Raw genomic sequence first — 288,358 nt, 5'->3', positions numbered from 1 at the left:
GTTGATGCATGTTGATGTATGGCAGGAACCATCACTACGCTGTATAGCAATTCTCCTCCAATTAAAAATAGAATTTTAAAAAAGCATCCCGTTCATGTGAAGTGAAAGTCGCTCAGTCGTGTCCAACTCTTTGCGACCGCGTGGACTATACAGTCCGTGAAATTCTCCAGGCCAGAATACTGGGGTGGGCAGCCTTTCCCTTCTCCAGTGGATCTTCCCAACCCAAGGATTGAGCCCCGGTTTCCCGCCTTGCACGCGGATTCTTTACCAGCTGAGCCACAAGGGAAGCCCAGGTCATGTAAGTCACATAACAGTCAGTCTTATTTTTCAGGGAGCATCATGTGCCGGGCGCTGTCCTTGCATTTTGCGTACATGAACCTAAGTTCTCATCACCAACTGCAGTGAATGTATTGTTGTTATTTAATCCCATTTTTACGGATTAAAAAAGAAAGAGGAATTAAAGAACTTGCTCAGGATTACAGCTGGCAAATAGCACTTTTACATTTAAGGAAACTAGCACTAAGATAAGTGACTTAAGCAGTATTTGCTCTTTCTTTTATTCTCTTTTTTTCACCCTGCTACAACTCTAGTTCATATCTATATTTCCTCTAGACCAAAGTATTCCAAAGTGTGTTCTGTGAAATAAAATCCACACAACTCTGCCCAGAGAAGCACGTTGGTCAGATATGTTTGGGAGATGGGTGATGGTACACCCTGAAATCCTCCTTGTCTGTGTCACAGGGCACATTAATCCCTCTGAGAAAAGCTGCTGTAAGGAGCCTTCCAAAACTTTTAACAGAACCTTAAATCAGCAGCCCTGTTGATGTCCCACAAAGCCAGAGGTCCATGGAATGAACTTTTAGAAAGGTTGAGTGTTGTTAATTAGTAAATGCAATAATCATAATGCCAGTTTGTACCAAAAGATGTGGAGTACCATCTTCACCATAAAACATGTAAAGTTGTAAACGCACAGTTGATCTGATAATTTTCCTAAATGAGTTTGACCAATTTCCTAAAGATTTTTCCATGTAATGTTTTCTTAATTTTGACCACAGTTGGGGCTATAACAAAAGATAACAGAAATTCAGATCATTTTTTCAAGTGAGAAACTATACCCTAGCAGACGGTTGGATCTATTCTGTATTACTGAGAAGTATTACCGAGAAGTATTACCTTGATCATTAAAAACAAGGGTAAGTCAGTGATTTTAATCTAATGGAGTAAACATTTCAACTTGGAGGAAAAGCCAATGACAGAACTATTTCTTTCTCTTCTAAAACCAAGAGGAGAATAAAGAATGTTAATTCATTTAGCTCTGTCAGACCAAGATCCTCAATTACTTGAGTCATTTAAAACTTCTTTTGAGTAAGAATAGCTTGGTACCCAAATTCATTTGAACGTCAAATACTTGTGGATCAACTCAAATAAAAAATACTGTTTTGTCTCTTTTTCTCCTTGGAAAGCATAATGTGCATTGCCTGTTTTCGTTACTTCATTGTCATGTATTTTGTTAAAGTGGCATAGAGTTTAAATTATTATTATATGCCCATTAGTTCTGCTGCCTTGGGATGTAATGACTCATATTAGTAGTCTATGTAATAAAAAGGGTTGGTGAATTTTTACTGAACTGTCCTTTTGGGACTATAATTTTTAACATTCTCTGGAAGCCTTGCAAATCCTTTAATGATAAAGTGCTCTTACTCTGTCTTTACCATCAACAAGTTCATAAAGACCAGAACTGTTTCCTGTAGATGTTGAACCCAACACCCTGTTGATATGATAAGTTCCATGCTTAAAGAGTCACCAAGAATACGTAATTAAAATGTTGCCATGCTAAGGCAGATAAGGTGATTCTGTAATCTTGTTAGCAGTAACACTTGACTGAGGTCTCTACAATTTATTACATGAGTTTATCTATTTGAGGTAGTTACAAACACCATGTAATTATTATAGACATATTCTTGTCCTAAACTTTAAATCATGTAGGACTGTAGAAGAACAGAACTGATACAGACTAATTAGCTCAGTTGCTAGTATGTGTTCAGTCGTGTCTGACTCTTTGTGACCCCATTTACTGTAGCCCACCAGGCTCCTCTGTCCCAAGGAATTTTTCAGGCAAGAATACTGGAGTGCAGTGCCATTTCCTACTCCAGGGGGTCTTCCCAGCCCAGGGATCAAACCCATGTCTCTTGTGTCTCCTGCATTGGGATGCCCATTTTAATTATATTTCCATAGATTCTTTTTAACCTGTTCCAAATTTCATATGGGCTTCCCTTATGGCTCAGATGGTAAAGAATCTGCCTGCAATGCAAGAAACCTGGATTCAATCCCTGGGTCTGGACGATCCCTTGGAGAAGGGCGTGGCTACCCACTCCAGTATTCTTGCCTGGAGAATTCCATAGACAGAAGAGCCTAGCAGGCTAAAGTCCATGGAATCAGAAAGAATCAGACATGACTGAGGGACTAAAACAAAACAAAAAAAAACTCATATAAATGGCATATAGGGCATCTATTCTTTTGTGTTTGACTTTTTTCACCTAACGTATTCTTTTTGAGATTCCTCCAAGTTGTTACTTGTATCACTGGTTCATTCTTTTTAATTACTAAGTTGACCCATTGGAAAAGACTCTGATGCTGGGAGGGATTGGGGGCAGGAGGAGAAGGGGACGACAGAGGATGAGATGGCTGGATGGCATCACTGACTCGATGGACATGAGTCTCAGTGAACTCCGGGAGTTCGTGATGGACAGGGAGGCCTGGCGTGCTGTGATGCACGGGGTCGCAAAGAGTTGGACACGACTGAGCGACTGATCTGATCTGATCTGATCTGATTCATTTTATGAATATTATCAAAATTTGTGTATCCATTTATTTCACCTTAATTTTTACCAGGCATGTTTTGATTGGAAGACGAATTCTGGGTTGGTGAGGGTGTTCTTTTCCCCTCGTTTTGTTTGTTTTTAATAATTATGTTATTGTCATCTGGCCCCCATTGTTTCTGATGAGAAGGTGACTATCATCCGTATCACTGTTCAACTGTATGTATTATGTCCCTTTTCCCCTGGCTACTTTCAGGTTTTTTCTTTGTCTGTGGATTTTAGTGATCTTACTATGATGTGCCTAATGTGATATCCTTTGCATTTACCCTGTTCAGCATTTCCTTGACTTTGATACATAAGTTGGTGTTTTTATAAAACTTGGGGTTCATGGATATTACTTATTTTTGCTGCCCTATTCTCTCTTTTTTCTTCTCTGGGACTCCAATTACATATAAATTAAATGGTTTTATATTGTCTTACAAGTCACTTAAGCTGTGTTCATGTTTTTCCCAGTCTTCTTTCTATTTTTTTTTTTTTAGCTCTGTTGATTCCACTTGGTCAGTTTTCAAGTTTACTGGAGCTTTCTTCTGCTTCAATTAAGTATATCCAGTGAATTTTCCTTTCAGATATTATAATTTACAGTTCTAGTTTTTCCACTTGGTCGTTTTTTAAGGTTTCAGTTTGTCTGCTAAAACACTGTTATCTTTCACTTAATTCATCCATCTCTTTAAGTCTTTGTGTGTGTGTGTGTGTGTGTGTGTGTGTGTGTGTGTGTGTGTGTGCTCGGACTCGTGCACGCGTGCACTTAGTCACTTAGTCGTGTCTAACTCTTTGCAACCCCATGGACTGTAGCCCACCAGGGTCCTCTCCCCATGGGATTCTCTAGGCAAGAATACTGGAGTTGCCATTTCCTACTCCAGGGAATCTTCCCAACCCAGGGATCAAACCCATGTCTCCTGCGTCTCCTGCGTTGGCAGGCAGATCCTTTACCACTGTGCCACCTAACTTCCTGGATGTATTTCTAGTCTTAGTTTGCTGATTCTGATGTCCAGATCATCTTTCTGTTTCTATCGTTTTCCTTTTTTCTCTTTCTTTGGTTCACATCTTCCTATTTCTTTGTGTACCTAGTAAGTTTTTATTACATGTTAGATATTGTGGATGATGAATTGTTGTCTCTTGGGATTCTGTCTTATTCTTTTGGCTTTTTTTTGTAGTGGGCATGTAAATTATGGATGGATGGTGGATGACCCTGAACTTATTCAGACTTGGTTTTGTACTTTGTTACGGTGAATTTTGCCCTTATTTTTAGAATGAACCCTTAGACATGGGACGTCACCTTTACTCCTAAGGAATAACCCTTCTGGGTTTCAATGGAAAAGCCCACAGTATTTATCCAGCCTCTATAATTTGATAGGATTCAAACTCTAAACTGTCTCTCCCGTGGTGGACAGCTGCTTAAATCTCTGCTCAGCTGTTTCAGCTTTCCGTCCATAGCCTTCTTCTGATTCCTTGGAGTCTTCTTCATGCAAACATTGTTCAAAATTCATCTAAAAACTTGAAAGGAATTTATACCTATTTGGAACTTTCCCCCTCTGTGGTTGGCTACTTTTTTCAGGAATTTTCCTTCCTAGTTTCCAGCTGTTCTGGCTCCTAGAATTCCATCTTCTTGACACTTTGAGCCAATAATTACAGTCTTTTGCTTGGATTCTAGCCACCTGGCATTGTGTAGAAAGAAGAATTCTCTCAAGTTAAGAGCCACCCAGTGCAGATCCCTGCTTTGAAGAGTTTAATCTCCAGTTTATACCTGCTTCTGGTTGCTTTCCAGAGCCATCAAATACTTGTATGTCATGTTTTATCCAGAGTTGATTATTGCTACCAGTGGAAGGGTTACCTGATGATCAGAACAAGAATTTTCAGTATAGTATTTTTAAATGTAAGTGCATCGAACTGTGGTTAATTTATCTGTTATTAAAGTACTGCATTTTTGTAAACAAAAAAAGTATGTTTTGCATAGGGAAAACAGCATCTGAAAAAATAGATTTCAGGTTATTTCCGAATGGTGGAATTATTAATGATTTTAATTTTTTTCCTTTTTCTTATCTGTTTTCTTCTTTTTCTCTGTAGCAACCATAGGTTGAACATTATGTTCTTTCTGTGTTGTCCTAAACAAATTTTTTGTTTATGATGCCTGTTTATAATAATACTTGTGCTTCTTCAATGCATTTCATATTATGACTTCACTAGGTTAACTGCCTAATAAAATCCTAGTAGTATATCTATATGGTAAACAATACTCCTTCTGCTTTTAGGAATAGATAAATTGAGACAAATCAAAGTTAAACAGCTTATCCAGAATTTCATGCATATTGATAGACTAGTCAGAAATAGATTTAAAATTTTAAGTCCCTCAGTTCAGCTGTGTAAACTATTTCTAAGCCATCAGCAACAATGTATGCAGTTAATTCTGCATTCTCTAATGGGTATGGCAGAAAATTATCATAGTTAAATATAAGCCTCAAATATTTTAGAAACTTCACTTTTGTCACTGCTTTTGATCGCCTCTTCATCAGATCTTTTACTGGAGCTTCCAGCAAGTTGAGAATTTGACTGATTTTAATTATAATTCAGATTACCTTCCAAGGTCTAACAAGAAAATGACAGGAAGGCAGGCCTTGAGATAGGAGTTTTCTTCTTTCCTGGATTGCAAACTTCTTTTAAAAATACAATCAAATGAGTATCTGTTATTTACTGATAGATATGTAAGCTTAAATTGGAATGTTTTAATCATTTTCTTATGTTTTACTAGTTACTAAGATAGTTTACTAGAAATGTCATAGATCTTAGTGTTAAAATTAGTGTTGTCATTCTGAAGTTTCAACCTTGAAAGTGTCAGTCGCTCAGTTGTGTCCAACTCTTTGTGACCCGTGGACTGTAGTCTGCCAGGGTCCTTTGCCCATGGGATCCTCCAGGCCAGAATACTGGAATGGGTTGCCATTTCCTCCTCCAGGGGATCTTCCCCACCCAGGGATCAAGCCTGGGTCTCCCGCGTTGCAGGCAAGCTTCCTTACCTTATAAAACTACCTTGTAGAAGATACAAAATAAAGTTATCTTTTAAACATCTACAAAAATGTATGAAAACAAGAATTAATAATTACTAAATCTTGATAGGTTTCCCTCTGTGATCCTAGATTGAATTTTTTTTTAATGTTTTATTTTTTGGCCACGCCACACAGTATTATGGGATCTTAGTTCCCTGACGAGGGGTGGAACCTGCAACCCTGCATGGCAGGTGCGGAATCTTAAGCACTGGGCCACGAGGGAAGCCCCTGGACTGGATTTTGTATTAGAAAGTAAAAATGCCATAAGCATAGCTGGCAAAATCGGCATACAGATGGGAAGATAAGAGAGTCTCGTACAAGTGTAAACTCTTCTGAGTTTGATTACTGTGGTTTACATAAGAGGGTTTCTTCATTGTTAGGGAATATATTCTAAAGGGTATGACATTTATAACCCGCCCAGATAATTGAGAAAAAATAATGTGTATACACAAATACGAGTGTGTTCACAGAAGTACACAGAGTAAAAGAGTAAAGGCTAAAACAAGCATAACGGTTATTCTAAAGTTTGAGTACATAGTATTCTTTTTAAACATAATACGCACTGTACCGTCCCTGAGGCAGTTTTCTGCACTGCGTGCCGTGAGAAAATAGCGTCAAGCCCAGAGCTATGTCTCAGTTGCTTAAGAAACTCACTTTCTAATGAAATTCTCTTTTCAGGAACTGCTTTCTTCAACTATAATTTTAGTTTGTAAAAGATTCACTTTTCTAAATCAGGTATTTCCTCTCTGGTGATAAATCTTGAACTGCTATATTTTGGTCAAATGCAATTCTGAAATAAAGTGTGAAATATCATCAGTGATAAAGCACATGTAATGTTCTGACTTACATGTATAAAATGTAAGTTTAAAATTCAGGCAAAGATTATTCCCAAAATTTCAAAACATGTTCTCTAATAATTACGTTAGATACTACATGTCAGTGTCTTAGGCTTGCATCATCCCAGAGTCTCAGCATTTTCTCTATTTCACTTTTAAAGATAAGAAACGAGAGTTTTACAGTTCCCATGTTTCACTGAGACCCATGCTGTCCCTCATCTTTTTGGCTGTTCTTTTGTGGCAGGAAGAGATGTGAGTTATATAAAATTGAAAATGTTGCTTTCTGTGTGAAAGTCTACAAAAAGCTTATTGTGCTGTGTTGGAGGGGAAAAAATTCTTCTTTTTAAAAATATTGGATCTGGAATGCTTATACAGAAACCTGACGTTTAGGAAATGACCTATTGATTGGCTCTCTAAAGTTCATTTGTATTTGTGGCTTATAGAAAATTGGTATCTTTCATCAGCTGAGAACAAATACTGATCTTCCCACACTCAAGACACATTCAAGGTGCTGTTTTAACAATAATAATAATAATATGGATTATAAAAAAGGAAAATGCAGATTTTGTAGAAGTATCATGCTAACCTATGACAGTTAGGTTAGTTATAATAGTTCTTTTCTGTATTCCATTAACTGTGTCCATATCAGATCACTGTGGCATGGGTCATCATTTTATTTGGGGACACGACTACTGTGGAAAACTTCTGTATTTAATGCCCATCTTTAGAAACATAACCGGGAAATGTGGATCTTACAGCAGATTTTTATCCAGCTTTAAAAGATGAACTTAATGAGGGAATGAAGAAAGAAAAGCCTACAAAAACTAAATAGAAAACTGCATTTAACGTTTGTATTCTTCCTTGCCTGCACTATACTGGTCACCGACCAGGAAGAAAGATGCTTTCCAGTTTGGGCAATTTTGTTGTTGTCCGACCATTCATGTGTTTCTGTCTCATTCCCCTTTGATCAGTTCAGTTCAGTCTGACTCTCTGCGACCCCATGGACCGCAGCACGCCAGGCCTCCCTGTCCATCACCAACTCCCGGAGACTACTCAAACACATGTCCATTGAGTCGGTGATGCCATCCAACCATCTCGTTCTCTGTCGTCCCCTTCTCCTCCTGCCTTCAATCTTTCCCAGCATCAGGGTCTTTTGCAATGCGTCGGCTCTTCGCATCAGGTAACCAAAGTATTGGAGTTTCAGCTTCAGCATCAGTCCTTCCAATGAATATTAGGACAGATTTCCTTTAGGATAGACTGGTTTGATCACCTTGCAATTCAAGGGACTCTCAAGAGTCTTATCCAATACCACAGTTCTAAAGTAGTTGTCTGAATAATATAATAATACAATTGTCTTCAAAAAATATGGTTCTCTAAAGAATATATAGGTCACCCATTCCTTTAGATGTGTATGATTTTATCTCTTAAGCACCTGACTGTCAGGTCACCTAAAATTCATTATACTGATGTACACCTATTTTACTTCTCCCAGGTTGCCCTTTAGTAGTGTGCCATAAGCCTGCATTAAGGATGCAGTTATTAAAAACAACTATTCTGCACAACCGATTTGTTTTTACCACCTTGATGCAGTGAATTATCATCAACTGTGTTGCCTTCTCTGTGTTTGTCAATGGAAAGCTCAGTCAAATTTTTGACCATCATCTGGCAATTACACAGGTTTACATATGAGTCATCCTTATGTGTTAATCTTACCCTATCCCTGCCTCTACACTATTTCTCTACTGTTTTTCATTTATTTCTCTTTTGTCCTACTATAATGTATATATAAGTCATCTTAAATGCTTTTTCAATGAAATGTATGAATAAATATTAAATAAGTAAAAGTAACTACTATACTTTTGCTTAATATAATATTATTAAAGTTTTCACTGTAGGGATTAAATCACTGTAGAGATACAATTTTAGCCCCATTTTTTATATTTTGTAAATATATTTTTTTCTAGTCAGTGGGTTATAGCATTCTTTATTAGAGATTCCTGAAGTACTTTTGTCTTGATGATACAGGTCTTCCTTTATTTTTTGTAGGAAAGTTTTAACAACTCATGATCCTACCAGTCCATAGACATTGTCGTGCCCCCAAACACTGCAGTCTGACTAACTGAAGACATCTTACTGTCAGTAACCAACTTCTTCATGTCTCACTGTACAGATTAAGCCTCCACCGTAGTTAACCTTCTCAGTGGATTCACAAGCTTTCCCACCCATCAGTGTGACTTTTTAAATTTTCTCTGTGGAAGAGAAATAAAATAATAGATGCCATTCACATTCAGTGATGCCCAAAGGATACAGTTGAGATTCTTTGGGTGGTAATTCCCATCCATTGCCACTTTAACAAGATCCAAGTAATAATTGTAACAATGATTTTAAAATATTGGGGGGGGGGCGGGGAAGAGACCTTTATGACCCTATAATTAACTTTAAAATGCTGCTTGGAACCAGGGTACAAAGCAAACAAGTAGGAACAATATGTACTTGGCAAATTTTGTACCACATGTAAAATCTACTTTACATCCATTGCAATATCTCACACCCCAGTATTGCAACTGTTTACAAACCCAAAAGTAAATTTAATTCCTGAGAGGAAAATTTAATTTCTTGAGCAATAATGAAAGATTTCCCCCTGTAAGTCTTCTGGACAGTTGCAGAAAAGCCTATATGGACAGTCCAATTAGAATTTTGAAATGTCTTTTTAGGATAAAATTTAGTACCGATGCAGTAAGGATTATAATTATAAATAATTTTCATAACCCTTCCTAATAATTACTTAGCCGTTTCTATTTCTATTCAGTTTTTAATCATAACTCAGTCCTTAGTGGAACTTAAGGACTGATACTCTAAAATATTATCTGGCATTGAAGTAACCAGTCCTATCTAATATATGCCCACATCATTTTCTAAACTAGGAATAATAGGAATTTACTGTGTTTACATGACATATTTAAGAATATATATTTCATTTAAAATCAATGCATTTTTTATCTTAATGGGAGATATTATTCTATATGTATTGTCGGTGTTGTGTAAATAAGTTCAGGATCCTGTAAGGATTCTTCTCATGTAGAAGGCAGTTGGATTATGTGATTTTTTTTTTGTTTAAGAAAAGGACATTCAGAGAGGAAATGCCTTGGGGGACAGAACTGAGAATAAAATTAAAGTAGTATCAGACAGGTGAGGGCAAATTCTAGACTTAAATTGAAAAGACATCCCAGTGTCAGGAGCACAGGTGATCCTCCAGAAGCTGTATGCCGTAAGGTGACCGCGAACTTTCATGACCAGTAGTGAGCAACTAGATGACATCACCTGACAAAACCTTTTCTTTGTTTTTTTCTTTTAAAGTGCATCATCACAAAATCAATCAAAATAGACAATGTAATAATTTTATGCCAGATTTATATTATTCACAATAATTTGTTTTATGTGATATTTCATTTGTCTCTATTAGTTAATGTTCTGAGTACATTTGGAGGCTATTTTGCTTATAGTTCACAGTTTCCTTAAATTTACGACTAGAAGAAATGAAAGCTCTAAGAATTACAAAAGAAAAAGCTGAAATTATTCAGATATGATTGTTTATGTAGAAAATTCAAAATCTACAGATAAATTTTTAGGATAACAAGGGTAATTTAGGAAATTTGCTAGATACAAAATAATTATACAAAAACCAATTGCATTTCTATATACCAACAACAAGCAGTTAAAGATCTGTTTATGGTAGCATCAAAAACATGTCATACTAAAAAAAAAAAAAGTTAAGGGACATAGCATGTTCATAAATTCACTCGACACAGTAAACTTGTCTTTTCTCCCCAGATTGATAACAGAAGTTTAAGGTAATTCTTATCAAAATCCCAGCAAGATTTTTTTGTAGATACAACCCTTTGAGGTTTCCAAGACAACCATCACTTCTGACACCAACCACAAGTCGGCGTCACTAAGCCATCTTCAGGTTTCGTCATTTGCCAGGAGCACGCACAGTGCTCACCGTTACAACAGTAAAGGGGTGTAGATTAAAATTAGCCAGGGAGAAGCGCACAGGGCAGAGTCCAGGGAAGTTCCAAGGATGAATTTCCATTTGTCCTCTTCCAGTCGCGTCTTGGCTAGGGCTATCTTTTCCCAGCAACAGTGTGTAAAAATACACATAGAATAGTGCAGACTGGGGAAACTCACTTCAACCATGGTGTCCAGAGTTTTTACTGGGACTCAGCTCATATTGACATGGTTGACCACCTGCATTGCTGACTTTAATCTCCAGATACTCCAGAGGTCCAGCTGAAGCCTTTTGAGGCAAGGTCAAATAAATCATTACTGTACAGTAGACATACATAACTTTATTCTAAAATTTATATAAAAGGGCAAAGGAACTAGAATATTCCAAACAACTTTGAAAAAGAAGAATAAAGTGGGAAGAATCAGACCCTCTGATTTTAATACATCACTGGCAAAGATACAAAGAAAACTAGATCACTCACACATTGCTGGAAGGACTGTAAAATTGTGTGATGACTGTGGAAAACAGTGAGGGAGTTTCTTGCAAAACAAAACATGCAAGTAATATACAGCCCAGCAGTTGTACTCTTGGGCATTTATCCCAGAGAAATGAAGATTATGTCACAGAAAAATTCATACATGAATATTTAGAGCAGCTTTATTTATAATAGCCAAAAAACTGAAAACAACCCAGATACCTTTGAAATGGGAATGGTTAAACTGTGGTACATCCCTATCATGGAACACTACTCAGCAATAAAAAAGAATGAACTATTTATTCATACAACAACCTGGATAAATCTCCAGAGAATTAAGCTGAATGATAAAAGCCAGTCCCATGAGATTATGTACTGCATGATTCCATTTATATAATATTCATCAAATGACCAGATTCTAGAAATGAACAGATTAGTGTTGCCAGAGGTTAAAGAAAGGCTGGAAGGAAGGTGGATGTGGCTATAAAGTGAAACATGAGTGATCTTTGTGGTGATGGAAAGTTCTGTAGCTTAACTGTAGCATGTTAATATCCTAGTTGTCGTATTACACTATGGTTTTATAAGGTGTTCCTGTAACAGGAATCATAAGCAGGACACAGGATCCATTTGTGTTATTTCTTACAACTGCATATGAGTCTATAATTATCTAAAAATAAAAAGTGTAATTATAAATGAATGAATCCAAAAAATTGAAGTGCAAATCCTCTGTGGAGAAACTGATAAACCTTCATTAAGAGACATTAAAGATGATCTAAATAAATCGCAAGACGTATCACAGTCACCGATTACAGGATTAACATTGTAGGTATATCAGCTCTCCCTAAATTAGTGTATAGGCTTACTACAATCCCAAGTCATTGAGTGGCTGCGGCAGTCTATAGTGGCTACTTTCCCACCTTGTCTTTCCTTCCCCTCCTCTTCCTACTGGCTGCACAGCAGAGGTCTGTGCTTTTGAGAGTCTGACAAAACAATATAAAATGATGCTGTAGATACAAAGGTTCATCTGACTCACGTATGTATTCAGAATACCACTAGCACTTTGCTTTGTGAAGTCACCAGTTTTAATTGCTGTGATCCTCCGTATGCTTCCATTTCCTTTATTTCAAAAGAAGACCCATCATCAAAATAGTGCAAAACCCATAGAAAACATCTATGAATTTATGTTTTATTGTATCTTAATAGCATTTAATAAGTATCAGGTTTCTGGTGAATTCATTTCTAGATAGTTTTTTATACAACACATATCTATTAAGCCTCAGCTGTGATTTCTGGAATAAAAAGTTTTGAGGCATTACCCTCAAAGGATTTGGAGATAAAACAAGATATTTTCATACATGAAATGACTAGTTAAGCAAAGTAAGTATATGATAATATAGTATCTGCTATATATACACAAAACACTGAAACATGAAGAAAGGAAGTGGTTGGTGTGGGGTAAGGAATCAAAGAAGTTTTATTAGAGGAAGTAAATATTGAACTGAATCTGAAAGTAGTAAGACATCTCTGAAAATGTTTTATTATAATGCTTAGTCACTTTAGAAATATTAACTGTATTTAAGCAGTGTCGGTATAGCTACGGCCTGTCACAGCTGCTCTGGACTTTAGATTTCTCACTTGTGAAATGGAGCTGTTAGATGAACTTTTATCTTGGGTTCTTTCCACGTCTTTACTATCTTATATTTGCTATGTTTCTATCTGCATCTAAATTTGAACCAAGCTCACTACATCTTGGGAGTGCAAGCTCTTGAACAGTTAAAGTTTGACTCTGCAAGTTCTCAGTTCTGACACTGTCCTAAACGTCATTTGATGCTAGTAAATTGTATTTACTAGAGAAGGACGGCATTTAGCTAAGTAGAACTATGAGATACTCTATACTTACCAGCTAGTTACTGGCGGGCTGTGGATCACCTGCACCTACCTCCTCAGTTTGTTGGAGAGAGCAAGAAAAACACTCTACTCCTTGAGTTTCGGTTATAGAGTATCCAACCACTATTACATTCCAATTTTAGAGGATTTTATTTCTAGACTCTAAAAGCTGGTATACACTTCAGTATAGGGTACATTGGTCCATCTGTGTTGAAGATGAGTAAAGTTTGACCACTGCCTTCAAAAACTTCACCATGGTAATCAATCTCTTCTCTGACTGGACTTCAGAATCACAGATGCCCAGACCCTGAGATTTTGAAAAGGTTTAAAAATTGTCAGCTGACCTGGGCCTGGGAGAATGGGGGATATTTATAGAAAAACAGTTGATGGATTACACCCAGAAAAGAAGACTTAATCTAGGGAATGGAGGACTTTAAACCACGTGGAGGAATTTCTACATAATTTGAAAGATTCTGAAGAAAATTGGATATGTTTGAGCAGAGAAAGAGGTCTGTGACACAGAGGATACTTTAGAATGTTTCATCTGGTAGCAGGGTACAAGACAGAAGAGGGTGAAGGCTGTGAAGTTTGTTAGGAGGAAGTTTCTGGAGGCTAAATAATAGGTCATTAAATCCAGACTGGTAACAGGGGAATAGAAAGGGGAAAAAAAAGAGATTGGAAAAACTTTGCTGAGGTATAACTGTCAGGATTTGGTAACTGATTGGATCAGGAGTCAGGGAACAAGCAAAAACAAAATCAAAAGCGACTGAGAGGTTTGTCTGTTCATAGAAGCGAAGAAAGTGGGAAAGCCTGCCTGGAGAGTAAGTCCACAGTCACCTCTGGGGGCCTGCAGACATGGAACACAGTGAGAGCACATTCCCAGCCTGGTACCTTTCCACCACACACACCAGCCCAGAGTGGCAAGAACCCAGATGCATCAGCGGAGAAGAGCACAGTTGTTAGGAAAATGCTGTCTCTAATCCAGCTACTACTTTGAAATATTTTATTAGGCTGCCTTTCAACTCTTAACTGCATATGACTGTTGCCTACTACTATAACTCACTTTATGTGAAACAGAAGTAGGTGTGTTTTACACTCTGAAGTGTGCGGGAGGAGAATGATCTACAGGTGGGAGGAGTTGATAAGTGCAATCAGGGAGGGTTAAATCCATCATTCCAACTCCCCCATAATCCATTCAGTCTTTACCAAAAAAAAAAAATAAAGGGTACTCTTTAAGTACAAATTATATTTCTCCTTTGATGAAACTCTGCTGCTTGTACTTGGAATAAAATTAAATTAATTCCATTGTACTTGAAATAAAATCAAAACCTTGCACTGTGGCCTGAGAAACCTCACATGGCTTGGAGGCTGCCCACCTCTCTGAATCGTCTCCCACTTTCCCCTCACCCTCCATACTCTGGGCACTGACTCTTCAGTTCCTTGACTGTGACTTGCTCGTCCCCTGCTCAGACCCACCCCCCCTGCACCCCCGCCCCCAACCTCCCCACACCCCTGGCCCTTGTTCTCCCAGGACCCTGCCTACAGCAGCCTCCCCAGACCTGCATCTGGCTCCCTCTTTCCATTCTGGTCTCGGGTCAGAAGTCTTTTCCATCAAGTGTAAATGGATGACCACCTCTCCTCCTCTTTGTTCTCTTCACCTCCGCCATTGTGTGTGTGTGTGTGTGTGTGTGTGAGATTCCCCTACAGTGCTTCTGACTCTGAAATTATCAGGTTCATTGGTGTACCTGGTTATCACTTGTCATCCCCACCAGCACATATGCTCCAAGAGCAGAGTCTTTGTATATCACTCACAGGACCCATGGAAAAAACTTCCCACAAAATATATCCTCTAGAATAGAATCCACGGTTGAGGGAAGAGGACCACAGAAGACTCAGATATGTGAACTAGTAAATGATTTTCTTTTGCATAGAAATAAAGTATTTTGCAATCCATTCAATCTCTCCCTGCTGTCTCTTTCTCATTCTCTCTCTCCCTTCCTCCCCCTTACTTCCCTTCTCTTACTTTCTCTCCCTTTCTCCCCACCTCTCTCTTACTTACACAAACACACACACACACAAAGTCAGACTGGCAGCCATAAGCCATGGGTATGTAGCGAGGAACACAGAGAAGCTGGAAGAAAAGGGAAGCCTGACAAGATATCTAGAAAGCTGCACTAGCCCTCGTGATCAGAAGCAGGCCCAGAAAGCTCTTTGCTGCTTGTGTTGGAAATAATACGATCAAATATCTATGGAAACAGCTATTTCATGATTCTTTGCATTCCTTATTTAGAGCTCTGTGCTCGTACGATCCTCTGGTAAGTTCAGTTCAGTTCAGTCATGTCCGACTCTTTGTGACCCCATGGACTGCAGCATGCCAGGCCTCCCTGTTTATCACCAACTCCCAGAGTTTACCCAAACTCATGTCCATTGAATCAGTGATGCCATCCAACCATCTCACCCTCTGTTGTCCCCTTCTCCTCCCGCCTTCAGTCTTTCCCAGCATCAGGGTCTTTTCCAGTGAGTCAGTTCTTCGCATCAGGTAGCCAAAGTATTGGAGTTTCAGCTTCAGCATCAGCCCTTCCAATGAATATTCAGGACTGATTTCCTTTAGGATGGACTGGTTGGATCTCCTTGCAGTCCAAGGGACTCTCGAGTCTTCAACACCACAGTTCAAAAGCATCAATTCTTCGGCGCCCAACTTTCTTTATGGTCCAACTCTCACATCTATATGTGACTACTGGAAAAACCATACCTTTGACTGGATGGGCCTTTGTCAGCAAAGTAATGTCTCTGCTTTTTAATATGCTGTCTAGGTTGGTCATAGCTTTTATTCCAAGAAACAAGTGTCTTTTAATTTCATGGCTGCAGTCACCATCTGCAGTGATTTTGGAGTCCAAGAAAATAAAGTCTCTCACAGTATCCATTGTTTCCCTATCTAATTGCCATGAAGTGATGGGACCAGATGCCATGATCTTCGTTTTTTGAATGTTGAATTTTAAGCCAGCTTTTTCACTCTCCTCTTTCACTTTCATCAAGAGCCTCTTCAGTTCCTCATCACTTTCTGCCTTAAGGATAGTGTCATCTGCACATTTGAGGTTATTGATATTTCTCCCAGTAATCTTGATTTCAGCCTGTGCTTCATCCAGCCTGGCATTTCGCATAATGTATTCTGCATATACATTAAATAAACAGGGTGACAATATACAGCCTTGACGTACTCCTTTCCTGATTTGGAACCAGTCTGTTGTTCCTTGTCCGGTTCTAACTGTTGCTTCTTGACCCGCATACAGATTTCTCAGGAGGCAGGTCAGGTGGTCTGGTATTCCCATCTCTTTCAGAATTTTCCAGTTTGTTGTGATTCACACAGTAGATCACAGAGCTGGTAAAATTACTTTTGAAAATGACAAGGGGAACCTAGAAAAAGAGAACTTTTGCCCACACTTGGGCTCATATTTGACAGGGAAACAGTATTCCTGGAGGCCAGGCCTTGTGACAACACTAAGAGTAGTACACGAGACAAGAGGACTTCCACACCACCTATCTGGGTTTGATGAGCAATTATAGCAACTAAAATGTGTCCATCTTCTATTGGCTAGGAGAGGCGCACTAGAGAGGTCTGCCAGGTTTAGTGTTGAAGACCCATAGCTACTGTAGGCTCTCTACTCTGCCTGAGAAATTTGCTTCCCAAAGTTGTCTCCTTGAATCTTAAGCTGCCCAGTGCCCAAACCACCACCCGCTCCCCTTCCATAGATGAGAGAAAAGATGCTGGAGGAAAGGACAGACTTTCCCAGAAGCTGCGAATGACCCAGAAGTTTCTACCACTGATTTTTTTGCCTTTGTTTCAGCCTGTTATCCCTAGTCAAGCTTGATGACTTGCCTTTAGGGTCTCAACACGATCTCAGCCTTAATGGGTTTGCAGCGTTGTTAGCAGTCGAAGACTTGCCTGTCTCTCCTTCCATGAGTAATTTAAGCAGGCATGTGACACGTTTAGTGAGCTGCTCTTGGCATTTTCCTCACTCAGTCTCAGTGATCACCCCACTTTGTTTGCCCCCACCCCCACCCCCACGTGACTGAGTCTCACACTTGTGCCTTCTAACTTGGAGAGTCACCATCAGGAGCCCTTCTGTGTTCAAATATTGGTAGATTTATTCTTTTAAATGATGTTCTCCTTGGAAGCTCTAGAATTCATTTTGCAATGAATTTTAGTAGTAATATATGTTTTCTTTCTTTTTAGAAGGCACATTATTTTTCCATGCTCTAGTATTTCTCTAATTCTTTATAGCTTTCTAAAAATAACCACTGGTGAGCTCATAAATTCATTGGTTAATCCCACTGGGACTCAATAATGCATATTACAGACCTCCTGATTTTTATATATTAGATTTTCTCAAGAATTCCCTTACCTGTTATTATCAACATAGCTATATTGACAGGGTCTTCATTACTTCCTAATTGCTCATATTTCTTTTTCTTGTTAAAGATCAATTTTTAAAATCAAGCCTCGCCAGTTTGAAAGTATCATAGATATGTTATCCTGTTAATGTGTTTCATATCTTTCTTGTTTTTTTCCTTTCCCCCTTTATCGTAAGAAGCATATAAAATTTATTCATTATCTTTTTCTTTAAAAACAAATTCTTTTGCAGGGGAGGGAGATGTCAGGGAGAGGGTAGGGAAACAGTTGTTTTTCCTCCTAAAATAAAGATATTAAAAAGGATATTTCATATTCAGAGGTGACTTTGCGAACAGTGATATTCCCTATTCTAAACCAGACCCTAAAATGTAAATTATGCATAAATTGTTGAAATTATTCCATGACCTTTTGGTTTCAGACCATGTAAAATAAGGTGACTAACAATAACTAGAATAGTGAATGGCTGCCCAAGAAATTCTTCTAAATTATCTTTTCAATGAGACCTTACTCATACTGTCCATCATATTATAGTAGTAAACCTCACCTCTGGAAAATCTGGGTGTGTGTGTGTGTGTGTGTGTGTGTGTGTGTGCACGCGCGCACGCATGTGTGATGTCACTTGAAGACTGATTATTTGCTTTCCCAGAGAATTCTTCACTTTATTAAAAGATTCACTGAAGAAGTAGATAACCTGTTTCTTCCTTTAAAAATATTCTATTTACAGAAATTGTATTTAAATGTAACTTTTTAAGACATCTACTGCATAAAATGAGGTACAGCTTCAGAGTAGTCTACATCTACCAAAGTAAACATCAGGATTTTGGCTGCTAACTCAGTAGCATATTTTGGCATAGTTTTTGCCAAAAAAAAAAAAAATTCTAAGCACTAAGATCAAGTGAAGAGGAGTATGGACAAGGCAGATTTGCAAGAAACACTTGAATTAAAGTCATCATAGGAAGAAGTAAGGGGCATTAGACAAGGCAAAAGACAGCAATGTTTTCTTCTCTCATACTATTCTTTGAGCATTCCACTGACAGTACTATTTCCAACTGTTTCTTGTTTAATTTCTAAATGCTGATACATAAATGCAGCCTCCTTTCTCAGCTCCATTACAAGACACTGTAATGTGTGGTGTGTGTGGAATGTGTTTGTATGCATAAAAGACACATAAAGTCTTTTGGGAAAACTTGACACATTTTAGCAATTTGATCTTCCTCATATGACTTATAGTCTCATCCTTTATACTTAAAGTTTCTAACCTTTTTGACCATTTGTGCTATCTCTACCTCCTTGAAATTTGCTATAGTTCATTTTTTAAACAATTGAGAGATAAAGAACATTCAGTGTAGTATTTTAATTGGAAGATCCCCTGTCTACTACCTTTTGGTTATTTCACAATGAACAACGTCATTGACAAACTATTTGTGAAAGAAACATTAAGTAAGAGAAGTAAAAGGCACTTTCTACCCTGTGTAAGGATAAAAGAGCTAGCTGTAGGTAGGGTTCAGGTTATAATAAAATTAATCTCTAATGTAATGAAAAAGAATTAACTTCATTGTTATTTAAGCTGACCCTTGATCATCTAAAAGCATACTATTTTAACAAATATTTTGTCATGCTTTTAACTGTCCTTAAATAAATTCTAGAGATAACATAATTCACCTACTTACAAGATTGCTAAATTTTTGTATCCCCCTAGTTAACATATGAAGGAAATAAAAGAAAAATAACACATAATAATATGCATGCTAAGTCGCTTCAGTCGTGTCCGACTCTGTGCGACCCCATAGACGGCAGCCCACCAGGCCCCGCCGTCCCTGGGATTCTCCAGGCAAGAACACTGGAGTGGGTTGCCATTTCCTTCTCCAGTGCATGAAAGTGAAAAATGAAAGTGAAGTCCGACTCTAGCGACCCCATGGACTGCAGCCTATCAGGCTCCTCCCTCCATGGGATTTTCCAGGCAAGAGTGCTGGAGTGCGGTGCTATTGCTTTCTCCAAATAATATGCATATCACTATTTAAAGTGCTCAAGAAAACCTGCGTGGGTCCTGTGCATCGGCTCACCAGGAATTCTACATCTACAAATACAGGCCAGTTGCAGGTGTGCTTATCAGTGGCTCAAGAACTGTGAGCAGTGAGGCCAGTGATGAGATATTTCTCATATAGTAATCCATTCTTAGTAATACTCTGAACAACACAAGGCACAAAATTCCTTCACTTTACATGGTACCTGATTCCTGGAAAATTCTGTTATATTAAAGAATCATGCCGGAATACTTTGTTAAATCTAAATTCTAAGCCCATAATCATAAACAAGTTTTACAACTACACAAAACATTTGAAAACCATGTACAGTGCAGAACAATTCTTCACGCTGTAATGCCCTGCAAACTGAAGGATGTCCATCTCCCCGGCCTTCTCCCAATAAATGTCAAAAGCTCCTCCCAATTGTCTTGACCTCCAAAAAATTTTCCTACAGATTCCCAAAATGCCCCAGAGGCCACTACCATGTCCATTAAGAACCACTGATTATGACTGAGCAAGGGCACTTTTTTGTAATAAAGAACTGAGATCCTGCACATTTATTTTTTTTTTTGTCCAAGGGTCAGAAAGCTGTGGGTGACTCTGAGGGTGGTGGGTGGTGTTTGCCTAGGCTCCTGTGTGAAACCCCAGCCTCACTGATGAGGTAGAAGTTGCTATGTGCTGCTGGTAAGCCCAGGTGATGAAGGGAAAGGACACTGATGATGGATGCAGCGCCCTAGAAACAAGGAATAAGTCAGGACATGGGATGAGACTCATGGAGTTCTGAGGAGCAGCTCTCCAGTAAGAAATGATGAGTGTGGGAAAAAAAGAGTAAAAAGTATTTGCATCATTCTCGCGTCATTTTTCTGTCTTATGTATATTTTTTCCATGCCACCCTTACCCTAAACTCACTCCTGTGTTTGTATCATTTTCCACCTTGGAAATGTCTTTATTATAATTATTATTGTACAGCTGAATGGGTCATCACTTAAACTCCAGGAGAACTGTAGTGCATCAGACAAGCGGGGGCCTCAGGGAGTGTTCAGTTCAACACTTGCTGAGGCCCAGAGGACAGTGATGCTCTTGGTTCCTCTGAGTTATCTGGATTTTGTCCGTGAAGCTGCCCCTTCTAGGGGCCATGGTGGCCTTGTAACTGCCAAACTGAATACTTTTCTTCCACTTGAGTTCTTCCAAACCTCCCTAACACTGTTCATCCCCTCATCTCTTTCTTCAGCTTCACAGACTGAAGAACAGCACCTAAAACACAATGTAAATGACCTGCAGCCCAGACCTCTTCCTGACTTTCCTATCTTTTATTGAACCATCACCATCCTCCAAGTCACTGTGACTGTAACCAAAGTCACTTCTTTATTTCTCCTCTTTATTCACCAGTAGCAGCCATCGCTTAATTAATAGGCAGGTCTTATTCATTTTTCCTCAATACCTATTGAGCCTATTTTTTTGTTTGTTTGTTTGTTGTTTTTTTTTTTCAGAGTCCATAAGCCTGTTCTATACATCAGTGTCTCTTTTGCTGTCTCGTATACAGGGTTATCGTTACCATCTTTCTAAATTCCATATATATGCATTAGTATACTGTATTGGTGTTTTTCCTTCTGGCTTACTTCACTCTGTATAATAGGCTCCAGTTTCATCCACCTCATTAGAACTGATTCAAATGTATTCTTTTTAATGGCTGAGTAATACTCCATTGTGTATATGTACCACAGCTTTCTTATCCATTCATCTGCTGATGGACATCTAGGTTGCTTCCATGTCCTGGCTAAGAATGGCTGCGATTCAAAAGTCTACAAATAATAAATGCTGGAGAGGGTGTGGAGAAAAGGGAACCCTCTTACACTGTTGGTGGGAATGCAAACTAGTACAGCCACTATGGAGAACAGTGTGGAGATTCCTTAAAAAACTGAAAATAGAACTGCCTTATGATCCAGCAATCCCACTGCTGGGCATACACACTGAGGAAACCAGAAGGGAAAGAGACACGTGTACCCCAATGTTCATCGCTGCACATTTATTCTGATACTGAATTGATTTTATGGACTAGGAAACTGAATTTGCCCCAAAGGTGAATCATCCAGTAAGAGAAAGCCTGCCAGTCTAAAAGGATACAAAAATCAACCTGGGAAAACCCTTTACTCCTCATTGTGGGAACAACTTAGATTAGGAAAATGGGAGTTTGAAAAGGAGAAAGATGTTCACAGTCCCTAAAAAGAGGAGTTTTTGCTAAGGGTAAAGTTGTGGTAGAGCAAAGACCAGGCCTAACTATAAAACCATGTTTATCTCCTTCAAGTAACATACGTTAGTGCTGACTGGACTAGTTTCCATGATACCTACACATCACTGCCGTTTATTAATAAATGGCTGCTTTTTTAGTTAGCCTAGACTTTCCCCCTTTATTTGCTCTTATGAACAGATGATATAATGGCCTTGTGTTCCCATCCTGACGGAAGAAGTTCCCCTAAAGTGGTATATTTTTTAATTACTAGAAAGCTGCTGTCCGAAGTTTCCATTCTGTTAGTATTGCTATGGGTGGATATTCATACTAATTTTGAATATTTTGATTGACCTTTGGCCTTGAATTTTCAAAAATGGTCTCCAAACATGTTTTTGAAATGTGCATACACAGCCCCAGATGGACATGCAACTACCTAACTTCCAAATGCTATTTTTAAATTATTAAAAATCTACTTTCAGTAATTTAGAAAAGAAAGCCATTTTTATATAAGATATTTATGTTACCACTCCTTAGTTCAGGGAGAATTCTCCCTCCCCAACTTCCTTCTTCATAATTCAGTTTCTAACCCACCTTGCTTATTACTTTACTCCTAGCAATTTCCCTTCCTCTGACAGAGCACACATTCTCATTATTTATTCTCTTAAATTGCAAGGGTAAATACTGAGGGCCAGTGCAGGTCTTCAGTTATCTCAGGGACTTTGGTCTTTTCAGCCCAAGACTAATCAAGCAGAGAGTCATCATAAGCTAAAACTAAAAAGCCTTTGTAGTGACTTTATCACCAGGGAAATTTGTTCATCCTTCATAAAGACTGTCACCAGGAAAGAAAAAAAAATAAAGGAGTTAAAATTGCTTCAGACCATTTGACTCCTTAGGTCCCTCTAGATTCATACATTGAATTGGTTTTCAAGGGGTGGGAGGAATTATGAGAGGAGCTCCCTAAGAAAGCTTACAAATTCATCATAGCCTTGATAACATTAGTAAGTCTAAGTGTGATCACTACGGAGGAAATGCCAAATGAGCCTGGAAGCATGGGAAATGAGAAGGAAAAGAGACAATTAACACCTTTTTTTTTTTCCCTATTGTGTTTGGGGATGGGTGTTTCCATGTAGTATGCATCGGAGAATAGTCAATACAATTGACTTAAAAAATGTTTTTTCATTATAAGTGCTACTAATAATTATTATTGAAATGAAACTGGACTTACAAGACTCTAGAAACAGGGTTGGTCATTTCATAAACCGGTCCAGAAACTGGGCCCCCTTCTAAACATACCCATGAAATATTATTTAAAGTAGGTATGTCTGAGCTTATCTAGAACTGCTCACAAACTTCTTTTGTATTTGGAGAATATAGATGACTCCAAATTCAAAGGAAGTCTTTAAGACTGTTAGCTGAATAAATCAGTGAAAGTTATATACTGACAATAAATATCAGGAAGTTAAATATATTCTAAAGAACTTGAAATTTTACACTTATTGATGCAGGCACACATATATATAATTTTTTTCCCCAAGAATTCTACTAAGACATCAAAATCCAGTCAGGCACGTTAGGATTTGCCAGGATAAACCTACACTCATCTTCTTTCTCCCCCTGACTAACATTGAATTTTGCCCAAAATGAGTAAGCAAATGGAAAGATGACCTCATTTTTCAGTCTGAACACAGCAGTGTTGGGGGATATTTCTCAAGGATATGACTTCAGTACTAGATCTTAGTTCCAAATGCAGGTTCATTTGGCCAATCTGTAGAGGACAGGAGGGTAGAGAGCATCCTTCTGAGGACACCTATTAAAAGAGGGGCTCTCTAGTAAGGCCAGCTCCCACAGCTAAGTCACAGGCACAGAATATAGCTTTCTGCTCTCTGGTCGAGGCAGCCATAGCATCCTTATTGTTGTAACTCCCAGATTGTGATACTGTCACAAAACTGTTGCTAGGCAACAAATGTGGTTACCAGGACTCAGCGAATAGCTGAAGGGGAAAGCAAAGTGTTGCACCATTGTAGAGTAACCATAGCAATGACCTACTATTACAGACTAAAGAATTATCATTAACAATGTTAAAGTATCAGACAGAGGCCCCGAATCCAGAGACTTCCAGGCAGTGTCCCTCTGCATAATTGAGTGATCTAGGAAGCGATTTCAACCGTTTCAAAGCTATTCACTCATTATTTCTAGGGGGACAGTCTTTGTTGCTGTCATTTTTTTGTTTGTTTGTTTAAAAAGTGTTCCGTTTATACAGCTATTAGTAAAACGATGTAAGCTATCCCAAGGAGTCAAAAACAGGTTAACGGCCTCATCTCTTCTGTCTACATCAATGTTATTATTATTATTATTTTGGTCTGTCTCAAACTGAAGATTTTATTAAAAAAAAAAAAAAACAAATTTACATTAGCATGAAACTGAAGCCCACAGAAAAGAAGCTGTAGTAAAATAAAAGAGCTCCATAAACTGACCACTTAACTTTCATTTGGTGAGTTGCATTCCTCCTGACAACATAGGGGGGCCTAGAGGCTGTTTTACTAGTGACTGCCTTGAAACACTGAGGGGTTTTGTTTAGCTTCTGTAAAACTGTCCCCTAAGATCTGTTAAAAAAAAAAAAGGAAAAGAAAAAACACGTAAGCTGCTGGGACACTAAACTCGGACGTGTTTGCTTCTCTCGGAAAGCAAAGAACCGTGAGTGCTCCGCGGTGGGTGCGGCCGCGGCCGGGACGCCGAGCCGCGCCGGGGAGACCAATCCCCGCGCGCGCCGGGCCTGGGGGCGGTGGGTGGTTTTCCCCGGCGGGAGAGGGAGTGGCCCTTCCCCGCCCCGCGCCTCGATTGGCCCGCAGGGGGCTGAGGCCGCGCCTCGGGCGACCGCTGGGAGACTAACGGGCCGCGGCCGCGCATCAGGGTCGGGGGGTGGCCGTGCTGGGGGGGCTCCGGCCCGCGACGGCGGAGTCCCGGGGTCGCGGACCCGGGCGGGCGGAGCCGCGGAGTCGGCCTGCGAGCCTCCCCGCGGGGCGGGAGGGACCCACGTGAGCCCTCAGGTACAGGGGTGGTCCCCAGGGGTCGACCCCAGGGGGTCGCAGGCCGCGGAAGGGCGGGGGCTGGGGAATGCTGGGGTGGGGGGCGGGACGCGGTCTCCGGGACCGACGATCGGCGGCCCAGTGTTCCCCCGCCCCTCCTCCCGCGCCTGCGGCGCGCGAGGCCACCGCGTAACCCCCCTACCCCTTCCCCTGTCTGTGCGTTTTTTCAGGCACCGACCGCCACGAGCTCACTTCCTGGAAGAGCTTCCCGTCTATTTTCAAATTCTTCACCGAAGCCTCCGAGGCCAAGAGCAGCTCCCTCAAGCCGGCTCTGACGCGGCGCTCGCACCGAATAAAGCACGAAGAGCTGTAAGAGGAGAGCGAGAGCGAGGACGCGGAGGGGGGCGGTAGAGGGGGGGGCGAGGAAGCGCCCCCGGAGCCGGAGTCCGCCCGCCTCACCCCTTCACACACAAACACACACACCCCGCCGGGCCCGGCGAGCCGACTCCCAGCCCCTCATTAGATTGTTTTCCCCCTCGGGCCACAGGGCCGTGATACATATATATAGAGAGAGACACATCTAAACGGCGTTCGGCATTATTTCTAGATGAGTGCACTGTCAAAGCAATCCGGGTCCACCGGTCGCGCCGGCGCTTCCTGCGGGCCGAGCCCGCGGCTCCGCGCAGACAGAGGCTGACGGCGCCCTGCCCGGCGCGGCCCGCGCGCCTCAGAGGGTCCCGACGGAGCCCGAGCGGGCGCTGCGGGGCGAGCGGCGTCCGCGCGGTCCTACCGCCCGCCGCCGCCGCGTCGCGCCGCTCCCACGGCCCCCGCCCCCGCCCCCCCCCCCACACACACACACTTTACCCAGAATCGTGTCCATTTTTTGTCTCTCCGAACCCAGGCAAACTTTTTATTCTAGACTTAAAACTCCCATTTTCAATAGAATCTTTTTTCTCTCTCCGAACCCAAGCAAACTTTTTATTCTAGACTTAAAAACTCCATTTTCAATAGAATTTTCCCTAAGGACTTCTGTCTTTTTTTTTTTAAGAAGTTATACAGTTACCCATCCAAAACCAAATTCAAACCCCCCAAAGTCAAGTTCAAATTCAGAACATGCATGCGGTGATGTACTGTGTAGTTTGAGTGGGGCAATTTGTGCTTTCCCTAACAATCTTATTTTTGAGACCAGAAGTGCGTGCACACACACACACACACACCCACCCACCCACCCACCCAAAAAACGGATAAAGTACCGAATCCACGTTATGGCGGAAAATCCTTGCCAGTTGAATCTGAGACTTTACACAGGTCTCTTAATTGCAGAAGAGTGTTCAAACCAGTGCATAATGATGAGCAAATCGTTTAAGTGTATGAGTGAAAGGTTTCATTTTCAGTGAAATTTCCAACTTCATCACTAGAATTTACTTTCTAAAATACACAGTGTGTATTGAGTAGCATTGTAATTTAGATAGCATAGTTAAGTCTTGTTTAAATCTTAATGTAGAGGAAGTTTGTTGTTAATCTTAACTGGATTGATATGTTCTGAGCTTTGGGGGTGGGGGGTTGTTAGGCCTTTTTAGGGAGATAATTTTTTATCCTCATCAGGAAAATGAACTTGTCTGCTCTTGAACCTTTTCCTTCTGAAAGACTTAGTGGAACTAAGATGATTCTTTTTAGTTTTCTGCTCCAACAGTATGAAAGACTTTTCTCCTCCCAACCCAATGGTATAATTCATAGTTCTCCACCTCCTTTGTAAGGTTTTGCCCTACAGTTTCAACAGTTAAGTTTTTTAGTCCAGCTAAGATCTGGCCAACAACACTGTGAAGTATAAGGTAAAAAAAAAAGTTAAGATTTTGCTGACTTTTAAATTCACATGTTAAATCTTAACATTATCAATTTTTTAATTGCTTGTATAATTTAATTACCTAGAGAAGATTCTGTTTCTAATAAGTGAGGATCTGAATTTAATATTTTTCCATCCTTTTTTAAAGTATATGCAACAATATGCCTGCCTTATTTGAGGTCATGATAAAATGTACCCAAAATGACTTAGGACTGTCTGACTCCTCAGAAGAATAACTTAAAAGGAAAACCTCATTCTTTTTATATTATGAATCGATTTCAGCAAGTTTTAAAACTGATAGTATCTGTGTTTGGTACACAAGTGCTTTAATTAGTTCTCATAATTTTAATGATGCTAAGTTAAGGTGATCTTTCTTCAGTAGTCTTACATGAGTATCTTTTGATGTTATTTTAGCAGAAACAGCATAGATGGAAAAATTAAAACATCGTTTTATCCAAGTATAACTCCAACAATGTCAAGCATGTTGGTCTGCAATCTTTTCTGTTTAGAAGTAATGGTGAACTGTGTTAACTAATGGTACCTTCCACTGACAGGCTTTGAGAATTTATACCGATTGTATGTATTTGTCAAAGTGTTACAAATTGTGTGGTGTTTTCAGTATCTGAAAATGTTCACAGGGAACTAATTTTATTGGTTTTTTTTTTTTTTTTTAATCAGCACTTGTACAGTAGTCGGTTTGTGAAGCTTCTACAACTGAATTAGAGCAAATACGCTCGGGTTATAAACCAAATCACTCCTATTCCTTCTCTTCAGTTTTCTCACCTCTTTCTTTAAAAACCTTTACTGGTAACTGGAGTAAATCACTGTTTAAATTGCCTTTAAAACTACTGTGTTATTAGGCCTTATTTACACTATCTATAGAGAGCTATTTGCAAACTTAAGTTGTGTAAATACAGTTTCTACTTGTGGATCTAAGCTGTTGCCACCGCGAGAGAGCTAGGCATCCCGCCCTAGACCTCCAGCTGATTATTAGTAAGATTCCTTGTAATGTGGAATTTTTTATAACCTGTTGATTACAGGTTTCTTGGTATGAATATAATACTGTTATATTCACCTCAATTTTCCAAGAATAACAAGTTAGTTGGTAGTAGCCTGCCTGCTTGAACGAGATAAAGGGTTAACAAAATTTCTTTTCTGATCTCCCATTCTGATTTCTTTAAACAAGTTTTCAGCAGAGTAGAGGTTTAAAGTTTGGAAGTGGGCTTTTATCTTTCTTTTTTTAACTGTATAGTGAGTTCTTAGAGGAAGTGTAATGGGAAGCAAGGAGTTGCTGATAAATCTAAGGTTCAGAATAGTCCTGTTAAAACTTAAAAGCCAGATCCTGGCTTTGGAGCTTTCTAAAGATACATAACCATACAGCCATTAAAGGTTTTCATGGATATTTGAATGGGGAAGGAGGAGATGTACTTGTAATAATTGTTCTTTTCTCAAGTTTCTACCTTGTGCTTCAACTTGGATTACTTTATTGTTTATACCAAAAGAAAACTAAAGCACAGGAGTTTCCTATATATGATATATTTCTGTTTACTATTTTAAAATAAAAAATAATTTTCCCAATATTCAGTGATGTGTTATTCTTGTTCAGAAGTTCATTTTATCACATATAGAGGTCAATAAAAGCAGAAACTTAAAAAGAATGATGGGACAGCATTTATCAATATTATAAACCTTACAGCTGCTTATTATTACTATTATTATTGCTGTAAAGTAATATCCTAACTTCAGTTGAGTCACTCTTTAGGTTGGAACTTTCACAAAGCTAACATTTGTTTTTAAGACCTGAAATATCTCCTTAGCTACAAGGAAATTAGAACCTGTTGTTAAACTATCATTTTATAAGATATATTTTACTATATATGGTAAACAAATGTGTTTTCCAGAAGGAGTCTGCTGAGATTAAATTGCTCCCAAATCCCTATATAGATCCTGGATGTGTTATTACCTCTAATCTAAAAATATCCTGTTTACATGTATTTCACAGCTTTTCCTTCTTTAAAACCTGTAACTCCTTTGAGGGAGTGTGGATGACAAAATAATGTTTCCTGTATTATCAGTGCTAATAAATTAGAATTTTTCATTTTTCTCTGGATTACCGGGGGGTGGGGGGGGGGGGCGGGTTCCGATCCAGACACATGTGTGTCTCCCGTTGTAATCATGGATTGTAACTGTAAACTGACAGGGTCCTTTCGGTGTCTGTAATCCTAGCTCATTTCAGAAAGATTACTATCACAGAAAGTCTAAAATTTTCTCAAAAACTTTGCCTATGCCTCTATAGAGAAAAAAAAAGTCTTTAAATAAATGTAAAATAGTCTCATTTTTGAAATATGGGTGGCAAAAAAGGATAATAGTGGTGGTTATTTCATGATTACTTATTAGGAGGTATAATAATATAAAATAAAAGACTCCAGGAGGTACCCCCTTTCAAAAATTGAATACTTTCCTTCCTTCCTTCCTTCCTTGTATAGTGTGACTGAGTGGGAGTCTCTTGAATTGTTCGTCTTCCTTTTATCTAATATTCTATTAATCTCCAAAAAGATCAGTTTGAGTCTGGGAAAGGGTTTTTAATCAACACTTCACAGAGCTTAAAGCTACCCTACCTAAAGCGTCAGCTTTGTTAGGCGGTTTTAGATTTAAAGCACTGCAACTGTCATGCACTGTACTAAAAGTAAAGAATGTACACCAAGTGGAAGACGTTGAAAAGAGGAAAATAGCACAAAGTCGATTAACAGATTCGAGAATAGAAGTAGCCATCAAAGCATTCCAGCGTTTATCTCAAAATCTATGTAGGGTTAAAAAAAAAAAGGCAACAATGATAGTTTTAAACCTCACACTTAGGAGGGATGAATGTTGATTTAATTGATTCATTTGGATCGATGTTTTTAAAGTTTCACACCACTGATCTTTCATGCAGTGATGTCTTTAGCAGTCAGTGGTCTGACATGAGCCTTCTCAGATTTCATCAGTGGACTGTCTGTGACATCTGAAATTATGCAACAGCCTGCGCAATGGTAACTCTGGAATTGGGAGACCTTGATGCCAAAGAGCATGGTTACATTCAAGAACTCTTGTTAATTCTTAGCACAAAGGTTTTAGAGGAGTGGTAATTATAAATGAACCTTAAAGGTTAAAGTCACCAAATATTATGTAGTGGGCTTTAATTGCTAGATAGGAGAAAATCGTCCTGAAAGTTTGACCATTAAGTGGATATCATGCAGTGACCAGCCTTTTCCCTTTGAATGGAAAAAAGCTTGAAAATGGAAATTTGACTTAATCCATGAGGCCTTCCAGGCAACTTTTCCCAGTCCTTTGCCTTGAGATTTGTTTAAAAAAAAAAAAAAAACCTTTCATTATATTCTTTGTATTGTTGAGTTCTGTTTGAAACAGACATGAAACATGTTTCTAGAGAGAAATCTAGAGAGGCCCTGCATTTTTCTTTCCAGATCATTCCACTTTTTCTTCCTTGGCTAATGCATCGGGTAATATGGGCGACTGTCATAGGTAAAATAATGTTGAACTGTACTTTGTAGCCAGCCTGCAGTACCAATACAAAGAATCCGAAATGAAAAGACAACCAACACCCCCACGAATGATATGTCTCTTTTTAAAGTTTACAATTTGAATAATGAACTTGGATAGAAACTTGGCAGGAAAACAAACCATGGCACCATCACATCACCAACCATTTTCACTTTTCTGTCCAATTTCAGAGTGCATGTGTTTGTGAGTATTTCACTAGATCAGTGACAGCTCTTTATTTGCATAATTATATGCTCTGGTCTGAAGAGAAAACTAACCCCCAAATTTCATGGGTCACCAAACTGCAACAATCAATGTTTTATCACGTATGCTAAGCAAAATCTAAGAAGCTATATGAAGTTTCTTGGGGAGTTTTTACTCCTCAGAAAATTAAAGAGTTTTCCCCTCCTGAATAGATTCAAAATCTTTCCAAGTTCTTTGTAACTGAATTCTGTTTGAAGGCAAAACTAGAGATTAACATGTAGATCTGGATCTTAAACTGACTAGCATTACTTCAAAGTGGCTTAAGAAGAGCAGCATTTTTGGAACGCTAAACTTTTAAATTCTAAGTATTGCCCTTCATGCTAACAGGTAAAAATTATTGGTCAAATTATGATGAGCCAAACTGAAGTCCAAATTAACAGCAATTGAATATAAAGTTCATTACCTTTTTTGAAATACTCAGGGTTTTTTTTAAGACCTAACAGAAAAATATGTATATATGCATATATATCTGTGTGTATGTGTACACACAGACATGTACGTATCCATCCATGGGGCATATATGGCCATTCCACCAGGATAGACAACATATACAGTATGTGTGTGTCTTTTCAGTGCAAGTAACCTAGTAGGTAGTCCATATATGTTGGTCACGAGGATTGTTTGTAAATTTACTTTCTCTTAAATAAATTTTTCCTGTTGAAATTCTGCAAGACATTGTAATAAACATTTTTGAATGCCTCAAGTTCATTTGCATCTGTAAATTATCTGTATGTAATGTGTGTAAGGTTGACTTTATTTCATTAAAGAAGAGTTGATATAACCGTTGGTGTCTTTAGTTTATAGGCAATTGGCCAGACTTGAAATAAAATACAACACAGAGACACATGCAGAGTGACTGTTTGTTATGGAGTTATTCAAAATCCTGGAAAATATACTTTTACCTAGGCTTTTAAGAAGCATACTAGGTGCATGATTTAATTCTATTGCAAAAGGACTAGGTCTATATTTCACTTAAAAGCATAAACTGCAATGCCTTTTTTTAAAGTGACCTGTTAGTAATAATAAATTAACAATTTATCATGTAATTTACTTTCATCAAGAAAAACATTAGAAAAAGAAACATTGAGCTAAAAATTTTAAGAAGTACATGGTTTTGAAGTATTTTATTCTCTGTCTTGGAGAGGGAGAAGTCTTTAGGTCAGGCATCTGAAATTTCCCAAAGTGTCCCATTACTTCAAGCAAAAAAGAAACCAATCTCTCCCAAGTTCTTAATTAAAGTTGGATTACAAGTGGAAAACTCTTCTTTTTTAGTGCAAAAACTTAAACATCTGCTTATCAGGAGCACAGCACATCTCACCTTGCTACTGTCTTTCCAAAATGTGCACCTGCTTAGTATACTGTCTCTGCACCACCCTTCATCTGCCTCCCCAGAATCTGCTGTTTGTCTTGGATTCCTCTGCGTGAAAATTCCTCAAAACTGAATCTGTAAATACAAATAAAGTTTAGCTTTTTTGTCAGAATGAGCTGGTAAGCAAATGTTAACACTGCTGTCTGACTAAGCAGTAAAGACTGAAAAATAAAGAGTAGAACCCTTCTTGATTACCATTTAAAGATTTATAGGTTGGGGACCTATGAGTGGCTGAGATCAATTTGCATTTTATTTTTAATGTACAAACTTAAAAGGAAAATAATAGGCAATATGTATACCTAATTACTTTTTTTCCCTCCTTGTGACCTTTGTGGGACCTTACGATGAGTTTCAGGGCTCTCAGTTTTCTCTTCTGCCTAGGACACAGAAAAATCTGTTACTTCACACAGAATTCTACACATGGAGCAGTTGCCCCTATAGCTGAAAGGGCTAGCGTTCTCTTTTTATCATTTTCATTTCTTTTTGCTCAAGTACTACCTAATCCCATTGTGCCTGAAAAAGGTACCTCTGATTCAGTTCATCTTCATGTACCTCCAAAGAGTTTCCCAAAGGGTTGCTTTCTTCTTTGTTTTAACTATGATTACATGGCTTTTTTCCAATAAATGTTCCTACCTTCTCTGGGTACTGATAATCAGGATTTACCAACTGAAGAAATATTGACGGTTTGTTTTGGTGGTTTTGGCTTTGAGATTTTAGGGAGGGGGGGTTGTTGCTTTTGCTTGGTTTTTTTTTTTTTTTCTTGCTCTGCCTCAGTAAATTACTTAATATCATCCCCTGGAATAGCCATCTCTAAAAATAACCCTAGCACAGAGTGTCACAATTTGGCTTTCATACAGTTTCAAAAGAAAACCATTAAAATTGCATTGATCTCACAAATATTGATCTGGTGCTTGATATCAAATATCAAATGAGATGCTGTCAGTTGCTGCTGATCATCGTGTCAGCTGTTTGAATTCTTGTCCCTTCTTCATTGTCATATGGATTCAAGTTGCTAAGGCTAACATTTTTCATGTTAACACAATTAGCCATGTTTTTCACACTTTTGGTTTGACCAAACATAGTTAATATTCTACCTGAAATTTCATCACATAGTTTCACACACACACATTACACATACAAACTTTTTGTAAAAAACATGTATTTTACACATATGTAAAACCTATATATGTTTTTTTCTCTTTCTTAAAAGAAGTATGCTTTGCTTCCTAGGTAAGCAATGTTTCTATTTAGTTCTTTATTCTAATTTTGAAATACTTTCTATTTGTATATTGTCTTTCTGGACACCTGTCTTTTAAGAAATCTAATTTGTTTTAAGAGAATGCAGTTATTATAATACCATTTTGAAGCTTAAAGTGAAATCAGCCATTTCAGATTCACACACACACAACAATACATAAACCACTTCTTTTATTCTTGCTAACAAAAAACATAACTGCAGTATTTGGCTAGCATGAAGTTTAAAGAATTACTTAAATATATGATATTTTTAAAAATAATTTCTCAGTAAGCTCATCTAATGGGCTAAGTCATGCGGTTGTATTAGTATATGATATCAAACCTGAAAATAGCTAAATGCCTTTGGATATGTTTAAAGTCTCAAATCACCCTTTCTTCTTTCCTCCTTCCTCTTTACTTTGTATGTCAGTAATTGATAATTACATTACTTTGAAAAATTGGAACACTTTAGGGAGGAAACCGTCCTGTAATGACCAGTTACTGCTGACTCAGCTGTGCAGACAGAGAAATAGGGTAGAACTCTCGTAGAGAGCTGTTTAAATTATACATCATTATGCGTATTTTCCACATTCATGGGAAGAAAAAAAATCTCAGCCGCTAAAGTTTTCGGTTTCTCCGTCTCTTTTTTTTTTTTTTTTTTCTTTTACACCTGAGCTCGGTTTGGGTGCCGCAAAAAGAAGCGAAATGAAGCCGCGTTCTTTCCAGCACCATGGACAGCACCCAGCGCGCCCCCTTCCCGCTCCCCTCCGCCAGAACCCCGAAGTTGCAGCCCTCGCCTGATTCCTCTCTCCGACCACCCCCTCACCGTAGGAAACTGGCTCAAAATCTTACGATCTGAGCCCAAAGCGACAATGGGTTTTAAAAGTCTACAGTTCGTGGGTGGAGAGGCTTGCTTGCTCCGTGCCCGGAGTTAACTAGAGTGCCCCAGAGTTGACACACCATTTGCCTGCTCCCCGAAATTTGCATCTACTTTATCATGAAAGCAGCGCCACTCTCAGTCGCTTGTGGTAGAAGTCTTGGCCGCAACTTTGACCAACTTTTCACCACCACCTCTAAGCTGGCCAGAGCTGTACCGGCTCACCGCTTTAAGAGCTCTGTGCTATGAGCTTCATCCTCCCTGGGCTGGTGATCTCAGCCACGAGAGACCTGTGGTCCGAGAGCTGTACGTCCAGACCCATTGGGCCCTCGGTCGCACGGCTCTGTCTGGGACTAGAGCCGTCTCCCCGGGGTGCACCCAGGTGCTGGTTTATTACCTCCCGGTAGCAGGTGGCTCTGCAGCGGGCGCCCGGTCCGCGGCGTGCTAAAGAGCTTGCCAGAAACTTATCTGACAGCACTAAAGAGGGGGCGCGCCTGGCTCAGTACCCACCATTACCTCTTTTCCTACTTTCAGACCTCAACTCCAAGATCCAAATTTCCGCAGGTCTCACTGTTTGGATCTCCGTTTTACCGTAAGGGTTAAGCAAAGTACAATAAAGATCACTTTCCGCTGGTGTCTTTTCATTGCGTCATCTCCCTAGCAACATATAAGTCAGCACGCTTAAGACTAGTTTTTAAAGATTTCCAACTGCACCTTCCTTTACTGAAACTTGCCTCACTTGTTGGACTTTGAGTGAAATCTCTTCCCTGCCTCCTGAACCCTGTTCTAATCATCTAGTCTCTTGAATCGACTTTGAGGACAAAAGTATTCCATTCTGAGTAGGCAAGACGGCCCAAACCAAATTTCTATTAAAATATCGATTGTACAAAAATCGTTTCAAATCAGCTTGATCCAAACTTGATCAGAAAGGGCCAGGAAAGTAAAAAGGGGAAAGACTTTGGTATCTTACGGTAGGGGGTTTCTTTCCTCTAAAATAGCCTCGATAAACTGATTACAAAACAGCCTTTGTATAGTAACGTGAATTACAATACGTTTCAGGATAAAATGATCCTCTATTTGCCACAGTATAACAATGAAAATTTTCTGTGAATTCCTCAGTTTAGCGGTCAGTCAGCTTCAAAACTCTATTGTTCTATCTCTTAAGACATACAAATATTAAATATTTCATAGGTTAACAATTTAGTCTGTTTTCTCACACAGTGCTGCTTGCACAAAATGTTTGCCCCCTTTTTGGTGTGCAAAGTCACTGCTGAGTTATCCCCAAAGATAATTTTTTTTCCTCATAGTTTGGTCAATTTTGTTGTCTCAAGAGTCGTTTTGTCCAAACTCTAAGACAAGTCCGTGCTACAAGAGAAACTCAGCCATGCTGGGAGCTGTTTTACACTAGCGGCATGACCCTGTGAAAACTAGGCAAAGGCAGCGTGGCAGCTGAAGTGTGCAGGATAGCAAAGGGCACCTGTTGAATAATCGTGACTCAGAGATTCGAATATTCTTGACCAGGATCTGCCTCCCCCTGGTGAGACTAAAACTGAAATATCACGATAATGTTTGAATGTCTTTGGTTGGTGTATTTTCCCAGAGCTTATTCTCTGAATTGAGCTTCCATCTTTGGGTAAATTCATTCTTAGCTACCGAGGTTCGGTAACAAGAAAGGGAATCAGGTGTGAAGGACATGGGGCTTTCCTCTGCTGGTTCGGGGGACTTGTGGAGATTTGGGGGAAGTACAGAGCAGTTACTGAACTCCTGGGTGCCTAACATTTGTTTCTTCAGTCTGGGTTTTGGGGAACCTCTTTCCTTGACTGGAGATTTTTCCTTATGACCTGGGGACAGAGTGGCTAAGATTCCTAATTTATTAATCAGGAATTTATTACTTTTAAAAAAAAAAGTGTATTCTTGACACAGTTTCAGAATGACATTTCTGGATTAGTCTAAGTAAATCAGAAACTCCCAGACATGGGTGGATATTTCAGGACCACCTTTGCCAGAGAAAAACATGGTGAAAAGAAGTACAAGAAACCTTCTTTTAAGGAGACAAATCGCAATCAAGACACTGAGTGAAATGATTAGGTCCCCGGAAAGGAGGTTCTCCAGTGATGTTTGCTCACCACCTGTATGTGTTCGATGAAACTTTAAGCCATTTTACAGCATAGATGGCCACCCCCATACACCTTATTCCAAACTTTTTCTTTAATTCCAAGCCCACTCTTCTAGAGGATTGCTTCTGTCCTATTTATTTGTTCTCCTTCAAAGTCATTTAAAATAAGTTTCCTGTCTCTTGTGCATTTGTCAATGTCAAATATACGCTATTTAGTTAAAGAAAAGTGTGTATTTCACATGTTATAAAAGAACAGATTTCTTTGGTTTCTTGGAAATCAGTAATCTCTTAAATACTTTCCAAGACCCCCTGCGGAGGTCTTGGAAACCATATAAACAATAACTACCAAACTTCAACATGACAATATTAGTTAAAATCTGCAGGATGATTATTCAAATTCAGGGTAGGTAATAGGGAGTGATTTCCTATCCTGAGATAAGAAAGGACCCAAGGTGTCTTCCGCAACTTGCCTAGAGAGCTAGCCATCTTGGAGAATCCGGAGGTAATTCTAAACTAGCTTACCTGGAATCTTAAAAGCTAGACTGGTCATCAAATGACTGAGCTGGGAGATGGTTGTGTGACCACAGGGAGGTTGCAAAATACATTTACCCCTTAAAAAAAAAATAAAGCATGATATCAGTCTTTCCTGACATAATTAAAGGTGTGGGTAACACTCTCTTATTTTGTCTCATGCTGTGAAAAAAGATCACCTGCACCTCTGATGAATAAAACTTTAAAGAAAGTTTCAAATAAATCCAACAGTTTAATTTCTGCTTCTTAAAGTTAGTGTGTATGTGAATAAATAGAAAAGGCATTAAAGCAACTGAGTTACACATTAGCTATCTAGTAGTTTAACATTAGACAAGAAAATACACCTAGTTTTTCAACTTACCCAACTTTTAAAACTATATGTGTTCCTGGAAAGTAATACCTGATTGGATTAAGTTTGCCGGAGATTGTAAACTAAGCTTTCAAGAAGGTAATAAAATATATTAACTCTCTTGAGTAAGTGGTTGGGAGGGATTTATAAGCATTTGAGGATCCGGTGATCCACTGGAAGCACAGTTTACTCAATTTTGAATTTTTCTGATCAACTTTCAACCCTGAGAAAACGAGAGCCATTTGCCTAACTTAATCTGGAACGTATGTTTGCACCAGTAGCAGGTTTTTTGGTTTGTGGTTGGGGCTGATCAAGTTGTAAATTTTCCGCTTTAGGTTTTCAGCGCCTGCTAGTTTCAGCCTAACACCTAGAGAGAGGCTTTGCGGGGCTCTCCACCAAAGCAGCCATGGTTTGACAAAAGGTTTCCAAACCACCCAGCTCTGAGTGTTACCGATTTTCCTGAAGATGGGACATTTCTATACAAATTAGTTCTCTGAATCCAAAAGACAAGTAACAAGTTACATTCTCTTTTGTCAAAATGTTTGTAAAATACCTACATGGAGGGTCCCCCCCATTTGCCTTCCTCACCTGCAACCTTTTTCTTTGAGGGACACACACTTTGAGAGCAGTGAGTGCTGTGGAAGTGACATCTTCATTCGACAAAACAATATACAGGTCCTTTTGGCTCATCTTAATTTTTTTCCCATCAGAAACAGAACTGTTGGTATTCTGTCTCTTTGTGCTTCCACACAAAGGATTTTTTTATAAGTGTTCTGAATATCTGAGAAGAATCACCTCGTGATTAAAATAAATATACATTTAGAATCCACAAATCACCCTTCACAAGCTTTATGGTAGCTTTTATGACTAATACTGAAACACATTCCTTTATGGACCTGAAATTTAGTATTTAGTCTTTAAACAAATGATAATACTTTAAAATCAATGCATGGTATACCATAATGATAAATCAAAGCAGTAAGTTTCCTAAGACTAGCTTGACTCATCTTGAAATGGAAATAGGTATTAGTGGTGGGAGCGGGAGGTTAACTCTTGGTGGTAAACCTCAAGGGCTATAACTAAGTGTCTGGACCTGCTGATTTATCTTCTTCCTGAAAACCTCAATCAGATTACTGGAGGAAAAGTTACCCAAGTGCTTTTTGAAACGCATCAGAACTGGTAATTGAGCCATAAATGTGCCCTACATTCAGGTGCAGAGTTGCACTAAATTTTATTATTATACAGGTGAAGGTGGGCAGCTCCCATCTGGGCGCTACCTTAATCAAACAGTGAACAAGGGTGAAGAAACAAGGGCAGTAAGAGCATTACCAGCACTGTGCGAATCAAATGCCCACAACTAGTTGAGAACAACGGTGCTAAAAAGCTGCTTTAATTCTGAAACGCAAAGTCCTGAGACACCGAGCGCCATCTAGCAAGCAAAGTTAGAATCAAAGTCAAGCACAGAGCACAGAGCAGCTAGGGAATTGGGAGGTAAAGGGGGGCTTGAGAGGCACTCGCTGCGACTTAACCACTGGCCCTGTCTCACCTGAACCCAGCGTTGCTCGCGGGGTTTCTGCTCTTCGCCCCACCAGCCAGCTCAAACAGACTTAACTCCTGAGGTGAGACAGACCCTTTCTGCCTCAAGCTAAGGCTAAAGGACAGCTCCTCACAGGGTTGCTTATTGTCTTTAATTAGAACAAGCGGCCTTGCCGTTTCCACCATCCCCACCTCCAAAACCAGCGGCGGCTAGCTAACTCTGCACCTTCCTCTCCAGATGGGGACAAAGATCAGTGCCTGAAAGGCTCACCTTGGGCTGACACGACTCCCAGGGCTTCGGCGCAGAGGAAAGCACATCGCTGGGAAATCCTAGCAGGATTTGAGAAGTCATTCTGAGTTTACAAGGCTGCCTAGACGTCTCCTGACAGGCGATTCGAGCCATCTCTGAGTGGCATGAGACACAGATTTCCTTAACAAGGCTCGGCTGGTCATGGAAACTGGATGCTGCCTTCAAAATATAAATAATATAACTTTATTCTTCTCCAGGCAACCAGGTCTTTGATATCGCCTTTGGCTGAAGCAAAGTCCAAAGGTGGCCAGCATGCTGCCAAATAGCCCTGTTAGATTGTAGCTTGAGGGAGGGAAACAGCACTTTCTCCATCTTTAAGGGTTTGAATGATGTTACCTAATTATATGAATATTCTGTGGAACTGAGCTAACAAAACACAGCTTCTGAGATTTGTGATGTGAAGAAAATCAAGAAAAAACCACTGGTTTCTGGATAGGCAAAAATGCCATATTTTTCCTTTAAACTAAGTCGGTCTGAATTCAGAAGACTAAGGGGTTCATCTCATGTCTGCTTTCTAAAGTACTTCTGTTGGTTCTTCCCGGAATTTCATTTACAGTTTGGTGGTGGGGGAAATCCATGTAGATACATGTTAGCCTTAAACTACTCCTAATTTCCTGCTACTGAATATTGTCTTTATAATAACTCATTGATTCAGAGAATACAGAAGGCAGAGCTTGGGTTTTCTATTGTTCTGTCCCCTGCCCCCACCCCACACATACAAATTTTCCCAGTGAAGTGTTTTGTAAAAAAAAAAAACCTAACCAACCAACCAAACAAAAACCTTAGGAAATGAATATTAAAATATTCCAAATGAGTTTTAAATGCTACCCCAATCTGAGGTTTGCTTCTCAGTGAAAAAAGGCATGGCATAATAGATATGAAATAGCAATTCTCTATTTTCTGCTAATCTATTTACTGTGCAAAACAACCACATTGAGAATCAAGGAACTGCTAGATAAGAATATACTCAAAATGTTCATTAAAACATCTCCACAGGTTATAGTATTTACAGGGGAAAAAAAATCCCCTAAAATCATAACCCACTTAACAAACCCAAGCCAGTAAGGAGCTTAAGCGACAGTTTACAAAACATCTAAAACGTTTCTATGAAACCTCCTTGTCTTCTTATGCCTCAAAACACATGTAAAGATCTGAAGATGGAAAATGTAGGTACAATTCACACTGCCTCCTCTTCCCCTTTTCCTCTCTGAAGTTCAGAGAAGTTCCCAGGTCAGTCTTGCCTCAGATCACAATAAAAATTTAACTTTTTTTTTGTTATTGGTGTCTAGTTAAATAGCACATTTCTCCCATCAAGGTCTTCTTAAACACGGAAGCTTCTCCTAGACAGGGTACCCAGCTGTTTAATTTAACATTGATTTATTGCTTTTAAAAGTAAATTTACACACATGCCAGCAGCGCTCCGTTTTGTTTCCCCAGACCCTGAGATTTATTTTCTACTTAGCGCTTGTCTGACAAAACAATGTCCTTTAACTTTATTACACATCGATGAGGAAATCTGTCTTATTTTTGTTCAGATTTATTGCTGGGTTGTTTGTGGGGACTTCTGTGATCCAGAAAGGCCGAGATCCGAAAATAAATAGAAAATTAAACAGAGTTGATCACAAAATAATAGTCAAAACCTAGAATATGGCCCAGCATATTCTGACCTGCTGGGGGATGAAGTGGGGTGAAGGATGAAGCTCCCTCTGTGAGCCCAGTCACTCAAAAAGGAAAAAAAAATATTCTAATGGGCACATAGCATTTGAAAGTTGAGTAGCCAAATCTGTGTTCTATAAGGTCTCCAAGTTCTTGGTTAAAATATATTTGGAATTCGAGGGCAGGGAACTGCGATGTGTAGGCTCCCCACCCCACAGCCGCCTTACCTCCCTGCAGAACTCCCAATTATCACATGTTTGTGATGGTTGAGCCCAAGGGAATTAAGATGGACTTTGAAGCAGCTTTTACGGTACACTTCATCTACATTTGGGTTTTCTTTAGTTCTCATTAAAAGGGCCACTTTCTTCTTTTCATTGATATACTGTCTTTGTGTCCTTCATTTCACACTCTTTAAAAAAGTTCTCTCATCAGATCAAGTGCAAAAAGGAGGGATGACATAATAACCATCATAATCATGATAACAACAACAAACAACTGGAACTGTGGGTTTAAATCTTTTTTTTTTTAAGAAGGTTTTTCTCCTCTCTAAGGCATGGTCCTTCAACAACACTTAAAAAAAGCTGAGGTTGAGAATGGACATACTAAACGTGTTTCTAAGGTTAAGTTGGAAATCCAGACAGGCTGCGAAACTCGGCGCGTGTGTGATGATGAGCTTTACTTTTCCAGCCTGATTTCTCAGAGGCATCCAACATCTTCGAAGTGTTCAAATAAGGACACACTCTTTTCTAGGAAGAAGTAAACTTGTGATGGGTTTTGTTATTGGGATGAGGGAAAACTTTCTTACCCTCACAAACACCTCATCTTTAAAGACCTCAGTCTGAGAGCTTGACCATTCCACTCCGGTCAGTGAGTCCACAAAAACATGTTAAAATGTTTCAATAGTTTTTTACAAACCCCAGAAGATTTTTTTTAAGCTAATGGATCTTTATTTTTCTCCTCCTGAAACACAGTGAGACACGTTGGCACGCGCACTTCCTACCTTAAAAAGAAAGAAAAAGGGAAAGACAAGACAAGGGAAGAGAGATCTCTGTCTTTAAGGAGGGGGAAGAGGGGGGAAGGAACTCTTAGAAACCTTGAAAATTCTCCCCTTCATTTTAGGAGCTTCCCCCCAACCCCTCTGGCCGTTCAGCTCTTTGAAAAGGAGTCCTGTCACTCAGAAAGGAGCTGTGCCTCCAACCTCCTCCCCATCCACCCACCCAGCCGGCCCCCCTCAGCCTCGCCGCCTGGCTCCGGCCCACCCTGCGGCCCTCCCCGCGCGCGCACACACACACACGCACGCACACACACACACACACACACACACACACACACACACACACACACACACACGAGTTTCTTCCAAGTGCTTTTTCAAGTAAAAGCTGGAGAGATGAGAGGTGCGGCTTCTCCAACGCGGAGCCAGACAAGTACTTCTCAGCTCGCGGAGCGCGGCCCGGCGCGAGGCCCGGCGCGCCTTGCACGTCCCGAAGCCCTTGGGCACCCGGGGCAAGCCGGCCCTCCCCGCGGCGCTCCGGCCGCTCACGCGCCCGCGCCCCGCGCCCCACGGAGCCCTTTGTTCGGCCTGGGTACCCACGGGCCGCCGCCGCGGGAAGGATGCTCGGGGTGGGATGGCGGGGGGTGACCGCGGGGTCGGCCCCAGGCTGACGCCCCAGGCGCCGGGCAGATCAAGATTCCTGGCACTTTGGGGCCCTCGGACCGGGGTCACCCCCCATGTTTCAAACCCGTGGCACAAAGAGGGGGTGAGGGGCCCAGGGCGGGCGCGCTCCTCACAGGGCTGTAACCACTGTGCTGACTTCCCTCCTCCACCCCATCCGCCTCACCAGTTTCTCGTCTTTTTTTTTTCTTTTCTCTTGTCTTACCCTCTTCCACGCTCAGAGGCTCAGTGGGTGGGAGTGTGTGTGTGTGTAAATGTATGTGTGTGTGCAGTTAGGTGGAAATTTCATAAGAATATGCCCCGCACTTATAAAGTTGCCAGGATGGGGGAGTATGCTCCCGAGCGGTGGGAGAGTTTAAGCGACTTATTTGGGAGGAAATAGGGGGTCAGATTTGGTCTAAGTGGAACATCTGCAAAACATTCAAGCAGCTTATTCAACAAAGAATCTAGCCATTTATTGTAGAAATAATAAAAAGCCACTAATGATTATGGTTCCCACCCCTTCCCCCAAAAGGCCAAACCCTAATGAAATAATTCAAAGGTAGGCCTCATTTCCTAATAGTGGAATTAAACAACAACAAAAAAGAGCCCAACTAAACTTTCCAGCTCTGCCTTCTTAAGGGCCTGGGAACCTTGCTGAGAAATTAGGTAAATAAAAGGCGAGTTGGAATTTCTGTTGAGTTCAGGCTGCAGTGCCCCGACTTGCCGGAGTTCTGCCTTGATACACAATGACAAATTCCTCTTTAAATAATAAAATGTGAAAGACTCTTCAGGATGCAAAGATGTCTGGGGTTAAGTAGCTTTTTAAACCATCAGTTTTAAAATGCCTTGTGCAATGAATACACTACCTTTAAATCCGAAAACAATTATAAATATGCTATACATCTGGGTGCCAGTTTATCTCTCCATATTTCTTTTTAAAATGAGGAACGCATTCATAAAAAGCTACTTGGCACACTTTATTTTAGGAAAGCAGATGTTAATTTTTTCACGTATCATTTTATGACCAAGTACATGTGTAACGTTGGAAAGCATCCAGAACGCCTCTATTATTTGCTAAATGACTGTGAGTTGAGGCATATTATTCTCAGCCTAACCATGGTATAGGTTATACCCATAAAGTAAACATCTGTGATTTTTTTTTTTTTCTTCTTTAAACCAGGGGATGGGGGGTATATAGAGTTACTACAAACGAGGGAGGGAAAAAAAAAAAAAGAGTTCGACTAGGAAGCGCACACCTGTGTGGTAGCAAATAGGATATTTATATTGTTCGGTGCAAAACAAAGTTCACAGTCGGGCACTTGGGGATATTTACATGACGGGAGATAAAGTTGAAAGCCTTTCCCGGCGTGCCAAATGGGATTCTCCCTGTGGCCTTCTGCGTGGCAAGATAACAGGTACTGAGCCCTCCTGGCGGCGTCGGGCCTCCGCAGCCGCCTCCCTCCCCCGCCAGCCGGTCCGGGCCCAGCCCGAGTCGAGCCGGGCGCTCGGGCTCTAGGAATTCCCAGGCTCTGCGGCAATTTCCGCGGGGTTCCCAGCCTAGAAATCTGTTCAGGAAGCGTCCTCATTTGCCCTGCGTCGCTCGAGGACGCCGGCGCCCGGGATCAGCCAGTGGCGTGATAATTAATGGAATACAATATTTATGGTCGGATGTATTGACTCGGAGGCAAGCGCGCCGTGTAGACAGTCCGTGGGCGTCTGACAAACAGGGGGGTGAGTGAACAAACATAATGACCGGAGTACTTATGTCTATCCGGTTGACTCACTTAAACCCGAGGTATGGAACATCATGATAAATATTAATATCCACCTAGACAGTCCCGCCGTCCTCCTAAGCTCTCCCTTCCTGCGCGCTGCCCTTTACAAAAAGGCCAGAGAGGAGGTTTTTTTTTTTTTTTTTTTTAACATAAAATGCTACAAAATATGAAAAATAGGTCACCAATAAAATTGGTCTCAGCATGGAGCGTAATTGCAACAAAGTGCCGCCGAGTAAAATCGAGGAGTGAGCTGGCTGGGGCGGCACAGTCGCGAACCATCTGGTGTGTATTAAAAGTGGTGCTGTAAATATTGCTGAGAGCTAATGCATTATCGGCTTCTATAAGTGCTCGGGGCCTGTAAGCTTTCCATATGTTAGAATATGTAGATCGCGGGAGAGGAGAGAAAGGTGTTCTACCAACCCCCGACTTCGCAAGCATTGTTTTGCCCACTGTTGGTGGAACTGGGGCCCCCGAGTGTAGAAGACTCATTCCCATGCGGTCCTCTGTTCGTCCGGTTTGCTTTTTCTCTTTTTCTTTAGCTCTTTCTCCCAGCTCCCTCCTTCCATCCCCTCCTCCTCACTCCCTTCTCTCCAAGGGGATAGGACAGGCCTTGCTGACGTCACTTCACATCAGTAGAAGAGAGTAACTGTTTCAGAGAGAGAGGGAGGAAAAAAAAAATCATCTGTTTTTCATCAGTGCTCAAGTTTTGCCTTTTTAATAGAAATGAGCTGCTCAGGCTGAGTACTCCTTCTGATTTGGAGCTTATGGGGGGTGGTCCAAGAGCTTGGGAGGTGTTCTTCATCTCAGGGGCTGAATCATCCTGGAAGCGGGTCTGAGGCCAGAATGAGCGCCAATTGATGAAACCAATTAAAAAAAGGAGATGCAAAGATGATGTCTTCTAGAGTAGCTTTCACTTCCACACCTCCTAGGCAAACTTTTGCCAAGGAGGGTGGAGGGCTTCTGGTTCCCTGACACTTCTGTTTGGAGTCCTGGAACTTCTTCCCTCTTCTCTGGTTCCTCTCTTCCTAATTCCACCCCCCACATACTGAAACCGCCACACACAGCACAGCTAATAATTTTCCTGCTGTCACATTACTTTTCTAGGGAAAACAGTGAGAGTCCTCCCTTTCCTGATGATACCCTGCTTTCAAGAATTTACCATAATTACCCCTTCATCTCCTCTGAGCCACCCCCCCCCCCATATTTCTCACTACACGTTTTTACTCAAAGCCTGTGCAAAGAAATTTCCCTACATTGTCCCACAGATCATTTTTTCCTTTCCCCCAGTTGTCCTCTTCACTCCATTCTTCCTATTCTATGTCATCTTCCCCTTCCTCTCCACCTCTCCCTCTTGTGCACACACCTCCAGGAGTTCAAGTGTGGATAAACCCGCTGGTCATGACAACACAAGTTCAATCAGCAAATAAATAAAACTCTTACTTTTTTTTTTGGCTGCCGGCTGCATTCCCCCTCTGGCCGTTGCCTCCTTTAATTATAGGAGCTATATTTCTTCCCTGGGAGATATTCGAGGGGATTTTTTAGCAGGAAACTCGCTTCTGCTGAGTTACTTTAGACCAGGACCAGTGAGTGAGTGGCCGGTACTCAGAGGCTTTGAGTGAAGTGCAGATTGAGACATATCGAGTTCCCTCTAAAAGGATCATTTCATGTGGGAGGTTGGACACAAAGTTTGCACTCGTGACTGGCATTCCAGTGAGAGACATGCATATTTTAAAACAACAAAGCAAGCTGGAAAGAAGGCTTAGGGGAGGAGAAAAAAACTTGGAAAGAAGTTACTAAGTGACAAACATCTGTCAACATGGGATAATTTGTACACTATCTGCCTCCTTTGATGGTGGTTCAAGGCAGAGGATCTAGGAAAGCAAAGTGGATACATATTTATCCCTGTGAAATATGGTGAAAACACACTTTTCTCCCCAATAGGTGTAAGGTGATTAAAGTTGCTTGAATGAATATTATTTTTAAATGTTTCTTAAAATAGTAGAGACCTCTAAAATTGCTTATTTCTGATAGTACAAAAACTAGATCTTATTTAATCTTGAAAGAAGTTCATTTAAACAACGAAGAGTGATAAAGTAATAGCAGGATATTTATTATAGAAAATAAAATGAATCTCATCATAACAACAACAACAAAAAAAACCCCACAAAAGCAAGCTGAAGAAAGAAGAGAAACAAAAAGCTCAAACAACCCCTGGTTGCTATAGTCTAGAAATCTTTTAACTACAAGTACCAGATTTACATGTGTCTGTGAGCCAAACATATAAACATCCACCTCTCTGCGTGTCAACAAGGAGAAAAGGCAAAATATTTTTCAGAGGATTTTCTGTCTCATTTAAGCTTGGAGTTTCAACAAGCCTATTATAGCAAAAAAGTTTCCTTCTTGGGGATGAAAGTTTCTAAAAGCAGAGTAAAAGATCAGGCGAGATCCTAGGATCTTTTCTTTTCTTTTCTTTAATACCCAGAATCTCCAACAACCAAATGTAAGTTCAGGCTCCAGCTTCCACGGAGAAATCTTTTTCTCCTCCAGATCTGAAGACAAAAGGAGAGGAGGCCTGGTGGTGAGCGGGATATCTCTGTTAGTTGTCAGCGCAGGTCCATGGGTTAGGAATGCTAATGAGCCTCTTGGCCAGCTGAAGACTCGGTTCTCTCTCGCACACCCTCACGCTCACACACACTCAGGCTCATGCATGCCGACTGACAAGCACACAGAGGCTCGTGCACGACCCTGTCTCTCTCCTTTTTCCTCTGAGCCTAGAGATCGATCGCTGACCCCACTGTTGGGCCAACGCTTTATTTATCTGGCTGTGCAATGATATTATCAGCCTTAAACGTTAATATACAGCAAATGTCTTCCTAAATCAACACAATAGGATAGCTTGCGGAGACCAGCCTGATCTGTCTTAAAGAAATCCCTGGCTATCTCTCTCTCTTCCTCCCTCCTCTCTGTTACAGACACCCCTTTCTCCTTTCCACCTTCACTACTGGGGTTCTTTTATACCTTGGGCTTGGGGATTTGATCTCTTTCTCTCAGCTTGGTTGGAGGAGGCCTCAGCCGACTAGGAGATGGATAGACACATTATCCACCCATCACTGTGATCTCCTTCAGGGGTTGCCTTGTCAGCTGCCTCCAACTGCCTGGATCCACTCTATTCCCATGATCCCGGATTGCTCAAAATTGGGGTAGAGGAGAAGGCGAGGGGTGGCCAACCGAGTGTGCAACCTTGCACCGTGTTAATTGTTTTCTTTCCTCTCAATTACATTCATAAACCTATTTTCTGCATTGCCTGTTATTTCTTTGTGCTTCAAAATTGAAACCACGTGCAGCCTTCGTCCCTCAGCACACACAATAAATGCGCTGCGTCCCCCACCCCCACCCCACCCCGCACCTCCTCCCCCAGCCCATCACACAACTATTTACATCTTGGTTACTCACTCCGCGCTCCGGGCCCCCGGAGAAGAAATTGGCCCCACGGGACTAGGTGAGGCTTTGAGTAAAGCATCTCTCAAATCCGGATCGTATCTCGTATCTCGGGCCCCCCACTCCGGGAGAGAGGCTCGTGAACTCCCCGGGCCGGCCTCCGCCCACCCCTGCCTCGCACAGGTGGTTGTGGCTGACTCTGGGACGAGCTAGCGGGGAGGACATCCAGGCAGAAAGGCAGCTCTGTCGTCTCCAGGCGGGCCCACCCGCCGGCCGCCGGGGTCAGCGGTGGCGGCGGACGAGCCTTCCGCGCCCCTGCTCCACGCAGACACCGGGTAGGAGCGGCCAGTCCCCTGGGAGCCTTCCAGACCCAGGTCCTCCAGGCAGAGGAGTGCCCCCCCACCACCACCCCCTAAATAAATAAATAAAGTCCAAGGGGGGAGGGGGAGCTGGAAAATGGATTCGCTGACAAGGAGAGATAATAAATGAGGGGCGCTTTCAGATAGATATCTCAGACGTGAAATTGCGCCCAGCTGGTTGTGTAAGCAAACAAATAGTTTCATGTTAGGAACTCTCAACTTGGGGCTTGATGAATAGAACACGACAGAGGTAAATGGGTCTTTAACTCATTTAGGAATACAACTCTTTGGCTTTCCGAGCAAAAGGCCCAGTGACGCCACGGATCCCGAGCAGGCCCTCTAACAAGAGTTTTATTAGTTCCCCACTTGGGTTTCCCCGCAATCCCCTCCCAACGCTCCTTCGTGGTTTCCCACTGCGGAGACGTTCAGGTGATGTGTTCTGAGACATCGAGGAGCTTACGAGGTGATGCTGCCACTGTAGGAGGTAGAAGGACTGCCTACCAGCGGAGGTGGAGAAGGAGGATTCAAAAAATAAATAAATAAAAACCAACTTTTGCCTGTTTCAAGCAGACTAGCTCAGGTAGCCTTGGGTGCGGGGGGACTGCAGATCCCCGGCGCTCCTGGCGCAGAGTTGGCCCGCGGGGCTTCCAGGAGCTGACCGACCCCCTTTGCAGCAGCCAGAGACCCGTGAGCCTGAACCCCCCGAGGGGAGAGTTCCAGAAGCCCTAGGTGGTCCTGAGGGGGCCCATCCCCCACCCCAGGGCTTTCGGCCAGGCCTGGTCGCAGGTTGAGTTGTGCGTGTCGGGGGCAAAGGTCAGATTTTAACTCCCTTGGGCCCGTCCTTGTCCTTCCACGGCGGCTGAGGGCCGCAGCCCCGGGGCCCTAGAGATTCCTGGAGGAGAGCCAGCCCCAAGACAGTCTTTTTTTGATGTTTTCAGCAAAGCTGGGTGGCTAAAGTAGTTTAAATCGACTTCAAAGGCCCCTCAGATTCTCAGTCACCCAGCAAGTGTTTGGGTTAGAAAAGGGAACGCTTGGCTTTTAGATGTCACAGGTAATTTCCAGAAGGAAGTCACCTTGTGTGGGCCGCTCTCCACCTGTTAAGATGGCTTTCCTCAGGCCCTGGGTCGGGATGGGGGTGGGGGGGGGCTGTTGGTTCTACACCCCTCCCCCACCCCCCACCCCGCAGTGAGACCAGCTCCGCTCCCCCTGCACTCCCAGCGGCCGGTCTGGCCTACACCTGCCCGCGGGCCTCACACCCGGGGCCCAGGGCTCCTCCTGGCGCCTTTTGCTCCAACGCGGCTCGCTGCTCAGGGGCCTCCAGGCGGCCACCCAAGGCAGAGACGCCCCCAGTCCAGGCGGCCTTCTGCCCAGTGGCTCCCAGGGTCTGAGGACGTCCAGGATCCAGAGCACGGCCACCCCGGCCTTTCCTGGGCTGCTCCTCCGTGGGGTGACCGGCCCTTACCTCCCCCCTCCCCGTGCATCCCCTAACAACTCCCCGAAACCCCCGCCCCCCACCGGCCACTGGTCAGCTGGGCCAAGGAGCGTTTAGATGGCTGGGAGCAGAGACAAGGCTTCCTGGTCGTCAGAAGCCTCAACCGGTGGCTTAGATGCCTCCGTCTCAGTTCCTAAACCTTCCCTTAGTGCGAGCAGATTCCTGCGGCAGGACTGCGCGCGGCCTGAGAGATGAAAGCCTCGACGGGCGGACATCGCACCCTCTGTCCGGCTCTGCAGGAGGCGCCCACAGGGCCTCGGAGTCCCCAGGAGGCTCCATGTTTCTGGTTGAGATACAGAGACCTCTTAGGATGACTGTCTCCGTGCGTCTAATGCAGGCAGGGACCACCCCAGCCACCCAGGAGACGGCAGATGGAAACCCCCTACCTGCAGCTCCCCCAGGCAGGGCTGCCTGAGAACTGAACAGAGCATCTCTTCTACCTTGCGCCGAGCCTCCCTCCAGGTTCCTATACCAAGCCTGTGAGGGACTCTGTGAGACCCCGGGAAGGCCAGGTCTCCTTCCTATGCTGTGCTGGTCCTCTGCCCACCCACCCCTGCCCAGTTTAGGCCCAGGCTTATTTAGAAAGGTCACTGGGATCCCCCCGGCTGTAGGCAATGTTCCTGGCCCTGTCCAGCAAGAGCCAAGTTAACCAAGTCCGGGGGTCAGCCCCAGACCCCCTGGAACAAGTGCTTCCTACACCCAGACCTTGGTTTCCCGGACCAGTCCCACACTGGGTGCCTTGTACCTCCATATTGAAATTAATTGAAAAATATGTTTCTGACCTAGGAAAATGTTTATCTGTTTTCATCAGAGGGATCACACTGTAATGAATATATTTACATCTCATTTCAAGAAAGGCAGGGAAGATGGGTGAGAGCTTGGAGATGGCTCAGCTCCCCTCCCCCACCCCCAGCATTGCCCCCAGGAAGGCCCGGTGAGACTTCCTGGGAGGTGGTCTGCGGTTGAATATGAGTTCTTCCCACACCCCTCCTGCCTTGGGTGCCCAACCTGCAAACAATTCAGCCTAGGCCCCCAAAACATTGTCCCTGGGTGTGGTGCAAAGGATGAGGCCCAGAGCTGGGTGGGACCTGCAGGAAGGCAGGAGGGACCCAGTGGCCTGAGGGGGGCTTTCCACACCCCACACACCTCATCAGTCTAGCTGTCCTAGGGCTCAGGCCTGTCCCCAGGCAGACCTGCAGGGGCTTCTTCATAGAAAGTGGTGCCAGGCTGCACTGCACCCAGAATATTAAAACTTTAGGTGGACTGGAGCCACCTGGAGACTTCTAGACAGCAAACTGAGAGCAAACTTTGCCACTGACTTCTGAAAGTATAGCTTTGGCCTCATCCATGGCTGTTTGGGGCTGGGGGAGAAAGGGGAGAAGCAAAGAGGTGTTATTCTAAAAGACCTGGCTTTATTAATACATTAAGAAAAAGCTCCCTTGGCTATGTGTGTTCTTGCAGCACCAACTCGGATCCTATAAAACATTCATGCTCTGAAAGCTGTTATAGAGGGCACCCTCCCTTGCACCCCCCAAGGAGAGGCCTCAGGAGGAGGTTTCTGCCCTAAAAAGTCCACTAGGACTCCAATGAAGCTTCTCAAAAAAAAATCAGCAGCTCTAGTCCAGCTCCCAGACCCCCAGGTTCCAGGTCCACAAGTCTAAGGGCCACAGGGGGGCCCTTCCAGATGTCCAATGGAGCTTGGAGGGCCCTCCAGGGAACCCCTGTCACAGGGTCTGGAGTGAAGGGCAAAGCATAGCCAGCTCTTTAGCAAACCATAAGGGGAGCAAAGCCAGGGCTCACAGCTGAGACCCCAGTTCTCTCTAGAGAAGAGCTAGAAAGAGGCTGAGCCTCTAGTCACAGCCAAGTGCAGAGGCATCTTTCTGTCCTGAAACCCCTATGTCCAGGGCTCCATGCCTCTCCAGCCAGGCATGTTGCCACCTGCAGAGGCTGAAGCTGGCGGCACAGAGACTCGACCCTACGGGGACCAGGTCCGTCCCAGCCTCTCAGCCAGCTGGGTGCTGGCTGCCCACCACCTACAAGGCCACTGTGGCTGCTGCCTGCGTCCGCACGGAAGGGTGATCTCCCTGCCCACTCTGTCCCACGCAGAGCCTGGGCTTCCACACTTACAATCCCAAAGCAGCTCCTTGGTTTTAGGAAATAAATCTAGCCAACTTGGTAATGGACCTTAAAGTTGCCCCCCTCTCCCCGCCATTCTAATAATAATTGGAGTGGAAATTAATTGGAGGGTTCTCTTGCACTGATGACATCTGTCAAGCAACCAGACACGTGGGTTTTGCTAAATTCTTTTTATTTTTTGTTTAAATTTTCACTTCGATTTTAATTCTTGAAGAACAGCCTCGACAACATATATCGCACTCATTATAAGAAGCAAAGGGTTATATCAAAAATTATTAGTATAGAATCACAGGAAATCTGGTTTGGAACCAGAAAAAAATACAAAACAGATATAGATACATAGACACAGGACAATTTTTTTTTATATTTGGAAAATGTTATTTTCCCCTAATTCTTGTTTCTTTTTTTATGTGCATACGATGTTTAAATTTTACAAAAAAATGAAAATAAAGACTAGTATTTTACAAAATGAATAACAATGTCTGTGTGTGTGTGGTGTGTGTGTCTGTGTGTGTGTTTCTACATAGGATTCGGTCCACTTTCATGGGTGTTGTTTTCTGTACAGAATATATCCACATCCGTCCACAATAAATCCTGGAAGGTCCTTTAGTCTCCTTCTGTTTTATTAAAATTTTCATGGTCCTCTCTTCCCAAATTGGTTTTCTTTTTCTCACCAGACACAAGGGTCTGTTTTCTTTCCTTTCCAACGTATTCCCGGATCTGATACTAAAATGAGTCTCTCTCTCTCTCTCTTTTTTTTTTTCTCCAGGTTTGCAGCTTCGGTTTGCCTGTCTGCGCGGTGGGCGGCTCCTGTCGCCCCCCCGGCCCTCCTCCCCGCCTGCCCGGCCCTGCCGCACCCAGCATCGGCCGCCTGGTGTCTCCGCGGCTTTGGAGTCCACGGCCCCCCGCCGGTGCTGTGAGTCTCTAGGGGCTGGGGGCAGGTGGGAAGCGCCCAAGGTCTAGGAGCACTGGATGGACATGTAAGGCCAGTTGAAGCTGCTCCCGGATAGTAACATGTCGCGGATGAGAGTTTCGATGGGGGTTTTACCTACCAAACGGACGAAGAAGAGTTGCTCGATGACCGAGGACGACACGGTGCGCAACGAGGGCAGCCGCAGCAGCAGTTTGCCGAAGCGGCTGGGCTGGTTAGGGTACTGGCTCCTCACATACTCCTCCAGCGCGCACTGCGACTTCTCTTGGAGGCTTTCGATGTGGGCCGCATCCGACAGGCCACAGGCATCTGCCCGCGCGGCCACAGCAAGGAGAGACCAGGGGAGGGGCACACGGTTAGGTCAGCTACCAGCAAGGTCACAGACAACACGCCATTCCTTTTTTTTTTTTTTTTAATAAGAAGCAAAGGGGGGGAAAACAAATTGGAGGAAAAAGAAAAATCCTCCCCGTGGCTCCCTACTCCTTCTTCCCTATTTCCTTCCCCCCAGCCCCCAAGACCAATAAAAATATAAATCAAATCCCCACCATGCCTAGGGGAGCCGAAGAGAGGAGCGCACACTTGCAGACACACTCTCTCTAGTTCCTTTGTGTTTCCTCTTTCACCTTTGGGTTAAATAATGTACGATGCTGGAGCCATGTTTGCTACACGGAGCAACCTGGCCTCCGCCTGCAGGGGAGCATCTTTTCCGCTGTGCTCATTAAAGGAAGGACTTCTGCCCCCTTTGCCCCGGATTTTTGGGGTGTCCAGGAGCCCTGAAGAAATATGCAGCCTGGAGGCGGCTCTGAAACACTTCTTGGGAGTCCCTCTCTCAAACCCAAACGACCCCAAGCAGGAGAACCTAGATTGTGTAGTGATCAGACGCATGGGAGGGGGTAAGGAATTGTAGGCTGGCAGAGCCTGCAATCAGATCAAGTCCAGGCTTTAGCAAGATAGGATTTGCGATCCACTATCTATGCAAGCAAGAGGTCTGCAGCAAATCCTTAGTGAGGGTGAACACTTCTATCGGTGCCTTAGATCAAGTAATTGAAAACTGGTCACATCTCTGTAAGCTGTATAATAATCAGAAGGAATATGGCTTAGTTACTTTAGGCTGCAGAAAGGAGACAACTTCAGCTATCAGACACAAAGCTGGGCTGGGGGCAGCTGCTGCTGCTGCTGCTGCTTGAGAACTGGGCAGTGGGGGCTGAAGGAGGATTTGGGGAGACAGGCTTCCTGTCACAGGACTAAGAGAGAAAAATGCACTTATATGCAAGGAAACGTCTGAAAACCTGTGTGTTTAATCTCATGTCAACCAGCGGCTCTTCTTGGTCTACTAAAAATATTTTGAGACAGCAGCTTATACTGTATCAACGAATCAGAGGCAAGCCAGTGGAGGGGAAGGTGGAATCAGAGGAAGCGAAGGCTTCTTCTCCTAGTTCAAACACCCATGTTGTTTCCTGTATTAATAATAAATATTTAAAAAAACAGGAAGATCACAGAGGAGCCCTTAGCCAGTCAGGAGATTGACTAGAGATCAAAGACGGAGTTTGCTAATATATAGATAGATCTGGGAAGAAATGCATGGCGATGCCCCCCCCCCCAAAGGACTCTGTCTAATTGTGAATGGGCAAGTGTAACCCAAAGAAGACACAGAGAATGATTTCAAAGAGGAACCTGTGTCTGCTGAGTTTCTTGAGCTTTATGTCTCTATTTCAAGAACTGGGACTTACAAAGCATTCTAACACCTTCATCTACAAAGCTATGGCCTTGAGCAAAAATACAAATAAAACTAGTGATAATTCAAGAACTTCTGAGGCAGGTCTCCTTTGACCCCAGATCCAGATTGGGTTCCTTTCAGATGTCTAATGACTCTAGCCGGCCAGTCGGGTGCATCCACACTAGCCTGACTTGGGAAGTCAGGGAGATTTTATGGCTACAGGCTGAGGGCAGGAGCACTTTGGTGCTTCAGTGCTTGGAGAGGGGACCCTGAGGTCTGCCCTTAGCTCTGCAGGCTAACCTGATCCTGCTCTATGACCCCTGGGCAGACTCATATTTACATATATCTTGCTTTACAGGCTTTATCTGCCCCTTATGGCACAGGATCCCACTCAGCCTTAGAGAATGCAGCATGCAAGGGACTCACTGGCACCCCAGCAGATTTTTTTTTTTTAAAGACCCACATGGCATCTCTTTGGATCTATAAAATATGTATCTGATGTTTACACTTAGGGCCCCCAGTGTGCAAGGTCACTACCTGTCCCCCAGCTAGGCAACTCCCAGGGAGCTGGAAAGGCATGCCTGGGCCCTGTGTTGGCTTCCTTGTCAGAGTTCTTTCCTGCTTTGAAGGTAGGATGCCTGTAGCTGGGCCCCTGCTGCAAAGTGCCAGCCGGCCAGCACTGTGGCCTCCTCCAGGGCAGAAGCCCTAGACTGGGTCTGGCTTTGCACTCTAGATATTCATTCCTACTCCATATATTTTTGCCACAGGATTCCCCCAACTGTGGAGTGATAGTGTGAGCTCTCAGACCAAGTAGGTGGTTGAGGCAGCAAAACTAGATGAGCAGGGGGTGAGATCCAGTATATATTTACACTCCATGAGTTATACCCCAGATAAGAAAAGGAGGCAGAATGTGCAAAATCCATGTCTCGCTTTTTATATGGGAGTGTCAATGTGGGAACCCTCGATATTTCCTCTACAGTGTATGGAAAAGAAATTATGTAAATAAATAACCATTACCGCTCAGGCCTTCCCGGCTTAGCCTTTGTAGTGCAGAGAATGTATTTCATGTTGTGCATTCAGAAGAGTTTAGTGTTCAGGAAATATAGATGTAATCAGCTGCCATAACTAGAAATCAAAGTTATTATTGTGCTGAAAATGGATTTATTGTATTTATGTTAACTAGATGGCTCCTTTCAGGGAAAGTCTCATTTATTTGAGAGAATATTTAGGTGTATGAATTAATGAATTTTTTTTTTAAGTAAGTTCAGGTCATGACCTAGTCCTTGGATGCCGTCCAGAATATTAAGGATTAAACATACCATCCGGAGGCCAAATGTGAAAACCACCACAGGGAACCCCCGTGCCAGCTTCAAATACTTAGCCGGAGCAAACCTCGTTGGACAATATGTCTAAAACTGTCTTTTCCATCATTCAAAGTTTGCTTAAAAGTTGGATGACTTTGAGAAGGCTTCCCATGAATTCCCTTCTGGCTAGCAATCAAAACAAGTTTAGTCAAAAGTGGAAATGTGTTATATGGAGGGGGGGGGGTGAATTACTACTGACAGCTCTATTTCCATTTTCAGATAGTCTTCTTGCAATTTTCCCAACAAAATAATGTCATTGTTCACTTCTCGGCCTCCCCTGCACCTTGAAGACTTGGTTTAAGAAATGTCTTTAGGAAAACTTTTTTTTAAAAAAAGAAGACTTTTCACAGGGACATTTTAGGATGGAAAGTTGAAAGAAAAGCATGAATAATTCCACAATCTTCCCTGCAGCCTGCACGGTCCTCGCCTCTCTCTGGGAAAGGGCAGGAGATCAGAAAAGTCAAGGGGGTTCAAAGAACCTTAGGAGGGGACAAGGAAAAGGGAGGGAGACTTTGCTTGAGAAGACCTCTGTCCAGCTCCAAGTCACATTTCTGCTTCAAGACACCTCACTGGGTGAGATTTTAAAACCCCAGCTTCCCCGACACTGGCTTGCTTCCTGATTAATTTGGCTAAAGAGCTGGGTAGTGGAGAGCCAGCCAGGCCCTAGGCCTGCCAGAACTAAAGCAGCCGGGTCGCTACTTCCCAGGCTCTTTGTCACTTTTGAAAAACACGTTTCCATCAAGAAGACTTATTAAGATAAAACGCATTCAAACACCGAGGAGGCGATTCAATAAATCTTCCATTTGTTTTAAGGTTCTCACTTTATCCTCTTGCAAAGAATAACTCCCTCTCCCACTAGCAGACCTGCATTTGCACTGAAAGTAAAAGGGGGGCAGTCCAAGTCCACGGCTCAGGCCACCCTGCATACAAATGAGATGCTCTTGTCTAAATAAATTATCTGCTGTTCAGATCGATATTAATACTACATTTGCTACATTACAATATTGTGCAAATTTAAGAGTCATTTTAATACAATGTAAATACGATTCTTCACGCATGAAAGCCAGGAAATATTGATAGATTATACCGCTGCTTACTGTTCAGCAAGGCCTTGGGAGAGGGGTTTTGCCATCCCTACTCAAGAATGGTTTTAATTTGGCCTTTGGAGGTCCTGGCTCTAGGATAGATTTATTAGGATGGTTTATTTGTTCTCTGAATGGAGGAATTAAAAACAATAGCGCCAATAATGGTGGTAAAAACGGCAGCTAACTCTACTCACAGTGGGCAAGGCCGGAGACCCAGTCTGAGCAGCTCTGTTCCCCACCAGCGTCCTTTCTGGCTTTGTTTATATTTCCCCCCATTACCTGCTGTCCTGGGTGTTTATATGTTTCCCTCTTGCAGGTTACAATAATAAAAGGGGGGCAGTGTTCTCAGAGGCTCAGACGAGAGCCTTCAAAGGCTACGCTAATGCACTTTCCTGGAAGTTAATTTGAACCATCTATCATAAGAGAAATTGTTAACATGCATGTTACCACTGCCTACATTTAATTTGATATTTTTAAGGCACTCTGTTAAATTTCCAACGTTCGTGCGCCTCGCATGGGCTATGAGATTTATCTCCGGGCGGGAATCCTCGCATACTTGCGGGTTCTCCGGCATTGCTTTTGTTTTTTATCTTTCTTGTTTAGGTCGAATCCATTTTTTACGACCCTCAATAACCTCAGCAACTGCAAACATGAATGGTTTCCGATAAGGGAAAATCAGGCAGCCATAAAGCGGGATTATTTATGATTTATTTGCACGGATTCTTCTCTTGCCACCTCTCCGTGTGTGTGTGTCTCACTGTGTCGGGAAACTCAGCCAGGGACCGTGCCACGCAGAGGAGAAAGCCACGTTCCCACGTTCCCTTCCTTTCCTCTCCTCCCCCAGAAACGCCGAGCTCAGGCACACACGCGCGCACACACATCGCACACACATGCACACCGCACACACGCGCGCAGCCAGACGGATCCACGGCACCGCCTCCCCGTCACCCCCCCCCAACTCCGACCCGGCCAGACACGCGCCCGCCGCCGCCGCCGCCGCCCCGCGTGGGGCTCCAGGCCGCCGGACCGGGCCGAGCCGGGCCACCGAGCGGCCCGCAGCCGCACCGCCTCGCCTCCCGCACCGCCGCGCTCCCAAGATGGCAGCGGCGCTACCGGCCGCTTCCCTCGCGCGGGCACCGCAGGCTCCGGGCTCGGCCCGGCCTCCCGCGGAACGACGAGGGCCCGGGCCGCCCGGGGAGCCGAGGCGCGGAGCGGGGCCGGCGGGCGGGCGCTCCCGGCGCCGGCCTGGCCCTCCCAGCGGCCGCAGCCTCACCTGACGTGAACAGCACGATGGCTTTGAGACAGCTGTACTCGGCCGAGTCGACGTGCAGCGCCTTGAGCTTCTCCACCTGCTCCTGGAAGATGCGGATGTGGTCCATGAAGGCCACGACGCGGTCGGCGGACATGGGCGAGGCGTGCAGGCCGGCGGCGGCCAGCAGCGGCGCCACGTGCAGCGGCATGGAGCACTGGGCTGCGTTGAGCACGAACAGCTCGCTCCAGGTCAGGCGGAGCAGGGACACCTGGTCGGTGATCTGCAGATCCGGGAAGAAGGGGATGTTGCGGGCCCACTCGACGGCGCTGAAGAGCAGGCGCGCGGCCAGCTCGCAGATGTTCTCGATGCCCATGATGTTGTTGGGCTGCATGCACTGGCTGCCGTAACGCGACGTGGGGTAGGGCTCCGCGCGCAGCAGCAGCGAGATGTAGCCGGACAGGTAGCAGTGGCCGTTGAGGGGGTCCCCGTTGGTGAGTGCGTACTGGCCTGGATTGGGTTGAGTGGGAGGCATTCTTCCTCGCTGAACCGCTGACAAAAAGAAAGAGAGAAAAGAGGCAATGTGCATCCAGGGGGCTTGCGAACAGTCCGGGCCGCCCCGCAGCGCACCGACACAATGCGGAGGCTGGTCTCCGCGGCCACCAGCGCCGAGCATCTTCCTTGGCGCTGGCCTTCACTCCCGGCCCACACCCGGAGGAAGACGGCGTAGGGGTGAAGCCCTCCAGCTCCGTGGCTCGATCCGCCCGGCCATCTCGGGCGCTCTTGTCCACCCCAGACCCAGGCAGAACTAGGCCTGAGTTAAGGGCTTCCCCGCTCCAGCCCAGAGTGACCGAGAAAGTGCACCCCAACCCCTCGACCACCACCAGGTCACACGCAGATTAATGACATCCCACTCACCCCTCCAGAAGGAACCCAATCAGGATAAAACAAAAACAAAAACCAGGCGCAACCAGAGAAAAGGTTGTGGTTCTAGGCACATGCCTAGCTGCCTCTTCATTTGCAAGCAAGCAGGTTTTGTTCAAAACATTTCCATATTCTCTAAAAATGCTATGGAATTATCCTTAAAACAGACAGAAGTTACATACCCTACTCACCACTTACAACTTTTGAATAGCAAACTAGTATCCTGCACCCCTCCCCTATCCCCTCCTCCCCACCATCCCACACAAAGTTCTCACTGTTAAAAGCAACAGAAAATTGAAAAAAAAAAAATCAAGAAAGAAGTTGAACTTACAGTAGCCAAACATTATTGAAAAAAGTGGAAAATATAATTAATGTCTGTCCTGTGAGGTGCCACAGCAACCTGCAGCCAGCTTTTGCCCAGTGAATGCACGAGCTTGCAACTGCAAAAACACTGGATTCATTAACCATCTGAATGCAGAACGTAAGCATGCTTTGAGTTCTTAAAGCTGACCAAAGTTTTTTTTTTTTTTTTTATGTATATGTTTTACTTCAACAGTGCCAGCGTTTTAAATTGCCATGTAAACAAAGACAACTTTAGGAAAAGTTAGGGCTACTGAACTCTCCCCCCCCCAACAAATTAATATAGATATGTCCATGTAGACGTAGCTTTCTTAATTCAGGTTGTACACTATTTTCTTAAGTTTGCACTGATTCTCATTTTAATGCAAGCCTCAATGCAATTTAAACTCTTAAAACATAACTGGCTAGAATACTTTTTTCTAATTATAGTTTTGAACTTGGCAGTTATTTTTCAATTAAATGAGAGTACAATTCAAAGTTTGTTTTTTTTTTTTTTTCCTTCAGATGCCTATAAAATCTCCCTGGAGCTAGAAATGAAGTCGTCATATTTGCCTGCTCCTTGAGATCTGAAGAAATTCAATTTCTTTTCTTGTGGCATATAAAATATAATTTTAAAGTCAATTACAAGAAGAAGTAATCTGCATTCTGCAAAATTGACTGGTTTGCTAATTTGACTATAAGACATCTTTAATGATTGTCAGGAGATAAACTTTAACTGTAAATGGCTAGATATATTTATAAGAAAAGTGCTGCATTTCTTGCCACATGAACATGAAGCATATCTAAATACAACATCAAAAGTTGTGTTAAAAGAAACCAAAGCCATACAACACAGGGATTAAATGATGTCGAAGCTCATGCCAGCTGCAGTCTATGCATTATAGCCAAATCAGAAGGATCGGTAAATGCCGTTGTTAATTGTAATTTGTATGCAGTATTTAAACAGAGGGTGGAGTTTGATGAAGAAATAAAACGAGTATCATGCTTTAAAAAAAAAATGACACGACTATGAAAGCACGGTTCAGTCACAAACTTTCCTTTGAAAGTAGAGGGGTGAAAACAAGGCCACAGCTCTGGAGGAGGCGGCCCCAGCTCGGTGGAGAGGAGAGGGAACCAGTGAACAGGCCAGAAGCCCCCCCTCGCCCCCCTTCCCTCCTAATTAGACCTACAAGTGCAATAAATCTCACTCCTCTTTTTCCAAGCTAAGCTTCCAAAAGGATGATGCAGTCAGGGATCTATGGTTCAGAATCCTCCAGTCTCCTCCAGCCCTCCCCCATCTTAAATAAAGGGCAATGAAGACATGGAGAGGAAAGGGGAATGAAAAAGAACAAAAACACAAAAACCACAGAAACCGAGTTTTCTGGGGGTAATAAGCAGCCCTCCCCCCAAGTTCATGCCAGCACAGCTCCAAGCATCCTCACGCACACGCGGGAAAGAGACACACACCGAGCACATCCAAGACAGAGGGAGGGGATTTTCCAGCACAGCTCACGATCCTAGGGGCACCGTCCCGAGCAGGCAGCGGGCGGGGTGGAGAAGCCGGGGAGACGAGCGCAGGCCGGGAGGGGGAGACAGCGGCAGCGAGCTGGGGCGGGGGGTAGGGGGTGGGGTGGGGGAGACGCCGGGGGAGGAAGGCAGCGGGGATGGGGGGAGCTGGGACGGGCCGGGACCGCAGGAGCCCCAGCCCCAGACAGCAGCCACCCCCGCGAGAGAGGGAGAGAGAGAGAGAGAGAAAGAGGGCCGGGGAGGCGGGCGAAGCTCCGGGAGAAAAAGCACGGAAGAAATATTCACCTTCCCGCCTCATGCCCACTTTCAGGCACTTCTTGAGGCGGCAGTATTGGCACTGGTTGCGGTGGTGCTGGTCGATGGGACAGTTCCTGTTGGCACGGCATGTGTAAGTTAAGTTCCTGCGGACGCTCCTCTTGAAGAAACTTTTGCAGCCCTCGCAGGTGAATTGGCCGTAGTGCTTGCCGCTCGACTTGTCCCCGCACACCACGCACTCGATGTGCTGCTGGCTCTGGCCCGAGCCGGGCGGGCCCTGGCCCTTGTCCCCTGCCGTGCCGGGGGTGGCGGGTGCTCCGGGCTGGCCCGGGGTCTGCGGCGTGTGCGGCGCGCCCGAGCCCGCCTGCTGCTGCTGCTGCTCGCCGGCGCCGCCGCCGCCGCCGCGGGCCGCCTGCGCTGCGGGGTTGGGGCCGCCGGGGTTGCCCCCGGCCACGTCGTCCTGCGGATCTCGCCAGCTGCTAACTACCATTGCCATATCTTTGGGCCCGGGGAGCGCTGGGGGGGAGCCGAGCTGCTCGCCGAGGGCCGCGGGGCGCGCGGGCGCGCTGGGAGGGGAAGGGGAAGGGGAAGGGGGGAGGGGGCGGGGGCGGGGGGCCCGCCCGGCGCCCCGGGGTCGCGGGAGCCGAGCCCGAGCTGGGCACCGGCTGCTGCCTCCGCCGCCGCCGCCGCCGCCGCCGCCGCCGCCGCTACTGCCTCGGCCGCCCCGCTGCTGCTGCTGCGCGCCCGCCCGCCCTGCTGGCGTTTTGTTGTGGTTCCTGCTGTTTTCTTTCTCTCTTTTTGCAGCCCCCCCAGGCTCTCAGGCTCCCCCCCCCAACACCCCTGCTCCCCTCGCCCGCTCCCCCCCGCGCTCGGATCTTGGGGGGGCCCGCTCTCCTTCCCCCCCTCCCCACCCCCCCCCAGCGAGCAAGCTCCCTTCTCTCGCTTTTTTCTTCTTCCCCCAAGTTGCAAAATCAGAAATGGCACAGGCGGCAGCCGGGAGCGGCGCGGGGCGCAGCGCCGGGGGCGGCGGGCATGGGCCACGGCGCGCGCACACACTCACCCTCCGCCTTGCCCGCACCCCCGCGCGCACACACACACACACGCACACACACTCGCACACACACTCGCTCACCCGCGCCGGACGCCCGCCCGCCCGCCGGCCGGCCGGCCGCTCGGGCTACGCGCTGCGCGCCTGCAGAGCAGACATAGAGGAAGCCGGCGAGGGCGGCGGCGGCGGCGGCGGCGAAGGAGGAGGTCGCGGCCGCAGGCGCCTCTGGAGCCTCTGTCTCAGCTGCAGCGGCGAGCGCCGCTGGAGGAGCCGGGGCCCGGGCCGGAGTCCGAGCTGGAGCCGGGGCCGCAGTCGGAGCGCGAGCCGGGGATTGGGGCTGCCCGCGCCGCCGCCGCCGCCGCCGCCGCCGCCGCTGTCCCGGCGGGAGCCCTCGCTGGGCTCGGGATTGAGGGGAGCGCGGTGAGCCCGAGCCGGGCGCGAGGCGAGGCGGCCGGCGGCGATCAGGGCGCGCTGGTGTCGGGCGGCCAGGTCCAGGGCCGGACGCAGCCAGCCATTCAGGAAGGCAGCGCTGGAGAGCGGGAGGCAGCCAGCGAGGAGGATCACACACTTTGCTCTTTTTGTTGTACCGGTGGCGCCGGGCTCTCGCTGCCTTCTTCTTTCGGGAGGTGACGGAGGGGGAGAAAAACACGAAGTAATTCACGCCGGCGACGAATTCACAGCGGAACAGAAAAAATCAAAATCAGAAGAAAAAGAATTGCGCAAAAAAAAAAAAAAAAAAAAAGCAAGAGAGACATCCAAAGTAGGTCGAATAAATAATCCTCTTCTTTTCCTCTTTCTTGCTCCTTCTTCTGCTTCTTCTGCTATAACACACAGAGCTAGTTAAAAAAACCCTGGAGATCGCCCAAAAATGTTCTTTTTTTAGTATTTTAAATAAGTGCTCTTCAGCCGGGAACCAACACCCTCCCTCCAAAAAAAAATCATATATGTATAAAATAACGATAAGAAGAATACGAAGGGGGTGCCTCCTCCTCCTCCTCTCTCTCTCTCTTTTTTTTTTTTAAGTTTAGCCCTCACTCTTCTGCAGGAATGGAGTAAAAGAGACAAGGAGGAGGGAGAAAAAGGAGAGAAAGAAGAATACGGGGAAACAACTAATAGAATATGTAAGAAAAGAGAAAGGGGAGAGAGGAGAGAGAAAGAGAGATAGAGAGAGAGAGAGAGGCGGAGGAGAGAGAGAGAGGAGAAAGAGAGAGAGAGAGAGAAGAGAGAGAGAGACCCCAAAATTGAATGCGTTTAAACGGGAGGACTCGCAGAGCAGTGTTTCCGAAAGGGGGATCTGTGCGAATGTCTGTATATAGTGAACTTTGACACTACTATTGAAACTGACACGTTTCTATGGAGATCGCTGCCTTATATGGAGCTCGTGTCAAGGAGCCAAGAGAAGGGCTGCTGGCAACTGATAATCAAAGGCGACTGACTGGTCAGAGCCCTGAATCGGGGGGAGAGAAAATGGGAGGCTAAGGTTAGCCAAGCCTCCCGCACGCCATTGGTTGGAGAGCCCCTCCCCCCTCCTCTTTTTCTTTCTTTCTTTTTTTTTCTTTCCCCTCCCTCTCAGCTACCTACTGACGGGGATGGCGAGGGGAGGAGGAAAGAAAGTGGGGGGGGGGGGGGGCGGGTTGTGTGCTTCTGACAAGCGCAATTTACATTGAGATCGCCCTGCGCTGCTATTTACTCTGAGACCTGATTAGTATGGGTCGTCTATGGTCACACACACACACATACACACGCACACATACACCAACACCAGAGGGGGAAGGGACGGCGAGGGGAAGAATGCCTTCCAATGGGTAAAAAAGAGAATCAGGCATTATTTTGTTTTCTTCTGAAAAGTTTTTAAATTTAGCTTTTATGAGCATGAACACGATCACTGGAAATGTTAGGAAAATTTTAAATGGGAATTAAAACTCTTACCGTTCTAACGAGTCCTGAAAAATATTCTGGGTTTGTATTGTTTTGTTTTTTCACATACAAGCACAGCCCTAGAGTAGATTCTGCTCATTTTATATTCCTTTAAGAAACAAAGTAGGGACTTGCTGTTTTCCGCACCACCCACCCCCCTCGGTCCAACGTATATTTTGGTTTTAAAATGAAAGGTTCAATTATGACAAAACGCACTCCTGGAATTCGCAGAAATTGCCCCCCAAATCAGTCCGAATCAATGGTTCCTCTTCATCCCAAAGGTGATTTTTAAAATAAACTCCCCCCCCCCGATTTTTCCTCCTTTTTTCCCTTCCCCTTTTTGATATCCTCAGGCTGATCTAACCTCCAAAGAACGCTCCAATAATTGTTAATAAAAGAGTAGTAAGTTCTTCTATTGCTGCGGGGTGGGGGCCCGGTCAGTGCGGGCCGCGTCCGAGTCCCAGGAAAAGGGGGAAAGGGGTGAGAGAGAAGAGATGCGGATGGGGATGGGAGGTGGGGAGGAGGATGGGGGGGGGGAAGAGAGGGAAGAAAGGACGGAGGGGGGCAGAGGCGGGGGGGAGTAGGGAGGGGGCAGAGAGAGAGACAGACAGAGAGAGGGAAAGAGACGGGAGAGACCCCCGGTTCCCAAAGGCGATTGGTCGCCGGAGGAGGCCCGGGCGGGAGGAGCGGGTCCCGCCGCGAGGCCTGCAGGAATCGCTGGCTCCGGCTGCCACCTAGCGGACGGGAGCCGCGTCCCGGAGACGCGCGGTCGGGTCCCCTCCTCCTCCCAGCCTCCTCCTCCCGACAAGCAGCCCTGTGCCTTTTCTGCAAACCAAGACACAGCACTTTGAAAATTCTTTCAATGGATTTTTTTTCCCTCCTCCTTCTTCCTTGAAAGATCGTACTGAGGGAAAATGATACTTCTATTAGTTACATATTCTCCAATCGCACACTCGCATCTTCCCCCCCCACCCCACCACCTCCTCGTTCTACGATCGCTCCCCTAGGCAGGCTCAGGCGGGCGCGCAGCGGCGCCGAGTGACAAAGCCGCCGCCCGCAGCCGCCTGGGGGTGCGGAGCTGCGCGCCTGCCCGCCGCCCCTCGACTCCGGACAGCATCAAAGTTTGTCTCAGCTCCAGCACCCCCGAGCCTCCACACGCCCTCAGGTGAAGGTGGGAGTAAAAAAAAGGCCACGCTGTTATTGCCGGAGGTAGGGTTTGTGTGTTTTAATACTCGTTCTCCCTTTAAATGTCATCAGGGAGGGGGTTTGGGGGAAGCGCTGCGCCTTCGGGGTGCGTTTTGCGCTTCCCGGTCTCTCTCCAGTCCTACTGAGAGTCAGGAACCCGGCGACCGCTTAGTGACGAGCGACGACGCGAAAGAGCAGAATAAAGGCTTTTCCGTGTCTTGCCCCCCGCCCCGCCGCCCCGCAGCCCCTCCAGTTCGAATAATGAAGGGACACAGTCCATGCACTCTGCAAGCAGCCGCCCCATTGTACGCTGCAGGGGAGGCGACGGGGGCCGGCGTGGGCTCCTTGCCCTTTCTCGTCTCCCCAAATAATCGCGCCGAAGTCTCCTGGTCAGTTAAAAGGTGAAAGGAGGAGAACACGATTAAAAGAACAACAACAACAACAAAAAAAAAAAAAAAAAGAAGGAAGGAAGGAATGAGAAAAAAAGGAAAGAAGGAAGCAAAAGAATGAGTTTTCTCATATGAATTCTAAATGTTCCTAGAGTACAAAGGCAGGCAGTCGAGGGCAGAGGAAGCAGGCAGAGAGAGAGGGAGACCGGGAGAAGGAAAAGAGAACTTGGAGAGAGACGGAGCGAGTGCAAGAGGCAGCGCGAAGCAAGCGCCAGGGAACCGGAGGCTCCCCCCGCCAGGACGCCCGGCTCTCGGGCCTGGCCGCCCTCGGACCCTGGACCGGAAGTCTTGGGCTCCAGAAGCCAGAGCCGGCCCATCTCTGCCCCACCAGGCAAGTAACGCGATGATTATCGTTTCTTTTGAACTCGGGGTGGTTGTTGCAACGCGGACAGGCCGGGAGGCAGCGATTACTCGCACGGGTTCCGCAGGCCAGGGGGCGGGGGGATGCCCTCGGTCTAGCCAGCCGGGGAGGGTCGAGAAGAACTTTCCGCAGGGGGGTCTGCTCCGGAGCCGCCCTCCCCCCGGCCTCTGTCCCGCGGCGGAGTGGAAAACAGGGATCGCGGCCCGCGGCGCCGCCCTGGAGCTGAGGATTGCGCCCCACCGAGCCTCGGTCCAGATTCAAAACTGATGGCCTCCCCATCCCCATTCGCCACCCTCCTCCCCCACCAGCGGGAACAGGCTGCGGAGCCTCCAGCCTGGAGGGGGGGCGGGCGGAGGGTCCACAGGTTGGGCAATCCGCGCCGCCGCCCCTCAACACCCCCCCATCTCCTCTTGGCGGGTGCCAAGCCGGAGCCGCGGTGGAGTCGGCGCGTAGCCCGCGCCTTGCCCGGCTGCAGCCAGGCCTGGGTGAACTCGGCTCCCGCGCCCACCTGCGGACGCCGTTTGCAACGGGATCCCCCTAATGTAATGCGATCGATGGCTGCCTGTTTGATGTGGGTGAGAGCGTCAGCGGATTAAAAGGGACCCTCAAGCCGCTCTCCCCAGCGGAGAACCCGCGGCGGCTGTGGCGAGAGAGCCCGAGATGTGCAGCCAGCTCAGCAACCAGGGGACTGGGCCAGTCCGGGGGCGGGGGCGGGGAGGGGTCACTTCCCCCAGGGGTGAGGACTGAGCCGGAGTGCATGAAAGGAAGAGCCGCAATTAAAACCGACCAGCGAGCTCTCCTCCGCGCAGGCAGGGGCGCGCGTTTGCGTCAGAGGGCGCGCGGGGCGGGCGCGAGGGGCGGGGGGAGCCGACGCCGGGGGCCGCGCCCGAGGGCTGGGTGGGCGCGGGAAGGAGCCCGCGGAGCTGCCTTGGCCTTCCCTTGGCCGGGCGGGCTAGGGGCTAAGGCGGGGCCGGAGGACGAGCGGCGACTCCCCGAGAGCCGTGGGGGCCCACTCACCCTCTCTAAGGGGCTTCTTCCTGCCGTCCCCCCTACCCTGAGCTTCCAAACTTGGAAGAGGCCCAGGGGGATCAGGCGTGCCCCCGGGGGGCTGGGAAAGAAGTGGAGACCTCGAGCGGCTTCAGGCGAAGCCTCCTGCTTCTCCGGAAGGAAGGGAGGGAGGGGTGCGCCCCCCCACCCCCCGGCCTCAGTTACGGAAAGGGGGTCGGGCGGCTGTTGGAGATGGTGCTCTGAGCCGTGGAAACCCTCGGGTTTTCAAAGCAGGGGGACAGATCCCGCTCCTGCAGGGCATATGCGCCAACTTGTCGTGAGAGGGGGCAAGAAGAAACCGAATCTTTTCGAGAAGAGGCGCTTTCCCCTTCTTGGACTCTAGAAGTCCGAGACTTTTCCCCCTCTTGGACTCCAGCCTAAGCGGCACTCTAGGCTCAGTTTCTCTCCTGGACTCTGTCGTTCTCCTATCGCCTTTGCGCGCCCGCAGAGCGCCTCCACTCGGGTTGAACACCCCACCCCCAGCTCAGCTTCTAGGGGAGCTTAGGCTTTGTCTCTGCGAGGCTGTAGTTTGTTCCTAGTTCAATTTGGCACTCTGGTCCTGAGGCTGGATGCGCCCCACACTCAACCAGGAGATAATGGTATCTGTTGTTGTTGGGGAGGGCACTTAAGAGAAAGTGATCATATTTTGCGGGAGCAGGTAGGTCCTCAAAGTGTGAAAAATACACCCACGGGATTTTCAGGCATGCTCAGCTGCAAGGGCAGAAAAACATTTGGAATTTGCGTCTTTCTTCTACTCAACCTCTTTCCCAGGTCTCTCTCCCTCCGTTCTCCACCAAGGCCTTGTTTGGTGGGGGGGACCTCTAACTTGAGTCTTAGCGTGTGGACTTGGCTCCTGGATCCAGATCCACTGTGGCCCTTGTCTCAGCACCCTCCTTGAGACTGCCAGCGTCGTGGCCATATATAGTCAGCCCTCTCCCAGGTCTCCCTTCTAAAGCCATCCTCTGTCCTCCTAGTCCTCATGGTCTAGTTCAATGCACAGAGTCTCCGTGTGTCTCCCCAAGGGACATGAGAAGGTACTCTCCGTTTGGGGAGAGAAATCAGGCTTATTAATACCTCTTGTGGATTGGCAGCATCAGAGCTCAGCCTTATTCACTTTTTAAACACCTTCCACACAACACTTGCTCTCTTTTAGTGTGATAGCCAATAAACAGTTGTGACCTGGTGGGAGAAGGAAAGACGCAGTGGCTTCACATACAGCATGACTTGCATTCCAGGCCCCAGAGGGGCCACGAAGACTTTCTAGTTGATGAACAACCCCCCTCCCCACTATCTTTCTTTCCACTAAGGCTGGAATCATTCTTCACTAATCCTGTGACCTCTTTGATATTGGTATTTTGCTTTCCCAAACTCAATGGATCGTTTGTTTTGTTTTGTTTTGTTTTGGTAAATCATACTGAAAAAAAAAGGTGGCCTTGTAAAAACGTTTTTTCAATCTAGTTCAAGAGCCCCTACAAATGACCAGATATGTGTAGAAAATTCTCTCCTGTATGTGTTCCCTATCCCCTAAATCGTTACAAATGGTACTCTTCTGTTTTGAGAAACCATAGAACAGCAATGACCCCATTTTATCAGGCCCATCTGGAGAAATGAACGAACATGCCTGCAATTGTTGGGAGGAAGGTCAGTTCTTCTGATCTTACTGCAGACCTTTCCCAAAGAGCTGATTTTAAAGGTGCCGAATCAATTAGTCTCCCTTGGTATGAGATTAAGGCTGTGAAAAATGAAGTTGAAAAAGATGTATTTAAAATGATCTTGCATAGGTCTTTTGAAGAAAAGGATGAAGAGAGGCATAGTAATGCCTGCCTAATGCTTTGTGATTGTTTTAAAAACAAAATCCCAAACAAACAAACAAACAAAAGCCTTGCCTATGTCAGAAACCACCCCCCTCTTGCAAGACTGAACTCAGTCTGTATTGTGGCTGCCCAGCTGTAAAAAGGTCTGCCTTTGTCAATGTGAAAACAAGGGTGGAAAGGCCAAGTTGGGAGTCAGACTTCTGATGGACTGCCTGCTCTCAGCCTGCCTCTGTAGTTGAACCAGGGATCCAGCAGGCTTCTGCACTCACTAGCACGCTGGTATGTCCGGGTACTACTTCTTGGTCACCTTTGGGCTGAAATGCCCAGACAAAAGTGATTTTCCTTTAAAAGCAGTTTAGTTTTCTATCACAAACTGGCCAGTTAAAGCCTGTGTTTTGGAAAAGAGACATAAGGGAAACACTTCCCATTTTTTTGCTTGGGCCCCCAGTTAAAGGGCCCAGGAGTAGCCTCAGGAAAATGGCAGGAGAGCAAGTGTTGACCTTTGGATGCAAATCAAGCCTTTTGTAGGAGGAAAAGTGACAACAGTTTCTAGCACGCCCAGCACCAGTGAAGCCAGGGACAAATATTTACTTTTTGTAAAAATCAAGCCTTAGCTATGTGAATGCATTTATGCAAAAATTAAGAACTGGAGACAGTGTTAGGAAATGTATTTCTTTATTTTAAATGTCCGGCTTGAGTGAAGAATAACTGTGTGGCTCTTCTTCCTAGGGAAAATGACTTGGATTTGGAAGAAAAGTTCAAGTTTGAAATAAGTTTGAAACTTCTTAGAGTACATTGGCAACACAATTAACTACACTCTGTAATACCTTCTCTTAATAGTTACCTGTCAGAGCACCTATTTCTTTTACTCCAGGATTAGCCCATCAGAAGTAGATCTGAGTTGGACATTCACTGATTAAAAGCTGCTGGAATATGTTTAAATCTTCAATGCCACTTTCTTCACTGCCTATAAAGTAAACCAAAGTAGTGGAAAAGTATTGGCTCACAGAGCCAGCAGATCTGTCGGTAACTATGGTCATGCTGCAATCCTGTTTTACCCATCAGAAGTTTGATGTAAATAAAAACCTAATATTTCTCTCTAAACTGTCAGTGGAAAGATATGTTTATTACAGTGTCCTCCATTAGTGGGGGAGAGGGGCTTTAGGTAAAGTTCAAATGAAAAAGCAATGAGCATAGTACACCACTGATACAAACCACATGGAGCAGTAAATAATTATGCCCTGTTTTGCTGTGTGTATTTTATTTACCCACTTCAGAGGTGGATAATAAACCTAGCCCATCTGTGGGAGGAGTTAATAAAGTATTCCCAATGTGTGATCTAACAAACTTGGTAATAGTTCTATGTTTTATTGTTAACCATTTGCGTGAAATCTTCTGAAGCTGAAAAGAGAAAGGACAGGGCTTTTGTGTTGGTTGATCCTTGGCTATTCTAGGGCTCAGGTTGGTGTGAAAGGGACGAGGAGGTCACTTGAAATCTCCTTTTATCTACTCTTATTTTCTCTCTGGATCAGCAACTTTGAATAGACATCATCTAATCGCGCTTAATGGAAAGAAACTATGGGGAGCAATGAAAATGCCTTTACTCCAGGAGTGAATACATGTGTGTGGACAGCTAGCTGAGCTTGCACAGGACTACATCTCTGTACACATGTGCTTAGAGATTTTTGGGGGTGTAAGGATGTATACATAAATGTGTCCCATACATTCTGGGTTTGGGTGGGTTTTTTTTTTTTTTGCCCTTACACATAAGTATGCATACACACATTAGGATTCTCTACCAAGTCCAGGCTGATTCTTTTTTCAGCTCCCCCCACCCCACTCTCTAGGATGTCATATTTAAGTCCTGAATAAAAAAGCAAGTAATTGAGAACACGATGAGCAGTCTTTTAGTGAAGACATCTTATTTCCTTTCCACTTTCAACTGGAAGCCACATTGACAGGAGAATTTCTCTTTAGAGGGTACAGAGTGTATGACAGGTGGGAAGTGATGGGGTAAGATGAGACCATTACTTTCGATTTCTCCCCAGTAATTTTTTTTTTTTTTGGTTTTTATTGGAATTAAATTGGCTAAAACAAAAATAACTGGAAAACAAGAGCCTGACATTAGGCAGTTTAAAAGTTTGCTTTTTTTTTTTTTTGCTATAGATATTTCCAAATCTTTCAAGCTGAATAACTGATTATAATTTGTTCTGAAATGAGAACTGTTATAGTAAGTCTCACATGTTGACTACAATACTATTTGAATTGTCTTCTTAGCCATTGTTACATGTCCTTCATAAAGGAGAAACAGTCTCAGGTTGTTAGGTATGAATGGCTATCAAGAAAAGGACATTTGATTTCTAGGGCTGAAGGCACTGGGCTTTACTTCCTAAGAAACTGTTCTGGCCCTCACCTCCCAATCCCATATTCTTCTAAGTAAAATTCGCATTGCTCTCAGAACGTAAATTCCTTTAAGGGAATACTCGGTTACCAGGGCTACAAGTTCCCATCTAGCCTGGCAGCCTCCCCGCCCCCTGCTCCAGACTGCAGAGACCCTTGGCTGTCACAGCTGGGACCTTGGGCCCCCTCCCCTAACACCCCAGCCTAGCGGAGATCGCAGTTCCAAAGTTCGAGGTTGGGTGGGAGAGGATTAATCCCTCTTTAACTCTTCTTCCTCCCGCCCTCAGTTCTGAACCCCAACGGATCGTTTCCTGGGGTTTCCTGGTGAATAGGAGCGTAGGAGCTGCCCTGTCCAATAAAGATTAAATTAAGTAGAAGAATCCCAGCCGCTGGATATTTGGAAGCTCCGGTGGGGCGTCAAACCGACGTTTAACACATTTTTTCCACTCACTGTGCACAAATCTTGGACCTGTTGGGCTTAACTTTAGAAAGGAAAAAGAAAAAAGGTAAGGAAAGTACGAAAAAGAGAAAGGAAAAGAAAAAGAAAAAGCAAAGAAAGGAATTCATGTAAACCCACCAGCTTCAAGGGGACTTTGCACTCAGAGAGGCTGAAGGCAGAAGCAGGGCTTTCTAGTCTGCCTGACCTTTCTAGTCTTTTCTTTCACCAACCGCTCTGAGAATTGAAAGAATTGAAAGATCCCTCTCCCCCGACCTGGAAGAGGGCTCGGGGTTTTGCTGTTTTGGAGTCTGAGTCTACTTTTATCCTTTAGGGACAGTTAGGTGGCCCAGGGTCACAGCTTCGTGTGCAGCAGGAAAGGTGTGCCAGCAGAACGCAGTCACCTCCTCTATGCTGATTTTTTTTTTTTTTTTAGCACTCAGCTTTTGGTAGCACAAACTGAGAACTGAGCAGTTTCTTTCAGTTACTGGCCAGCAGAAGAAACAATGGCTTTCTCTGTCGGCGGCAGCGCTTAGTGCGCTGGACACTGACCTTGAAGCTGAGGCCCGGCCAGGCGCTTCCTCCCCTGGGAACCATCCTGACTCCCCAAACACCGGGCTCACTCCCACCTGCTCTTCTAGTCCCAGTGCGAAGTCTGGTGGGGGCAAAAGGCAAGTCCCTTCGTACGAACCTTGCAGGGTTCGTCCATGCAAATACAACACTGAATAAATTAACCTCAAACCAGCTAGTTGGGGTGTAGTAGTTTAGCAGGACTAATTGCAGACAATGGAGCTGAAATGACTTTTCCAATTAGCTGCTGGTTGGAGTTTAGTTGGAGGAACTGTCAGCTCCAACGATGGGTAATTGCTTTATTGCTCACAAAACTATCATCTATTTAGAACATATGTGCTAATTACTCTGGATGGGCGTCGAAAAAGAGACCATAAATCTAATAGCACTTTAAAAAGTCTATGGTGCTTGTAAGCAACCCCAGTCCCTTGCACTTGTTTCTCCTGCCCAGGTCGGCGTGATGGATGGCTATCTTTCAGAAAGGCTAAGGTTTGGATTGGAGGCACCGACGGGAGGCCCTGGTCAAATCGCGTGCAGGAGAGCGAGCGGCCAGGGCCCGCTGTGCCGAGGCGATAAATCACTGTCATCAAAAGCAGTCCCCTCTTTAGCCACGGACTTTTTTTTTTTTTTCATTTTCGCAAAAGATTACTTTAGAAATCTTTTAATTGGATTATGCTGGGAAATTAATCTCCTCTAGCCTTGGCTAAATTTATTGTGTCCACTATCGGGAGGAAGGCCCTGTAACTGCAGCGAGGGCCACGTCCCCTTGCTCCCCACCCCCTTTCCTCCGCCCTCCAGGGTCTCCCAGCCGCGTGCGGCAGGACAGCCGTGTTCCAAGTCCCCAGGAATGACTAGGGTGAGGAAGAGTGGAAAGGCACATCACGGCGGGCGGTCTCTAGTGCACCTCCTTTGTCCTAAACGCCACGTTTCCGTCCAGGATTCCCTAGCTCCAGTTCTACTATCTCCATAGCACCGCGTCTTCCTCCACAAGGGGTCCTGGGGGCCCGACACCAGGGAGGAAGGAGGCTGGAGTGGCGGGAAAAGGAAGTGAGGTGTACCGGTGGAGGGCTGCCAGCCAAAGTCACTACTTTGCCCTCTTGCCACAACTCCGCTGTCCCCGTTCCGGGTCTCCGGCCCGGGAGCTGGGGCTTTGCTCGCACTCTGCACTCTACTTTTCTGCGTAAAGACGCACGGCTAGCTCTTGGCGTTTTTCCTGGCGTAACTCAGGAGACACTTCCCCTTGACGGCTCAGCAGTTGAGGTCCGAGGGCTAGGGCCCTCCCCGTTCCCCGCGGCTCCTGGAGCGCCAGCGCACTGTCGGGTGGGAACCTCCCTTCCAGCCCCCGGAAACCAGAGTCCTTAGCCTGGTCCTGCGCAGCTCCGGCGGCTGCGGAAACTGCTGGTCCGGCCCGCCCGCCGCTTTTCTCCGCGGGAGATGACAACATCTGCCCGAAACGGGATACCTACTTTTGCAGCTCAATTTAGCTCTTAATAGCAGCCCTCTGAGGTGTGGTTAATTGACGGGGGATGAAGGCATAATGACTGGACGGGGAGATGCCAATGAGCCTTTAATATACTTTTAAAAGAAACAACAACCACCCCCCCAAACACCGGCGAGTCATTGCCCGCTGGGAGGATAAGACCCGGGTCTGGAGGCAGGAAGAGCGACGCCAGTGCTGTTTGTGTCTAGAGGCTCGCGGTGAGGGGTGAGCCCTAGCTCTCTGGGCTGGGGCACCCGGAAACCGGCAGGGCGCGCAGCTTCAGCTGGCAGGGTGCTGTCGCGTGTCCGCGAAGAGCGGAGCGTGGCGAGCACCCGGCAAGCTCGGGATGACAGGTGACCCGACCTAATGGCGAGGAGGAGAGCCCTGGGCCATGGAGGACGCCGCCTCTCCCCGGGCGCGGCCCCTCGATCAGCCCTTACCCTGCGCGGGGCTGGGTGCCCACCGAGACGGGCGCCTTCGTCTGCCCTCCTTCCCCGGCTGCAGCTACCCCTGCATCCAGCTGAGAGCGAAATGGCCAAGTGGCGGTGCCACGCGGACACCCGCGGGGTTCCTAGGCCTGGACAACCTCGGAGGAACCTCAGGACCAGGAGAGAGAGAGATGCACGCCTCGGGGGTGTGTGTGTGTGTGTGTGTGTGTGTGTGTAGATCGCCGAAAGTCAGAGTCAGAGTACAGCAGCCCCAGCACGTGTGTGTGTGTGTGTGTGTGTGTGTGTGTGTGTGTGTGTGTGTAGATCGCCGAAAGTCAGAGTCAGAGTACAGCAGCCCCAGCACGTGTGTGTGTGTGTGTGTGTGTGTGTGTGTGTGTGTGTGTGTGTGTGTGTGTGTAGATCGCCGAAAGTCAGAGTCAGAGTACAGCAGCCCCAGCACGTGCCGGATTCTGCGGGGCCTGCCCAGAGCCCGGTGGCCGGCGGTTCTGGGATTCACCCGCGCGCACCTGGGTCCCGCCGCCCTTGCGCAACCACCCACTCAGACTTCTGCCAGCCACTCTCTCCAGGGCACTTTCCTTTCCCCTTCACCCCATCCCCCTTCGCTCGGTTCTAGTTTACTCTCCAGAGGGTCAGAGGAGGGTGTTACACTGCACAAGCCCCCAATTTAGGCTCACACACAAACACACGAGAAGGAGAACCATCGGGTCGTCTCTTCTGTTGGCAAAGGGGAACCCCCCTTCTGGTGCGGGGCGGCGGTGTTCCCAGCCGGTTTGGCAAGCATCCTGTTTCACACTTAGGGGTAACCTTGAGGCTTCAGGTTTGAGCTCCCTCTGGAAGCGGAAGGAGAAATGACTCCAATCACCGTCCATATATATATATGTGTGTATATATATATATATATATATTTATGGTATTGAGAGATCGCAGGTGTTTCAGCTGCTGCTATTATTTGTCGGACTTCCTCCCAGAGCAACGTAACAGGAGTAAAGAGTCCCGGGGAAAGTTCCTTTCCCTGAACCGTCTCGCGGAGAGGGCGGGCGTTGTCACAGGGCAAAGCTCTGAGGTAAAAGATTTGAAGAAGGGCAGTGAGGTGTCCTCGTTCGCAGAAGTGTGCCTGTGTCGGGGCAGGGGCGGGGGGTGCTTCTGTCTTTCCACTGTCACTGTCTAACCTCGTCTGCTGTGATTCTGCCGTCTGTGATGTCTAGGAATTCGGGACTCACGGTGGCCTAACCGTCGAGCCCCCCGCCTCCCCCGCCCCGACCGCCACCCCTCCGCAGCCCCAGGCGAGGAGGACTGCCAGGCCGCGGTCTCCAAGACCGTCGGACGCCCCCAAGGCCGTCTGGCCCCCAAGTGCGTGCCTCAGGGACCGAGAGTCCCAGATCGAGGTCTGTGTCCTGGTAGGTAGGCGACTCCCGCTCAGGACCTCCTTGCACCGGGGTGAAGTGTGTGACCTGGCGGCGGGTCCCCGAGAGGCCGTCGGGGGCCCGCCGGGGTTCTAAAGTGATGGCGGCGGTCCCTTCGTCCGCCATCTAGCGTGGCCCTTGGCGCTGCCGACGCCCGGCGCCGCCTCAGGGGAGGGAGGCCCCTGCCGGAAGCCCGCGTCGTCCCCCCGGCCGTCTAGGGCCCTCGCTGCCCCTGTCGCCTCACATTCTTCAGCCCCACAGGGGCGTCCCCGGAGAACGAATTCTGCGCTCTGCGCACCCATCTTCCCTTCAGGGCCCCCCTCGGGTTCCTTCCCTCGAGGCCCGTGCTCTCGGGTCGGAGCCGGGCCCGGGGTGGGCGGTGGGGTGGGGTGAGGGGAAGGCCTTCCTGGAGGCGAGGCCCACATCCGGGCACAAAGGCCCGCTCGCGGGGTGGGGCGGCCGGGCGCTCGACGCGAGCCGGGGGCACTCCGAGCGGCCGAAGGGCCTGGGCCGTGCCGGGATGGGCCGCGTCGGGCCCTCCTCCGAGCACTGGAGCCGCGCCTTCGCGGGCGCCAAAGGCCCCCCACACCTCGTGGGCGGGCCGGAGCGACCGAGGCCCCGGACCCGCGCGGCGTGGAAGGTTCAGGAAGGAAGCCAGGCCCGACCGGGGGGTGGCGCACGTCCCCGAACCCCGGGCACGCGCCCTCGGTCGGGCTCTGGCGGGTCTCCCCTCGGTTCCGCGCCGCCAGCCTCTCCGAAATGGACCCGGAGGGAGGGAGCCGGCCTCCGCCCAGCCTTGTAAGGTTCTGAGGGAGACCTACCGTCGAGCGAGACGCCTTGTGCGAGGCTAACTCCCTGCGCTTCTCGCTTCTCTCCTTTCTTGGGCCCGGAGCGCCCTGGGCTGCCCCACGGGTTGCCCGTCTCGGCCCGCAGGTCCTCTTTAGGTGTTGGGTGTAGAGACAAGAGGATAGGGAGCAAGGTCCTGGGGGGCAAGGCGGGGAGACCTCAAACCCCACTTTCTAGTGTAAGGGGGAGCTTGATTTTAAGAAGTTGGACAGTCACTGGGAGTTTACGTTGTGGCCTTCGGCAGCGTGGAAAACATCCATCTACAAGGCGGGAAACAGCACAGAGAAACTTCTGCGTAGTTAATTAAAAATGATTTTTTTGGAAGCCCCGTATCTGGGGAGTGTTCCCAGAGATTGTTTTATCATGTCTCAGTCTACAGAGTTGCTGTGTATCTCGCCTCTGGTACACTGAATAGGATCTTCCTTCAGACAGGAATGGAGAAACGGAAACACCACCACCCTGGGGCCGAACTTTCTGGACGGATGGGGGGCGGAGGGGGGTAGGAAAAGTCCACATGTTGCACTAGAGGCGCTGCAAGTGTGAGCAGGTAATGCGGAGAAGAGTGACATTGTTAACAGAAAGCATCTAATTAACAATGACTTCATTTGATTGGAAGGATGAAAAAGCCTTTTTAAATCAATCCAGATTCACTGGCCTAAAACTCAGGCAATTTATGAATATGGAGCCTGACGGGGTCTGCTTTCTTTCAAAGATGTCATCTTAGGGGTAATAGCGTAGGTGAAGTCATTGGTTACACTGTGGAAACTTTTATAGTGCCTTCCTTGGGAATTTAATTCAGTGCTTCTTCATTTTATTAGGAACAGACCGACTCCATCAACTGCGCTCTCCCTGTTTGGAGGCAGGACTGCTTGAAGCAATTAGGTTCACCAATTAGCATAGTTTTACTGACCCCAGAAGCAGCACTGCTCCTTAGATTATCCATTTCTTCAAAGTCGGGGAAAAGCTGGAGCACAACACGCTTCCCAGGTGTCCAGGTTGGGGAAAGAAGCCCACAAGCAGGGTAGCGGAGCAGCGCAGAAAGCTTTTTAATATTCCCCAAGTGTCTGTTTCAGCAACTTTGGTGGCTTTTTCTCCTCCTCTCTGATTCTGGAGCCTATAGTATCTCTATCTTTTGACATACCCTGTAAAGCCTCTCTCTTTTGGTTGTATTTTTGGCAGAATTGCTTTTGAGAAAGTGAATTGTCTCCTTTCTTTTCTGTCTGCCTGCATGCTAATGATGCCCTGGACAATGTTGGGGGCCAAAAGGAAACTGCTGAAGGGTTCCTTTAAACCCTGAGGTGAGGAGGTAAAGGCACAGGTCACTGGGGGTGAGTGCCTGTGTGTGCCTGCAGGCACCTAAAAACCTTGGAGGAGAGGCCAGAGATGGGTATGGGAGATAAGTCCTTGCTTTCCCTAATATTGAAGGTTTACCTGCAAGGCTTTGTTGCAGTCTCTTCATTGTGACCTCAGCTAGCTGGTGGCCAACATCGTCAGTAAATATCTGGAGCCCAAATCAGTGTGAGAGAGAAGGGGCTTTGGTCTTGTCACCATCATGGGTATTGAAGGGATGACATTTACATAGCTATTGCCTCCCTCCTCCATCTCTCCCTTCCCCCACCCACACTCGTGCTTAAAATATATATTCCTCTGTTAGATTTCACTAGATTAAATTGCTGACAGTTCATCAGTAGCAGCAACAATGTAATACCTCTAACCTTATTAAATCAATAAATACTAGATCCATGCATTGAATTAAAAATGCATCAGCAGGTCCAGGAATTGCAGTCATATGGCCATGGACCTCAGAATCGAAGATGCCACTCAGAAATCGACTAGTTAGCATTTAACTTTTTTTTTCTGATTCATGATTAGATATTCTGGGTTTTAACATTTCAGGGACCATTGTGACAGGTTTGTTTCTGTTTTATTTCTTGAAAATTCTTTTCTTTCATTAACTTCTCTCATTTAGCTGTGAAAAAGATGCATGCATTTAACAATAGTAATACACTGTGACTTTATAATTCTTGTCATTCATTTTCATCTAGGGAATATACTTCACTCAGAATACATTGCTCTAGGATGACACACTCAGGTGCATAAATTTCTCCATAGGCATAAATAAATTTAGATACATATGTTTTTGTGTATATATAAACAAATACACAGTGTAAATGTATTGCTGTACATTGATTATAAGTTTATTTTTAAAAATAAACCATATTTATCTTTCATTTTCTAGTATAAGCCAGAGAGCTATTTATCATGATAAAGCAAGTTATTTATTTATAACCTGGTTGGCTTGTTCGACTTTATACCATAAGAAATGAAATTAAAGTTTTCATGCCTTTAGACTTAACGCAATACTTAGGAAGTTGTATATATCTTATACCTCAAATGTGGTTTACCAGGAATTGGTCAGTTAAGTTATAGATTAATAGGTGAATTTACCGTTAGTCCCTACTGCAAACAGAATGTGTTTAATACCTAGAAATTTGATGGCAAAAGTAATATTTGTTCATACTGATTAATGATGCTAATTATTTTAAAACACCCATCCCTTATTGATGTCAGCCAGCATATATGGTACTGAATTCTGAAGATACAGTCATCAGGCCTTGGGTTCACCACACTGTGAAGGAAAAAAAAAAATCTTTATTTGATGAAATAGGCAATCAACTGAAATCTATCCTCTTTAAATAAACTGATTCCTCAGTATTTTCCCAGTGTTGGTGTAAGTTGTTGTCTGTGATGTCCCCCAGGGCTCTCTGCTCTGCTCTCTGATTTGGTATATAAAAGCAGCTCTGAATGATGGATTACTGTGTCATTGCAGCCTGCGAAGGATTAATTTGTTTCATTGATTTCTCTTTAGGCAGATTGCCAGAATTTGCTGCTTCCCACCTTTCCTCAAGACTTCTAGAAGTAATAGACAGTAATAGCCTAAGACAAATCAGCTCTTTCTTGTAAAAATAGAATCCTGAAATTAGGAATCCTACAAAAGCTTATGGCAAACTTTTGATTTGCATTTTGGGAGAGCAGTTAATAGGCTACTTAATATGCTTTAGAATTATTTTTAATTGAAAAATTTCCTTAATTTTGTGACTTAAAATACATCATTTTAATAGCTCTTAAGTAAGCGTTTGTAATGTTTGTTCCATAAAACTTTTCCTTAATTTGTGAGGAAAAAAAAAAATTTAACTCAGGAAAAAATGCAATGTCTATGTGACTGACAAATACTTTTCTTTCTATGCTAGATTTTGGGATGGAACAACATGTCAGCATAACTTTAAGTCGATTTACGTATAAACATTTTTAAGAATATTTGACCCAAAGAATTTTTAGAAACTTTGGACAAGGACAGAGAGTATTAGAGCATAGAAACAGAATTGTTTAACTGTTTAAAGAAAATTTTATCATTTTCTGATTAAAAAGGTAGTATCTGCTCAGAGAATTTGAAAAAGTTAGAAATGACATTTTGTATGTTCTTCTAAGAGTTTTCCCCCCCAAACATTTTATATATATACTGTAGCTATAGACATAAACTGTCCTGCTTTTCTTCTGTTGGTGTTATACAATGAAAATTTTCTTATATAATTAAAATTATTATTAAAGTCATTTATATCACTTTATTTTTTCACATATATGATTTAAGTAACCATTGGTCTACTATTAGTTACATTTCTACTTTTCCATGATTATAAATAAAGTTATGAAGAATAGCATTTAAAATAAAACTATCATCCCTCTGGTTAATTTCGTTACAATATATCATTAGCAAAGAAACTACTTGGATTGAGAGTATAGGCTATTTTTTAAAAGTCTTGATATGAACTGCCAAATTGTTTTTGGAAAGGTTCTTCCAGTTTATACTGGTACTGTTTAAAAAATGTTCTCTGTAGAGGCAGCATTTTAATTCATGTTACATTAGCAAAGAAAACAGAACCACACTTTTCCTTGTGTTCTGAAAGCAGTGGTAGCATTTTGCATATACTTAGTCTCTCAGAAGTATTTTCCCAACTGCAGATGTGAAATAGGCTGGTTATACAAATCTATTTGTTTCCCTTCTGTAGTGCTGAAAATTATATTGATTTAATGATCTCAAGTTGTACTTTTTATGCAATTAGTTGTGTAGTAAAAACTAATATTGTCATGTGCTAATGTCTTTTTTTCCTCTGTTGTGCTATGGTAGTAGTCCATGCAGTATCAGCAAGTTTATGCTTTTCCTGTGCTTTGCTGAAAGGAAAAAGGAACATCTGTTTCCATTATATATCTGCATCATAATGATAACAACTAAATAGCTATTATAGTAGTGTACAGTAAATATATTTTGCTGAATGACCTACACTTTCTTGTTGGAAAATTTCAGGGATTTCAGAAGCACTTAGTTTTTACAGGTAGGTTCCATGTTGAGGTTTAGAAAGGCCTTAGCTTACTTGTGGTAAGCCATTTCAGTTCCTGTTTGTCTCATTAACAACAAATAAAGAATCCTGATGATTAAACAGTAGCCCCTTAGGTGAGACTCTTGAATCTGTTTCTCTTAGGCATATACAAATTATTGGGTATTTCACTCACTATTCTTAAATGGGTTAATCAATCTACTAGTAATACAGTTCCTTTTATGTTTTGTGCCATTTGTGTATTTTTAATATTTTACTAGGCTGGAAATATAGCCTATTTTACTCTTGTATTCTTATATTAGGGGGCATAGTGATATTTACCTTTTAAACTCAACAGAAGAATGTTTAAAATAGTTTCCAGAGAAATTTCATTTATTTCACTCAGATTTTGGTTAAAGATGTTTTGGTGGTTACTTAAAAAATTACTAGAAAACATTCTAGACAAAAAATGACATATAAAGAGAAACAAGCATTCTTGTACTCTGAACTCATTTTGAGAAATAAAATGCTACCAGAACAACTGATGCTCTTCCTGATTCTATTCCCTTATGGCTTCTTGAAGAGAGAATTATCATCCTAAATTTGATAATTTTCAACCTTTTTTGTCTTTTATTTACTTTTTTCACGTGGCCTAAAAATTTGACATAAGTTACTTGTCATTTTAAGTAAATTTTAAAAATTGAAGCTGCAATGCCTATTAGAACCCTTCTCATCTAATTGCCTATGGCTGGGTATACTTCTCTACTTTACTGTCCTCATCTGTGAAGTTGGAAATGGGTCTGTGTGATCTCTAATATTTTCCTAGGCATAATTTTTAAAAAGTTTTTTGATTTCCTCTTGTTTTCCCTGTGATACAAAATAAAACATAATGAACAAGAGATAGAGGTCCAGAGAGGTTAAGTAACTTGCCTGAGACCATGCAGGTAAATCACAGAGCTGGGAATAAAACTCAGTTCTTTTCACTTCCATTCAAACTCCTTTCTTCGGTTCACATTGTCTGTCTTCTTTGGGTACAGGCTGGCTGACTGCTGCTCTAGCCTGTGATTAAAGACGATCCACAGGCTTGCATGATTTTGATTGTGCATGCAGGAAAGTTTTTTTTTTTCCTCTTAGACTATCTTTTCTGTGGGGAAAAACATTGAAGCCATATCACCCTGAAAGCTACTTATAGAATGAAAGAATGTGTGCCCTGCAGTGCCTGTGATTCCCTTCTATATTTTCTGGACTTCCCTGGAAAGAATGACAGTTTGGATATAATGAGACTTTCAATAGGCTCCTTACCCTATCCTTAATTATCTGATTTTTGTCAGGGGGTAACTGCACCAGGAAAATAGGGAGGGGCACAAACACAAGTGTCTCTTTGCATGTACTTGTATCTACTTTTCAATATGTTTTGGCAGTCAGGACCTTAACAAATTACTTCTTCCTTCTTTATGTTGCTTATGCTATGGTCAAATCACAAATGACTTTCTTTTGGAAAATGAGTTCATTTCTTGTTTCTATTTAGCAGCCAACTTACCAGAGCACTAAAGTGAAAGTAGTGCAAATAGAATAATGTAGAAACATGTTTTTAAAATCTCTATGGAGCAAAACCCCATTCTAAAAATGGCAACTTTGAATTACATGCATCTTTGTTCTCTTTCAGGTTTTTACTCTAACAAATTTAATTCATTCTTAGTTAAGATGAGTAAGCTTGAGTCATAATATTCACACAGACAGTGCCATGCCTCTCCTGTGAAAAAATAGCAGTGTAACTAGAAGTGAGTTCTGTGTCCTACTGTAAAACTATCTTTCCCCAAATCTGTTGCTTCAAGACCAAAAAGTTGGCTTAATAAATTGTTTGCTTCCTTCTGTAAATACATACTTGGAAACTTGTAATGGTAGTTAATTCTTTTTAGGGCCAATGAAACTACTAATAGTAGCTTTGTAAATGCTATAAATATTCTCAAGGTGGTTGTATTTTAACAATAAGCCAGGTAACACATTTTTCTCTGAGTATTTTAGATTAATTAGCTTATGTTCAGCAGCTTGTAGTAAATTTCCCATAGTATGTTAGGTTGAGTAGGAAAGACCCAATGCGATCAGACACCAGCATTTAGTACCTCTTATTTAGCCATTGCTTCATGTGATTATACTCACTGAATACGATTTCTTTAATTTCTGTAGCATTTCTATCTAGAGAGAGAGCTGTGGTATGTGTATATGAAGTGTTAGTTGCTCAGTCATATCTGACCCTTTGCGACCCCATGGACTGTAGACTGCCAGGCTCCTCTGTCCATGGGATTCTCCAAGCAAGAATACTAGAGTGGGTTGACATTCCCTTCTCCAAGGGATCTTCCCAACCCAGGGATTGAACCCAGGTCTCCTGCATTGCAGGCTGATTCTATACCATCTGAGCCACCAGGGAAACCCCTGTGTATATGTGTGTGTATTTCAAAAGGCAGTTCTTATCTAATTGAAAGTTCTGGTGAACATCTGTAGTCTGTAGTATAAAGAATTCTCTATACTGGTTAAATCCCCCATATTGCTTTAGCAGGTAGGTGAAACTCAAGAGAAAAGGTGTAGGTTAAGGAAACTACCTCCTGACTAACCCATTTTCTTCCTGACCACAGGATAAATCTGGTTGGTGGTGGTGAGTATACAGACTTTTAACCATCAAGCCAACAATGCTAATATCAGAAAGATCCCCGTAGACAGAAGGATATATAGTCTGTGTATAGTCCACAGTTACCACCTTACTTATAATAGTAGACAGTTGATGTGCTGTTTGCAAAAACATCAACCAAATATGGTAAAAAGATAATTTTCTTTTGGCCATATGGACTACCAGGATTATATTTAGGTCCTTCGATGTCTGCACCGATTCTCCTCTGTTCTTAATGACTTCACTTTATTTATTGGGCTTCCCTAGTGGCTTAGACGGTAAAGTGTCTGTCTGCAATGCAGGAGACCCCGGTTCGATCCCTGGGTTGAGGATTATATTTAGGTCCTTCGATGTCTGCATCAATTCTCCTCTGTTCTTAATGATTTCACTTTATTTATTAAGATTTTTAAAAATTGAAGTATAGTTGATTTACAATGTCGTGTTAGTTTCTGGTGTCCAGAAAAGAAAGATATATATATACTTTCCCATTATGGGTTATAACAGGATATTGAATATAGTTCCCTGTGCTATATAGTAGTATCATGTTTGTTGTATATTTAGTGGTTTATATCTGCTAATCCCAAAAGTGAAGTCACTCAGGCGGGTCCGACTGTTTGCAACCCCGTGGACTGATTCCCAGGCAAAAATACAAGCTCCTAATTTATTCCTCCCCAACCCCTTTTCCCTTTGGTAACCATAAATTTGTTTTATATGTCTGTGGGTCTGTTTCTGTTTTGTAAATAAGTTCATTGTATCTTATTTTAGATTCCACATATACATGATATCATGTGGTATTAACCACAAAAAAGAATGAAATAATATTTGCAGCAATCTGGTAGCGAGTATCATACTAAGTGAAGTAAATCAGAAGGAGAAAGACTTTGCTTTAGGCCAAGTTAAGATTATTATAAAACCAGCATTGACTGTATAGCTTCTGACACAGCCAATATACACTTTACATCTGTGACCTTGGAATTTGTCTGTGGGTTACAGGGGGTAGAATTTTCTTCTACTAATATTAGAATTTGCACGTTGTAAAATTTTGTTCACGGCTTGTTTTGAATTCCCAGCTCTTTAGAATTTTCCTATTACTTGATTCTTAGAAGAGTTATGTTACGGTTGTGCTTATTGTTCTTGAAGTATCAGATCAGATCAGATCAGATCAGTCGCTCAGTCGTGTCCGACTCTTTGTGACCCCATGAATTGCAGCACACCAGGCCTCCCTGTCCATCACCAACTCCCGGAGTTCACTGAGACTCACGTCCATCGAGTCAGTGATGCCATCCAGCCATCTCATCCTCTGTCATCCCCTTCTGCTCCTGCCCCCAATCCCTCCCAGCATCAGAGTCTTTTCCAATGAGTCAACTCTTCGCATGAGGTGGCCAAAGTACTGGAGTTTCAGCTTTAGCATCATTCCTTCCAAAGAAATCCCAGGGCTGATCTCCTTCAGAATGGACTGGTTGGATCTCCTTGCAGTCCAAGGGACTCTCAAGAGTCTTCTCCAACACCACAGTTCAAAAGCATCAATTCTTCGGCGCTCAGCCTTCTTCACAGTCCAACTCACATCCATACATGACCACAAGAAAAACCATAGCCTTGACTAGACGAACCTTTGTTGGCAAAGTAATGTCTCTGCTTTTGAATATGCTATCTAGGTTGGTCATAACTTTCCTTCCAAGGAGTAAGCATCTTTTAATTTCATGGCTGCAGTCACCATCTGCAGTGATTTTGGAGCCCAGAAAAATAAAGTCTGACACTGTTTCCACTGTTTCCCCGTCTGTTTCCCATGAAGTGATGGGACCGGATGCCATGATCTTCGTTTTCTGAATGTTGAGCTTTAAGCCAACTTTTTCACCCTCCACTTTCACTTTCATCAAGAGGCTTTTTAGTTCCTCTTCACTTTCTGCCATAAGGGTGGTGTCATCTGCATATCTGAGGTTATTGATATTTCTCCCGGCAATCTTGATTCCAGCTTGTGTTTCTTCCAGTCCAGCGTTTCTCATGATGTACTCTGCATATAAGTTAAATAAACAGGGTGACCATATACAGCCTTGACGTACTCCTTTTCCTATTTGGAACCAGTCTGTTGTTCCATGTCCAGTTCTAACTGGACTTGCTTCCTGACCTGCATATAGGTTTCTCAAGAGGCAGGTCAGGTGGTCTGGTATTCCCATTTCTTTCAGAATTTTCCATAGTTAATTGTGATCCACATAGTCAAAGGCTTTGGCATAGTCAGTAAAGCAGAAATAGATGTTTTTCTGGAACTCTCTTGCTTTTTCCATGATCCAGCAGATGTTGGCAATTTGATCTCTGGTTCCTCTTCCTTTTCTAAAACTAGCTTGAACATCAGGAAGTTCACGGTTCACATATTGCTGAAGCCTGGTTTGGAGAATTTTGAGCATTACTTTACTAGCGTGTGAGATGAGTGCAATTGTGCGGTAGTTTGAGCATTCTTTGGCATTGCCGTTCTTTGGGATTGGAATGAAAACTGACCTTTTCCAGTCCTGTGGCCACTGCTGAGTTTTCCAAATTTGCTGGCATATTGAGTGCAGCACTTTCACAGCATCATCTTTCAGGATTTGGAATAGCTCAACTGGAATTCTATCACCTCCACTAGCTTGAAGTATAGTTAACGTTTATTGAGTTCTTTTGCTTAAGCATGTGAAGTAGATAAAGGCATAGTCCCTGTCTTCAGGGGGATAATAATTGATACTGTCTTTTGCCAATAATTTAACATATGGTATTTTCTTAATATAATGAATTTGTGTGATTTTATATTATTATATTAGGACATAAAAGAAAAAGAAAATATGCTTAGTTTTCTGTTGCTGTTCTTTACCTTTTGAGAAGATTCTTAGAATTATAATTTGAGCTCAGCCAAAATGATATTTTATTATTTTTTATTATACAAGTATGGCATTATAATGTGACATTTGTATACACTACAAAGTGATCACCACCATAAGTCTAGTTGCCCCTCTCATCCATTTCACCCACCTCTTCCCACTCACTTCCTCTCTTATAAACGCTAATCTGATTTCTGTATTTATTAGCTTGTTTTTATTTTATTTTGTTTTTTTTTTTCCGATTGCACATGAGTGAAGTAGTGTGATATTTGTCTTTCTCCATCTGACTTATTTCAGTTAGCATAATACTGTCAAGGACCACCCATGTTATTGCAAAGGGCTAGATTTCACTCTTTTTTTATGACTGATTAATTTTTCATTACACATAAACATGCATCACATCTTTTTCATTCATTCATGTATCATTGGGCACTTCAATTTCTTCCATATCTTTGCTATTATAAATAAGCTGTAATGAGCATAAGGGTACACACCTATTTTAGAACTAGTGTTTTCATGTTCTTTGGATAAATACCCAGAAGAGGAACAGCTGGGTCATATGGTAGTTCTATTATTAATTTTTTGAGGGATCTCCACTTTGTTTTAATACTATGTTATTCTTTATTTTTTATTGAATTACAATAAAATTGTAATTTGAATTTACAGTTGAATTACAATATTGTGTTAATTACTGCTGTACAACTCAGTGACTCAGTTATACATATATACACATTCTTTTTCGTATTCTTTTTGATTATGGTTTTCCACAGGATACTGAATATAGTTCCCTGCTCTATACAGGAGGGCTTTGTCGTCTCTTCATTCTGTATATACCAGTTTGCCTCTGCTAATCCCCAACTCCCAATCTAACCGTGTCCCATGCCCTCCCCTTCACAGCCATCAGTCTATTCTCTATATCCCTGACTCTATTTATGTTTCATAGATGGGTTCATTTGTGTCACAGTTTAGATTCTACGTATGAGTGATACCATATGGTAATTGTCTTTCTCTGTTTCGACTTATTTTACTTAGTATGTTAATCTCTAGTTGCATCCATGTTACTGCAAATGCCATTATTTCATTCTTTTTATATGGCTGAGTAGTATTACATTGCATATATGTGCCACATCTTCTTTATCCATTCACCTGTTGAAGTACATTTAGGTTGTTCCCATGTCTTGGGTATTGTAAACAGTGCTAATGTGAACATAGGGGTGCATGTAGCCTTTAGAATTACTGTTTTGTCTGGATATATGCCCAGGAGTGGAACTGCTGGATCGTATGGTAATTCTATTTTTAATTTTCTGAGAAACCTCCATACTGTTTTCTACAGTGGCTACACCAACTTACATTCCCACCAACAGTGTAAGAGGGTTCTCTTTTCTCCACACCCTCTTTAGCATTTGTTATTTGTAGACTTTTTAATTGTGGCCATTCTGACTGGCATGAGGCGTTAGCTCATTGTAGTTTTGGTTTGCATTTCTCTAATAACTAGTCATGTTGAGTATCTTTTCATGTGCCTGTTGGCCATCTGTATTTCTTCTTTGGAGAAGCATCTCTTTAGGTCTTCTGCACATTAAAAAATTTTTTTGTTGTTGTCAAGTTGTATGAACTGTTTGTATATTTTGGAAATTAAGCCTTTGTTGGTGCATCATTTACAAATATTTTCTCCCATTCTGTAGATTGTCTTTTCATTTTGTTTATGGTTCTTTTGCTGTGCAAAAGCTTGTGAGTTTGATTAGGTCCCATTTATTTATTCTTGTTTTTACTTCTATTGCCTGAGGAGTCTGATCTAAGAAAGCATTTGTACAATTTATGTCAGAGGATGTTTTGCCTGTGTTTTCTTCTAGGAGTTTTATGGTGTCATGTCTTATGTTTAAGCCTTTAAGCCATTTTTCCAAAGCAATCCTGAAGGAAAAGAACTAAGTAGGAGGCGTAGCCATCACAGGCAATACAGTACTATAAAGCTACAGTAATCAAAACAGCATGGCACAGAAACAGGCAAATGGATCGATGGAGCAGAATAGAGAGCTCAGAAATTAATCTACACACCTATGGTTAATTAATTTTTGACAAAGGAGGCAAGAATATACAATGGGAAAAAGACAGTTTCTTCAGCAAGTGATGTTGGGCAGGTTAGCTAGCTGCATATAAATGAAGTTAAAACACATTCTCTCACCATACACAAAAATAAGCTAAGAAAAATACTGTCATAGTATTTTGAATCAATAGAATATGGCATTAGCTAACTTTAAATAAGTTAAAAAATAAAACCTAAGAATTTTTCTTTATGCTCTGTTTATATTAAATATGCCAATCTGTCTAAATAAAATATAATTACATAATAATATTTTTTGAAAGGTGACCTCCATTTCCTTATTTGGCAAGAAGCAGATTCATTTTTTAAAGAAACTAAATTGCAAAGTCTATTTGAATTAACATTAGGACATATACTAAGTATGAAGGCAAAACATGTTTTTTTATAAATGTTTAGAAATATACATATGTTTGGTCTGGACCTCATGTTATCTTTAATATTATTTAATTTATTACAGCATTGAACATATTTTTATTTGTTGTTTTTCAGTCACTAAGTTGTGTCTGACTCTTTGCTACCCTGTGAACTGCAGCATGCAAGGCTTTCTTGTTCTCCACCATCTCCCTGAGTTTGCTCAAACTCATGTCCACTGAGTCAGTGATGCCATCCAACCATCTCATCCTCTGTTGCCCACTTCTCCTTTTGCCCTTAATCTTTCCCAGCATCAGGGTCTTTTCCCAGCATCATCACACTTTTATACTTCACCAAATTTTATTAAGAGTACTATAGAATAATTTACTATTTGGCATTCTCACAGGGAGAAGTGTGTTGTTGGTACATTTTCTAACAAATTTGACCAATGTAGATCCTGCTGGCTCAGTGGTAAAGAATCTGTATGCCAATAGAGGAGATGCAAGTTTGATTCCTGGGTCACAAAGATACCCCAGAGAAGGAAATGGCAACCCACTCAAGTGTTCCTACCTGCGAAATCCCACAGACAGAGGAGCCTGGCGGACTGTAGTCCATGGGGTTACAAAAGAATTGGACATGACTTAGCACCTAAACAACAACAACAACAACAGATGATAGCTACTTTAGGTGAAAAGGTTGACAAAAAAATACCACCACTCTCTCTGTAGTAGTTTCAGTCTTTTTTAGACTTAATTAATTTCTTTTTTTTGCCATGCTACATGGCTTGTAAGATCTTAGTTCTCCAACCAGGAATTGAACTTTGGCCATGGCAGTGAAAATGCCAAGTCTTGACCACTGGAATGCCAGGGAATTGTCTTTTATTTCTTAATATATAGATGTATAAGTGTCATTTAAGTATAAGTATTGGAAACAGTGTCAGACTTTATTTTTGGGGGCTCCAAAATCACTGCAGATGGTGATTGCAGCCATGAAATTAAAGGATGCTTACTCCTTGGAAGGAAAGTTATGACCAACCTAGATAGCATATTCAAAAGGAGAGTCATTACTTTGCCAACAAAGGTCCGTCTAATCAAGTCTATGGTTTTTCCAGTGGTCATGTATGGATGTGAAAGTTGGACTGTGAGGAAAGCTGAGCACCGAAGAATTGATGCTTTTGAACTGTGGTGTTGGAGAAGACTCTTGAGAGTCCCTTGGACTGCAAGGAGATCCAACCAGTCCATTCTGAAGGCGATCAGCCCTGGGTGTTCTTTGGAAGGAATGATGCTAAAGCTGAAACTCCAATATTTTGGCCACCTCATGTGAAGAGCTGACTCATTGGAAAAGACTCTGATGCTGGCAGGGATTGGAGGCAGGAGGAGAAGGGGATGACAGAGGATGAGATAGCTAGATGGCATCACCGACTCGATGCACATGAGTTTGGGTAAACTCCGGGAGTTGGTGATGGACAGGGAGGCCTGGTGTGCTGCGATTCATGGGGTCACAAAGAGTTGGACATGACTGAGCGACTGAACTAACTGATTGCAGTGAGCAGTGGAGGTATAATTTATATCTTGTGAAGAGTGTTTGCATGATATAACAAGATTCTTTTGAATTTTGGTAATCAGTTAAGTTTTGCATTATTTTAAAAAAGGCAAAAATACATCAGTAATACCTGATGGAAAGTTATAATGGATGATACCATACCATTAGAGTTAACCTGATGTCAGTCTAGGTTGTAAAGGTAGTTTGACATCTTAGCATGTCTGACAGTTTGTGACCCCATGGACTGTAGCCTGCCAGGCTCCTCTGTCGATGGGATTCTCCAGGCAAGACTATTGAAATGGGTTGCTTTGTCCTCCTCCAGGGGATCTTCCCAATTCAGGGATCAAACCCGGGTCTCCCGCATTGCAGGCAGATTCTTTACCAGCTGAGCCACCAGGGAAGCCCCATGGGATGCTATCATCCTCCAATGTAATGCTATATGTATAAAGGTACTATATAGGATGAAGATTGAATCATATCCCATTAGAATTTTTTGGCACCAGGTTGGTTTAGCTGCTAAATAGCACTTTTGCTATAAAGTTTAAAAATGAATAGGAAGAAATTATTTCTGATTTGCATTCTTTCTTCAGAATGTTTTCATCTTTAGTGACTTTCAAAGGAAAAAATCATGGTTTCCTTTAGTGGATGTGCTGTTTTGCTAGGGCTGCTGTAACAAAGCACCACAAATGAGGGTAGCTTAAGTAACAGTAACTTACTGTCTCTTAGTTCTGTAAGCTAGAAGACCAAGACTGAGATGTTGGCAGGGCTGGTTCTTCTGAGGGCCGTGAGGGAGAAAATCTATTCCATGCCTCTTCTGTAGCTTGTGATGGTGTGCTGGCAGTCTTTGGTGTTCTCTGACTTGTAGATGCATAAACCTGAACCTGGCCTTCGTCTTCATGTGGTATCCTCCCTGTGTATATTATTGTGTCAGTGTTCAAATTTCCTCTATTTATAAGGACATCAGTCATATTGAATTAGCGTTCACCCTAATGACCTCATTTTAACTTGATTATCTGCAAAAACCCTATTTCTAAATAAGGTTGCATTTGCAGGTACTGAGAGTTAGGATCTCAACATCTTGTAGGGGGCACAGTGCAACTCATAATAGTAAGCAATTTCTTCTGAGATAATAGATTTGAAAACTCTTTTGTAGTGGTTATATACATAAATTTTCAGTTTATTAAGTCATTGGTATAATTATATGCACATATATCCATAAATGAGTCATGTCTGAATATTTGTTTTAGAATAGGACTGATTTTGCACTAGCATTGTTTTTTTACTCACTAGTATCGTAGAAAATTGTAGGAAGAACAAAGTGAAAGTGAAGTCATTCAGTCGTGTCCAATTCTTTGTGACCCTGTGGACTGTAGCCCACCAGGCTCCTCCGTCCATGGGATTCTCCAGGCAAGAATCCTGGAGTGGGTTTCCATTTCCTTCTCCAGGGGATCTTCCCAACCCAGGTATCGAACCCAGGTCTTCTGCATTGCAGGCAGACCCTTTAACCTCTGAGCCACCAGGGAAGCCCAAACTGGGGAACTATTCAAGAAGGGTTTCAATAAATAATGTGATTGGATGTCACAGTGTGTGGGGCAGATAATGAGCTTTTGGTTATGCATGTATAATATCATTATAGCTGTTGGTGACCATGCTAAAGCCTTTGATTGTGTGGATCACAACAAACTGTGGAAAATTCTTAAAGAGGTGGAAATACCAGATTGCTTTACTTGTCACCTGAGAAACCTATATGCAGGTCAAGAAGCAACAGTTAGAACTGGACATGGAACAATGGACTGGTTCAAAATTGAGAAAGGAGTACATCAAGGCTGTATATTGTCATCCTGCTTATTTAACTTATATGCAGAGTACATCATGAGAAATGCCAGGTTGGTTGAAGCACAAGCTGGAATCAAGATTGCTGGGAGAAATAGCAACAACCTTAGATAGACAAATGATACCGCTCTAATGACAGAAAGCAAAGAGGAACTAAAGAGCCTCTTGATGAGGGTGAATGCAAAGAGTGACAAAGCTGGCTTAAAACTCAACATACAAAAAATGAAGATCATGGCATCCAGTCCCATCACTTCATGGCAAATAGATGGGGAAAAATTGGAAGCAATGACACATTTTATTTTCTTGGGCTCCAGGTCACTGTGGATGGTGACTGCAGCCATGAAATTAAAAGATGCTTGCTCCTTGGAAGAAAAGCTGTGACAAACATAGATAGCATATTAAAAAGCAGAGATGTCATTTTGTTGACAAAGGTCCAGCTAGTCAAAGCTGTAGTTTTTCCAGTAGTCATGTACAGGTGTGAGAGCCGGACCATAAAGGAAACTGAGCACCGAAGAATTGATGCTTTTGAAATGTGGTATTGGAGAAGACTCTTGAGAGTCCCTTGGACTGCAAGGAAATCAAACCAGTCAATCCTAAAGGAAAACAGTCCTGAATATTCACTGGAAGGACTGATGCTGAAGCTGAAGCCCCAGTACTTTGACCACTTGATGTGAAGAGGTAGCCAAATAATTGAAAAAGACCCTGATGCTGGGAAAGATTGAGAGCAGGAGGAGAAGGGGGCAACAGGATGACATGGTTGGATGGCATCACTGACTCGATGGACATGAGTTTGAGCAAGCTCTGGGAATTGGTGATGGACAGGGAAGCCTAGCATGCTGCAGTCTATGGGGTTACAAAGAGTTAGACATGACTTAGCAACAGAACAACAACAAATGATGAGGTTAGGATTTAGATAGGCATTCAGGGTAAGAGGAAATTACAGAAGCAGAAAGGGAATGGGTTTATGTTCCCATGTAGGCGTGTGTATTTTATGTCTAGTGGGCTGTGGTCGTGAAGGGAGCCTTTGGAGTCAATTATGTTGTCAAGGAATCCTGGCACTGGCCATTTAGGGTTAATGCCAGTTGTAGCTTTTATGTTTCAAGAAATTGCCCTGAAATTTATTTTTAATTCTAGTGTGTGGGAAATTTTGAATATATCAGTAACAAGAAGAAAAGTATAACCTGTAATCCCAGTACCCTGAGCTAGTCATTATATTTTGGTATCTTGATATAATTTCTTTGAAATTCCTACTCTGCTGTTTGGTTGAGGTTATATCACATAAACAGTTTTCTAAAATAAGAATCTGTAGTAGTCTCTAAATGCATATCTAAGTTTAAGGTCCGCTGGGTAACAAACCTAATGGTCACCCATGAACTAGGTCACCATAGTTTTCATAAACCATTAAAGTCAAGTCATCTTTGTCTCATAATTTGGTCCCATGCCTCTCTCGTCTTGTCTTCCCTCTGATGTTTCACACTGCTGCCAAGATCTTTTTAATGGTCACGTCATATTCTTGGCTTATCTCCTTTAGTCGGGACAGAGCTGTAGCCTTTTAGTATCATAAGGCATCTCTATGATCTTCCGTATGTCTTTTTTTCCCCTCATTTGCTACTTTTCCAAAGGCTTATCAAAATTCTCAATATATCGTGTACTCTTTTGCATATCGATAATTTTTCACTCTTTCTCTTGCTTAGAATGCCCTTTCTCTGTTTATCTTTCTGTTCAGCAGCTACTTATTTGTTAGTACTCATCTTACATGACATCTCCTCTCTAAAGCCTTTGTTCTAAGCCAGTTTTCCTCCCTTTTAGTATCTGTAGCACTTTCTATTAAACTTGTTATAAACTGATTTCAGTGTATTATAATGGCTATTTTCCATCTTTATCTTTCTTACTAGACTGAGTTATTTAAGGGCAGTGATCATTTACACTAATATCCATGGAAGTTAACATGGTACCTAGTAGGTGTTTGAGCAAAACATTTGTTGAATTAATAAATCATTTTATCTTTTCATCTCATACTGTCCTGCCAAGAATGATGGGTGTTCAGTTCAGTTCAGTTCAGTTGCTCAGTTGTGTCCGACTCTTTGCGACCCCATGAATTGCAGCACACCAGGCCTCCCTGTCCATCACCAACTCCTGGGGTTTACTCAGACTCACGTCCATCGAGTCAGTGATGCCATCCAGCCATCTCATCCTCTGTGGTCCCCTTCTCCTCCTGCCCCCAATCCCTCCCAGCATCAGAGTCTTTTCCAATGAGTCAACTCTTCGCATGAGGTGGCCAAAGTACTGGAGTTTCAGCTTTAGCATCATTCCTTCCAAAGAAATCCCAGGGCTGATCTCCTTCAGAATGGACTGGTTGGATCTCCTTGCAGTCCAAGGGATGGGTGTAGTTAGCATTAATGATGATTTTGTGGGTGACAGGTGGACAAGTAAGATAACTAGTTCAGTTCAATTTACCAAACATTTATTAAGCATTTAAAAATTGGAAGGTGCTCTGCTAGGCATTGTGAAAATGGGAACCACAATGAAAAGGAAGTTTAGGAGTTTGCAGCCTAATTCTCAATTTTGATGAGTTGGGTGAGAGATGATGGTAAGGAAAATAATGAAGAGGTGATAAGGAGAATGACCTTTTAAAACAGAATTGTGACTGGAAACAGTTTAGTCTGCTGCTGCTGCTGCTAAGTCACTTCAGTCGTGTCCGACTCTGTGCGACCCCATAGATGGCAGCCCACCAGGCTCCCCCGTCTCTGGGATTCTCCAGGCAAGAACACTGGAGTGGGTTGCCATTTCCTCCTCCAGTGCATGAAAGTGAAAGTGAAATCGCTCAGTCATGTCCGACTCCTAGTGGGTGACCTCATGGACTGCAGCCTACCAGGCTTCTCCGTCCATGGGATTTTCCAGGCAAGAATACTGGAGTGGGGTGCCATTGCCTTCTCTGACAGTTTAGTCTAGTGCCTTAGAATTAACAGTTTATTTGTTTACAGGTGGCAGTAGACCCCCATCACAGGTGGTAGCAAATTTTCTCAACATTCCTATTGAAATTTCCTTATCTCCATTTGCAGGAGGAGCCCCAGAGCCTCATCCCTGTGGTAGCTAACTTGTTCTGGTATGATGCTGTGCTCTTCTACTTCATGCTTCCTGTTCTAGCAGAGGACCTGGGTTGGAATTTAGCTGTTTATTATTGCAGGAACTATGTAGAAGTGGAAGTGGGGAATGTTTCAATAATACTGATATTATGATTTCTTTGAGATTGTGTACTATGCCTTGTTATTTTTATACTTGATACGGAACCCCGTATCAACCCCTCCAAATAGACTCAGAGGCTTCCCTGGTGGCTCAGAATCTGTTTGCAATGCAGGAGACCCAGGTTTGATCCCTGGGTCGGGAAGACACCGTGGAGAAGGAAATGGCAACCCACTCTAGTATTCTTGCCTGGAGAATTCCACAGACAGAGGATCCTGGCGGGCTACAGTCCATGGGGTTGCACAGGGTCGGACATGACTGAGCGACTAACACTGCTCATCATAGGTACTTAGCATCATGCTTTTGTTTAAATTGTATCCAGTTGTTAGCTGCTGCTTACTCATTTTTTTCTTTTTTTTTATTAAATTTAAAAAATTTTAATTTTTTGGCTACTTTGGCCATACTACGTGGCTTGTGGGATCTTAATTCCCTGACCAGGGAGCAAACCCACGACCCCTGCATTGGAAGCACAAAGTCTTCACCACTGGACCTCCAGGGAAGTTCTGCTTCTTACTGACTTTTAACAAATATTAATCTCTTACTTCCTTAAATAACAAAGAAGCCCATACATTAATTTTACTTTTACTATAAAGTATATCTTCAGCAATGTTTAGCTAGCTTCCTCAACTCTTATGAAGGAGATTCATCTGGCAACTGATTAAATTCCGTATCAGGAATATTTAATTACAATACCTCTGTTCTGCATTAACATGAATGAACACTGAAGCTAGTAACGAAAGTACTTTTTCTTCATGAAAAGTAGAAGTATTTTTCAGGATTCTGGGAAATATTGAAATAATTTTGGTTGTAGTCATACTGTTTTTAATGCTATTGAGAATATTGCTAACATTAACAAAAATATTCTGTAATTTCCTCAGTTATTGCTACTGGTGATGAGGGATGTAAAGTTGGCATGCTTTCATGTTTTGAGCATTTTCATTATATACTTCGGGTTTTACATGTCAGATGCAATTTTTGTTGTAGTTAAGATGGCTGAGAACATTTTTACTTAGGGATAGAGGTCAGGCTGTGGTTATTTGTATTTTTAGGTCAGTGATATATAGAATACAATTAATGTATCAGAGTAAATGCATATGCAATTTTGTTTTTAAGTATTATACAGTACTTATATATTTTTGTGACTTCATTTTTAGTTCATCAAAATATAGTGGTTGGGACCAAGGCATAGGTTTCATTTCTATATTGATAATTTTATTTTGTTACTTTCTGTGACTATTGGTAACACTTATCTTGCAGATACAAGCTCTTATTCACCAGGGATCTTTGGCAAGAGAATGTCTGTATCAGAAAGTCTATCTTCACTGTGGAAAATCAGCTTGAAGCTCGTCTTTGTTGATGGTGAGTCAGTGTCATCTTCATACAGGAAAGATCATACTAGCATTATTTTATATTTTCAGTGTTATCAAACAACTATTTGGTTTAAACTTTTTTTTGAGACAGTATTTTGGGGGTGACAGAGGCTGAGATGGTTGAATGACATAACCGACTCAAGGGACTAGAAAGTGAAAGTCGCTCAGTCATGTAGGACTCTGTGACTCCATGGACTATACAATCCATGGAATTCTCCAGGCCAGAATGCTGGAGTGGGGAGCTGTTCCCTTCTCCAGGGGATCTTCCCAATCCAAGGATCGAACCCAGGTCTCCTGCATCGCAGGTGGATTCTTTACCAGCTGAGCCACCAGGGAAGCCCCAATGGATTTGAGTTTGAGCAAACTCCTGGAGATGGTGAAGGACAGGGAAGCCTAGCATGCTGCAGTCCATGAAATTGCAGAGCTGGACATGACTGAGTGACTAAACAACAACATTAGAATGTTAAACCATAGTGCTTCATTACTTGTGTCTAAAGGATTGCATAAAATTGGAATGGAAGTAATAATTTTCTATTTATGAATATACCTAATAAAAGTAGTTTGATTACCTTCTTTCTCTCACCTCTGTTCTTGTTTCTATATAACACATGGTAACACGACTGAAGCGACTTAGCAGCAGCAGCAGCAGCTGACTTATAATTCATGACTTTTATTTGAATAAATATGGGTAGAATAGAACCACCTGTATTACATGCCTATTTTAAAATATATTACTGAGGTTTAGGAAATTTCAGAATAATTGCAATATAATTGTAAAGATTTTTTTCCATTTTCAAATATATAGATTATGATTTTTCAATGGGTACCTGATGTTAATGCTTGCCGCATGTTTTCTATCTCAGAAACACAGTGAATGACTACATATGTATGTTTAATATTATCACAAGAATTAGTAGTGTATAGAAATCTGTAGTTCAGGTTGATATCATTTAATGCATATTTAATAATCATAACTTCATTTTACTATAGTAATTACATTTTTGACTTGACCCAAATATACCTAATCTTGAGTATAAGCAAGAGAGTTCCAGAAAAACATCTATTTCTGCTTTATTGACTATGCCAAAGCCTTTGACTGTGTGGATCACAATAAACTGTGGAAAATTCTTCAAGAGATGGGAATACCAGACCACCTGACCTGCCTCTTGAGAAACCTATATGCAGGTCAGGAAGCAACAGTTAGAACTGGACATGGAACAACAGATTGGTTCCAAATAGGAAAAGGAGTACGTCAAGGCTGTATATTGTCACCCTGCTTATTTAACTTCTATGCAGAGTACATCATGAGAACCGCTGGGCTGGAAGAAGCACAAGCTGGAATCAAGATTGCTGGAAGAATAACCTCAGAATATCAATAACCTCAGATATGCAGATGACACCACCCTTATGGCAGAAATTGAAGAGGAACTAAAAAGCCTCTTGACGAAAGTGAAGAGGAGAGTGAAAAAGTTGGCTTAAAGCTCAACATTCAGAAGACGAAGATCATGGCATCTGGTCCCATCACTTCATGGTAAATAGATAGGGAAACAATGGAAACTGTGAGAGACTTTATTTTCTTGGACTCCAAAATCACTGCAGATGGTGACTGCAGCCATGAAATTAAAAGACGCTTACTCCTTGGAAGGAAAGTTATGACCAACCTAGATAGCATATTGAAAAGCAGAGACATTACTTTGCCAACAAAGGTTCGTCTAGTCAAGGCTATGGTTTTTCCTGTGGTCATGTATGGATGTGAGAGTTGGACTGTGAAGAAAGCTGAGCACCGAAGAATTGATGCTTCTGAACTGTGGTGTTGGAGAAGACTCTTGAGAGTCCCTAGGACTTCAAGGAGATCCAACCAGTCCATTCTAAAGGCGATCAGCCCTGGGTGTTCTTTGGAAGGAATGATGCTAAAGCTGAAACTCCAGTACTTTGGCCACCTCATGCGAAGAGTTGACTCATTGGAAAAGACTCTGATGCTGGGAGAGATTGGGGGCAGGAGGAGAAGGGGACGACAGAGGATGAGATGGCTGGATGGCATCACCGACTCGATGGACGTGAGTTTGAGTGAACTCTGGGAGTTGGTGATGGGCAGGGAGGCCTGGCGTGCTGCGATTCATGGGGTTGCAAAGAGTCGGACACGGCTGAGCGACTGAACTGAACTGAACTGAGTATATGTATAAGTAACTTGATACAGTTACCATGTTGCTTTGGCCCTCTATTCTAGTTATTTTCATTTGAGTCAGCTCTATTGTCAGACTGTCAAAGTAAATTTTCTTTTACAGTCTTGCTTTATTAGTATTCTACTTCTTTGTTGCTTTATTGTTATTCTCTTTTTGTTGTTGTTGTTGTTGTTTTTTCAGGTTATAAACAAATCTCAAGATCGGAGACTGTTAGGACTGATGCTCACCGAAGTCAAAGAAAGACCTCACTCTAGGGAGAAGATCCTTATACTACAGGTACATGTCATTATGTGATTATAACCAGCCTCATCATCTATACTAAATCTTTTAGTAAGAGGCAATGAAATTCAAAAAAGGAATGACATGACACTGTATTTGGAAAAAAGATTTGACTGTAGTTTTCCTTTTCCTGAAAGAGGCTCCCAATAGTCCTATAGTGATTGGACTCACCCTTCCCATGCTCTGGAAGTAATTAAGTATAATTTGATGCATTTTTCAAAACCTTTTTCCTTTAAAACATTGTTTTTAGATGATTTTCTCATATTATTATTTTCACATTAAGCCTACATCAAATATTTTCAGTTGGACTAGACTTTCGTAATTTCTTTAATAGTCTATGCAAATAAACCAAATTTTTTTAGTGTATAAATGAGTTTATCATAACTAGAATAATTTCTATTCTATCTATAATAATAAGATACTATTTATTGAATAATTAATGTTTGCTCAGCCCTGTGCTAAGTACTTTCTCTACTCATTGTGTCTTCATAACAGTGTTGTGGGACAGAAATAATTATCCCAGGCTTATAGATAAGGCAACTAAGACTCAAAGAGGTTAATAATTTGTATAAAGTGAAGTGAAGTCACTCAGTCCTGTCTGACTCTTTGCGACTCCACGGACTGTAGCCTGTTGGTCTCCTCCATCCATGGGACTTTCCAGGCAAAAGTACTGGAGTGGGTTGCCATTTCCTTCTCCAGGGTATAAGATTGTGGCTAATCCAGGATTCCAACCCTGGACTCTGACCTCAGAGTTCCTGTTTATAAATGCTGCATTAAGCTACATGAAGCTTTTACATATGCAATTCAGGACTGGGGTACTTTATTTTTGAAACATAGTCTGGCTAGTTCATAGTGATTTTGTACTACTGATTGAAGTACACCAAAATGTGTCTATGTTAAACATTTGCTATCATAACTTTAAATGGACATAACGTTTGAAAGTCAATATATTATCCGTGTTGTATGTGTATGTATATACATATATCACATGTATGACTTCTCTAAGTAGAATCTTGATATGCTTCCTTGGTAAACTTGGTATATTTTTAGTGTTTGCCACACTCTTCAGAATTGCTGTTCAATTCACAAGTCTGCTAGAGGCTGAGACCCTTGTTTTGGGAGATTATTTACATATGAATATAAAATAAGTAGGCCAAAATAGTGGTATTAGTTCTCTATAAGCTACATAATAAAATGTAAAATGTTAATTTGACCATTGTGAAGGAAGCCAAATGCATAAATTGTTTAGACATTATGGAAACCTATGGCCCTGTGATTTTTATGCTTAAAGTTCTTCAAAAGTTTCTATTGTTTGTAAGACATATATTGTGTTAGTGTACAAATAGAACTTTTGTTATTGATCTGTTACATACTACTTCAGGCTTACTTCAGGCTTACTTCAGGCTTACTTCAGGCTTACTTCTGGCAGCCTTCTTCCTCACCACCCAACTTCATATATATTCTTTACATGTCAACTTCAGTTAAACTGAGTAGCTTGTGGTCACCCTATGGTAATTTGCTATTTGGCACTTCTTTATTAATATTCTCCTTCTTACCATTATGATCTTTTCTCCTTGCTTCCTGGTGAATAGTGACTTTTCATATAAGATTCAACTTTGTTATCTGTCTCAAGCTTTTTGTGACTCCTGACCTGTCATTGTACCTTACATTCTTTGAGTCTTTCCAGTACATAGATCTATTCTAGAACCTTTATTTTATTTGTTTTCCTGTATGAATCTTTCTAACTAGATTATGGGTCTCTCAAGGGTGAGTACAAAGGCTGTGTGTCTGATTCATTTTTACATCCCCCGTTTTTAGCACAGTATCTGACACATGCTGCTGCTGCTGCTGCTAAGTCGCTTAAGTCGTGTCCGACTCTGTGCGACCCCATAGATGGCAGCCCACCAGGCTCTGCTGTCCCTGAGATTCTCCAGGCAAGAACACTGGAGTGGGTTGCCATTTCCTTCTCCAATGCATTAAAGTGAAAAGTGAAAGTGAAGTTGCTCAGTCGTGCCCGACTCTTAGTGACCCCATGGACTGCAGCCTACCAGGCTCCTCCATCCATGGGAATTTCCAGGCAAGAGTACTTCAGTGGGGTGCCATTGCCTTCTCCATCTGACGCATAATGGACGCTTAATAAGCATTTGTTGAATGAATGGTTAATCTCTGTAGGAAAGGGAAGATGATTCTCACAGTTGGTGTGATAATGGTGATAAATTGAATTCCAAAGAAGAGTGCTGCTATACTTTTCAGGGACTATCCAGAATGAAAACCAGTGTCTTTCCTGAGGTCTCACCGTAATTGTCCTTGCTTCTTGGAGTCAGTATAGTGTATGCATGGAATTTTGTTATCTTGAGCATTTATTATTGGAAATTAATCCACAAAATGTAAATAGTTGAATTTTTCATAAGTATTAGATTTCAATAATGGGTAGAATAGGTCTTGACTTAAGGACTTATTACTTATAAGGAGAGCCACGGGTGGTCTGGTGTTGTAATCAGTCTAAATTTGGATAAAGACTTTTTTGCTTGAAAATTATGAAAAATACAACAAAGAATGAGCCTATTTGTTATCACATTTACAGTTTTATTTGCTTTACAACTGGGTAGTTCTTCTGTTATGCCATCTTCATAACATGCTAATAATAGCCAATATTATCAGAGTGACAAATTCTTACATAATTTAGTATTTTTACATTTTGAAAAACACTAATTTATCATATTACCCCTTTAGTAATATGCCAAGCTGTAAGTTGGTTTATATTTTTTATATTTGTAATTTAATAAGATTATACTAATAACTATAGATATATCTATTATATACTTTAATATGACTGTATATTATAATAATTAATATTATATTATGTATCAGTTCAGTTCAGTTCAGTAGCTCAGTTGTGTCCGATATTTAGCAATAAATATATATTATTTAATAACATATGTTAGAGGGCAAAAGTTCTTTGGCCATCAGCTTATGTTATAGTTTTAACTGAGGAAATAGTATGCGATGAAGATATTAAAGGAGGTTTAAGGCTTCTGATATTAACAAAATTCTGTTAAATGATTTTAGACTATATAGAAACAACTTGAGAAAGTATTCTGAACTACAATAAGCTATCCAGAAATAGCATAGTCACAAAATAATTTAAATAAAATAAGGCAAGTGTTGAGGGAGTTGGAAGATAATGAAATTTTCTGTGCTAAAGCTATAATCACTAAGACTTTTAATTTTGTAGGGAGACATTAAATACTCTGGTCATTCAACTTGTGTATCCTTTAGCCTATTTAATAGTCAAAAACTTCTAAGTAAATATGTACGATTTAATTTGTGCTGCTGAGAAACAGCGATCAAAAATGGCAATAAAAGTCACATAATGAAATAAGAATACTAAAAAAAAAATCCAGGGATTTTACTGTGGCTCATTATTCATTCCATTTCTGGCAGCCTTCATGATTACAAATCACTTGATTGACTAACTAGACATTCTCAAAGTGAATTATGAATCAGGTTCATTTTTCCTGGTTGATAGTTGGCACATGCTGTAACTCATACTTTGTGATATATCAAATTCTTGTAACAGTAATAAGAGATATAATCAACTCTTTACTTCAGGAAAACTAAATTACCTTTTCAAAAAATGAAATGCGGTTGCTAACATTTTAACAACACAATGTAATTCCCGCTTCTGTATCCCAGGGTGGAAATCACAGTGATGACGTTATTTTTCAGATAAAAAAAAATCTTTAGAATGATTTTCCATCAGGCATAAAACTCCTATTGATATCAGTCCCCCATAGGCTGCTTGGGCAGTTGCCTGAGCCTAGGTTGCAGAAAACAACAGTTACATTTCTTTCTTAGTATTTAAAAAATGCATGTTGGAGGAATTGTATATTTTTGTACAATTCCTTTGTAGGAAATGTGTTTTCCCCTAAATACCTAATTCATAATGAAGCAATGATATTGCAGACTGTAAAATGTGAAGCATTTTAATGCTTATTAATAGGTCTCTTTTTGAGTAGGGAAAAGTGACCTGAATCTTGAATCTTTTCATTTGTAAAACGAAATAAAGGGGTCAATTCTGCTTTCAAATGTATTCTGTTTTCTTTTGACTTAGAGTTCTTCATGCATAACTACACTGGGAATTGAATGGTGGAAAATTCCTGTAGTATAATTGCATTTCCTTTGATTCTATCCACCCAAGCAATTGAAAAATAAAATGGATGCTCCATAATGTGATATATTCAAAATTTGAGAATTTTGCACAAAATTCAGTCATTGCCATAGTAAAAATATGGTTCCTTCATTGAAAACTCTGAGGCTTGAGAATGTAGGACCTCAATTGCTTAACAGTATTATTATGAGATTCTCTTACTAATAAAAATATTATATATGATAAAGTAATTCTTTGTTGCTTATAAAGGCAAAATCAAAGTTAATGGGAGCTTTGCACATAGAAGGGTCATGGAATTGTACTGTCATAATTTCTCTCTATGTAAATGCACAGTAATTAATATCTTAAGAGTTCCAATGCCTTTTAACTTTCTTTGCTTTCTTTTATGAATAAGATTTATTTAAATTAGAACTAAAAATTGTTTTATTGCTGTTTCATTGCCTTTAAAAATGTTTTACAAAAGTTTTTTTTCTGAATAAAGTCTTACACTATATTAATTTATGTGGAAAGGTGGATAGTAACTTATAATTACGTATAATTTTATAAACATAGCTATCATCTTTTAGTTTTAATGTTGTGTTACTCTAGAATTGTCTGCAGTTCTTGAATTTATGCTTTAGTCACCTTGAAATTTAATTTTTGTCCCCTAACACCATTAATTATGTGCTTAGTAGTTAAAATTGCTATTAAACATCTTTTATGGGATTAAAATTTTATTCCTGATTAGGCAATGAATTATATATTTAATCAATTATTCATTTAAAAATTATGACCAAAAGATTAATTCTCCAAAGATGTTTTTAACAATATAAACCATCCTAGTAGAATTGAAATTGCAGAATTAGTAATTAGAAATGAGAAGACAAAGGATCAACTTATTAATTTTATCAGTAGAGAAACAAACTTTATATCTTTTATGATTTTGGCAGATTTTGTGTAATGACCATAAACTAAAGTGGGACCATAAAATACTGTCATTTTCCAGCCTGGCTCAGTGCTTTTTACCTCTGTGACATAGCTGTACATTTGAAATCTAGAAACATTTATTGTACTTCTTTAGGTATATTGAGGTAAGCAATAGATGGTAAAATGGGCTTTTGTTGCTGTGACCTGGCTATAAGACTTGGGAATAGAAGAAGACTAGCATGGAAAGGAGGACACAAGAACATTTTTTAAAGTCACAGAAATGGGCTGAATTATTTTAATCATTTGTTTATGTTGACTAAGTAAAATAGATTTCTAGATTGTCTACATTTTGTGATATATAAACCTGATTGCTTCTATTAATTGATTCACTTGAAAAATTTAGCATTAGTAGAGTGAGAGAGAATGGAAGTGTCTGTAAATTATGGGAAAACTGAAGCAAAATATATAAGAATAAATTTCTGGTATTTACATTTCTAGGTGAGTATTTAACAGGGTCAGAATGTTCAGTGTAAATAAAATATGCCAAAGGCTTTTGTTCCAGTTTACACTTTAACCCTTGACATTTAATCTCCATCTCTTTTATCACTAAATGTACATATAGGAAAGTAAAATTTGCATTTTTGTAACATGTTCCAAGTGTCTCATATTATATAAATATATATTGCATTTCTCAATATCAACATTACATTGGTATACCTTTTCTAGTTTTGTACAATAAAAGTAGCAGTTTTATCCTAATGATATAAAGTGAATCTTTAAGTAGCATCTGGTGTATTAAAATATATGGCCCTTTTGAATATTTTTGGTTAAATCCATCCTTGGCATAGATTTGATAAGCTCTTTATTTCTCTCATGTAGGTATATGCTAAGGAGTGGAACTAAGGATTAATAGGTGTGGAGTACATGTGTTCCCCATCCTGAATCTCCTCCCACCTCCCTTGGCGGGTTCATGTCAATGTATGGCAAAACCAATACAATATTGTAAAGTAATTAGCCTCCAATTAAAATAAATAAATTAAAAAAACCCAACAAACCAACCACACAAATAAAAAATAGGTGTGGAGTACACAATTATATCTTACTTTTTATTATATGAACACTAATAGGGTATTAGTGCATGTTGTATGATTTTAAGTCTTATGCTATTAATGTGATGGATAATCTATAAAAGGATTTTTAAAGAAATTCCTTTCTACTGGATTTAATGATATATGGTTAAAAAATAGTACATGGTTTTGATACTGAGAAATCTCTATCTTATTATGCAAAAATATTCAAGGGACTTGAATTTTAAAGATGATAGATGCTGGTTGGAATCAGTACTTTAGCATTGATATCAAAGAAGAATAGAAAAGACACATATTGTTTTAGTTAAAACTATAGGTTGAAAGCAACACACAATATTATTTTTGGTGTATTCTACTTTTCATGTTGACTTAGTACTTTAAAGCCTCAAACAAATCATTCAATTCAGTGGTGTATTAGTCAGGGCTCCCCAGAGAAACAGAACCAATAGATATATGTATAATATACATATACACACATGCATTTATGATTTATTTTAAGAAAGTGGCTCACTTGATTGAGGGGACTGTCAAGTCTAAATTCTGTAGGGCAAGTTTGCAGAAGATAGGGAGAAGATAATGCTGCAGTCTGGAGGAAGAATCTTCTTGCCTGGGACCTTCAATTTTTGCTCTTAAGGCCTTCAACTCATGGTTTGAGGCTCACCCAAGTTACTGAGGATAATTTCTGTTACCTAAAGTCAGCTGATTGGAGATAGTAACAATATTTACAGAATACCTACTTAGTAACACCTAACTTAGTGTTTGATTATCAGTTCAGTTCAGTCGCTCAGTTGTGTCCAACTCTTTTTGACCCCATGGACTGCAGCATGCCAGCTTCCCTGTCCATCACCAACTCCTGGAGTGTTGCTCAAACTCATATCTGTTGAGTCGGTGATGCTATCCAACTATCTCATCCTCTGTCATCCCCTTCTCCTCTTGTCTTCAATCTTTCCCAGCATTAGGGTCTTTTCTATTGAGTCAGTTCTTTGAATCAGGTGGCCAATGTATTGGAGTTTCAGCTTCAACATCAGTCTTTCCAACGAATATTCAGGACTGATTTCCTTTAGGATTGACTGGTTTGGTCTCCTTGCAGTCCAAGGGACTCTCAAGAGTCTTCTCTAACACCACAGTTCAAAAACATCAATTCTTCGATGCTCAGCTTTTTTTTATAGTCCAACTCTCATATCCATACATGACTACTGGAAAAACCATAGCTTTGACTAGACAGACCTTTGTTGGCAGGGTAATATATCTGCTTTTTAATATGCTGTCTAGGTTGGTCATAGCTTTTCTTCCAAGGAGCAAGCGTCTTTTAATTTTATGGCTGCAGTCACCATCTGCAGTGATTTTAGAGACTCCAAAAATAAAGTCTCTCACTGTTTCCATTGTTTCCTCATCTATAACTGGGTATTATAGCATAGCCAAGTTGACACATAAAATTAGCCATCAGAGTTGGTCATTTAAAAAACCTGTTTATGTCACAAGTCACAGAAATGCATAGAGTCAAACCATCACTGCAAAATATATTAGACAACGTTCTTGAAATGAAAACTATCAATTCCAGAGATAATAGCTGATACCCATTTTTTGATTAACAAATATCGAGTGCTCTGAATGTGTCTATACTGGGAAAGAATGGCATGGAAAACCATGAATGGACTCTACCCTTATGTAGTTTACTGGTTAATGTTGATGCTTGGGAAAAAGGCAAAAAGTGGTTGTTAACCCAACGATGAACCCACTTGACAAAAGCCCAGTTTTCCTTTGACTTGCCTTATGTAAATGTATATACACAAACCTTATGATTTGTGTACAATAGTCAACTTTCTCTTCATTTATATTACTTCCATATTGTTCATATTTTAGTTCATTGGTACTGTGGAGCTGACTATTCTTTAAGCACCATACACTTTGATCTATAAGTAGAAACTCCTCTCTGTATCAATTTACATTGCCCCTATGTTTATGATTATGTGCTATAATAATAATAATAACTTTTTTAAAATTGAGAATTTATTATATGCCAGATACTTTATAAAACATCTCTCTAGTTCCTTCATTCATACTTCTGTTTTAGAGATGAGGAAATTGATTTCAGAAAGGTAAGTAACTTGCCAGGTTTGTACAGACTGTAGGTGATGAAACATGTTTTTGCTGTTCAGTTGCTAAGTTGTGTCTGACTCTTTTTGACCCCATGGACTGCAGCACGCCAGGCTCTCCTGTTCTTCAATATCTCCCGGAGTTTACTCTGATTCATGTCTACTGAGTCGGTGATTCCACCCAAACACCTCATCCTCTGTTGTCTCCCTTTTGCCTTCAGTCTTTCCCAGCATCAGGGTCTTTTGCAATGAATCAGCTCTTTGCATCAGGTGGCCAAAGTATTAGAGCTTCAGCTTCAGCATCAGTCCTTCCAATGAATATTCAGGGTTGATTTCCTTTAGGATTGACTGGTTTGATCTCTTTGTAGTCCAGGGGAATCTCAAGAGTCTTCTCTAGCACCACAATTCAAAAACATCAGTTCTTTGACACTCAGCTTTCTCTATGGTCCAACTCTTACATGTGTACATGACTACTGGAAAAATCATAGCTTTGATTATATGGACCTTTGTTGGCAAAGTGATGTCTCTGCTTTTTAATATGCTGTCCAGGTTGGCCATAGCTTTTCTCCCAAGTAGCAAGCATCTTTTAATTTCATGGCTGCAGTCACTGTCCACAGTGATTTTGAAGCCTAAGAAAATAAAATCTGTCACTATTTCCACTTTTCCCCCATCTATTTGCCATGAAGTGATGGGACAGGATGTAATGATCTCAGTTTTTTGAATGTTGAGTTTTAAGCCAGCTTTTTCACACTCCTCACTCACCCTCATCAAAAGGCTCTTTAGTCCCTCTTTGCTTTCTGCCTTCTGCCATTAGAGTGCTATCATCTGCATATCTCAGGTTGTTGATATTTCTCTCATCAATCTTGAATCCACTTACTGATTCATCCAGCCTGGCATGGAACATGTCTGAAATTCAGTTCTGAATATGAGGCCCACGTTTTTCTCCTATTGTACCCAAGTTATCTTTGTATGAAGCTTCTTAGGTTGGCTACTGGATCTCTTGGAACAGCCTATATAATTATATATTTCTCAGAATATAAGGATCTCTGTTCATTTTCATTATACTTTAGGGCTAAATGAAAATTTGTGTGTTCTACTGAATATACAATTTTTGGTAGGTAGGTGACTAAAATGTGCTATTTCCCTTTTTGCCTTGGATGCCTATTAGCTCAAGTTTTAATACTGATACTACTTACTTTTAGTAATTTCCTCATGTGTGGTTGCTTATTTAACTGTGTTCTTGTTGCTGTTTAGTCGCTACGTCATGTTCAACTTTTGTGACCCCATGGACTGTAGCCCACCAGGCTCCTCTGTCCATGGGATTTCCTAGGCAAGAATACTGGAGTGGGTTGCCATTTCCTTCTCCAGGGGATCTTTGACTCAGGGATTGAACCCACATCTCTTGTGTTGGCAGGCGAATTCTTTACCCCTGAATTTGTTCATGTAATTATTGAGCTTCCTTTGTCTTTAATTTTATATTAACCTGTTTTATAAAATTTTTTCAATTATAAATCAGCACAGTCTTTTTAAAAGGGAGGTAGGGATTATAGATAGATGAAAATGAATACAGAACAGTTGTGTATTATTCTGTAATCTGATTGCTTTTTTCCCACTGTTGTGTCTATATACTTAAAATAGTAGATAACACATAGTAGATGTTAGTGAATCAGTGGATTGAATTAATGTACCTTCTATCAGACATCTAGTTGATTCTAAGGGTTTAAATTTGATCACACTCAATGCATTTACTGATGTGGTAGGCTTTGCTGTTCTGTTTTTCACTTTCTATTTGACGTGTCTTTTCTGTTTTGCTCTCCATTTTTGCTTTCTTTTGGATTGATGTGATGATTAATTTAATGTGTCAGCTTGACCAGGCCGCAGGGTGCCCAGATATTTTATCAAACATTCTGAATGAGATTAACATTTGAATTGGTAGTTTGAGTAAAGCAGATTGCCCTCCTCAATATGGGTGCATCTCATCCAATTTGTTAAAGATTTAAAGAGATCAAAAAGGATGAGTAAGAAGGAACTCCTTCTGCCTTATTGCCTTTGAGCTGGGACATTTGCTTTTTCCCCATAGTCAGACTCAACCTGAAACATCTTCCTGGCTCCCAAACCTACTGGCTTTTAGACTAGAATCATACCATTGATTTTCCTGTTTCTTAGGCCTTTGGACTTGGACTGGAACTATACCATCAGCTCTCCTGGGTCTCCAGGTTGCTGACTGTAAATCTTGGGTCTTGTCAGCCTCCATAATTGCATTGGCCAGTTTCTTATAATAAGTATTTCTCTCTCTCTCTCGACACACACATGTAACACACATGACAAACCCTACTGTTTTTGGTTCTGTTTCTCTGAGTAACCTTGACTAATACAGAGTGCTGTCTTCTGTGCTTAGTCGCTCAGTTGTGTCCAACTCTTTGAGACCCCATGGACTGTAGCCTGCCAGGCTCCTCTGTCCATGAGATTCTCCAGGCAAGAATACTGGAGTGGGTTGCAATGCCCTCCTCCAGGGGATCTTCCCAACCCAGGGATCAAACCCAAGTCTCCCACATTGCAGGCAGGTCACATTGTATCTCTCAGATTCGTTACCATCTGAGCCACCAGGGAAGCCCTAACAATGGATAATTTTTTTAAATGATTTTATTTTCCCTCTAATAAAGAAGTTATATATTCTGTTTCTATTCACTTATTGGTTACTCTGGAAGTTATAATAAACATAATTATCAGAGTCTTAAGTTATTATCGGAGAAGGCAGTGGCAACCCACTCCAGTACTCTTGCCTGGAAAATCCCATGGATGGAGGAGCCTGGTAGGCTGCAGTCCATGGGGTCGATAAGAGTCAGACACGACTGAGTGACTTCACTTTCACTTTTCACTTTCATGCATTGGAGAAGGAAATGGCAACCCACTCCAGTATTCTTGCCTGGAGAATCCCAGGGACAGCAGAGCCTGGTGGGCTACCATCTATGGGGTCACACAGAGTCAGACATGACTGAAGTGACTTAGCAGCAGCAGCAGCAGCAACAAGTTATTATTATTACTTTTAGCTTCCTTCTTGATAATATAAAGACGCTTTAACCCCAGTTCCCCCTCTCCTGAAAATTGTTGTTTTATGATTATTTTTAATCCCATGAAACTTTATTATTACTAATTTTTATACTTGATATTTATGTACGTACACTCACGTATTTGTCACTTTATTGTTGCTGGTTCTTTCTTGCATGTTAGCTCATTCATCTGGGAGCTCATTCCTTCTTGTTGTTGCCTTGTGCGGTTGCCCAGTCACGTCTGACTCTTTGCGACCCCATGGACTGCAGCATGCCAGGCCTCCCTGTTCCTCACAATCTCCCAGAGTTTGCCCAAGTTCACGTTCATTGCCTCGATGATGCCATCCAGCCATCTCATCCTCTGATGTGCTCTTCTCCTTCTGCCCTCAATCTTTCCCAACATCAGGGACCTTTCCGGTGAGTCATCTGTTTGCATCAGATGACCAAAATACTGGAGCTTCAGCTTCGTCATCAGTCCTTCCAGTGAATATTCAGGGTTGATATCCCTTAAGATTGACTGGTTTGATCTCCTTGCTGTCCAAGGGACTTTCAAGAGTCTTCTCCAGCACCACAGTTTGAAGGCATCAGTTCTTTGGCGTCCTGCCTTCTTGCAGTCCCAGCTTCCACTGGGAAGACCGTAGTCTTGACTATACATACCTTTTCAACACACTGTCTAGATCTGTCATTGCTTTCCTGCCAAGAAACAATTATCTTCTGATTTCATGGCTGCGGTCACCGTCCATAGTGATTTTGCAGTCCAAGTAGAGGAAATCTGTCACTATTTCCACTTTTTCCCCTTTTATTTGCCATACAGTAATGGGGCCAGATGCTGTGATCTTAGTTTTTCAATATTTAGTCTTAAGCCAGCTCTTTCACTCTCCTCCTTCACCCTCATCAAAAGACTCTTTAGTTCCTCTTCGCTTCTTGCCATTAGAGTGGTATCGTCTGCATATCTGAGGATGCTGATGTTTCTCCTGCCTAAGTTGATTTCGACTTGCATTTCTGACTTGCATCCAGCCTGGCATTTCTCATGATGTGCTCAGCATATAGGTTAAACAAACAGGGTGACAGCAGACAGCCCAGTAGAACTCCTTTCTTGATCTTGAACCAATCAGTTATTGCATACAGGGTTCTAACTGCTGCTTTTTGACCTACATACAGGTTTCTCAGGAGACAGGTAAGACGGTCTGGTATTCCCATCTTTCTAAGAGCTTTCCACAGTTCGTCATGATCCACACAGTTAAAGGCTTTAGTGTAGTTGATGAAACAGAGATAGATGTTTTTCTGAAATTCTCTTGCTTTCTCTATAATCCAGTGAATGTTGGCAATTTGATCTCTGGTTCATCTTCCTTTTCTAAACCCAGGCTGGACATCTAAAAGTTCTTGGTTTGCATAATGCTGAAGCCTAGCATGCAAGTATTTAAGCATGATCTTACTAGCATGGGAGATGAATGTGATTGTCCGATGGTTAGCTTAGTCGCTCATTCCTGTTATCTGTAGTTTATTCTTTAGCAGTTCTTCTAGAGTATCTGCTGATTACAAACTCCAGTTTCATTGTTCTGAAGAAGGCTCTGTGTGTGTGTGTGCTTAGTCACGCAGTCATGTCTGACTCTTTGCGACCTCATGAACTATAGCCCACCAGGCCCCTCTGTCCAAGGGGATTCTCCAGGCAAGAATATTGGAGTGTGTTGCCACCCCTCCTCCAGGGGAATCTTCTCAACTCAGGATCTCCCACATTGCAGTCAGATTATTTACCGTCTGAGCCACCAGAGAAGCCCAAGAATACTGAAGTGGGTAGCCTCTCCCTTCTCCAGGGGATCTTCCTGACCCAGGAATTGAACTGGTGTCTCCTGCATTGAAGGCAGATTCTCTACCAGCTGAGCTATCAGGGAGGCCTGAAGAAGTCTCTGTTTTGTGTTAATTCTTTAAATATATTTCACTGGGAATAAAATTCAGGGATGGCAATTTTGTTTGTCATCTTGTATAAGATCTCAGTGTCTTGTTTTCTGGTTTTCACTGTTGTTTTTGTGACATGAATTACCAGTCTGATGTTCATATATGTATATACGTATGTATAGTCATATGTGTTTGTATATATATATATGTTTGTATATATAGCTTTGGGGTATATCATTTCACCCATTGCAAGTATTTATTCAATGACTTTTTTTTTTTTAGTAAATTTAACAAATTGTGCAGCCTTCACCATTGATCAGATTTCAGGCACTTCTGTCACCCAAATAAGATCCTTTATGTTCATTAATTGTTAATGTCCATTCCCTCTCCTTTTTCTTAAGTTTAAGTATAGTTGATTCACAATGTTATATTTCAAGTGTACAGAGAGTGATCCAGTTATGTGTGTACATGTATATATTCTTTTTCAGATTCTTTTCTATTGTAGATTATTACCAGATATTGACTACAGTTTCCTGTGCTATATTGTAGGTCCTTGTTGTTTTTATCTATTTTGTATATAGTAGTGTGTATCAGTTCGGAGAAGGCAATGGCACCCCACTCCAGTACTCTTGCCTGGAAAATCCATGGACAGAGGAGCCTGGTAGGCTGCAATTCATGGGGTCGCTAAGAGTCGGGAACGACTGAGCGACTTCACTTTCACTTTTCACTTTCATGCACTGGAGAAGGAAATGGCAACCCACTCCAGTGTTCTTGCCTGGAGAATCCCAGGGACGGGGAAGCCTGGTGGGCTGCAATCTCTGGGGTCGAACAGAGTCGGACACAACTGAAGTGACTTAGCAGCAGCAGCAGTGTGTATCAGTTAATATAAACTCCTAATTTATCCCCCATGACTTTCCCCTTTGGTAACTTCTATCCATTTTTCTTACCCTGGACAATATTAATCTATTTTCTTTCTCTGTAGATTTTTCTTTCCTGGAAATTTCATATAAATCAAATCACACAATATGTGGTCTCTTATGTTGGTATTCTTTGACTTAGAATAATACATATATTTTCACACTGGAAATCTTTGATGTCTAACTGTTTGGTGTACTCAGTAAGTATTCACTATCATCATTCATTTATGAAAATTATGAAAGCTTCTGAAATATTAAAATGTGCTTAAGTATGAAAATACTTCTATATATGATAATTTCATTAGGATGATTTATTGTGCTTTCACTTGTGTAATGTTACTGTTACTGTTTAATATTAACATTTTTATTTATTTTCAATTTTTATTTCTTTTAAAAAATTTTTATTTTATATTGGAGTTAGTTAACAGTGCTGTGTTAGTTTCAGGTGTTCAGCAAAGTGATTCAGTCATACATATACATACATTTACTCTTCTTCGAATTATTTTTCCATTTAGCTTATTATAGAATATTGAGCAGAATTCCCTGTGCTATACAGTAGGTCCTTGTTGGTTAACTCTTTTACATATAGCAGCATGTACATATCAATCCCCAAATCCTGGTCTATTCCTCCCCCTACCCTTTTCTCCTAGAATAACAGTTTTGAGGTTCCTGTGTTGAAGCATGTGTTAATAGTTTGTTGTTTTATTGATGAGCAGTGTTCCACTGTATGCATACACTGCATCATGTCCGCCCATTCATCAGTTGATGCACATTTAGTTTTTTATAGTTTTTGACTATGAATATGAATAATGCTGCTAAGAGGATCCATGTATAAGTCTTTGTGTAAATACATATTTTCATTTCTCTTGGGTATTTTCTCTCTAAGTGTAAAATCGTTCAGTCATTTGGAAAATTTATTTTTAACTTTTAATGAGACTTCAAACTTTCCAAAGTAGTTGCATTATTTTGTGCTCCTACCGGCAAAGTATGAGGACTCCTTTTTTCCACATCCTTGCTAACATTTGTTATTATCCTTTTTTAAAAAAAGTTATTACAGTCATCCTAATGGATGTGAAATTGCTTCTCATTGTGATTTTAATTTGCATTTTCCTAAACTAACATGAAATACCTTTTTGTGTGTTTATTAGCCACCCATATATCTTCTTTGGTGAAATGTTTTGTCAAAAATTTTACCCAGTTTTTGATTGGGTTGTTTGTCTTGTATACAAAGAGTTCTTTGCATATTTTGTACACAAAGTCTTTATAAGATATATGTTTCCCAAATATTTTCTCCCAGTCTGTTGCTTATCTTTTAATTTTCATAATAGCATCTTTTGAAGTGTAAAGGATTTGAATTTTGATGAGGTTTAATCTACCAGATTATAAAGAATGCACCATGTTTTTGGTGTCATAGCAAAGAAATTTTTGCCTGACCTAAGGTATTGAAGATAATCACCTGTGTTTTCTTTTAAAAGTTTGTTTTGGCTCTAACATTTAAATCTGTGATTTATTTTGTATAGTGTGAAATAAAGGTGTAACTTTATCTTTTGGCATATGCATATAGAGCTTTCCTAGTACTATTAATTAAAAAGCCTATCTTTTCCTTCAGTGAATTTCCTTTGCACCTTTATTGAAAATAAGTTCTGTTCTAGTGATTTACATGTCTGTCCTTGTGCTGGTACTACACTGTTCACAACTACTCGAGTAGCTTTACGTCAAGTTTTGAAATTGGGAAGCATATGTTGTCCAGCTTTGTCATTTTCAAAATTGTTTTGGCGTTCTATATGAATTCTGTATAAATGTTGTAATTCTATGTAATTTGCAATTCTGAACACATTTTAGGATCATCTTGCCAATATCTGCTAAAAGACTGCTGAAAATCTGGTAGCAATTGATATATGAATCAACCTGGGGAGAATTACTATTCTGAACGTTATTGAACTTTCCACTCCATGAACCTGGTATCTGAGCTTCTTTTGAAGGTAATCTTTGTCTGTCCCTCCCTCTACTGTGCCCTGATGGCTTTTAAGGTCTTTCTCTTTCCTTTTGGTTTTAAACAGTTTCATGATAATGTGTTTTAAGTGTGGACTTCCTTTTATTTATACTGCTTGGGAACTTTTGGCTTCCTGTATACATGGATTGTGGAGAAGGCAATGGCACCCCACTCCAGTACTCTTGCCTGGAAAATCCCATGGATGGAGGAGCCTGGTGGGCTGCAGTCCATGGGGTCGCTGAAGAGTCAGACACGACTGAGCAACTTCACTTTCACTTGTCACTTTCATGCATTGGAGAAGGAAATGGCAACCCACTCCAGTGTTCTTGCCTGGAGAATCCCAGGGACGGGGGAGCCTGGTGGGCTGCCGTCTATGGGGTCGCACAGAGTCAGACACGACTGAAGTGACTTAGCAGTAGCAGCAGCAGCATACATGCATTGGAGAAGGAAATGGCAACCCACTCCAGTATTCTTGCCTAGAGAATCCTGTGGACAGCGGAGCCTGGTGGGCTGCTGTCTATGGGGTCGCAGAGTTGGACACCACTGAAACGACTTAGCAGCAGCAGCATACATGGATTGATGTTTTTCATCAATTCTGGAAAATTTTGTTGCTCTCTTATCTCTTTTTAATTGAATATAAAATATCATCAGTTTTAAGATGTACCATTTATGTATCACTAAAAGAGAAAGAATATACTACTAATGCCTTAATAATAGTTAATGAATTAATTGGTCATATTGACCCTAATCACTTAGAAATTTATGATTTTCTCAAAGGATCTGGCAAACATTTCTTCAGTTGCATTGCTTGATGTAGAGTCTCACATGTATCTTTGTAAGAAAGCATATCACAATTTCATATACTTGTATCTTGTTTTCTTAGATTCTGTAACTAGTTAGTTGTTTCTTTGCAACATGTTCAAGTCAGTTCAAAGTACTGTATTTAAATACTATAAACTGGGTGGCTTAAACAACAGTTATCTCCTACAATTCTGAAGGTTGGAAAGTCTCACATCAAGGAGCTGGCATAGTCTGTGTCTGATGAGGACCCTCTTCCTGGTTTATAGATGGCCATCTTCTTGCTGTATTTTCCCATGGTGAGGAAGAAAGATTCTTTCTCTCATGTCTCTTCTTATAAGGGCACTAATTCCATTCATGAAAGCTCCTTGCTCAAGACCTGATTACCTCACAAAGGTCCTACGTCTAAATACCATCAAATTGGGATTAGGACTTAAGCATATGAACTTTGGTGGGGTAGACACAAATATTTAGCCCATATTATAAGAATATAAGGGCTTTCCTGATGGCTCAGACAGGAAAGAATCTGCCTGCAGTTCGGGAGACCTGGGTTTGATTCCTGGGTCGAGAAGATCCTCTGAAGAAGGGAATAGCTACTGCTCCAGTATTCTTGCCCAGAGAATTCCATGGACAGAGGAGCATAAGAAAATAATCACCACTCATTTGTGGTCATAATTTCAGTTATGAATATTTGTTTCATTAATATCTGATTGAGAAATGCCTCTTGAGAAACCTGTATGCAGGTCAGGAAGCAACAGTTAGAACTGGACATGGAACAACAGACTGGTTCCAAATAGGAAAAGGAGTACGTCAAGGCTGTATATTGTCACCCTGCTTATTTAACTTCTATGCAGAGTACATCATGAGAAACGCTGGGCTGGAAGAAGTACAAGCTGGAATTAAGATTGCTGGGAGAAATATCCATAACCTCAGATATGCAGATGACACCACCCTAATGGCAGAAAGTGAAGAAGAACTAAAGAGCCTCTTGATGAAAGTGAAAGAGAAGAGTAAAAAAGTTGGCTTAAAGCTCAACATTCAGAAAACTAAGATCATGGCATCTGGTCCCATCACTTCATGGCAAATAGATGTGGAAACAGTGGCTGACTTTATTTTTCTGGGCTCCAAAATCACTGCGGATGGTGATTTCAGCCATGAAATTAAAAAACGCTTACTCCTTGGAAGGAAAGTTATGACCAATCTAGATAGCATATTAAAAAGCAGAGATATTACTTTGTCAACAAAGGTCCGTCTAGTCAAGGCTATGGTTTTTCCAGTAGTCATGTATGGATGTGAGAGTTGAAGTATAAAGAAAGCTGAGCACTGAAGAATTGATGCTTTTAAACTGTGTTGTTGGAGAAGACTCTTTAGTCCTAAAGGAAATCAGTCTTGAATATTCGTTGGAAGGACTGATGCTGAAGCTGAAGCTCTGATACTTTGACCGCCTGATGTGAATGACTGACTCTTTAGAAAAGACCCTGATACTGGGAAAGACTGAAGGCAGGAGGAGAAGGGGACGACAGAGGATGAAATGGTTGGATGGCATCACTGACTCGATGGACATGAATTTGAGCAAGCTCTGGGAGTTGGTGATGGACAGGGAAGCCTGGTGTGCTGCAGTCCATGGGGTTGCAAAGAGTTGGACATGTCTGAGTGACTAAGCTCAACTGAACATTTGGATGCGTGTATCTTTTTGAATTATGGTTTTCTCTGTATATATGCCCAGGAGTGGGATTGCTGGATTATTTTTAGTCTTTTAAGGAACCTCCATACTGTTCTCCATAATGTCTATACCAATTTGCATTCTCACCATCAGTGAGAAGGGTTCCCTTTTCTCCACACCCTCTCCAGCATTTACTTTTCATAGATTTTTTGATGATAGTCATTCTGAGCAATGTGAGGTGATACCTTATTGTAGTTTTGATTTGCATTTTTCCAATAATTAGTGATATTGAACATCTTTTTATGTGTTTCTTGCCCATGTCTATGTCTTCTTTGGAGAAATGTCTGTTTAGAACTTCTGACCTTTTTTTTTTTTTTGATTGGCTTGTTGATTGTTTTTTTTTTTTTTTTTTAAAAAACTCTTTGTGACCCCATGGACTGTAGCCTGCCAGGTATCTCTGTTCATGGGGATTCTCCAGGCAAGAATACTGAAGTGGGTTGCCATGCCCTCTTCCAGGGGATCTTCCCAATTCAGTAATCAAACCCAGGTCTCCTGCATTGCAGGCAGATTCTTTACTGTCTGAGCCACCAGGGATCCCAAGAATACTGGTGTGGATAGGCTATCCCTTCTCCAGGGGGTTTTCCTGACGCACGAATTGAACTGGGGTTTCTTGCATCGCAGGTGGATTCTTTAGCAGGTAAGCTACCCAAGAAGTCCAGTAATTAGTGATGAACATCTTTTCATGTGTTTCTTGGCCATCTGAATGTCTTCTTGGTAGACATGTCTGTTTAGAACTTCTGACCATTTTTTTTTTTTTATTGGGTTGTCGATTGGGTTTTTTTTTTTTTTTTTTAAATATTGACTGCATGAACTGTTTGTGTATTTTGGAGATTAATCCCTTCTTGATCACTTTGTTTGAAATATTTTCTCCCATTCTGTGGGTTGTCTTTTTGCTTTGCTTATGGTTTCTTTTGCTGTGCAAAAGCCTTTAAGTTTAGTTAGGTTCCATTTGTTTATTGTTGTTTTTATTTTCATTACTTTAGGAGGTGGATCAAAAAAGATCCTGCTTCGATTTATGTTAGAGAGTGTTCTATGTTTTCCTGTAAGACTTTTATAGTATCTGGTGTTAAATTTAGGTCTTTAATCCACTTTGAGTTGTGTGTGTGTGTGTGTGTGTGTGGTGTTAGGGTGTGTCCTACTTTCATTTTTTCACCTGTAGCTGTCCACTTTTCCCAGTACCACTGTTGGAGAGACAGTCTTTTATCCACTGTATGTTCTTGCCTTCTTTGTCATAGATTAGTTGACCATAGATGGGTGGGTTTATTTCTGGCTTTCTATCCTGTTCTGTTGATCTATATTTCTGTTTTTGTGCCAGTATCATTCTGCTTCGATAACTGTAGCTTTGTAGTATAGCCTGAAGTCAGGGAGCCCGATTCCTCCATCTGTTTTTCTTTCTCAAGATTGCTTTTGCCATTTGGGGGCTTTTCTGTTTCCATACAAATTGTAAATTTTTTGTTCTAATTCTGTGAAAAATGCCATTGATAGTTTGATGATATTGCATTGAATCTGTAGATTTCTTTGGGTAGTGCAGTGATTTTGACTATGTTGACTCTTCTAATCCAAGAACATGGTGTATCTTTTCATTTGTTTGTGTCATCTTTGATTTCTTCCATCAGTATTTTATAGTTTTCTGAGTACAGGTCTTTTGCCTCATCAGATAGGTTTGTTCCTAGGTATTTTGTTCTTTTTGTTGTGATGGCAAATGTGATTGTTTCCTTAATTTATCTTTTTGATCTTTTGTTTTTAGTGTATAAGAATGCAATAAATTTCTGTGTATTAATTTTGTATTTTGCAACTTTACCAGATTCACTAATGAGCTCTAGTAGTTTTCTGGAGGCATCTTTAGGATTTTCTATGTATAGCATCATGCTGTCTGCAAACAGTGACAGTTTTACTTCTTTTCCAGTTTGTATTCCTTTTATTTCTTTCTCTCCTCTGGTTGCTATGGCTAGAATGTCCAAAACTATGTTGAATAAATGTGGTGACAGTGGACATCCTTGTTTTGTTCCTGAGCCTAGAGGAAATGCTTTCAGTTTTTCACCATTGATCATGATGTTTGCTGTGACTTTGTCATTTATTGATTTCATTATGTTGAGGTAGGTCCTCTCTATTCCCACTTTCTGGAGGATATTTTTATCATAAATGGGTGTTGAATTTTGTCAAAAGGTTTTCAGTGTACTGAGATTATCATATATTTTTAATCTTTAATTTGTTAATGTGGTGTATCACATTGGTTGATTTATGTGTACTAAAGAATCCTTGCATCCCTGGAATCAGATCAGATCAGATCAGTCTGGGATATATCTCACTTAATCGTGGCCTATGATCCTTTTAATGTGTTCTGGATTCAGTTTGCTAGTATTTTGTTGAGAATTTTTGTGTCATGTTCAGCAATGATATTGGCCTATAATTTTCTTTTTTGTGATATCTTTGTCTGGTTTTGGTATTAGGGTGATAGTGGCCTTGTAGAATGAGCTTGGGAGTGTTCCTTCCTCTGCAGTTTTTAGGAAGAGTTTCCGAAGGATGGATGTTAACTATACTCTAAACATTTAATAGAATTTGCCTTTGAAGCCACGTGGTCCTGGACTTTTATTTGTTGAAAAATTTTTAATAATAGTTCCAATTTCAGTACTCATGATTGGTCTATTTGTATTTTCTTCCTGGTTCAGTCTTAGGAAGTTGTACTTTTCTAAGGATTTGTCCATTTCTTTTAGGTTGTCCATTATTGGCATATAGTTGCTTGTAGTAGGCTCTTATGATTCTTTATATTTCTGTGGTGTCTGTTGTAACTTCTTATTTTTAATTTCTAATTTCACAGATTTGAGTTTGCTCCCTTTTTTTCTTGATGGGTCTGGCTAAAGGTTTATCTATTCTGTTTATCTTCTCAGAGAACCAGCTTTTACTTTCTTTGCTGTTGTTTTCTTCTTCTCTGTTTCATTTATTTCTGCTCTGATCTTTATGATTTCTTTCCTTCTACTAACTTTTAAAAATTTTTTTATTTATTTATTTTTGGCTGTGCTGGGTCTTAGTTGTTGCAGGGGCTTTTCTGTAGTCCAGGAGAGTGGGCTCTGCTCTTCTTTGTAGTAAGCAGGCTTCTCATTGCAGTGGCTTCTCTTGTGGAGCATGGGCTCTAGGGCACGCAGGCTTCAGTAGTTGCCATGCATGGGCTCAATAGTTTTGGTTCCTGGGCTCTAGAGTACAGTCTTAATATTTGTGGCACACAGGCTTAGTTACACTGCGGCCTGTGAGATCTTTCTGGACCCTGGACCAAATCCGTGTCTCCTGCATCAGTAGGTGGATTCTTTACCCCTGAGCCACCAGGGAAGCCCTAACTTTGGGTTTTGTTTGTTATTCTTTTTCTAGTTGCTTTAGATGTAAGATTAGGTTGTTTATTGGAGATATCTTTGTTTGTTTGCTTCCTGATGTAAGATTGTATTGCTATAAACTTTCCTCTTACAACTGCTTTTGCTGCTTCTAAAGGTTTTGGATCATGTTTTCATATTCATTTGTCTCTAGGTATGTTTTTAATTTCCTCTTTGATTTCTTTAGTATCCTTTGGTTCTTTAGTAACATATTATCAGTTTAAGAATTTTTTTACCTTAGTGAAAATGAACCAAGATACAAGGTAAGACAGAGCCTGCAGCTGGAGGGTCAGAGCATTGTTGAACCCCTATGAAGAGTTGGGGAAATGTGAGGGAAAACAAATGAAGTGAGAGGTATCATTGGAAGGCATTTTGAGGCATTTATTTCTAAACTGTTAAAGTGAGAAACCCATTTTCTTTTATTAAACCAGCCAATCATGTGTCATCAAAGCATTCATATACCTTCATATACAGTGGAATAGTGACTTATCTTCCTTTATTGATGTTCCCAGGTTTTTCCCTCTAGAATCTCTCAATTCCAGTCATGTCACAAAAATTTTATTGTGTTTTTTTTCAGTGGATAAAAAATGTCCGCTTGTGAATGTGTGAGTTTTAAATTACTTTGAAAGGAAAATTCTTTATCTGAATGCTCATTTCTAGGACATGTTCTTTAGTTGTCACTTTGTGTCATAAATCTGTTTAAACTAATGTCTGTTTGCACTATAGAGGAAACACTAAGGTCTTCAAAGCAAATTTTAGTGCTGAAATGTCAGAGAAGTAAAGGAATTTTAGTAATCAGATAGGATTCCATAAGGACAACCCCTTGAGCCTGTTTGATAGAGCATCAGAGCTACGAAGAATGATGGGCTTTGTAATCAGTATCTGTGAGTGAGCTATAGCCCTTGAAATAAAGAGAAAGGGAATCCAGAAACATCTATAGGTCTGTGAAAGATCTTATCTTTTTTCCTTTTTAAACAGATGACACACACTCATCAGGCATATTCTTCCTTGGTGGAAGAGGGCTTTGAACATAGATGCTATGCTATGCTATGCTAAGTCACTTCAGTCGTGTCCGACTCTGTGTGACCCCATAGACGGCAGCCCACCAGTCTCCCCCGTCCCTGGGATTCTCCAGGCAAGAACACTGGAGTGGGTTGCTATTTCCTTCTCCAGTGCATGAAAGTGAAAAGTGAAAGTGAAGTCGCTCAGTCATGTCCAACTCTTAGCGACCCCATGGACTGCAGCCTACCAGGCTCCTCCATCCATGGGATTTTCCAGGCAAGAGTACTGGAGTGGGGTGCCATTGCCTTCTCCGTCAACATAGATAACTTCCCTTTTTTTTTTTCTTGGCACATTTACCCTCTAGCTCCCAAAATGCCATTCTTTCCTGTATGTAAAATTATTAACAACTATAATATATATTTTTGAAATATTCCAGTGAAGATTTAAAGATAAATATATCACATAGCAATTTAGTAAGTTAATTGGCAGCCCAGAGTACATTCATGGTCATGAGGCATATTCAAGAAGCTTTTTAGATTGCACATTATAGACTTTCCAAAAGAGTTTATCATTGATTAATCCATATAGGTCTTAAGATACTTTGACATCAGCCGAATTTTCCTTTAAAAATCTTGATCTCTTATTCATATTTATTCGTTTTCTTTAAAAAATTTATATTTTTAAATTTAAATTTTAAAGCTCTCCATTTATTTATTTTTACATTCTTTTCTTCTTCTTTTCTTTCTCTTTTCCCTCTTATATTTTTCTTTGCTTTTTTTGGAGGGGGTAATGACTGCAACTATGCCACAGACTTGGCCAAAGACAGTCACAGATGAGAAAAGTTCAGGCCTTATTCATTCAATTTCTAATAGGTCTCTCTGCCTAAGGATGGCCTCATAACACTCTTTACTCTAGTAGCATGTGGGCTGACTTTCCTTATTGTACTTCCTGCTCTGCAGATGTGCTCTGCAGTTAGTCTTTCGGAAAAGATACTGCTTTCTAAAATTGCATACCATCCGACTTTTATAGATATCTGTTTTAAAATCTATTATTACTGAAACAGTTGTTGGCTTCTAGACAAATCGAGAACCAAGAGCTGGGAGAGTACCTCTTGGGAAATGATCTTCCATGTAATATGCCTAGCCTAACCTTGCTAATAATCCAGGTGATGGTGAATCCCTTAAAAATGTTCATGGGAGGAGGATTGGTAGAGGTTCTAAGTCAAACTCTTAGTACAGCTTTTACACTATCCTGGTTCTAACTTAGTTATTTCTTGGGTGATCCTCTGTTTGGTAGGATCATGGGAGTATCCTTTGGGTATAAGGCCCTCCTGCTCTTCCTCCTCATTATTTGGATTAAGAATGTATTTGTGACTACTTAGTAAGGAAAATGAAAGTCTCACTACTAAGAATTACATGATTTTAAAATATGGAACTGAGATTTATTTTCATGAAAATGTTTTACTATAATACTGCTTTCTTTTAATGTTAAATTGAGAAAACCTTTACTTTCTTTTTTTAAAATGTCATTCTTATTGGAAAGTCTTCATTCTACTTGTCATTGAGTGAATAATATCTTAGGAAAGATTTTAGTGTGGAATAAGGAGAGTAATTATAGCTGGAAAAATGTAAGACATAATATTCCCCCTCCAGCATTCTTGCCTGGAGAATTCCATGGATGGAGGAGCCTGATGGGCTGTGGTCCATGGGGTCGCAAAGAGTCGGACACGACTGAGCAACTAATACACACACACACACACACAAGACATAATATTAAAAGACCGGGATTGGCATCCTCATTCTATTATTTATTAGCCAAGTGACTTTGGGAAAGTCAGTTTACCGTTCTTACCTTTAGTTTCTTCATTTGCAAAATAGGAATGCTATTACTTCACAGGATTATTATAAGACTTAAATGAAATATTTGTGATGGTACTTTATAAAGTGCAAAGTGGTATTTAAGTTTCTAATATTCTAAGTAATAATGTGTTATTTTACTTGTGTACTTGGTGAGTTATTTTCTAAAGGCCATGGTTTTAGAGACAGTAAAGTCACATTGCTGTAAGTTCAAATTCCAAATCTTCCTCCTGCTAGGAGTGTGGCCTGATCTCTCTTAGTGTCACTTTCTTCATCTATAAAATGAGAGTGATAATAGTATCTATCTCATAGGGTTGTTGTGAAGATTAAATTATCTAATCCATGTCAAAATCCTTCCACATTCAATACATGTTACCTATTGTCATTATTATTCTTAGATTTTAAAAAAGAAACTCTTTTCGTAAAGTAATGATCATCCTTACCATTTTTCAAGTGGCCATTCTGTTGTGACGTATCCAAGCAATTAACTCAATTTTCCCTTAGTAGTAGATACATATGTGTGGAGAAGGCAGTGGCACCCCACTCCAGTACTCTTGCCTGGAAAATCCCATGGACGGAGGAGCCTGGTGGGCTGCAGTCCATGGGGTTGAAAAGAGTCGGACACGAGTGAGCGACTTTACTTTCACTTTTCACTTTCATGCATTGGAGAAGGAAATGGCAACCCACTCCAGTGTTCTTGCCTGGAGAATCCCAGGGACGGGGGAGCCTGGTGGGCTGTCATCTATGGGGTCACACAAAGTTGGACACGACTGAAGCGACTTAGCAGCAGCAGCAGCAGATATATATGTGAATACAGTGTTACACTGTATTTTCTTCAGTTTCTTCAGTTAAGAAAACTCATTAACTTTATTTCAAATGTTGGTATCCCTGATAAGTTGTGTGCATATCATATTTTGGCAAATGTAATTATATTTTGGGTGTGTGTCTGTGTTTAGTTGCTCAGTCGTGTCCAACTCTTGTGACTCCATGGATTGTAGCCTGCCAGGCTCCTCTGTCCTTGGGATTTCCCAGGCAAGAGTACTGAAGTGGATTGCCATTTCCTTCTCTTGTATTTTGGGTATGGCAAGGAAATTTAGAAAATAAGTCCTGAAAATAAATTCATTGAATAATAAAGGACCCTTTTAAATGTGATTACTCACTATTTTATTCATTCTTGAAATCAATTTTCACTTAAAAAAGGAAATCTGGCTATATTTATACTCACTAATAATTTGTGAGAATTAATTATGTAATCTATTTGAAAAGGATCACTGAAATGATCAAAGAAGCAGCCTTGAAGAATTAGTTAAAACATGCTGGAGATAATGAAATTAATGAAGTAATTTCTTCAGGTAAATGCTTAATATAAAGTCTGACTAAAACAGAGGCTAGAGTTAAATACACACACAGGTTAGAGTTTTGAAAATATATGAATAACTTAAAGATTGTGTGATTTTTTGTTGTGTGCTGATAAGCTGAACAAGATCTAGGGCAGAATAATAGTTGAGATCAACTTGTAACATTGAGGTTAAAAATTTATGCTTTTTCTGTTCTCTGCAGAAGGCATGGCTTATTCTCCTTGTAGTTCATTTGTGATTTCTTTCACATTTTGTGTGTTAATACTTCGGTGAAGTATTCAATATACAGGTGAATTAAATGTTTGAGGATTGCTGTATAGTTCTATACTCATTTCATCAGTCAGAATGTTGCAGTTTTGGCTTAACTGCAAAAAGAACCCAAGTCTCATGGTTTCTGTGACAACCTAAGGTCAGGTGACCTGGATATGTCCTGCCAAGCTGTTCCTGTGGAATAAATAGGCTGTTTGTAAACAGCATGGCTAAGCATTCTCTCACAAGATTTCAAGTTCACAAAGTATGAGGCAACTGGGTAAAAGGTCAAAGGTTAAAGGTAATAAGTCATTTTGGGTCTGTTCTTTTATGGAGTCTTTGGCTGCCTTTCAGACTGAGGTCTTGGAAGTAGTTCACACACAGGCCTTTTGCCAAAAGACTACTGAGAGTTGGCTCAGGCAGGATTCTATTACAAAATTTTCTCTCTTTCACTCTCTCTTTATGTCTGAATCTTGCCTTCTGAAATTTATAAAAATGCAAGGAATTTTTAAAAAGTAAGTATATAAGTGAGACAACCAGATAAATTCATGTTTTAGAAGTAAATCTAGAATTTTTTTTCTTAGGGACAGAGGTCCACAAACTAAATTTATTATGATAAATTCTTAGAAAATGAATTGCCAAATACATTTTTGAAAAAAGAGAAGTATATTGAAATAACAAATAAGATTAAAAGTATTGGCAGAAAAATTTGGGGTAATTGTAGGCTTTTTAAAAGAGGCAATAAATATCTGTTCCACCTAAGCCACCAGAGGCAGTCTTTAAACAGTCTAGTGAGATATTTTAACTAATGAGCTCTCCTACTATTATATGTTATGCTACTGAGTGTTAAGATTTGCTGTGTATTATGAAGAAAAAGGTATAATTAGGCTTCCTCAATATTTGTTTCCCTTTAGATTTATTGCTGTTGTTATTCTTGCTCAGAGTAGGAATTCATTCCAGGAACAGAAAAAACAAAATGAATATTAGATTTACCTTCTCTGACATTAAATCTTGGCTTTAAGAGCTTTCTTCAGCTTCTTGGCTATCATATTTGTCTACATTATTTGTTTCCTTCTGTTTGCACACCACTATAGATATACAATTTTTATCTTGGTCAATTTTGGTATTCGTTCTTCCTTGGATTTGAAATATTTTGTTAATAAAGATGTGGGCACTGGATATTCTTAAGGTAGAAAAAGGTAGGGCAAGGGACAATGAAAAAATGGCAGAAGAACTATTCCCAAAGACAGAGTGCAAGCCATAGGTCATTTGAACTGTAAAATCACTCTTCTGTGGGGTGGTAGCAGTTACAAAGAAATAACCCAGATAAAGGAAAAAATAAAAACATTTCATTGGGAAACTTAGTGTAACTCCTAGTAGAAACCAAAGCACACAGTTTGGATTCTAACCAGGGATAGCTTGGCTTTCATTATTTTATTGTACTGATGAGGATAGGCTTGGGAATGATGGGACTTTCCAGTGTGCTTCTTAAGTCCAGTTTCTTTTTTTCCCTTGTATTACAGTGAAACAAACACATTCATCTCTTAAACAGTATTTTTCTGAGAATATCTTAACTCACAGGTGGTCTTGTTTTTACTCTCTTCAGGAAAAAAATTTCTCTGAAGTTCTGTAAGTCATTTGCCTTTTTCTTTACCTTGAATTCCTTAATATCAGGAACATGCTGCACTATAAGGTATTACATATGTTGATAAACAGTTTTCTGTTTCTTATTAAATAAGAGGACAATGACTTCCAATCAGACTGTGTTGGAAAAATTAGAAAATGACAACTTTTAAAAGAACTTATTTTTTTTTTTTTTCTGAAAACATTTTATTTCATTTTCAGTCAAATATTCAAAGATTTTGAAATCTATAAGGCCATCTGTCTCAAGTTCAAAAATTTTAATATTATCTGGAAAACTATTTTTGAAAAGTGATTAGTGAAGAACATTTCAACACGTAGTGATGAAATGCAGTTTTTAAATTTTACATGAAACAGTTAAATACATATAACACTGAAAATTCTTTATTTAAAAACACTAAGTTATTAAAATGAGTAAAAATGACATAGTAAAATTAGATTTTTCCAAAACTCACTACTTCAAAGAAAACATACAATGACATGGATCATAATATATACAAAAGCCCGTCCTCGGCCCGTCGGCGGCTTCCTGGGGTCCTGGGGCCAGCCCGGCCTCCCTCAGCCAGCCCGGCCTGGGGAGGGTCCGCGGACCGACGAGCGGCCTGGTTGACGCCCCCGGGGAGACCGTTAACCAGAACTTATTTTTGAAAGTTTAGACAGATCTTTACTTCTTTTTCCCATATAAAAGTTGTCAAAGAAAAACTTGAAAAATGTTTATTTACTTTTTAAAAATATTAACTTCAGAAAAGTAATCTTGGACAAGTCACTGAGTCTACCTGAATCTATTTTGTCATGGAGTCTAGAATTTGATCTTTACGGTTTTCCCCAACTCCAAACTAAGTTGCATCTTACCAAATGTTTGTAGGATTGAGGAACTGACTTGCTAAATTTGGTATTTCTGTCACTTTTCTCAGTGAATAAAATGTTAAGGAGAAAGTGAATCAGGACCTTGAAGTAAGAAAGATGCGGTGAATCCATTTAAAAAAGGCAATTACCATTGTATTCCCTCTTTTGCCTGCTTCCCTTTGACACTTCTACTACTGCTGGAGCTAATACCATTGGTCCTGCTGCTGCTGCCTCTGATGAGAAGGAAAGACGAGGCTGGTAAGGCCAGCAAGTGGACTTCTCTAGGGCCTAAAGGAGAAGGCTAGGTGATCTCTGGTGGAACCAGAGATGCATACTTCTGGTATAGAACTCTCAGTCATGAATGAAATGACCACTTGAAAACCTCCAAATCAGGAAGGACTTTGATTCTAATTAAAAATACAAATATTAGGTTTCTTACATTTCTTGGTTATTATAAATAATGCAAAGAACACGGGAGTGCTGATACTTCTTCAATATCTTTGTTTTAATTTCCTCTGGATATATTTCCAGAAGTGAGATTACTGGACCATATGGTAGTTATACTTGAAATTTTTTTGAGGAACTTTCATACTCTTTTCCATAGTGGTTGCACCAATTTACATTTCCACCAATAGTGCACAGGGTTCCCCTTTCTCTACATCTCACCAACTCTTGTCTTTTTTATGATCAGTTCAGTTCAGTCACTCAGTTGTGTCCAACTCTTTGCAACCCCATGGACTGCAGCATGCCAGGCCTCCCTGTCCATCACCAACTCCCGAAGTTTACTCATGTCCATTGAGTCGGTGATGCCATCCAACCATCTCATCCTCTGTCATCCTCTTCTTCTCCCACCTTCAATCTTTCCCAGCATCAGGGTCTTTTCAAATGAGTCAGTTCTTCTCATCAGGTGGCCAAAGTATTGGAGTTTCAGCTTCAGCATCAGTCCTTCCAATGAATATTCAGGACTGATTTCCTTTAGGATGTACTGGTTGGATCTCCTTGCAGTCCAAGGGACTCTCAAGGGTCTTCTCCAACACCACAGTTCAAAAGCATCAATTCTTTGGTGCTCAGCTTCCATTATAGTCCAACTTTCACATCTATACATGGCTACTGGAAAAACCATAGCCTTGACTATACGGGACCTTTGTTGGCAAAGTAATATCTATGCTTATTAATATGCTGTTTAGGTTGGTCATAGCTTTTCTTCCAAGGAGCAAGTTTCTTTTAATTTCATGGTTGCAATCACTATCTGCAGTAATTTTGGAGTCCAAGAAAATAAAGTCTCTCACTGTTTCCATTATTTCCCCTTCTATTTGCCATGAAGTCATGAGACCCGCAGAGAAGGTGATGGCACCCCACTCCAGTACTCTTGCCCGGAAAATCCCATGGATGGAGGAGCCTGGTAGGCTGCAGTCCATGGGGCCACTAAGAGTTGGACACGACTGAGCGACTTCCCTTTCACTTTCACGAATTGGAGCAGGAAATGGCAACCCACTCCAGTATTCTTGCGTGGAGAATCCCAGGGATGGGGGAGCCTGGTGGACTGCCGTCTATGGGATTGCACAGAGTCAGACATGACTGAAGCGACTTAGCAGCAGCAGCAGCAGCAGTAGCCGCACGGGACCCGATGTCATGATCTTCATTTTCTGAATGTTGAGTTTTAAGCCAACTTTTTCACTGTCCTCTTTCACTTGCATCAAGAGACTCTTTAGTTCTTCACTTTCTGCCATAAGGGTGGTGTCATCTGCATACCTGAGATTATTGATATTTCTCCTGGCAGTCTTGATTCCAGCTTGTGCTTCATCCAGCCTGGCATTTTGCATAATATACTCTGCATATAAGTTAAATAAGCAAGGTAACAATATACAGCCTTGACATACTCCTCTCCCAATTTGGAACCAGTCTGTTGTTCCATGTCCAGTTCTAACTGTTGCTTCTTGACTTGCATACAGATTTCTCAGGAAGCAGGTCAGGTGGTCTGGTATTCCCATCTCTTTAAGAATTTTCCATAGTTTGTTGTGATCCACACAGTCAAAGGCTTTGGCGTAGTCAATAAAGTAGAAGTAGATGTTTTTCTGCAACTTTCTTGCTTTTTTGATGATCCAGCGGATGTTGGCAATTTGATCTCTGGTTCCTCTGCCTTTTCTAAATCCAGCTTGAACATCTGAAAGTTTATGGTTCACATACTGTGGAAGCCTGGCTTGAAGAATTTTAAGCATTATTTTGCTAGTGAGATGAGTGCAGTTGTGCAGTAGTTTGAACATTCTTTGGTATTACCTTTCTTTTTGATGATAGCTATTCTAAATAGGTGTGAGATGATGTCCTGTGGTTTTAATTTGCATTTTCTTGATGATTAGAGATGTTGAGCGTCTTTTCATGTACCTTTTGGCTGTTGGTATGTTTTTGTAAAAATGTCTGTTCAGTTCCTCTGCCCACTTATAAATCAGATTTTTTGGCTGTTGAGCTGTATGGATTGTTTATATATTTTGGATATTAACCCTTTATGATATGTATGATTTGCAACTATTTTTTTTTCTTTTCATTGGTTTCCTCTTCATTTTGTTCATAGTTTCCTTTGCTGAGCAGAAGCTTTTGAGTTTTATATAATCTTTTTTTAAAAATTTTTGCTGCACCATGTGGCAGGCAGGATTTTATTTCCCCCTACCAGTGATCATGGGGTTGCAAAGAGTTGGACACGACTGAGCAACTGAACTGAACTGAACTGAACCAGTGATCAGACCTACATGCCCTGCAATGGAAGCATGGTGTCTTAACCACTGGACCACCAGGAAAATACCCTCAATTGTTTATTTTTGCTTTTCTTGCCTTTGCTCTTATATTGATAGCTTATAGTGAACCGTGTCAGATTTATGATCTCTGAAGGAGAAGATTTAGCTTCGGGACCAGGGACCAGTCTTGATCACTCAAGAGCTTTGGTGTAGCAGAGTTTTATTAAAGTGAAAAAGGGACAGAGAAAGTTTCTGACATAGACATCAGAAGAGGGACAGAGAGTGCCCCCTGGCTAGTCTTAGCAAGGGAATTGTATACTTTTTAAATTGGTTATTACACTAAATCAAAAGAATGTCTCAAGGTTGTAAAGATCTTACTAGACCCACTCCCACAATTTACATTTTAAGATGACAGGGTTAGAACTAACAATAGAAAGATCTTACTTAGATCCATTCTCATAATATACATTCTAAGATAACAGGATTAGTCAGAAGGTTTTCAAGAAGGAGAAACTGTCCTCAAGCAGGATACATTGTTATTATATATAATCTTTACTAAATAATGTAGAAAAAAAGTTTGTCCAAAAGTTTGTCCTTTCCTCCTCTTTGAGAATCTAGACCCTATCTCCTTCTTGAGAGCCCCAGACCCCTTTTATCTCCTCTCGGACCCCGCACTTCTCATCAACCTGCCTAGGAATTGACTCTCTCAGTATCCAATCCAGAAATTCATTACCAAGACCTGATGTCAATGCGCTTCAGTCAGTTCAGTTGCTCAGTCGTGTCTGACTCTTTGTGACCCCATGGACTGCAGCACACCAGGCTCCTCTGTCCATCACCAACTCCTGGAGTTTACCCAAGCTCATGTCCATCGAGTCGGTGCTGCCATCCAACCATCTCATCCTCTGTCGTCTCCTTCTCCTCCCACCTTCAGTCTTTCCCAGGATCAGGGTCTTTTCAAATGAGTCAGCTCTTCATATCAGGTGGCCAAAGTATTGGAGTTTCAGCTTCAACATCAGTCCTTCCAATGAATATTCAGAACTGATTTCCTTCAGGATGTACTGGTTGGATCTCCTTGCAGTCCAAGAGACTCTCAAGAGTCTTCTCCAACACCACAGTTTGAAAGCATCAATTCTTTGGCGCGTCAATGAGCTTACCTTCTGTGTTTTCTTCTAGGACTTTTGCAGTTTCAGGTCTTTGTTCAAATCTTTAATCCATTTTGAGTTGATTTTGTGTATGGTAGAAGATAGGGGTCCAGTTTCATTCTTGGCATGTACTTAATGCCCAAACCATACTGTTTTGATTACTATAGATATATTGTTAGAAACCAGGAAATGTGGATTCTTCCAGCCTTGTCCGTTTTTTTTTTTTTTCCTCAAGATTGCTTTGGCTACTTGAAGTCCTTTGTGGTTCCGTATGCATTTTAGCTGTTTTTTCTGTTTTTGTGAAAAATGCCATTGTTATTTTCATAGTGACTGCATTGAATCTGTAGATTGCTTTGAGTAGTGTTGACATTTTAATAATATTAATTTTCCAAGCCATGAACACTGAGATTCTTTCCATTTTTTATATGTCTTCTTCAGTTTCTTACATCAGTGTCTCATAGTTTTCAGTGTATAAATCTTTCACATTCTTGGTTCAGTTTATTCTTAGGTATTTTAGTCTTTTGATGCAATTACGATTGGGATTATTTTCTTAATTTCTCTTTCTGATATAAAAAATGTATGGGAATACAGTTTATTTTTATATTAATTTTTGTATCCTGCAACATTACTGAATTTATTGATTAGTCCTAACTGTGTGTGTGTGTAGTATCTTGAGGATTTTCTGTATGTAATATGTCATCTACAAACAGAGACAGTTTTAATTCTTCCTTTCCAATTTGAATGTCTTTTTTGGTTCTAATTATTGCCAGATAGCTCTGGGTAGGACTTCCTATACTGTGTTGAATAAAAGTGATGAAAGTGGGCATCCCTGTCTTGTTCCTGGACTTAGAGGAAAGCTTTCAATTTTTTTGTCACTGAGTATGATGTTAGCCTTGGCTTGTCATGGATGGCCTTTATTAGCTAGAGGTATGCACACTTAATACCTAGTTTGTGAGAATTTTATCACTAATAGATGTTAAATTTTGGGGATGCTTTTTCTGTATCTATTGAGATGATAATATGAGTTTTATCCTTCATTTTGTTAATATTGTGCATCATATTGATGGATTTGCAGACATTGAACCATTCTTGTATCCCTGGCATAAATCCCACTTAGTCATGGTTTGTGATCCTTTTAATGTTTTGTTGGCCTTGGTTTGCCAGTATTTTGTTGAGGATTTTTACAACTGTGTTCATCAGGGATATTGGCCTGTAATTTTCTTTTCTTGTAATATCCTTGTCCGGTTTCAGTTTCATGGTAGAGATGGCTTCATACAATGAATTTGGAATTGTTCATTCCTCTTCTGTCTTTTCGAAGAGCTTGAGAAGGATTGGTATGACTTCCTTAAACGTTTGGTAGAATTCGCAGTGAAGCTGTTCAGTCCTAGACTTTTTTTTTTGGAGGCTTTGATTACTGATTTCTTGTCTGTTCAGATTTTCAGTTGTGATTCAGTCTTGGTAGGTTGTATGTTTCTATTCATCTAGGTGGTCTAATTTTTTGCCAGAGAATTCTACACACAAGTCTTTTATGATCCTTTGTATTTGATATCAGTTGTAATATTTCCTCTTTCACCTATTATTTTATTTGTTTGACTCCTCTTTTTTCTTGGTAAATTTTAGCTAAAGGGTTATCTATTTTGCTTATCTTTTCAAAAAAACCAGCTCTTAGTTTCACTGATCTTTCCTTTTTTTTATTGAAGTATGGTTGATTTACTTTATTGAAGTATAGTTGATGTTGTATTAGCTTCAGATGTACAGAAAGTGATTCAGTTATACAGATATATATTTATTTATTTTCACATTGGAGAAGGATATGGCAACCCACTCCAGAATTTCTTGCCTGGAGAATCCCATGGACAGAGGAGCCTGGTGGGTTATAGTCCATGGGGTCACAAAGAATTGGACTGAAGTGACTTAGCAGGTGTGCATTTTCATATTGTTTTCCATTATAAGTTATTATAAGATATTGAACATAGTTCCTTGTGCTGTACAGTAAGTCCTTGTTGCTTATCTAGTAGTTTGTATCTGTTAACCCCATGCTCCCAATTTATCCCTCCCCCACCCCGTTTCCCCGTTGGCAACCATAAGTTTGTTTTCTGTATCTGTGAGTCTGTTTCTATTTTGTATATAGATTTATTTGTATCATTTTTTTTTAAGATTCTATGTATAAGTGATACTATATTTATCTTTCTCTAATATTTCATTCTTTTTTGTGGCTAACATTCCATTGCACATTTATGCCATGTTTTGTTAAGCCAATCATCTGTTGATGGGTACTTGGGTTGTTTCTATGTCTTGGCTATTATAAATAGTGTCTCTATGAATACTGGGGTGCATGTATCTTTTTGAATTAGAGATTTAATCTTTTCTGTTTATATACCCAGGAGTGGGATAATTGCTGGACTATATGGTAGCTCTATTTTGTTTTTTAAGAAAACTCCATATTGTTTTTCATAGTGGCTAGACCAATTTACAGATGGCCAAGAGGCACATGAAAAGATGCTCAACATCACTATTAGAAAAATGTAAATCAAAACCATAGTAAGGTATCACCTAATACCAATGAGAACAGCTATCATCAAAAAGTCTACAGGTAAGTGCTGGAGAGGGTGTGGAGAAAAGGAAACACTTCCACACTATTGGGGTGAATATAAATTGGTCTGAGTGATGTTGAGCATCTTTTCAGGTGCCTCTTGGCCATCTGTATGTCTTCTTTGGAGAAATGTTCACTTATCTTTTCTATTGTCTTTTTAGTCTCTGTTTCATTCATTTCTACTCTGATCTTTGTTATTTCCTTCCTTCTACTAACTGTTGACTTAGTTCTTCTTTTTTAGTTCCTTGAGGTATAAACTTGGGCTGTTTATTTGGTCTGCTTGATGGTGCCCTATAAGTCCTTTAAGCTGTCATCACTCTTTTTCATTATCTTGTCTTTTGCTCCTCTGATTGGACGCATCCTACTGCCCTATTTTCAAGTTCACTGATCCTTTCTTCCATTTCATCTAGTCCCTGTATTGAAATTTTCAGTTCAGTTATTGTATTTTTCAGCTCCGCAATTTCTATTTGGTATATTCTTGTGTTATCTCTTTGTTGAAATTCTCACTCAGTTCATGCATTGTCTTTCCTGGCCTTGGTGAACATCTTTGTGATCATTATTTTGAATTCTATTAGGTCATCAGTTATCTCTGTTTCATTAATACCTCTCTGGAGTTTTATCTTCTTATTTAGTTTGGAACATATTGCTGCTTCCTCAAAATTTTTTACTCTGTATGTTGATTCTGGTCTTAGAACAGACACCTTCCAGTGATGGAGTGGCCCCATTTAGGAAGATAAACCTTACTGTTCTGCTGGCCCAAGTTCTTGGTTGTTGCTCAAACCTTTGTGATCGTTCAACCTGCTTTATTTGTTCTTAGTGCTTCCCAGTGTTTGAGGATGTGCTGATACCTGTTGTAATGTGGATATTTTCTTGTGTACCTGATATGAGTGTCACTCAGCTAGTTACTGGATTTTTTCAGAGGGGATTACTTTGGGTATAACTGAGTTTGGTATGCTTGTGGGAGAAGGTGAGTTCAGGAGTCTCCTATGTTGTCATTTGGACTAGAACTCAGAAATAAGTTTTATTAGAAAATTTAAAGGTTCTGGACATCATCTATATGATACATAACTGGTATTTCATCCTGCTTCCAGCTCCAGCCAGATCAGTTCCTCTGTAGCAAAGCTCAGAGTGTCAGCAGTTTTTGTTTTTCAGTGTCCATCAGTGGGACTCACCCACAATGGAATATTATTCAGCCATGAAAAAGAAGGAAATCCTGCCGTTTGTGACAAAATGGACCTTGAAGGTATTCTGCTAAATGAAATAAGCCAGACAAAGATAAGTAATTTATAATATCACTTACACGTGAAGTAAAACAAACAAACTTCAAATTTATATAAACAAAAAATAGAAAAGTGGTTACCAGGAACTGGAAGGTGAGGGAAATATGGAGAGGTTGATAAAAGGCCACAAGATGTCAGCTGTGAAACATGTAATGCCTAAGATCTAGTGTAAACATAGTGGCTGTTGTTGATAACCCTGTTAAAAAATATAGCTGTTCCAGATATTGGAATTTGAATTTCAGACTGTCAGTTATGAATTCTATGATTTATTTTTGGACAAATAATTTAACATATTTGAATCACAGTTTTTAATTTGTAAAATGAATATAGGGCTGATGTAAGAATACAGTGAATCATTTTTTCAAAAAAGAATCTTGTGAACTATAAACTTATTACAGAGTTACCTGTTTTTCAGAAGTATGAAAGTTGTGAATATTTGTACAAAGTAACTTTACCCCCTTTCCTGAAACATAGCAGTTTTTTATTGTTTATATTTTATATTAACAGATCTACATGAATAAAAGTGAGGTTTGTGTTTTAGATTCAGAGCTAAGATTCCTGGTTCCTCAGTGTCTCCATAATATAAATTAATTTATATTATTGAAAATGATGCATCATGTGATTACGAATTCACCTATGATTACTTTGGCTTTGACTCCCCCAGAAAAGGGAAGTAGAGAATTGTAGATACTTTGAAATAAATAAACTATTAAAGAGAAAATGAGGAATAAAAATTTTTTGGCACAATTGTGTCTCAAGATAACTGCCAAATTTTTCACTATTTCTGTTATCTAAGTGGAGAAGACTCTTGAGAGTCCCTTGGACTTCAAGGAGATCCAACCAGGCCATTCTAAAGGAGATCAATCCTGGGTGTTCATTGGAAGGACTGATGCTAAAGCTGAAACTCCAATACTTTGGCCACCTCATGCAAAGAGTTGACTCATTGGAAAAGACCCTGATGCTGGGAGGGATTGGGGGCAGGAGGAGAAGGGGACAACAGAGGATGAGATGGCTGGATGGCGTCACCAACTCGATGGACGTGAGTTTGAGTGAACTCCAGGAGATGGTGATGGACAGGGAGGCCTGGCGTGCTGCGATTCATGCGGTTGCAAAGAGTCAGACACGACTAAGCGACTGAACTGAACTGAACTGATTCTGCAGTCAGGAGAACCTGTATGTTTCTTCTGTTGAATGAAAAAGGAGAATATTAACACAGTATTTTTTGCTTGATCTTATTAAAATTTCAATGGTTAGTCTACTTGTCTAGGCATTTTTCTTTGGTTAATTGAGTATGTTAAATATGTGAAAATGACACTGTGGATTGACAGCTTTTCCAGGTAGATCTGACATTCTTTCTTCAGAAAAAGGAGAATATGGAAATGTCCATATAGTGGAGACTAACCAAATTATTTCCAACTTAAAAGATATAAAAGTAAACAACTAAAACTCAAAATTTTAACTTTGTTTCCCTCCTTATATATATGTGTGTTAGTCACTCAGTCATGTCTGACTCTTTGCAACCACATGGACTGTAGCCTGCCAGGCTCCTCTGTTCATGGAATTCTCCAGGCAAGAATACTGGAGTGGGTAGCCATTCCCTTCTCCAGGGGATCTTTCTGACCCAGGGACTGAACCCAGGTCTCCTGCATTGCAGGCAGATTCTTTACTGTCTGAGAGTGAAGAGTAACCAAAACAAATTATTTCCAGCTTAAAAGAGGCAAAAGTAAATAAACAACTAAAACTAAAAATTTTAATTTCATTTTCCTCCTTATGTATGTAGTTTTATGCAGTTTTTAAAGATTATTCCATTTACAGTTATTACAAAATATTGGCTATATTCCCTTTGTTGCACAATATATCCTTGCAGACTATCTTAAAACTAACAGTTTGTATGTCTCACTCCCCCACACCTATATTGCTGGTAACCACTGATTTGTTCTCTATGAGTTTGTAAAAAATAAAATTTTAAACAATTTTACTTTTTGAGAATGTAGAAAATAATATAATATATATATGTAATTTGGTTTTTAAATAGGTAGACCACATTTTTCTTTTTGAAGTATGTGATTTACATAGAGTTTAATAAGATCTATTTATTACTATAAGTAATGATGAATGTGAATTTGTTTCTTAAAAACCCTATGAATCTTAACATTGAGACTTTATAGTAATGCTCAATTTGTCTTTTTATAAATAGTATTTTAAAAAATCTTAGCTAGGAGAAATGTCAGTTTGTACTTAGTCATCACTGATGAGTAATATTCTAGAATTTTTTCTCTTAGTTTAGACTTTTTAAATGTTATTTTAGTCTTAATTTTTCAGATGCATTATATTTAAGTGTTACATTGAACAAAATATGTAGCAGCAGTTATTGATTGTAGAATCATTTTCTATAAAAGATCACACATTTCTTTTAATCAAGGTGGATACTTTCCTTTATGTCAAACATTAAGAATCATCGGACAATAACAACAGACCTGGGCTCTAACATGCTTGTCTAAATAGAAAGTATGGTTTTATAAGGTATTCTTTTGGCACATTTAATATACATATATATATAGATCCATATTCTTTAATGGGGATAACATATAGCCTAAAAAGTAAGTTATTACTGAAATATGCAGTGTAGAAATGGAAGTTAAGGGTTCTCTCAGCATCATAAAGTGTGGCAATTTTTTGAGTATGTTATTATTTCCACACATATGTGAATATTGGTATGGGTATATACCTTTATGCTTTCTATCTTAGTGACTTCTACTAAATTTATAGTATAAATTTACTTAAATACATATATGGAAATTTAATCAAAAAGAGAAATTAAAATATTCTCCCCAATAAATGTAAGTTGGGAATGAATGTGAGATGTAAATATTCTTTGCCTGTCAGTCTCATTTTTTTTTTTTTTCTTTAATGTGAGCTGGGATGAGTGTGGTTCTAGAGTTCCGTTTCAGTTCAGTTCATTCGCTCAGTTGTGTCTAACTCTTTGCGACCCTATGAATCGCAGCACACTAGGCCTCCCTGTCCATCACCAACTCTTGGAGTTTACCCAGACTCATGTCCATCAAGTCGGTGATGCCATCCAGCCATCTCATCCTCTGTCATCCCCTTCTCCTCCTGCCCCCAATCCCTCCCAGCATCAGAATCTTTTCCAATGAATCAACTCTTTGCATGAGGTGGCCAAAGTACTGGAGTTTCAGCTTTAGCATCATTCCTTCCAAAGAAATCCCAGGGCTGATCTCCTTTAGAATGGCCTGGTTGGATCTCCTTGAAGTCCAAGGGACTCTCAAGAGTCTTCTCCAACACCACACTTCAAAAGCATCAATACTTCGGTGCTCAGCTTTCTTCACAGTCCAACTCTCACATCCATACATGACCACAGGAAAAACCATAGACTTGATTAGACGGACCTTTGTTGGCAAAGTAATGTCTCTGCTTTTGAATATGCTATCTGGGTTGGTCATAACTTTCCTTCCAAGGAGTAAGCGCCTTTTAATTTTATGCCTGCAATCACCATCTGCAGTGATTTTGGAGCCCCCAAAAATAAAGTCTGACACCGTTTCCACTGTTTCCCCATCTATTTCCCATGAAGATATGTATATATTTTCAATGTAACATGAAATGCAAACTAACTAATTATTCTGGTACTCAATCAAAGAAAAAAAACTGACTATGAGAGAAAGTGTGTCCATCTTCAGTGTGCCATTGACCATATGCAAATTTTCCTTATATGCTGACTTTAGATCCTAATCCCTGAGAGAGAAGTCACTTAGCTAGTGATTTTTTGGCTTAATTTAAAATGTTAATAGTCTACTAGACTATTTTAATCTACTTTAAATCTAATTTAATAGACTTTTGCACCAGCCTCTGTCATGATTATTTCTCACATACATGTTGTAGGGAGCCCACAGGAACACAGTGCTGTGGGTTAAATGATTAGTTCTGAGATCTTGAAGCCCAGACCAGTTTCTTTAGTGCTACCACCCTACCTTTGTGTATGGATGTTTTGCTTTTATTTTTATACAGCATCCAAAGTACTTTCACCATGCATGGCATTTAACCTTGCCTGTCATATAATTGTTATCAAATTTTTGAGGAGTAAATGAAAAACTGTTGCATGGAGTCATGGTTCGCATTTTAAAGATGAAGAAACAAGTACAGGTGAAGACAAATGTATTACCTTGGAATGATAAGATCTGGGTTCATATTCCATTTCTGAAATTATGTGGATTAGGATTTGGAAAAAACTCTTTTGGTTCTCTGTTTTTTCACCTGTAAAATGGGGTTTTGAGGATAACTTGGAGGATTGAATGAAATCACTTATGTGAAAATGTTTTAAACTGTAAAGTTCCATCAAATACAAAGTCAGGATTACAGTATTCTACTGCACTGAAAGTAAAGTTGCGTCCGACTCTTTGGATTATACAGTCCATGGAATTCCAGGCCAGAATACTGGAGTGAGTACCCTTTCCCTTCTCCAGGGGATCTTCCCAACCCAGGGATCAAACCCAGGTTTTCTGCATTGCGGGCAGATTCTTTACCAGCTGAGCCACAAGGGAAACCCAAGAATAATGGAGTGGGTAGCCTTTCCCTTCTCCAGGGGATCTTCCTAACCCAGGAATCGAACTGGGGTCTTCTGCATTGCAGGTGGATTCTTTACCAACTGAGCTATCAGGGAAGCTTATTCTACTGCACTACTACTCATAAATCCATCATTTTAATTATATGTTTGAAAAGACCAGCTCAGTGCTCTTTCTACTGTTTGCACACGGTTTCAGGTCTGGAGATACTTGGTCTACTTACTACTAGGTCTGTTTCATGTTATTAATATTTATCATAAATTAAGTTTTGCAGAACTCTTGTTCAAACTTCAAAGATAATTTTATGTCTATAATATATTATAGAAGTCCTTTGAATGAATGTTTCTCTTCTTCTCCCCTCCAACCGCAGTTCAAACTTATATTTGTAAACTACGAAGAGTTATGTAATAGGTTGTCCACACAATTTCATTCTTCCTTCTTTAACTCAAGTCTTTCCCAGAATAAGGGATAAAATTCTTGGTGACCATTTTGTTTATTTCATTCCTGTCTTCTGAAAAGAAGACTTAAAATAAACTTACTAATAACTAATCAGTTATGACATTTAAGTTTTATAGTATGAGCATATGAAAATAAATTACCTGTTTATTATTACCTAGTAACATTGTAAATCTATAAAAGATATTGCATATTTCTTAAATTTGTTTCATCTCATCCTGAGATATTTTGAGGATATTGTGCAATTGCATAGCTTTTTTTCTTTGCCTTAAATATCCAATTTATTGTACTTTGAAACAATGGGATTGTACTCTGAAACCTACTGTAAATAAATAAATTAACAAAAGCTAAACTACCAAGAAGTTCGTTGAGGGTTTAGTGGCCAGAGTTTGATTTATGGCTGGGGAGCTGAGATCCTGCAAGCTGCATTGTGTGACTAAGTAAATAAATAAAATAAAAAGACTCTTAATTAAAAAAATTAAACCATTACAGAAGAAAATGTGAAATGGAAATACGTAGTTGAATAAATAAGGATTGTAGAGGACTAACAGGAGATATCATCAGTGTGTTTCTTACTTGGTAGTTGTTTTCTTTCAGGAAAAATCTTATCAGCTGGAGACGGTTACTCTTTTCTTTGAAGCTAGCTCTGGTTTCTCTGAAATCAGATTTTGTATTCCCAAGGCTCCACTCTGCAATGCCAGCACAAACATACATTAACAGCTGTACAACACTTTAAAATGTAGGGGTGGAAAGAAGGTATCAAGCAATTGCTTACTGTGCTTTAGAACCTTTAGAAGTTTTTGAAAAGCTTCTGGAGTTTTAGGGAGGGGGAAAATAAGAGTTAAAAGACTTCATGAAGAGCATATATCAAATAATAATGTAAATTAATCAAAAAGACTGTATTCTATCAGCGAGAGATTCAGGAAAATACTCCCATTATATTTTACAAACTAAGTACAGGATGGTTTGTGTTAGCTGTGTAATTGAGTAAATCTGCTACATGGTTTCTTTTTGTAGTTTGGTAGATATGTGCTATTCTTGTGAATCTTTTATTAACTAGTGCATTGTGTAGTGAAAGAAATGTAGTAACTCTAAATAAAAAGTGAGATCTCTTGTTTTGATATGAAGTACTCAGATTATTCCGTTCTAGTTTCTTAACTTCACAGAGGTATCCTGCTAGTTTAATTTTAGTATTGCTGCCTTGCATTTCAAGTATCTCTAACTTTATATTATTATTTGTGGTGGCAATATGTTTACATGTAATGTGTATATACTTTGTGCGTACCAAAATACTGCAGTGGGCATACTAAGACGTAGTGCCTTTTGAGGAGAAAATGTCATTCGTTTTTTCATTCCTTTGTGTGCTGTTTGTGTCAGGTACAAGTTAATTGCCCAGGTGCTAGTATTGCACTACATTAATTATGAAAACTTGGTCATCAGTTTGTTCATGGCATAATTATTAGTTTCATACTATGTGCCTTTTCAAGAGATTCCAGAAATCGCTGGATGTACATATTAATAAGGATGCATTCTGTTTTCAGTTTATTACCTTACGTTTAAATATAAAGAGACAAAATTGGTATACAAAAGAGATAAAAGTGATATATTTCTTGGCTATATAGCTGTGCTTTGAGGGAAGTCTTCCGGCATTATCTCCATTCAGTCACCTATATATTGAGGACCAGTTTATTTATAGGAGATGGATAGACTTTCTAAAAGTGAAAGAAAACAATATTCTGTTAATAGCACCCATTGATTAACACGTATTTATTGATCATTTGCTCTCAGTCAGATATTGTGCTAGATGCTGAGGATAAATTATACTTACTTATAATCTAGTGGAAGAGATCGACATTAGTCAAATAACTTTAGAGTTAAATTTTGAATTAATTCCTAAGGAGAGGTATGTGGGATCTTATGAGAAAATACAACATTTGAGAGAAATATAAAAATGATAGGTACATATTTGAATGATAAAAATGATAAAAGAATTAGGAAACTACCCTTAGTAATTGATAACAATTATTACATGTGTCATATATCCCAGAGTTCTAGTGGTAAGAGTTTTGACAAAATTATGGGTGGGAGTAATTTTCCGTTGGCTAAGTGAACTTAAACAATTTTAATGTAATAAAGAACTATATAAAATAGATGATAAAAGTGATGTTAAGTATAAAATCTGGACCATTATAGAAAACCCCATGGCTTTATTTTATATGCTTGGAATTGGTGTAATAAATTCATATGTTAAATTATTTTTTTTTTACACATTGCTTTCTTATACAGTATTTCTTTGCCTTGAAATACAGGAAAATATAGCAACTTGGAAACTATGAAGATAGCCAAAATATAATTCCTTTTTTTAAGATTTTAATGGAAACATTAAAATTTATATCATTTTTTCATTGAGGTTTTTAACTTTTTTGAAACTTAACTTTATAAAGGAAAGCCATTAGCTTCACTTTAAATTTGTCAGTTTTGCTTTGTTACATGAACTATTCATAATGTTGTTTAAATTGCATTTACTATAAGACACTTAAAAATTAAAAATGATTTTTAGTTTTATAAAATATTTCTCTTTATTTTCACAATCAAAGTGTAAATTTGAAATTCCTGAAACTGGCTCTGTAGCATTCAGGTTTAGTTGTCGTTCAGTCACAGTCGCGTCCAAGTCTTTGTGGTCCCACAGACTTTATCACGCCAAGCTCCTCTGTCTTCCACTGTCTCCCAGAGTTTGCTCAGATTCATGTCCATTGAGTCAGTAATACTATCTATCTCATCCTCTGCCGCTCCCTTCCCTTTTTGCCTTCAATCTTTCCCAGCATCAGGGTCTTTTCCAATGAGTCGGCTCTTTACATCAGGCAGTCAAAGTATTGGAACTTCAGCTTCAGCAACAGTCCTTCCAGTGAATATTCAGGGCTGATTTCCTTGAAATGACTGGTTTGATTGCCAGTCACTCCTAAAGGAGAGTTCTAGTTACACTGTTATATAATGTTAAATCTGCCTCCCTAAGTTTTTAATTCAATGTATCAGAAAGAATTGCCCCTAGTAAAATATTCTCTTGCTTAAAGGGAAAAAAAGGGGTATAACAGTGTTTAACTTCTTACTAGTTACTGAATGGTAGGTAATTTACAAATAATCTCGAATTTATATACTATTAGCATTTCCTCTGTTTGCCGGGAAACTGGCCAGACTTTATGACAGCACAGAACCTCTCATTTTCATTACACAAGCTCTTTGAATGAATTTCATATTTTAATGGATGCTGGAGGTAAAAATCCCTTGGTTGGTTGGAAGCTGAGAGAAGAAAAACATATGCCTTTGGATTGTATATTTTAATCATGAGGATAGTGCCATTTATGTTCATTCCCCCCCACCCCACCCCTTTTGGCTATTTTCAATTTAGATTTATCAAAAAGTAGCAATTTACTGCATTTATAGTTTTTGGTATAGAATATTCAGTACTGGGTGTTACTAGAAATACCAAACTGAAATATTTTCTTCTCTCTTCTCTCTCAGTCCTTGGATTTCAAACAAATGTTCCTTTAAGTAGTCTTGAATTCAACATTCAGCCGTGTTATTTTGGCTTTGAATATACAGTATAACATGAAAGAAAAGTTGAGTGTTTCAAAGTAAACTGTATATATTCAAATTCACTGTAATCTTATCTATAAACTCCTAGTTTATAATGGTCTCCATAAGGGTCAACTGTTACAGTTAGGATTAATGAACATAAAATGCTCTTCTCGTCTTTGTGTAGAGGACATACTCTTCCCTATTTCTCAATCCTTGCAGTCTCCAAGCTTGAATTTTCCCTTATGCTAAAAAACAAAAATACTTAGGTACAGTAAGAATACTGCCCTTCCCCTCATCATGGTTGAGAAGTGAATCACAGGAGACATTTGTTAAGTTCTGTACATGTCTTATGAAAGGTGATGAAGGTCAGAAATGTCTCCATAATTTTGCCACAAAATAAACCCCAAAGCAAGAGATTATTACTACCATTTCCTGCTGTTTGTACCATTATTCAAAATAATTTAACCCCAGAACCTCACAACTTAGTAATAGTCATGCAGGTTAAACTTCTCCAATCTGGACATTTCTTTCACAGAGTTAGATACAGCATGGAGGGACCCAATTCTTTCCCATTCTCTGATGCATAATGACATGGGGAGAACACTGAATGAATTGAGATCTCTGGTTAATGTAAAATGAAGCAAAATGTGCATTGGAACTAGGCATAAGTTTTATACTTTTATGAGTTGAAGAAAATTCATGTGAGCAAAGATGTAGCTTACGTAGAGAATCACATTTTCCGTTGAGGATATGGGATAAATGTGATTTTCTGTTGAGAAAAAGAAAAGCAACCACACAACAGAAAAGCTTCAGGCTTTAAAAAGTGAGTTTTTCTTCCCAAATACACAGCCCAACAATAGCAAAAAACGAACAACTCAGTGAAAAAATGGGCAGAAGGTCTACATAAATACTTCTCCAATGGGAACATACAGATGGCCAATAGGCACATGAAAAGGCGCTCAGAGTCACTAATTACTTGAGAAATGCAAATCAAAACTACAGTGAGGTACCACTTCATGCCAGTTAGAATGGCTATCTTCAAAAAGTGTACAAATAACAAATGCTGGAGAGAGTGTGGTGAAAATAGAACCCTTCTACATTGTTGGTGGGAATGTAAATTGGGATAGCTGCTATGGAAAACAGTATGGAGGTTCCTCAGAAAACTAAAAATAGAATTACCATATCATCCAGCAATCTCACTCCTCGGCATATATCTGGATGAAATTATAATTTCAAAAAAAAAACATGTACCCTTATATTAATAGCAGCACTGTTCACAATAGCCAAAGACATGGAATCAGCCTAAATGCCTTTCAACAGATAAATGGATAAAGAGATGGTACGTATATACAATGGACTATTACACAATCATTAAAAAGAACAAAATAATGCCATTTGCAGCACCATTGCATCCAGCAACATGGATGCAATTAGAGACTATCATACTAAGTGAAGTAAGTCAGTAAGAGAAAAACAAATACCACATGATACCACTTATATGTGGAATCTAAAGTATGGCACAAATGAACCTATCTGTGAAACCAGAACAGAATCGGGGACACAGAGAATAGACTTGTGGTTACCAAGAGGGAGAGGGGTGGTGGAGGGTTGGATTGGGATTGGGTATATAGAGAATGGATAAATGACAAGGTCCAACTGTATTGCACAAGGAATGTATTCAATATCCTGAGATAAACCATAATGGAAAATAATATAAAAAAGGATATATATATATACACACACACACATATATATATATAAAAGTTGCTTTGCTATGCATCAAAATTAAGTTTTTAAAATCAACTGTACCTCAATAAAAATAAAGAAAAATGAGGTTTTTTTAAAACCATGGATCATTAACTGGCTAATCATAAATTTACTTTTTTTTTCTGTTTTATGGACAATAGGAGGTAGGATCAGACAACGATAAGGTACTGTGGATTTCAGGTGTGCAGATATTTTGACACTTTGATACAAAGGAATGATTACTCTAAATTACTTATTAAGTATGTATTTGAAAGAAGAAAGAAAACTCAAAATTTCTAATCTTAAAAAAAATTGACAGTGATTTCAGTCTCCTAGTTCATCCTGTACAAATGAGGAAACTTAGGTAAATAGAACACAGAATGCAAATGTAAACCAGTACTAGAAACTTAATCTAAACTACCTTGACCACCCTTGGTCCAATGCTATTTTCAGTATTTTATTCAATGTATTTATAATAGTTCTAATTTATCAATAAGATAAATACTTGATTTTCTCCATTTTGTTGCATTTAGAATTTAAAATAACACATTTTTGAAGTATATTTGTTGGCCTTTGAAAATTAACTGTAAAAATAATGTAAGTTAGGAGCTATACTGGCATCAGTTCAGTTCAGTTCGGTTGCTCAGTCGTGTCCAAGTCTGCAACCCCATGAATCATAGCATGCCAGGCCTCCCTGTCCATCATCAACTCCCCGAGTCCACCCAAACCCATGTCCATCGAGTCGACGATGCCACCCAACCATCTCATCCTCTGTTGTCCCCTTCTCCTCCTGCCCTCAATCTTTCCCAGCATCAGGGTCTTTTCCAATGAGTCAGCTCTTTGCATGAGGTGGCCAAAGTATTGGAGTTTCAGCTTCAACATCAGTCCTTCCTATAAACACCCAGGACTGATCTCCTTTAGGATGGACTGGTTGGATCTCCTTGCAGTCCAAGGGACTCTCAAGAGTCTTCTCCAACACCACAGTTCAAAAGCATCAATTCTTCAGTACTCAGCTTTCTTTATAGTCCAACTCTCACATCCATACATGACCACAGGAAAAACCATAGCCTTGACTAGACAGACCTTTGTTGACAAAGTAATGTCTCTGCTTTTTAATATGCTGTCTAGGTTGGTCATAACTTTCCTTCCAAGGTGTAAGCATCTTTTAATTTCATGGCTGAAATCACCATCCACAGTGATTTTGGAGCCCAGAAAAATAAAGTCAGACACCGTTTCCACATCTGTTTGCCTTGAAGTGATGGGACTGGATGCCATGATCTTCATTTTCTGAATATTGAGCTTTAAGCCAACTTTTTCACTCTCTTTCACTTTCATCAAGAGGCTCTTTAGTTCTTCTTCACTTTCTGGCATAAGGGTGGTGTCATCTGCATATCTGAGGTTATTGATATTTCTCCCGGCAACCTTGATTCCAGCTTGTGCTTTTTCCAGCCCAGCATTTCTCATGATGTACTCTGCATATAAGTTAAATAAGCAGGGTGACAATATACAGCCTTGACGTACTCCTTTTCTTATTTGGAACCAGTCTGTTGTTCCATGTCCAGTTCTAACTGTTGCTTCCTGACCTGCATACAGGTATACTAACATATTATGTCACAAGTTTGCTCTGTAGTCTGCTTTTTTCAGTGTTACATATATTCACTGAGACTAACATGTGAAAGTGGAAGTCATTCAGTTGTGTCTGACTCTTTGAGACCCTATGGACTCTATAGGCCAGAATACTGGAGTGGGTAGCCTTTCCCTTCTCGAGGGGATCTTCCTGACCCAGGAATAGAACTGAGGTCTCCTGCATTGCAGGTGGATTCTTTACCAGCTGAGCTATCAGGGAATATATGATGGTTGATCTCCTGGTTTTTTAGCTCTCTAGATATGATAAAGATTTAAATATTGTTTACTTTCAAAAAGTTATTTAAAAATATAAATTAATATATATTTCGAAGAAATTAAAATGAAACTTTTAAATTAGGAAATATTAGAAAAATTAAATTAGGAAGTGTTTCATGCAAAAAATACACTTATCAGACTAATTTAACGTATATTAGCATTTTGACGTATTTATTGTATATATTTTTGTTGTTTTAAGAAATAAAAGGTCACAGAGACTGGGGAATCCCTTCACATACCGTTTTAGCCCACTTCACTTCTCCAGCACTATCCTGAAGTTGGTGTGTATTCTTCCTCTAAGATTTTATATTTCTATGTATGTATGTACCCATAAATGATGTATACCTGCTCTGCCAATATGGTGGCCAACAGCCATTTAAATTAGAATTAAAATACAATGAAATACATGAAATTCCTCAGGAGCACGAACCACATTACAAGTGTTCAGTAGTCACACGTGCCTTAGGGTACTGTGTTAGTGCAGATACAGAACATTTTCATCATGGCAGAAAGTTCTGATATATACCATTGCTTTCATGTTCTTAAACTTCATACAAATGATATCACACTATTCATTTTCTGGAACTTGTTTCACTCAGTCTAATGTTTTTGAGATTTATCTATAATGACACACTGGTTTCTGGGCATTTAGACTATTTCCAGCCTAACCTGCAGTGGCCCTTTTATGCTTGTTTCCTTACACGTGGGTGTACGTTTCTTGGGGGCATGCACTTATTGGTTGTAATCATTGTCAACTTTACATGATGTTGCCAACTCAATCCCTAAAGTAGCTATACCAACTTATACTTCAACCAGTATAAAGATTTTTTTGCATACTTGCTGATTTTTAAATTTATTAGACTGTAGTGTCAAATGTTATTTTGTTTTAATATACATTTTTCCTAATATTAATATTTTGAATGAGCAACATTTCGTATGTTTATTGGCTGTTTGGATTTCCTTTTCTGGGAATTTTGTGTTTGTATTCCTTTTTAAAAAATGTTTTTTGTCTTTTTGATTTAGAAGTTCTTTATAATTATTTTTGGTTATATCTATTATAAAATATCTCATTTTATGGCTTATCTTTTTACTTTGTTAGTAATGTTTTAATGTATAGAAGTTTTACAATTTTTTGTGTAACTTTTTTAGCCTTCCCTTTAATACTTGTACTTTTTTGGCTCTTGTTTAAGTAGGCTTTTCCTGTTTTGATGGCATATGGCTAATTTCCTCCTTTTTCCTCTAATAGTGTTATAATTTTGCCTTCTAGATTTAGCTTTTTTAAACCCACCTGGGATTTATTTTATGAGACACTGATCTAGTTTTTCCTCCATTTGTATAAATTAATTTCTCAGCATCATTTAAAAAGTAATTTCTCCTTTTCTCAGTGACTTGTCTTGCTAACTTTTTCATCTTCCAAATTGCCATCAGTGGGTGGATCTGTTTCTGGGTTCTCTATTTTGTGTGGTTAGGTTTGTTCATCTCTGTGCCAGTATCATGCCATCTAAATAACAAAGCTTTTTAATATGACAGTGGATGGTGGATAAGACTTGTTGATCTTCAGAATTGTGCTATTTTCAGTCTGTACTCTCATGTGTGAATTTATGGGGTTATTTTGTCAAGATCTGTTAACACCCTTCATGAGATTTCTGTTGGAATTGAATTTATAGAATAATTTAGTGAGAATAGACATTTTATGAAACTCAGTCTTTCCATCCACCAACATGGTATATCTTTCCATTCATCTGTGTTTCTTTTTATGCCTGACAATGAAGTTTTATGATTTCCTTTATAGAGGTCTTACTCAGATTTTGTAAGATATCTTAAGTACATTATGATTTTGTTTCTATTGTGAATGAGATCTTTAATTACATTTCTACTTGATTGTTCTTTGTGTACAGGAATGCTATTAATTTTTTGTATATTGATCTTATATCCAGTAACCTGTTGAACTGTATTTTTAGTCTTAACAATTTTTAGATTCTCTTGGATCTTCTATATAATTATATTATCTGCAAATAATAACTGTTTAAGAAATATTTAATAGGCTTTCTTGTATAAGGTTGAATAAAGCAAACATTTTCATCATGTTTCTGACTTCAAATATAAGTTTTACTATTAATATTAGATTAAGGAGATTTCTTTGTATTGTTAGCTTGCTAAGAGGTTCTCAACAAAAGGTAATATAGGCATGCTGATTTTTTTCATGTTGATCCTGCTGATCTTTTAAAAAGATCATATGATTTTTTTATTAATATGTTGATGTGACAATTATATTAATAGGTTTAAAATTTTTATTTATTTGTAATTGAAGGATTATGGCTTTACAGTATTATGTTGGTTTCTACCAAATATCAACATGAATCAGCCATAGGTTTACCCATGTTATAAATAGATTTTTAAGTGTTAGTCTTTCCTTGAGTTCCTGGAATAAACTTGATCATGATAACCTAAATGGGCTTGCTTCTGCTGACTTCAAAAGTCCTAAATCTGCTGTTTGATCCTCAAGACAATGCCATCCTGCCCTGGGCTCAGATTCTTGGGTCGGGAAGATCTCCTTGAAAAGGAAATGGCAACCCATTCCAGTATTCTTGCTTGGAGAATTCCATGGACAGAGGAGCCTGGAGGGCTACACAGTCCATGGAATTGCAAAGAGTCGGACACAACTCAGCTACTTTTACTCACTCATACTCGCATGTAGCTGATGTACACAGACACATAGTCTGCATTATTAAATTGATTAAATTTGCTAATACTTTATGTAGAATTAAAAAAATCTGGGTTAGTAAATGAGACTAGCCTATAGTTTTTTCTTTTACAGTTTTGTGTCTGACTCTTTGCAACCCCATGGACTATATAGCCCATCAGGCTCCTCTGTCCATGGGATTCTCTAGGCAAGAATACTGGAGTGGGTTGCCATTCCCTTCTCCAGGGAATGTTATACTAGCCTTATAAAATGAGCTGAATAGCTTTTTCTGTTTTTCTGTTCTCTAAAATGTCTTGTTTAAAATAAGTGTTACCTGTTTCTTTAAGATTTGATAGTACTTTCTATAAATAGCCTTGGGTTGATGCTTTCTTGTGGATAGATATTTGACTGCTGATTTAATATTTTGATGTTCATGAATATATTCCGGTTCTTGATATTCTTCTTGTGTCAAATTTAGGTTGCTTATATAGGCTATTCCGAAAGTCTTACTGTAATTTTAAATTTGAATAACTTCAAGAGTATAAATGCCACAGACTTGTACAATTACTTGGAAGTTTATTTAAATGTATTGTAAGCTTTATGGTTTTTTAATCATGAATAAACTTTTTTTTTTTCCAGCCAGAGTTTTTAATCTTTAATCACAGGAACTGAAATAAAACATTAAAATTAAACTTTTATTATTACATTTCTTTACAGTTTTCCCCTTTTTTTTCTTATACAGTTTATTTGTTAATGAATTCAGTTTATTAATCTGTTAAATTTCCCGCTGTGTTGGGGCTTTCAAAGACCACTCCTAGATTCAGTGACTCAGTAGGAGGACTCAGGGGTTCAGCATATAGTTGTATTCATGGGTATTTATTATAGCAAAGGCATACAAAGTAATACCAGTAAAGGGAAAAGACAGATGGAGGGCAAAGTGTGGAGGAAACCAGGTACAAGTTTCTAAGAGTCTTCTAGTAGAGTGCCACAGGATGTGCTTAATTTTAACCCTCAGGAAAGAATTGTGACAACACGTGTGAAATACTTTAAAAAGAAGAGCTCATTAGAGATTCAGTACCAGGGTTTTTATTGGAGGTTGACTATGTAGGTATCCTCTGCCTGGCATATACCAAAATTTAAGACTCTGAGAAGGAGAGCAGGTGTTCACCATAAACCACATTGTACAAACAGTTTAAGCACATCGAGCGCTCTTACCAGTTTTGGGAATGGTGGGAGCCTTACTGAAATCTGAGTTCCCAGACACCAGCTAAGGTCCAACCTTGCAAACAGGTTTTTCTAAGGATAGAATTTTTGGGCGTGCTTTATTAACTTTTTTCTGTACACCTACATTCAGGATTTTGATGACTGCATCCTCAGTTCAGTTCAGTCACTCAGTCGTGTCCGACTCTTTGCGACCCTATGAATCACAGCACGCCAGGCCTCCCTGTCCATCACTAACTCCTGGAGTTCACTCAAGCTCATGTGCATTGCGTCGATGATGCCATCTAGCCAACTCATCCTCTGTCGTTCCCTTCTCCTCCTGCCCCCAATCCCGCCCAGCATCAGGGTCTTTTCTAATGAGTCAACTCTTCGCATGAGGTAGCCAAAGTACTGGAGTTTCATCTTTAGCATCATTCCTTCCAAAGAAATCCCAGGGCTGATCTCCTTCAGAATGGAGTGGTTGGATCTCCTTGCAGTCCAAGGGACTCTCAAGAGTCTTCTCCAACGCCACAGTTCAAAAGCATCAATTCTTCAGCGCTCAGCCTTCTTCACAGTCCAACTCTCACATCCATACATGACCACAGGAAAAACCATAGCCTTGACTAGACGCACACAAGAGAAGACTCTACACATGGACATCACCAGATGGTCAACACTGAAATGAGATTGATTATAGTCTTTGCAGCCAAAGATGGAGAAGCTCTATACAGTCAGCAAAAACAAGACTGGGAGCTGACTGTGGCTCAGATCATGAACTCCGTATTGCCAAATTCAGACTTAAATTGAAGAAAGTAGGGAAAACCACTAGACCATTCAGGTATGACCTAAATCAAATCCCTTATGATTATACAGTGGAAGTGAGAAATAGATTTAAGGGCCTAGATCTGGTAGATAGAGTGCCTGGTGAACTATGGACGGAGGTTTGTGACATTGTACAGGAGACAGGGATCAAAACCATCCCCATGGAAAAGAAATGCAAAAAAGCAAAATGGCTGGCTGAGGAGGCCTTACAAATAGCTGTGAAAAGAAGAGAAGCAAAAAGCAAAGGAGAAAAGGAAAGATATAAGCATCTGAATGCAGGGTTCCAAAGAATATCAAGGAGAGGTAAGAAAGCCTTCCTCAGCAATCAATGCAAAGAAAGAGGAAAACAACAGAATGGGAAAGACTAGAGATCTCGTCGAGAAAAATAGAGATACCAAGAGAACATTTCATGCAAAGATGGGCTCGATAAAGGACAGAAATGGTATAGACCTAACAGAAGCAGAAGATACCAAGAAGAGGTGGCAAGAATACACAGAAAAACTGTACAAAAAAGATCTTCACGACCCAGATAATCACGATGGTATGATCACTCACCTAGAGCCAGACTGCATCCTAGGTGTTGTTAAATATGTTATTCTGTCTCCTGTTTCTGTTAAACAGTAGTTAGATGTAAAAACTTAACTCAGGCTTAATTTTTTTTTTCAGGCAAGAATAATTTCGTAGGTGGTGATATATACTTTCTGTTGCGTCATACAAGGAGGCATGTAACATTTGGTTGCTCTTTTTCTCATGCAATGGTAAGGTTAGATTGATGAGAAGTTTCAGCTATTGTCAGTCTGATCCATACCTTATACAATTCCCATTCCTCACCTCCCACCTACAGTTTGCCTAATGATTTTAGCACCCATTGATGCATCTGATTATGCCATTAAGAGCTGCAAAATCTAACTTTCTTTTTTATTTATTAGCTGAAAAATTTCTATAAAGAACTTGTCCTCATCAACTATTCAGTTACTTTCAGGTATAGTTAATGAAGAAAAGATAGTAAAAATAATGCAGGATTCATTCCTTTTACTTAACTGATTTTCATAATAATAGATTGGTTCCCTCATGTCCTCCATTCTCCAAAAGGTGATAGAAGTTTTCATTTTTAAAAATTTTTGTGAGCACATGGATTTTCAATATATTTAGTATTTCCATACTTTTAAATATTATCTTTTTCCTAAAATTGTTTTATCTTTTGCTATCTTTTCAAGTTAGCTATTGAGTCCCTTTGCCAAAGCCTTTGACTATGTGGATCACAATAAACTGGAAAATTCTGAAAGAGATAGGAATACCAGACCACCTGACCTGCCTCTTGAGAAACCTGTATGCAGTTCAGGAAGCAATAGTTAGAACAGGACATGGAACAACAGACTGGTTCCAAATACGAAAAGGAGTACGTCAAGGCTGTATATTGTCACCCTGCTTAACTTAGATGCAGAGTACATAATGAGGAATGCTGGGCTGGAAGAAGCACAAGCTGTAATCAAGATTGCCGGGAGAAATATCAATAACCTCAGATATGCAGACGACACCACCCTTATGGCAGAAAGTGAAGAAGAACTAAAGAGCCTCTTGATGAAAGTGAAAGAGAGTGAAAAAGTTGGCTTAAAGTTCAACATTCAGAAAACTAAGATCATGGCATCCGGTCCCATCATTTCATGTCAGATAGATGGGGAAACAGTGGAAATAGTGTCAGACTTTATTTTGGGGGGCTCCAAAATCACGGCAGATGGTGATTGCAGCCATGAAATTAAAAGACGCTTACTCCTTGGAAGAAAAGTTATGACCAACCTAGATAGAATATTCAAAAGCAGAGACATTACTCTGCCAACAAAGGTCCGTCTAGTCAAGGCTATGGTTTTTCCAGTAGTCATGTATGGATGTGAGAGTTGGACTGTGAAGAAAGCCGAGCGTTGAAGAATTGATGCTTTTGAACTGTGGTGTTGGAGAAGACTCTTGAGAGTCCCTTGGACTGCAAGGAGATCCAGCCAGTCCATCCTAAAGGAGATCAGTCCTGGGTGTTCATTAGAAGGACTCATGTTGAAGTTGAAACTCCAATATTTTGGCCACCTCATGCGACGAGTTGACTCATTTGAAAAGACCCTGATGTTGGGAAAGATTGAAGGCAGGAGGAAAAGGGGACGACAGAGGATGAGATGGTTAGATGGCATCACCGACTCAATGGACATGAGTTTGGGTAAACTCCGGGAGTTGGTGATGGACAGGGAGGCCTGGAGTGCTGCGGTTCATGGGGTCACAAAGAGTCGGACACAACTGAGCGACTGAACTGAACTGAATGGGCTTCCTTGATGGGTCAGTGGTAAAGAATCTGCCTGTAATGCAGGAGACACAGGTTTGATTCCTGGTCAGGGAAGATCCCTTAGAGAAGGAAATGGAAACCTACTCCAGTATTCCTGCCTGGGAAATCCCATGGACAGAGGAGCATGGTGGGCCATAGTCCATGGAGTCACAAGAGTCAGACATGACCTAGCAACTAAACCACCACCACCATTGAGCCCTTTTACATAATATCATTAACCTTTACTTATCTTACTACTTTCTGGTATACTAAGATATTTCAGGTTCATCTTGTGTGTTTCCTACCCTAGATCTGATATCAGCTGTTCTAAGTAAACTTAGTTCTTTTGGTGCAAAATGGTATTTAGAGATCATAATTTGGATGATGGGGTGCTTGGTGTTCTGGATTTGTCATTGTATCTAGGCCTTTTTAATGTAATATGAAGAGCTAGGCTAGGTGAATTTTTTTTAGAGAAATATGTCTCATGAATTTATCCTGATATTTCTGCTCAAATTTGAGATTACAGGATTTTTACTTAGCTTCTTTTATTTTTGTGTGTTGACTTGTATGCTGAAAACATTGATTTCTTGTGATATTAATATAATTATTTGCTCTCTCTATGTTAATCAGTATAATAAGACCAATGCCATTAAAAACATGGTTATTGAAATTGTTTAAAATTTCTTTGTAGTTCTTTTGGTCTTTGTTGTATCCTATTATAGCAACTCACTCCAGTGTTCTTGCCTGGGATTTCCCATGGACAGAAGAGCCTGAAGGGCTACGGTCCATGGTGTTGCAAGAGTTGGACACACTTAGCAACTAAACCACATTAAGGATTTACAATCAAATTACTTGGTTTTGAAACCACTTGAAATAATTGCTCTCTGTGTGTTTGAGCTTCATCAACTCGATACCTAGATTAGTTTGTTTCATTTTACTTGTATATTTTGGGAATCACTTTTAAAAATTCTTGATTCGATTTGGTTTATAATTAGATGTTAGATGTTTACATAGTTTCAAAGTCAAATATAGAAAATAAGATAAATTTGGAGAAGTCTAGCTTCTATTCTTCTCCCTTCCACTCTTTTTTCCTTTCCCACAGGCAAATAATTTAATCACCTGTGATCCCCGCCCCCCTTTTTCTTAAGAAAAGAGAACCAAATGTGTGTTCTTTCTTAGATAAACATATACATACTCTTCACATGTTCAGAGCCCAGCTTTTTTAAAATTTAATAATATTCTTGGATGTCATACCATAATAGTATAGTATATAAAAATTCTTATTAGGCTCTATTTTTTAAATTTGGCATGGGATTACCATACCATGCATGTAATGCAAATTTGAACCCCAAACCTATCTTTAAGTTTTGTTCTCTCATAGGAAATTTTTTTCTTATTTTGAGCTTTTGGCAGAGAGTCAGCTTCCTTGCTGCTCTCCAAGGCTTGTGAGTGGAGATTATGTTTTTAATACCCCTTTTTATGGAGTGAGCAATCTCTTATAATCTGAATTTTTTACTCAAGTATCTTAGTTCTTTTCCAATGTTCCTACTTGTGTGGGCCCCAAACTGTGTATTTTATCCTCCCTACATAAGGACCTTAAAGCCTCAGCTGCTGGCTCTTAGGCCCTATTTCTACTCTGTACTTCTTAAATTATCATGCTGTCAGCTTATATTCTTGTCACTCTGGCTTTGAGTACTCTTTGTTTCTGGTGCCTGGATATTTCTAAACTATGTATTTTTTGTTTGCTTGTTTGTATTTCATCCAGACCTTCTCTGTGTTTGGAACAGGAGTAATTCATATGTCATCTTGCCAGAAGTAGATCGACAACATTTATTTTCTGTCATCCATGTCTATCATCCCTTTCCTGTACTTAGCTGGCTGAAGGAACATACACATTCACACATGTGAAACAATTTTATAAACTATATCTTATAACTAAAATTATGACATTTCCTACCAAACCTTCTCTTTCTTTCACTTGAAAGTATTGATGTTCTGTCGTAGTTATTTTAAGGTATTTTTAGTACGTTCTCTTCCTTTTTCTCCTCTCTGCCTTGCTTATTTTTCTCTTTCTTTTAGTCAAAGAAAAATTTATGTAAGGAACCTAGGTCAACTAGTCTTATTGCTTTTTTCAAAATACCAAGAAATAAAGTCACAGGGCTTTTAGACAACAGCACCATAGTGAATATAAATTATTTTTAGTAAAATAGAAAACAATTGCCTAAGTATAATTTGTGGACTCTAGTACAGATTATTGGTTTAGGGTATTTCTTGAGTGTTTGAAAAATGTTTATCTAATGACATTTATTTCTGTTTTTACTTGTATTATCTTCTACTTGTGTCTTCCTGTTGCTTTCTTTTACACTTCTCATTAAAACTATATCTAGTGTTAGCATGTCACATAGAAGATCTTTTGTATTTAAAACGTTTGAACTGGATTTTTTACAGTATGTTTCTGCAAGTTAAAATATGGAGGCAGTATGAATATGCATTAAATAGTTTAGAAGTGTAAAGTCATAGTTAAATCTTCAGATTCCTCAAAGAAATCTGTAGCTTTCAGAATAATTCTCCTTTGAGGATGAGACATTTATTAGAATTTTGAGCAGAGGTAAGAACTTTGCCACCTGGGTTTCCCAGGTGATGCTAGTGGTAAAGAACTTGCCTGCAAATGCAGAAGACATAAGAGATGCTGTTTCAATCCCTGGGTTGGGAAGATCCCCTGGAGAAGAAAATGGCAACCCACTCCAGTATTCTTGCTTGGAAAATCCCATGGACAGAGGAACCTGGTGGGCTACAGTCCATGCAATTGCAAAGAGTCAAACATGACTGAAGTGAATGAGCACAAAAATTTTGCAAAAGTATGAAAAAAATCGTTTCAACCATTTTCCAGTTTCTTTTCCATTGAAAGAATTTTTAAAAATTCAGTTAAAATTAACATACAATATTATATTAGTTTAAGGTGAATATAAATATAGAATAGTGATTTGATACTTTTGTACATCATGAAATGATCACTGCAATAAGGCCAGTTACCAGCAGTGACATATAAAGTTGTTATGGTATTATTGGGTAGATTCCTTATGTGTACATTACATCCTTATGACGTTTATTTCATAGCTGGAAGCTCGTATTTAATAATCTCTTTCAATTTGTTTTCTATGTTTATATATCTGTTTTGTTTATTTGTTTAGTTTTTCAGATTCCACATATAAGTGGTTATCTGTTTTGGTATCAGGGTGATGCTGTTCTTATAAATTGAGTTTGGAAGCATTTTTCCCTCTGCAATTTTTTGGAATAATTTGAGGAAGGCAGGTGTTAACTCTTCTTTAGATGTTTGGTAGAATTCATCTGTGAAGCTATTTGGACCTTGACTTCTGTATTTTTGGAATTTTTTGGTTATTAATTCAATTTTGTAGGACTTCCCAAGTGGTGCTGGTAGTAAAAAATCCACCCATCAGTGCAGGAGAGGTAAGAGATGCAGGTTCGATCCCTGAGTCTGGAAGACCCCTGGAGGAGGAAATGGCACCCCACTCCAGTATTCTTGCTGGGGGAATCTCATGGACAAAGGAGTCTGGCGGGCTGCCGTTCGTGGGGTTGCAAAGAGTTGCACATGATTGAGCATCAGTTTTGTTAACAGTAATGAGCCTATTCAGATTTTCTATTTACCCATGATTCAGTTTTGAAAGATTATATCTTTGTAGGAATTTTCCCATATCTTCTAGGTTATCTAATTTCTTGGCATATAATTATTTATAGTATTCTCTTTTGATCTTGTATTTATGTGATTTCAGGTGCAAATTCTCCTCTTTCACTTCTGATTTTATTTATTTGGCTTTTTTTCCTGATGCATCTGGCTAAAGATTTGTCAATTTTGTTTGCCTTCCCGAAGACCCAACTATTACTTTCACTGATATTTTCTATTGATTTTTTAGTTTTTATTTCTACTCTGTTCTTTATAATTTTCTTCCTTCTACTAACTTTGGGCTTTGTTGTTTTTCTAGTTCCTTTAAATGTACATTTAGATTCTTTACTTCAGATTTTTCTTGTTTCCTGAGATAGAGCTAGAACAGCTTTTGCGGCATCCCATAGATTTGAACTGTTGCGTTTCCATTTTTTTTGTCTCAAGGTATTTTTTGTTTTTTTTTTAAGCTTCTCTTTGATTTGTTTGTTGAAATTGGTTGTTTACTATCATGTTATTCAGACTTCATGTGCTTGTGTTCTTTTTTTTCCAGTTTTCTTCCCGAGATTAATTTCTAGTTTCATTCTGTATGGTCAGAAAAGATGCTTGATGTGGTTTCAGTCTTCTTAAGTTTATTGAGACTTATGTTTTGGCCTAACATGTGATCTGTCCCAGAGAAAGTTCCATGTGCACTTGAACAGAGTGTACACCTGCTGCTTTTGGATGGAATGGGGATACTAAAGCTCCCTAGAATTATAGTATTGCTGTGCATTTCTTCCTTTATTTCTGTTTACGTTTGCTTTACATATTTAGGTGCTCCTATGTTAGGGTGCCGTGTTTTCAAATGTTATATCCTTCTGCTGGATTGAATTCTTAGTCATTGTGTCTTCCCTTCTCTGTTGTTAGTCTTTGTTTCAAAGTTCATTTAGCCTGATATGAGTATGGATGCCTAGCTTTCCTTTGTTCCCTTTGCATAGAATAACTTTTCCGTCCTTTCACTTTTAGCCTATGTCTGTTTTTATATTTGAGGTGAGTCTCTTGCAGGCAGCATAAAGATGACTTCTGTTTTTTATCCATTCAACTACCCTGTGTCTTTTGATTAGGGCATTTAGTCCATTTATACTTAATTATTGATAAGGATGTACTTATTGCCATTTTGTTAATTGTTTTCTGATTTTTTTTTAAATAGTTCTTCTCTGTTCCTGTCTTTTTCTCTCTTCTTCTCTTGTGGTTCAGTGGATTCCTTTAGTGTTTTGTTTGTATGCCTTTCTCTTTATTTTTTGTATATCCATTGTTGATTTTTGGTTTGTGTTTACCATGTTGTTCATATATACTGACCTGTATAAATATCCATCTGTTTTTAGTTGATAGTCACTTACATTCAAAGACATTCTAAAAGTCCTACATTTTTTAACCACTCCACCCCATTTTATGTTTCTGATTTTATGTTTTTTTATTATGTTAACATTTTATGTTAAAAATTTTTGTGTATCCCTTAACTGCCACAACATTGTACCATAGTTGATGGGACTACTTCCCTCTTTTGTCCTTTTTCTGCTAGCTTTTTAAATGGCAGATCAACTTGCCTTTGCTATATATTTGCCTTTACCAGTGAGATTTTTTTCCCCATATATTCTTATTTATACTTATAGCCTTTTCTGCTTAAAGATGACCCTTTATCATTTTCTGTAAGTCCAAGTTAGTGGTGTTGAACTCCTTTAGTTTTTGTTTGTCTGGGAAACTCTTTATCTCTCTTTCAATTTTAAATGATAAACTTGCCAGATGGAGTATTCTACGTTATAAGTTTTTTCCTGTCAGCAATTTAAGTATATCCTGCCATTTCCTTCTGGCCTGTAAAGTTTCTGCTGAAAAATCATCTGGTAGTCTTCCCTTGTGTGTGATTAGTTATTTTTCTCTCGCTACCTTTTAGATTCTCTCTTTAACTTTTGCCATTTTAATTGTACGTCTTGGTGTGGGTCTCTTTAGGTCCATCTTGTTTGGGACTCTGTGCTTTCTATGATCAGATATCTGTATCCTTCACTGGGTTAGGGAGGTTTTCAGCCATTATTGCTTCAGGCAAGTTTTTTTTTTTTTTGGTCTCTTTCTTTTTTCTCCTTCTAAGACACTTACAATGCAAATATCTGCATACTTGATGTTATCTCAGAGGCAGGTTCCTTAAACTACCCTCATTTAAAAACTTTCTTTTTGCTGTTCTGATTGGGTGATTTCCACTCCTCTGTCTTCCAGATTATTCATTCTTCCGTGTTGTCTAATCTGCTGTTTATTTCCTCTAGTGTATTTTTTATTTCAATTATTGTATTCTTTAGTTCTGACTGATTCTTTCTTATATTGTCTAAGTTTTTGTTGAAATTCTCTTCTCCTGAGTTCAGTGGGCATCCTTATAACAGTTTCTTTGACTTCTTTATCAGGTAAACTACTTATCTCCATTTCTTTAGCATTTTTCCCCCATCAGGCATTGTTATTTTGTTTGAAACAAACAAACAAAAGTTTGTTTGAAACTTTGCTTCTCTCAGTTAGGTGAAACAGCTTCTTCTCCTGGTCTTGAAGGAGTGGCCCTGTCTGGCAATACCCTCTGTGTAGAATAGACTAGAACTTGGTGGCTTTGGCAGGCTTGCTGGAGCAAGAGTGGCCAAGGACAGGCCCTGGGGAGCGCTGCCTCTGAAGCTGATTTGTCAGGGCAGCTGGGGCTGGAACAGGCTTGCTGCTGCTGCTAAGTCACTTCAGTCGTGTCCGATTCTGTGCGACCCCAGAGACGGCAGCCCACCAGGCTCCCCCGTCCCTGGGATTCTCCAGGCAAGAATAATGGAGTGGGTTGCCATTTCCTTCTCCAATGCATGAAAGTGAAAAGTGAAAGTGAAGTCACTCAGTCATGTCCAACTCCTAGCAACCCCATGGACTGCAGCCCACCAGGCTCCTCCATCCATGGGATTTTCCAGGCAAGAGTACTGGAGTGGGGTGCCATTACCTTCTCCACAGGCTTAGGTTGGGGTTATTCCTTGGGGAGTGCTGTGCCAAGATCATATTGGTAGGGCAATTGGGTCTGAAGTGTACCCTGGCTGGTGGCAGTTTCTAGGCCAAAGTTTTCTTGGTGCAGCTGGAGCCTGGAGCAGGTGTGGGCACGAGAGTCCTAGGGAGACTAAATGATGGCTCTCACTGATCCTTTGATCTCAGAGAGAGCTCCAGCAGTTCTCTTTCCATTTTGCAGAAGCTCTAGGATTAGTCAATGAATTTCTTCCTGTGCACTCTGGGTGCCCTTTAAAACTGCTATTTTTTTTCACTGTCTCCCAGGGTGTGTGCTTCTGCACTTAGGGCCCTAAGTAATTTCCCTCCCTTCTTCAAATTGCTGTGTCAGGAATGGGGTTCCCATGGATCCTGTGTTTCTGTCTTTCCTGCTCATTTCTATGTGGTCCTTCTACGTGCAGTAGTCGTTCAGTCAGCCTATAGTCTTTTCCAAGAGGAATTGCTCTACATGTGGGTATGGATTTGATGTTCCATGGGAGGTGAACTTAGGGTCTTCCTTAAACATCATCTTGTACCTCTTCAATCTCATTTTTGAGTTTCTTAAGTGATAAAAGCAATAGTAGTTTTATTGCTACTTGTTTTTGTTAGCTTTTATCTTGTGTTACATACAACATTTTAACCAGAGAGAAAAACAATGAAAGAAATACAATTAAATCTTTCTTTAGACTACTTAAAGTGACTGTGTAACCAGAAAGGGTTAATTTTGAATTTACACTGGATTTACTTCTGTGACTTTAACCCTTTTTGTTATTATAAGCATACATAATGGCCTAAGGGAGATAACCTGACCCCACCCACCTGTGAAGGACTGTGACATTGTTGAGTCCTTTGTGTGGCAAATAAAGCCCAGGGCCCCAGAAATTCACTTTTGGGGAGGTAGAAATCACATAAACATGTGACATCTTTGTTTGTTGATATGGCAGGAGATATTCCATTTTACACCACCCATGAAATGACTGTAAGGAAGTGAAACAAACACATCTTCCTATCTGAGGCTTGCCATTCTAGGAGATAATTTTGCAGAAATTAAATTTTTACTTGTTTCCTCACTTCCCCCCATTTCCGATCCTTAAAAGAATCTGACATCCAGGCCCTGACAAGATGGTTATTTTGAGGCACTAGCCTGCCATCTTCTTGGTCAGTGGGCTCCCTATCTAGTTCCAACACTTCATCTGGGATTCACTGACCTATCTTGCGGTGAGCAGAGCAAGCTTGAACTCAGTAACAACTCTAATGTACCCTAAAAGATATTAATACTATTAATACTATGGTTTTCTTTTGTGTTATAAGGCTTATTTTTAAAGAAATTTTGAAGCATAATATTCAGTTATTTTTTAAAAGACTACTTAGAAAATCCGGTGTGAAATGGTGTAATGCTATTTAAACTTGTGTGGTGATCAGCAAAGTTAAAAATGAAATGTTTTCTAATTGACCCTTAATTGAAGTCATGGAGGTTTACTGATGTCAGTAAATGTCTAACTGACATTTACTGGCATATTTATGAAGACATGAGGAATGTGAGAAACTTGGTGAGAATCTTAATATTGACTTTTTTCATACTTCAGGCTATGACATTCACTGTCATTTTCTTTATATATTCATCTGTGTCATCGATGTCATCTGTGTCAAAGTTATATCAACTTTTATGAATATGTATTACATTAATTTTAGTTGAAATTAGTATATACATTAGAAAACGAATTTAGGTGGAGACAATAAAACACGTTAATTAATAAGGAAAAATGGAGTTCAACAAAGTAACAACCCAAGGTCCTGTAGTTGTCACTATTCCACAGTGATGTGGAGTTAAGAGAAAAAAACTAAATGTTTCTTCTGATTGAATATGGAAAAGCCAATCTTTTATCCACATGTTTAAAACAGAAGCATGTCTTTTTTCAAAACCTGTAAACCAACTAGCTGAAAGATTGACTGCTGAGTGAAGAGAACAAACCTTATATTTGGTTTCAGGTAGCTGGAGTTTTAATCACAGTTCTGGTGATGAGGGGAATGGAAAGGTTTGCCTTTCACACAGCAGCTTTAACAAACATAGCATAATATCTCCACTGCTATCCTAGTAATTTCCTGCTTTTCAGTCTTCTTCATGCACATTCTACACATTGCATTAATAGAAACTGTATCAAGAAAACTGGGCTTTGAGTTATTTGACATTTATCACAGTCTACAGGAATGACTAGATAAAGCAGCTACTAATCACAGGAGCAGTGTAGAAGAATTATATCTTTTAAAAGATACTAAATGTATTACAAAAATTTAAGTGCTACATCTTGGAAGTCTCATCATTTAGGCAGAGTATTCAGAGTCATTGAGTTTCTTCTCGTGTAGTTTTCTTTGTATGTAAGCTGCCTTATTGAGAATTGGCATCATTTAATGCAGGTATGTGTATCCATGGTAAAAAGGAAGCTAACTATAGCAAACAGTAACCTTTGTACCTGCATATAAGATATCTTTCTTTTGCTGGCAAGGAAGAGACAGTCATCTTTTTTTCATGTGCCCATAGATTTTGACTCCTTTAGAGGGATCAGAATTAGTTGAAAAGTTGTTATTCTTTGAGATACCAAAGATGAATATTCAATTAACAAGAACAACAAGAGAAAAATAACACAAAAGTCATGATATGTAAATTAAGACTGCCTGGCAACAAGTATTTAAATGGCAAAGCTAGAAAGACATTAAAAACACCTTATGTTTTTTTGTTTTCAACCCATGAACAAATAAATGTAGAAAACATGTTTATCTGTTTAGCAGGACAGTTTCCATAATGCATATATTGAAAGAGAATGTCTATTTCAGAATACTCAAGATAAAGAGATACAGTAAAAAGAGAAGGGAATAATAGCAGAATTACTTGAATAAAAGCAGTTCTGACAAAGTTGAGGGTGGGGTTTCTCCTGTAAGGTTCAAGCCATGATATGCCCCCAGCTCTGATTTCTTGAGTAGATGTCATATGAAAAAAATTTTCCTTGGATTGGAGAATTCATAGGTTGGGCTTACTAGCATCATTAACATCACAACAGTTTATTTTCCTCACAGACAAGCCTGCTTGATCAAAGTAAGACATAAATTGTTAGAATGCTTTGATAATTATTTATATAAAGACAAAGATAATATGTGGGTTTTGTTTTTATTTCATATTACTGTCTATGAATGAATAGAGGAATTCTGTTTTTTCACTTTGATTTTATTAACTTTCAAGGATACCTAGTAATGTTTGAAAAATTGATATTTAATCTTAGAGAAATAATTCATTCATTTTTTCCTTCTAATTATTCAGCGTGGGGATATTGAGTTTCTTCTTCATATTGTAGTCTTCAAATCATAGTCATGATGTAAATTTAGCACTGATACTGTCTATCTTCTACAACAGTTTTGAGAAATATATACTGTATTTAATTTCTAGTATTTAAAAAACACTCTTCCTGATTTTAAAGTTGTAAAATAAATTTAGAGAACCTGAGGAGAACTTTCCAAAATAATTTATAACTAGTTGAGTGCTTTGAAATGAATTTATTTCCCTTAAAAATTAGATGTCCAATAATAGCCATATTTGTATACACAAATATGCCTTATTTTACAAATTTACAGAGTTATATAAGATTACAAATGATGGAAATAAATTGTTTTTTCCAAATAGAAGACAAAAGTACATATTATCTTAGGATTCCTAACTTACCTCTATTACCTGGTCTTGACTAAAAGCCTAGTTTCTCCTTCTTGTCTTTTCGTGAAAAGCATATAAATATTTACATTTCATTTAGGAAACTGTGTACTTTTAAGGGTCATCAGTTCAGTTCAGTTCAGTCGCTCAGTCGTGTCTGACTCTTTGCGACCTCATGAACTGTAGCACGCCAGGCCTCCCTGTCCATCACCAACTCCCAGAGTTCACTCAAACTCACGTCCATCGAGTTGATGATGCCATCCAGCCATCTCATCCTCTGTCGCCCACTGTTTCCACTGTTTCCCCATCTATTTGCCATGAAGTGATGGGACCGGATGCCATGATCTTCGTTTTCTGACTGTTGAGCTTTAAGCCAACTTTTTCACTCTCCACTGTCACTTTCATCAAGAGGCTTTCTAGTTCCTCTTCACTTTCTGCCATAAGGGTGGTGTCGTCTGCATATCTGAGGTTATTGATATTTCTCCCAGCAATCTTGATTCCAGCTTGTGCTTCCTCCAGCCCTGCATTTCTAATGATGTACTCTGCATATAAGTTAAATAAGCAGGATGACAATATACAGCCTTGATGTACTCCTTTTCCTATTTGGAACCAGTCTGTTGTTCCATGTCCAGTTCTAACTGTTGCTTCTTGACCTGCATACAGGTTTATCTTACTTAAAATTTTCAAGAGATTGTTACGCTATGTGCATTTTCCCCATGTACTTCATCTTATTTTTTTACTGTAAAATAATTGTAGTTTATAACTAGATTTGGATGTATAATTGCACTTTTTCTTAATGGGAAAAGACAAAAATCAAGTATTAGAAATGAGATTAAAGCAGAATTAAAGAAAAAGCTAAAATACTGAAAAGAAAAGCCACATACGTGAAATTCTCTGGAGATTATAGTTTAAATCTGTGTAAGTACAGTATCACTATTTGAAAAGCGTGTGGTGTTTGAAAGGATCAAAGAAAACCCCCACACACCTTAAAAGCAGTTATTTAAGTAGACCGTACAACATGTGACCTTTTGTGTCTGCCTTCTTTCACTTAGGATAATGGTTTTGAAATTCATCATAGTTGTAGCAGGTACCCTTTCTATGTCTGAATACTCCGACACACACACATATATACACATAAGGCTCAATGCACACACATACATACACAATACTTACATTTCTCAATCTGTTTATACATTTATCCACTGATGGGCTTTTGGGCTTTTCTATATTTTGGCTGTTATGAATACTACTACTATAAACATTCATGCTCAAGTTTCTATATGGACATATGTTTTCATTTCTATTAGGTATGTACCTAGAAGCAGCATTTCTGAGTCATATGGTAATTGTGTGTTTAACTTTTTAAGGAACAGCAAATGTTTTTTCCATTGCAGCTATACTATTTTACATGGTCACTAGTAATATTCAAGGTTTCATTGTATTTTTCTACATTCTTGTCAACACTTGTTAGTTTTTAGTTTTTGATCGAAGTTGTCCTAGAGGGAATGAAGTGCTTGTTGAGTATATGTCTTCTTTAGAAACATGTCTATTCAAGTCTTTCACCAATTTTGAAATTTGGACTACTGTTGTTTGTTGAGTTGTAAGAGTTCTTTACATATTCTGGATATTAATCCTCTATCAGATATGTGATTTGCCATTTTTTTCCTCCATTCCTTCACATAGTTGGTAACGTTCTTTAATGTACAAAAATATTTTAATTTTTATGAAGTATAATTTGTCTATTTTTTATTGCTCATGCTTTTGGTGTCAAATCTAAGAATTCATTGCCAAGTCTGAGGTTATGAAGATTACCCTTGTGTTCTCTTCTGATAGCTTTACAGTTTTGGCTCTTAGCTTTAGTTCATTGATTTACTTTTATTAATTTTTGTATAAGAAGTAAGGTGTGGGTCCATCTTCATCATTTGTATGTGGTTATCTATTTTTCCTTGCACCATTTGTTGAATAGATAGTTTTTCCCTGTTGAATGGTCCTGTTGAATGGTCCTGTCGAAAGTCAGTTGGCTGTGGTTGAGTTGGTTTATTTCTGGACTTTCAATTCTATTCTTTTGGTCTCTGTATCTGTCTTTATGCTGATACTACAGTCTTTTGGTCACTATAGCTTTGTAGTAAGTAGTAAATTTTGAAATTGGAAAGTGGAGTCCTCCAACTGTGTTTCTCTTTCTCAGTATTGTTTTGGATATTTGAGGTTCCTTGCAGTTTCATATAAATTTAAGGAACTGTAGTTTACTTTGTGGAATATTGTCATCCTAACAGTGTTAAGTCTTCCCATTCATGAACATGGTATATATTTCCATTTGTTTAGGTCCTCTTTAATTTTTTTCAGCAATATTTTGTAATACTTAAAGTATAAGTCTTTCACTTTCTTGGTTAAGTTTATTTCTCAGTATCTTGTTCTTATAAATGATATTGTAGAATGAATTGTTTTCTTAATTTCCTTTTCGGATTACTCATTGTGCTGTATAGAAAGCAAACTGACCTATGTATGTTGATCTTGTATCCTGCAACTTTACTGAATTCATTTATTAGCTCTGATAGTTTTTTTGTGGATTCTAGGGGATTTTGTATATATAAAATCATGTCATTTGCAAACACAGTTTTACTTCTTCCTATTTTTAAAAGACATTATCAATTTGGATACATTTTCTTTCTTTTTCTTGACTAAATGCTCTGACTAGAACTTCTAGTAAAATGTTGAATTTAGTTCAGTTCAGTTCAGTTGCTCAGTCGTATCCTACTGTTTGTGACCCCATGAATCGCAGCACGCCAGGCCTCCTTGTCCATCACCAACTCCCGGAATTCACTCAGATTCACGTCCATCGAGTCAGTGATGCCATCCAGCCATCTCATCGTCTGCCGTCCCCTTCTCCTCCTGCCCCCAATCCCTCCCAGCATCAGAGTCTTTTCCAATGAGTCAACTCTTCGCATGAGGTGGCCAAAGTACTGGAGTTTCAGCTTTAGCATCATTCCTTCCAAAGAAATCCCAGGGCTGATCTCCTTCAGAATGGACTGGTTGGATCTCTTTGCAGTCCAAGGGACTCTCAAGAGTCTTCTCCAACACCACAGTTCAAAAGCATCAATTCTTCGGTGCTCAGCCTTCTTCACAGTCCAACTCTCACATCCATACATGACCACAGGAAAAACCATAGCCTTGACTAGATGAACCTTTGTTGGCAAAGTAATGTCTCTGCTTTAAAATATGCTATCTAGGTTGGTCATAACTTTCCCTCCAAGGAGTAAGCGTCTTTTAATTTCATGGCTGCAGTCACCATCTGCAGTGATTTTGGAGCCCAGAAAAATAAAGTCTGACACTGTTTCCACTGTTTCCCCATCTATTTCCCATGAAGTGATCTGACGGGATGCCGTGATCTTCGTTTTCTGAATGTTGAGCTTTAAGCCAACTTTTTCACTCTCCTCTTTCACTTTCATCAAGAGGCTTTTTAGTTCCTCTTCACTTTCTGCCATAAGGGTGGTGTCATCTGCATATCTGAAGTTATTGATATTTCTCCTGGCAATCTTGATTCCAGCTTGTCCTTCTTCCAGTCCAGTAGAAGTGGTTAAAGTGACATTCTGTCATATTCCTGATCTTAAGGAAATGCTTTCCTTCTTTTACTATTGAGTGTGACTGTGTATTCCTTATAAATTCTCCTTATCATGTTAGGGAAGTTCCCTTCTATCCCAGTTTGTGGGTCTTTTTATTGTGAGAGGGTGTAGAATTTTGTCAAATGTTCCATTTGTGTGTTTTGAGATGATAATGTCATTATTTCTCCTTTCACTGTCTCAATAGGGTTTGTTTTACATTGATTGATTTTTAGAAGTTTAACCTCGATGGAATTCCTGACCTAAATCCCATTTGGTGATGGTGTATAATTTTCTTTAATGTGCTTTTGGATTTGGTTTGCTACTGTTTTGTTAAGGAATTTTGTGTGTTTATTCATAAGACATATTTATCTGTGGTTTTCTTATGATATCTTTGGTATTAGTTACTATTATCTTTGGTATTACTGACCTCATAAAGTGTTCTAGCTTTGTCAGTTTTTTGGAAGAGTTTGAGAAGGAATCATGTTAATTCTTCTTTAAATATTTGATAGAACCCACCACTGAAGTCATATGGTCCTGACTTTTCTTTTTGGGGAGATTTTTATTAACCGATTCAATCTCTTCTCTTGTTATAAGTCTGTTAAGGTTTTCTACTCTTGGACTCACTTCCCTTGTGGTCCAGCGGTTAAGAGTCTGCACTCCCAATGCAGCAGGCATGGATTCATCCCTGATCAGGGACTTAAGATCCTGTATGCCACATGGTGAGGAAAAAAAGACTTTCTTCTCTTTTGATAACTTGCATTTTCCAAGGAATTTGTCCATTTCATCTAGATTGTCTCACATGTTGGTATAAAACTGTTCACAGTATTTTCTTATAATCCTTTTGATTTCTGTGAGGTTAGTAGTAGTTATTTGCATCTTCTTTCTTTTTTTCTTAATCTTGTTAAAGGTTTGTAATTTTTGTTGATTTTTTTTTTCAAAGAAACAAGCTTTGGTTTCATTGATTCTCTCTATTGCTTTTCTCTATTTTGTTTCTCTGTGCTGTAATCCCTAATACTTCTTTCTAATGGCTTTGTGTTTAGTTTCAGCTTCTTTTCTAGTTCCTTAGAGTGTATAGTTGGGTTGTTTATTTGAAATCTTTTTTTTAGTGGAGGTGTTTATAGCTACAAACTTCTCTTAGAGCAGTGGTTATGCTGTATCCTCTAAGTTTTTGGTGTATTGTGTTTTTATATCAAAGTATTTTCTAACTTCCTTAGTGATTTCTTCCCTGATCTTATATTGCTTAAGAATGTTATTTAGAGTTTTCCAGTTTTTCTTTTGTTGTTGATATCTAGCTTTGTTCCATTGTGGTTGGTTCCATTGTAATCACTCATTGTATGATTTTGGGTATTTTGAAGTTTGAGAATTCTTTTATGACCTAACATATGGTCTATTCTAGAGAATGTTCTACATGCAGGTGAGAATATATGTTTTGCCATTGTTAGGTGGCATGTTCTATGTTGGTCTGTCAGATGTAGTTGATTTATAATGTTATTCAAGTCTTTTACTATGATTTTCTGTCTATATGTCCTCTGCATTATTGAAAGTGGGCTTTTGAAGTTTCCAACTATTATTGGAGACTATTTCTTCCTTCAGTTATGTCACTACTTGCTTCATACATTATGAGGCTGTATTGTTTGATATATATATATATATATATATATATAAAATTGTTATATTTTCTAAAGGCAATGGCACCCCACTCCAGTACTCTTGCCTGGAAAGTCCCATGGACGGAGGAGCCTGGTAGGCTGCAGTCCATGGGGTCACTAAGAGTCGGATACAACTGAGCGACTTCACTTTCACTTTTCACTTTCCTGCATTGGAGAAGGAAATGGCAACCCACTCCAGTGTCCTTGCCTGGAGAATCCCAGGGACGGGGGAGCCTGGTGGGCTGCCGTCTATGGGGTCTCACAGAGTCAGACACGACTGAAGTGACTTAGCAGCAGCAGCAGCAGTGCATTGATCCTTCACTATAAAATGTCTTTCTTTGTCTCTTGCAACAGTTTTGTATGTAAAGTCAGTTTTGTCTGATATTAATAAAGGTAGCCAGATTTCCTTTTGGTTGCTGTTTATAAAAATGAATTTTGTCTGATATAGGTAGCCAGGCTTCCTTTTGGTTACTGTTTGCATGGAGTTTCTTTTTCCATCCCTTGACTCTTAACCTATCTGTGTCATTGGGTCTCAAATGCGTCTCTTAAAAGCTGCATATAGCTGTATTATGTTTTTTAAAAAATATTCTGCCAATTGACAAGCTTAACTCATTCACGTTTAAAGTAATTACTGATAATGAAGGATTTATATCTGCAATTGTGCTATTTGTTTTTTGTATTATTTTTTGTTGTTCCTCAGCTTCTCTAATACTGACTTATTTTGTGTTTGCTTGATTTTTTTTCTGTATATCATTTCCCTTTCCATTTCTTTTTACATATATTTTTAGGTATTAGTGGTTACCATGGGAATTACAGTTAACATCCTAAATTTATAAAACTCTAGTTTGAACTGATACCAAGTTAGCTTCAGTAGCATACGTTGACTCTACTCCTAACTGGCTCCATCTTCTCCTTTATGTTATTACTGTCATAGATTGTGTCTTTATGCATTGTATGCCCATTAATATAGATTTATGATTATTGTTTTATACATTTGTTTATTAAATTAAATAGGAAATAAAAAAGAGAAGTTACGTAGCAAAAATATAGCATTATTAGGTTTTATATTTATCTGTGTAGTTACCTTTACCATTGTTCTTTATCTCTTTGTGTAGCTTTAGGTTACTGTCTAGTATCCTTTTATTTCAACCTGAAGGACTCCCTTTAGCATTTCTCATAGAGCAGATAACTAGTAATGAATTCCCTTATCTTCCATTTAGCTAAGAATGTCATAATTTGTTCTTTATATTTGAAGCGTTGTTTTGCTGAATGCAGAATTCCTGGTTGACATGTTTTTCCTTTCAATCTTTAAATATATTGTTCTACTGCCATTTGGTCTCCATGATTTTTGATGAGAAATACACTGTTAATCTTTTTGAGAAGCCATTTGAGAAGCCATTGATGTGATCAGTCACTTTTCTCCTGCTGCTTTCAAGTTTCTTTCCATCTTTGTCTTTTAGCAGTTTGATAATAATATATCACGATGTGGATTTCTTTGAGTTTGTCCTGCTTGGAGTTTGTTGAGGTTCTTGTGCTCAGTCGCTTCAGTCGTGTCTGACTCTTTGCAACCCCATGCTCTGTAGCCCGGCAGTCTCCTCTGTCCATGGGATTCTCCTGGCAAGGATACTGTAGTGGGTTGCCATTCTCTTCTCCAGTTGAGGTTCTTGGATGTGTGTATTTATGTATTTCATGAAGTTTAGGAAGTTTTTGGATAGTATTTCAAATATTTTTTTCTGCCTTTTTTCCTTTCTTTTCTCCTTCTGGGACTCTCATAATATATATGTTAATATGTTTGATGGTGTCCCATAAGTCTCTGAAGCCTTTTTCCTTTTTTTCTTTCTATTCCTCACACTGGGCAGTTAACAGTTGCCCTATCTTCAAATTTGAAGACTCCTTCTTGAATCTGTTGTTGAATGTGTCTTGTGAATATTTAAATTTTACCTGTAATACTTTTCAATTACCAAATTTCTACTTTGATTTTTAAAAATAATTTAATTTCTTTTAATTCTTTGTCCATGATTTTATTTAGCTCTTTTAGCATATTCAAAGCAGTAACTTTCAAGTCTTAGTCTTATAAGTTAATGCCTGGGCTTCCTCAGGATGGTTTCCATCAATTTCTTTCTTACTTTTTATGTCCTGTGAATGAGTGATGCATTCCTACTACTTGTTTGTGTGCTTTGTAATTATCTTGTTGAGATCTGGACATTTTGAATATTGTAATTCTGAAAATCTGGTTCTCCTACTACACCAAAGACTATTATTATATGATGAAGTCTGCAGTTGTTCATTTGTTTAGTGACTTTTCTACATTTTTTTTTTTTTGAAAAGCCTATATTCCTAGTCTTGTGTTGTCACTGAAGTCTATGTTCTGTTATCTCTGTGGTCAGCTAGTGACCTGACAGAAATTTCCTTAAATGCCTGGATACAATAAGAGTTTAAAAAGTGTAAAAGGAATTCTGTCTCTTTAACTTCCTTCAGTGGTGCCAGGGAAGCAGTTCAAACCATTAAGCTTGAATTAATGGCCAGCCTCTGTGCTGGCCACTTAGTGACCCGCCAGGTCACAAAACACAGAACTCTGGTTTTTTGAAGGAGAAGATCTTACTGTCCACCTTGATGCTAAAAGGGTTGAATCAGGAGTGGAGGATTATTGGTCCTTATGCATGATGTTGCAATTCATGAAAATTTGCTGGCTTCTTTGTTTGTCAAGCACTTCCTGGGATGCTCCATGTGTTCAATTAGACGCCAGAGTTCTAAATTCTAGCAGTTCTTGCAGCTCAATAGTTGTTTTGGTGAAGGGGCTGACTCTAGAGCTTTATACTCTGTGATCTTCCATAATATCACTCCCTTCCATGGTCATTCTTAAAAGAGCAATACGTTTCATTGTCACTCATTGGTAATTAAATGACAGGAGCAAGGGAAAAGATGAAAACAAGTTCTTACAGAGGAAATAAGCCATGAGAATCATCAATAAATATCACTTGCTTGAACAGTATAAACTGTCAGATGAATGCTACAGAGTTTTCCTAGTATCAGTTCCATATAGCTCCTCCCTTTAAAGAAATTTTTATTCTAGTCTAGCATCAATACTGTGAATGAAAGCCTTTGTTGGAAGGCTTGACAGATGACATTGATTTTCATTGTGAATTTAGATGTGGAGTATTGTCACTATAACATGTGAACTGAGATGTGGAGTCTGTGGGGCAGCCTTATCTCTTGCTGCTGACATGGGTGCCATATTGTCTGTCTTTCTACTTGCTCCCCTTTCTCAAATCTGTGGGTGGGTCATGAACAACTGCTTCATGGCTGTGTGTGGGCCGTATGTTGTGGAGGCCTCTTACAGACAATGCTCTTTCATTGGGCAGAGAAGTTGCTGCATTGGCTTCTCTCCCATTTCAGAAAGCTGAGTATGTGATGTCACTGCAGCCTTTCCAGTCTATACCAGCTTGAGCAGCAGGATCCTAGGACTGAAAATCAAACCAGGGGCTTGATATTTGGTGATAAGTGGCATTGCTTTTGGACTTTTGAATCTGATTATAATGTAAGGAGGTACTTTTTTGAACATGGGTTAATATGTATTTACTTATTCTGAAAATTCACTAGACTTCAGCTGTTGAATTCCACAAATGGTGATGCTCATCAAAGTTTTTGGTAACTACTCAGAAGAGAATAATAGAGTATATTAGGAAAAAATACTTTCAGTAAGAGATCTTGGGTTGACTGGCAGGCTGACTGTCTGTCCAGCTCTTCTACACATACTCAATGCTACAGGTATTAGCAAGCTTAATCTTTAATAATGTAAGTGAATAAAAATGAAAATGACTTGTTTCCCTTTTTTTTTGATCTGTATTAAACATTCGTGACTAATTTTGGTAAATTTAGGTGAAATAGTTTGCTATGGTTGAATTTAAATGCTGGAAAAAGAGGGTTATGAAAAAATGCCTATCAAAATATTAGCTATATCATGTGAGAGGACTGAACATAGTATCTGGATAGTATAAAAAATTTCTTTAAAAATATTTTTATTATACTTAAAACATCGAAATTATAATGATCTATTAAGAAACAAATAGTTTTAATCTTTTCCATAGTTCTCTCTGTGATGTTAATGCAGTGTTCACTTACATTGATGCTTGAGTTTAATATTACTTTCTCTAGTATTAACATTGCCAATACCATAGCTTTGGTAATGCACATTTGAATATTTAATTATGTTTCTATAAACAGCTTCTCTAATGCTACATTTTCAGTGAATATGATGGGCCTTCTGTTAGTGCTGGCATTTGAGCGATCTTGCTTTCTATTTTTCTGTTACATATACAATGCGAAGTATTCCCACCTGAGATTTCCCCGAAGTTTCTCTTGGGAAACAGAACCTAATTTGAAAGATGTTTTCTGTTGTATGTTGCTCAGATCAAGCTTTGCATTGAATCAAGCCAAATGATGAAAACAGTCCAGCCTTCTTTCCAGCAGAATGCAATTACCTCTAAGGCCTATAGTAAAAGACCAACTAATTGAGAACACTTGTCTTTGTTTTCAGTTAGCAAAGATTCTTACTAAGAGTGTCCATTTTTTGAATTCAAAAAGGTGGGTTTACTTTTAATGAACTAAGAGTTGGGAGATCTTAAAATTAAAGCATGTGCAGGTTATCCTCTTCCTCAAGGGGACATACACTACCCCTGTGCTTGTGTGAAGTAATAATGAGATACCATAAGCAAACAGTAGATGATTCATGTCAGATGGCTCTTCAATAACGTTAGGGGGGAAAAAAGCAGCTGATGTATGGGATATTGAAGGCAGATTAAGTTGTTAATGTATATTAGTATATTCTTAATTTCCTTTTAATTGAAAAAGACATATTGACTTTAATTAGAACCATTTCACAGGAACTGTCAATTAGCACATGTCAAACTAGTTAATTCAGAACAGAATTCTTTTAATTAGGGTCTGCTTTCCTTTAACTATGGGGCCAATGAAATCAGCCTTTCCTTATCTAGATTTTAAATGTCTCTAAGACATATAATACAAATGTAGACTCTTATCTATTATTAGAAGCCCATATGGATAACATTAAAATGATGATGCTGGCATTGTTCATGCAGCACAAATCAGAGTCCCTTTATGACTGTTAGAAAAAAAAATGGCTTTGAACAAAGACTATTTTAAATACCAGATTTATCCTACTTTAAAGAGACTACAAAATTTATGACATGCATGTTCACATTTAAAGTATTATTTAATACGTCTGCTCAAATAAATGGGCCTATTCAAACGTTTTGTGTGTTCTATCAGCCGAAGACACATAAAACATTGTCAAGCCATACAGCAACATTTTTCCCTTAAATGAACTGTAATCAAAAAGGGAAAACAGACTGAATGAATTTTTTTTTGCATGACATAAAAATAGCATTGTTAACTTTCATTGCATCCAGAGATTTAATACCCATAGTTGATGCAGTGACTAAACCATTGGTAGTAAGCTAATGTGATCTTAGTAATCAGACAGTGTAAAATCCGCAACTTGGCTCTTGCTTAATGTAATGATGTGGAATTACAGCATTTTAGTTACAGTTGGCATGAGGATTGGCACATAGAATAAGCTTGGTGGGGCAGGGCTGTGTGGTGTTCACCTACAGAATAGGTACACTTATAATTTTAAAAGAAGATTTTAAATTATATGTAAAGAGAGAGTTAATAGGAGATCCAGCTTACTTTATCATGTGAGGTTTAGTCACTATTTTACTCAGTTATAGCAAGCAAGGGTTACAGGAATTAATAAAAAGAATATTAATAAGTTAAACTTGAGATTCTAAAGATAATTATCTAGTAAGATATTATGTGTAACCTCAACTTGTTCATCTTATTGTAGGTACATTTAACTTCATAACAGTAGTGTGCCTTTCTAAAGTATGCTATACTGTAACTATATCAGTGGTTACATTTGTGCAACTGAATTAAATGAAGAATTGTAGTAATTTTCTAATATTGATCAACACAGGCAAAAGAACAAGGGCAATAAACAAATGAAAAAATACTACCAGAAAACTCCATTCTTTTCCTTCCAGAGCTGACTGTTCTCTTCTGAACTATTTCTAGAGCTACCTTACCTCTCTGTGTTTGACAGTGATGACCTACATTCAGCATGTCCGTATTTTGTTTAGATCTGTAGCTTTTAACTTTTTGGTGTCACTTGAATCTCTGATGAAAGATATTAATCCTCTTCCCAGAAAAATTCACATACTCATACGTGCACTAAAATATTCAGGATGGGAAATCTTAACTTCTTAAAAAATAATCTGGCAAAACTTGCTAAAGGATGTAACCTCAGTTTGTTATAACTAACAACTTGTAGTTTTGCAGACCCTATACTTGGTTCTGGGAATTTAACAATGAGTAAGATAAAACCTTAGCATCTGACTCACTGTGACAAGTTATTAGCACATTTTCAGAAATTACTGTATGATTCTTATTTTAACCACTTTTACTCTCTGAACTGTTTAAAGTTTTATCTGTATTTACAAATCTTGCACAAGTATTCAATCTGACCAACAATTTTACATAAAAATTGTTTGACAAAGGGACTTCCTTGGTGGCTTAGTGGTAAAGCATCGGCCTGCCAGTTCAGGAGACACAGGTTTGATCCTTGATCTGGGAAGATCTCACATGCTGTGGAGCAATTAAGCCCACGCCCCACAACTACTGAGCCTGTGCTCCAGAGGCTGGGAGCCACACTACTGAAGCCTGTGCACCCCAGAGCCCATGCTCAGCAACAAGAGAAGCCACCGCAATGAGAAGCCAAAGCACTGAAGCTAGAGAGTAGACCTGCTTGCCACAACTAGAGAAAAGCCCATGCAGCAATGAAGACCCAGTACAGCCATAAATAAATAAAATTATTTTTAAAAATTGCCTGAAAAATATAATTACTAGATCATTAGTGGAGGTTAATTTTATGGCTTTAACTCAACAGATTTTATTGATCCTTTTAATCTTATTTATAATTCTATTTTGTTTAATAATCATAGGTAATATTAATATCCTAATTTGGACCCACCTTTTATTTCTGTTTATTCATTTAGATTATATAATTTACAGTTATTTACAAAGAAGACATAAAGCATACTAATATCATTTTTATAAGTTAGTCTCATTTAAGCTTAAAATAAACCATTGCTAATGATCTTGGGTGGTGGTGCTAGTTAATTTCTTGATTATGCATGATAGGTTATCCAGACTGTGCCAGGGTTTAAATTTGAATAGTGGCTGAGCAAGGTCTGTGCTGTGTGTGCTAAGTTGCTTCAGTCATGTCCAGCTGTTTGTGATCCTGTGGACCGTAGCCCACCAGGTTCCTCTGTCCACGGGATTCTCCAGGCAAGAATACTAGAGTGGGTTTCCATGCCCTCCTCCAGGGGATCTTCCCAACCCAGGGACTGGACCTGTGTCTCTTATGTCTCCTGCATTGGCAGGCGGGCTCTTTATCACTAGCACCGCCTGGAAAGCCCAAGATAGGTCTACTTTCCAGGAATATCAACACACCCAGTCTTAATTCCATTCTATCTTAAAAGGGGTATATTTTTGGTCTTTAAGAGTGTACTATAGCATTATTAAATAAATATATAAAAATATAAATAGATATAAATATTTACTTATATATATTTATAGATATATACATAAACACAAATATTTAAATGTATAAATAAATATACATATGCTTAAGTATACTTATGTATTTAGTATGTTGCTGCTGCTAAGTCACTTCAGTCATGTCCGACTCTGTGTGACCCCGTAGACGGCAGCCCACCAGGCTCCCCCGTCCCTGGGATTCTCCAGGCAAGAACACTGGAGTGGGTTGCCATTTCCTTCTCCAATGCACGAAAGTGAAAAGTGAAAGTGAAGTTGCTCAGTCGTGTCCGACCCTCAGCGACTCCATGGACTGCAGCCCACCAGGCTCCTCCGTCCACGGGACTTTCCTTACTTTAGTCCAAATTTGCTCCGTGATTATCTGTAGCAATTTAAATTCCTTTGTCTATTTTGGCTTTTGAAAAACTGACCCTTAGTGTTTTGCCAGCAACGATTTTGACTTTAGGAAGTTTATAGAACCCATGGGCCTTAACTTAGTTTAATCATCTTTTTTGACCTTAGGAAGTTTATAGAACACATGGGCTTTAACTTAGTTTAATTATCTTAATGGTATAGTGGTAGAGGTTTTATATATTGTTAAAAATAGGCAAAAATTATTCATATCATGTGTTTGTGAACCAAAACCATAGCCATTTAACTCTGACTTTGTTAGCAGAATTTTAACAGGTTATTTAAATTATTAAAAGCTATGATTTCTAATAGTTTTACCCAAACAGGAACCTTCTAGAAGTCCCTAGAATGCTTCATTTAAAGGAAAGTAGCATTGAGGTTAAAATTTTTAGTGGTTAGATTTTAAGAGTTAAAATAGAAACTTTCTCAATTATTTTATCTCCTTTCTAGATCCTTAATCAAGTTGTATTAATTTATTAGGAGCTAAATGCATCATTGTGTGTGGGATTTATGTTTACTCTGTAATATATAATCCCTTCTCCGTTTTCTACCTAATGATAAACAGTTGTCTAGCATAAATTAATTATATATTATAATATTTATTTATCTGTGGCTGTGTCAGGTCTTACTTGTGGCACGCAGGCTCCAGAGTGCGTGGGCTTGGTAGTTGTAGCATGTGGGCTTAGCTGCCCTGAGGCCTGTGGGATCTTAGTTCCCCAAGCAGGAATAGAACCCATGTCCCCTGCCTTGGAAGGTGGATTCTTAACCTACTGGACAACCAGGGAAGTCCCTATTATATTATAATTTAATAAATTTAATTTTTTGTAACTTGAGTGTGTTCATATAGCTTTTGGAAAGTGATAGACATTTGTTTCTATTTTTGTTTTTATCAGCCAATCTCAATTAGTTTGGTTCAATACTGTATTTATTGAACACCTATAATTTCCAGACACAGTTAATGTTAGGCATTATCTTATTGAATATTACTTGAAGCATTTATTTGCTTTTCTCTTGGCTATGTGGAGTCTGTTTATTATTAATGTTCAATGAATTAGCTATTGGCTGTTTCAAAATTATTTACTTAGTGTTTTACAATTGAAATATTTTCAAGGGCATTATCTGATGCAGGATGAATAATCCCATCATTACAGTTTAACTATTTCCTTCACTGATATTTTTAGAAGGTTCTGTATATGGAAAAGCTTGTTCAAATTCTAGTGTCATTATTTACTAGCTTTGTGTACTTAGATAAGTTACCTAACCTCTCTGAGCCTCAGTTCCCTCCTCTGAAAAATAATAATACCTACATTACAATATTGCAAGGATTAAATGAAATCTGTAAAGTGTTGAAGTATGTAAAGCTTTGGTTTTCCCAATGGTTTTGTACAGATGTGAGAGTTGAAAGAAGGTTGAAAGTGAAAGTCACTCAGTGGTATCTGACTCTTTGCAACCCCATGGACTGTAGCCCACCAAGCTCCTCTGTCCATGGAATTCTCTAGGCCAGAATACTGGAGTGGGTAGACGTTCCCTTCTCCAGGGGATCTTCCCGACCCGGGGGATCGAACCCAGGTCTCCTGCGTTGCAGGCTGATTCTTTACTGTCTGAACCACCAGGGAAACCTGAGTGCCGAAGAATTGATGCTTTCAAATTGTGGTGCTGGAGAAGACTCATGAGAGTCCCTTGGACAGTAAAGAGATCAAACCAGTCAACCCTAAAGAAAATCAGTCCTGAATATTCATTGGAAGAGCTGTTGTAGAAGCTCCATTACTTTGGCTATCTGACTTGAAGAGTGAACTCACTGGAAAAGAACCTGATGCTGGGAAGGATTGAAGGCAAAAGGAGAAAGGGCGGCAGAGGATGAGATGGTTAGATAGCATCACCAATTCAGTGGACATGAATTTGAGCAAACTCCGGGAGATAGTGGAGGACAGAGGAGCCTGGCGGGCTATAGTCTGTGAGGTCTCAAAGAGTCAGCAACTGAACACCACCAACAACAGAAAAGCTTTTAGCATCATGTCAGTTAACATATCAGAGAAGGCAATGGCACCCCACTCCAGTACTCTTGCCTGGAAAATCCCACAGACGGAGGAGCCTGGTGGGCTGCAGTCCATGGGGTTGTGAAGAGTCGGACACGACTGAGCGACTTCACTTTCACTTTTCACTTTCATGCATTGGAGAAGGAAATGGCAACCCACTCCAGTGTTCTTGCCTGGAGAATCCCAGGGACGGGGGAGCCTGTTGGGCTGCCGTCTGTGGGGTCGCACAGAGTCAGACACGACTGAAGTGACTTAGCAGCAGCAGCAGTTAACTTACTCAGTAAATATTTGTTCCTATCCCATGCAAGTTTGTTGTACTAACTGTCTTTACTGGGAAAAACAGCTATCTGTTAAATAAATTCACCCTCAGATGGAAATACAAATTGTTAACATGAGTGCTCTACTAATTTGATTACTGATGGATATTAGCAGGGGAACTATAGCAGTATTCCTGGTGCTTGAGGAAAAGCTAGCTGATGACAGTCATCTACTTTTGACCAGCCATCTTTTCTTCTCTGTGCTTGTGAAATGGTCTATGACTGTCACTGAAATGACTTCTAACAAAACCCCTTAGTTTATAATAGTTCAGTATAGGATATTAAAATATTCTTGAATAGCAGTATTAGCTCCTGAAAATACAAAAGAGGTATATAAAAATAACCTATAATGATGCCAACCACAGGTAATTGCTGTAAATATTTTGGTATGGTTTATGTATGTGTGCTGAGAATTTTAAGTCATAACATTTTATTCATAATTGTGATTTAAATGGCTGCATGGTATTTATTTTAAATCTAAGCTTTGTTTTGAGCTTTGCATTTTTTTTTTTTGTCCTTCTGCTCTAGTAAGTCAGGTTGGAATACACATCTTTATATATATATATAAACTTTATTTCTGATTATTTCTTTACGTTAATTCTTAGGAATAGAGTTACTGGTCAAAGAAAATAAACAGTAATATTTTATAAATGTTATTCCAAATTGCTTTCTAGAAAGGTATCAGTTTATACCCCCATGAACCCCAAATGTGACATTCTGACAGAAGAGAGTTACTTTTTTGAATATACAGTTTGGCTGGTAGTTAAGACAGTTGATTTGTATATAGTTTTTTGCTAATTGATTCTTGTGTAATTGATTCAATTTGGCACTTATTTAGGAAGAGGCCAAATAACATTCTAATGACCGATGGGATCTTGACTGAGATTTTAAGAAAAGATAGCTTTTAGTTTAAAAGTAATGATTAAAGTAATATTTGTTAAGTGGTAACTGGTATGCCAGTGTGCCATAGTCATATCTTGATTTTTTTGTATGTGTTATTAGGTCTCTTCAGGGCTAAATGCTGTAGTGATTTTTAGAGGAAAATGAGATTCTTCTAATGTGCCATTAAAATATTTGCATTATTGGCAGTATACATTATAGAGAAACTTGAGGGTAAAAATCAGCTCATTTTATTTTGTAGTAAAATAAAAAATAGGGAAAATTTGCTAACATGATAATATCTAATGAGGGAAATGTTCTGTGCAGATGTCTGGTTTTCTATTAATCCCTAAAATGACTATATACTTTTATGTATATGAGTAACATCAGATACAAACATGTTGCTAGGAATATACATCTACTTAAAAAAAAATAAACACAACATGAGTTTAGAATTTTAATACTGTTTTAAAGGTGATTTAAACCTTTGGATAATGTAAGTTTTGAGATTTCAACAAAGATCTAATATCTATGTATGCCACTTCTGAGAGTTATTTAGATATTTTTTCTCTTGTTTAACTGCATTTAGTACAGCTTCTAACACAGAGAAGTAAGAACTGAGTCCTGTATAATGTATCATTTATGGGGCACTGGGAAAAGTAATTCTACTTGGTTATTTTTGAAGCCTCCTTCTAGGCACACTGGCAACCAATTTTATTATATATATCTTTATGTATATATTATATCTTTATTCTAGCATGTAGATAACAAGGTCATATGCTTTTCAGCTAACACAAAGGGCATATGAAAAGGAAAGAGAACTATTTTTGTTTTGCTTTTGTCATTAGTGTTAGTTGCTCTGTTGTGTCCGACTCTCTGTGACCCCCATGGACTGTAGCCCGCCAGGCTCCTCTGTCCTTGGAATTTCCAGGCAAGAATACTGGGGTGGGTAGCCATTCCCTTCTCCAGGGGATCTTCCTGACCCAGCGCTTGAACCTGCTTCTCCTGAACTGGCAGGCGGGTTCTTTACTGTCTGAACCACCAGGGAAGGAGTTTTCATATTATCTTTGTACATTGGACACCTTTTCATATTATACTATGCTAATAGCAGTGTCACATTTCATTAACACCAAGTTAGTGGAAATGAAAAGCAGAATGTTTTGTTGCTCTTACTATTGTTTCAGGTTTTTGTCCTGTAAATACTTAACTTTTATGGTAATGAATTATTTCAGAAGGAGAGTGCCTTAGGGAGATATGTTCTGTTTTAAGCCAGAGTAGGCTGCTAACCTAAATTTGGACCTATCCCTTCCAAAGTAAATATATTGTGACATTAATACGGATAAATACAAACAGTTATTGTATTTTGCACTCTTGAACATCACTGAAGTCACAGCTTCATTGAGGAGTGGGAAGAGAGATATACATGCACAAATGACCACCCTTTGCATTGAAATTGGCATTCTTCAGTCCTGGAACTAAGCAAAACAAATAATAAAGTCATACTGCTAGCTATACATACTTTACACTAACTTCACACCAACCCTATTGGACTTGATAGTACGGGCTTGAAGGTACAATGACAGAGACAGGGAGTGTGGGTTTGGAGAGTTGGAGAGATGAAACAGGGGTATGTGTAGAGGAGATTAATACTCTAGGCTTTTGATTTTTAATTTGCGTAATTAACTTTTTTCTCTCTCAAGTCTTGAATATAGAGTTGTAATTGGAATTAATTTAAGCATAGGTACCAAAATAATGGAATAAATCATTTAAGACAAGTATCTTGTTTGTTGTTGAATATATTGATTAGCTTTAAGTAGGTGATCATGTTAGTTTATAAATCTTAATGCCTTATTACTTGTAAATATGCTTGGTATTAAAAACATCTCTCCTCGCTTTGATTTTTCTTTGGTATCTAAAATTAATGGGCAAAACATGAACTTTATTATGAATTCCTCCTAAATTTTTTTTTTTTTTTACAGTTTATTTTCTCAAGACTCCTTTTGGATTACAGAGATCATGTTCTTCCTGTAGACTCCTATGGAAGAATTTAAAATGAGTAAGTTGATGTTCTGGGGTATTATATTTTGAGAGGTATTTGACTGAAATTAATATATATTATTATGTTGGCTGCTGCTAATGTGTCAGAAATTATCCTTCAAAGAGTCGAGTTGAACACCGAGCCCAGTGTCATTTGATGAGAGCTGAGAAGAGGCACATGTACACAATCATTTATGAGTCTGACGAGACTGCTTGTCAGTTTTCTTTTGTTTTAGCTTGTATCAGCACTGGGGTCAACTTAATAAAACAAGGTAATGCTAGGCCTAGGGTTTAGGCCCAGCATACATTAGTGGGTGTGTCATAAGTTTTAAAAGCAGTTTGAGGATAGAAGTCAAATATGTTGAGTCTGTTGTACAACACAGTGCCCATAGTTAAAAATATGATAGTGTGCACTTTAAAATGGTGAAGATAAATCTCATGTTTTTCACTTTCATTTTCTTTATGTGCTCTTACAACAGCACAAAACCACAAAAGAATACAAGGAAATTTTTGAGAGTCTAGATATGTTTGTAGTACCTTAATTGTGGTGATGTGTGCACACATGTCCAAACTCATCAAAATATATACATTAAAATATGTGCAATTATCTATATGTCAGTTATACCTCAGTAAAACTAAAAATGATGATTATCTTTTAAAGATATGTTCTGGAGAAGGAAGAAAAGAACATTAAACAGATGAATTCCCAAAGCAGTCGGGATTCTTGATGTAGGAGGTGAAAGGGAGTGCCTTCACGTTTGTTTTTCAGTCTGTTGCATTGATGATGAGTACCTGATACTGATCATCAATGTACTGATCATCAGTACTGATACTGATGTTGATGCTGATTTTGGTGTTCTTAGCATCTAAAGAATATCAAATATACTCTTTAAGAGTTTCTCATTAGAGATCTTTTCTTTTACTCAGGCCACTGATTCACAAGAAAAAACCTTGTGAAGGCAATATACAAGTGAAAAACAATTTATGACTGAGGAAGCAAAAGAGGACGAGGAAGAGAGGTGGCAAAAGTGGTGCATAAGGGCTTCCCAGGTGGCGCTAGTGGTAGAGAACACACCTCCCAATGCAGGAGATATAAGAGACATGGCTTCGGTGCCTGGGTCAGGGAGACCCCTGGAGAAGGGCATGGCAAACCACTCCAGTATTCTTGCCTGGAGAATCCCATGGACAGAGGAGCCTGGCAGGCTACAGTCCACGGGGTCACAAAGAGTTGGACACCACTGAAGTGACTTAGCATGCAATATTGCTAGAGGAAACGTGAGAGGAAGGAGAATGACAGGGAGTGAATGGGATTATAAAAAGAGATTTTTCTCCATTTTTCTCAGGCTTCTGCCATCTGTGGCCTGGTCTCATTCTTTTTCCTTCCATCCTGCCTACTATCCTCTAGCTATTAAAAATCTTACTCTAATTCCGATGCTAATCTAGTTCCTTCAGCCTTCTACCTTTCCATCTGTGAGTATTCTAGATTCACATGGCCACCATTACTATTACTGGTCTTCTTATTCCACTGTCAGTTGCATTTGCTGAAAGCTTTCCTTGAATAGTCAAATCTTTCACATAGTTAATTCAGTAGATTCCCTGTCAGTGATAATTCACTGTTGCCAGGCATTGTTCTAAGCTCTGGGGATAAAATAGTTAATGAGATGAAATCTTGGTCCTCATCACACATATATATATTGCAACAGATGAGTAAATATGTATTTGATTTGCTGTAGGGAAAAAAAAGCAGATTAAATGGGTAGAGAATAACATAGTATCCTACTTTAGAAAAAGCAGTCAAGGAAGTTTTCTCTGTGGAGGCCATACTTGAGCAGAAATCTGAAGTGAGGAAGCAAACCATATGAGTTTCCCATATCGGAAATGTAGCTGAGTTTCCCAGACCAGCTACATATCGGAAGTGTGTAGCTGGAAGTGGAATGACTCAAATGCAGAGGCTTATGTTTGATGTCTTCAGGAGTTAGTAAGAAGCACAGTGGGTAGAGGAGGAGAGTGGTAGGAAATGAGGTTAAGAGTTAGGCAGAGGCACAGTACAGCCTAATCGGGACCCCAGTGAAGCCCTTGGACTTTATTCTAAGTGTGATGGCAAGTCATTACTCTTAGCGGGTCGAGAGCAGGGAAGCAATGTGGACTTACTTCCCTTGAGGAGTACTTTTTTCAAATGAAAGTAGAGATGCAGGGTATCAGGAGAATTCTAGGTTGCAGGAGAATTCTTATCCAGTTGCATTTATTAATATAAACACTTCGGTTCGGATAGGAAGTAGTTGTTCAGGGATAGCCTCCACTGGATAACACTACTCAAGTTCTATTTTACCTTTGGAAGAATGTTACAGTGCTATAAGGTACTGTTTTCCTAGAAAGATTTTATTAATTAGTACTTCTAGAGACCAGTGGAAATGAAGTCAGTGGAGGCTGAACGGGGAACCTAATATCCTGCCTTCCTATCTTTTTCATTAAGCCTAGAATATAGAAGTGCAAGTAATATACTTAAACTTATCAGTTTGTTACAAAGAGTTAGATTTTGCTTATTATTTTGTATAGCCATTCCTGTCAGACTTTTCCCAGCCACATCCATTCACTATTGAGGACAGATGAAAGAGCCATTAGATGAGCCATTATCTTTGTGAGATTAAATGCACTGCACTTTATTACAAAGTTTTGAGTATATTAAAGCCAGGAAAGCTTTATTAATGGTTTATTAATAGTCTACAAGGTGATAATATTATTTTAGAAGTTTTAGTGAAATTTATTGTAAGTAGGAGTCAGCAGACTGTTTCTGTAAAAGGCCAGATAGTAAATATTTTGGGTTTTGTGGGCCATGTAGTCTCTGTTTTAAATCTTGTTGTTACTCTGCACAACTTTGTCATTGTAGTTCAGATGTAGTCATCAGATCAGATCAGATCAGTTCAGTCGCTCAGTCGTGTCCGACTCTTTGCAACCCCATGAATCACAGCACGCCAGGCCTCCCTGTCCATCACCAACTCCCGGAGTTCACTCAGATTCACGTCCATCAAGTCAGTGATGCCATCCAGCCATCTCATCCTCTGTCGTCCCCTTCTCCTCCTGCTCCCAATCCCTCCCAACATCAGAGTCTTTGCCAATGAGTCAACTCTTCGCATCAGGTGGCCAAAGTACTGGAGTTTCAGCTTTAGCATCATTCCTTCCAAAGAAATCCCAGGGCTGATCTCCTTCAGAATGGACCGGTTGGATCTCCTTGCAGTCCAAGGGACTCTCAAGAGTCTTCTCCAACACCACAGTTCAAAAGCATCAATTCTTCGGCGCTCAGCCTTCTTCACAGTCCAACTCACACATCCATACATGACCACTGGAAAAACCATAGCCTTGACTAGACGAACCTTTGTTGGCAAAGTAATGTCTCTGCTTTTGAACATGCTATCTAGGTTGGTCATAACTTTCCCTCCAAGGAGGAAGCGTCTTTTAATTTCATGGCTGCAATCACCATCTGTAGTGATTTTGGAGCCCAGAAAAATAAAGTCTGACACTGTTTCCACTGTTTCCCCATCTATTTCCCATAAAGTGATGGGACCGGATGCCATGATCTTCGTTTTCTGAATGTTGAGCTTTAAGCCAACTTTTTCACTCTCCGCTTTCACTTTCATCAAGAGGCTTTTGAGTTCCTCTTCACTTTCTGCCATAAGGGTGGTGTCATCTGCATATCTGAGGTTATTGATATTTCTCCCGGGAATCTTGATTCCAGTTTGTGTTTCTTCCAGTCCAGCATTTCTCATGATGTACTCTGCATATAAGTTAAATAAGCAGGGTGACAATATACAGCCTTGATGAACTCCTTTTCCTATTTGGAACCAGTCTGTTGTTCCATGTCAGACAAAACATAAACTAATGATTGTGATTGTGGCCCAATAAAACTTTATTTATAAAACAGGGGTGGACAGGTTTGGCCTGCTAACTCATGCTATTAAGAATCTTGTGAAAATTATGACTGCCATTTATTGAGCATGAACAGAGTAGTGGGTAATGTTATGGATACATTGTATTGTTATTTAATTAATCCTGACCACAAAAAGGAAGCTGAGGCTCAGAAGTTTTAAAATTATTACTCCAAGTTCATACAGCAAATTGCAGGGTCATTACTAGAACCCAGATTTATCTGTGAGTGTGGTGATAGTCTTTGTTTTTCTTTCTAAAAATATTCCTTTATTTGGCTGCATGAGTCTTGGTTACTGCATGTGGGCTCTTTCATTGTGGTGCACAGACAGACTCTCTAGCTGTGGCCTGTGGGCTCAGTAGTTGTGGCACCTGGGCTTGATATACTTATTCTTTATACGAAGGAAAATGCTCTGTGAGTTTAAGAACTTTGCTTTTAATAATCTAAAAGAACCAGGTTAGAATGATCTTACTGAAAATCATTTTATAACCAATAATTCAGCTATTGGCCAAAGAAAACTCTGAAAATTTAAATTAGGGTAACCAACTAGTGATTACCAGGATACCAGTGTCTCCCTAAGCTATTCACACTGCTGGGATCATAGACATTCTTAAAACCTACTGTGCTATACCGATTGCCTTAAAGATCTCTCTTTTTTGTTTTTTGAGGGGCTACATTGGCTGCCCTGGGTAAAGTCTTGGAAGAAAGCTCAGCAGCATTTAAAATTTCTCTTCTCAAAATTCTAACCAGGGGCCAAAAATACCTCTTGAAAAGGCTAGTAAGCAGATGTGAGGATCTTTCATCCTAAAGTGTTAGATGAAGTTAAGTGTCCAGTTAAACTGTCATCTTAGCTTCACCATCTTTGTGCTCCTGGCCTGGAAGCAGACTTGAGTTACATATAGATTAAATCAAAATCTGCCTTACATGAATAAATCCTTGAAAAAAAATACATTTTCTCTTTTTCTCATGAAAGCGTCTAATGGCTCTGTAACTTCAAACCTCACAGTGGAAGGGTACTGAAATTAGGAGAACTTTAGTGTTTTGGCATACCAGTATGTGTGTATGTGTGTTTGAGTATATGTTAGAAGATAAGAAAAACTCTACAATTAAAATCCCTTTCCTTTGGTTTCTTTCCCTTCAAGATTACAATTCCCTTTCTGATTTTTGAAAGTGTGATCTGATTATATATTTAAAGTAAATAATTATTTATTGGGTATCCACTATATGTCAGGCATGATGGTATAACATAGAGGGTATAGATAATGAGTTAAACACACTGTCTTCAAGGAGATTACCAGAGATTAATACTCAGTATTATGGCTTGGTGTTAAAGATTCTGTCTGCCAGCCAGATGTGGGGTTTGATCCCTGGGTCAGGAAGATCCCCTGTAGAAAGAAATGGCACCCCACTCCAGTATTCTTGCCTGGGAAATCTCATGGACAGAGGAGCCTGGCAGGCTACAGTCCATGGGGTCTCAAAGAGTCAGACACGACTTATTGACTAAATAGCAACAACAAGAAATTAAATGCTAAAACATGAGTAAGCACATAGGAAAGACATGTAACTGTACTTTGGGAGTCAGAGAAGGTTTCCTGAAAGAAAATTTGAGCTAAGTCATGAAAAATAGGAGCTAGACCAAACAAGAAGCAGGATAATCTTATTTGAATTTTCCCCAGTTCAGTCAACATGATATATCTGAATGAAGCATGCTTAAAATATCATTTAAAAGGAAAAAAAAGAAAAGAGGCCTGTTTTTTGAATGCCCTGAACCAAAAGAAAAGATAGATTTGACACCAATCACCTCTTCTGAGTCTAGTAACAGGAAGGGCATGTTTGCTTATAACCTGAGCATTCTCTTCATCAGAATAAATGTGGCTGGCAAAAAAATAAAATAAAAATGGCCCTTCTTGACTGTGTTGGACCCCCTTTTCATTACCAGTTCTAACAGAGGAAAGTCTTAGAGTTCAGCTATGCTCATGAATGAGGAAGAGAGAAGTTTTGATGAATTAACTAAGGTCTACCCCACCCAACTTACATTTTGCTCCACAGTTTTTGATGTTAGAAGTGGGCTAATCTTTCTTTCTGTTTTCCTTCCCCCTTCCTCCCAGTAATATAATCACAAATAGAATTCCAAGAAACATTCGACATAAATTCTGACCTTAAAATACTTCGTAACTTTGACAAGTTTGGGCTTTATCCTGAGGGCAATAAAATGACATAACCAGATCATTACAGCAGCAACGCGAAGAATGGGTGAAGTAGGGGAACGCTAGGGACGCTGACACAAATTAGGCATGTAGGTGAGAGCGGGTAATGATGCGAACCAGGGTGAAGGCAGGGGAAGTCGAAATTTAGATGGTAGAATAATTCAGACATGGTGATGCTCCGGATATGGTGAATGAGGGGCAAGAGTCAAGACTGATGGTCAGGTTTCTGACTTGGGCAGTGGAGTAGACAGAGGTGCTTGTATGAAGACTGAGGACACAAAGGAAGGAGGAGCATTAAGGAGTTCTTAAGCAGCTGCAGCTGCTAGGCTGGCTCACCACACTCTGTAGATTCCTGTAAGAAGGAAACAATGAACCCAGTCAGATTTAGACAGTTTATTGCTCATAGCAAAGTAGTCAGTATAATCTGCATGTTCATATTGGTTCCCCAAGTCCTGTAGTACAGAATGAGGCTCAGGGTGATGCCATGCCCTCAGATGCAGGTGGATCTGTGTCCTCCCAGGCTTGTAAAAGCCTACTAGCAAAACTGGCCAACCTTGTCTCAGAGGATGACATTATCTTTATTATCCTTGTCAGGGAACAGTATGCCCTCTAACCTGGAGGGATAGACCATTCCTACTCTGAGGCACACAGAAATACCGTAGAGAATAGACTCCTAACAGCAAGATAATGATTTCAGTTTTGACATAATGAATTTGAAATGCCCATTATATCTAAATCAAGGTATTCAGTAGACAGTTAACTATTTATAAGAATATTCAGTATAGTACTTATAGAAGTGAGATAATAAAAAATAAAATCTATGAACTTTAGCTATGTCAAAACAATACTATTGATAGTAATTTTAAAGACAGTTACAGCAGGTGGTTACCAAGTTACCTAATTAAACACTATGATATCATTAAATGTGTAAATTTATTATTGTATTCATTACAAACTGAGTTCACATAGACTTAGTCTTCTGTTGCTTGTGGGATTTGATTATCTGCTAATAACCTCAAAACCTTAGAAAGTAGTATGGTTGCAGGATATTTATGATACACTGTGGAGCTGGCCTCTGACTGTGCCTTTTGTCCACTTTAGTCTAAACAAGTCCTCTCCAATAAAAATAAAATATAAGCGAGACTTCCCTGGTGGTCCTGTGGTTAAGAATCTGCCTTCCAGTACAGGGGACATGGGTTCAATTTCTGCTTGGGAGCTAAAATCCCACATGCTGCTAGGCAGCAAAGCCTGCGCACTGCAACAAAGACTCAGGACAGTCAAAAATTCAAATAAAATAAAATGTGAGACATGTATGCAATTTAAAATTTTTAGTAGCCACATTAAAAAAGTAAAAAGAAACAGATGAATTTAATATTTTATTTAACCCAATATGTCAAATATTGTTTCAACATATAAACAACATAAAATTATTAGTGAGATATTTTATATTTTTTTCATACTAAGTCTTTGAAATCTAATGTGTATCTTACACTGATGTGTGTCTCAGTTTGGACTAGATATATTACAGAGTGCTCAACAGACATGTGTGGCTACTGGCTACCATATCGGACAGCTCAGGTCTAGCCCTCAAGAACAAGAAGCTGTATTTCATCATATGTGATGAATATAGTTCTTCTTTGTATGTTAGAAGACTAAATACTATGCTGTGCCTTTTATCTTAGATAATTGAGTACTATAGGATAACTAACATTATAATGAAAAAGCAAATGGCCACTGAATTTATATATATATGTATATATTTTAGAGATCGTGAGTTTCACTTAAAATCAGTTCTTACAGTGCTTAAAATAGTTATCTTTGTAAGTGAGTTAGGTCTTTAGATGTATCATTGGTAAATCACTCAAGGATTTTACTAGATGGACTAGGTAGCCAGGAGGTTTAAAGTATAGTTTGGGGTACATGACTTACTCTTCAAAAATCAGTTACATGTTAGGAGAATTTATTCTATCCTATTATATTATGTAATGAGGCATCTCATCATTTTGTGGCCTGTAAGCATTTACTTATTTGCTGTGTTGAAAAATGTATTGATTCCTCTATACAGAAGCATCTTGAAACCTAAAAGATGTCTATTATGTAACTTAATGAAAAATAGATGTTGAGGGGAAAGGTAAGCCGTCTATATGCCTTCAGTATAGGAGCTAGAAATAATATACTTTGGAAAGTCTGAAGTATGTTAGTAGTTTTAGAAAAAGACTAGGTAAGTAGCTTGACAAACTTAAGATCTTCTAAGAAACTGATGATGCATAGTAATGACTTACCAAGTTTGCCTTGGAAAAGTGCTGTTAAGTCATGGACTTTGCTGTGTATTTTAGCAAGGACACTTTTAACCCTGATCTGTGAAATGTAATCACATTAAATTGTATATTGAAACAACATACTCAGGGAAAAGTGAGTTTCTCTGCTGAATGTGAATGAAAGCACCTGACTTATAAAGTCTTGGATATCTCTTTGATGGTGATTATTATCTGTGATTCTTTGTTGAGGGTTTTTTGCTTGTTTTTTAAAGACTTACTTGGGATAATCAAATGTTAAATGTTACATAGTTTAAAACATATTCTTTTAGAGAGCAGTTTTGTAAGGCAAATAGTTCTACATTATTCTAGTTTATTGATACTTTTATTTAGGAGTAAACAGTTTTAAAAATTAGACTGATTCATAGCAAAATGATATAGATGTGGATATGCTGTGTATAATAAGGAAGTGAACTGAATAAGTGGATCAATAAGGAATCTTCTGCTCTGCTCTCAGAAGAAGCAGAGTGGGTAGCATCTATTTTGTTTCAATGACCCAGAAGGACTATGCATATACCAGTAAACACTTTAGAAAGTTTGTCAATTGACTGTGGTAAAATAAACCAGTGAGGGTTAAGATCATGTTTCTGACATAACCATTGATGGGTTAAACCGATTGTTATTTTATATCTTGCTTTGGAATGGAGCTTTGGGAATGAAGGGTTTATCATCAAGAGTTTTCAAAGGGTGTTTTAAAAAGTTTGAAAACATTTGTTCTGCTGTAATAAAAGTGGTCAATGGAGGCCTCCCCGAGAAAGGGATGTTTGAGCTATGGCTTAAAGGAGACGTGGGAACAGCTACAGAGCTGCCTGGGGAGGAAGCTTCCAGGCCAAGGACACAAGGGATGCCAGGCCCTTAATGCAGGAGCATGCCTGGCAGGTTGAGGGATGGTGTGGTAGCCAGTACAGCCACAGAAACAAAAGGATTACCATCATTTATTCTCCGTCTTCTCTGTATTCTAGATACTTTTTATACAAACCTGACTTGAAATAAGGAAAATTGGAGGAAAAAATATTATAGCAGAAAAATGGGTTTCAAATTTTTAAAAGCATTGTTTGGAAACAAATCCCAAAATAAAAATAAAAGTGATGTTAAAGCTCACAAAGGGATAGGGACATGTCAAAAGGCCTCAGTAGTCAGATCAGAGGGACTCCCACTGGCCAAATCTGAGAGAATTCAGCTTCAAAATAATGAGATTGAGTGTGTGCTAAGTTGCTTCAGTCATATACGACTCTGTGCCACCATGGACTGTAGCCCGCCTGACTTCTCTGTCCATGGGATTTCCCAGGCAAGAAAACTGTAGTGGGTAGCCATTTCCTACTCTGGGGGATCTTCCTGATCCAGGGATGGGACCCTCATCTCCTGCAGCTCCCACATTGCAGGCAGATTCTTTACCGCTGAGCCAGGGGGGAAGCCCAAAGAGATTAATAAATGCTAATCTATTAAATGAAAACATCCATGAGTTCATACTTACAGTAAACAAGTGAATAAATAAGGGGATCAGATCAGATCAGATCAGTCGCTCAGTCGTGTCCGACTCTTTGTGACCCCATGAATCGCAGCACGCCAGGCCTCCCGGTCCATCACCAACTCCCGGAGTTCACTCAGACTCACGTCCATTGAGTCCGTGATGCCATCCAGCCATCTCATCCTCTGTCATCCCGTTCTCCTCTTGCTCCCAATCCCTCCCAGCATCAGAGTCTTTTCCAATGCGTCAACTCTTCACATGAGGTGGCCAAAGTACTGGAGTTTCAGCTTCAGCATCATTCCTTCCAAAGAAATCCCAGGGCTGATCTTCAGAATGGACTGGTTGGATCTCCTTGCAGTCCAAGGGACTCTCAAGAGTCTTCTCCAACACCACAGTTCAAAAGCATCGATTCTTCAGCACTCAGCCTTCTTCACAGTCCAACTCACACATCCATACATGACCACAGGAAAAACCATAGCCTTGACTAGATGAAAGTTTGTTGGCAAAGTAATGTCTCTGCTTTTGAACATGCTATCTAGGTTGGTCATAACTTTCCTTCCAAGGAGTAAGCGTCTTTTAATTTCATGGCTGCAATCACCATCTGTAGTGATTTTGGAGCCCAGAAAAATAAAGTCTGACACTGTTTCCACTGTTTCCCCATCTATTTCCCATGAAATGATGGGACCGGATGCCATGATCTTCGTTTTCTGAATGTTGAGGCTTAAGCCAACTTTTTCACTCTCCACTTTCACCTTCATCAAGAGGCTTTTGAGTTCCTCTTCACTTTCTGCCATAAGGGTGGTGTCATCTGCATATCTGAGGTTATTGATATTTCTCCCGGCAATCTTGATTCCAGTTTGTGTTTCTTCCAGTCCAGCATTTCTCATGATGTACTCTGCATATAAGTTAAATAAGCAGGGTGACAATATACAGCCTTGATGAACTCCTTTTCCTATTTGGAACCAGTCTGTTGTTCCATGTCCAGGTCTAACTGTTGCTTCCTGACCTGCATACAAATTTCTCAAGAGGCAGGTCAGGTGGTCTGGTATTCCCATCTCTTTCAGAATTTTCCACAGTTTATTGTGATCCACACAGTCAAAGGCTTTGGCATAGTCAAGAAAGCAGAAATAGATGTTTTTCTGGAACTCTCTTGCTTTTTCCATGATCCAGCGGATGTTGGCAATTTGATCTCTGGCTCCTCTTCCTTTTCTAAAACCAGCTTGAACATCAGGAAGTTCACGGTTCACATATTGCTGAAGCCTGGCTTGGAGAATTTTGAGCGTTACTTTACTAGCGTGTGAGATGAGTGCAATTGTGCGGTAGTTTGAGCATTCTTTGGCATTGCCTTTCTTTGGGATTGGAATGAAAACTGACCTTTTCCAGTCCTGTGGCCACTGCTGAGTTTTCCAAATTTGCTGGCATATTGAGTGCCGCACTTTCACAGAATCATCTTTCAGGATTTGAAATAGCTCAACTGGAATTCCATCACCTCCACTAGCTTTGTTTGTAGTGATGCTTTCTAAGGCCCACTTGACTTCACATTCCAGGGAATAGGATACCATATAAATAAATGTAGGAGGAATGATAGTGTTAGGAAATCACCATTTTGCAACCATTTTAACCACCAGGCAAGGGTCATCCATGGATGCTAAAACCAGTGAGTGAGAAATGGATGAGGGCTAAAATATTTACAAAGTTATAAAAATATCTTTCCATGAATTGTTCTTTAATTACTAAGTAAAACATACTTTACAGTGGAGTAACCTTGTAGATAGTACTTTAACTACTTAAGTAAGTAAGCACAGTCAGGATCACCAATAACTGGACGAACCATATTCTATGTTTCCTGATGTGATACACTGAAAAGAACACAATATCATTTATATAATGTTTCTGCCAAAAATGTATAACCTAAATCTAATTATGAGAAACTAGACAAACCCATACTGAAAGTTCCTTTTACGAAGAAAATTGTTTGTACTATTTATAAATGTCAGTATTACAAAAGGCAAAGAAAGGCTGATTTTGGACCAGAAAACATTGCTGTAAAAGGAATTTTGGAGGCAGTTGAAAAAATTTAAGTAAATTGTATAGATTAGGTAACAGCATTGTGTCAGTATTAAATTTCCTGATTTTGATTATCATACTTTAATAATATAAGTGAATATCTTTGTTCCTGGGAAATCTACCTGGAAGTATTTAGAGGTAATGGAACAAGGTTTTGTAACTTTCAAACAGTTCAGAAAATAAAAGATGTATACTGTGTAAAAAGAGAAAGAAGAGGAGAAGAGAAGAGAGAAAGGGTAGGAAAGAATGATAAAGCAGTTGTGGCAAAATGTTAAAGTCTGGGTTAAGCACATACAATAGTTCTTTGTACTGTGCTTGTAATTTTCCTGTATATTTAAAATTATTTCAAAAAAGTTGTAAGCAAAAAGTGATGGTGTTCTGGATGAATTAGTTCTGGAACACCTTCTATATGATATTGCTCCTTCATTAATTTTCTTCTAAAAAGAACGTCTGAGGCACCCCTGAATACAATCTGAAAATCACTGCTCTTACAATGATGATTCCTTCCAGCTATGAAAACAGAGAAAGTGGAAAGTTTTACATATAATAATGATATTATATATGCAAGAGGATAACTGATATTTTCAGTTATCTAGCTTTGCTGCTGCTGCTAAGTCACTTCAGTCAAGTCCGACTCTGTGCGACCCATACACGGCAGCTCACCAGGCTCCCCCGTCCCTGGGATTCTCCAGGCAAGAACACTGGAGTGGGTTGCCGTTTCCTTCTCCAATGCATGAAAGTGAAAAGTGAAAGTGAAGTTGCTCAGTCGTGTCCAACTCTTAGTGACCCCATGGACTGCAGCCTACCAGGCTCCTCCATCCATGGGATTTTCCAGGCAAGAGTACTGGAGTGGGGGTGCCACTGCCTTCTCCATATCTAGCTCTAGCAAGAGGTTATTTGCAGAGATTGTTGGTAATTATTGATGGACAGTTTTTTTAAAAAGGAGCATATGGAAAAAAGTTAGGCAGTAGAGCAAAGTCTATATTTGGCCCAAGGGTTCAAGGGAGAGACTACTTGTAGGTAGTTAGGAAGAAGATTTTTAAGATAGCTACAATAAAATTTAGGGTTTTTTTAGGTTTAAATTTACAATTGAAATGAGGTTTAGGGAGGTTCAGAGCATGTAAATTCTAGTTTATGTTTATGATTGTGGTAATGTGGCTGCTATCACTAAAGTGAACTTTGTAAGTCTGAGGACAGATGATGAAAAAAAGATTCAGGATATATATGAGAGCAATCAAAGGAGCAGTGTGAAAAGTATCATACCTGAGGCCACTTTAGCTGTGGTACCGAGTTAGTACCAGTTAGTCCTCCTCGGAATCAATATCCATAATGTCAGAGAAAAGCCCTACCTGAGCTTGGTATTTCCTTGTAAAGTTAACAACGTAATCTCTATGGTAGATAGTACTTTAGAGAGGACAGAATTTGAAGGTCTAGAAAACATTGTGAAGCCACTGAAATTATGGAATTGTTTTAAGATGCGAGCAGCAAATGAATCACTTTAGTTTGGCTGCAAGGGAATTCTAGTTTTCTTAATGGAAAAAGAGAACCAACAAAGGAGAACAAAATAACTTATCTACTTTTCACCTATTTGTGATCTAAATACTAAAACCTTGTAAGAGATGAGGAATGGCAAAAGACGGAAAATTAGTGTATAAGATACGAAAGAACATTGTTTTTAGACCTGCCACAATATATTGAAACTACCAGGCGGTAGTTTTGGCATAGAAAGCAGACAAAGAAAGAATGAAAATAAACTTTGTTAAAAGTTGTAGCTGTTCCCTTCTCCAGGGGATCTTCCCAATCCAGGGATCAACCCAGGTCTCCTGAATTGCAGGTAGATTATTTACCAGCTGAGCCACAAGGGAAGCTCAAGAATACTGGAGTGGGTAGCCTATCCCTTCTCCAGCAGATCTTCCTGACCTGAGAATTGGACCGAGGTCTCCTGCATTGCAGGCAGATTCTTTACCAACTGAGCTATCAGGGAAACCCCTCAAACTATGCATACATCAAAGTGAAGAAGAGCAGTAATGCTTACAATATACTGATGCTTATATATACATAACCTGTGGTTTCTTGGCGATTTGGAAAATAATAAAATGAAAAATGGCTCCTTATGGATAAAGGTGATATGTGAAGTGAAAGTTGCTCAGTCGTGTCTGACTCTTTGCGACCCCATGGACTATACAGTCCATGGAATTCTCCAGGCCAGAATACTGGAGTGGGTAGCCTTTCCCTTTTCCAGGGGATTTTCCCAACCCAGGGATTGAACCCAGGTCTCCTGCATTGTGGGTGAACTCTTTACCAGCTGAGTCACAAGGGAAGCACAATTGGTATTCAGTTCAGTTCAGTTCAGTCGCTCAGTTGTGTCTGACTCTTTGCAACCGCATGAATCGCAGCACGCCAGGCCTCCCTGTCCATGACCATCTCCCAGAGTTCACTCAAACTCACGTCCATCGAGTCAGTGATGCCATCCAGCCATCTCATCCTCTGTCGTCCCCTTCTCCTCCTGCCCCCAATCCCTCCCAGCATCAGTGTCTTTTCCAGTGAGTCAACTCTTCGCATGAGGTGGCCAAAGTACTGGAGTTTCAGCTTTAGCATCATTCCTTCCAAAGAACACCAGGGCTGATCTCCTTTAGAATGGCCTGGTTGGATCTCCTTGCAGTCCAGGGGACTCTCAAGAGTCTTCTCCAACACCACAGTTCAAAAGCATCAATTCTTCGGGCGACATGACCACTGGAAAAACCATAGCCTTGACAATTGGTATAAAAATGAATTTTTCTTAGATTTTCAGAAAATACAAACTTAAAAAGGGATGTTAAATGGAAAATGATCTGCATTTTTAATCTTTATGGGCATGATATTAAAATAAATAGAACTAACCCAAAGAGGAAAGCATGTTAACAAAAGGACTTGTGGCTGTTGACAGTGTATAGACGGGGTGCTTTATCCAGCTTTGCCATAGAACCACCAGTGCAATGGTTCTATACAATACAGTATAGTGGTGGTTGGAATAAAGGAGTAGGAGAATGGGTAATTTAATGACCACTTATAATAGGTGTTACCCTCTAAGATATGATAAAAGCAACCAAATGCAGCACTCCGGGGCACAAGATGATTGGCTAAAGGAGTTGGGAAGATGTCCTAGTTGGTGGACCTTTGCTTGGCTGTTCAGGGAACCTTTTTCTCCAGATATTATCTGCTGCTATCTGTAGAACTCAAACATGGAGGGCTCAGTGGTTTGCTGGTCTCTAGAACATCTTGTGTTTTAATGATCATGATAAATGCTTAAAGAATATAAATATGGTGTTTCTGTGGAATTAATGACTACATGTCTTCTGATTGGTGTTTTCATTTTAATCATCATTTAAGTGATTTCCCAGTCACAGATTTTATTTAAAAGCTTGACTATATATAAAACATCTGACATTTTTGTTATTATAATGGACTAGGTTTTAAACACTGGGACTACAGTTCTACCCAGTGAAAAGCACAGGTGTTCTAACAAGCAATAATAGCAAATAAGATGTGGTGTTTTTATTTTGTAAAACAGTATGGACGTGTATAGTACACACAAGGATCTAGAATATCAGGCTGTTTTAACAGTAATCAATTTTAGTAGAATTTACTTGATTTAACATCTTCCTTTTAGGTTGGAATATGTTTTCTTAAAGAGGATCAGACAAATGCCTGATTCTGGGAACAAAGACTTTTGAAAGCTGACAGCTTACTGACAGTTATGATGAGCATTTTATTTCAGACTTATAAAACATATTAATCGTGCTTGTTCACAGTATGGTGGTCCAAAGAGGGTTATATTCTTTTTGAGAGATACTTTAACTGAAGAGCATGTGACACATCTTCCACGAGTACAAAGCTACAATTTTCTTTTTTCCTTCTAAATGAGTAAATACTTTTCTCAGGTTTAAAGAAGGAAGAGTACTGCAGGAATCTGTTTATTATCAGACTATTTGCAAAAGACCTCTGCACCATTCACTGAACCTTGAAAAACACTCGAAAATATGGGTTGCATTTGCAAACTTCAGGGTATGACACGGGAAGCTGGCAAGCTGCCTGGCTTCTACTTAAAGAATTGTCATTCTGGGAAAAATAAATTTCTCTAACTAGACAAAAGTCAATGTTTTCATGTTTTACTGCAATCAAACTGATAGAGCTGACAATTTAATGTCTCAACACTTAAAATATCTGTGGATAATCAGTTACCTCAATCAATCATAAACACAAATCCTTCTATTTTTGAAGCTTGTGTGTCTGTGACTAAGATATAAGACAGTTGGGTGAGCCCCTTCCCCCACAACACCTCATCATCTACCCCCCACCCCCCACCAGCCTCCTAATATTCCTGATTTGTCTTTAGCTATGCAGATATTTATATACATTTTGCATCTGGAAATAACTTTTAACAACTCAAATGTGATCAAATTTAGAAACTTTTCTTTCACTGTCCTGTTTTATTTAATTTTTATGGGTAGTTTGTAGACTGTATGCCTGCCAGAAAAATGTGGAAGTGTGCTGGCATTCCCGCTGAAGACATCATTATGAGTGGAAAAATGCTCAAGGCTTTTTCAAAGTGGGTGCTGAAACATACATTTCCTTTCTCTGACTCCAGGGGATGCTGGTAGCTACCCCAAACAGACAGGTATTTTGGGGTCAAATGGTGTAGTGCCAAGCCCTCAGGATTTCCTGGCAAGCACACTGAACGGCTCACTTCTGGAAACTAATAATGATGATGATGATGATAAAGCAAGGGAGGCAGTGACAACAACATAAAAAGCCGCCTGAGGAGCTGGATTCCAGATAGCTCTAGATTTGGTGGAGCTGACAGGTTCAGTTCTCTAAGCTTTGGTATTGATAATGACGGGAAACTTCAGACAGTTTTAGAAGTCTGTTTCTGTTAAGCTATGCTGTGGTGTTTTTGCAACTTGAGAACAAGTTTACTGGGGCACAACATTTTTCTTTCAACATGGTAAGAATTCATGTGATGGTGTTACATTCCTCACAGATAATTACTCTGAGCACGCAATAAGCCAACTTTAAAGTATTCTTTTCCGTATTTTTCATGTGTAGTGATATATGTGGGTATATGTATATATAGGCAAACACATTCACCACCACTGCCTCCTTTTTGTTTCTTTGATTACTTAGGACTTTGCAATCAAACCAAGCAGAGTTTTAGGACCCTTGGGGCAGCATCTTTTAGTTCCACATCAGGCAGCGTTGCAAAACAATCAATCTTGCTCTTGCACTCACTTGGCGGAAGTGCCACGACACGGATTGTGCAGTGCTTTGCTCTTGCCATGAAGCCTGGGTGACAAAAGTTTTTACAAGAAGCTGACTGTATTTGAGGTTATGAATATGCAATGATTCTCATTAGTATTGAAGCACCAGAGCAGGGGCTGACATCCCCCGCCACTTTGAGTTGCTGCAGAATCGGCTAATGAATTGTCTTGCTTTTTCATGCACACAGTCTGCTCTTGTGGCTTCTAAGTTCCAAGGGGAGTTGCCCAGTTTGAGTAGACCATTGACTGCAGAAATTAATTGTCAGGAATTGCTCGTGATTTTATGAGATAATATTTAAAGAGTGCTTAGATTGTCAAAACAGAAACTTTGTATGATGGTATTATAAATAGGAAGATTTAGAAAGCTCCATGAGAACGTATGTATGTTCGTATATACACAACTGTATATAGATATACTTCCATCCTAGATTACTGTACAGTAAATACATCTAAATATAGATGAAATCAAGTAATAGAAATCTGACATTTTGCTGATTTGTCTATTATCCTTCCATACAGAACAAACAGAGATGATAGAAAATTCCCCGAATGAATAGAGTTGAAACACAAAGCTATTCCATCAACTCTTTACCATATTCTTTCTTTCTTTTTTATTCCTGGGTCTCTGCCAAACATTTTGCAGCTCATACACATACCATCTTTCATGAATATGTTACTGATAAGGATACATTTCTAGCCACTGATTAAGATATCTGAGCTGATTTGCAGTGTGTAAGGAAATGCAGAAGTGCTCAGACATCATCTAGAATGGTCCCTTTTCAATAGGATAAATTAAATGTGTTTTTCTACGCTCCTCCTCCCTTCAAATTTCCTTTCACTAAGAGGAAACTTCTGTGGCTTGCTGCAGATTGTAAAGAATGGATTGAATTGAAGTGAATAATATATGCTAAAAGGTAAGGGATATGTTACAAACTGTGCAAGTAGGGTAATGAACAAAGGGTAAGTTTTTATATTAAAGAGCTTGCTCTACGTTCATGTAATGAAAAGGCATCCCTTGCACCAAAACAGGTATGTGTTATTTTTGTAGAGCTTTGAGGAGAGTGTTATTACAATTGGCATACATATTCAACCCCTCACTGGGAATAAGAACAAAACTAAAACCCAGGAACATAAACATGTAAGGGTACTAAGTATGAGCATAGCTTAAAATAAATGCAGTCTGACAAAAGTGGCTCAATTACTGTATATCAAACACTTGTCACCTCTGCTGGCCTTAATGCCTTCACACGACTAAGAACAAATCAGTGATAAAATCTCAAGAAAGATGAAACCAGTCTAGGCCTTTGCAAAGACCATCAGTCCTTCCACAGAGCTGTGAAATTATTTGTTCATGTAATCTTGGCTTCCTATTTAATGGACATAACACACCATCCACTCCTAGACCAAAGCCACCAAAGGCAATCTTTTTCTTATTTTTTTTAATTGGACACAGAGAAGACCAATCATATCTGATCATGTAACAAGCTACTAAATTATTCAGTTTTGTTCCTAAATTTGCATTCTGATTGTATTTTACTGTCTGTATAGGATTTATTTTTTTATTTTTATTTTTAATTGGAGGCTAATTACTTTACAATATTGTAGTGGTTTTTGCCATACATTCACATGAATCAGCCATGGGTGTACATGTGCTCCACATCCTGAACCCCCCTCCCACCTCCCTCCCCATCCCATCCCTCAGGGTCAGCCCAGTGCACCAGCCCTGAGCACCCTGTCTCATGCATCGAACCTGGACTGGTGATCTGTTTCACATATGATAATATACATGTTTCAATGCTATTGTCTCAAATCATCCCACCCTCACCTTCTCCCACAGAGTCCAAAAGACTTTTCTATACATCTGTGTCTCTTTTGCTGTCTCGTATATAAGGTCATCATTACCGTCTTTCTAAATTCCATATATATGTGTTAGTATACTGTATTGGTGTTTTTCTTTCTGACTTACTTCACTCTGTATAATAGGCTCCAGTTTCATCCACCTCATTAGAACTGATTCAAATGTATTCTTTTTAATGGCTCAGTAATATTCCATTGTGTATATATTACACAGCTTTCTTATCCATTTGTCTGCAGATGGACATCTAGGTTGCTTCCATGTCCTGGCTATTATAAACAGTGCTGCAATGAACATTGGGGTACACGTGTCTCTTTCAATTCTGGTTTCCTCGGTGTGTATGCCCAGCAGTGGGATGGCTGGGTCATATGGCAGTTCTATTTCCAGTTTTTTAAGGAATCTCCACATTGTACTCTGTAGTGGTTGTACTAGTTTGCATTCCGACCAACAGTGTAAGAGGGTTCCCTTCTCTCCACACCCTCTCCAGCATTTATTGTTTGTAGACTTTTGGATCACAGCCATTCTGACCAGCGTGAGATGGTACTTCATTATGGTTTTGATTTGCATTTCTCCGATAATGAGTGATGTTGAGCATCTTTTCATGTGTTTGTTAGCCATCTGTATGTCTTCTTTGGAGAAATGTCTGTTTAGTTCTTTGGCCCATTTTTTGATTGGGTCATTTATTTTTCTGGAATTGAGCTGCAGGAGTTGCTTGTATATTTTTGAGATTAATTCTTTGTAAGTTGCTTCATTTGCTATTATTTTCTCCCATTCTGAAGGCTATGTAGGATTTAAAGAACTCACTGTTTTAAGGTGCCTGTGTGTGTGTGTTGTGTTAGTCGCTCAGTCATGTCCAGCTCTTTGCGACCCCATGGACTGTAGCTTGCCAGGCTCCTCTTTCCATGGAATTTTCCAGGCAAAAATACTAGAGTGGGTTGCCATTCCCCTCTCCAGGGGATCTTCCCGACCCAGGGATTGAACCCATTTTCTCCTGCATTTCAGACAGATTCTTTAACGACTGAGCCACAAGGGAACCCCTTTTAAGGTGCCTATGTAATCAGAAATACAGTACCTTTATAATCACTCGCAAGAGTTTTCTGATTTCTCTGTGCTATTTTCCTAGGTATCCAAACATTTGGAAAGGTCTGCTTGGTTATGTGGAAATAAAGTATTCAACTCAGTGGAACACATTCAGATTTTAAAATATGAAAGTGGGAAAATTTTAGCTGAAACATTTATATTTAAACATAAAATGTTCAAATTTAATGGAAATATTAACCAATATCTGTTTCTATGACTATGAGAGTCACAGTATAAGTGAAAATAGTTTTAATTGTATAGTTTTATAAAACTATGGAGGTTTTACTTTGGCTTGTAATTATTAGCATCTGCATTTTAGACTTTATGATGGCCATGAAAACATTATTTATGGAAGGTTTATTCAAATATATGGAGAAGGCAATGGCACCCCACTCCAGTACTCTTGCCTGGAAAATCCCATGGACGGAGGAGCCTGGTAGGCTGCAGTCCATGAGGTCGCTAAGAGTCGGACACGACTGGGCGACTTCACTTTCACTTTTTACTTTCATGCACTGGAGAAGGAAATGGCAACCCACTCCAGTGTTCTTGCCTGGAGAATCCCAGGGACGGGGGAGACTGGTGGGCTGCCGTCTATGGGGTCGCACAGGGTCAGACACGACTGAAGTGACTTAGCAGCAGCAACAGCAGCATTCAAATATAATTTGGTGCTTATTGCTTTTATCAGATATTGAAGTCTGATGAAATAAAATGCAAGGAACTTGTGCTTCTGAGGCCTTTTGTTGGTTGTTGTTTTAGTTGCTAAGTCATGTCCTACTCTTATCGCTACCACATAGACTGTAGCCCACCAAGCTCTGCTGTCCATGGAATTTCCCAGGTAAGAATACTGGAGTGGTTTCCTGTTTCCTTCTCCAGGGGATCTTCCTGATCCTGCATCACCTGTATTGGCAGGCAGATTCTTTACCACTGAGCCACTAGGGAAGCCCTTCCGAGTCCTTACTGACAATCGTGTATCACACCTCCTTTTCTGTACACAACTATAATACAACAGCAGACAAAACAATATATTATGTTGTTTCTATTCATATTATGCTAAGCTGTCCTGCTACATATCTGTAGTAGAGTTTGGACCTTGCAAGGAAATGGCTAATATACATATGGATTTAGGCAATTATCTGATTCCTTTTTCTAACTCTATAACCGAATATATCTGTAATTAATGTTCTGACATGGTGTTGTGCAGTGGACCAAGAACTGGAGTATCCTAAGGCAGACCAAGCACCAGAGATAACCCGATCTCTCTCTCTCTCTTTCTGTCTCTGCCTCACACACACACCTCACAGGGGAAGGAGTGAGAGAAGAGTTCAGCCTTTGATGAGCTTACCTAAAATTTTGCCAGTAGAAGTTACTTTACTTTGAGCATATATGTTCAAAGCTACATTTCCCTGTCAGCCATAACATTTATTGAGGACAGTCTAGGTGCTGGGAGTGGGGAGAGGTAGATTAGGAGAATCCTGGGGATCGGGAAGTTTACAGTGAAACTGCAGTGAAAGATAGCAGGAGGATGTTGGGGATTCATTTATGGAGCTTAATATCAACAAATGTAGATTGATCTAGTGCACATTTAGTGCCAAAGTGTTTCAGAGCTGCCATTGCATTGTGAGAATAGCCTCAGCAGGGACAGCTATAAAGACTTCTTACAGGAGACAAGTTCCTATTTGGATTTTGGAAGTTTCAAGATTCTATTAAAATGTATTAAATTTGGCTTTAACTTTGGAACAGGACTTCAGTGTGTCTAAATTCACCTTATATTGATTTCAGTGGTCATATTTTCTTTTGAAGTGATATAGTTTGAAGTTTAGAATTGTATTTAAAATGTGCTTTTTTTTTTCCACTTAAGCATTATTTCCTTAAGTGGGCTTCCCTGACAGCTCAGTTGGTGAAGAATCCACCTGCAATGCCGGAGACCCCAGTTCGATTCACGGGTCAGTAAGATCTGTTGGAGAAGGGATAAGGCTGCCCACTCTTAGGCTTCCCTGGTGGCTCAGCTGGTAAAGAATCTGCTTGCAATGCGGGAGACCTGGCCTTGATCCCTGGGTTGGGAAGATCTCCTGGAGAAGGGCTACCCACTCTTATAGAAGGGCTATACGCATGGACTTTGTAGTCCATGGGGTTACAAAGAGTCGGACACAACTGAGGGACTTTCACTTTCCCTTTTTCCTTAAGTAGGCCGGAAAAAAAACCTTGTTTACCACAACCACCCTTTCCCCAACATCCTCCTGCTATCTTTCACCCCAGTTTCACTGTGAACTTCCCAATCCCCAGGATTCTCCTAATCTACCTCTCCCTACTCCCAGCAACCAGAATGTCCTTAATAAATGTAAAAGGAAAAAAGTAAAAGTGAAAGTGGCTCAGTCGTGTCTGACTCTGCGACCCCATGTCCATGGAATTCTCCAGGCCAGAATACTGAAGCGGATAGCCTTTCTCTTCTCCAGGGGATCTTCCCAACCCAGGGATTGAACCCAGGTCTCCCACATTACAGGCAAATTCTTTACCAGCTGAGCCACAAGAGAAGCCCCAGTGGTTTGTAAATGGGAGCCCTCACAAAGGAAAAAAATGAGGGAATTAAAACTATTAGCACAATATTATTTTAAACAACTCTGTTTCACAACCCAGATAATCACGATGGTGTGATCACTCACCTAGAGCCAGACATCCCGAAATGTGAAGTCAAGTGGGCCTTAGAAAGCATCACTACGAACAAAGCTAGTGGAGGTGATGGAATTCCAGTTGAGCTATTTCAAATCCTGAAAGATGATGCTGTGAAAGTGCTGCACTCAATATGCCAGCAAATTTGGAAAACTCAGCAATGGCCACAGGACTGGAAAAGGTCAGTTTTCATTCCAATGCCAAAGAAAGGCAATGCCAAAGAATGCTCAAATTACTGCACAATTGCACTCATCTCAAACGCTAGTAAAGTAATGCTTAAAATTCTCCAAGCCAGTCTTCAGCAATACATGAACTGTGAACTTCCAGATGTTCAAGCTGGTTTTAGGAAAGGCAGAGGAACCAGAGATCAAATTGCCAACATCTGTTAGATCATGGAAAAAGCAAGAGAGTTCCAGAAAAACATCTATTTCTGCTTTATTGACTATGCCAAAGCCTTGGACTGTGTGAATCACAATAAACTGTGGAAAATTCTTCAAGAGATGGGAATACCAGACCACCTGACCTGCCTCTTGAGAAACCTATATGCAGCTCAGGAAGCAACAGTTAGACCTGGACATGGAACAACAGACTGGTTCCAAATAGGAAAAAGAGTACGTCAAGGCTGTATATTGTCACCCTGCTTATTTTGCTTATATGCTGAGTACATCTTGAGAAACATTGGGCTGACAGAAGCACAAGCTGGAATCAAGATTGCCGGGAGAAATATCAATAACCTCAGATATGCAGATGACACCACCCTTATGGCAGAAAGTGAAGAGGAACTAAAAAGCCTCTTGATAAAAGTGAAAGAGGAGAGTGAAAAAATTGGCTTAAAGCTCAACACTCAGAAAACGAAGATCATGGCATCTGGTCCTATCACTTCATGGGAAATAGATGGGGAAACAGTGGAAACTGTGTCAGACTTTATTTTTTGGGGCTCCAAAGTCACTGGAGATGGTGATTGCAGCCATGAAATTAAAAGATGCTTACTCCTTGGAAGGAAAGTTATGACCAACCTAGATAGTATATTAAAAAGCAGAGATATTACTTTGCCAACAAAGGTCCGTCTAATCAAGGCTATGGTTTTTCCAGTGGTCATGTATGGATGTGAGAGTTGGACATCCAAAGAAAGCTGAGCACTTAAGAATTGATGCTTTTGGACTGTGGTGTTGGAGAACACTCTTAAGAGTCCTTGAACTGCAAGGAGATCCAACCAGTCCATACTAAAGGAGATCAGTCCTGGGTGTTCATTGGAAGGACTGATGCTGAGGCTGAAACTCCAATACTTTGGCCACCTGATGCGAAGAGTTGACTCATTGGAAAAGACTCTGATGCTGGGAGGGATTGGAGGCAGGAGGAGAAGGGGACGACAGAGGATGAGATGGCTGGGTGGCATCACTGACTCGATGCACATGAGTTTGAGTGAACTCCAGGAGTTGGTGATGGACAGGGAGGCCTGGCATGATGCGATTCATGGGGTTGCAAAGAGTCGGACATGACTGAGTGACTGAACTGAACTGAACTGAACTGATTCTTCCTTAACTCTCTCCCCAGTCGTCTTGCCTAAGTATATATGTAAATGCTGACTCCATATTGATGCCCAGCAAAATATACAGAGTCCTAAGTCCTATATTACCAGATGTAATGACTATATGTTCTGGGAACTTTTATTCCTTCATGTGGTCCCTAAAAACTGATGTAATTATGTAATTACTAGCCGCAGGCCTGGATTACCCCTTCCTTTATTTCCACACTATTCTTCTTCTTACCTCTCCCCACCCTCCACTGGCCACTTTTCTCAGATGTTAATTATACAGGCTTGAGTTTACACCATCCCAGGTCATTTGCTTTCCTAGTAGGAAACTCTGCATTTTGATATGTATTGGGTTATGGTAAGGCAATGGGGCTTCTGTGCTTGGAACCCTGAGACCATATTGTGAATGAGGCCAGTCTATACTGCTGCGAGATAAGTAACAACCTGCAGGAGAGCAGAGGCTCTGGCTAATTGTCAGCTAACCCCTAGACCTGTGAGTGAGAGCATCTTGGATCATCCTAGCTACCAGCTGATCCACCATTGACTATGGACAGAGTCCCATAGTCATAGGGAAATCTGTTGTCATCCTGGACAGGATAACCCAACTGAGTTGCACAGTTAGGAACTAAATAAAGTGTTTAGCCACTAGGTTTGGGGTGTTTTGTTACTAGCTAAGCTAATCCACAAAAGATCTGAGTAAAATGCAGGGAATGTATGAAGAAGAAGTGACTGAAGATGATGTATAACATTTGCAATATCATGGTAAGAAATTCAGACCTATTTTGTAGGACCAGGTTTCCCAAACTTCATTGACTAGTGTACCATTTTTATCTTTTATAAAATATCTGCATACTCCCTCAGTTAGATTTTTATTTAAATTGTCCAATTTTTATACCAAAAGCTTACTTTAAAAGTAAGCTTAATAATTTCTACTTTTCTAAGCCTATTAAAATATATAAATATAAAAAAGCTGGTCTAAAAAATCAAATTTTTGGTATCAAAAAATCATCTCATGTATTTTGAGTGCCACATTCTAGAATTTCCTGCTGTAATCAGTAGGAATCAGGATCACAAGGCAAAGAATCTGGAGTATGGAGAGGCTGCTGGCAAGAAGTGAGGAGGCTACCGTGGTCCAGACGGAATATGGCACATGATTGACAGACTAAGGTGTATTCCTGAGGAAGAAGAGAAAATACCTGGAAACAGATTTGTGGTATGTGGGGTGGGAATGGGGAGTATGAAGTATCCACTGAGTAGATAATAAGAAGGGAAGAAAAGGAAAAAAAAAAAAAGGTAATAGATCTGCTGTACTTAATGAGTTTGAATTAATATGTCATTTGAAAACAGAGGCTTACAAATTTTTTTTTGGCACCGCATGGCTTGCAGGATCTTAGTTCCCCAACCAGGGATTGAACCTGGGCCACTACAGCGAAAGTGTTGAGTCCTAGTGACTGAACCACCAGAGAATTCCCTTAAAATGTTACTTCTGAAATCACCAGCATATAGGTGACAATATCATTAAGAGGAACTGTTTAGTACAGAGATTCTCAGCTTGTTTTTGTTTTTTTCACCCCCGAACTTTTATGGGATATGATTTACTCCCGCTATAAACAGATTCAAATAGGTGATGATTCTCAGATGGGGGTAGAAAGTACTTGTTTCACTTGAAAAATAATGCCCCCATATGATTCTGATATACTGCCCTCCACTCCTTGATTTAGAGTGAGCGATGAGGACAGTGGTGTAGAAGAGGAATCAGTAGAAAGGGGCAGAGCGGCTAAGAAGTCAGCTCCTCTAAGAGGGAGAGAACTTTCACATATGAGAAGGGACCTAAAGACAAAGGGCCATGGTACTGAATTCTGTAGAGAAGTTTAGGAGCATGATTCTTTAAGTAAAACTGGTTTATCATAGTACAGTACTGGGCATAAAATAAGAGCACAGTTAAATATTTGGGTGAATGACTTATGTAGAACTCTTTTGTGCTTGAAACACTTCACAGGCCTTAAATATCCAAGGCAGACAGGATGTGTAATAATTGTACTGCTTTGGGCTCCAAAATCAATGTGGGGGGTTTAAAATTCTGTTTCTCTGTCCACAATCGGTGACTTAGAAATATGCTCACTGGGGCACCATAGTCCTGATCTCAGCGCAAAGCGATGTTTGAGGCTGTTTGCCAGAACTAGTGTCAGTCGGCACTTGCTATGGCCACCCCACAGCGATGGCGCCCAGGAGTAAATTATTTGTCTTAACGATGATTTGGGTTGATGGAGTGAATAGACTTGCCTGGCAGACCAGGAATGCCATCAGCCTATCTGTATCACAGGTAGGTTTTACATTCATAAGAGCAGTTCCTTTTATCACTGCTGTTGTGCTTTAAAAACAACATACATTTCTACCAGATCAGGACAGCAGAGTTTGCTCAGACCACGGTTTGGTGCCTGTGTGGGATGCTCAGAGCACGCTCAGCAGCACACACCGGCTTGACATCTGGCATCCATGCCTCCTGTGAGATTGGCTTCCCTCTGGCTGTGCCCTGAAAGATTCCCCACTGGGCCCCTTCTGTCCCACAGTGTAAACACATCACAGGAAATGAACAAGTACAGATTCAACTTTTCCGGAAGGAACGGAGAACCCTCTCCCAGCTGGAAACCTGCGGTGTTTCAGTGTCCAGGAAGTCTGACCAGCCTTTAGGGAAGAGGCTGTTGTCTGTGGCACCTTAGTCCCTTTCTCCTTCTAAGCTTCCCACATGCTTCCTATAGCCTTGTTCTAAGTCATCCAGCTGAGGAAAATTGCTTCAGGACATTTAAATTGTGAAATAAGGCTTGCTTGTCTTTTACTATAGATTCATTAGTGCCAATGGATTTAGTTATTTACAGTTGTAAATTTGGCAGTTTTTTGTTTTTTTTTTTTTTTTACTGAGGTAGGGGACTCTCTAAAAGAATTGAAGCAATATAAAGCTAAATTTGTAAATAATTATTCACTTTGACTTGTTTTAATATGAAGATAAAAATATTAAAACGGTTAAAGAAAATAGTTATATAACAAGGAAGTTAAGACCCCAAAGAGGGGTCAAACTTTCCTAGAAGAGGAAAAAAACCTTTCCACATTTCCCTTACCGTCTTCCCAATTCCATTTTTCACTCCAGTCTAATGAATGCATTTTACATAAAATTCTCACATTGCCTTTGCTGTCTTCCTACCACTGCAAATACAGCACAGCCCGTCTTTCAGATCCACTTCAAGAAAAGACAGACTTGAAAGGCTCTCGCCCACGGTTTTGTCTGAAGTGGCTGCCATCCTGCCGCACACACAAGGGATCCAGTTGCTGGGCTGGGGGAATCCCAGAGGCGAGTGGAGGGAGCGAGCTAGACCGACCGACCGACCGCTTAGCCGAGTGAGTCAGGCGGGCCTGTGTGAAAGGATGTAGGTGAGCCAGAAACTAATGGGAAAAATAGGGGGTTGTCGCTCATTTTGATGTGGGGGAAATCTGAAAGGTCCTTCTGCGTGCCAGGGTATTTGAATATTTGGCAAACAGCTGGCTGGGCTCTGGGAGAGGGCCTCTTGATTCGCCTCGTCAGATGTTCAAAGATAAAATAAGGCAGCCAGCACGCCGGCACATAGCTCATAGCCTTGCAGTCGGATGTGAATGTAGATTTGAATTGTGATATCAATGTCATGGTGGCACATGCTTTGAGAAAGTACTCACAGAGAATAATTGAAAGATTCAGTGTGAAGCTTCTGAAAGTCGTAATTTAAAGTTCCAGAAGCCTCCATATTACTCTCACCATTAAAATTTAAAATGACAGCGGCCCAATTATATATGGTTATTTTCTTAAATAAAATCGTATTTCTACTCCGAGTGAAAGATTCATTGCTGCCCACTAATCTCTGTCAGGAGAGCCAATCCCAGTTGCGTCCAGTGTCAGCAGCTAAGATGGCTCGCTTTATCCTGGAGACAATGAAGCAACTGCGGGCAGCAGCGCTGGAAGGCCTATGGAGGAGCCGGACTTGCAGGAGGTTGATTTGCATGATAATCACCATCATGGATCCTCCCTGTGCCAGCCTCCACACTTAACCAAAGGCCAGTATAACTTTAATAGCAGCCAAGAAGCCCAAGCAAGGGCTGTAGCCCCCACTTTACAAAACCGAACCTGAATGATGTCAAAAACTGCTAGTTAAGAGGTGGCAACTGGTTGTAAAACTAAATCACATTGAGGACTGGAGTCTTGGAACAGAACTTAAAAACCTGATAAAGAATATAGTTTGGGGGACTGTTGAAAGATACGGAGCTTTCTGACTTTTTTTTTAACTCACAGAAAACTGTTTACCAGAGGAACCCGTTTGCTAGAAGGACTTCTATGGCCATGGAAACCAAGGCATGAACACAGATCAGTGAAAATAACAGAAACTTTTCCAGTGCAGAAACTTTAGTCTCGATCAGTTAAAAATATGGGGCCAGACTTTTAGACTATGAATCTTTCCAGCAGTTTCTTTGGTCTGTTTGATTTTACTTTATACTGCACTGTGGTTTGGGGAATATGGTGTAATAGTAGCCAGAATTGCAATGAAAAACTGCACAGGGCCAGTCAAGCTTAAACCATTGTTATTTATCAAAACCTTTATTCTTTAGTGTTCCCAGGGACAGAGGAGCATGTGAACTACTAATATTATGATGCATGATGTTGAATGATATAGAGTATATATACATCAATAGTAATCTAAGCAATGTCTTATAAATAATAGAGCACATAATTTCTCAAAAGTTTCACAGTGTGATAAAACATTTATAAGTAGGTCTTGGTTCTTCTGAGTTTTGTCATGACTTCAGTACAGCCAGTCCTGTGGCAGTTTGCAAGTTTAATTTTGTTGTCTGGCTTTAGCCCGAGAATCTGTCCACCTTTTTATAAAACTAATCCTGTGATATGAACTCGGTTTTCTTCCTTCTGTTCTGCCTCAGATCACCATGATTTTTACTCTTTCTCCCCTTTTATTTGTGTCTCAGTAAGGGGATTCAATGGACATGGGTTTGGGTGGACTCCGGCAGTTGGTGATGGACAGGGAGGCCTGGCGTGCTATGGTTCATGGGGTTGCAAAGAGTCGGACACGACTGAGCGACTGAACTGAACTGAGGAGGTGTCCACCTTCCCTTGTGTAAATGGTGCCATCACTGTCTGTGCTTAGATTCTTGGTATAAATTATTTTGACTCTTCAACTTTGCACATTTGACATCTTGTTAGCCTCGTCCTTAATAACTCTTAAATTCCCTACTCTGTTTCCTTTCTTTCAATTCTTCCCGACTTGTCTACTTTCTTCCTTCTGTCTTCTCACCATTTACACTTTAACGTCTTGCAAAGTAGATTGAGCCACCCCTGATACTACTCTCTCAGACAAAGATTGTATTCTTTTTTGTCAGACCACTTTTCTCACTCTGCTGTAGAGGAAGAGCAACTTCCCTATTTAGTAAATTTGAAGTAAGTAAGTGGGCCAGCTCAGCTTCCTGCCACCCTCGTTCTAGCTGTAGAAGGGCCTGTCCACTGAGAGCCACATTCTCCCGAACCCCGGCCCAGCACTGGCTTGGCTTGTGGCGATGCCCAAGTTTTGTAGTTTAGACAGCTAGGCTTGGTTTGGCTTTCACCCTAAGCTACTTCCTTCACCCTGGTCTCAATCAGTAATACAGGTTGTATTTTGTACTACTTATAAACTTGTTTGGAATGCAGGAAAGGAAGGGTATCTCAATTTTGGGGAATTGGTTAGAAATCTAAATAAATACAATAATGTGTGCAAGTGAAAAGTTAAAAGTCCTCCTTTCCTGATCTCACTTTCCAGAGGTTTGGTTCTTCTCTCTCTCTTTCTTTCCCCACTCTGTAAGGACACAGCAAAAAAGGTGGCTGTCTATAAGCGAGAAAGCAGTTCCTCACCAAGAATCAGATCTGCTAGTACTTTGACCTTGGACTTCCCAGTCTCCAGAACTATGAGAAATAAATGTTGTTTCTGTCACCCAGGTCATGGTATTTTGTTACAGCAGCCTGAGCTGACTTATTCTTCCTGATGTTTCTATGCATGTACAAATGTGTGTATATGTATGTAAAATAAATGTTTTTACTTAAATATCACATAACAAATATATATATATATAGGTATATATTTACATTTCTCTAAAACAGATCTTTTTGTTTCATATATCTCCATATTCTCCATATATATTTATTTATTTATATACATACACAGTATTTTCCCGTCGTATTTATATACATACATTGTATATTCAAGGTATGTATGCATACATTGTATATATTGTATGTATATTTATATACAACAATATATATCCCCCCCAGGATTTATATACATACATTGTATTTTCCCGTCGTATTTATATACATACATTGTATATTCAAGGTATGTATGCATACATTGTATATATTGTATGTATATTTATATACAACAATATATATCCCCCCCAGGATTTATATACATACATTGTATTTTCCCGTCGTATTTATATACATACATTGTATATTCAAGGTATGTATGCATACATTGTATATATTGTATGTATATTTATATACAACAATATATATCCCCCCCAGGATTTATATACATACATTGTATTTTCCCGTCGTATTTATATACATACATTGTATATTCAAGGTATGTATACATACATTGTATATATTGTATGTATATTTATATACATACAATATATATCCCCCCCAGGATTTATATACATACATTGTATTTTCCCGTCGTATTTATATACATACATTGTATATTCAAGGTATGTATGCATACATTGTATATATTGTATGTATATTTATATACAACAATATATATCCCCCCCAGGATTTATATACATACATTGTATTTTCCCGTCGTATTTATATACATACATTGTATATTCAAGGTATGTATACATACATTGTATATATTGTATGTATATTTATATACATACAATATATATCCCCCCCAGGATTTATATACATACACAGTATTTTCCCGTCGTATTTATATACATACATTGTATATTCAAGGTATGTATGCATACATTGTATATATTGTATGTATATTTATATACAACAATATATATCCCCCCAGGATTTATATACATACATTGTATTTTCCCGTCGTATTTATATACATACATTGTATATTCAAGGTATGTATGCATACATTGTGTATATTGTATGTATATTTATATACAACAATATATATCCCCCCAGGATTTATATACATACATTGTATTTTCCCGTCGTATTTATATACATACATTGTATATTCAAGGTATGTATACATACATTGTATATATTGTATGTATATTTATATACATACAATATATATCCCCCCCAGGATTTATATACATACACAGTATTTTCCCGTCGTATTTATATACATACATTGTATATTCAAGGTATGTATGCATACATTGTATATATTGTATGTATATTTATATACAACAATATATATCCCCCCAGGATTTATATACATACATTGTATTTTCCCGTCGTATTTATATACATACATTGTATATTCAAGGTATGTATACATACATTGTGTATATTGTATGTATATTTATATACAACAATATATATCCCCCCCAGGATTTATATACATACATTGTATTTTCCCGTCGTATTTATATACATACATTGTATATTCAAGGTATGTATACATACATTGTGTATATTGTATGTATATTTATATACAACAATATATATCCCCCCAGGATTTATATACATACATTGTATTTTCCCGTCGTACCACACTATATGTTTTGTTCTGCACCTTCCTCTTTTCCCTGAACACCCTTTCATGTCAGTAGAGACCTATCTTATTATTTTTAATGGTTGAATAGCGGTCTGTGGCTTGAAAGGTCCTTAAGAAATCATTCTTCAACTGCTGGCCATTTAGCTCATTTCACATTTTTGCAATTACAAGCAGTGCTATAGTGAAAATGGTAGGGTTTTAAATTTGTATAAACGTGTTAGTATTTCTGTAGGAAAGATTGCTGGAAGTGGACTTGCTATGTATCTCATAACATTTAGTTGATTGATAACAATCAGAGACTCATAGGGCTTCCCTGGTGGCTCAGACAGTAAAGAATCTGCCTGCACTGTGGGAGACCCAGGTTCAATCCCTGAGTAGGGCAGATCCCCTGGAGAAGGGACTGGCAACCCACTCCGGTATTCTTGCCTGGAGAATTCCATGGACAGAGGAGCCTTGCAGGCTACAGTCTGTGGGGTTGCAAAGAGTCAGATACGACTGAGGGATTACCACTAAAGAGACTCATAGGTTGGGAAGAATTCTGAGAATTCAGAGTTCATCACACGCTGCCAGGAAGGATGTTTTGTTTTCACTCTGACTTTGAAAAGTTCAGAGAATGAGAAACAATGCTCTTTATCATGAATGCCTTATAATCACTTGAAATTGACTGTGAAAGAAAAAGTAATAGTTATGATGCTCTGGCTGAGTGAGTTAGAAGTGAAAGACTGACTCCTCAGGTTAAGTACTTTGGTGAGCCTATCAAGCATCGCAAGATACAGGATTATCAGAGTTACGTCAGTTGCAGATAGTTGGATCAATTAACATTCATATAGTAGTGTAGTTAGTATCTTGCAACAGGAAGTTACTTCACTCAGTTTCTGAGACTGCTGGGCTATCCCTTAAGATGGCTCTCAGCTGACCCACTGTCTCTAAGCCTTGCCTCTATCCCTAGGAAGCAGGTGACCTATTGAGAGTCTAGCCAGACTACAACGTGAACTTAAATCTGGTTCAACAGTGCATCATGCCTGAATGAATAGTTGGGCTGCCCTTCATTTTTATCTCAAGACTGTTTCCCTTGCAGAGAGGGACATGGCAGCTTCTTTACAAGCTGATTTAAAGAAAAGAAAAAAAAACATGATGTAATATGACAGAGTTTTGGGATCCTGATCATTTCAGGTGGCCCCCTCTGATGCAAGTAGGACTTGTTTAAAATCTTTACAACACTGTGATGACTTCTGTGACAAAACTGTATATGACGAACTCGGCTCCCAGAGTGGACATGTGCTTGACTGTCACAGCTTGTACATTTTTCCCACTCAGGGTGCACACGGAAGCATGTCTTCATTAGAAACAAGTGCAGCATGAGAGGTAAAGACGACCATGTTAAACAGCCAGGAATTTTCACCTAATTGCACATTTGTACAACACTGCAAAAAGGATCAGGCAGCCTGGCTATGTTAGACATTTCACTGCTCACCAAAGAGATTTGAAATGGACTTTTAATTATTATTGCCGATTTGCTATGGTTATATTCCTTAATATGGACATCTGATTAGGATTAATTTTCTTTAATTGATGGATAGAGCGCTTACATTTGTAAGGTTGCATTTGTTGATACATATTGGCATATGTACTGTATTGTGGTATTGGCATATGGCATATTGCGACTTTTTGCTGGACTACAAATTATAGGCACTTCTTATCTGTTTTAGTTTTGAGGTCATTTCTCCTTCCTTCACCTTTGTATGGTTTTTCAGATTTGTTCATGGAGATAGAGCAGGGCTAAGTGACTATTAAACTCTTTCCTATATGCAGTAAAACTCATTAACATGGACCTCACTAAATTTGGAATTTATGATAATAAGGGCTTGAGTTAAAGTTTACTTTTGGATTGTCTCTGAACTAAAGCTTTGCTGAGCTAATAAATAGTGTACATATAATCACAGGGGGATGGCACTCTTACTTTCAAAAGCAGCCTTTCCTAGCACACTAGAGAAAAGGCTTTGCAGAAGAGGCAATAAGGTAGTGTGGAGATGGCCTAGTACAAAGATTGTGCCACATACTAGCTGTGTGACCTTGAACTTACTTAGCTTCTCTGAGTATCTTTTCCCTCATCTATAAAATGGAGACAGTTATCTAATTTGTGGGGTTGCTGTGAAGGTTAGATTTAATGTAAAGTGCCTGGTGTCCGGTATGTGCTTCGTAAGTGGTAGATAATTATTACCAATCTAAAATAATTAGTGAGCTAATTTCACATACTTCTCATTTTTTTAAGTAATGCAGGGTTCCTTGGCACTAAGGCAGAGTTTTGTTAACCTAATCTGAGATATTGCTTTATTATTCTAATTGATTAAAGGAAAACCCCAGCAGATTGGTGTGGTGGTAAAGAACATGAGCTTTGGAGCCAGGCAAACTGAGGTGTGAAAGTAATTCTATCACTCATTAGCTATGTGGCCTTAGGCAAGTTACTTAATATCTCTCAGGTTTTGTTTTCTAATTTGTAAAAATGGGATGGTAATGCCTGCTCCAGGACTTTCGTAAGGAGTTGGTGAGATAATGCTTATAAAGTGTTCAGCCAGTGATTTTCATGTAGTAAACTCTCAAATATCAGCTGATATTGCTATTATCAGCTAATATTGCTATTATCATGATTTTTTGGACAGTAGTCCTTATGTAGACTTTTCATTAATTCAGACTTATCTTTTCAGTTCACTTAATTAATGAACTTCATTCGAGACAATCTCCATTCTAGATGAAAATTTCAAGTATGTAAGTAAAAAAAAAGTTATGGAGAAGGAAAATGGCTAAATATGTGGGGTGAAAGCAAACAATAATATTTTAAAAGTGGGGGCATAAGGTCCCAAGGTAGATTAAATTATGTCATAATCACTTTTGTGCATAATCTTTGCATCCTTCGTGAAAGGTGCTTCATATTAGAACCAGAGCTTTACGTAGACGCAGTGGCAAGTGTGGGCTGGCGGGCAGCTATCGCTCATCGGTGAGAGAAGCAGTGTGTCCTTTTCAACTTTATTTCCATCTTCTTTCTTTTCCCTTATGTTTCATGGGCTATGTGGATGAGAAGTGTAAGCAGTATAATGTCCTGCAAGGAGACTGTGATCTATCCTCCCCTTAATGACAGGCTTACACAGTTTGTCAGAATCCATCATCTCAACAGATCAGACTGAATTCCTTCAGCGACTGGCGAACAGTACCACTTGTGGCGAAATGCAAGCAGCTAAGGGTGTGTGTGTGTGTGTGTGTGTGTGTGTGTGTGTGTGTGTGTGTATTAAGTGCTCTTCAATAGGAGAAATGTATTTTACTGAAAACTCTATCCATGCTATTTTTGTAGAGGCAAGCAGTGTTCATCTTCCTTGGGGAAAATAAAAGGATTATTTTTTTGGAGATTCTGAATGATTACAATACAAATTCACAACCTTGAATGAGTTTTAAAAATCAGGTATTTTTGTGCATCATATGCATGTACAATGGAACCTTGTAATAAAAGCTAGAGGAGATAGAACCAATAATACTCTTGGGGCTACATGCCTTTCACTTTCCAGGGCTGCTCAGTTTAAGCAGATACTTTTAGAAAAGGAAAGTCAGTTCATTAAATTGACAACCAATGGTTTAATATATATGGTTTAACATATAAAAATTTTCACAATAATAAGTTCACAAGTCAGAAAGAAAACCTTTCTTTCTGACTTTTGTCAGACCACGTTTTCTAAGTTTGGGCCAGAAAATGTGATTGCTATAATGTACTCCCTGTTGATTAATTGTATTATTTCAGATATTCACTGGAAGTACCTAATGGTTGGTTGTTAAGGTATGGCATTATTTGTCTAGATAGCAAAAGGAACAGCAGTAATAACTAATTTATTGAATGATTGCTGTATACAGACACTGCTAGAAGCTGGGGATATAGCAGGAAGCAAAAACAAAAAAAGACAGCCTTATGTTGTTAACGGCAACCTATGAAGTATGTATAGATAAATAAACAAGTTCATGCCATGTTGTGCTTAGTCATGTCCTGACTCTTTGCGACCCCATGCACTGTAGCCCACCAGGCTCCTCTGTCCATGGGGATTCTCCAGGCAAGAATACTGGAGTGGGTTGCCATGCCCTCCTCCGGGGGATCTTCCCAAACCAGGGATCCAACCAGGGTCTCCTGCATTGCAGGTGGATTCTTTACCAGCTGAGCTACCAGGGAAGCTCAAACAAGTTAACAGAGTTTATATAATTTGTCCAAAGGTGGATAGCTAGTAAGTGGCAGAGCTCGAACTACAGTGCTGTCTTTGTTGCAGCGGTCTAACCCGGGCTCCACTATGCAGTGACTTAAACAAGCTAGAAGGAGCTCCTTGACACAGTAGGGGAGCCATTTCAGCCATACCAGCTGTGGACTGCTTATGCATAGGCTGTTGAATAAGGCAGAAGTAAACTTCTCTCTTACTATTACGCTGTCCCTCGGCGTGAGCCTCATTCATGTGTCTGAAGGTTTTTATAAGCATTTGCTTTAAAGGCATTCCTTAGATGTTGCACCCCTAACTTCTACTCACATCCTACTGGCCATACCTAACTGCCAAGAAGGTTTGAAAATATAATCTTTATGGTCACGTACATCTCAAAATTCAGAGGTTCTATTAATAAAGGGAAAAAGGGGAGAATGGATATAACAGGACAAATTGACAGTCTCTATATCATACGATAATTGAGAGCATTGTTTCAGACTTGGACAAGTGACCAATGATCTCATGACTTTGCATCCATTTTCCATTTCTTTCCAAGTAGTATATCAAGGTTGTATGTGTGTGTGTGTGTGTATATATATATATACATATATGTATATGTATATGTATATGTGTATATAGTGTGTATGATATATTTAAATGTTCAAAATGAGATATCATGAGATATCATGAATATTACATGATTCTACAGTGGGACTTAGTCATCAACTGTAAGTATTAATTACAAAATTTCACAATAGAACAAGGCCACTTGCTTTAATTTTTGGCAGAAAGCCTTGCAAAACCCTCAGAATTTGTCTTGCTTGCATTCTTACTCTCACAATGATCCCACATGCAGAGATCTATGTTGTAAGAGGTGTATTTGTAGAGAAATGGCTTTATAAAAATAAAATTACCTTAAGCTTTTGAGTGAGGCAGGTATCATACATAAATCATAAACAACTCTGACCTAGAACTTCAAGGTTTCCTAAAATTCCTGGTCTCTTCTGATAAAGTTTAGATATTTACTATAGAAAAATCAATTAATGAATATTTATTCAGTATATACTGTGTTTAGCAGTTATGTGAGATGGACCCACAGACTTTTATCTGGGTATCTCCTGGGGCTACAGTTAGTGGAGGAGATAACAATAGGTTAGACCTTCAGCACATACACAGATCTTCTTATTTGTTACCTGGGTGCTGCCCTACCACCTGCCGTCACCTCTCTCCCAAAACTAATGCAGTTTCTGATGTGCTCAGCTATCCATGTGGAGCTGCCTAGAAATATTGTGTCTTGCACACAGACAGTCCTCATTGGTCCCTTTCTCCTGGGTCCAGCTCTTTAGATCCTGTTTCACTAGTGGCTAGATGAGGCAGAAGGAAAAAAAGAAAGGGAAAGTTTAAGTTAGAGCTGGTCTGATTATTCTGGCCTAGGTATTATCTAGGTGGGTGGAGGTGGTAGTTGGGGAGCATGTCTGAAGTGACCTGTTTTGTCTTACCCGCCGCATGGAAGTAGAGAGAAGCAGTCCAGAGTGAGAATCCTAGAAGGTAATTGCAAAGAAACCACAGAAGCCTGCAGGTTAGAACTTTGTGTTCTTCTCAATATAGCAAAAGCTCCACCCCCTTTTAAGTTTAGTTGAACCCAGTAACTTGAGTCACTTTGTCTCTTTCCCTCCTTGGCTGTGGGGCTGGGAAGTGAACTAGGGGTAAAGGAGATGGAACTAGAGCTTTGCTCTCCTGTTAGAAGGTCAACATCAAGTACTTTGGAGGCTCCATCGCAACTCTTAAGACACGGCCTTTATCCCAGTTCTCAAAGACTAACAGCCTGGGAAGCTGGTGTATATGAAACAGGTAGTGAAAACCAAGCACTTAAATTGTGTGATATTGATCATTCCAGAGGAATCCAGATAAGGGATAAGTCAATGTGGATTTGTTTCTTGGGGAAGGCTTCTTAGATCATGTCACTAGTGAGAGGATGAAAGGAGCTAATTAGGAAGGAAGAAAAGAAGGGGTGAACAAAGACTCAAAATGAGCTTAGAGGTCAGTAGACTTGTATATCTGAAGCACAGACCTCATGGTGGAGACTAGGAAATGAAGTGAAATAGGAAAGTGGAATACTTCAAAAATCAGGCAGGAGTAATCACGTAAGGTTTTTTTTTTCCCCCTTTCTTTTTTAAAACTGTCGACCTCATTTTTAATGGTATGAAGTAAGGATAAATTGGTAAGTGATGAATGAATGAATATTGTAAAGACATTTTAGTGTTAGAATTTGTCTAGGATAGGAAAAGGGGGTTCCTATGCAGGACCTCAGTAACACAGGTTGCCAGGAAGCAGGAGGAAGTGAAGATGAGGTGTGTGAGGGTCTGTGAGCCTGGCTTCACTAGGGTTAGCTAGCAGATCAGTCCTCAGAGACCAGGAGGATGTCTTGGGATGGTTTCAGGGAAGATGCTGGATATGAGGAAAGCCAATTCAGCAGGAGATTTGGGCAACTAGAGGGTAGATAGCAGGTGAGATAACAGAGTCAGGAAAGGTGGTATCATGGCAGTGGGCAGTCTATTCACAGCTGAATCCCGGCCAGCAACTGGAGTCCTGCAGTAGAATCTGGGGAAAGTTGTATCAGGGTCTTCATCAAGTAGATTTTGGGTTCTGGGAAAGACACAAAGCCATGTTGGAAATGGGAAAGCTAGTGCAGAAACAGCTTGGAAGATTGGACCAGCATGTCTGGGCTTGGTAGGGAGACCACAGGAAATATTATAATGAAGCAGTTTAGCGTGAACTCAGTGCAATTTAGCGCATTTGTGGCCACGGAGGACTGAGTTGCTTCTCTTTTGCCTACCTATTGATGGACTGAAGGTCATAGCTATGCTAAACCTCTTTTTTTTTAAACTTTAATTTTGTATTAGGGTATAGCTGATTAACAATGTTGGAAGAGTTTCAGGCGAACACCGAAGGGACTCAGCCATGCATATACGTGTATCCATTCTCCTCCAAACTCCCCTCCCATCCAGGCTGCCACATGACATTGAGCAGTGTTCCCTGTGCTGTAAAGTAGGTCTTTATTGATCACCCATTTCAAATATTATGCTAAACCTCTTAGGTGGAGATTTCAGGGCCCTAACTCAGGGATCTTGGGATGAATGGCTGAAGAGGAGGCCCGGTGGAAGCAGCAGGACTTAGAAGGAGTTGAGACGTCAGCAGAGGAGACAGAGGCACAGCCAGGAGCCTGTCATAGTCCAGGCAGAGGAGAATAGGCCTATCAAAGCAGGGGAATTTTAGTAGCAATTCAGAAGAAGAGGGGTCTGCAAAAGACATTTCAGATTAAGAAGTAACAGGCTTCAGTGACAAGGTTGATGTAACAGAGAAGGAAGGACCTGAAATGACTCGGTGGGTTTTAAATGCTCATGTAATATGACATTTTTGTGCATGAGCTGAAGTGTGTTTTAAACACATGTGCAATTACTTTTGGCCAATTTTTAGAAACTCAAATAAATAAATTAGTTAACAAATTGAGTGTGTTAAGGCTAAGCTTACTTGCGTGTTGATCGGCTTTCTATCCTACTGCAGTGGGACATCTCAGAGCGACAGTCACACTTGAGCACATAAATGAGTAAACATTTCCTGCAAAGATGTCTTCCTTTTCAGGTGTAAGATTGTGTTGCTCATATACACGTGCATGGATGTGACTGAAAAGCCCAAGGCGGGACCTACCTGCATCTCCCCAGGCTGTTCTCACGGGGCCTCTGCCGTAGAGCCGATCCTTGAGGTGTGCGTGCGTCCTGCTTCTACGCAGCTGGTTAGTTCAGAGCTTTGCTGAAGAAAGTGTCTTCCTGCCTGCCCACACTACTTCACAATGGGCTTCTCTTTGTATAACTGCTGTGTCCCAGCCAGACACTTTGGTGCTTCTCGTGGGACACAGGTGGGAACGCACTGTTCATGGAGGGGTAGGGCTCTGAACCTCAGGAGAGGTTTTATTGCCATTTATCAAGGCAAAGAAAAACACGCAGAATCTTTACCTGGGTAGGGAACCTTTGTTTTCAAAATGCACAAATTTGTGGTATTTCTGATTTTATTAGGCTTGGATCTGCACCTGGGGTGGCATGGATTTCAAAGTCATTATTTAAGGTAAGGAAATAAAACTTTAAACAACATTATCCTGAGAGATCCTGGCTGTGTTTTTGAAACGTTGAGCTAAATGATTTTAGCAATCAGCAAAAGACCAACCATTGTGCTTCTGAAAAGTCGTTCTTTGAAAGGCTTAGATTAATAATTTGTTTGCATTTTGTTCTCAGGTGTACTGTCTGTAGGGTGGAGGTGGACCAAAGACCTGCTTCACCGGATACTGGCTTCAAATCACCTTTCATATTTTCTTGTTGGGAAGACAACTGTTGGAGAGTCTTCTTGTTATCATCAGCAAAAAATGGAAACAGATCAAGACATTAAAAATGCCACCGTGGCCAGCAGTTAATGATGCCCGAGTAATGCAAGCTTTGGCAAAGGAATTTTTCAAGACGTGTGCTTCACCAGCCAGGAATCAGGAAAGACTGAACTATCCTTTTTGTCTCAGCTGTTTCTTAAATCAATGCAACCCCTCCAAATTAAAGTGAATTGAAACAGTCATTGCCTTTTCAACTTAACTGAGTGCTTACTATGTGTGAATCACTGTGCAGAATAGGGAGGGAAAATGAGGGAGGCAAATAAGATGTGGTCCCGACCTTGAATGTATTTACAATTAGTTTCAAGAGACAGTTTTTTTTTGGGGGGGGAGGGTTTCTGCTTCTAAGTGTGTCCCTAAAATAGGAAACAGTACTGGAGTGGGTAGCCTTTCCCTTCTCCAGGGGATCTTCCCAACCCAGGAATCAAACCCAGGTCTCCCACATTGCAGGCGGATTCTTTACCAGCTGAGCCACAAGGAAGCCCTAAATTTCTTTAATACAAAACAAAACTCTTAATGTGGGTAACTCAGGGCATCTTAATTCCATTTTTTTGGTCTTCTGATAGTTCCCAATTTATTGATTTAATATACATTCAGTAGGCTTTAGAAGTATTAATACATTATAGTTGGAGTAAATTTGAATAAATCCCTTCCCCCTCCTTAGGTGTAGACTGTATATTGGAGAAATATATTGTGTTCATACATTTCTTGGGGAGCTGGGAGGTGAATTATACCTGTTGTCTCTATAAGCCTCTGCCTCCCATGCCCTCGGGGCCTGCCATTCTGAGTGAGTTATTAGCATAGAGAAGGGAAAGGTTTGGCTCAAACTTGTGGGTGCTGCTCATGGACCCAAGAAAGGGCAAGGAATGTGCAAAACAGACCCAAGCAAAGGCTCTGTATAACAATTTGGCCATTTCAGTAGTCATTGCATTGTTGTCTGTATTCCATGAGTTGGATGACTATATAATTTTTCCAAAAAGTTATTTCTGATCTGGGAATAAGTCATGATTTTTCCAGTGTTAAGATGCTAATATGACTGTAGACACAAACAGTGTCTGTGACACACTTTAGTATGTATGAGCCAACAATAGACATGTCTTTGTCTTGAGTAATGTCCACATCTGAATTGAAAATGTGCCAGCTTTTTTTTCTTTAGCATCATCAACAGACTTCTTAATTAAGCTGCCAATACGTGCCATCAATAGCACTGTGTGCTGTGTGTCAAATGAATTGTGTAAGTGCTGTTTCTCTCATTTAATAAACAATGTTGCTCCCTATAAAATGGATTTAAAGTGTTCTTTTAATGGAGCATTCTATCAGTCCCTAAAAAATTTGATGAGAATTCTCAAATCATTCTTTTTTATTTAATTTCTAGAAACTTTGATTTGGCTCCTGAGTAAGGAATAAACCTAATCTGACCAATGACTTTAATTATATGATTCATCCTTAATACAACGTATTGTCACACCCCTAAACTCCTGGTGGTGATACTGGATATTTGATGTGTCACTTTCAGTTTGTGTAAACTAACTTCCAGGAAGTCTGAGTTGTGAACTTGTATGGTACAAGACTGTAGATGTTTATTTACTGTTCTGAGAGATCTAGAGGGACCACCTGTGTATTCCTTGTGCCTAGGACAGAGCCTGGTACATAGATACATGTTGAGCGAATATATGGTGATCAAGGCATATAAAGTAGCTTTTCTTCACCTATGACTTGTAAAGCTCTGTAAAGGACAGAGGGGTCTTGCTAACAGAGTATGCACCTCTGTTGGTTTGGAGTTTACAGTCAGTGTACTTAGAATGAGTCCAAATCAGCTGGATTTGATTTATCGTCTGGTCCGCTGGTCTCTTAACTGGTGTCTAGGGTTCACCAGTCCAGCCCTGTCATTGGTACCAACCTCCTCTCTGCGTCCCCTGACCCTTGCCCCACTCTGCACTGGGGGCGTTGGGGGGTGGGCAGGGCTGTTCTGCTTCTCCTCCTCTGGCTTGTCCACAGGGGAAGAGCAATCACTCTATTCACTGGGTCCTCATGGTGTGCCAGGGGCTGAGCTCGGTGCTTTCACGTGTCCTCTTACTTAATTATCTCATTTAAACCACACAACGACCACTTGAAGTGGACATTATCCATTTCAGAGACATCTATCTTAAGTCATGGGATCAAAATCCAGATCTCTTAGATTCCAGAGCCTGAACTATTAACCCCTACCCTCTGCTGCATGCCACGGCAAACTCCCACTGCCTGGGCGTGGGGGAGGCACTTCAAATCTGGTTATAGTCCTAGATTCATTGCATTTAGTATTCCTCAACAGCAAACTGTCTAACATAAAACCCAGCGAATCACAGTTGTTTGGAGAATGGGGGAGGGCAGAGCAACTGGCAGAAAGCAAAGTTGGAAGCAAACCAATTTGAGTCAAACCTTTAGCCTTTACCTCATAATCCTTTTTCCTTGGTAAACTTTCTTTTCTTTTCTTTTTTTTTTTTAACATAGCCTGACACCATGTGATAAATCAAAGCCTGACTTAATTGACCCAGAATTGATCCCCATATGTCTTTTGGGGGAGCATGTTTTAAGTCTGGTTGTTGATGCTGAGAAATAATTGCCACCCTAGAAAGGTAATTACATATGCCATTGTTTATACACATAATAGGCTCTGAATGCACGTTCTGCGCAGAGGGGAAGAGAACCCTGCTTGCACATTAGGGGTGTGTGCTCTGTATTGTGTCAGAATGCCACAAATAGCATTTGAACTGCTGCCGATTACTGTTGATTTCCCTGATGTGTGTGTGTGTGTGAGAGAGAGGGGGCGGGGGGCGGAGAGGGAGAGTTCAGGAGTGAGGAAGGGGACTGTTGGTGGAAGGCTGTTGGTTGAGCTGAAATGGCAGTGATTTGCTTTTCCTTAATTTTTTACTTAACCACAACCTCTTCTGGATCTGATTCATTTACCTTGGTCTGCTTAAAAGGACTTTTCTTCCTGCTTGGCATATGCTTATTAATGAGTTCTCATATTTCTTTTCATCAAGGGCTGTTTACTTTGTGGAAATACAAAGTGAGAGTCTTTCCCCACAACATCCTTCTAAATGCCCTGGTTTTGACCACCACTTTAAGTACACCAAGCGGTCAGCTAAAAAAGTAGCCAGTGCCTTTCCTCTCACTGTGCTCTCTGGTAAAACATAAATGGGACTTAAACCACAAATGACCAATTAAAGCACTTCATGCCTTTCCCTTTAGCCATGAGACAGTAGTTATCCGAAGTAAATACAACAAACAGGCTATTTTGTGGTATCTAAGCCTAGGAGCATATATATATATATATATATATATTTTTTTTTTAAATCAAAGCCTGAAAAAGCGAAATGTCATGCCTTTTTGTAGTGCTGCACAATGAAAGAAATACGTATGTATTCCAATATGGACCTGGGCATTATTTGAAGCTGAAGCAATTCATCCTGGGCCATTCTCTGCCAGAGTGTCCAGCAAATTGCATGACCTGCTTGTTAGGGCTTGACAACGGTGTTTGTGCCTCACAAAGGCCTCCGCAGCACTGGGCAGCAGCGGAATGTCAGGATGAGCACACTTCACACGCAGATGTGGAACCATAATAGCCCGTGAGGAGATGCATGTGGCGGGGAGCGCGGGGTGGGGGCCGGTCGTGGAGGGGTGTGCGGTGTGAGTATGTGGGTGGGGAGCTGGGGGAGGGGGAGGCCAACAGTTAGCAGTAGGGACGTGGCCCCACTGACCACATTTAATCAGCCCTCTGTAAACAATCCAACGTTTTCATTGTTCTCTAAAAACTAATAAAGAGAAACAAGCACTTCTCATTCATCTTGAAGTAATTTTCTGTCAGGTTGGAGCCCCTTGTGGCCTCCAGCTTGGGCAGTGCTAGCTGTGTGATACAACAACTATTGCAATTTATTTTACAAACTCTGGTCATTCACATGTCAGTTAGCGTTCACCAAGCCGGCATCTGAAATTGTGCAGTTAACGAGTTTTACAACATTTCTATCAAGAGAAACTGTTTAGCATAACTGACTCTTAAGGAGTTATTATACCTCTAAAAATCCATTTTAAGGGGCATTATTTAAATAAAATAGAAAAACGGTTCACTGCCTTTTAAAGGGGCTACAAAAAAAGTCCATCAGCTGCAGTGCAGTAATCCTCAGCTTAAAGCACTCTTGAGAGCACTTCTGGGAATTGTCAGCATAATGAAATGTTTTGTGAAATGTCCAGATAGATTCCTCTACTCAACAATTTTACGGCACCATATTTATTTTCCTTCCAGTTTTTAAAGAAGTAAATTACTTTTTGAGAGGATGACTCTATGTTGTATAGATTAACTGAGCACATTATTACCCAGGTTGTAGCAAAAGAGATGGTTCCGTTTGCAGTGTCATCTGTATGCATCTTCAGACAGGGGCAAAGAAAGAGAAAAGCGGCTTTTCCCCTCTTAGTGCTTTTAGCTCCAATAGAGCTAATAGAGTTTTGCATTTTCCCCATGCCACATTTTTTTCAAACTGTTAAACAACTTTGGTATGCGGTAGCATCTGTAATTGCCTTCTTTAGACTTTTCTTATCCTAAATAAATGCAGGAAACCCATACCCATGGACACTGGCATGTGTATAATGATACATATCATTTGAATTTGGCCCACTTTAATAGGAGATGCTTGAACATTTTGCTTAAAGGATACAGTCCTCACATTCACTGAGATGGTCGATGACCCCAAACCAATTAATAGCTAGAGTCCATAATGGAGCACTAGATGGCTTAGCAGCAAGTTCATTTAGTGTATTATATTACCTACTGGGAGTAGGAGCCACCACTTGTAATGTCAACGGCTTAATAGTTCCTTCTAGGATGACCAAGACCAGGAGAAAAATTATGTTCTGCTGTAACAAGAGGTATTTCATATCTTCAGGAGGTGTATCTATAACATGGCACATTTTCATTTTGCCACAAATGGTCCCCTAATTCCTTAGACTGATGTTTGCGCACACAACTTTAATTTTCTGAGGGACATGGGCAGGTGTTCTTTGCCTGTTAGCTGTATCTGCCCATAAGAAGCACACTAACATCCATGAACCAAATACAATTTGACATAATTTATGCCTTTATTACCTCCTACAGAATGATATTATTTCATGCTGGCACATTAATGTTTCCAGCATGTGACTTTTATTCCTGGAATTTTTACCTTCTGAAGTTCAAATATTGAGGCATGACTTTAAAATTTTTCTCAGTGCTTTAGATTTGGGGAAAATGCAACTTATTGCAAATGCAACTTTTAAAACTTTTTTTGACATTTGGTGGCACTGCACAGATGATGTTCCGTTAATGGGCAAAAATCATACCTGAAAACTCTCACCTTTTCTTGGCCAAATAGCTTGTTTTTATTCTGTTTCCATTTTTGCAAACAATATTTCATCACTTTGCTGCTAGTTGTTCCCCTAGTGGTGGGCACTAGGGGAACAAATAGGAGTTGTTGATCAAAAAATGTTTAAGTGATTGCAACTTGAATCTGCTGAAGTACTGAGATGTGTCCTAATATTCAGAATCAGGGCAGAGGGAGTGAGTGTGTAAATTTCTCACTGCTGCCATCACACATTGTCACAAGTAAAACAGCACAAGTTTATTGTCTCATGGTTCAATAGGTCAGTGGTCTCCCTGGGCTAAAATCACTTGCTGACAGAGCTGCATTCCTTCCGGAGTCTCTAGTGGGGACTCTCCGTCTTTGCCTCTCCTAGCTTCCAGAGGTGGCCTGCCTTCCTTGGCTTGTGGCCCCTTCCTCCGGTGTTTTAAAACTAGCAATGCTGAGTCAAATTCTTCTCACGTCGCATCTGTCTGATCCCATTCCATTGTCACATCTCTCTCTCTCTCACTGCAGCCAGAAAAATGTCCCCTCTCTTCCTTTGAGGACTCATGTGATTAGACTGGACCCCCCTGGCTAATCCAGGATGAATGCTCTTCCCACCTCGAGACCCATGCCCTAGGTGGCGTCTGCAACATCTCTCCTGCCACACGGGTATCATAGTCACAGGTTCTGGAGAAAAGGACCCAGAAATTCTTGAAGAGGGAGCAGGGCAGTAGTCCACTTACCACTTGAAGTTTCAGAATTCTTTCTCATACTAATATTTGAAAGATTAATAACAATCACCAGCCTGGTAGCCTCTAAGCAATAAAAATCAAGCACAAAAATAGTTTAAAGTTTTTGAGTATGCATTTCAATATATACACATTTCCTTCTAAACTGTAATATTATCTATATTAATAGTGTATATACTAGTAGTAAATCTTCCATTTCTTTTTAATATATATATAGTAAATAAAAGCAGACCCTCTAATGGCTTCTTTGTACCCCAGTACATCAATTTGTGTGCCCTTACCATGTAACTCTTAATTTTGGAAAAGAAAGGAAAAAGATGAAGTTTGGATTAGCTTGTAAACATGTAGTTCTTGACTCTTTCAGACACGTAAGCCTTCAATGTGAGGAAGAGACAGCAGAGACCTTTATGGTAGTCTCTAACGGTGTTTCAAAGTGAGGAAAAAAGTTATTTGTTTTAATTACGTGCCCAAAACTGTCCTGAAAGTTGAGAGATGCACAGTATAGAATTATGAGACAAATGCCATCTTATGAAAGACTAGAAAGACGTTGTTTACCAGAAATCTCCAAAACATGAGTTAGTCACTTGTTTAGAATGAGGCCAGATCCCATCAGAAGAGCTACTCATGTCAGTGCACTTGAGAATCTCAAGAAACCAATGACTGTTCTGAACACCTGTAGCAAGGTCTGTATGAAACTGGGCTGTGGGAAAAGGTGATTCTGTTAAGTTCACTTTAAGTCATATTTTCAACTTTGAAAAATGTCTCTATTACACCAGCCACATTTGATCTCCATGGCACGTAGGTTTATTTCAGTGTAGGAAAACCAGATATTGTAACACACGCCAACGATTTAAGTCCCGTTGTGTTATTTTCTGAGATGTTTTCAGAACAGTCAGCCTAGAAAACGGGATATGGCTAAGACATGCTGATGCACCTCTGAAATCAAAAAGAGCTTCTGCTGGTGAAAGAAAGTAGGTTGCCACAAAAATGTACATCAATTAGGAAACAAGTCAACGAGTGTTTGCCAAGTGCCATAAGTGTCCCGGAGGCAGTCTGGGCAGTATATTTTTATTTGATTTGCCCCAGGCCACTTCCATTCTCTTCCTGAAAGATGGACAGGTAGTCTCCTTAAATCCTTCACTGTTGGTTTCCATCAGTGGTCTCAAAGTGTAACTGCTAACGTATCAGTGATTACTGTACAAAGAAGTTAACCATTACAGCTAAATTTCCCCACTGAAACCCAATCCAGGGATTAGCAACAATAGGGAATCTGTTTTATTTGCATTTAATTTGTACCTTCACACTATTATCACCAATGTTTTAGTTTCAGGAAATGTGGTCTCAGGCTATTATAACCACATTTCATGCTGCTGTTTCACTGTTATTTGATCTCTATGGTTGGAAATGACTTACTGAAAAAATAAAGCTAGCATACTTTATTTTAATTATACCAGTGCTGTGTCTAAATAAAAAATGTACTTTATATTTAATGTGGAGCACAGATTAACAGTTTTATGGGACATAAAATCTATCTATATCATTTTCTATTTACACATCAGTTATATATCTTTCTCTCAGCAAAACAAATGCCTATGGTGTGAAAACGAGGAAGGCAAGCATCAAAGTTACAATCACATGGGCAGTAAATAACATCTTAATTGGTCTGGAATGCCGGAGTTTGATTTTTTTTTTTTTTCCGCCCAGCTTTTATTTATTGATCTCTATAGCTTATTTATCTTCCCAGTGATTTGTACAAGTCTATCTTCTTTCCTCAATAAACCAGTCTATGGTGGCTTTATATTGCAAATCCCATCTGGGGAAATGGTTTTAGTGAGGGAAGTACACTTGCTCCTGGAAAAGCCATTATTTAAAGCTTTTGTAGAGGTAAGGGTAACTGCTCAGTTTTTACACTTTGTCTTCTGGAAGAAAGAAGGAAAGAAGAAGTGCAGCTATTACAAAGTTGCCACCCAATATGTGTTTCGGCAATTCTTTTTACTCTCCACTTGTTTGGCAGCAGTAGGGAAACAAAGAAGAATTTAGTGTACACTGAGACATGTCTTCTAAATTTTCCTCTGCATGATTTAGATCCTAGCGAGGGTAGCAAACAGGAATGGATTGTGTATGTCTCATACATCACATGTAAACCCTGGATTTTCTTCTGTATGCATTTCTACAGCTCTGTTCCTAATACCTTTTTTTTTTTTAAATAGCACTTTTGGATAAACTACATTTCAAATGACACATTATGCTCCATAGTGCAGTTGAGAACTGGCAAATGTAACCAGTCTCAGGAAAGCTGGTTGGCAAAAACTCCACCGCTTTTCCTAGCATATAGATATCCAAAGCTGAAGCTGACCCTGGAAAATTAGTGATTTTTTTTTTTCCTTTCTAAATCAATGATTCCCCTTTTCATCAAATCAGCACTTCCAGTGTTCGTGGTGATTCTGTTTGGTTGTCTTGATCTCACAGAATATTAGAAGAGTGCTCTGAAAGATTTCTTCTGTTGATAGCTGAGGGAAAAACAAGTTTACAGATGGCAATGCTATACTTATGCTAGGCAAGTGATGCCTTGCAAAGTGATTCTATAAACATATTCCAAAGAGGAGACTCTGCTATCCCATCATCACCCTAATATAACCTTAACTGCCTTTAAATGAGCTAATGAAAATGTGGGGCAGGTCTTTTAGAGAATGCATTTGCATTTGCCATAATTAGTGGCAGGCAGATCTCACTACATCCAGGGGGAATCTCCAGACAACTGCTTGGGCGACTATTAGTGCTTAATTTCTGAATGTCAAACCCTGCACATCTTAATTTCTAGAGAATAAGCTCAATTGAACTTGCTCCCCAGTTATGCAAAAACTGCTCAGATAAAACCAAGTGGACACCAATGTAATGAATGTGGTTATTAAATTGTTTCAATTGAAAGAACCCTATTCTTACACCATCATAATGGGAACAATTTATCCCCACTGATCGGCCTGTCTCTCTCTTTCTCTCTCTCTCTTTTTCTGAGCTCTCTTTGATCTTGAAGCATATTGCGGTGGTGTGTCCTATTGAAAAGCGAAACTGGGGCAATTTTAATGCTTTTGTACCTTACCAGTGCTCTATTTTTTCGCTGTTTAAAAATAGCTGTTAATTATAAGTGCAGTTTAAATGTCTCAAGTGACCCAGAAATGCAGGTTGGAATGAGACAGATTGTGTGTCTCATATGAAACAGATGTATTTTCACAGAGCATTCTGAATTCAGTCTTCCCTCCGTATCCTCCTCTTGAGTTATTTCAATCAGGTATTGAGCTGGTCTAGTACTGTGCTACGAAATCCCACACATTTGAACAGCGTGAAAGAAAAGCAGATCTATTTTTTGTGCGTGTGTGTATGTGTGTGTGCCACAAAGAGAAGCCTCTTTTGTAAATCAGTCCCTCCTCTGTGAGTGAATATTGTGAGGCTGGTGTTAGGTCAGGGGACAAGGGCCACTTTCCTGGCCAGGAAGACCACATGATTTTCTACAGCTCCACTCCAGCGTCTCTTGGGTCATGGGCTTTGCATTTAAAGAACACTGCAGGAGCAACAAATAGGACCTCGATTGAGGTCCTTCTTCAGCTTTATTCAATGGTGTGATTCAAGTGTTTGTCGCTAAGTCGTGTCTGACTACTTGCGACCCCATAGATTGTAGCCCGCCAGGCTTCTCTGTCCATGGGATTCTCCAGGCAAGAATACTGGAGTGGGTATCCATTGCCTTCTCCAGGGGGTCTTCCTGACCCAGGGATCGAACCCAGGCCTCCTGCATTGCAGGCAGAATCTTTACTCTCTGAGCCACCAGGGAAGCCCCAATTCAAAAGTACCTGATGACAAATTAATCTCCTGCTAGATTGCAAGATCTCTGATTCGTCACTGGTTTCAGGAACTGTGTTTTTAGTTCCTTGCTAACTTATAACCATCCTGGAGATGGTTACACTGCTGGTGATGTTTGGGGGACCAAGGTTTTAATAAGTCATGCATTAACTCAGTCAAATCACATTATTCACTTATTCTGCTATGGCCTGAACAAATGTGGTACTCACCTAATTATATGTGCTTATATACTGCAGGTTCGAAGGTGCTCCTCCTATCTAGTGCCGTTCCAAGAAATGGTTTCAAATTTGAATTTAAAACAGAGTGCATTCCAGTGGTTTAATGATCTTTTCCAGGTTTCTTAAGATCTTTGGTAAACATCCCAAAGCCACCTGAATCTGAACATCTGCACCGTGAAGGAATTCGAGACTCGTTGCCCTTCCTCCACTTGGATTCAGATCTGTGGTCCAGTCTCCCTCGCTATCTGGACGAGAGCATGTCTCAGAGAGGGGAGGGCAGTTTATATGAATTGTCTGCCTACCTGCTTATAATTAGAAATGCCCCACAGAGGAGTTCTTCATTGCTATATAGCAATGGCATTGAACAGTTATGGTCGGGGCTCAGGGACTGACTTTTTAAGTTCTTTCTAGAAAATGTGTAGATATTTTCATCAAATTCTAAATGCAGGCACTGATTTGAACATTTTTTCACAGCTAATTTTTCATCAGTAGTTTTAACTTGATTGATTTGATTCTAATGTAGTCATTCTGATTCTAGTCGCTCTAATTGTTCAATAAGATTTCTGTAATTTAGTGTTTATAATCTTATAAGTGACAGTCTACTTGGGTTACCGTTTCATGACAAGCTGATGGTTTATTTTCAGGAAAAGGAGAAGGTTTGGCCTCAGGCAAGTTTAAATGAATTTATAGGATAGAGTTGGAGCTCAAAACAAATTCAGAAAAAATATTCTTTAAATGTGTATCTTATAAAAAGATTCGACTCACTGAGCTACATTTATATTGCTGTTGGAAGAGGATGATAACACATTTAGAGACAATACAAATTATGTATTTCTAAGCATAGTAACTCTGAAAGAACTGTTGGGAAAGGCATTCTCCTGTGGACCTCATTCACCCTCATAAGCACGACCTTGGGCCTGGAAACTTCCTTCCCAAGAGAGAGGAAGTCCTTGCAGCATGTGCTGGACTGGCCACCTTGTAGGGCACGTCTCTTCCTGTTTCACACTCAGCGTGTGCTCCCTTGTTCTGCTCAAATGTGTGTGCCATGTGGTACCCGGCTAACCTCACCACTACATCTATCCCCGTAGAGGATGGGGCCCTTCATTCTGCAGCACAAGAGGGATTCGTGCAGGCAGTGGCGCTGTGGCTGCTGCTGCTGCTCTGTCATGACCTCTGGCCATGTGGGGCCAACTACCGAAGCTGACGATGCTCTGTCTCTTCTTTATGTGAGTCAAGTGTCATTGCGTCCAATGCCCAGCTGCGTTGCATATTCCTTGGTGACTTAGATACCAAGATGCAGTGGGCAGTGGTGTTCTAACTTCTCCTGGTGAAAAGCGACAGATACTACTTCTCAATAAGAACAGATTACTATATAAGATAGAAGGGCTGGGAAATGTCTTTGATCCTCAGTTTCAACCAGGCTACGGTAGAAGTGGAAAAGAGACTGGTGTCAACCTGGGGACATTGATAGCTATCAATTGTGGACATTGAAGAACAGGACTGTGAAATCCAGATCTGGATAAGAGTCCTCATAGATGGTAGGTGTGGTTAGACTCTGGGTAAAACCTGATTTTGAGAGATCATCAGGCTGGCATGGGGATGTCCTAGTTGTAAAAGCCAGGTATTAGAATTATCCATGAAAAAAAAAAAAATGAGGATCAGAGCAAGCAGTGAGCTGGGAGCCAGGTAGACATTTAAGGAAAAGGGAGCCTCTAATTCCAGATGGCCAAATGAGGAAGTGGTCCCAAACCAGGCAATCGCCAGCAACCCGGTGCCTGGAGAGTGAAAGAGGAATGGCCAAATAAGCAGGGGCACAGGTATGACGCTTTGGAAACAGAAAGGACTATGATGGATGAGGCAGCTTTCTGACTTCAGGTGCCAGAGACAGGGAGGACCCTTAGTCAGATACACAGGTGGACCAAAGTGGGAGGGAACTGGATGCTGGCTGTGCCAAGGTGAGACCTGGCTTCTGGAAGGCAGATGTTGAGAACCGGGGTGCCTGAGACTGCAAGAACTGCCTTCCAGCTTCCCTCTCTGTGCCTTGAGCCCTGTCTCTCTGACGGTTCTTGTCTTCCAACTCCCTCAGAAATGTCCCAGTAATAACCTGATATAAGGGGCTTTCCAGATGGCTCGGTGGTAAAGAATCCACCTGCCAATGGAGGAGACACAGGAGACGTAGGTTTGATCCCTGAGTAGGGACGATTCCCTGGAGAAGGAAATGGCAACCTGCTCCAGTATTCTTGCCTGGAAAATCTGATAACTTAGCGACTGAGCACGTATGCATCCTGATTTAAGCCTTTCTCAGACATGCCACCTCATACAAAGGCAGGAAGTCTCTACACCCAAATATACGCAAAGGTCAAGGGAAATTGTAGGTGAATTTAATTTTCTTTTCATTTGTTATTGGTATTCTGTACAGTGATCCTTTATTACCTTTGTAAGAGTCTAAAATTTAAATTCAAGTTAATTTCTATATAACATTACGTTGTATAGGTTTAAGATGTATAACATAATTATTTGATAAATATATATATATTGTTAAATGATTAGCATAATCATTAACATCCTTCACTATAATTTTGAAGATCTATTCTCTTTAGTTCAGTTCAGTTCAGTCGCTCAGTCATGTCCGACTCTTTGTGACCCCATGAATCGCAGCACACCAGGCCTCCCTGTCCATCACCATCTCCCGGAGTTCACTCAAACTCACGTCCATCAAGTCGGTGATGCCATCCAGCCATCTCATCCTCTGTTGTCCCCTTCTCCTCCTGCTCCCAATCCCTCCTAGCATCAGAGTCTTTTCCAATGAGTCAACTCTTGGCATGAGGTGGCCAAAGTACTGGAGTTTCAGCTTTAGCATCATTCCTTCCAAAGAACACCCAGGGCTGATCTCCTCTAGAATGGACTGGTTGGATCTCCCTGAAGTCCAAGGGACTCTCAAGAGTCTGCTCCAACACCACAGTTCAAAAGCATCAATTCTTCAGTGCTCAGCTTTCTTCACAGTCCAACTCTCACATCCATACATGACTACTGGAAAAACCATAGCCTTGACTAGATGGACCTTTGTTGGCAAAGTAATGTCTCTGCTTTTCAATATGCTATCGAGGTTGGTCATAACTTTTCTTCCAAGGAGTAAGCGTCTTTTAATTTCATGGCTGCAGTCACCATCTACAGTGATTTTGGAGCCCCCCAAAATAAAGTCTGACACTGTTTCCATTGTTTCCCCATCTATTTGCCGAAGCTTTCAAATATATAATACAGTATTGTTAACAATAGTTACCATGTTGTACAATATATCCCCAGAAGTTACCTTATAATTGGAAATTTGTACCTTTTGGCCATGTTTACTTCTTTTTCCCACCTCCAAACCCACCTGGGGCAACCACCAATCTGTTCTCTGTTTCTATGTATTTACGTTTTTTAGAGTCCACAAATAAGTGAGATCATATAGTATTTGTCGTCCTTGTCTAACTTATTTCATTCAACATAATGTCCTAAAGGTTCACCTGTATTATTACAAATAGCAGGATTTCTTTTTTACGGTTGAATAATATTCCTTTCTGTGTGTAATATTTTCTTTATTCATTCCTCTGTTGATAGACACGTTGTTTCCATGTCTTGGTAATTGTAAATAAAACTACAATGAACATGAGGGTGCATATCTCTCTTTGAGATAGTTATTTTATTTCATTTGGATATATAGTGGAGTTGCTAGATCATGTGATGATTAGGATTTTTTGGTGGCTCAGATAGTAAAGAATCTGCCTGCAATGCAGGAGACTCGGGTTCGATCCCTGGGTCAGGAAGATCCCCTGGAGAAGGAAATGGCAACCCACTCCAGTATTCTTGCCTAGAGAATCCTATGGACAGAGGAGCCTGGTGGGCTACAGTCCACGCGGTCTCGAAGAGTTGGGTATGACTGAGCGAATAACACACACATGGTAATTATGTTTTTAATCTTTCTAGGAAACTCCATTCTGTATTCTATTTTTTTATTGAAGTATAGTTGATTTAAAATGTGTTAGTTTTTGGCATACAGAAAAGTGGATCAGATATATATGGGCTTCCCAGGTGGCGCCAGTAGTAAATCACCTGCCTGCTAATGCAGGATAGGGAGGAGATGCAGGTTCAGTTCCTGGGTTGGGAAGATCCCCTGGAGAAGGGCATTGCAACCCACTCCAGTATTCTTGTCTGGAGAATCCTATGGACAGAGAAGGCTGGGGGGCTACAGTCCATAGTGTCGCAAGGAGCTGGACATGACTGAAGCGATTTAGCACACGTGCACACACACACACACACACACAACATATATATATGTCCATATTTATAACAATTTTCCATTGTATGTTATTACAAGATATTAGATAAAATCCCACAAGTAAGACCTTGTTGTGTGTCTATTTTTTTATATAGTAGTTTGTATCTGCTAATTTCAGATTCCGAATTTATCCCTTCCACTTTCCCTTTTGGTAACTGTGTGTTTTCTATGTCTGTGAGTCTGCTTCTGTTTTGTAAATAAGTTCATTTGTACCGTATTTTAGATTCCACATATAAGTGATATCATATGATATTTGTCTTTTTCTGTCTGACTCACTTCATTTCACATGATAATCTCTGGTTGCATCCGTGTTGCTGCAGATGGCATCATTCATTATTTTGATGGCTGCATAGTATTCCATTGTGTGCATTAATGAGCATTTAAGGTTGTTTCCAAGTCTTGGCTACTATAAATAGTGTGGCAATAAAAACTGGGGTGCATCTATTCATATTCCCGCCCAAAGATGTGATAACAGACATTGTATGTATCACGGGCAGGTGGATCCTTATCCCCTGAGCCATCAGGGAAGTCCTAAAACTGACATTTTTATTTACATTGCTGTGATCCTTGGGTCTTATTTCTTAATTGGGTCTGCACTCAGAGGGACAGTAGCCAGTAAACAATACCGAGAAATATTACCGTCTATTTGTGCTTCTAACTCCTCCAAAGCTATAAGGTTTGACAATCATATGTGAAGTGCCTAGCCCTGTGCTGGTCAATAGTGGAGATTAAAGAAACGGAAGCTGATGGTAAGGATCTCTGTCATAGTTGTTTCCTTACCATCATTAATGGGTCATGGATGCGTCACTAGTCCTGTGGGCTGGCAAGTGTTTTTCTTTCCTCTATTATTGTGCACCAGCATAATGTTTCCCAAGATCCACCCTTCCTTCTGTATTACTATGACAGCTGTTTCCTTACCTTGTTATCAAGGGCCATTTTTCATTAGTGGAAAGGGAAGATTTTTTTTTTTTTATCTTCCCAGGGCTCTGTGGCTGTCTTTGGACTGTTTGGATATGTGAAAGAACCAAATTATTAAGAAACGCTATCCCGGGTGTCAGAAGCCGGAGAGCGGATTTCCCCACATGCCTGAGCTGTGCTGGAGCTGGCAGGATTCTTTTTCGGAGGACAGTTCGTTTTTGGCTGCCTCAGTACTGATTTCCTCCTCCCCACCAGACCTGTTCTCCCCGAGAACCCACCTTTGGGCGATGGATCCTTCCTGCTTCCTGTTGCCGAGGCTTCAGTTTGTGCAATGGCTCTTTAAGCTGTCCGATCACCTTCTCTCCCACCCTGTCCTTTCATTGTGCAGCGGGGCAGGGGCTCGGGTCTCTGCCTCCTGTGTTCCTGCCCCCCTGCACTTGCTTCACCGTAGTGGCTTAGAGACTCAGCCAGGCGCCCCCAGCAGCACAGCGGCCCATCACCAACCTCCTCCTTCTCCCCTCTGGCCTGGCACCTCTCGCCCTCAGTCACTGTCTGGCTGTCTTCTCCCCCAAACTTGCGGTCCACGACCGCTCGAGTCACCTGCCGTTTTTTAAGAGCCCTGCGCAGATCCCATCCTTTCCTGCTGACCCTGCTTCCCTGTCTCTCCTGACCCTTCCGTGTTCTCGCCTCCCGCATCCTCCAGCAGCACCTTCACTACCTCCCTGTCTAAACTCTGCCCTCGCTGGCCCTGCAACCTGCAATAGGCTTCCTCCTGAAAGTCTTCCAGGCCTTTCAGGAATCCATTCAAATTCTAACTCCCCAGAGAGGTTTTTCCTGGACCCCCCTCCCATCCTTCCTCATTCTTCGTGCCTTTTCTCTGCTTTATTATTTTCTTCTTTTTCATCATACCTTTAACTAGCAGATATTCAATTATACTTTCATTTGCTTGCTTTTTGTTTATTACCTATATCCACCACCCCCACACCCTCAGGCTCCATTCCAGAATATAATCAAGCCCCCTGAGAGCAAGATTTTTTTCTGTGTTTTGTTCACTTGGGCCCAGAACTTAAAATAGGGACTGGAAGCTAGTAGGTGCTCAGTGGATCACCCTCCCTATGTGCTCAGTGGCTTCAGTTGTGTCTGACTCTTTGCAACCCCTATGGGCTGTAGCCCACCAGGCTCCTCTGTCCATGGGTTTCTCCAGGCAAGAATACTGGAGTGGGTTGCCATGCCCTCCTCCAAGGGATCTTCCTGACCTAGGATTGAACCCATGTCTCTTATGTCTCCTGCATTGACAGGCAGGTTCTTTACCACTAGCGCCACCTGGGAAGCCCTTACCCTACCCTATGGTAACGCAATTCCATCATTCTTGATAACCTTAGCTGGTTATGAATTAACATATGTTGATAAATGTGTCAGGTATAAAAGGGAAAGTTTTAATTTATAAGTATAGACTTATAATCTCTTCTGTGAAAAAAGTTTTCTTCTTTTCTAGCAAATTCATTTGCCCAAAACCTGACCTGAGCTTGTATAGTGTAAGTATAATATTTATTTAACTCAGTATGACTCTTCTTATATGTCACTGCCTACATATTAATGCGCTTGATTGCAGGGTGCTTTTCCAGACTGAATGCACCATGCAGTTTGTGCATTATCCTAATCTTAGAATTTGAAAAGTTCTGAGTTTCTGAATATATCTGGCCCTAAGGATTTCAGATAAGGGAGTGCAGACCAAAGTTTGCAATCCCTTTTTTTTTTCCATTCTCTTCTAAAGAGGGTAAAGGGAAGAGAGAGAGGTAAGGAGGTGAAGCGAATTAGCACAAGGCGAGATGGGGAAGTAGTTTGGGGGAATTTATGAAGAGAAAGAAAGGGAGAGAGAGCTGCCTTTTAGAACTTTGGGATGTGTTAGGAAGATTTTTAAGGAATTAGGTCTTGCTGCATATTATGTAAGGCAATTCCTCCATGCTACTAACTCCAGATCTACAATAAGAACTTCCATTATATTTTAGTGTTTTATGTACTTAGATTTTTATTTTGTATGCATCATAGTGCTGAGATAAAGTTTGAGGGACACCCAGTACATTTCTGATTCTGTGCATGAAGTGAAAGTGAAAGTCACCCAGTCAGGTCTGACTCTTTGTGACCTCAAGGACTATACAGTCCATGGAATTTAGCCTATCCCTTCTCCAACTGATCTTCCTGACCCAGGGATTGAACCCAGGTCTCCTGTGGGTAGATTGTTTACCAACTGAGCTATCAGTGCATGTTTGTATCATGATTTTGTGCATGTTCAGAAGAAATTACATATCTATTAGTGGTTTTTACTTCCTGTTCTGAGAGTTCTTTTCAGAACCCAGGAATATGGATAGGTCCTTACCAGAATATAAATAAAACCTATCTAGATGGTCATAAGATTAATTACATAAATTAATACATGAGACACCAGTTGAAGATAAGTTTGGGTTGGTGTTGAAATATTATCTGTTAAGCAACTGCATTAGGTACTCTGCCAGGAACTTTCAGATCAGATCAGTTCAGTCGCTCAGTCGTGTCGACTCTTTGCGACCCCATGAACTGCAGCACGCCAGGCCTCCCTGTCCATCACCAACTCCCGGAGTTCACCCAGACTCATGTCCATCGAGTCAGTGATGCCATCCAGCCATCTCATCCTCTGTCGTCCCCTTCTCCTCCTGCCCCCAATCCCTCCCAGCATCAGAGTCTTTTCCAATGAGTCAACTCTTCTCATGAGGTGGCCAAAGTACTGGAGTTTCAGCTTTAGCATCATTCCTTCCAAAGAAATTCCAGGGCCGATCTCCTTCGGAATGGACTGGTTGGATCTCCTTGCAGTCCAAGGGACTCTCAAGAGTCTTCTCCAACACCACAGTTCAAAAGCATCAATTCTTCAGCGCTCAGCCTTCTTCACGGTCCAACTCTCACATCCATACATGACCACAGGAAAAACCATAGCCTTGACTAGACGAACCTTTGTTGGCAAAGCAATGTCTCTGCTTTTCAATATGCTATCTAGGTTGGTCATGACTTTCCTTCCAAGGAGTAAGCGTCTTTTAATTTCATGGCTGCAGTCACCATCTGCAGTGATTTTGGAGCCCAAAAAAATAAAGTCTGACACTGTTTCCACTGTTTCCCCATCTATTTCCCATGAAGTGGTGGGACCGGATGCCATGATCTTCGTTTTCTGAATGTTGAGCTTTAAGCCAACTTTTTCACTCTCCACTTTCACTTTCATCAAGAGGCTTTTTAGTTCCTCTTCACTTTCTGCCATAAGGGTGGTGTCATCTGCATATCTGAGGTTATTGATATTTCTCCCGGCAATCTTGATTCCAGTTTGTGTTTCTTCCAGTCCAGCATTTCTCATGATGTACTCTGCATATAAGTTAAATAAACCGGGTTACAATATACAGCCTTGACGAACTCCTTTTCCTATTTGGAACCAGTCTGTTGTTCCATGTCCAGGTCTAACTGTTGCTTTCTGACCTGCATACAAACTTCTCAAGAGGCAGATCAGGTGGTCTGGTATTCCCATCTCTTTAAGAATTTTCCGCAGTTTATTGTGATCCACACACTCAAAGGCTTTGGCATAGTCAATAAAGCAGAAATAGATATTTTTCTGGAACTCTCTTGCTTTTTCGATTGCCAAGAAAATGCACTGGTCATAACAAACACCCTCTTCCAACAACACAAGAGAAGACTCTATACATGGACATCACCAGATGGTCAACACCGAAATCAGATTGATTATATTTTTTGCAGCTAAAGATGGAGAAGCTCTATACAGTCAGCAAAAACAAGACCAGGAGCTGACTGTGGCTCAGACCATGAACTCCTTATTGCCAAATTCAGACTTAAATTGAAGAAAGTAGGGAAAACCATTAGACCATTCAGGTATGACCTAAATCAAATCCCTTATGATTATACAGTGGAAGTGATAAATAGATTTAAGGGCCTAGATCTGAGAGATAGAGTGTCAGATGAACTATGGAATGAGGTTCGTGACATTGTACAGGAGACAGGGATCAAGACCATTCCCATGGAAAAGAAATGCAAAAAAGCAAAATGGCTGTCTGGGGAGGCCTTACAAATAGCTGTGAAAAGAAGAGAAGCAAAAAGCAAAGCAGAAAAGGAAAGACATAAACATCTGAATGCAGAGTTCCAAAGAATAGCAAGAAGAGATAAGAAAGCCTTCTTCAGTGATCAATGCAAAGAAATAGAGGAAAACAACAGAATGGGAAAGACTAGGGATCTCTTCAAGAAAATCAGAGATACCAAAGTAACATTTCATGCAAAGATGAGCTCAATAAAGGACAGAAATGGTACGGACCTAACAGAAGCAGAAGATATTAAGAAGAGATGGCAAGAATACACAGAAGAACTGTACAAAAAAGATCTTCACGACCCAGATAATCATGATGGTGTGATCACTGACCTAGAGCCAGACATCCTGGAATGTGAAGTCAAGTGGGCCTTAGAAAGCATCACTATGAACAAAGCTAGTGGAGGTGATGGAATTCCAGTTGAGCTATTCCAAATCCTGAAAGATGATGCTGTGAAAGTGCTGCACTCAATATGCCAGCAAATTTGGAAAACTCAGCAGTGGCCACAGGACTGGAAAAGGTCAGTTTTCATTCCAATCCCAAAGAAAGGCAATGCCAAAGAATGCTCAAACTACCACACAATTGCACTCATCTCACACGCTAGTAAAGTAACGCTCAAAATTCTCCAAGCCAGGCTTCAGCAATATGTGAACCGTGAACTTCCTGATGTTTAAGCTGGTTTTAGAAAAGGCAGAGGAACCAGAGATCAAATTGCCAACATCCGCAGGAACTTTCACCTATGTCAAATTCTAAATTCTAAGGAAATCTGAATGATATTTATTTCTCTGTTGTGTTTTAATCAAATGTTAGTATTTCCCCATCCCTTGTATGGTATTGTCTTTTAGTGTGGAGTAGAATAGAAGGCATTTTTGTTTTGCTTTGATTTTGCCATATAATGGTTAATTTCCTAGAATAAAATATCGAGATGATTGCATTTGTCATTTTTCTTCTGGACATTTATCAATATGTAAACATAGACTTAATCATAGTTTATCTGGGTTGTTGGGAAATTGTCTCAACATTATTGCTTAAAATTTTCTCACTGGTTAAAACAATTAGATTCTATCTTTGTCATGCTTTCTTTGTTTCTAGTACTTTACAGTGTGGCAAGCAGGAATTGCAGAGCCTTGTTCCTTCAGTGAGTATTTTCTGCCTTGCTCTTGGGCAGAGCATGACTGTCTGCAAGTCAGGGGAGAAGGGAAGGATTCATGTCAGGAGAATTAGTTAGCCCATGACCAAAGAGCATCCAAACCCTATGAATGGGGGAGTTAAAGGTAATCAGAGTTCCTGAATCTGATGATGTCTTGATAATATTAGGTGGCTGTTCTAAATTAACTGTAGTTGGTATATCAGAAAAAAAGATTTGCTACACTAGTGGAAGGCACAGTGTGGTTAATTTATATAATATGACAAGATAACTAGTATTGGGGAATATATTGGTAATTATTAAAGTAATTTTTGCATCTCCTTTCACACTATCTTGAGTAAATAGCTTTTGGGTATTGCCTAGGTAACAATATTTCAATTTCATTCAAAATGATCACTATTATGATAGTAAAGATCAAATTTCATTAAATCTAGACACATCATACTTGTCATTTTAAGACTTCAAAATATTTTCTCTTTTTAAAGGAATACCCAATCCTATATGTGTTAAAAGTTATAATGTAAATACAAAAATCTTTACATAAACTTCATAATTATGAAAAAATTACACTACCTACTGTGTGCCAAGGTATTGTGCAAGGGGCTTTAAATGTATTCTTCTAAGTCTCACAACAGTCCTGAGAGAGGGGAATTGTTAAGCTCATTTAAGGAACATGCTCACGGTCATCTAGGTAGTCAGCAACAGATTCAGGATTTGAACGTGAGTGTATCTGACTGTCAACGCCTTTGAAATCTTCCAGAATGCCATGCTGCCTTCTCCATCCATGTAAACAAATGATGGTAGCTCACAAGACACATTATGTGTTGAGTATGTTTCAGAAGAAGAAGAAGGAAAAAAAAAGCCTAAATCCAGATGATGACAGAAAATGACAGCCTATAAAATGTTCCAACAATTTGTAAAACATGGGTGTTGCTTTTAAAGCTTCATGACTTAGAATGACTAACAAATACCTGGCAAAAGTTGCAGAGACAATTGCTAAGATTTAACTATTTTTAAACTAGAAGAGTTCACATGTTTCTCTCTGTGATTTACTTAGGCTTCTTTAAAGATCATGAGTATTCGGTGAGTGTGAAGCAGATTGGAACTCTGAAATTTGATCAGTGAGACTGCTTTGGCATGAGTATAGATTTTTCAAGTGAGCAGTAGCATACTCTCCCTGGTTTTGCTAGCTCCAGTGTCATGATGGCGGCACAGGACCCTGTGGTTTGAAAGCAAAATCTTACTATTTCCATTGTTTTGATTCAATGTAAATAATAATATTCATTTTGCTTTGAATCAAATATAACATTCAAAGGAAGCATAAGATGTTGATACCTATGAAAGGACGATATGAGTTTCAAAAATTTGAAAAACTCTTTGCTGAAGAAACTTCTTCCTTTCAGACTGCTTGCCTTCTGCTGACTCACTAGAGCACAGAGGCCTCTATGGTAGACTTGCTTCTAGGGTGAGTTACTAAGAAAAACAAGCATCTTACTTATAATAATAATGCCTTTATAATACAGTATAAAATACAGTTTGAAAAGTTAATACATAAATTGATAATTTCTACTGTAACCAAGAAATCCATTTTGAAGCTTCTAAGTACAAGTAAAGCACCTTATAAGGTAGAAGGTTACCTGAATCCATTTTAATCATTAGTCCATTTGAATCTTCCCCTGAACACTTGGGCCATTTTCATGGCTTTTGGTTAGTTCAGTGTTTTCTATTTGTCCTAAGCTACTGGTAACAGTACACTAAACCCCAGGCATTTAGTGTTTTCAAATGATTCATGGTTCCTTAGAGCACAGGGAGGTTTATAGTGGTCAGGTGTCAAATTTCTGCGTTAGCTCTCAGATCTTTTCTGCTATTTTGTGTTAAGTCTTGATGTGCACTCCCTTCCCTTTTCTCTCAGGGAATTGAGCGGCCTTTTATAAAGTGGAGGCACCTTGTAAATACCTCTGTTGCTGCCCTGTCACTTCTGACTCCAGTCTGTCTCCTTCACCATGGGATATGTCCTGGCTTTTCCTAAAGGGATCAGACCTTCTACTCTCAAATTCAGAAGTGAAATAAAAGATGTGAGAGCTGTATAATTAAGGAGGGGGAAAGGAAAGAACTGACATTGGCTGAGTACCTGTGGCCGGCATGCTGGCCGGGCCTTACATATGTTATCTTATTTGGTCTAGATAGACCCTAGAGACCTTAAATCCACTGTACTTATAGTATGCTGATGATGGCGTCAGCTCAATTTCAGGCTCTTCTGATGGTCTTTCTGATGAAAACTTTTGTCATTTGCTTTGTGTATAATTGAGAAAGAGTTGGGGGCGGGAGGATGGGTTTGTTGTTCTAGTTGTGCTACATGTTGACAGATCATGGTTGGTTAGCGCAATGGGGGTCAGAATGTCTCCAGAACGGCTTTGTTTCTGAGTGCTGATATGGTGAGAGCCATGTGGATGGCATATGGAAAGCTTGGGGCAGCCTAAGTCAGCTCTTGGTGGGCTGGGACTGGTGACTGAGGACACAATGAACAGACAAGGAGTAAATTCAAGGTTTCAACCACCCAGTTAACTAGATATTAACTTTACACTCCTTTCCCAGTATGGACTATAGTTAAGGCTGGTGGCCACAGCTCCAGGTGAATCCAGCTTTGGGGCCCAGTCTGGCTTGTCACTATGTACCGGTATCAGGAGACAGTATAGTGTAATAGAGAGGGTCAGCGTGCTGCCTCTGGAGGGAAGCCGCCTTGTACGAATCCTGGTCCTACCTCAAACTGCCTTGGGGACTTTGGATAAGTCACTTAACTTCTCATAGAATCAGTTCTTTCCAACTATAAAATGAGAGTAATCACAGCACCCAGAATGCATGTAGAGTACAAAGCACAGAGCCTGGTATATTGTTAGTACTCATTTGTAATTTTTTTTCATACTAATGGGCTTCTCTGGTGGCTCACATGGTAAAGAATCTGCCTGCAATGCACAAGACCAGGGTTCGATCCCTGAGTCAGGTAGATCCCTTGGAAAAGGGAAAGGCTGCCCACTCCAATATTCTTGCCTGGAGAATTCCATGGACAGAGGAGCCTGGTGGACTACAGTCCAAGATAACAGCAACAACACTATTATTTTTAAATCTATAGACCCAATAAGAATAAATCAACTTAATGACTTCAAGGAAGCTAATGCCATTAACATGATGGCCTCTTAAATTTCCATATAGTGCTAATTTATGCACTTAGTGATCTTAATTGTCAGGAAACGTTTCTTCATTTTTAATCTAAATCCTGAATGCTATAGATAGGTTCTCATTCCTCTTGAACTACCCATGGAGATTGTTTTCCTTAGAGTCTTCATTTTCTATAATATTTTCTCCATCCTTCCTAGAAGGCCCAAATTTCATTAGATTTTTGGAGGACATGGAATGTAAGTTTAACCCTTGCAATAGCATCATTTTAGTCTATTTTGTCACCTCAAGTAAATACTTCAGAAGAAAACCGAAGTTCTTCCCCTTCATTTTTCGTGACTATTTTATAATGGGAGGAACCATATGGATAATAAGCATTGTGGCAAAATCATTCTTTGGTAAGGGCAGTTTGAAACCATCTATTTAGTGGGATATTTTGGAAAAAAGAAAAAGAAAAGTCATGTCGGCCCAAATTTTGTTTTGGGCATATTTAGGTGACAAAGTTATTTTATAGGAACTGGTTTTACTTTCCTTAGTCTTTCCTTAATGTGGTTGCATAATTCATGTTCATGTTAAGTGTTATTAAAATAAATGTAACTGCTTTAAATTTGATAAGCACATAAATTCTTTTCTTTCAGTGGAAGCATATATGCCGTGAAAAATTTCACTGTCGGACAATTCATATCAGTAGAGACAGATCTCATAAGATGTCTTCTTATTTCAGCTACAAATCAGAAAGGCTGCGTGCTGTACTCCCGAGAAGACGTGTGCATGCATTATAAATTCTCTTTCACATTCTAGAAATTACAACCAGGGACTTCAGGTAGTGTTGAAAGCTCTTTCAAATTATTAAATGCTGGAGACCAGAACTTTTCAAATTTTAATGAGTGGAGGAGTCACCCAGGGGATCTTGTTGGAATGCAGATTCTGATTTAGTAGATTTGGGGTGGAGCCTGGAAGTCAGCTTTTCTAACAAGTCGCAGGTGATGCTCACGCTGCTGGTCCTGGGAAACATCAAGATTGTGGACTTACCTTCCTGTTTGCGACTTCTACCCATCTCAGGAACTCTACAGGGTATTCTGTACGCCAAAAGTAGGGGGCAACTGAAGTCAGTGAGAAGGGATGATAAAACAAATAATCACATAGGTAAATACAAGTCTCACGATAAATACTTGAGTCACTATAGTTTGTGGTCTCTCGGGACAGCAAGTCTGAGTCAGCTCTTCTGCGTTGTGGTTCCATTCTCCCAAGATTCATTATTCACTATTGTGATTACCATTACTTTGCCTCTGCCATTTCTATGTTTGGTTTCTTTCACAAAGCCTGGGAAGACAATGCAGGCTGCAAGATCCAAGGAGGTTCCGAGCTCAGATAAAGATGTAGCCTTCATAGGAAAACCAGTATCTGCCCTAAAATTTGGTGGTTTTGTGTGTATGTGTCGGGGGGAGGGGGGTTGTTTACAAGCATACATTACCTTCTACTATTTCTATTTATACCAGAGTGCCTAAAATAGTGTCAGATACATAGGAGTTGTTTAATACAGAATTTGGTGGCTGACTCCTACAGTGGTATAAGAATGCTCATTTGCACTAGAAAACAATTCTGAAGGAGGATGTGAGGTCTGCGCATTAAAGGAATAGCATTCTCCATATTAGGGGAGAATAGGTTGGCATGGTGCCTCACTTCTTCAAACCCAGCAGGGCTGGGGGATTGTTGTAGTTTAAATGTTAGTTAAATACTGGCCCACACTGTCCTTCATGTTGAAGAGAGAAGCCAAGATGAGAGGTATTAAACAACAGAATTAGTTGCCAAAGGCAGTAACCCTGGAAAACGTGAGAAAACTAATGCATAACTCTATTTAAAAAGAAAAAAAAACCAAACCTCAACTTTTGCTTTGTTTGATTTTGTTGAAAGTTTAGGAAAAGGGATAGCCCCTTTAAAAAGGCTTGAAAGAAGTTTCTAGAGAAGTTAATTGGTAATCTTTACTATTATGGGAATAATGGTAACTTTTATAGCTTCCAAGGGTTCTGGAATGAATGATTAGAAAGTTACTGTCCAGGGCTCCTCTTGCTATTTGAAAGAGAGGCTGTTCTGGTTTTTCAGTGTCTGGGCTGCTCACAGGGGGCTGGTGGAAGATTGTCTCATTTTGGCCAGTTGAAAGGGAGCTGCTGGGAGTCAAGCTATGTGACAGAAGTGTGCCTGTGCAAAAAGAGCCAAAAAGAGACATCCTTCCGGGAAGATAATACAAGAATCAGGGACCCCAAAGCCGTCCTTTTCTTCACATGAGTGTGTGTGAATCATAAACTGCTGCTACAGTTATTTCAGTTAGTCCAGATGGTTGACCAAGTTGCCACAAACCGTGAATCTCTAGCAGGTACTGTTTTCTGTTGTTGGTATTGTTTGTTTGTTTTAATATGGAAAACAACCTGTGTTTTTCTTAAGGAAGCATAATGTTAGAGTAATAACTGATAATGCTAGTTTGGGCTGGTATAACAAAAATACCATAGACTGGGGGTCTTCAACAACAAACATTTATTTCTCATAGTTTTGGAAACTGGGAAGTCCAAGATCAAGGCACCAGCAAATTTAGTGCCTCATGAGGGCACATTTCCTGGTTGATAGGCAGCTATCTTCTTGCTGGGCTTTCACGTGGCAGAAGGGGTGAGGGAGTACTCTGAGGTCTGTTTTATAGGGCACTAATCCCATTCCTATATGCAGGTCAGGAAGCAACAGTTAGAACTGGACATGGAACAACAGACTGGTTCCAAATAGGAAAAGGAGTACGTCAAGGCTGTACACTGTAACCCTGATTATTTAACTTACATGCAGAATACATCATGAGAAACACTGGGCTGGAAGAAGCACAAGCTGGAATCAAGATTGCTGGGAGAAATATCAATAACCTCAGATATGCAGATGATACCACTCTTATGGCAGAAAGCAAAGAAGTACTAAAGAGCTTCTTGATGAAAGTGAAAGAGGAGAGTGAAAAAGTTGGCTTAAAGCTCAACATTCAGAAAACGAAGATCATAGCATCTGGTCCGATCACTTCATGGGAAATAGATGGGGAAACCATGGAAACAGTGTCAGACTTTATTTTTTTGGGCTCCAAGTCACTGCAGATGGTGACTGCAGCCATGAAATTAAAAGATGCTTACTCCTTGGAAAGAAAGTTATGACCAACCTAGATAGCATATTCAAAAGCAGAGACATTACTTTGCCAACAAAGGTCCGTCTAGTCAAGTCTATGGTTTTTCCAGTGGTCATGTGTGGATGTGAGAGTTGGACTATGAAGAAAGCTGAGCACTGAAGAATTGATGCTTTTTAACTGTGGTGTTGGAGAAGACTCTTGAGAGTCCCTTGGACTGCAAGAAGATCCAACCAGTCTATCCTAAGAGAGATCAGTCCTGGGTGTTCATTGGAAGGACTGATGTTGAAGCTGAAACTCTAATACTTTGGCCACCTCATGTGAAGAGTTGCCTCATTGGAAAAGACCCTGATGCTGGGAGGGATTGTGGGCAGGAGGAGAAGGGGATGACAGAGGATGAGATGGCTGGATGGCATCAGCGACTCGATGGACATGAGTTTGAGTAAACTCTGGAAGTTGGTGATGGACAGGGAAGCCTGGCGTGCTGCGATTCATGGGGTTGCAAAGAGTCGGACACGACTGAGCAACTGAAATGAACTGAATCCCATTCATGGGGGCTCCACCCTCTTGACCTAATCACCTTCTGAAGACCCCACCTCGAACTACCATCATATACGAGACTGAAAAGTGAAAGTCTCTCAATCATGTCTGATTCTTTGCAATGCCTTGGACTATACAGTCCATGGAATTCTCCAGGCCAGAATACTGGAGTGGGTAGCCATTCCCTTCTCTAGGGGATCTTCCCAACCCAGGGGGATCAAATCCAGGTCTCCCACATTGCAGGTGGATTCTTTACCAACTGAGCCACCATTAGGTTTTGGCATATAAATTTTGGGAGGATACAAACATTCAATCTATAGCAAGTAATATTTAAAGACCAGAAAATAACAAGGCCAACTTTTAAGAACTGATTTTAAATTACATCATAACCTAGGTTTATTAAACAAAAGTTAGCATCTGTGTTATATCTTTAATATACATATTCATTTGTATGTAATTGTGACCATATAGGTTTACTTCCAGTTTCTGACTTCCATGCTTGGCTGACCTCTGAAATGGAAGCTTAACCTCTTTCTTTTCTTTATGGCATTGTCCCTAAATGAGGCATAGAACTCACAGGAAGGATCATGGAAGGACCCTCTTTTTACCCCAGACAGTTTTAACAGGCTCTAAGCCAGTTCCCCAGAGAAGGCAATGGCACCCCACTCCAGTACTCTTGCTTGGAAAATCCCATGGACGGAGGACCCTGGTGCGCTACAGTCCATGGGGTCGCTAGGAGTCAGACACGACTGAGCGACTTCACTTTCACTTTTCACTTTCACACATCGGAGAAGGAAATGGCAACCCACTCCAGTGTTCTTGCCTGGAGAATCCCAGGGACGGGGGTGCCTGGTGGGCTGCCGTCTATGGGGTTGCACAGAGTCAGACACGACTGATGCGACTTAGCAGCAGCAGCAGCAGCAGCAGGCCAGTTCCCAGGTGGCGTGGTGGTAAAGAATCTGCCTGCCAGTGCAGGAGACACAGGAGGGGCAGGTTCAATCCCTGGGTCAAGAGGATCCCTTGGAGTAGGAAATGGCAACCCACTCTTGTATTCTTGCCTGGAAAACTCCATGGACAGCCATGGCGGGCTATAGTCCATGGAAGCACACAGAGTCAGACACAACTGAGCATGCACACACGTGTATGCAGGCAGAAGGCAGGGTGGGTGGCCTATGTGTGGGGTTCTTTAGTTGCAAGTGACAGAACTAACCCTAGGTTATTTGAGGAATAGGGAATTTATAGGAAAAATGTGAGAAGAGGCAAAGCTCAGCAGAAGGTCTGTAACTCCCAAACTTGGAAAAGGATAGACCCAGAGCACTCTAGGGGTTTGGGCAGCAGTCTCATGGCATCATTGCTGGAACAAGAGAGCCCATCTAACTTGGCTCCTTGCATCCTCCTGCTCAAGACTCACTTCCCACAAAAGTAAGCGTGTCCTTAGCCCTTTAGCTAAAGATGGTGGAAGACACTTTGTTCCCCAAAGAGTTTATGCCTTGGGGGAGCAATAGCTCCCTAACACAAAATTGAGATGCAGTCATAGAAGGGGGAAGGAAGTCAAGTGGGTGAGAAAAACAGATGTACAGAGGTGCAAAGAATAAGCAGGGACTGAGAAGATGGTTCTTCATCAGTTCTTTCTGTTGCAGGAGGGATTTTGAGTCTATAATCTAGTTGTTGGGCTCTGAGGGCAGGCCTCTTTAACTGTGTTGCTCACGTGTTCAGCTTTTAATAAGTGTTGCTTTCTCAGTGGGTACCATTGCTGAGGAGATGCTGATTATTTATTTATTTTTTAAATTTGATTTCCATCTTGAATCCTGGAGATTTGCCACCCTTGTAAAGAAAACTAAGGAAAGATGTCAATAACCTTGCTTAATGCTCCAATAAATAATATTTATTTGGTCATTTCAAAACCATTTCCTTCTCCTTGGCCAACCTTTCCATTCACAGTTGCATGCATGCATGTGCGTGCATGCACACACACGCACACACACACACACTTCTGGGAAATGTTTCCAGACACATGGTGGAAACAGTGAAGGCGATGACAAGACCGTTTCCCAGGTGCCATAAGCATATTAATCATCAAAGAGGAGAAGGAAAAAAGTCTGAAGTTTTGTGATTCTTGAGCCTTTGCTTGCAATTGATTAGGCCAAATGGATTTAGCGTGATTGGCCCTGCTGGCAGTTTTAACTCTGTAGTTGATGATAAAGAAAAAATGCTTTTTTATTGGAATTCAGACACACATTACCCTATCCTAGTCTGCAGGATGTATGCAGTGTGTAATCACATAGAGTCATTTTTAAAAATCGGCAAATCCTCTTCTTTTAATTTTGTGTAATTCTAAGCAAGGTTTAGTTTTTTAGCTTAAAACAAAATTGTTGGATAACTGTTTTTTGAAAAGCTTGTGGCAGTCACAACCCAGCTGAGAACAAGTGGCATAATTCTAAGGGTATTAGGGGAATATATAACCTCAAAAAATTATTTCCATCGTCCACAGGTGACCATTTCCCTTAGTAACAAAGGTTAACATTTATTGAGCACTATCTGCCAGGCACTATCATAAATGCTTTTCATGAAAAAGGGAGTTTAATTTCCACAAAAATCTTAAGAGGTCTGAACTTTTACTATCTCAGTTTTACAGATGAATCTGAGGCCCAATGAGATAAAGTAATATTTAACAATGAAGCCTAGATTTAAACTCAGGAAGCTGACAGACTTTTGTTTAAACACCATACTGTGTTTCTTCTCATGCTCTGGGGTAAAATTTAGAAAACAAATTGGCTTTTATTTTTTCCATTTATTTTTATCCCACGGTCCTTCTCCCATTCAAGTTGGAATCTTGTAGCATTTGCTGCTTGGGAAGGGGTCATTATAGTCAAACCCCTTAGGAGAGTAGCCATGGGAAGATAGTCAAATTGTTGACTTTAGAGTTTCAGAAAGATTCAAGCATGGGATTGGATGATGTGGAATGGTACTAAGGATACTTTGTTAGAGTCAGGACCTCCCACTCTTATAATGTTTGCTGATAAGGGAGGGACCATGTATAAAAGAAAAGGGAATCAAGCTGAAGCTGGAGGGATGCTTCATCCTTTAGGGTAGGTTTTAAGAAGGGGATTTGAGGATTGAGTCTTAAATCAGGGGTGAGAGCCATTGATAAAATGCTTAGATTTGCCACTTTGTAAAAGAAGGGTTTGAAATAGATACTAAACTCTCTAAAAAGTAGAAAAGTCCTATATCTTATACACCTGAATTTTGCTTGAGAGTTACTCCCTCTGAACTCCAGTAAGTCTACCAAGTCCTTTGCCTAGAAGTCTTATAAAAACCATTAAAGCAGGAAGAAAATACCCGATGGCTCAACTGAGGTCAAATAAATTAGCGGGAAAACCAGTTTTCTGAACTGGCAATCCTCATTTTGCCTGGTCTAGGTATGTGTGAGTTTCAGTTACCATCACTCCCCCAACAAAATGGTTCAAATTTCAGTATTAATCTCAAGTAATTTGTCCACAGGATAAACTTTGCTGCTAGCTCTCCAGCTCACAAATCACGACATCAAAAACAAATGCACCCTTCTTTATGGAGAAGTAGTTCTCCATTAGTCTTCCCAGGTAGAGCAATGGTAAGGAATCTGCTGCCGATGCAGGAGTCACAAGAGACATAGGTTTGATTCCTGGGTTGGGAAGATCCCCTGGAGACAGAAATGCAAACTGCTCAAGTATTCTTGCCTGGAAAATTCCATGGACAGAGGATCCGGGTTGGCTACAGTCCATGAGGTCTCAAAGAGTCACACCTGACTAAGAGTGAGCACACACACACAATATTCCATTGTGTATATATGTTATATCTTCTTTATCCATTCATCCGTTGATGGATGCTTACATTGTTTCCATACGTTAGCTATTGTAAATAGTGCTGCAGTGAACATAGGAGTGCATATATCTTTTCAGATTCATGTTTTCAGGTTCTCTAGATAAATATGCAGAAGTAGAATAGCTCGGTAATATGGCAATTCTATTTTTTTTTTTTTTGAGTAATTTCCATCCTGTTTTCCATAGTGGCTGCACCAATTTACAGTCCCATCAACAGTGTACAAGTGTTTTCTTTTCTCCAAACTCTCTCAAACATTTATTATTTTTTCAGTTCAGTTCAGTCACTCAGTCGTGTCTGACTCTTTGCGACCCCATGGACTGCAGCACGCCAGGCCTCCCTGTCCATCACCAACTCCTGGAGTTTACTCACACTCGTGCCCATTGAGTCAGTGATGCCATCCAATCATCTCATCCTCTGTCATCCCCTTCTCCTCCCGCCTTCAATCTTTCCCAGCATCAGGGTCTTTTCTGTTGAGTCAGTTCTTTGCATCAGGTGGCCAAAGTATTGAAGTTTCAGCTTCAGCATCAGTCCTTCCCATGAATATTCAGGACTGATTTCCTTTAGAATGGACTGGTTGGATCTCCTTGCAGTCCAAGGGACTCTCAAGAGTCTTCTCCAACACCACAGTTCAAAAGCATCAATTCTTCGGTGCTCAGCTTTCTTTATAGTCCAACTGTCATGTCCATAGATGAGTAGTGGAAAAACCATAGCTTTGACTAGATGGACCTTTGTTGGCAAAGTAATGCTGTCTAGGTTTGTCATAACTTTCCTTCCAAGAAGCAAGCGTCTTTTTATTTCATGGCTGTAGTCACCATCTGCAGTGATTTTGGAGCCCCCCAAAATAAAGTCTGTTACTGTTTCCACTGTTTCCTCATCTATTCGCCATGACATGATGGGACCAGATGCCATGATCTTAGTAATTATTTTTTATCTTTTTGTTAATAGCTATTCTAATATCTGTGAGGGCATAGCTCATTGTGGTTTTGATTTGCATTTCCCTAATAATTAGTGATGTTGAACACCTTTTCATGTGTCTGTTGGCCATCTGTATGTCTAAGTGTCCTTCGATGGATGATTAGATAAAGATGTGGTGCATAAACACAATGGAATACTGCTAAGCCATAAAAAGAATGAAATCCCGCCATTTGCAACAATGTGGATGGACCCTGAAGGTATTATGCTAAGTGAAATAAGTCAGACAAAGGCAAATATCATATGATTTCACTCATATGTGGAATTTCACAAAACATAACAAAACAAACTCATAGGGATCAGGCTAGTGTTTACTAGAAGAGAAAGGGGTTGGGAGTGGGCAAAATGGGTGGAGGGGGTCAAGTGCATGGTGATGGACTTCTGGTGATGTTCACTTTGTAGTACATGCTATGCTATGCTAAGTCGCTTCAGTCGTGTCTGACTCTGTGCGACCCCATGGACGGCAGCCCACCAGGCTCCTCCGTCCATGGGATTTTCCAAGCAAGAGTACTGGAGTGGGGTGCCATTGCCTTCTCCGTTGTAGTATATATGATGTCAAATTATAATTTTTCATATATATATATATGAACACTATGATTAGTGACACTGATCATGTGATGAGTCATTGATTAGATAAACCTTATGATCAGTGACCGGAGAAGGCAATGGCACTCCACTCCAGTACTCTTGCCTGGAAAACCCCATGGACGGAGGAGCCTGGTAGGCTGTGGTCCATGGGGTCGCTAAGGGTCGGACACGACTGAGCGACTTCACTTTCACTTTCACTTTTCACCTTCATGCATTGGAGAAGGACATGGCAACCCACTCCATTGTTCTTGTCTGGAGAATCCCAGGGACGGGGGAGCCTGGTGGGCTGCTGTCTATGGGGTCGCACAGAGTCGGACACAACTGAAGCGACTTAGCAGCAGCAGCAGCAGCATGATCAGTGACAATCACTTCACTTTATTCAGTGCTTGTCACTGATGGCTCACTGTGCACAGATAGCAAAGTGCATAGTGATGTTGTGTCTTTGTCATCCAGTGATAAGCTCACATGACTTTTTACAAAACTAGATCCTTGAAACAGGGAACTGGCCAACAAAGATGAAAGTGCAGCGAAGAAACAAAAAGACTCTGGAAGTAAAATTGGAAAGTGGTTGTGAACAATAGGATGAAGATATCCCAGAGGAAATGACGATAGTGAAAAAAAAAGCTCGAAACAAAAAAGCTCACATTAAAGAACTCTTCGAGATATTATATGATATTTAAATCAAGCAACAAAGAATGAAAGGTTAGAAGTTGACCCAAACTTAGAAAAGAATGTAATAACTCAGTAAGACAGAAAAGATATTTGCTCCATATCCTATCATACAATGAAAAGGCAAGCACTGTTTAAACTACTTTTGATGAGATCCTTACAAAAATTTTAAACACATTTATTTACATTTAAACACATTTATACACATTTAAGCACATTATTTCTAGTGTTTTAAATTACAGTGTATAAAATAAATATTAATTTTTCTTTTGTTTTAGTTTCCCTATGTTTTTATAATTGACAGTAAGAGGTGATATATCATCTGGCAAAAACTTCCAGAGGTGACGAAGCAATCAGAATTTCTCACTGATTATTAAGACGACATGCATGGTCATTTATATCATCTCACACCGTGTAATATGAAGACTATCAGTATCCAGAAATGTTCTTTTACCTACATATTTAAAACCAACCTCAAAATATCTCCATCTCAAAAAACTGTACACCTAAAAATTCTCATGGTGTTCTCAAGAGTTGTCCTGAAACTGGTGTTTCATGCATGCAGTGGAAGAGAAAAATGTGCCGTGAACTCTGCTCTGAGGCGTTAGAAGTCCTTTAGGAGCATGCTTAGTCAGTGCCTTCTCTCCGACAAGCCTTCGGTGTCCCAGGGTCCCCCTCGGCTTTTTAATAGTCCTATGTGGTTGTCATTGCTCATTTTTGGTGTTGTTATCACACTGTCTCATAAGTGAACCTATGGTCATTGTGTGGGATGTTCACAAACCCAGTCCCTGCACTCCAGCCATTACTACTCATTCTCCTTGTCATGCTTTACGTGGGAATATGCCTTGTGGGACAGGAAACAATCAGACACTTATATTAGCAGAGAGGATAACAGATGTGCTCTTCTTTTATTGTCTCTGGGGTTCTTTTAGATCATCTGAAAGGGCTACATGAAGTTTAAAAATATTTCACCAAAAATGCTTAATGCAAGGAAAAGTTGTGCTTTCCACACATGATGTTTCTCGAGACAACCTTCAAATGCTCCGAGAAAAAAGAAAGGTTAAAACTTTTAAATAGAGGGTTTACTAGGTGAAAAAGTATTCCCTAGAAACTCTTTAAATATGCTTTTAGGTGTAATTATCAGTGACTTTAAGGAAAGGAAGGAAAAACAAAAACAGAAATTGGGGAAATGGATATTTGTTAAGTAGCTTATAAATCCTAGCCTTTTACAAGACTGGTAAGTTGGTTTTATAATTTCATGAAATGCATATACTAGGTATTGTGTGTGTATATATATATATGTGTGTGTGTGTGTGTGTGTGCTATAAGACACTACTGAGAAAAGTCATGCAACAGGCTGAAATAAATTATTTAAAAAGAGATATCTGTCAAACATTTATCAAGAAGATGTAAAAAACTCCTGCATATCAATAAAAAAAAAGACAAGCAACTTTATGAAAATGGGGAAATGATTAGGTCAGGCACTTCAAAAAGAAGACAGGCAACTGGACAATAAACACGTGACAATGGGATCCAAATCATTTGCCATCAGGGAAATGTAAATTAGAATCACAATAAGACAGACTTTCACAATGACTAGAATGGCTTCTGTTAAAAAGGACTTACACCACCAAATATCTGTAAGACATGCAGAAATTGGATCTTCTAAGCATTACAGGAGGGGTATAAAATGGTATAACAAGTTTGAAAACTGGTACCTTTTTACAAAGTTAAACATAAATAATACCTATATTTGCATAATTATACTCCATTGTTTCCTAACCAAGAGAAATTAAAACTCACATCCACAAAAGACTTGTACAAGAATGTTCATAGAGGTTTTATTCACCAGTTCATTTCAGTTCATTTCAGTTGCTCAGTCATGTGTTTGTGACTCCATGGAATGCAGTGCACGAGGCTTCCCTGTCCATCACCAACTCCCGGAGTTTACTCAAACTTATGTCCATTGAGTCAGTGATGCCATCCAGCCACCTCATCCTCTGTTGTCCCCTTCTCTTCCTGCCTTCAGTCTTTCTCAACATCAGGATCTTTTCCAATGAGTCAGTTCTTTGCATCAGGTGGCCAAGGTATTGGAGTTTCAGCTTTAGCATCAGTCCTTCCAATGAATATTCAGGGTTGATCTCCTTTAGGATGGACTGATTTGATCTCCTTGCAGTCCAAAGGATTCTCAAGAGTCTTCTCCAACACCGCAGTTTGAAAGCATCAGTTCTTCGACGTTCAGCCTTCTTTATGGTCCAACTCTCACATCCATATGTGACTACTGGAAAAACCATCGCTTTGACTAGACAGACCTTTGTCGGTTTTATTCATAATAGCCCCAAATTGGAAATGTCTCAATGTTTAACAACAGAAGAATAAATATATAAACTGTGGTATTTTCCTACAATGGAGTACTACTTAGCAAAAAATAAAATAGAATGAACTAAGGGTGCTTAACTATATGGGTGAATCTCAATATGTGGAGCAAAACATTCCAGACTCAAAAGAGTACATACTGTGTGATTCCATGTATATGAAATTCAAGGAATGATAAAACTAACATTGTGAGATTTTGAAATCAAAACAGTGCTTGTCTTGTGGAAGGAGGATATATGAGAAAATTTCATAGAGAGATGAAAATCTATATTTTTATTTAGTTATTGGTTACATGTGTGTTTGGAAGGACTGATGCTAAAGCTGAAACTCCAGTATTTTGGCCACCTCATGCGAAGAGTTGACTCATTGGAAAAGACTCTGATGCTGGGAGGGATTGGGGGCAGGAGGAGAAGGGGACGACAGAGGATGAGGTGGCTGGATGGCATCACTGACTCGATGGACGTGAGTCTGAGTGAACTCTGGGAGTTGGTGATAGACAGGGAGGCCTGGCGTGCAGCAGTTCAAGAGTCGGACCCTACTGAGCGACTGAACTGAACTGAACATGTGTGTTTACATTTATGTATTTAACTTAAGGATTTCATGGTATGTAAATTTCACCTAAATAAAATTAAAACTTTCATTATTCAAAGATTTCACATTTCTTGTAACAATGATCAAGATATTAGATTTTAAAGAGTAGTAGTTGCTTGGTTACTAACATCTGCTTTTATCTTACTATGAAGTTTCCCTGTCAAATTTAATCTTTGTGGTTTTGTTTGAAATTTGAATGGGGTTCTTCACAGGAGAGTATTTTCACCCAAAATGGGACTCTGGTGTCAAATTGTAAATTGAAAATCAAGATAAAACAACATAATCTAAGTTCCGGAGCTGAAAAATTGGCATTTCTTTGGAACATTTGTAAAATATGTGGAAAAAATGTTTAATCTGTATGAACCTTACCCATAAGCACTGTGCAGGGAGTTGATAAATACCTGGAAGTTGTCACTGAAAAAAGGTAACAAGCGCAGAGCAGCTATTTGAAATAAGCATCCTTTTTCAGTTCCACCCCTAATCTGATCTATAAGATCAGTGATCTTTTTCAAAGGTCCAGGGGCTTTTTCCATGTCAGTAATGGTTCTGTGTAGTCCATGGTTCTATTTTATTGAATGCAAAAAATGGATCTAAAGAAGGTGGGTTAAACAAAGTGGACTCATTCTGTTTGGGAGCAAAGAACAGAATGAGTAGAGACCAGTTATCAAATCTGTCTCATTGCTTGGCTCAAGCTAGGGAAGAAGGCTGGGTAGGTACTGATGCAAGGAAAATCACTCTACAATCTTCTTCGACTGAGTACAGACTAGAGTCTTAGAAGGCTCTACACCATGTCACTATGTCTTATCTTTCAAATGTCTGCTACTCACCTTTACTTCAATCACGCTGGCCTCCACAGGCCGGGTATGCTCTTACCTCAGTGCCTTTGCACTTGCTTTGCCTAGAATTCCTTTCCTCCAGATAACCATGGAGCTCACTCTTTCGTCTCTTCGAAGTCTTTGTTCAAATGCCATCTTCTCCACAAGGCCTTCCCTGACCCCAGTAGTTAAAATCAAACATCTCTGCTTTATTGGACACTCTGAATTCCCCTGTTCTTGTTAATGCTTTTTCCTTACTAGTATATCACCTCCTCATACTTTATAACATTTACTTATGTGTTTAGCTTATTGTATGTCTTCTCACACTAGAATGCAAGCTTCACAAGGATGAGTACTGGAACAGTGCCTAGCTTAAAGCGGGTACTCAGCGTGTATCCAAAGATGGAGTGAGTGAATATAGCTGGGAAAGCGCCTGTGAGTAAGCCTGGAGACTCCTGATCCAGACTATCTAGGTGGAAATCTGACTCTGCTAGTTCCTGGCTATGTAACCTTGATCCAGTCACCTAGTATCTGTCCCTCAGTCAAATGGCATCTTCCTCACCTGACTGTGGTGAGGATTAGATACTGCAGAGCATTTAGGACAGTGTCTGGCATGTTTAGGCTCTACAAATATTAGTTATTGCTGATAGTAGTCTATGGATAAATTTTCTTCAGGTCCTATGTGCTGTTATAAGGGAATTTAAAATGAGGGGGTCTAAGCGTCTGAGAATTTAGAGGTAAATTTTCATATAATTCCATTTTCCCAGAAAGCCCTTTCACACACTGCCTATTGCATTTCAATTTATTCTCTTAAAAAAATTCTCACATTTGAGACCCAGCTCAAATGTGACCTTCTTGGTGCTGCTGCTGCTGCTAAGTCGCTTCAGTCGTGTCTGACTCTGTGTGACCCCATAGACGGCAGCCCACCAGGCTCCCCCGTCCCTGGGATTCTCCAGGCAAGAACATTCGAGTGAGTTGCCATTTCCTTCTCCAATGCATGAAAGTGAAAAGTGAATGTGAAGTTGCTCAGTTGTCCGACCCTTCTTGGTGAGGCCACCCCAATTTTCCCAGGTAGTGTCAGCTCTCTTTGCTTTGAATGCAAAGCATTCATTTATTCATATGTTTATTTTGCAAAGATTTATTGAACATCTAATTGTGGGCCGGACGAGGCACTCAGGATATAGGGAAGACTAAGATGCAGCTTTGACTTTGAGGGGTATGTAGTTTGTTAGCAAATGCAGACATATACAGAAAAAAGGGCACAGTGGCGTCATCTGATTGTTGGCAGGTAGAGTGCTTATCTGTTTAATCTCTGTTCTGTCTCCTGGAATGTAAGCTTCTGTAGCCAGAGTCTCTGCTGCTATTGCTGCTAAGTCGCTTCAGTCGTGTCCGACTCTGTGCGATCCCATAGACGTCAGCCCACCAGGCTTTCCTGCCCCTGGGATTCTCCAGGCAAGAACACTGGACTGGGTTGCCATTTCCTTCTCCAATGCGTGAAAGTGAAAAGTGAAAGTGAAGTTGGCTCAGTCGTGTCCGACTCTTAGCGACCCCATGGACTGCAGCCTACCAGGCTCCTCCATCCATGGGATTTTCCAGCCAAGAGTACTGGAGTGGGGTGCCATTGCCTTCTCCGAGCCAGAGTCTCTACATTTCAGTTATTCTTTGTCACAATTCCATCTAGAGTGCTGGTCTGGCACAGGACATGTACTTAAATGTGCTTATTGAAATAATTGATGTAATTGGGGAAAAGGAGAAATGCATAACAGAAAGATGAGTAAAAGAAATGATGATGATGATATTAACAGCCAGTACTTACTGAGTGCTTACTGTGGGTCAGTTACCGATCTAAGGACTATGCATATTTTACTTCAGTTTAACCTATGTAACAATGGAAATAGCAAGGTATTATCATTTGTATTCCATGGATGAGGAAACAGGTTCAGAAAAGCTAAGCAATGTGTCTGGGGACAGAACCATGGTTACAACTCAGCATGGTTTGCTTCCAAAGATTATTTTTGCCTGCTACTCTGTACATCAGTAGGATGTTAGCTGGTGTCATTCTGGAAACTTTTTGTGGTCAGATACTTGTATCTGAGTATTTGATATTTCTTCTCCTGCTATTTTTCTTTCTCCAAATGCTTCAGACACAATTATGGACACAAAGCTTGTAGACAAACGGCTCCAGGGAGTTGTGTTTCAATTAGCAAAGTTGAGGCCAGTGTGCTCAGCTTTCTGGATTCTGACATACCTCCTCTCATCTTTTCCTTTTTTTTCAGTGTAGTTTAAAATGTGCTGATAGAGAATTAGACTGCTGACAGTAGCACCAACCTACCCATCAAAAAGAAGGAGGCAGTGGGGAACAGTTAGGAAGAACATAAAGATATTCCTTTCCATTTCTTAAAAGCTTTTACTGGTGGAGAGAGAGCCAGAATGATAGGAGATAGTCCAAGGGGGCCGTGCCTTTCATGAGTTTAAAGGTACTTAGTGTGGGGTGAAAAGTTATTTTTCTTTTTTGGCTTCTCTAAATAAGGATAGACAGATCATATTAGAAAACAAAGGAGGATTCTATTTCAGCATCTGATGTAGTATTGGGCTTGGAAATTATTGTATACTCTGATATATTTTAATGAGTATCTATTTAGTCAAAATTTATAAGGGAACATAAAATCAAGTAGTTTGAATATTCACAATTAGTTAAAATCCACATTTTTCCTCTCAAATGAGCTAGTCAGGATGAGAACTCGAGTTTATTTTAGCAGACTTACCCCAAGAACACTGACTGCAAGATGCCAGTGGCTAGCTGTTTGAGGAGTCAGTACACACAGAACAAAAGGGGGGAAAAATCAGCTATTTCTGTTACATTAGTTAGGAATAGAAGTAGCAGGATTTGACATTTTAAGCAAACCCAGGAATGGGTTTACTTTGAGGCCAATGCATGATCATCTAAGCTTGATAACTTCTTCAGCCCTGATATGGACCAAAAATATCAATTAATTTAGATCACATTCCAACAGTCAGCTTGTAAATTGTGTTCTTATTATGGTTTCTCCCAAGAAAATCTAAATATATTAATACTAGCAGAATTATTGTAAAAGGACAAATTTGATAACACTAAATGAAATGATAAGACCTCTGATAGTAAAATTAGAGTTATGCATGGGGGAAGATAAAGCAATTCTAATGTAATGGTTATTACAACATCAGGATTGTTATTATCTTAGAATTGATATTATATCAATTATATGCTTTTTGATAGCAAATCTTAATAAGTTAATTTATTAAGATTTGCTATCAAAAAGTATATACTATGTGTTGTCAATGTTAAGAGACTGTTGTACTGATACTATTTTTGTATTTTTTATAGACAATAAAAATTATGTTCTTAAACATCAGATTCAAACATCTATTTACATAGTTCAGTTCAGTTCAGTTCAGTCGCTCACTCGTGTCCGACTCTTTGTGACCCCATGAATCACAGCACGCCAGGCCTCCCTATCCATCACCAACTCCCAGAGTTCACCCAGACTCACGTCCATTGAGTCAGTGATGCCATCCAGCCATCTCATCCTCTGTCATCCCCTTCTCCTCCTGCCCCCAATCCCTCCCAGCATCAGAGTCTTTTCCAGTGAGTCAACTCTTCGCGTAAGGTGGCCAAAGTACTGGAGTTTCAGCTTTAGCATCATTCCTTCCAAAGAAATCCCAGGGCTGATCTCCTTCAGAATAGACTGGTTGGATCTCCTTGCAGTCCAAGGGACTCTCAAGAGTCTTCTCCAACACCACAGTTCAAAAGCATCAATTTTTCAGTGCTCAGCCTTCTTCACAGTCCAACTCTCACATCCATACATGACCACAGGAAGAACCATAGCCTTGACTAGACGGACCTTACATAAGCTTATATTAAATCCAACTTTAGCATAGTTTGAGTAGTTAAAGTCTGACTGACTCTGATTTGAAGATTTCCATGACCATTTCTCCTAGAACTCAGCTGATACTCTTATTATACTTCTTTCCATTTACTTTATTATTCTTGGAGTAGAACTATGTTAATTATTTATTTTTATAACAGAATACAAGCAGCATGAGGTTATAGAGTACAGAGAGCCTGATATGTCTTTTTGATGTCAGACTGGAACAGGCATTCAATAATATTTGCTGAATGAATGAATAATAACTTGAAGGTACATCTTCCTATCTGGTAATCATAATCATTATATTAACCAGCAATTATTGAGTAGTTACCATATCTTAGGCATAACATCTTTGGCTTTTTATACATCATTTCTCACAGAGAGGGAAGATTAGAGAATTTTAAGTACCTCATCCCAGTTCAGATGGCCAGCAAGTCTAAGCTCAAAGTCTTGCAGAGTCTTGCAGAAGCTGTTCCTTTCCCTTGTTCTGCAGGATTTTTCCCACCCTTTTTCTGTTAGTCTCACAAGTAGCAAGTTCTGCAAACTGGACACTGCTAGTTGAGAGGGTTGTCCCAGCCCTGCTCTCCATCCCTTCTGTGGGGTCTGATCTCCTCCTCAGCTCCAGGGCCACGAGGTGGATTTATCAGCCCTGAGTCATTCTCCTTCAAGCTGTTGCTCACTAGTGGCCCCTGTGATCTACAGACATTCTCTTTTCCTCCTTCCCTGCCTGTGTACTAAGCTGATGTCTTCCAAGCAACATGATGTTTCTCATCAGCACTTTCGTCCGATTGAAGGGAGACACTATCGGAACTGCTTGGCAAATACCATGTTTAATTGGAAGTCTCTTTGATTTTGCATTTTTAATTGTATTAACAACAGTGGACTGGAGTGACTTAAAAAATGTTTATTACTTGACCTAGTTGAGGCCTTGTTTACTAAAAAATATTGAAAAATTAAAATTCACCCTTAAATCTCCCTTTGCCCTTTGAGCCAAACCAAGCCAAACTTCACCGAAAGACCAGGTTTGGGTTTTGAATCTAGAGTGTTTTGAACTGAAAGAAATAACTTACTTGTTCACTTTTAGTATGTCTGTTTATGGTACTGGATTCCAGTGCCATTGTTTTGAATGTGTGCTTTCATGGGTATATACTTACGTGCTTGGCAGAGCACGAGGTCTCAAACGTGGAGGAGACTGCTTAGGATTGTGTGATGTGAGACACAGTCTTGGCTTCTTGCCTTTGTGTTTCATTGCATGAAAAACCATCATCTCAATGTAGAGTACTCTAGCTCTTAAGTATATCGTATTAGTGATACATAAATATTAAGAACAAATACATAAATATTAAGAACAAAATACATAAATATTAAGAACAAAATATGCTATGAAACTGTTTACTTCAACACACTATCAAGTAATGAACAGTAAAGTTTTTAGTCTGTTTAATTTACTCATGACAGTTAATTCCCCATTAAAGGACAAATCAATATGACTCTCCCCACCTCAATATTTTTGACCCCAAAATAGAAAACACGCAATTTTAGGTAGAATTTCCCCTCCAGCTCAGATGCTGCTGGGTTGAACCTATAAAGAATGAAAAGTAATTGGATAATACAGTTATTTCATAAACTGAGAAACATGTTGCAGCTGGGCCAATATTGCTGACTCAGCATTCCCTCACTTCGTCGAATCCCATTTTCACTTGCGATAAAAAGCAAGTTCAGATTTTCATACCCCAAACAGACTTTTTTGGAAAAATGATATGAAGACATGAGGCTGTTGCCAGAGGGAGCAAGACCCACTGTCCTGTTACCTCGAGTGCAGGTTGTCTGGAACGCGGGACCGTGGGGAGCACGGTTGACAAAACCAGCCCTGACTTGGTGTGAAGGCTCCAGGCCGATGAAACACCTCTGGAAACGTGCCCAGTGGAAACTCATAACGGCATGGGTATGGTTCCACGCCAAAGATTTTTGGGACTGGGGCCAAAAACATCTTCTGTAAAAGGAAATGAAAGAGGAAATAACTTGTTATTCCAAAGGAGTGAGAGGTTGGGTGAGAGCTGAAAGAAGGGTTGAAAAGAGAGAAGGAGGGTGAGGATACGCTGAAGAGGGCAAGGGAGCAGTTGGGGCTGGAAATTTTAATAAGCTCACAAAGATAAGGAGGAAATAGGGGCTGTTTAGAAGGTAAACACACCGTAAGGCAAGGAGCAGCCTTGCCAAGAATAACAACAGCAAGATAATTAAAGGAAAAGGGCTAACATAAATGTGAGGAAAAAGAGACAACGCTGAACAGGTCTTAAATATAAGAACATTCCAGCTCAGCATTTTGTAACTGACAACATAAACAGGAAAAGGAAAGAGAGGCCTCCCACGGCTACGCACACAGAGAGCCCACACCCTGTGGTCTTGTTTTATCACTCAGATTTCTGTTGACTCAGGTACAGTGGGATGCATTGGGTGGGGTGAGAGTATAACCTCAATTGTTTATCTTTCTGAGTCCTGTATGTTTTGTATATTTGTCAGAAAGCCATGATAGCAGGGTACTTAATTTCCTGAATTGTATTATTTTGCAGTGTTAATATCTATCATTTAGTAGTCCATAAAATTAAGTCATATCCTCCTTTATCCATAAGATTTTTTTTGAGCTCGTTTCATTCTAATTAATAGACTACCTGAGAAATAATTTTAAAAGGTGATTAAGGGAAGCCTGGCGTGCTGTAATCCATGGGTCGCGAAGAGTCGGACACAAATGAGCGACTGAACAACAGGTTTATTAAGTGAAGTCGCTCATTCGTGTCCCACTCTTTGCGATCCCATGGACTATAAAGTCCATGGAATTCTCCAGGCCAGAATACTGGAGTGGGTTGCCATTTCCTTCTCCAGGGATCTTCCAAACCCAGGGATTGAACCTGGGTCTCCCACATTGCAGGCAGATGCTTTACTCTCCAAGCCACCAGGAAAGCATGCTTATTAAGGTTTATTACCCACTCCAGTACTCTTGCCTGGAAAATTCCATGGACCAAAGGGCCTGGTAGGCTACAGTCCATGGGGTTGCAAAGAGTCGGACATGACTGAGCGACTTCACTTTCACTTTTGCTTTGAAGTGGTGTGTTAATCACACACAGCATCGTATGGTGTAGTACCCCACTCCATTCTGTTCTGTAAATAGTTAATGTTATACTCTTTATTTGTGTTTTCCTTAAGTTCTTGAGCATCTCACAACCTTCTTTCTAGAATAACAATTGTTCAGAATATAGGATATATAAACAGGGAGTTATTAAGAGGATAGACAAAATTAATATATACTTCGTAGTACAGAGAGTCAAATTAAGCTTCTAATTTAGTCAAATGAAAGAAATGTTGGGGTCACTTCTCTAAATCATTACCCCAAATAATACATATGTATAACTTTGTTTATTATGAAAAAATATAAAAAATGACACACGTATATGTGTATTTTCCTATGTCATAAAATTTACCAAATGTAATTTTACTTCAATACTTGTCTTTAACAAAATTCTCCCAAAGGTTGTTCTATGCGTATCTAGGTTTACAGTACTGAGTCATGCCTTTTCAAAAATGTATATTGATATATTGAAAGTGAAGTTGCTCAGTCGTGTCTGACTCTGCGATCCCATTGACTGTAGCCCTCCAGGCTCCTCTGTACATGGAACTTTCCAAGCAAGAACACTGGAGTGGTTTGCCATTTCCTTCTCCAGGGGATCTTCCCAACCCACATTGCAGACAGACTCTTTACCATCTGAGCCATCAGAGAATCTTATATTGATATATTGGGTTGGCCCAAAAGTTCATTGAGGTTTCCCCAAAGATGATATGGAAAAACCTAAACAAACTTTTTAGCCAACCCAATATAAAACCCTAGGAATGATACATGACTAACCAAAGTAATCCTTGCTTTCTTTCCTCTCTTTGAGGTAACTTTTTGTCAAATTTAACGTCATCTGGTTCTTTAAAAATGTTTTCACTAGTTGTTTTATTATTGTTACCTAGAATTCCTCACAGTAGTTCATAAAGTCTTAAAAGTTTGACATATTTCTCTTCTTTTGCCAGGAGCAATTGGTGACAAATAAAATGCAAATCCTAACCTTGGCTCTTTTACCACGATCGATCGGAGCCTGATTATCTATCACTACTGTCTACATGTTTTCAAAAATTTAAGGCCAGGAAAGCTGATGTTTGAACAACCTTTTTTCTTTTTTTTTTTGAAAAGGCAGAATTTCTATTTGATGATCAGATAGGTATGTGCCCCGGAGCTCTGAGATAAAGTCTAGACCTGACTTTGTCACAAACCGCCTGTGTGGAGAAGGGAGAAAAGGAAAGGCTGCCGTCTAGCAGGGCTGGGGAAATGAGTAAAAGGAAAAAGGAGAACAAGTTCCCTGAGGACACTGGGAATTGAAGAACAAGTTATTCACATCCACCAGGAGAAAAGAGCATGGAGGGAAACCTGGAATCCAGTCAAAGGAAACAGTAAGAAGACGTGGCTGCGTTTCTGTGTACAGAAAGAGTAGCCTAGCTTTTCACGAGGAGTTGTAATGAGCTTGCTGTTGGATTTTGGAATTGAGAATGTAGTTTTCAACCACCGGGCTAGACTTATTAGTACGAGAACTTGATTGACTGGTTATAGATGCCTGCTGGAAAGGGAGGTGTACCTTATAATTTTTAGTTTTTAAAAGAAGAATGTTGGTTTTAGGATTATTCTTATTGCATTTGAGGAAATCATTTACATACTTGATTTCTATATATATATATATATATTTCTATCCATCTAGCTAGCTTTTGAACTGTGATCTCAAAGAATTAGAAGTCCCTTTCCAACACAGTTGAAAAATATAGACTAGTTCTCCATTATTTACGGTACTGGATCAGCAATCATTGTTACCAGCAATTCTTACTAGAAGAAGAGGGCATAGAGGCCAACAGATGCTCAGTGGAGCCCATAATGTCCCCATGGCAAAGCGAAGTGTGAGTTGCATATTGGTGACTATATGCTTCCTTCTATCTTTATCTTAGAAAAAGTTTCTGTTAAGACCACTCAAGGCAGGTGATTTATTAATCATTGAGCCTCATCCCCAATGTCAGCGTCTAGCTTATTTTCTTGTACATAGTAAGGGTTCAATATTTGTTTGATATATCAAATTGAACATAGAACTCAGATGTGTAAGAATCAAATCTCCCTGTTCATAGTATATTTTTAACTATACAGAATTATATAAGTAAACCAGTCCATCCTAAAGGAAATCAGTCCTGAATATTCATTGGAAGGACTAATGCTGAAGCTGAAACTCCAATACTTTGGCTACCTGATGCGAATAACTGACTCATTGGAAAAGACCCTGGTGCTGGGCAAGATTGAAGGCGGGAGGAGAAGGGGACGGCAGAGGATGAGATGGTTGGATGGCATTACTAACTCAATGGACATGAGTCTGAGTAAACTCTGGGAGTTGGCAATGGACAGGGAGTGTTGCAGTCCATGGGGTCTCAAAGAGTCGGACATGACTGAACGACTGAACTGAACTGAACTGAAGATTAACTTTCACTAAAAATCTCTGGGATGTAGAATGAGGATACACTGAATTCAAGTTGTAGCTTTCCTCCAAGTGGGATCAGGGACAAACAGAGATAGGCACTTGTCTGGACACATGAACCACACTTTCTCACAACTCGTGAGGAAGATGGGCTGTAAAAGATAGAGATCTCCAGACTTTCATGTTCTAGCCCCATCTTTAAGGTGTCCAGACTCTCCTGGAAGAAATATATTTTTCATGAGTTTCCTAAGGACGTCCTGACAAAACTTAAATGATTCTGTTTTTTATTTCTGGGAGCAAGTCTTTTCTTGATGTCATGATCTTATTGTTCATCAAAATGTCACAAGGAAAAAAAAAAAAAACTATCCATAAAGCAATTTCTTCCTTTTACTTCAGAGTGTGATCGGCTGCCAGGATGCAGGAGGGGAAGTTTGTGGGAATGGCAATTATCTAATAACAGCATCTTAAATACATCCTTATTTTATGGGCTGTGTTTGGAAACCACTTCCTTACACTGCAGGTTTTATTAGTACTTAAAAATAAGCTTGAATTTCCCTGCTTCTTGGGCATATAAAAAGTGCAATCTTAACTTAGTCTGATTACCTTTTTATTGTATGTAAATTTTGAAAGGATTATTTTAATTTTAATTTAATCAAAGGAAACATAAAAACATTCACCCTAGTGATGTGAATCTCCTCTTTGGCTCTCTTAGAGGAGGATGAATAATTCTCCGGTACAGAGTCTGAGAGGTTGTTCTGGGTTGGAGTAAACTATTGGCAGGATCTCTCAGAAGACGCTTTTCTCTGGTTCAGAAATCATGACTTGATTTCTGCCTTCTCCTCTCCAAGATAGAAGGGTTGATAACTTGCCTTCCAAGTATCAGAAAGGAGAAAATAATTGTGTGTTTCCTGTTGCTACTATACCTATTGACTACAAACTTAGTGACTTAAAACAATACAAGTGTATTCAGTTCTAGTTCTGGAGGTCATTTTTACTGGGCTAAAGTCCAGGTGTCAGCAGGACCATGCTGTAGGGGAGAGTCCACTTCTTTGCCTTTTCTAGCTTCTGGAGTTGCACTCCTTGGCTCCATCTCCAAAGCCAACAACCAGCACCTTTTTTCTTGACTTGGCTTCCCTCTGCTTCTGTCAGCTTCTGTCATATGGGCTCTTCTCTTCTGTGACCAAATATTTCTGTGGTTTCTTATAAAGACACATGTGGTTACACCTGGATAATCCGTGATAATCTCCCTACACCAATATCCCTCATTTAATGATTTTTTCAAAATCCCTTTTGCCATATGGAGTAACATTCACAAGTTCCAGGATCTGGGTAGTTGGGGGAGCCCGTATTCAGCCTACCACAAGATTTTTTTCAGTCTTTTCTAAGAATGTAGGGGGCCCTTTCCTAAATTTTTGTTTTTGCTCTTGTGAAAATTTGTAATAGGAAAACAAATGTTTCAATGAGGGAAATAAGGAATTTTTGAATCACAAAAACATAACTGTTTCTCCTATAGGAATTTAGGCTATAAAGGTGTTTTCATAGTTATAAATGAATTTTCAGGAAAACTAAGAAGAGCCAGATTGGGGGAATGAAAGGACTTCTGTTTTACAGATAAGGAAAGTGAGGTATAGTGAGATTATATAACATGCCTATAATTTGTCACACAATTAGTAAGTGATTAAGCTTGGATTGAAACTCAGAGCCCATATTTTACCTACTCAGTTCCGTTCAGTTCAGTCACTCAGTCGTGTCCGGCTCTTTGCGACCCCATGAATCGCAGCACGCCAGGCCTCCCTGTCCATCACCATCTCCCAGAGTTCACTCAGACTCACGTCAATCTACTCAGTGATGCCATCCAGCCATCTCATCCTCTGTCATCCCCTTCTCCTCCTGCCCCCAATCCCTCCCAGCATCAGTCTTTTCCAATGAGTCAACTCTTGGCATGAGGTGGCCAAAGTACTGGAGTTTCAGCTTTAGCATCATTCCTTCCAAAGAAATCCCAGGGCTGATCTCCTTCAGAATGAACTGGTTGGATCTCCTTGCAGTCCAAGGGACTCTCAAGAGTCTTCTCCAACACCATAGTTCAAAAGCATCAATTCTTCAGTGCTCAGCCTTCTTCACAGTCCAACTCTCACATCCATACATGACCACTGGAAAAACCATAGCCTTGACTAGAAAAACCTTTGTTGGCAAAGTAATGTCTCTGCTTTTGAATATGCTATCTAGGTTGGTCATAACTTTCCTTCCAAGGAGTAAGCATCTTTTAATTTCATGACTGCAGTCACCATCTGCAGTGATTTTGGAGCCCAGAAAAATAAAGTCTGACACTGTTTCCACTGTTTCCCCATCTATTTCCCATGAAGTGATGGGACCAGATGCCATGATCTTCATTTTCTGAATGTTGAGTTTTAAGCCAACTTTTTCACTCTCCACTTTCACTTTCATCAAGAGGCTTTTGAGTTCCTCTTCACTTTCTGCCATAAGGGTGGTATCATCTGCATATCCGAGGTTATTGATATTTCTCCCGGCAATCTTGATTCCAGCTTGTGCTTCTTCCAATTCAGCGTTTCTCATGATGTACTCTGCATATAAGTTAAATAAGCTGGGTGACAACATACAGCCTTGACGAACTCCTTTTCCTATTTGGAACCAGTCTGTTGTTCCATGTCTAGTTCTAACTGTTGCTTCCTGACCTGCATACAGATTTCTCAAGAGGCAGGTCAGGTGGTCTGGTATTCCCATCTCTTTCCGAATTTTCCACAGTTTATTGTGATCCACACAGTCAAAGGCTTTGGCATAGTCAATAAAGCAGAAATAGATGTTTTTTCTGGAACTCTCTTGCTTTTCGATGATCCAGCGGATGTTGGCAATTTGATCTCTGGTTCCTCTGCCTTTTCTAAAACCAGCTTGAACATCTGGAAGTTCACGGTTCACGTACTAGACTAGAATAAAGAATGGAAGGTGATGCTAAGAGAGATCAGTATCAACAGAGGTGGGAAATACTATTGGCTTCTAAAGTCAGAAACATAAATCTCATTGAGTTGGAAGGCAGCTAGACTTGCTAGATTTCCTGGGGGGGTACCTTTCAATCTGGCATGTTGGGCGGCAAGGATCCAACCTAGGTTAGTTTTTTGTTGTTAATATTATGAATAGCAGTCAGCATAAAGAACTTTGAAAACACAAGGCTTGTGCCTACTAATGATAGAAATAGAAGTCCAGTGGGGGCCTGACACCCCTTCCATTCTCACCGGCTCCAGATCTTGTTCCATCCATTATTTTCTTCTTTAATCATCAACCCCTCTTCTGTTTTGGTCCTGTTTGATCAGCCTACAAACATGTGAGATCTTTCTTTTTAATTTTGGCACATCCTCTCCATCATCACTCAACTTCTCTCCTTCAATTTACCACCAAATTTCTTGAAAGAGGAATTCAGTCCTGCCAAACTTAACTCTCTCCACATCCACTCACCCTTCCTCCCATTGCAGTCAGAGCTCCACTCCCATTGACCCACTAGCACCTCTCTCAGGGGTCACCAGTGTCTTCCTAGTTACCAAGCCTGCTGATCTATTTCCAGTTCTTATTCTCAGTGACCTCTCCTGAAATATTCGAGAATATTGACTACTCTCTACTTTTTGAAGTCCCCATTTCTATGTCTCTCCCTTCTGAGTCTTAAAAATTTTTTTAATTGGAGGATAATTGCTTTACAATGTTGTACTGGTTTCTGCTTTACCACAACATGAATCAGCTCTATGTGTACATTTATCTCCTCCCTCTTGAGCCTCCTTCCCACTCACAGCCCCCACCCACCCCTCTGGGTCATCACAGAGCCCCGAGCTGAGCTCTCTGTGTTATACAGCGACTTCCCACTAGCTCATTTTCACATGGTAATGTATATATGTCAATGGTACTCTTTCAATTTGTTCCCCCTTCTCTTTCCCCTGCTGTGTCCACCAATCTATTCTCTATGTTTGTGCCTCTATTCCTGCCCTGCAAATAGGGTCATCAGTACCATTTTTCTAGGTTCCATATGTATGTGTTAATATATATATATTTTCTCTTTTTGACTTACTTCACTCGGATAACAGAGTCATCCACCTCACTAGAACTGACTCGAATTTGTTCCTGTTTATGACTGAGTAATACTCCATTGTATATACCACATCTTCTTTATCCATTCATCTGTCAATGGACCTGCTTCCATGTCCTGGCCATTGTACATAGTGTTGCAGTGAACACTGGGCTACATGTGTCTTTTTGAATTATGGTTTTCTCTGGGTATAATGCCCAGTAGTGGGATTGCTGAGTCATATGGCCTTCTGAGTCTTCTCTTCATTTCTTTTCCATTCCCACATGTTAGAATACTGAGGGTTCTGCCTCTGGTCTTTTGCTCTTATTTCCACACACCTTCTCCCTGTGTCCTCTCCTCTGCTCCCATTTCTTCAGCTCCCATGAATGTGGGGAAGATGTATCAGTTCTAACCTGCAGCCTGACCTCCCTCCTGAGATGAAAGCTCTTACTTTCAAAATCTTCCCTAGTATCTCCTTCTGCATATGACCTGCAGAACTGCAGACTCATCATCTCAAAACAGGACTCGGTGTCTTACTTCCTAGATTTATAGTGTCTCCTCCATTATTTGTCTCATTTTATTTCATCTTCCTAATATAGCAAACCAGGAAGCATGGTGTTATCGCCTCTTTTTCTTTCTTTCATGTCTCATTAGTCAGTAAATTCTGGGCCCTTGGCATCCTCATCACCACTTCCTTAGCCTAGGCCTTTATTCTTGCCCTCTCTTCTCCAGGCCTCTTCGATACCATTCTGCTCTGAAGTGACCTGTAGTCAGTCACTGTTGAGAATGAATGCCTTGTGTCCTTCACAAAGTCCTTCCAAGTCTTCCAGACCCATCTGGAACATGGAACCCTTCTCTGTGGAGGAGGAATTGGCTGCACCGCATTCATTGGTGGGTTCTAGTCAGTTTCTGATCCTTGTCAGACCCTCCTTCCCAGTGGACTGAAGGTATACAGGGATTTGTCTTGGTTCCCTTAGAGCCTGGAACAGCACCTGGGTCCCAGGAAGTGCTCATGAATGTCTGTTGGGTGAACTGTGGGAGACATGATGGGATGACTGAGGGATGAATCAATGAAGTGATGGAAAGATGATCTTCAAAATGAACAAAAGACCCTTTTCTATGTCATATATTTTCTTTTCCAGTTTCAGTTTGGACTTTAGGGTTCACTGATCCAGACTATACCTTTCAGTACCACAGTAAGGAAAAAAAAAAAAAAAAAAAACCCTGGAGAATAAAGTAATTAAATTAGAAGTCCCCAAGAATGTCATTGTTTCCTGGCACTGGGTTAAGCTTTCACCCATTAATTCCCAAACAAATTTTTCAGAAAGCCTCACTCATACTTTAATTGAGAAAAAAAAACTTTACTTGGTCTCCTAGTAATTCACAGGTGATTTGGGCTTCATTTATATCTTTGATAAGGTACACACTTATAGACAGTGAAATTCAAAAGCATTTTGAATACCAGTTGAGGTCCTCTATTGGAAATCTCACCATACATTATGAGAAAGAGGAGGCAGCTGTCAAGAAGAAAAGAAACTAATACTTACTGAGTCACAGATACTTGGCAAGCACTCTCCTAAGTGCTTTCACAAACATCTCACATCCTACACCTTTGCCTGGAAGGCAAGACAAGACTGAGATGAGCAGCCAGGACCTCTGCCTTCAAGTTAACACTCTCGAGATATTTAGTCACATTTCTATAAAGGCTAAGTGGGCACTGGGCGGGAAAAACCAAGAAAGGAGATGTTACACAGACTCAGCTTCCACTTCATTGTTCACAGCAATTCCTCTCTGGCTGCAAAAAGCAAAGCAAAACCCTGCATTACCTAGGTCTTTCGTCCTTTGAAGGCAGCTTATGCTCACTTGTTATAACTGAAGAACACCTCCTGTGTGCTTACCTTTCCACTGTACATGGGACTGTGGTAGTCAGAACATAGATGAAGCCCTGCGTGTATGCATGCTAAATCGTTTCAGTCACGTCCAGCTCTTTGCAACCATATGGACTGGCCCACCAGGCTCCGCTGTCCATGGGATTCTCCAGGCAAGAATACTGGAGTGGGTTGCCATGACCTCCTCCAGGGGATTTTCCTGACCTAGGGATGGAACCCACGTCTCCTGTGGCTCCTGCATTGCAGGCAGATTCTTTACCACTGAGCCACCAGGGAAGCCCCAGAGACCTAAATTGAAACATAACAGTCCAGTATGTAAGCAGTCTGGGTTGGAGTGGTCTCTGTGGTATGAGAGATTCAGGCAACCTCTAGCTTGTTGCTGTGCCTCCCCTAGAGAGGATATTCATGTTCATGTCCAAGATGCTTTCTACCATGTCTGCATTCCATCCAGTGGGAAGGAGAAAAGGGGCAGGGAAACGAGAGGCCACTCCCCTTCTTTGGGCATGGTTTGGAAACTGCAGATATTTATTTGTGCTCACACCTCATTGGCCAATACCTGGTCACATGACTCAATTGAGAAACTTCAGCCTTTCCAGCCTGACCACATGAAAGAAGGGGGAAATGGACATTAGATATCAACTCTTCCCTGCCAGAGGTTTATCCAATAATGTATTTCAACTAAATGTGATACTCTTTATAGGAAGAGGTCTATATCCACGTTTTTCCTAGTTATAAAGCTGCAAATGACAGGGAGGTTTAATGCCCTTTTTAGTTTAGAATCTTTGGCCTTTGCCCTGATAGCCCATCCCTTTCAGACTCGGTTGTAGATGGTACGTCCCCATCTCATGAATGAGATCAGAGAGCATTAATGAAATGGAGGTGGTTTATTTTTCTTTGAGCTTTCCCTTGTTCTTTCTTATCTTTGTGTGTGCTCAGTTGCTCAGATATGGTTGACTCTGTGACCCCCAAGCCTACCAGGTTCCTCTGTCCATGGAATTTTTCAGGCAAGAATACTGGAGTGAGTTGCCATTTCCTCCTCTAAGGGGATCTTCCTGAGCCAGGGATCAAACCTGTGTCTCTTGCATCTCCTGCATGGACAGGCAAATTCTTTACCACTGAGCCACCTGGGAAATCCAAATAGCTCCTACAGTCACACACTAATATAACCTTTATATATGCAATGACTACTTTCTGGGTTATTCTTACAGGAGAAGACAATGGCACCCCGCTCCAGTACTCTTGCCTGCAAAATCCCATGGACAGAGGAGCCTAGTAGGCTACAGTCCATGAGGTTGCTAAGAGTTGGACACAACTGAGGGACTTCACTTTCACTTTTCACTTTCATGCATTGGAGAAGGAAATGGCAACCCACTCCAGTGTTCTTGCCTGGAGAATCCCAGGGATGGGGGAGCCTGGTGGGCTGCCGTCTATGGGGTTGCATAGAGTCGGACATGACTGAAGCGACTTAGCAGCAGCAGCAGTAGCTTACAGGAGAACTTTCTAGAAGCTAATAAAAAAATAACACTTTCTGTTGCCACTGATTAGGTTTAAGCGTCTAACAGCTATTTTTTGCTGTTACTCAGTCTTAGCCAGTTCTCTCTCTCCTTCCCTCCATATCGGTGTCTACAGAAAAGTTCTATGTTTAGGGGCTCTCAAGCAGTTGTAGGGTGAAGCAATTGAGGAAACAACTGTGTAACCACAGTCCTTGTCATGTTTTGGGGACCCAGTCACCAGGCCCCACAGTTCATCCAGAAGCAGAGGCACCAGGATCAGGTTCTGCGGAAGTCCAATGGCAAGCATTTTCAAAAGCATGGGCAACAATATCTGCTTGTTTCCTCTTTTGCCCCCCAACTCCTTGCTCTTTTTGTCCCCTCTTCATCTTTTCCTGGAGGACTTTCTCAAGTTCAGATTTTCTGAACCATCTGAAACAGCTCTGAATTGTGCTAGCGCTATGCTAGGAGCTTTACCTTTCTTAGCCACTTAATCCTCACTGGCTCGGTGGTTAAGGAGCTGCCTTCAATGTGGGAGATGAGGGTTCGATCCCTGGGTCAGGAAGATCCCCCAGAGGAGGAAATGGCAACCCACTCCAATATTCTTGCCTGGAGAATCCTGTGGACAGAGGAGCCCAGTGGGGTACAGTCCATGGAGTTGCAAAAGAGTCGGACAAGACTTAGCAACTAAACAACAACAAATGATATAAGCACTGTTAAAACTCCCATTTATAGGACAGGACATTAAGGCAGAGAGAGGTTAAGAAACTTGTCCAAAGTTACGCAATTGGTAAGTGGCAGGATTCAAAACAGTTATTATCCGCATTCTGTATATTTAGAAAGCTGTGGCTACTAGAGGTTAAGGAGTTAAGTTGCCTAACTGCTGCACAGGTGGCACAAACGGGTTCAAGTCCAGGTCTCAGACCCCCAGTTCTTCTTTTCCACAATGCTTAGTACAAAATATGGTCCCTACAATATTGTGGCCACCTAAGGGGAGGGCAGGGCTCCTTAGCTTGGTCTGTGCTTCTTCTAGAAGCCTCCGCATGCTCCACCCCCGGGATGGAAACACTGGCTTTATCCCGGCAGAGCATAGAGGCAGCTGGTGCACATAGGCTCCAACATAAGGCGCTACAGAAATATTACCTATATTTCATCTCCTTGTTCAAATCTCCACTCTCCCATTTACCTGCCAGCATAAGGCGTGTGGTTTTCTTTTGCAAGAGGATAATATGAAATGCTACTTTTGCATCAGAAAACTAAGAGGTTCATATATCCTGACTGGATGGGAATGTTTTTCAGCCTCAGAGCCTATAAAAATACCGTGGCATGAATAGTTCAGCTGAAACAACAGAATGCTGGGAAAATGAGTCTGCACAATGTACTTGAAATATCAGTCATCAACATGGTATAAAACACCACTTCTCCCACAGAGGGAGGCCTGTGTCTGCGAGCTAAGTACACTTTCACCTGCAGGACCAGCTGGGATTTTAGGTTTATGCTCTGCAAAGTCTTAACTACTCAAACCCATCTACTAACATGAAGATTAAAGACTAGGGAATGTGCCTCATTCCTCTGGGCTCCCTGATATAACCTCCAAGGTGATAGAAAACAGAGGGTGTCCTTGTACTGTAAAGGGATTGGAATATATATTAAAAGTATGTATAAATATTATATAAAATGTATGTCTACATGTGTATATCATATATGAATGGAATAAATGTTGCATTTTTTATCTTAAAAATATAATATATATTTTCTATAATATAAAATTATATTTATATAGATACACTATTATATATGACATGTAATTTATATATTATTTGTTTCATATATAATAAGTATGTCATTCCTATTATTAGATATATATTAATATTATACATAAATATTATGATATATTATATATCATTTGGTGACTCAGATGGTAAAGAGTCTGCCTGCCATGTGGGAGACCCGAGTTCAATCCCTGGGTTGGGAAGATCCCCTGGAGAAGGAAATGGCAACCCACTCCAGTACTCTTGCCTGGAGAATCCCATGGATGAAGGAGCCTGGTGGGCTAGAGTCCATAGGGTCGCAAAGAGTTGGATATGACTGAGTGACTTCACCAAACATATACAAATATAATTTATTTTATCTACATTTCATATAAATATAGACAGTATATTGTATGTATGCACATATAAGCCAGGGGCACAAAATTTGCTTTTAAAATAACCTGGAAACAAGAGATTCTCTAACCTTTGTTTCAATCAAGATGTTAAAACTGAAAGTGGAAGTAAAAGAAGAAATGCAAAAGATATTAAAACTTGCTGAGGGCATTAGTTTAGGTGTTTTGTGGAGATGTGGATCCGGCAGAAAGAGGGTATCACTTTCTATATAACTGATGATGGGGACTGGAATGCAAAGGTAGGAAGTCAAGAAACACCTGGAATTAACAGGCAAATTTGGCCTTGGAATAAGGAATGAAGCAGGGCAAAGACTAATAGAGTTTTGCCAAGAAAATGCACTGGTCATAACAAACACCCTCTTCCAACAACACAAGAGAAGACTCTATACATGGACATCACCAGATGGTCAACACCGAAATCAGATTGATTACATTCTTTGCAGCCAAAGATGGAGAAGCTCTATACAGTCAGCAAAAACAAGACCAGGAGCTGACTGTGGCTCAGACCATGAACTCCTTATTGCCAAATTCAGACTTAAATTGAAGAAAGTAGGGAAAACCACTAGACCATTCAGGTATGACCTAAATCAAATCCCTTGTGATTATATAGTGGAAGTGAGAAATAGATTTAACGGTCTAGATCTGATAGATAGAGTACCTGATGAACTATGGAATGAGGTTCGTGACATTGTACAGGAGGCAGGGATCAAGACCAATCCCATAGAAAAGAAATGCAAAAAAGCAAAATGGCTGTCTGGGGAGGCCTTACAAATAGCTGTGAAAAGAAGAGAAGTGAAAAGCAAAGCAGAAAAGGAAAGATATAAACATCTGAATGCAGAGTTCCAAAGAATAGCAAGAAGAGATAAAGCCTTCTTCAGTGATCAATGCAAAGAAACAGAGGAAAACAACAGAATGGGAAAGACTAGGGATCTCTTTAAGAAAATCAGAGATACCAAAGGAACATTTCATGCAAAGATAGGCTTGATAAAGGACAGAAATGGTATGGACCTAACAGAAGCAGAAGATATTAAGAAGAGATGGCAAGAATACACAGAAGAACTGTACAAAAAAGATCTTCACGACCCAGATAATCACGATGGTGTGATCACTCACCTAGAGCCAGACATCCTGGAATGTGAAGTCAAGTGGGCCTTAGAAACCATCACTACGAACAAAGCTAGTGGAGGTGATGGAATTCCAGTTGAGCTATTCCAAATCCTGAAAGATGATGCTGTGAAAGTGCTGCCCTCAATGTGCCAGCAAATTTGGAAAACTCAGCAGTGGCCACAGGACTGGAAAAGGTCAGTTTTCATTCCAATGCCAAAGAAAGGCAATGCCAAAGAATGCTCAAACTACCGCACAATTGCACTCATCTCACACACTAGTAAAATAACGCTCAAAATTCTCCAAGCCAGGCTTCAGCAATATGTGAACCGTGAACTTCCTGATGTTCAAGCTGGTTTTAGAAAAGGCAGAGAAACCAGAGATCAAATTGCCAACATCCGCTGGATCATGGAAAAAGCAAGAGAGTTCCAGAAAAACATCTATTTCTGCTTTATTGACTATGCCAAAGCCTTTGACTGTGTGGATCACAGTAAACTGTGGAAAATTCTGAAAGAGATGGGAATAGCAGACCACCTGACCTGCCTCTTGAGAAATTTGTATGCAGCTCAGGAAGCAACAGTTAGAACTGGACGTGGAACAACAGACTGGTTCCAAATAGGAAAAGGAGTTCGTCAAGGCTGTATATTGTCACCCTGCTTATTTAACTTATATGCAGAGTACATCATGAGAAACACTGGACTGGAAGAAACACAAGCTGGAGTCAAGATTGCCGGGAGAAATATCAATAACCTCAGATATGCAGATGACACCACCCTTATGGCAGAAAGTGAAGAGGAACTCAAAAGCCTCTTGATGAAAGTGAAAGTGGAGAGTGAAAAAGTTGGCTTAAAGCTCAACATTCAGAAAACGAAGATCATGGCATCCGGTCCCATCACTTCATGGGAACTAGATGGGGAAACAGTGGAAACGGTGTCAGACTTTATTTTTCTGGGCTCCAAAATCACTACAGATGGTGATTGCAGTCATGAAATTAAAAGACACTTACTCCTTGGAAGGAAAGTTATGACCAACCTAGATAGCATATTCAAAAGCAGAGACATTACTTTGCCAACAAAGGTTCGTCTAGTCAAGGCTATGGTTTTTCCAGTGGTCATGTATGGATGTGAGAGTTGGACTGTGAAGAAGGCTGAGCACCAAAGAATTGATGCTTTTGAACTGTGGTGTTGGAGAAGACTCTTGAGAGTCCCTTGGACTGCAAGGAGATCCAACCAGTCCATTCTGAAGGAGATCGGCCCTGGAATTTCTTTGGAGGGAATGATGCTAAAGCTGAAACTCCAGTACTTTGGCCACCTCATGCGAAGAGTTGACTCATTGGAAAAGACTCTGATGCTGGGAGGGATTGGGGGCAAGAGGAGAAGGGGATGTCAGAGGATGAGATGGCTGGATGGCATCACTGACTCGATGGACGTGGGTCTGAGTGAACTCCGGGAGTTGGTGATGGACAGGGAGGCCTGGCGTGCTGCGATTCACGGGGTCGCAAAGAGTCGGACACGACTGAGCCACTGATCTGATCTGATGATAAAAATTATTTAAAAAAATAATTCCCTTGACGGTTTCTGCAGAATTTCAGCCCAAGTTACCAAAGATTTCTGTTATTAGGGAGCCTTCTTGTCCTAGTCTGCTTAGGCAGGGGCTTCAGGTTCCACACCTGCCTTTTGGGCAGGAGAGTCCAGATTTTACACACATGCCCTGATACCCAGGGAGCTCTCCCCCTCACACTGCAGGAGGGTTACTGGATGGGTACCTGGCTGGGCAGGCTCAGTGGCATGGGAACCCAGGGACCCTCTCCTCCCTGGCCAATGCCTGCTGCCTCTGCAGTAGCTCAGAGGCCAATGTCTGCAGCTCAAGTGGACCTTTCCCCCCCACCCCCGCCATAGTATGGTCATATTTATTTCTTTATATTCTTGAATACATTTGTGATTGTATAAGTGAAGGTGAAAGTGGCTCAGTCGTGTCCGACTCTTTGCGATGCTATGGACTGTCCATGGAATTCTCCAGGCCAGAATACTGGAGTGGGTAGCCTTTCTCTTCTCCAGGGGATCGTCCCAACCCAGGGATCGAACCTAGGTCTCCTGCACTGCAGGCAGATTCTTTACCAGCTGAGCCACAAGGGAAGTGATTGGATAAATTACCTTTTAATTTTTAATACATACTCTCAAGCCATTTTATTGTTGTTTTCCAATCACTAAGTCAGGTCTGACTCTTTGTGACCCCATGGACTGCAGGACACCAGGCTTCCCTGTCCTTCATTATCTCCTGGAATTTTCTGACATGCATGTCCATTGAGTCAGCGATGCCATCCAACCATCTCATCCTCTGTCATCTGTTTCTCCTCCTGACTTCCATCTTTCCCAGCTTTAGGGTCTTTTCTAAAGCCATGCTCTTATATTTTATTTTTTCATTTTTATACAATTTTTAAAGGTTATTTCCTTTTGCAATTATTATGGAATATTGGCTCTCTTTCCCATGTTGTACAGTACATCCTTGATCCTATCTTACACCCAGCTGTTTGTATTGCCCGCTTTCCTGTTACCCCATAACTCCCCCCACCTTCCCTCACAGGTAACCACTAGTTTGTTCTCTGTATCTGTGAGTCTGCTTCTTTTTTTTTGTTCTATTCTCAGTTTGTGATATTTTCTAGTTTCCACATATAACTTGACTGATTTTTATAATCTTGGATTCAGAAAGCTTGAGTGAGCTGACAGCACTGGATCTCCGAAAGCATTCTGAATATAGGAGAGGGATGCTCAGTTCTAAAGAGCAGCCTCATGGGTCCCTGAACTTCCCCACATATTTTGCCATGGTGGGTACATACTTCTTGTAAGTAAAGGGCTCCTTTGCAAGAGTCATGTATCAGCCCAGCGTATTTCCTGGATGTTGGCCGCTTGACCATACGTCAAGGCACCAGCATTTGGTGACTGCAGGTAATGGATTTCTGTGTCTGTTTTATGAAAACTTTCATTCAACTACTTTGAAGAACTTTGGCCACACTTAAGTAAATGCAGCTCAGCACGTGACATGATGTTGGGGCAGCCACCTAGCCAGCAGTGCCTACAGCCTGCTCCCTCCCTCCCTGGCTTGGTGGTTACTGGACGCCCAAGAGAACTGGTCAACCTGGCTGCACAAGACACAGCCCTGTCGCCACACGGGCAGCTGGCTCTCAGAGATGTGCTGTCCACGTGGGCCAGGTATCACTTCCGAAGTCCTGGGCCGAGACTTGCTGAGTGGAGGATATGCCCACAGAGGTCCCAGAGGTGCTGGGGCCCAAGTTAGATCCAATACCCAGAGGCTTTTCAAGCTTCCAACCTTAGACCTTTTGGCTACAAGTCAGCACTGTGGCCTTCTCTCTAGTGCATCTCACCGCAGGCCTGGGCTTGTGGAACGAGCACTGGACTGGGAGTCCTCAGGGGGCAGGAATCTGGCACTTGCTCTGCATCTACCCGGATGTGTGACCTTGGCCATGAGCATCCATGCTTAGCTGTAAAATGCAGCCGATGGACAAAAGTTTCTTAGGGCACTGGGGACATAAGCAGGGAGTGGAGGGGTGAGGCAGATTCGCACAGGCCCAGCAGCACACCTGCGGAAACACGGGGGCTGGCTCCCCTCACGTTTCTGAGATTACAGGGAGTGCCTCGCATGGGCATGGCAAGCAGGAAAGCCCTTGCGCTGCTGCTGCTGCTGCTGCTAAGTCTCTTCAGTTTTGTCTGACTCTGTTCGACCCCACAGACGGCAGCCCACTAGGCTCCTCTGTCCCTGGGATTCTCCAGGCAAGATCACTGGAGTGGGTTGCCATTTCCTTCTCCAATGCATGAAAGTGAAAAGTGAAAGTGAAGTCGCTCAGTCGTGCCTGACTCTTAGCGACCCCATGGACTGAGGAGCCCACCAGGCTCCTCCAGCCATGGGATTTTCCAGGCAAGGGTACCGGAGTGGCGTGCCATTGCCTTTTCTGAGAGACCTCGTGGAGTGTGATAAATGAAAAATTCTAAGAAGACATTTACTTTTACAAGTCATACATTTAAGTGGGTTCTTTTTATGGAGCATTTTCAATTTTTATATCACCTAAGAGACTTCTGCATTTCTTACAATTCTTCTGCACATTAAAAATGAATTATAGTCCTATCCATTTTAAGAAAAGAATTTGGGGGAATTTGTAAAACAGACAAAGGCCACATATGCCCTGAGACAGTCTAATAACCTGAATGAGTTTCTCTCCTTGATTGATATACTAGTACTGGTGACTGAGGAAAAGACATTAAATGTCAATAGTTCAGGTATGAACCTAGTGTTTGGCATCTTTAGTAGATATTTTCACCATCTCTCCCACTGTTTCATGCGTTTCTTAGTGTTTGTTTGGGGAAAGTCCTATGGCCAGAAATAAGCAAGCCGTGGACGGATGTTCTGAGCCCAGACTGCTTAGACACTGCCTGATGCATCACCAGGCTCAGTGCTAACTGGTTTGAATGTCCCAACTCATACAGTTCTCACGACAGCCCTATGAGGAAACATTGGGTTGTTCTCTGCATTTTCAGATGGATGCTCTGAAAGGTTAAGAAGTGTGCGACTGTGGAGGGTGGTGAACCCAGGTGTCCTCGTCCAGACTCCTTGCTGGGTACCACTGTGCTGTCCTGACTTTCCCTCTAGCTTTCACTACATGGGGTCAGGACTGACATCCCAGCGGGCTCTGTGTGTGTGTGTGTGTGTGTGTTAGTCTTTGCAACCCTACGGACTGTGGCCCATCAGACTCCTCTGTCCATGGGATTCTCCAGACCCTGTAAGCTATCCTATTTGTGTAAGTTTCTTGAGACGAGGATCCAGTTTGACTGAAGGTACTAACGTTATACTTGCTGGATAACTGAGCTGAATCGTGTGTCCTCTCTGCGCACAGCACTCCAGCAAAGCATTTGAGGGGGCTGGCTTTCTACCCTGGTACACAGAACTAGTGGAGGTCCTGCCATCCTCCCCTGGCCAGATGAAGAGCAGCAGATTCTAAACTCTGGCCATCATACAGCTAATCAGGGCAATAGTAATGGGTAGGGTAGGGAGAAGGATCTTTATTTTGGAGTTATTTGAACTGGGAGAGAATTGCCCGTGGCTCCTGCAACTGGTGCTTAAACTAGTTCTGGAATTCTGTTTTCTTCCAACACTGTCAGACATCTTACACAAATTAGAGGTGTCCACAAATTAGAGAGCCCCAGGAAGGGGGAGCCAGGCCTGCGAGGGGTCTGGAAACTACCAGAACAGTGGAAGTGACTGTGAATATCTAGCTCAGAAAGAAACTTTTACTTGTGTTAGTAATATTGTAATTCGTGTGATCTTTGATGAATAGAAAATTAATTTATGGAATATTTTGGCTTACAAAGTCCATTTTCCCAGCATTCCATGGCATATTTGAAATATGGGACAAGGCACTCTTATGAGTCATTTTAAGAAGTTAGAAATTCTCTGGGCTTCCTAGGTGGTGCTAGTGGTTAAGAACCTGCCTGTCAATGCAGGGGATGTAAGACACAGGTTCGATCCCTGGGTTGGGAAGATCCCTGGAGGAGGGCATGGCTACCCACACCAGTATTTTTGCCTGGAGAATCCCATAGACAGAGGAGCCTGGTGGACTACAGTCCACAGGATCACAAAGAGTCAGATATGACTGAAGCAACTTAGCATGCACACATACAAGTTCTCTACAAAACGGGCAGGAATTTGATTCTCCAGCTCACAGCTCTTTCCTCAGCACTTAGAACAGTGCCAGGCATTGTTCAGGTGCTGGGAAATATTTGCTGAATGACTGTGAATGAATGAACTGTGTAGGTTGCTTAAAAACCCTGCCAGTTCCCGACAGATCTCATCACCTTTGCCACTGATGTTTTCTTTTAGTGGTTTTAAATATAAGACAGAAATTTTATATAAAATGAATATATAAATAAAATGTTTTAAATTAATAAGTTCAAATATATAACTTTCCCTTATTTTACAACTACTCAATGATAACAGTGAAGTAGTTATAATGCCAAACTAAAATTTGAAATCCAGGACTGTGACAGGTGCAGACATAAGCAGCTTCAAATTCAGGGTATTTCTGTCTTCTGTTTGCTTGCCTGATAGAGTATCAAGAAAATACTGGTTCACAGAAAAGTCTTTTGCCATGCAATCTTGGGATACTCTTCAGT

At 40.4% G+C, this 288,358-nt stretch overlaps 2 protein-coding genes and 1 long non-coding RNA gene across 8 annotated transcripts in view; 2 read left to right on the top strand and 1 right to left on the bottom strand.

The window, feature by feature from the left end:
* The window catches only part of FAM172A (family with sequence similarity 172 member A), a 421,562-nt gene extending 393,324 nt beyond the window's left edge, over nt 1–28,238 (top strand). For all 6 annotated transcript variants that reach the window (XM_059888825.1, XM_024995320.2, XM_024995314.2 and 3 more), the window contains one exon: nt 25,046–28,238. In XM_059888825.1, coding sequence (XP_059744808.1) covers nt 25,046–25,188 — 143 coding nt within the window. In that variant the 3' untranslated portion in view covers nt 25,189–28,238. The remainder of the gene's footprint in view (nt 1–25,045) is intronic.
* A 23,213-nt stretch (nt 28,239–51,451) lies between these two features.
* NR2F1 (nuclear receptor subfamily 2 group F member 1) lies at nt 51,452–61,278 on the bottom strand (the record flags this gene model as incomplete). The annotated part of the gene is given in 3 exon segments (NM_175804.2): nt 51,452–52,536; nt 57,667–58,194; nt 60,718–61,278. Coding segments are annotated over 3 exon segments (1,275 nt in total).
* Nucleotides 61,279–97,166: 35,888 nt separating this feature from the next.
* Nucleotides 97,167–225,893, top strand: LOC100848699 (uncharacterized). Its single transcript, XR_009495352.1, has 8 exons — nt 97,167–98,470; nt 98,777–98,872; nt 113,065–113,199; nt 114,842–114,981; nt 183,720–183,796; nt 223,818–223,968; nt 224,249–224,297; nt 224,465–225,893. It is a non-coding gene; the product is annotated as an uncharacterized lncRNA (long non-coding RNA).
* Nucleotides 225,894–288,358: the final 62,465 nt, after the last annotated feature.

Source organism: Bos taurus, chromosome 7, assembly GCF_002263795.3.
Source record: "Bos taurus isolate L1 Dominette 01449 registration number 42190680 breed Hereford chromosome 7, ARS-UCD2.0, whole genome shotgun sequence".
NCBI lineage: Eukaryota > Metazoa > Chordata > Mammalia > Artiodactyla > Bovidae > Bos > Bos taurus.
This window is presented reverse-complemented; position numbering and strand designations above follow the sequence as displayed.